The 250,793-nt window shown below is 40.5% G+C and overlaps 1 protein-coding gene across 2 annotated transcripts; it reads left to right on the forward strand.

Moving 5' to 3' along the window:
• Positions 1-7,026: 7,026 nt before the first annotated feature.
• ARHGAP24 (Rho GTPase activating protein 24) lies at positions 7,027-160,428 on the forward strand. Of its 2 annotated transcripts, XM_062493052.1 has the most exons (9): positions 7,027-7,221; positions 41,706-41,793; positions 130,550-130,672; positions 142,324-142,531; positions 152,885-153,017; positions 153,765-153,838; positions 154,253-154,374; positions 156,906-157,977; positions 160,185-160,428. In XM_062493052.1, exons 1-9 carry the CDS (start codon positions 7,042-7,044, stop codon positions 160,426-160,428), a joined length of 2,244 nt encoding a protein of 747 aa, XP_062349036.1. In that variant the 5' UTR covers positions 7,027-7,041. The 2 variants fall into 2 exon arrangements, with proteins under 2 accessions (XP_062349036.1, XP_062349035.1); XM_062493051.1 differs by lacking the exons at positions 7,027-7,221; positions 41,706-41,793; positions 130,550-130,672 and adding an exon at positions 134,771-134,882.
• Positions 160,429-250,793: the final 90,365 nt, after the last annotated feature.

Genomic DNA, 250,793 nt, shown 5'->3' on the forward strand with positions numbered 1-250,793 from the left:
TAATCTTTTTTGCCAAAGCTGGGACTTTGCTTGGGACTACATTTGCTCTGACCAAGAGAGGAGTTTGAAGTGTGGTGCAGGCAGCAAATACTTGTCTTTCTTCTTCCCACTCTCCAGCAGCTACAAACTCTTTCTGCAGATCCTGTGAGCTCCTTTGATTTGCAAGTACTGCAGCAGATTTGGGAGGAGGTTTTTGCTGCCATAGACAAACCAGAATGCATTTTTCTGCTTGGCAGCATATTTAGTGAATGTCGCTTGTAGCATCTTAATTCTCTTGGTCAATTTTACAAGGAATAAGCAAGGCTTGAACTGATGTGAATTGGACAGCATGGGAAGTCCTGCTGTGTTGGGCTTCCTAAAGAAGCACTGAGCCTTCTTTCATTCTCAGTGATTCACTGTCAGAGGGCTGCTGACATCTGTACTCAGATATCTTTTGCCACCAGTCCTTGAGAACAAAGAGTAGTGCTAGCGATTATTTTTATACTTTTGAGAGATCATCTGTTGAAATCATGCTTGGGTACCACTCTTCTTTTGTAAATGAAGCCAGTATGTGCTGAAGTATTCACCACTCACATGTGGGATTTAAGTTACTTTTAAGCTGTTCTTATGACCGCTTTCTCCATGTAAAGTATGAAGCTGTAAACAGGGTTTATGTATTTCCAGTGTCAGATATTCAGAGGCAGTATTACCCTTTGGTTGGAAGAGACATCTGGGGTTTGGAATGTCTCTCAGCTGTTCCAGATGCTGCTTTTGACTTGCACCCTGACCTTTTCACTGCTCAGTGTTTCAGCTCCTGAGACTTATCAGCTGTTCTGCATTTTTTTGTCCATCTTGTACCACTTGACCCTTTTGGCTACCAGAGGCTCTTTATTACCTTGTCTATAATTTTTTTGAGCTTCTCCAGATAGTTACAGCTAATCTTCTGTGTGCAGTTACTGCTTGCATTGCCAGTTGTGCAGAATAAGACACTTGAAATGGGAGTCTGGGCAGAAATCTGGGAGGTTAAGGACCTTTCCATTCCAATCATAGAATACTTTTGAGTTGGGAGGGACCTTTTAAAGGTCACCTAGTCCAACCCCTCTGCAATGAACAGGGACACTTCACTTTTCTAGTTACTTTGGTAGCAGCAGCCTTGTCTTGCAACTGTGTGCTACCATGTGAGGAAAAAACTGAGGGGATACATATACATAATGGGTAATATGCAAAAGCATAACAGAGATAGTGTTATCCTTGGAAGTTGTTTCTGAAGTTCTTCAAAACCCTTTCCTGTGCTGTGCCATTTTGCAATATGTATGTATCTGTACTTGAGAAACCATACCTAGACAGGTTGTGCGCAAATGTCTGCCAGTTGCACAAGTCTTCTACAGGTGGAGTCCATCTCCACCCAAAAAGTTAGTGGGATTAGGAAGTAATGGTGAGAACCAAGTGTCTTTACTAGGTGTCAGAAGAGAATCTGTGATTAACCAAGTGCTCTTAGCTTTGAATTTTGTTATGGCTCCTGCTGCCACAGCAGTGGTGGGGGGACAAGAAAGGAGAAAGCTGCTGTGTGGATTTACACAGAATACCACTGAATGGCAAGGGCAGCAAAAGTTAAAGCTGTGAAAATTACTCCTAATGCAAATCTGGCAGTGTGATGCTGCAGTAACAGAAAGGCTGCAATTGCTTTGCTTTTACAAAACTCTGCACATGTTTACTAATGTTTGTCATTATCACAGAAAATAAATATACACATGCAGAAGTGGATGTGTTCAAAAGTACCTGACTGAATTTGTTAACTAATTCCTGTTGTAATTCACAAGAAGTTGAATGTTTTCTTATATTCTTTATAAATCCTCAAGTCCTGTTTCATTTTGGCTGTTTTTAGCTGTGTTTGAATTCCTGTAAGAAAACAGTAGGCTTTTAAAGGTTTGGCTGGACTAAGAATTTGTTAGAAGGTTCTTATACAAAAATGCAAATCAGATGACCAAGGCCTCAGTTTTCTGGCAAAATTATTGGGTCTTGGTTTTGAACTGATCTCAAAATGTATGGAAAAGTAATGGATGTCTTTCCCTCGGGTTCACCAGGTAGTGAATATCACCTGCTGCAGTTTGACTGCTGATAATGTCTCTCGCAGTTTGTTGCATGGGGAGTAATTGTTTAGGCCTTGGAATTAAAATTCTTTCAAGTAAATATATTCAGGCTGTCCCTGTTAGGACAAAAGGGAGAGTGAAGAATGCAGGACAGCCAGATGACCTGTACCGAGGAATGTTACTGCCAGTGGTACAAGAGGTTTCTGAGATGTCTCGGAAAACCTTTTGGATAAATGTATAATGTCTGTTCTAAAAGTTTGTGGAGGAAGGCTGCTGGCAAGTGCACTGCTGCAGGTTTTGGAAAAGAGCAAGATAGGAATGCTGTAAAATCTCTCCTTGCAGTGACAGAAACTGAGATGTGCTCCATGTGATGTAAAAATGCTAAGCACAAACAGAAAGTTAGCTCTCTCATTAAGTACGTTTTTGCATCTTTGTCATGTTTTTCCTTCCACGTGCAGTTTCCCATTGACACAACAAATGGGTAGCAATTGATTTGAAGTACCCTGATGTGGGAAATAGGCCAGTCTTCTGCTTCCTGCAGCAGTTGCTTACAAGTTCATGCCTCTGTTGCAGCAGAGATTCAGGTGTCTTGGGATGTCTTACTAGCAAGATGAATGCTGACAGTGTTTTTTGCATACTAAATGATTTTAAGAAGTTGCTACTCAGCAAGACTAAACTGAAAGGAAACTCACTGGTCAGAGGCAGCAACTCTGTACCTGAAATATACCAATAAACTCAGGTACTTTATGCTCTGTATAGTTTGTTCTGAGTAAGGAGAAGGGAACCCAAAATGGGACGTCACTTGGAAGGAGGTGTAAGTGTTGACGTATTAATCTAATTTTACATAGCACCATTGTGTCACAAAGACTTCTATGAATTTTGCGTGTGTATATGTATATGAATGCAGATACATTCATCAATAACCAAGCCAATTGTTGCTGCAAAATTGCAGCCTCTTACTGGCTATCTGTCCTCATGTCTGGTGTAGAGAAGTCATGTCTGTGCAGTTTTATGTATGTCTGCTCTTTTGTGAGAGCAAGGGAATTAGCTGAGACAGGCTGAAAGAGTATGAATCTGGGGCAGACACTCCAGCAGCTTCCCATATTTATCCATTTTGTGCTGGGCTGACATTGGGCTGCAAAGAACAGTATTTGAGCAGTAGCAAAGATGAAGAGTTACTGGAAGTGAACTCTGCTGATTTTTTTTGCATGCTTGAAATGTGCTATCTTGGACACGAGAAATTTCAGTGAGAAGAAAAACATTGACTGCAAACCACCAGGGTTTCTTGCCAAACAGATCATCTTCGTGCAGTCCTGTGACTATTCTTGTAACTGGATTTGGTGTGCTTTAATGAGTTTCTCTGACTGTTTCCTGGCAGAATGCTGGGATCTGGGGGAGATGCCCAATTTCATAATTGAAGTACTGAGTGGCAGCTGAGGAGAAACACTTCCCTGCTTTCTGTGCCTGCTGCCGGCACAGACCTTCCACACTGGCAAGGAGAACACAAGTGCAGTTAGTTGCCTTCTAGACAGACCAGTGAGAGAGGCAAGTGGCTTTATGGGAGCAGAAAAATGTTGGATTGAGGCCAACAGTGGTAGATGGTGATGGTCTCCATGGGCCGGGAGATGTTGATGCAGAGCCAATGTGTCAGGGAACATTTCTCACTTTGTTTGCTTTGCACTCCTGATGTCCAGACAAGCCCAGGAGTGTGAGCCCACAGGCAGCCCCAAATGGATATATTGTGTAGAATTTATTCAGTTCTGATCATTACCTAACTGGAGGCTGGCCAAGTCAGTAGAGTTGACTCTGGCAGCAAGTACAAGTTGTGTTTCCTGTTGAGAAGATGAGTTTGAGGAATATTCTCATTTAGTGCTGAAAATGCATGGCTTTCTGCCTCTTCTTATGAGACCGAGAGGACTTGGAGTATGTTGATGTAATTCCACACTTTGTCATGTGTTGTTTACATACTGTTTGCACCTCGCTGTTCTCTGCACCAGTGCCAGCACCCTGATATTTCTGCAATTTATTTTTATGATCTTAGTGTTGAAACAGCTGTAAAAACAAGTAGTGAAAGTGAGCCAGCTGCTGGAATTTCTGATTCCAAGTCTGGTTTGTAGTAGGCAGACATTGAAAGGGAAGGATATATGAAAAAACAACAAGTAAACTTAATCTCAGGACTAAATGCAAACAAGTTGGTGGCTGAATTTTTAATTGCTGAAGAGAATTAAATCACTAATGAATGAAATAATGTAGCTGTTTTTTGAACAGAGCATGTCTTAGTATATATTACTACTTTAAAGGAGGTCTTACACTGTCCTGTGAAGACTTGGGAGCAGTAGGCCTGTTGTCTCCCATACACCTCATTTGTTTTAGTATTGTAGAAATAGTTAGAAATTTTACCAGACAAAGAGATGGAGATGTATTAACATCTTCCTTGGCTAGATAAAAATCCATTTACTTACTTTGTGCACTGGTTTCAGCACCGTTGGCATGTGACTTTGTGAAAGAAAATAAAAAATAGCCTTTCATCCAAGCATCTAATTGTTTTTGACTTTGGTATTTAGATTCTTGTTTATGGTCCAAGTGTAATAGGGACCTAATGTCTTTAGCACTGCAGTGATACACATAGATAGTGTATTTAAACTCCTTTGTCCCTGCCTTGAGGCTTGCCCCGTTGGCAGAGATGAGCCGAACAGCTTAGCAGCTGTGCACCAGGGAGCACAGGGTGGCCTGCGGGTAATGATTGTGTTCCTTTTTTTCAGTTGCAGTAATTTACCTGCTGTTTACAAGGTTTTCCATAAAATATTTGCTCATTCACTTTATAAAGCTACGAGTTGGAGCGCTGTTTCTTGGCATCTACTTTGGTCCAGCCAAGACCCAGCAGCATCTAAGAGATTGCTGCTTGTGTTCAGAAAATGCAAATTGTGAGTTGGGTGCATTTCCTTTTGGAGAGAGGGTGGTGTGGTCTGAGGACTTGTCAGCTGGCTCCTTCTCGCAATTGTAACTACATTCACACACACACACACACACACAAATCTTTATCTGCTCTGCAGAGAGCCAGACTATTTGTATGGTTTGTGGTGACACTTGGCTCAGGTAAATCCCCAATTGCAGGTGTTCTGGGTGACTCCAGGTGAACTCTAAAGAGACAGGAGAAAGATTTCCTTTCTCTGAGAAGAATACCAAGTGATTAAAGTTTTGACCCTGCAGTTTATACTTTGCTGAAATCTTTGTGCTTGTGTTGAAGCTTGTTAACCTCAGTGGCACCTCAGGGCAGTGAGTAGTTGTAATCATGGCAAGCAGATTCCAGGATCCTGCCCACAGCAGGGACGTGAAAACAGACTGTGTGTGAGTATTAAAAGAAAAAGCTGTAAACACCTAATAGAGATGGCAGCTGGAGAAGTTGTTGCACAGGGGTTGTGTGAGCAGTAAGAAGAAAGGAGCTAAAGGAAGAAAGGGCTGCAAAAGCCCTTCTGATTAGAATCTATTGATCCTTCTTACATTGTGATTTATTTTATGATGATGTAACACTATCTATTAATTTTCAGAGGGATGGCCTTATCTGTCAAATGAATGTGTTTTTCTGCATTTCTAGTCTGCCTTAGAATCTGAGTACATCCCTTTGCAATGCTGATTCCCATTCATGATGTTCAGTGAACGTATTGTTGCTGCGTAGGGGACCCACAGCAGGAGTGCCAGGCTTGGACTCACTAACACACTTTGTCAGTGTGAGAACATGAAGCTTCAGTCTTGATATTCTTAGTCAGGGATGTCTGCTGCCTGCAGTGTCACGAATACTTAATTATTCTCCCAACCTGACGTTTGGAAAAAAATTTTCCAAGAAGCCAGCTTTTCCAGGCCCTAACACCTGTCTAAGATCCTGATGAGGCAAGAAGAGATTGCCAGTGGCAGTCTGGAAAGAAGAGAAACATGTTGTTCTTCAAGCACTTCCAGACTGTGAAATCTCACCATTGATTTTGCACTGCTGTGTTTGTGGTCATAGTCACAGTTTGGTATAAACTCTTTGGCACATGTAGATTTTAGTTTGATTTGTATTTTAACTGGAAATATCAGAATTTGCAAATTAAAATCCTGTGTTTGTGCCCTAGACTTAACAGGGGATCAGGAAAAGCTTTTTGACCATGAAGAGTGAGCATATTACTACATAATTATATGTACAAAATCCATCAGGAAGAGTCATGACTATCCCGAAATGGTATAGTTTTAATAAGGCCAAAATCCTGTGTGAAATTTTGTCAAGTTTAGTTCCAAATATCAGCTCTAGTTTTGACATAGTTCTTGTGCCTTAAGATGGGCCAAAATCCTTCATGAATTGCCAAGTATCTGTAACAAGTGTCTGGGCACACACTCACTTTAGGCAGGTTTGTATGAGGTGATGTGCAACTCTTCTTGCATTTACTGTCCCCATTCCTTTAAATGGACTTCAGTAAAACGAGGAACAACAACAAAAAAAACTCCTGCTTGTCTGGTGGGGTAAAATAAAGCTTGGGTGAAACAGAGGCTTTTTTTAACATTCCCTCAAAGCCCCAAGCCTGCCAAAGAATTTTAACTGGGGACTTCCAGTAGCTTTCCTTAGTCTGAGGAAGTAGTTTAAGTTCATTCCTTGTTACTGCCTGTAACCCAGCAGAACTCAAGAAACAGCTGATGTCTTCTTCAGTGCTGGTCAAAATGTCTTGCACAGCAGTTGAACAAAAGTTTTGCCTCTTGCCCACATGTTAGCAGTTCATTATTATTTTAGTATTTTATAGGTGGGCAGTAATTCTCTCAGCTGATGGGGTGCTGGTATGAGAACAAGCAGGCAGGTGGCAAACGCTTTTCTAACACACTTTTGTGGCCGAGGTGTGTTTCTTTTCCAGCTGTGTTGAAAGGAGAGAGTTACTGCCCGGATAATAATCTAATTATTTTACCTTTTCCTCTTGTTTGCCCAACAGGAGAGCTGCCCATTCCCAGTATGGAAGAACACAATGGCTCTTCAGAGACTCCTGCCCTGAGCCAAGGCCGGCACATTGCCATCAAGTGTGGGTGGCTGCGGAAGCAGGGGGGCTTTGTCAAGACCTGGCACACGCGCTGGTTTGTCCTCAAGGGGGACCAGCTCTACTACTTCAAAGATGAAGATGAAACCAAGCCCTTGGTAAGTGAAAGGAGGAGATAGGATAGGTTAGGATGGGAGATCGGGGAGAAAAGTAAAGTCAATGCAAGCAGAATTGTCTGGAGTTTAAAGCACTGAAGTTCTCCATCTCTGTCACTGACTCAGTGTTGGATTTGGGGTTTTGATTACACTGAGTCAGGTCCTGGCAGTTAATGTGGTTTCCCCATCAGACTTATTTCTAAAACTTCCTTTCCCAGGTCAGGTTTTCTCATTTCTGCATTTTAAAAGGAGAGAAGTATACAGGAAGTTCAAGTAGCAAAAATCATCAGTCAGATGGACTCGACTGAGGCTGATGAATAAGCTGTATCTGAAAAGATTGTGCCTGGGTTTTTTTTTTATTTTTTCTGCTTACTATGCAGAGTATCCCTGCTTTGTGTCTTCCCAGATAAGATCCTAGCCTGAATACATTGCCATCTGTAATATGGAACAAACTGGTGTCCAGCTGCCTGGTTCTGTTGGGGTGATTTACTGCTCCTTAACCCTCATCTCTTTTCCTATTTATTTAGCTTTTTCACCAGCATGCTTCAGGGCTGCCTATCCCCAGAGTACCATAGGAGTAGAGTTAAACAGTGCTGCCTCTTGGGTCGGAGGAGGCCTGAGCCTCTTTGATTGTAAGGATCTCATGCTAGCACCTGCAGGGGTATGGTAGTCTCATGTGTTAATGATTTTCCAGATGTTTGTGACTTTAAAAAATAAAGCTTTGACATCTGTGAGTTGCTTCCATGAAGGTACTAAAATACGATCATCACACCCATATTTTTTATGGTTACTAAATTTCTGATCGTATACATTTTGTATGGAATTTCACAGGGAGTTCTCAGAGATGTAAAACACATCTAATCCAGCTTCCTGTATGGAACAGGTCATGACACTTGGCTGAGCTTTACAGCTTACATTATAGTGCATGTGTTGAGATGAGTATTCAGTCTTGAAGAAATGGTTTCCAAAGTGTGAGTTAATTTCAAAGTACCTGTTTCACAGCCTAGGTAGCTGTTTTCCCATAAAATTCTCTCAGGCAGTATATGTTAATCATATAACACACTGTATATTTGCACAAATTATATGATACGATGGCTACTTTGAATATGAAATAGTTAATAATTTCTGGGAATACAACATATCTTCCACTATATATATATATATATATATATATTTCTCATCAAGAGTGTAAAAAGCGACTGTCAAAATAAAATGTTTGTGCAACAGATCGTGGTTTTCCAGAATATAACTCTGCTTCCTAGCACTTCATATCTGCGAAGATTTAATGGCTTTTTAAGAGGTGCCCCAATGCTGTGTTTCATGGAACTTTCTACAGCTCAGAGCCCAAATTGTCGTCTTGTCCATCTGCTGCTGACCTGTGGGATGGCTTCAGAATATCCTTTTGACTTTGCTGCTTCCCTTTGGTCAAACTGAGGTGGTGATTCTGATCTGATACTTGTGATGGGTTAGGTAGCATCTTATGAAATAACTAAAAGCTTATTTGAATTTTTCACTTTGGTCTCAAGCAAGTTCATAAAGAAATACAAAATATGGTTGGAGAAGTGCTGAGAAAAGTGTAACTTAAAATATGCCAAGGGGTTTGGAAAATTAATGGGCCTGTCCATATTAGGCTCAGTCAATAGCTCACCTTGGTGTAACTTTTGAAATGTTTCTGAAGCAAACTACACAAGTGTCAGTGCCTGAAATATGTCCTGGGTTCAATGCCATGTAGAGAACTATTTTTTTCCCATTACATTGAAGGGTTTGCTGCATTAACTGTGACAAGAAAATCACTATGACCTTCTGGGAACCCTGTTGTTCTTGCTGTGGAGAGCTAAAGCCAAGAACTCAACTGATAACATGAATTTTCAGTGCACAAGGATATTAGGAAATGGCAAGCATATTTTGTTATATTGGATCTGTTTTTAGGATAAATACCTCTTTGTTTACTACTGGATGGTACAGTATGTACAATTTACGGATGTACAGTAATTCTTTTAGACAGTTATGTAATGGAAGAAAGTTAATGAGGTTTTGTTCCAAATCGGATTGTAGTTTTTATTTTGCTTGCTGGTTGGATGTGTTTGGAAGGAGGCAGATAGCAGTGATTACTTGTACTGAGGAATATTCTAATTGTACACCTTGTGTGTGTGTGTGTGTCTGTGTGTATATATATATATGTGTATATATATATATATATATATATAAGGTGGAAGAACTACAGTAGGAGAGGACAAGATAAGCCAGAGAGCTTATGTTCAGAGCTTATATTCATGTTAATATGAATTGGAGAAAAGCAGAATCCAGTTTCTGGTGCAAATTCAGCAGGTGTCCTGAGCACCAGTCTGCTTAACATTTGGGCTTGGCTTCTGTTCAGCCTATAACAGATATTATGTCATGATGTTTGTGTTTCTGAAAGTGAGGGAGATGTGAACGGAACTGAATTTTAGAAAAATGCTATCATCTGTCAGACCTTATTCTACAAGTGCCTGTGTATAATGGGAGTAAAGAGGAGGAGCATTTTGTGTCTAAACTATCAATAAATGCTTCAGAATTCCTGCAGCAGGCTCATTTCCTGCTAGTAACAGAGATGGGTACCACATATGCTTTAGTCAGTGTGTGTGTACATCTCCTTGGTGTCAAGGCTATTAAATTTACAAGTTGTTAACCATCAGTGCGAGTGTGGGGAATTGCCTGTGCCCATAGGCACCTAGAGCTAGTGAAGAACAACAGAAGAAAAAGCAATGCACAGCTGTTATAGTCAAGGTCAGTGAATTGTCATTGATTCTATTATCATCAAACACATGAATCTTTCCCTTGTAACGTTTTATCAATAAATTAGCATGTATTGTTTGCTCTGATATCCCTGAAATATCTCTGAGGATCTGACAAAGATGGCATTTCTGTTTATTGAAGATGTGTGTTTGGATAGCAATAATCTAGTTAATTCTACAGGAAAAAAAAAATCTAATAAGTGAGCAAGCCATGTGAAGGAATAAAATCTGATTTCTGATAAATCTGTGGTACCTCTGCTGCTTGGAAGTGATACTGGATTTTGCTTTCTTAATTTTTTTTTTTTACTATTTTGTGCTTTAGAAAGCTAGTATTATGCTAGATCTGAAGGTCAGCTCTCTGAGCTTGAAATGTGGGCAGCTGAAAGGAATCAGAATTTAGCATTCCCTGTTCCACAGTACAGCTGTTGTTTAAATGCAGCCCATGAAAATTATTTTCTTCCTTCTTCTCTCCTATGGTTAACCTCTCCAGCTGCATCAGGGTTGACATGGTCTTGACTGAAGCCAGAAGGAGGAAGTCAGTACCAGCTCATGAGACATTGTGCCTTTTGTGTGATTTGTGAGCAGCAGAAGGGAGATTTGAAGCCTTGTCTCCTTTTTGCAGTTTTGTTGTCTCACTCTTCCAGTGTTACTGAGGAAGTGGGAGCAAAGCTTGGTTAACCAATACTGGAACATCATTGGGATTAGGTTGTAGATGAACAAGAATGGACAAGCTCATCCACTCTAAACAGCATTTGAGTTTCAGGCACCTCTTTAATGTTGTTGAGACTCAGCTTGGTTTATGGACTCGAATTTGAGGTGTGTAGAGCAGAGAGATCTTGAAAAGCTATTAAGTGGTCTTCAGGAAACACTTTTGGTGTGTGTGTGAAAGCTGACAAGGATCTGCTCTTTCAGTTCATATCCTGTCTTGAACAGTTTGCCATGCAGTTTTTATCCTCATGATTTTTATAAGCTCTTAACTGTTCATCTTAAGTAATGCTGGAAGGTATTCAGTGGCTCACAGTGTCTTAGACGCGTCCTGGGGTGGGACAGGAGATTGAAGTAGGAAAGTGTCAATCTAAAATGTGGCATTTGAACTGGTTGTTGACTGAAAGTGAGTTAACAGCAACTGTAGTCCTAAGTACAGGTCACTGTTTTGTATATAACGGAAAGATATTCTCTGATGTACAAACAGAATATATATTTATATATGTATGTATATATGTATGTATATATTTATATATAATATTACTTTCTGGAAAAATCATAGAATCAGTATTGGGAGGGACCTCAAAGATCAGAGATCATCCAGTTTCAACCTCGTCACTGATGTCTGTTGGGACTCTGAGTCCTTGACCACTACCCTCTGCATGTGACAGTCCAGCCAATTCCTTATCCACCTAACAGTGTAACCATCAAATCCATTTCTCTCCCGTTTAGAGAGAAGGGTTTTGTGGGGACCCATGTTAAAGGCTTTACAGGAGCCCAAATAAATGACATCTGTAACCCTCCCTTGTTCCCTGATGGGGTCACTCCACCACAGAATGCCACAGGGCTGGTCAGGCAGGAGTTGCCCTCAGTGAAGCTGTGCTGAGTGTCCTGAATCACCTCCATGTCCTCCATGTGCCTTAGCACAGCTTCTAGGAGGGTCTGTTCCATGATATTCCCAGGCACAGAGCCGAGGCTGACAGGCTGGTAGTTCCCAGGGTCCTGCTTTCTGCCCTGTTTGAAGGTGTGTACAAAGTTTTCCTTTTTCCAGTCACCTGGGACTTCACCTGACTGCCGTGGATTTTAGAATACCATGGAGAGTGTCTTGGCAACTGCATCAGCCAATTCCCCCAGAACTCTGGGATGGCTCTCATTGGGTCCCAGACACACACATGGACATTCAGGTTCCTCAGTGGTCATAAACCTGATCTCTGCTTACAGTGGGAGGGACTTTGCTCCCCCAGTCCCCATCCTGCTGTCCCTCACTGGAGAGATGTGGGAAGAGAGCTTGCTCCTGAAGACTGAGGCCAAGAAGTTGAGTACCTCAGTCTTCTCATCTGTTGTTAACAGTGTTCCAGTGTTGTTTATTGGGGTGGGTTCACCTTCTTTGACTTTCCCTTTTTTGTTAATATACTTGTAGAAGCCCCTCTTTGTTATTCTTCTTGTCTCTTGCAAGATTCGGTGCTTCCCATTTAATGCAATTTGTGTAAAAATTTCATTGACTGATAAATCCATTTAATAGCATTAATAGGAAACTTGATAAACTACAGTTGCATTTTAAAATTAAAATCAAGATTCTAATGAATGTAAATAGAAATTACTATGATAATGACATAATTTTTATCCTAGCCTGTCAGGGAAAATCCTTCAGTATTAGTATTGAATATGATAAAAGATTGAGCATCGTGGTATTTTATAAGTTAAAAGGGAGTGGAAAAATTTGTTTGGAGGGCAAAAAGCTAATTGTACATGCACTTGAGAACTGCATCACAAGAATAGGTCTCTCCTTGCTGCCTAGAGCATTTTCAGTCAAGGGAGACCGAAGTATTCACTCTGGTCCTTGTCTCCAAGAAGCAACAAGAATCTGGTTTTGTGGAAATACTGATGAGCAGCACTGCAAGTGAAACAGCTTCTCAGTAGATTTTGCTTTGATTTTTTAAGAGCAGCAGTCTTGCTGAGGGAAGGATGTGAAGCACCAAGTCCATGCTTGGCTTCATGGGCCTTGCTTGAAAATCCACAAAGCCAATTCAGGGACTCGATGTGAAAACAGCAAGGAATGCCCAAGCCACTGATAATGATTTTTTATTTTTTCCATTTCTAGGCAAAACACTTGTTACTAATCTAGGAAAGTAGAAAGAATTTTGGGATGAACATGTGCTGCAGGATGAACTCTTGCCTGTGCAAATCTATCTGAAACTTTAAAGGGAGAATTTAATCAGATGAAATTATGCAGGTGTCACAAGAAATGGGGGAGGGGAGGTTTAGAGAGAAATGTTTCTCAGGAATGTCACTAAAAACTTAATACACTGGATGAAGTTAAACAGGATTTTTCTTGACATCAATAGTGACGTTTGCCAAATATCAAACTATTTGCCAGGAAGACATTCTGCTATCGGATAGTGGTGAATATAGAACTTAAAGCAAACAAACAAAAAGCCTTCACAAAAAAAATCATCGAAAAGCACACTTTAAATGGCTCATGTGAATGCAGCAGAATGGAAGGTGAAGGCAAAGGCCTAGAGCTACTTTGGGGTCTTTTATTGGGTGTTCCATGAAAGACTCCTCAATTACATGAATGTAAACAGACTTCTGCAGCTAAAGCAGTGAAATCTCTGAAATACAGGAGGGTTATCAAATGACAGGTCTTAGCTTTTACATACAGTAGAAAGTTCTGCTATTTCTAATGCCTTTGTAATTATTTAAGTAATTTACCACTGCAGGCTTCAGCGACTTACTCGTAGAGACACATTTTTTTTACTTCAGTGGCTTATATAAGTGTTTGTAAAAGTGTAATAATACACTTTGGTCAGTAGATACCCATGGGAATTCTGTATGTGAGAGATTATTGTGATAAGACTGAGTTTATTTGATACCAGGGTACTTCTAGTGCCATTATTGTGTTGCTGGTGAAGGGTTTCTCAAATTCACAGGACTGAATTTCTTTTCTCAGCCAGAGACAAATAGCAACAAGATCCATCACTGAGGTACTCAACTTGGAGGTGATCAAATTCCAATTTTAAGCCCCTTTTCTACTTTTTTCAGATCAAGAAGCAAACTTGAATTTGCAGTAGTTGTTTTTTGTTTTGTTCTTTTAAAAAGTCTTTGGGCTTGATCCAATAGGAGTCTTACTGATTTTCACAGGAATGAAAAAGGTTTTTCCTGAAGCATTAATTATCACATTAATTACAGGAGTGTTACTAAACACAGTGCAAGATTATGGAGTTTGTGCCAAAATCAGGCATTTCTTGGTCAGTGTTTTGACCCATCTTACGCAGTTGAAAAGTTAGCTCCCCTGAGAAGATGTTTTTTAGGTTTGAGTGCAATGCAAGGGGTATTCAGTGGCTCTCCTTAATCAGATTTGTAAGCAGCAGTTGTGTCATTGCTGTGACTGTACTGGCAACATCTGTAAGCTGCTGCATCCTGCTGTTATACCAGTTTTTTTAAATCTGTACATGCTTCATTCCCAAGGGCTTGGAGTCTTTTATGTTCCCTGAATTTGACTGAGTTTTCAAAACAGCTCTCAGGTGCAGTCTTTGTCCTTCTTGGATTGCTGCTGTTCTTTTTCTTCAGATCCAACTCTGGCTTCCACTTCCCCTGGGTCTTCCTTTGCCTCTGAATACACTGGCTGGTGAAATGACTGCACTCCTCTTCTCTCCTAGTGCTTGTAACACTCATAAAGGACCAGCTTATATGGTCATTGCTCCCTAACATGGTTCAGTGTCTCCGTCCCATCTGACAACTTTAGAAAATAGCAGATTAAATGGTTGCCTTCCTATTCCCCATGCCCCTAGCATACTGGCTGCCTGAGCAGATCTTCAATTTAAACTAAAACTCAAAAGTTTGTTTTTCCATAATGAATTTTAATGCATTTTGACACCCCACAACACTGGGCTTAGATGCCATGCCAACCTATGCCAAGCTGAGAACATGGCTATCTCATTTTATGCCTTACAAAATAGGTTCAGTGACTGAATTTCAAAATTGACTGAATTTCAAAATGAGACAGTTTTGTAGGTGGGAAATGTGAACCTTCTACTGTGTTTCATCTTGTGCATTCCACAGGCACTTTTTTTTGTTACAACGAAATGCAAAATGCAGAATGGTAAAGAAAAGATGATCCCACGTGAGTCTGCCTGTTTGTGTGGCAGTCAGTACTGCCCCAAGTCCTCTTTTCAAAGCTGTTTGGGAACAGTAAATACATGTTCCCAGACTTCTGTATCTTTAATCAATCCAAACTGGGAAATTAGTTCCAGTAAATATTTTTGTAATAGAACAAAGCAAGAATGCCTGGTGGCACTGAATTAAAGTGCCAGCACCATTGACCCATGTGTGTGCATTCAGAGCTAAAGCTCCCGAGTATGCTACCATGTGTTGTATAAAGCTGTGTGTGTAATTAGACTCAGCCAACGCCTGCTGTTAGATTGGAAAAGAGAGGCGCTCTAATAAGATGCAAACTGGCCAACAGCTTAATTTCAGGTCTTGGCTGCCAATACATCTGCCTAGTCCAAATGTTCAGAGGGCTGCCCCCACCTTTCTCTTCCTGGGACCAGGGAACTGGCTTGTTTATAAAAGCTTGCTAATGCTGAAGTTGAACCCTTAGTGTGCTTCCTTGCATTTCATGGATGGGCAGGACTTGAAGATGTAAGAAGTTGCTACATGGTACAGAACTGCTTTTCCATAATGGTGGGGTTGCCCAGCCTGTAGCTCTGTATTTCCCATTATGCTCACACCATCTCCCTTCTCCCCTCTCCTCTCTGTTTCCAGCTTGTGCCTGGGTTTGGGACAGGGAAGCAAGGGAAGATACTGTCTTTTTCTTTTCTATGTTGGCTACCAAATGAAAAGTGCATTTCTGGTGGATGCTAATGAATATATGTTTAACAGATTAATGAAGTTGTGTGGAGAGGAGTAAGGATGGTGTCAGGCTGGTTAAAAAATACCCCTGATGTTATATTGGATGGCTGTTACTGATTGTCTTCTTACTCTTCTTACTACCACCTTCTTGTCTGAAAGGCACTCATCTAAATTCCTAATCCTGTCAGTGGTTTTATGAGCTCCAGTGCAGTGTGCAATGCCTTGTGTCATATTCAGTGAGACAGCAGTGGTCTGCTCTAGTTTCTTGATAGAAGCAGTAAAGCAACTAATGTGAATACTGCTACACAGAACGTGTGAGGCCATAGGGCAAAATTCCATGCAAATCAGCCTCCAGATTAATCTTTAAGTAAACTTACTGCTTTTTCTTTCAAGCATATGTGGAACCTTAGCCATTGTAAAAATGTGGTCTTTTTTCACACTCCATGCATTTGGGCAGCAGAGGCTGTGTGGTAATTCTCTCTTATTTAAGGGCAAAACATGTGAGGTAATAAATAGATGAGTATGTTCTGGAGCCTGAAAGATGAAATTCAGGAACATTTGATCAAGTCATAACCTGAAGTTGCTGTTGATAGCTTTTAGTTTGGCATATGCTATTAAGGGAAATTTGAGGTGTGGGAAAGCTCAGTTCTGTTATCTTGCTACAGTAAATGTCCCAAAATAAAGAAATCCTAGGTGTGTTTGCTTATTTCCTTGTATATTGCTGAAGGATTTACTTAATGTTGTTGCTGCAGTAACTGAGACCTTACTCTAGTAATAGTTTTTAGCAACAAGTCCACTGATTTCCGCTTGCTTCAGCTGGACTGCATAAATGCTCTTACATGGAAAATGACATGAATCCTATACAAATTTGAACATAGCAATGTGGTGGAGATGTGCCATTTAACATGGACACTGGGAGCAAGAAAAAGCTTTGTGTGTTGGTTGTTTGAGCTTTTGGGCTGCCATGTGTTCCCTGACTAGCTGAGCCAGGCTTTTCAAATCCCTTTGCATGGAACAAGTTTATGAGAATGGCCTTCACAGGTGGTATTTGTTTTGGCAGCCTCAGAAGGGAGTCCAGGGGTTGAATAGTAACTGAAGCAGCTAAATTAACTTCTAATGCTGGAGGGACATCCTTTCCAGCAGGCTTGTAGCACAGAAGTTGAGCTAACAAGAACTTTTCTCTTTTACTGCTTGGACTGCAGAATAAAATCCATTTAAAGTGTATGCAGCTACCCACAGAGTGCTCCTGCTTTGAGTGAGTAATTGCAGTGTTTCCACTCTTTTACTCTTGAATAATAACCACAAGCCACTGAGGAGTACTAAGGACTTTCATAGACACAGACATGTGTTTTGGGAGCTGTTTGACATGAACTGAGTGTTACTGTAATGATTTGGTCATGCAGGTGATAGAAAACAGACACAAGGCTGTGCTTTTGAGTATATGAGCTGATGCTTTAGCAAGCCACTATATGTGTACTTGCCAGGCTACAGTGGGGATCTCAGAAGAGGCTCTTGAAAGAAATAGGGAATTATTTACATGTTTTGGAGCCCAGTCAGAATGAGAGACCCTTGCATTTTTTTTCCTCATCCTTTTCCTTTTCCTCACTTAAAGAACAATAAATAATGCTCCACATCTGAAGAAGAGGTTTAGTATTTGTGTGGGAAAAGGATATTAGTAAAAACTCCAGCCTGTCATTCTTATTAAAATTACTACTTGCCATAAACTGCCTAGTGGTAAGATGCCAGATTTCCCAGTCCTCCCTGGACTTGGAAGTGATACCTATCCCACTGTATACCAGACATTACTGAAACAGTTGAGCTTTTGCAAACTAAGAATGTATTTAGCAAATAATGTATATATTGTGTTTCTTCTGATATTTTTTCTGCAAATGAAGTTGTTGCTCAGTACACTTCATTATAAAACCTTTAATTGCTAATGCAGAATCACTAAGAACATCTTGGAGTGAACTTCACTGCTTTTCTTGAGGTCTTTTTTTGACTCCAGTATTACCTCTTCATCTGCATACTCTTAAATCCAGTGCAGTATTCCAGTTTTACATGGGTGAAACAGATGATGTGCTACATAAACCAACTTTTTACGTGTTTCCTTTCAGCAGGGAAAACTTTGCCTAGAGGGACTTTTTTTGAGAAAACACCCCATGAAAAATGCTAGCATGATTGGTGTATGGTACAGGTCCTGTTAGCATGTCTCTGAAAAGGATAAAGAAAAAAGGCAGTCTGAGATAAATTTATTTTCACAATTCCTTACATAAATGTTTAAGAGCAGAGAGTTTGGCCATGGGAAGAGCTTGGATGAGGCACACAGTGGTGCTGGGAAAGGAGAGGAGATACATAACAGTGAAGTTTGCTGTGCTGTAACCTTCTTCACATCTCTCAAGAATGCCAGATAAATCTCAGGAGCACCAAACTGGCTTAATTTCCTTTAATGAAGTTGTATTAAATTCCATGCAGTGTCCAACCTCTCCTGTCACCGAAGCATCTTTCTTGGAGTGAAAAGCTCTTCTTGGGGGTGAGGCTTAGCAAGATCTGTGTGATGGTGGGCTCCTGAGGGGATGTTGTTGGCATGAGAGTTGATGGGTTAGTCTGGAAGAAGCCTAGTGTTAGATTTCATTCACAGCCTAGGCTTTAAAACACATTTCATTTAACTACCTTCAGTTCAACAGAAGATCTTTTTCCTTTTGCTTCATGGGTTTGATTGTTATTCCAGGTGTGTTTCTTCATCTTCTTTCAGTGTTTATATATTGTCATTTATATAACCTACACTATCTGGGAAGAAGAAGTGCGAGTCGTAACTGAAAAATAAAACACACAGATCCTATATGTCAGGTTTTTTTTATGTACTGAAGTTTTGGACTTAATTTTCTGGCCAATTGCCTCAGTTTTTAAGAGGTTAACCTAAGCTGAGGGTGGAGGTTACAGAGGAAAGTAAATCTTTGGCATTTATAATGGGACAATAAGAAGAAATGCATAAGCTAATTTTCTACCCTTTGGTTCATACCAAGGTGAAGGTAAAGCATTTTATGGGTAATCAAACTGTTCTGAGCCAGTTGTACTTTATGTTGAAGATGTGCTGGAGAGGGAATGGAGGTTTTTTCTTTAAAATAGTCTTCAATTTCTATTAAAGCACTTGGTCCAGTAAAAAGCCCAGGTCTAGCAGAAGTCAGTCCTCTCACTGGTATCTGTGGAGCAGTTTTCACTGGGAAGATAAGGCCCAGTTCTTCTCATGTCTCCTCTGCAAGCTGGAGGTTTATATTTCCCAAGGCACTTGAGAGTTCAGACTGTGAAAGCATGGATTTTACTCAAGTGTGAAATCATGATTTTAGGACCAGTGCATTATGATCTTTGTTTTTTCTCACCAGGCCTGTTTGCGATTGCAAGTAACAGACTACAGCCAATTCTAAAAACAAACAAGTGTGCCTGATGGCATTTGTTTTAACCTCTTCAGTGTAACAGTTAGTTTAGTAAACACAGTGATTATTTTGGTGTCCTTTTGTTACACTGGAAAGAAGTATCCAATTAACTGAGTGGAAAAAAAAACACCTCATCTACTGCTCTGAATGTTACAAAAGCCTGATTTTAATTCTCATTCTGAGAGTATTTAACATTGTGAGTAGAGCTAATTAAGTTGTTAAGCTGGCAGGAGGAAAACACAAAACCAAGATCCCCATTCTTGGCTTGCATTCACAACACAGCTGTATTCTTGGACTTTTTAAATATGACTCATAAATAAGTACATAGGTTTTTTTTTCTAAACAAATGTTTAATTAAACAGAAGGAAGCTCTGCTACATTAAGTTGTTAATGCTTTTCTTTGTCTCCCAAAACATAACAGTGTTGAGACTTACTTTGGTTATGTCCTGGTGAAAATACCCAGAATAGCTGTATATGTGAGTGGTTGTTGTTTGTCTTGAAGCAGTGTTGTGTGGAGAGTCTGTACTAATACAGATGTGTCTCAGTGTCCTCTGCCTTGCCTGGGCTCCTGCTCAATTTGCTGCCTTTGGGTATAACTGAGTTATATGTACCAGTACTGCTGTTGGAACACACCATGTTTCAAAACATTTCTTTAATTGAGTGATTCATGTTTGCTGTATTTACAAAAAACCGATTTCTCCCAAATATTCTAATATCTCTCAAATACCTTCCTTCATGAATATGCTTAAGTCTGAGGCATTTAGTGCAGCTCTCAGAAGTGGTGCATTGTTGCAGGTGTGTGATGTTCTCTGTAATGGCAGCAGTATGACTTGCATTCAGTGCAGGGATCAGCAGTTGTGTCTTCAGTATAGTACAGGCCTCTGAAATCCAAGATTCTTTCCAGACCGTCTTCTCTTTGAAAATCTTGAGTTCACCCCAGGTGAACGCATTCCTTCTAAAGCTTTCATATTACCAAAAGAATGTACTGATGCTGAAGTGTACTTGACTGATACGTATTCTGCTAGACAGTATCCATTCCGCAGTTTTAACTCATAATGCTGTTTTCCACTTTAAACATCCACAGTGTGCTGCTGCTCCTCTCCTTCTCTGTCCCATTTCACTGTGGTTTGGGAGAGGAACAGGACTGGGGAAATAGGAGCCCAGCAAGGGTAAAGGGCCCTTTGGTGTTGTTCACACTTGGCTTCCTCTGGCAGCATCCATGTATCAGGAGTGAGACTGTCTGAAGGGCATAGATGATGGATTTCCATCACCTTGCCATCTCTTTGCTGCTGGAAATGGAGTCCTGGTGCAAAGACAGAGGAGATGCTGCCCAGCGCTGTGATTGCAGCAATAAAAGTGCTCTGGGGATATAGTAGCTCAAATGTGAGCTAGTCAAGTTGGTGTTTGTAGCTTATAAACCTGAGCTGGCAAGGTTGAGGGGGTGCAAGCAGGAATAATTTCAGAGAGAGGTTAATTACATGCATGTAAAGCTGTGCAGTCTCTTTCAGCTCAGGGGCTTGAATGTGGTGCTGTGGGAGGTTGGACACGAGTGTAGCATTTGACCTTGGGAGCGAGGGTGAAGTGGTCAGAGAGGGCTGTGTGAGAAAATTCAGCTGTGCTGTGTAGGCTCAAGGAATAATAACCAGACATCAAGGGAAGAGAGTGTTAAATGGGAGGCTGGAGGACTGCACCTGGGCTTCACAGCAGGTGTGGGGAGGAAGAGCTGAACTTCCAGACCTAAAATGTTGGCAGGACTTTGATTAATTTGTTAACCACTATGCTTCACATTCTCTGTTTTCTTCAGAGGATAATTATTTGGTTGCATTATTCTTCCAGGCTCACCTTATGAGCATAGTGTGCATCTGCAAATAGCATTTAGGTTCAGCATTTGGCTTGTAGTGTTTTCTCATAAATACTTCAGCTCTGTTGTTTTTAAAACCTTCAACAGCTCACAGTAGAGCTCATGAATGTATGCTCTGTGGAAGATACAGGGAGAAAAAGGCTTTTTTTGCAGAATGGTCTCTAAATCTTGATGTGTAGACACTTCTGAATGAACATTTGACAGTAGAAAAATGATGTTAAAGCAGACAGTAAAATGAGTTTTTAGAATAACACCCATGCTTCTCTCAAGTTGGTGGTGTTGCCAGCAATGGTACATAAGGCTGCTGAATAATGAAACCAGCTCAAGGCAATCCTGCTGCCAGTTATCCAGTGGGCTGCATCCAGCAGGTCCCCAATGTGTTGCAAACATTCAGGAAGAGCATAAAGGCTTTTTATGTAGGGTGACTGTGAATAATGGATACTGTCCAGAAAAGAATCGCTGCGCGTTGTGGAGTTTGTTAATGCCTGTGTAGTCAGCAGGAAGGGTCAATGATAGATTCCTCTATTAACTGCTTACTCAGTTAATAATCCAGCCACTGTATGCACAGCAGGAGCGAGGCAGTAGAAGGTCCCTCTGGAGAGGGAAACTCTGAACTGCTTTGGGAGATACAATGGTCAGGGTTGGGAGAGGAGAAGAGATGTCTGCAAAAGTAAGTACTGTGAGACAGCCTCTGACTTGAGCCAAAAGGGGATGTTACAGGACAGCAGGATTCAGTCTACCTGAATCATTTCAGGAAAAGATTACCTAAGCGGTACAATTATCTGTCTGAAATTTTGGGAAGTTGTTGTAAATGGCTACATTTATCTCAAATAGTAGCAGTGTTGCCGACAGTGCTATTATTGTCTGCCTTCTTCAGGGCAGTACAGTGGAGGAGAGGGGGAAGGAAGTTTTCAGAAGGGATTGCTGAGCTTAGACTGCCTGTGAGTCTGGCTGGGTTTTGGGCAGTGGTGAAGTTGAGCTGGGGAGGAGGAAAGAAGCTGTGCTTCTTCAAGAGAATAGCTCACATGTTAAGGACTGTCTGAAAAGAAAATTCTGAAGACTGTGATTTAATGGAAGGGTATTTGGAAATGTCTTTTGACTTCCTACCTGAAGTGAAAGTGATCCTGCATGATGGTTTGAAGATCCAAGTTCGTGCTACTTTCAAAATGAGTCCAGTGTTTTTGTGGGAAGCCTTTCTAAGAAAACCCAGATTTTTGGGACAAGCCATTTTGTATGTGGAGCCTGGTAAAAAGACTAGAAATAATTTTAGAACAGAGGCTCTAGGAAGCAGGTAGGTAAGAAGTGAGCTTTGGTCTTTGGCCTTATTAGTGTGCATAAAAGCAAAGGGAAAAACTAAAAGACTCAAGTAAGGATGGGGGGGTGAATATCAAAATAGATCACTGTGTCTTTTCCTCATACCAGCAAAGGGACTGGAGGAATAACCATTGGAAAAAGGTGTGCTTCAGGTGAGTGTGTGGAGAGTGGTCCTCTTTTCATGCCTGTATTTGTCCTGAGTGGTGAAAACTAGAACGTATGCCTTTGTCATGTAGCTCTGGTGTCTGGTCCCATTTTGCATCTTGCACAGTGACACGAAGTGTGCTCAGGACACAAGTGCGTTTTGCCATATAATTATTCCAGGTAATAGTGTCCTTTCATATTCTTCCTACCCATGTGTTTAAATGGAGTGGAAGGACAAAGTGCCAAAAAAAGAGCTGGGATTTGGAGGGTGTTGGAATGTTCATACAGAACAGAAGTGTCATGGGAGAGAGATGGGCAGGAAGCCTAAGGCTGTAGATCTGGACAAATGTTCATCCTTAAATGCCCATCTGCCCTACCTAATTGGGCAGGTATCTGAAGGAACAGAAAAGTTTCTGCACTGTACTTTCAGAATTTTTTTCCTCTTTTCTGACTTGCAAAATGTATGAAGACTTGTGCAGTCTTCTCTGGGGAGGAATTTAGTATCCTGAAAGGAAAAGCCTGGGCTTGTGATTTTCAGGTATTTTCAATTATCCACAGTAAGTTTTAGTGTATGAATATTTTAATAAACACTTTTTAGCATAAAAAGACTGCAAAATGACTAAAAAGCAGGTAGAGAGAATATTTTAAATACAATTTGAAAAGAAAATTCAATTGCATTTAATATTTTGAAAATACACAGACGTTTGCAAGAGACTTACAGAATATTAGACTTAAATGAATTAAGAATTCATTAAAAGAATTAAATGGAATTGATGATCACTAATTTAGTTTCATTTGTAGATGACATGCACAATAGGATGCACACATTCATGCATTGTGTGTGGCTATGATCTTTGTTTAAGACAAAGCTGTGGACTTTGTCAGGGGCATGCTAAAACTTACCTTAAATAAGATAAGAGCTCTTCAAAACTGTCAGATGCATAAACAGTCAAAACAGGTCACTTAAGTCACCAGTGTGTTATAACAGCTGAGACACTGATTTTTAACCTGGGTTGGCATTGTCATTTTAGGAGAAATTGCAAATGCTGGGCTGTCTTCAGCGAGATAGACAAATAAATACCCCTGGATGTTTTTTTTAAAAGCAGTATTTTATAGTGAGTTCTGGGAATTACATTTTTTGTTCTTGTTGTTGCTCAAGGCCTGCCTTTTAGTGGAAAACAGAGGAAACATTCCATCAGAAGAAGGAATGAGAAGTTTCATGCATTCAGCACTTGCATGCATAAGCAACCTATCGAGCCCTGTGAAAATGAGCAGAGCAATGAAGATTTTTTTATTCACTTGAACGAACTTGGGGATACTACAGTTAGCTTTCTAGAAGAAAAGATTAATTTTAAACCCAAGGAGTATGTTTTGTAAGGGACAAAGAGGGTTGAGCTCCCTGTGGCTCAGAGAATGGGGGCAGTGTGTCACATCAGGACTCCGTGAAAATGGTAATTATTCATTGCAGCCTGGCTCTTATTATCCAGGATATCACCATGGTGGAAATGGCCTTTCTAAACTTGCTTAAGGGCACAGGGATCTGAGTGTTAAGAGCTTGGATGTGCTTTGTTGACATCTCTGTGTTGACTTCAGTGTGTTCTTAATGGGTTGGTGAGTGTGCCAGAGCTGGGGAGAACAAATGGGGTGAGCTAGTGCTTTGGGATAATACCCTCTTCCACAATGTGCTAGGGTGGCTGCTGGTGGTGACAGTTCTGTGCCAGCCACCTGTGAGGAGAGCTGTAACCATTTTAAGGATGAGTAAGATGCTTTCTGTATCCTCTGTAAATTAGCAGTAAATTGGATATAAGCACAGCTGACAGGAATCTGTGAAATCACAGTTGAAATTCTTGCATTTGAAATTCCGGCTTCCATATCTCTTCACTAGAGCATTTCTCTGTCTGATGGTTGTTTCTTTGGTCCCCTTTGCTTACTGCCCTTACCTTACAGGAGGGAACTGTAAGCTTTGTGTGGGGTTAACTGAAAACTTACTCTAAAGTTGTAATTTCTAATTTTTTGAAAGAAACATGAACTACCCTGTCTTGAAATAAGTGAGTTAGGGCCCTATACCATCAGCTGTGGGACAGTAGTAGTGAAGGATCTTTTATAACTTTCTGTGAGATTAGAAGTTATATTTTACTGCAGAGTGTGATGGTAAATTACATTGGACCTTACACTCTGTCTAGTGGAGGGAGCTGGTGGTACATTGAAATAGTAAGTGTATCAAGTGTTTGCATATGGGCAATTATGTGAAGTGTTTTTCTAAGAGATGACATCTGTAGGAATTGCATAATAATACTGGGATGAATGCAGTCACTTAGCATCAGGTGAGGCCCATCTGCTCTGGTTTTGCCTCCTAACTTTATTGGTGGCTGAGTGACTAACTCTGCCAGTATAACGTGAGGTGAATGGGCTGGGAAAAATCACATTAAGGTAATGGAGCAGTGCCAGATCCCTTTCTTTGCCAAATATATCCACTCATTTGTGGAAATACGTGCTCTTCTAGTCTAAGCCTATGTCATAAATTAAAACGAGCCTCTTCTTGTATGCATGGTTTGATAGATATTAGCCCTGTGATATTAGAGGCTGGTGGGTGTTCAGTTCCTGTAGATTTTCCCATTTTGGCACATACAGAGTATTGTGCAAAAATGCTTTTTATGTAATGGTGAAGTAAAAGGGACATGACTTTGGCATGTTAGCATCTGTGGTGCAGGAATCTGCCTACTTCTTCTTTTCCTGATACTTGCATTAGCACTTCTCATCACAGGCTTTTTCTCTGTGTTTGTGTAGGCAAATACTGCTACTGGCCATTTTTTCAATTTCTGAAACTGAGGCCTGGTTTCTGCTTAAAGAGAGGAACAGAGATTAACATTCAAATTTATTAGCCATTTATTCCAACCATAAAATTCTTCATAACTTTTATGGAAATGTTGTCTATCACATAAAAGAATGGAACAGTAATTTCACTCTTGTTTTATACTTTATGCAAGTTTCTCTGAAATACACTGGAGTGTTTCATGACCTCCAAATATTTCTGTAAGGAATATATCATCCTCTGTTGAATTCAGTGGAATCGTTTCATCCAGCCATTAACTACAGGATTTTTACTAGCACCTGCTTGAGTTTTTCAGAAGTGTCTTCCATATCCAATATTAATAACACGCAGAAAATGAGTGAGCAGGTGACAACTCCAAACAGTTTTGGATTGAGAGAATAACAGTCCCAGTAAATTAGAGATGACTTGTCACCATTCATCACCCTCAGTATGAAATGAAGCTCAGTGGAGTAGAAGGGATGTCCTTGATCGTGGTGATGAGGCTCATGGCAGGATTCCTAAGATAACAGAGCAGTGATGGGAAGAAAGTGTTAAAAACAAGGGAAGAATTCTTCCACGTGCCCCCCCCGCCCTGCATAGAGGCAGCGCAGGCACTTGTGCAGGTCACATCACTTCTGGTTGGGTAGCCTGAGATAAAACACTGTAGGTTTCAGACAATACTCACAGTTTGCAGGCTGTAGGGTGACTGATGGTAATGCCAGATAGCTTTTAGTAGGTAACTGCTGTCTTTTATAAGGCAATTTTGATTTTGCTTCAAATTCTACTGCACACCAGAGGCTGATGTTTTCTCACAGACTAATACTCGTTTCTTACTGTGTTTACACTGACTTGTGAAAGACTACCTCAGTTGCCTGTGCAATTAGATAGGGCGTCAGATTTGCTTACTCAAAATTACTTACCTGAATGTGCAAATGAAATTTGGGATAAACTTGTGAAGGCATAGTTGATGAGTTTTCAGTGTTCAGGTGAAAACAGACAATATGAAAAAATTATGCTCCTTTCTCAGACAAATTGAAAGCCTAAAACTACTGCTTTATCATCTTGGCCCTGATGCTGCAGCAGATAATTAAAGTACCTCAGGAAGTCAGTAATGATGAAAAAAAAATTCTTGAAGAAAGCATGTGACCACATGGAAATTATTTTGTATAAAACTGATCTAGTGAATGCTCAGTGTCTGCTGAGCTGCCTGCCATGCTGGCTAGAAGAGAAGAGCTTGAGCTTCAGCAATGTCTTGGACTTGAAAGGGAGTCTTTCAGACATTTGAATTTCCTTTTTACTATTTCTTGATAAGATGGGCATGTCTGAAAATGGTGACTGTGTAGTAGTAGCTTTAGAGTCTGAGGCCTTTGCATGGAATTTTATTATAGTTTATTTTGCTGGGAAAATTGATGGGAGTGGGAATGAGATGAATGAGAATTGGTAGAAAAAGGTTTCCAGGCTGTGTGAAGCAGCTGGGGTGAGATGGAATGGTGGTGCATTTCTGCCACTGGCCATCACTCTGCTCTCCAGTCTGTGCAGGCATCCTTCACAGGCTGCCACTTATGTGTTGTAAACAGCCAAGAGGAAAAGAAAAAGTGGCTGAAGGATTTCAGGTGTCATGACTGAGCTAGCAGGAAATCAAATTAGGCTCAGAGAGCCATTTTGTCATGTCAGAAGAGAGAGGAGGGATCTAGAAGCACACTGTGTATTGTGTGCTGGGCTAGCATTCTGTGAGGAACAGCCAGACAGAGCTAGAGGGGCACAAATCAAGTAAGAGTGACTTGGGAAATGGAAGTTTTATTTTGATGTCGGTAGCATGAGGTGCAGCACTGAATCATGGTGTCTTAATTTTATCTGTATTTTATTGTGTGTGTGTTTGTTTCTTGTTTTCAGTAAAGCATTAAAGAGTTTTAGCAGCAGCACAGGCCACTGTCATCACAGGCTAAGTAAGTCATCACTGCCTGACTTAGACAAGACTTAAATAAATTTGTTTGGTAGATGGTGTAATAGAATATAGAAAATGCACAGATTTTAAGAAAATAATAAGGTTTGCTTTCCCACACAAAATAAAAGCTGTCTTCCACCTTGCTTTCAAACACCAGAAATAACTTTCTGTCCTCCAGGGGTTAGCAACCCCATTGTGGGTGTGTCCTTTCCAGAGTGCAGGTGACATAGGAGCAACAGTGGTGCTGTTCCTTGCAATCTCACATAATCTCTTGATCTTGTCAGATAGGAGCACTTGTGCATTAGGCTAATCATTATCAGGTCAGGGTCAAGTGGCCTGGGAAAACCAGAATTCAGGTGTGTTCCATCTCACACTCTAATGCTAAATGCTAACCTAAATGCTGTAAAATTTCCCAAACATTTAGGGATGATAAGCAGTTGTGTAATAATCAGTCTTTTTTACAGCCTGATTTTTGTGTGAGTGATGGGCTTTTGATGATCTTCCTGTTTTCCTGTTTAAAGGGAATTCCAGCACTGTAGGAGGTCTGTGTCCATTAAAAGGGCTGAGTCATGATGACTTTTTTCTTCCTTCCTTCCTTCCTTTTATTTACTTGGACATGGTACAAGTGTGCATGGCTCCTGAAGTAGGAAAACGAATAGTACACAGGAGAGCCTCATTAGTCTTGAAATTAAAATAATTGAGTTCTTTTAGCTTATTAGTGCTTAAGAATAGCCTTCTCTAAGTCCATTACCTCTGGGATAAAAGCTGTATTTGCAGCTGAATAAGCAGCATGTACAACATGACTTGCTGCTAGGGAAAGAGGCTTTCTTACTTCTTTGCCAGGCTTGTGTAGTAGAGAAAAACTGAAGGACCTCAAACTGCATTCCTGAAATCCTCTTTACTCTTCAGTTGGCAGTCTGAAAATATTTCCGTAAGTGACTCTGGCTTTCTGGAGCTGCTCTTTTTCCCTTTCCAGCTTGGACAGTCAGTGATGTAGGAAAAGAAGCTCCTTCTGCCTGATGAGTCCAATTCTATGATGGCAACACTCACTTGTTTTGAATGGCTTGAACAGTGGTTTCTGTGGAGCCATTGATACAAGCCTCCATCAAGAACCATTCCAAGGTTCTTCAGATATTCCTCAACACAATTTTACCTTGTTTGGTCTCTTTCTAGACTGTCTTTATGCAAGACACTTAATTTTCATTCAGCAACGAGACACCTAAAAATAATTTTGCTCTTTTAACAGCTGAAGTTTGTGACAATTGTAGAGAACACAGTGCAGTAGAGAAGAAACTGAGATGGTGCTGTACTGATCAATACAAGAAACTTGAAAACAGCAGGTCAACAGCAGTGCCTTTATACACCTTGGATTTATCAAATGACTCCTTTTTTCTGCACTCGGAATGACTGTAGTTCAGTTTAAGAATTAAGATTAGCAAATTCAGGAATTTCTAGGGAATAGAAGGAACAATTTTTAAAAGTTTAAGTGCCAGAAAGGGCTTGGTGGTTATTGTTCTGACATCTGGTGTCTTACTTTCAAATGTCTGTTTTGTAGCAAAGACGTTGAACAGGGCAGCAGGGACCAGGACAGACTGCAATTCCCATGATACTAATAATGAAGAGGGACAGAAGCCCCCAAATCCTGACAGTGTCTATCATATGAGACTGTGTCCTTACCCACCCTTTGGACAGATGCTGTAGCTGTCGCAGTTTAATAATAGAAGAAAAGAATCCTGCAAGGTTAATGGTGACTGTCATTTGTTTGGCTGGCACTCATATTTTAGAGGCATCTTCATCAGAAATGCCTGAAGTCTTGAATAGGTGGTACAAAAGAGGTGTGTTATCAGTTAAATGGCCCTGAAACTCAGTGACAAGGACTATGGACTGACTATTGAACAGGAATGTTTACAGGCTTTGGTACTTCCTCTGGTTTTCTTAGATCATAAAGCCATTTGCATTCAAAAATAATTTTCTTTATTCTCAGTTCTTCTTTGCACTCAAAACTTGAAATCTTTGTATAAATGGGAACACAAGCGTTTATCTTATACTCAAGAGGGAGGTCATTAAATTGTGGTATAAATTTGTGTTTCAAAACGAAAACCTACTCAATCCCCTAGAGTGGAATATCATCACATCAGTTGACCTTCTCTGTTTTAAAGGGGAAAGAGAAAAGAAAAGAGACCTGGAGCGATCATTGATACAAACTCTTCTCAGGAGATAGAAAAGGAGATGGTTTAGACATGGGTTTCTAATTCAGAGTTGTGGAAAAGAGTTTCGTTCCTTAAGACAAACCTTGCTAAAAATAGATGGATACTGTAGCTTCAAATGAACTTGCTGCTGTTTGTGTTTGAGTGACTGTATGTTTATCATCTTGCAGTTCAGCGGAGCTCTCAACCCGGAGAGCTTTCTTTTTTCTGTTTTGCTTAGTGTATTCCATGGGGTCCCACTTCTTGATTGGAGATCTGACAATGGATTGTAGCAGTAGAAATTTTGATAATTTGCTTCATTCTGCACAACTCTCTCTTCAGACACCTCTGCAGATGTAGGCAGAAACTTAATCTGAAAGGCTTCTCTTTTAGGTTTGGGCTGTTGCTCAGTGGCACTCTCAGTTGGACTGGATTTTCATAGTGCATATATTTCAGTGTTGGTGGACTAAGGTTCCTAGCTGGATGGATGGGGTCTGGGATGTGAGACCTGGCTTTTGTGCATCTGAGTGCATACAGAAATAATAGTTTCTGAACAAAAATGGAAACTGTAGCACTGTAGTTACTTTCCCTTCAGGCAAATGTTTCTGAGGACAGCTGTTCAATGAAAAGCCTTGGAATGGCTGAAGTCTTGCCTTTCTATGAAAGCAGCCCTTCATTTAAAATCGCTCATGAAACTCCCAAAATCTACCTGTGAGTCTAGATGTCTTTTTTGGGTTGCTATGAGACAGCAGTAGTGTGCCTGCTGCCTGCTTTCCCTGGGGTATCTGTCCAGCCATTTTAAATGACTCAGCCAGTTTGTCTTCAGTACTTCCTTGACTGTTGTAGATCTAAAATGTGCAAAATACCAAAATTGGAAGGGGAGACTAATGGAGAGAGCTCCAAAGCTATAAATGAGATGCTGTTTATCAAAATTGATGCTAACATTTTTACAACATTGTTTGATTGATGAAACACTTCAAACAGCAGCCTTGATCAGGATGCTTTTGTGAACAAGATAATTTATCTCAACAAATGTGTTCCCATAAATGTTTTAAAATGAAAGGCGTGATAAATCTGTCTAGAGCCTGCACACAATAGAGCTGCCAAACCTGCCACCTGTTAAAGGTTTTTAATGAACTGTTGTGTGTTTCACTGAAAAAGTTTAATTAATGTTGTCACTTTGCTAAGAATCCCCTTGTCTCAGGCACTCTGATATACTGTGTAGCAAACGATTCTGAGTGGAGCAGCTCTGGTGTTGCTCTGGTGTTTTAATTAGAATTTCAGCAAACCAGTTAAGAAACCCTTAAATCTTAAATATGGCTTTTGTGCAGCACAAGCCTTTTGTCCAAAGCCAGAGGGAGACTGTTTTGTTGGGAGTCAAAGGATGCCCAACCTCATGTTATGTCATTAGATTAATGGGAAATTAGTTGCTCTGGATTTTCTAAATGGAAGATGATGTTTCTCAGAGTAAACCAAAAATGTACCAGGATGTGCGGGAGGGAGAGAGAAGCCTTTGAGTGCATTAAGATGAGACATGGGTTGGTGATGGTTATTCTGCAGCAGGTGGGAAAAGTGTTCATAAGTCTTTCTCCATCCCTCTTATAGACCCTCTTTAGGTACTGCAAAGCTCCTAGAAGGTCTCCCCAGAAGCTTCTCCTCTCAGAAACCCCAACAGGATGCTTTTGTCCTATGCTCTTCAATGAATTCTCACTCTTAGGTTTTTTTTTTTTTTTTTCATTCAGAAGCATACTGGATGCTTGCTGTGCAGGTCTTTGCTTGATTTCAATTTACAGTGGATTTGGAAAACATTTCTGGCTGAGTAAACAATACTCAGCTTTTAGTTAAGCTATGCAATGACCAGCCTGAAGCTCACTGATGTTGCAGAAGGGATGTAGGAGGGCAAAAAGGAGCTAGAAAAGGTAAAAGCAGTGGGTAGGGAGGTAGAATAGCAAGAGAGAAAGCTGTGTAGAGATTTGTGACGTACATGGGCAAAATTAGGAGCATGATCCATAATAGCCATTGGTAGCAGCACTGGTGTTGTAAAATGATACCCTTTAAAAATAGTAATGAAGTGTCATTGATTACCTTCATTGTGTATTCTGGCTTCAGAAAGCAGCCTGTGAAAGCATCCTCAAGCCAGTGACTCAAGTGGCTATTAGAATTCAAGAGGTTTTCTGTTTTTCTTTTGGCTAAGTTACATTTTGTCCCACGAGACAAAATAGTGTGATAGTTTTCATAAACTACTATAACCATTTTTTCTTGCCACATCCTAATTGGTACCTGAGTTTCCCATGATGGTCCAGCTCCAGCTGGAGTCACTATGCTCTGTAGCTGTGAGCATGCCAGAAAATGGGGCCACTTCTGGTTCAGCTCCAAAGTAAAGTTTTTACTTGCACATTGGTGCACTGGCTAATTTGACATGTTTGCCCTGTGTTTTCACTTTGGAAAAAACAAATGTGCAATGGAAATAAATGTGCATCTAGAAATGCTTAAAGCTTCTGGAGCCATCTCTCAAAAAAAGCAGATTCCAAAGTGTTGACAGCAGATGACTGCTATGAGCTACTTTTTCTTAATAGCTGGAAGAAAGGCCCCTTTTCAACAATAACTCCAGGCAGGGAGCAGTTCAGTGGCCAGAATATTCCTGTGTTTGCTGGAAAACCTGGAGCTTTGTTTCTGTTCACCTGCTGTGTAAGCACTGCTTGGTTTCTCCTTTTCCATAAACTGCATTTCGTTCTCTTGCTTTTGTAAAAGCTTCTGCAGTTTCTCCTGCAGACCATGAAGGCCTTCATGGTCATTTATATTTTGATAACTTATTAATATAGCAACATGGAATCTAAAGTATTTATATTAATACGGTTGGAACAGAGCAGCTGCTGGAGTGCAGTTATTAATGCTGGCCTCCAGTCACCCTGAATCCATTTTTACTCCAGACTGTCTGGCACTCTGCAAATACACCCCGCTCAACAGGTCTGCAAAAAGCTTGTCACACTGTCTTGTGCAAAAGCAAATAAATGATGGTTTGATATTTAAATCTATACAATTTAAAAAAGTGTAGTAAGCCCAAGTACACTCAGTTACTCTTGCTGTACATTTACAGAATGTTATAAAATACCTTTGGTGGTGGTATTCAGAGAACAGTGTAAAAATCTAAATTATGAGAGTCTTATTTATTCTCAGTGAAGTGATGTTTTGAGACGGCATGGTCTTGAAAAATATTGGCTATTTTTAAAAGATCTCTAATTAAAAAGGTCGGCCTCCCTGCAAACCCTGGTAAGAGGCAGGAGCAAGTCCTTCAGGAAACTTTTGCATACAGAGGGATCAGCTCTGTGGCTCAGCTTTGGCTTTGGTGTGGTCTCCCCTAGTGTCCTTACAGCCAAACTGCTGACATAAAAGATGGAAAGGTGAACTTTTTTTCCCATGGCTATCTTTTGAATATAGCAACTTCCAGCCTGTTGTCCTATGACTGTGTGATTTTAATCATGCACCTTGTAAATTCCTCCTGGAGTCGCAAACTGTTGAAAGAGATACCCAAGGGCAGACAATAGGTTAATTAAACTAACACTGAGAGGAATTGTTTGTGGTGGTCCTTGAGTGGTTGTTGCTTTACCCTATGTTGGTTTCGTGGTCCCCATCACTTCATGGAGTTGAACTGATGTCAACAACTTGCCACAGCTTGAAACAGTTCTGAATGCATGGTGTGCCAGTTGAAGAATATGAAGAAACCACAGGTGCAGAAAAAACTCTCACCCTAACTTGTGCAAGCTGAATTGCAGAAATGTGCATTTATTCTGCATAAGTGAACTGATGCACTGGTACATGACTTGACCTAAACTAACTCCTACTAAATCCTGCCTTGATTTTGTAGTTATTTAAATTAGAGATTATCAGTCACCTTTTCTTATATAGCTTGTAATTTAAGCCTTGTCCTCAAAAAACGTTATTTATACACTAATAAGACTAAAAATAAACATCCAAATCTCATGCAAAAGCTGTAAAACTGTGTGATTCAGATCAATTATAAAGATGAAACTATCCAAGGACTGCAGTTTCTATTTGGAAACAGTATCACAGAGTGAATGAAGCAAATGAAGATGCTGAACTGAAAGTAAAACGTGGAAATACCTACTGCACACAAACGATACTGCAGGAGAAGTAATTTGTAATCAGAGAATCAGAGTTTTCTAGTTGTGTTAATTGTTTAGGTGACACCTATTTTGTGTAGATAGATCAAAAGACATGACCCTAGTCTCCCCCTGAGATAGGATCACTGCTACTTAATGTAACCCCTTAAACAAGGACCAATAGAGTAACCTACACACATGCCAGAAAGCTAAATGAGCTATTTATTCTGTGTGATTTGGTATTTGTAGTGTAGTAGCACTTTTAAAGCTGTGCTCATAAAAAATTTACTATATAGATTAAATATAAACAATGTATAGATGCTAAACCAACAGGCAGTATAGTCATTAAAAAACCGTGCAAAACAAATAGATAACCCTTGTCATTAACATTTTAAATTTTTCCATGTGAAACAATTTTTCTTCCCATAAAAAACTGCAAGATGATAACTTTCATAAGTTAGGCAGATTTCTCTGGAATGTTCTTGCTAGACAAAAGCTGACAGGAATATTTGCAGCGGAAAAAAAACCAGTTTTGGTGGAATTGTGGTCCTGTTTCCATGTCTCTCTGCTACCTTTTTTATGCTGTAGAGGACTTCAACCTTTACTACACATTGACATGGAAATTAATTGTCCTGTGTGGGATAGTTGGCCATATGTAGGTTTCCTGGAAAAACCGTGGAATTGGCCTTGTCCCAGTGATCCAACCTGTTCAGATCCTTCTTCAGTCTTCCTACTCTCCAGCAGATGAACACCACTTGTATCTATCTGCTGGCTGGATTTAACTGCATTTACACCATTCTCTCTGCCCAGCCATCCAGGCAGCTTTTTAACCCACTGAAGAGTGTCCCCAACCAAGCCAGGAGCAGCCAGTTTCTCCAGGAGAATGTTGTGGGAAACTGTCAAAAGTTTTATCAATGTCTTAGATAAACTGCCACAGCCCTTTCCTCATACATTAAGGGCATCTCCTTGTCATAGACAGAAGTCACGTTAGCTGACCTGCCTTTCATAAATCCATGCTGGCTGGTTCTGATCCCAAAGAAGGGATTCAGTACATCAGCCTTTTCTTTATCCTCTGTCACTATGTTTTACCCCACATTCAGTAAAGGGTGGAGATTTTCCTTAGCCCTCCTCTGTTGCTACTGTTTTCATACAATCATTTTTACTGTCTTTTACAGCAGTAGCCAGATTAAGTTCTAGTTGAGTTTTAGGCCTTCTAATTTACTGTCTACATAATCTCACCACATCCTTGTAGTCCTCCTGAGTTGCCTGCCCCTACTTCTAAAGATTATAAACTCTCCTTGTTTTTCTCTCTCTGCCAAAGTTCTCTGTTTACCCAGGCTGGTGGTCTTCTTTACCAGCTTGTCTTTTGGCACATGGCGACAGCCTTCTTTTATTTTTCAGATTGCCTCCTTGAAAAATGTCCAGCCTTCCTAGACTCCTTTGCCCTTCAGGAATGTCTCACAGGGGACTCATGTCAACCAGACTTTTAACAGGCTGAGTCTCTCTCACAGTGTTGCTGTATCTGTCCAGACTGTCACTGGAGAGCTTTGTATATAAATGAGAGGTCATACTTGAAATTTTCCCCTTGTCAAATATTATCCTTTTGGGGAATAATTGCATTGTTTTGACCTAGATGTTCTCAGGACTGGAAGTTGGTAAATTTCCTTTGCGTTCTGGTGCTTTACTGGCTTTTTATCTTGGGAAAAAAAAAATTATCTAATTAAAAGCTGAATTTCTTACTGACCAGAGCTACTGGAAGTATTTTTTCTGTAGTAAAAATCTCTAAAAATTCTGTAATGCCCAGTTCCATTTTTGTATGTCAATCAAAATTTAATGACCATTGCAAAGCGTAATTTTATCAAAACTTCCCTGTGTGCATGTAATAATGCAATCAGCTTGTATTCATGAGTTCTTAAACTCAGTGCACTCTCTGAATTTATTTATGCATCTTTTTTCTTTGCCTTTGGAAAACATCAAGGGACATTTCTGTGGGGAGTATGGTAATTGCACGGCTGGTTCCACGGGAAGGCAGCTCCTGCCCCTGAATTCTGTGACCTGTCCTCTTCTCTTACCTGAGCTCAGTCTTATCATGGCTGTTTCTTCTCTCTTGTCCTTACTAGAGACAAATCAAAACCATAGGCATGCAATATGGATCTGCCTCTGGGTTTAGGCAAACTTTGTTTTTTCTGTGCAGTCAATAGCTTAACTTGGCATGAGCTTGCTTTCGCTTACAGGACAAATAAAGGAGTTTTTTGCCTAGTGGCTGGACAAGCCAAGATTGCTTCATTCTTGAGGAAAGAAGTTTCTCTCAAGCAGAGAAGCAGTCAACCATTAAGTGAAATGCCTGGCAGGAGAGAAAGAGGAAAATCTTTAAAGAAACTGTAATCACATGGTAATAAAACTGTCAGCTGTAGCTTTCATGTCAGAATAAATGTTTTGGTGCTCCATACCAGGCAAATGGTATAGATGGCATTTGCCACCACAGGAAATAATTTTTTTCTTTTTTTTTTGATTATTAAGCTACCAGATAGGTTTGGACATTGCTTTAGGTAAAGGAAAAAAGATCTCTTTAGGATTCTCTTTCCAGAGTTTCTGAGAACGAAACAATAGTTCTCATTCTTCAACAGAAACTCTAGAGATGTGTTAACTTAGTGGGACAAGAAAATGTCAAATGCAATGCTGTTTATGTCAGAAAAATGTATTCTGTGTAATGCTTTAATTTCATCTGGCCAACCCTGGTTGGTTGTTTTTGTTTTTGGGTTTTTTTTTGTTGTTGGTTGTTTGTTTGTTTGTTTGTTTGTAATTTCTCTTTTCTTCATTCCTGGCAAGTTATCCCTAAAATCTGAAAAGTCTCCCCCAGCCATTGTTTTCTCCTTGTACATATTGCAGAACTTTAAATGGCTTCAATAACTACAAGCCAAGTAGTATATCACCTCCTGCAGTAAATTTACTTCTTCAGATGCTTTGGTTCCTTAAATGGTATAAAAATCTATTCTTATGATAGAAATTAAAAAAATCTGCACTGACCTGGGGTTTGGAGGCAGCTGGAGAACTTGCTCAGGCCCAGTTTGAAGTACACATATCTCTGCGTAGGCAGTCAGAGGAAAGGGCTGGCTTTCAGAGTTGCTCTGCCCTTTTGCAGTGAGCGATTTCACTGGAATTTTGGAAATGAATTGTAATGGTGGAATTAGAGTTGGATTTTTAAAAAACCACTGCAGTCAAACTGCTTGTGGTGAGCATAGTGCAGGTTTCATTCATTGCTGACCTCAGTACGAGGGGATTTCTGTCTGTGCTGTAAATCTTCCTCCTGACTTTGTCTGTAGGCTCCTGACAGTGCAAAGGGCTCACTTGGACTTGAGAGCTATTTTTATGGTATCTTAAAAGCAGAATTGGCAATGTGAGGAACAAGAATTTTTAAGTAACTGATAACAACTTGAATGTTCTTTCTCCTTCTTTGCTATGCATCACTTATTAATGAATTCACAGGACATGTGCACATCTGTGTATATGTACAGAAATACACTTGTGCAAATTTACCATGTTATTTAATTTACACTGATAAACAGGCTTCTCTGTGAAATACAGTAGATGCCTTTCTAGCAGTGACCTTGTAAATACTAGTGGTGTTAAGAGGATTATTCACTAAAAGTAGTATTTTTCAGTTTAAGATACCATCTGTACTGAAGTCCACCATTTTTTCAAAGTTTGACAGCCCAGACTTTCCAGAAACAGCAACAGTGACAAGAAACCACAGAACACTGTTGTGTTGGATGTGGCTGAATCATGCAGAAGACACAAGTACCAAAGATCCCTTCTCCCTCTTCATCCCTTCCATCAGCTCCCTCCTTGCTGGCTGATGAGCTTCCTGCCTCTCTTTGAGCTGATGTGATGAGTTTTCCATGAAACCACAAAAGCAGATATGTAAATGCAGCACCTAACTTGAAAGTCAAAGTAGAGTTCAGTGATCTTTGACAAATAATCAAAGCTGGAAGGGCAAGAAGAACATCTGATACAGCTGCTGGTACCGTGTTCTTCTCATCCTTTTTTAAGGGATAGCAGGACAAACTACAGCAAGCAAATAGCCCTGGGGAAGTGTATTAGGATAACACCAGAAAACATTATTTTGGCAAGAAAGCACTTGATTTTACTTGATTGCCTCATGTCTTGGTGTGCTTTTTGAGTAAAATCCATCCAGTGATATTTAAAATAATGTATTTGTCTTTACATTTACCAGTCAGCATCCTCAAAGCATTGGAATTCCTTGTATCCTAAGTTTTGTCAGGCAAAACCTGCTGTCTCTTGGACAAGGTGGTCCAGTCTGCTTCAGAAAACCAAGTTTAAATAAGGCAGGGGAGAGTGTACCTAGGGAAAAATAATGGAGCAGAGCTGTCAGGAGGCACAGGGTTGCTTCCCCATTGCAATGTGTTACATGGAGCGTGCAAACAGAAATACCATCTGTCAGCTGCTCCTCATGAAGCAATTGTGCAGCGGCCATCCTGTCTCCTCTTCCGTGCTTCCTCCTGAAGTTCAGCTGCTGAATGGTGCTGAAAATGTTTAGAGGGACCAGCATGGGATAAAACATCTATTTGAGCAAGACTGTATCATGCTGTGAGGCTAATCCAAAGTAGATTGATGTCATTCTTGCTGCACTACAGTGTTTTATCAAACACTTAGTGAACAGGGCAGTATTTTTTCTCAAGTGAAATGCTTCATATATGCAGATTTTTGATTTTATCAGATATGTTGCTCTGCTCTTTAGGAGATCTTGGGTTTGAAGCAATGGTGTGCCATAGAAAAATCCATGTGTGTGAGAATCTGCTTTGAAAATGGGCTTGTTATTCAGTTAAGGAAAAGGCCAATGCTTCTTGAGCAATTCAGATTGCTCCTGAACACTCTGAGTCATTCTGAATGCTCGGCTTGAGAAGCAGAACTGCTCTGGTAAGGACAGAAGTGTTGGGAGTGGGAAAACAACTGGCATACTGCAGCAGGAGCTCTGCAAAACGCTGCTGACCTGGTGGAGGGCACGGCCTGCAAGCAGAATGGCAGTGGGAGCCAGGAAGGACTTGGGGCAGGGCCACATTTTTCTCCCACTTCCCTTTCTCCTTTATTTCTATAGACTGTATGTCTTGATTCTTGCTGGCACCATGCTGGTTATGTTTTTTTATTTCTTTTTTGAGAGTAAAATATTTATCTGGTTCAATCTGCAGTCTTGGGTTGCGATTTTAAAAAGTATTTTGAATAAGATGAAGACTTCGATGTGAAGCAATGTGAAGCTGCCTTATTATGGAACATTTGCATGCACACATGCCCTGATACCCAAGTCAAAACAAGTATTTCCTCTGGAAATCACCTTCCTCTTTTGTATGCAAATTACTGTCTTGTTAGGTGTCTAGGGCTATGTAGTCAGTTTTACTCTTATTTCCCCCTGGAATTAGATACTCAAGGCAGAAAGCAGAGCTTGAACTTGTTGAAGCTTTGCAGCTGACTAATAGTCCATTCTCTTGGGGCTGTCCAGGCTGTACGGACAGGCCTGATGTTGCACCTTAAGGGCCCAGAAAGGGAATTGAGCAAGGAAAGCAACAGTGATCTGGGCACCCCGTTTATATCAGATACCCCACAGCCAGGGCTTTGTTGCAGTACAGATGTGTTCCCTGGGCATCAGCTGCTGAGAAACTCAGTAAAGGGACACTCCAGACAGCCTCAGTACAGTTATGCAGACAGCTACAAAACTTATCAAGGGAGAAGTGTTGCTGTGTGGTGAAGGCAGACAGATGTGTGTGAAAGCAGACAGAATGGGAAGTGAGAGAGCTGCAGTCGCTCTCTTAATGCTATCTCTGCTACACTTGGGCACCCAGGTGCATGTTGCAGAAACAAAGCTATTTTTTTAACTTGGAAAAGCCCCTTGCATATGTATATTGAAATAGTTCACGTGCACTGATGTTTGCAATAATAGTTCTGGAAATAGTGAAATAAAATCATCACTTGAGGACATTTTCTTTTTAAACTATGGCAGTATTTTGTGTGGTGTTACTGTCTGGTTTCTCCTCCTATTAACTTAGCTATTGTGTGTGGCTTTTAGGCTTTCCATTTCAGTAGATGGGATGGGTTTTATCTATGAAACGAAGGTGAAAGGGTTATAGAAACAAGTGTTATATTTATGTTCTCAAAGATCTGTCATTAAGAGAGCTCCCTGTAAATGGTAAAAGTTTCACATCAAAGAAAACAGAAAACATCACACTGTAATGAGTTTGCAGCGTGCCTGTTGCTAATGAATTGACAGCAAAGTTGAGGGAGTTTTCATTTACTGCCTCATTAATTGATTTTAGTTTACAGTGCTGGAGGCTAGGTCTCATTAGTGTAGTATTTTTGTTTAATCGAATAGCAAGACCTTTGATTGGCTTGAATATGCTGTATACCCTCAGTGATGCAAGCTCCTGAGACAGTGAAACTCCAGCGTGAAGAGTGGTGTGCTCATTCAGTGTGCTGGATGGAGCTCTTGTGTGTGGCTTTTAGGCTTTACATTTCAGTAGATGGAATGGGTTTTATCTGTGAATGGAGCTATGGGACTAAGGCACATGTTTATGATACATTTGTATATGCAGTGAGTGGGGACATCTGCCCAGAGCTGTTAATACCTGCTGCTGGTACCACCTCAGCAGAAACCTGGGCTGTTTCATCTGCTTTCAGCAACAAGCACTGTAGTGTTTTGCAGAGGTGATTTTGTATGTTCTGATGAAATCTCTGTGCACCCTCTCTTTGCCTTCCTGTGATAACACAGTTGTTGCTGGCAAGCAGCACTGACAAGTTGGTATAGAGCCCAGACTCCACATCATCTGGTACAAATACTGATTTTGTGAAACATTTGTTACCTGTTCCTTCAGGTGACTTTTTCCTGTCGGTTTGTAAGGATTCCTTTGTAAGAAGATTGTAGTGCTTTTGCTTCTCTCGACTTCCTGATAATTGTAAGTGGTTCTGCTCATAATGAGGGTTCCTGGTCATAGCAATGAATACCTGATAACAAAATCGATGTTATTTTGTGTACAGGGATATCTTTAGGGCTGTTTAAATGAGGGGTTTGACATACTTGGTCATTTGGTTGAAACTTATATGGAAAATGGTGCTCCATGTTGGACTCAGTGATCGGTTAGGGGATGAGGACCTTACTTAAGGTATTCTGTGTTTAAGATGTGTAAGTTATATCAGTTGTTTACTTTGGAAACGTGGGCCCTATTATTCCATAATTGGAGAATATTTCTAAGTAGGTGTTATCTCCCATTAACAGTGGTGAAGAGCTTGTACCTAATACAATTCCTAGGATGCTGCTCTGAAAATTTATCCCTAGACAGCCATCCCAGCATAATTTCACTGAGGAATGCCTGCTGACTGAGGTTGAAATGGTACTAGCAGGAGCTGTAATTTCTAAAACTGAAGAAGACCTCTCAGAGGAAAGGAGTGGTCTGTCCATGCCATGTGTCAGCAGGCCAAAGAGGAGGGAAGAAGCTGTGTCTTCAACACAGCCCCAGAATGTTTTGAGGGGCTTTGCAGGCGTGTGGTTTTTTTGTTTGTTTGGTTTTTTTTGTTTGTTTTGTTTTTTTTTTTTTTTTTTTTTTTTTTGTTTGTTTTTTTTTTTTTTTTTGTCTTTGGATGTTACTAGAAGCATGCACAACTAAAATTCCTCACCTGCTCTCTCAAGGTAGTAAAGTTGTAATAAAGGCTTTCAATGCCCATCAGAGAGATTTTCTGACATCTGTCTGCCTGTAGCAAGCACTTCTTTGGACAGGACTCACTCTATGCCTGCTGTGGCTTAGCACCAGCAGCCTGGCTCAGTGCAGCCACTCGGTGTGAGTGGAATGTTTTCTCTCTATTTCTTCCCTGGGATGCTATGGAAAAAAGGGCCCAGAGCAGGAACTGGGTATGCACCCCACAAACTGAAGGTACTCTTCTGTCCATGGACCCTTTGGCTTCAGCCAAGAAGCCTGTGTAATGAGTTCACCTGCCTCACACATGCAACTTCCTAGCTCTTCACTAATCCTTGCTTTTAAATTTTGATTTTTCCCTGCAGAACAGTGGGATTAGTAGTATATGTGGTAAGTACAAAACTCTGCATGGTATCAAATACCCAAGATATTAAAAAACTTAAAACTGTTATCAAACGCCTCAGTTAATTAAAGGGATCTATGATGTTGGCTTTTGGGATAATCCCAGCTCAATCTCACTTTGGAAATCAGCTGCTTAGGTGTTTACAGTGAAAAATTTAACCCAGTCCAAAAAGAAGAAGCATTAGCCTGTCAGAAAGTATGGTAGCAGTTCTAATTCCATGTTTGTTCTTACTTTTTTCTTTAGGGTACCATCTTTCTGCCTGGAAACAGGGTTATTGAGCATCCCTGCAATGAAGAAAGTCCAGGAAAATTCCTTTTTGAAGTTGTTCCAGGTAGGATATTCTACTCCATATCAAAAGACTTTGCAGTTTGTCTGCAGTGACAAATGGCCACATCTGTTCTGCCAGAACAGAAGCTGAAGGTGATTAATGATTCAATTTAAGGAAAAAAAAATTACTTAATTTGTTAATACGTTGGTTCATAAATTTTTCATTCACCCCCAGGTAGCATAGGAAAAGGATGTGTATTTTATTTGTCAGTGTAAAGTGGAATTCTTCAGGGGCAAGGAAGTGCCAGATTCTGCTCTTGGAGCACAGCAGCCCTAATGTGGTGCTGTGGGCTGGCAGCAGGGTGGCCAGGAAACTTCCTGGCAGAATAGGATCTGGGGGGTGCTCAACAGCAGCTGAACACAAATGGGCTGTGCCCAGGTGGCCAAAAAAGGCCAATGGCATCCTGGCCTGGAACAGCAACAGTGTGGCCAGCAGGAGCAGGGCAGGGATTGTCCCCCTGTACTGGGCACTGGTGAGGCTGCACCTCGAGTGCTGTGTCCTGCTCTGGGCCCCTCACTAAGGAAAGTCACTGAGGAGCTGGAGTGAGCCCAGAGAAGGGCAGGGGAGCTGGGGAAGGGTCTGGAACACAGGTCTGAAGAGCAGCTGGGGGAACTGCAGGTGGTTTAGCCTGGAGAAAAGGAAGCTTGGTAAGGACCTTATTGCAGGTAACAAGTGATAGGATGAGAGAAAATGGCCTCAATTTGCACCCGAGGAGATTTAGGTTAGATAGTAGAAAAAACTGCTCCACTGGAAGGGTTGTCAGGCATTGGGACAGGCTTGTTGAAGGGGAAGTAGGGCAGTCAGCCATACCTGGAGTTATTTCAAAGATGTATAGATGTGATGCTTGGGGACATGGTTCAGTGGTGGATGTTGCACTGTTGGGTTAACATTGGATTTCATTTTAAGCATGTTTTCCAAACTAAACAATTCTGTTTCCACATCCAGTCAGCCCAGTGTATTTATTCAATATGTTCTGTATCCCTGTATTACTTTTCAAACTACCTTCTATCATGGCTGTTTGGAAGGGAAAATGGATGGTAATGTCTGTTATTCTTGGTTTTAAACCATCTTAGTATCAGGGCAGAGATGCAGTTGTGTTCACTGATAATAATGTGCCAAGTTATAATATATTGTAAAAGTTTTAAGAAATATGAAGTAGACTTCAAGGCTTGATTGTGAAAGCCATGGGCAGTAAGGGATGATTACACAAAGACAGCCAGTGTGGTATCTCTGAGGTTTAACACTCACCCCAATCTTGAATCAGTCTGATTTGAAAAGTTTCTCACTGTCTCTTCTCAAAGTCTCTTTTTTTATATGTTCAGAATATTGAAAGAAACCTCTTTATTAGCATTGCAAGTCTGAAGTGGACTAAAATCATATTTCTGTTGGAAATTAAGGAAATTCTCCATATGTCCTGATTCATATGATACCTTAATCTGTCTGATAATGCTGACCCTGGGGATGCTTATCGTTCATGCCCCAGTTAAGAGTGCATTTGATTTGTGATTTCCCAAAATGTCTATTACGCCCCCTTCCTATGGAGTCAAGTTAAAAAGTTAAATTTGTAGTTACTTTTGAGCTGAGTCCAGTATTTATCTGGAGCATCCCTGAGAATCAGGTAGGCTTTTTTTGTTTTGCTTGTTTTCAATTCTGAGAATGGGGTTTTGAATGTGTTTTAGGATAGCACCAGTGTATTTATTCCCCCCCACCTTGCTAACAAGCATGGCTATGCTATAGAGACTTCCTACTGGACATATTATGCCAAGGATTCATTACTAAAAAAAAGGTTTTTGTGGAAAGTCAGGACACTTTATGCCATAGCACTGGTCTTTGTGGGATGAAATGAAAATGAAGACTCAGACTGACTATGGAGGATGCATTGCAGTGCTGATGTGGAGTAGTGAAGTAGAAGTGCCAGTTGTATTTTATGCAGAGAAGAAGTGAGCGTTGCCAATGTCGTCATGTCACTGTTGCTTCTCAAGGCAAGAATTTGTCAGCCCTCTGTAATGGAGCTGTTTGTCATCTGTATCCTCTTAGTGACTCAGTATAAAAGTCAATTTCATAGGCTGACAGCAACATAACTGAGCTCATTGAGCGTAGCACAGAAAAATGTGTTGTAGCTAAGGTTCTGTTTAGCCTTTGTTAGCTTTCATATGGGAAATCAGCTATGTAGCAACAGGATCTATTTGCACATTTAAAAAAGTTTTGTCATCTGACCATTGTGTTAAATGTGTGGTGCAGAAACTCATGCTGCTCTTGCATTTTTTCCTTGTATTAAAAGTTGAAGCAGTTTTAGTTACAATTCCAAAAGCAAAAGTGACAAGTCTGCTTTCTGTCTCTCATGTCTGTGGGCGGCCTGAAAACTTCTGTGCGTGTGTTTGTTTATTGGTAATACATGCAAATTATTTTGGGAATGTACGTGGGAGTAGGTTTATACTATGAAACTAATACTCTGTATGCAGCCATCTCTGAAGATGAATGAAAAAAATGTTTGTGGAGACAAGTATCTTGCAGTTTTGGTGCTGTAATTAAAATACAGATGCCTTCAATTTGCATTTTGAAAACATTCTGTTCATTCCCTAAGTCATTAGATGATTTAATACTTGAAATTTTTTCTTTTTTTTTTTTTTTCAGTATTTGGTGTGCTGACAAAATTAATTTACAGGAGATAAACTCTTTCCTGTACAGCACAAGGCCCATGTCACACTCCTGTGTGGGAGTTTTCTGTGCTGGAGTCAGTGACCACAAAATGATTAGTGATGCTTGTGCTTATTAACAGCTTCTGTTGCACTCAGAGGAATATTTCATAGTCAACAAAAATCAGAAGAGGGTTTAAATTAGTATCTTTATAGTGGGAAATGTGCACATGTAGCCAAGTTGTGTGATTGGTTTTGAGTGATTGCATTGTGTTTGTTAATTGTTCTGAGCTTTATGTAGTAGGTAAACCCTTACTCTGTGCATTGGTTGTGTTCTAAGGGAAACCTGAGGTTTTCCTCTTGGCATGAAGGTGTAATGGGGGAAGGCATCTGTGTTACCATGGAACTGAAGCAGGTGCCCTTGCTGTGTCTCAGTGGATTACGAGTCACCCATAGGTGCAGGACAGGGGCACAGCTATGGTTTGCTCAGGATTCTTGCACTGGCACCAGGAAGAGCCAAGCACAGATGTGGGAAGCTCAGGCTCCTCCACTGTTTCTCACACAAGGCTTAAGCATCTTTTTTAGAGTCCCCTGGACTCTCCAAGGGTTGCTGTCTGAAGGCATTTTGAGCAAGTGCAGCATGAGAAGCCTTGCAGCAGGGGCCCGTGGCTTTCCCAGGGATGTCTGGGTGCTTGTAGGAGCTCCAAGGACTTAAATCCTCATTTCCTGATGCTCTCAGGAAGCAACACCAGCTCAGAATAGTCTGGCACTATGTAGGCAATTGGTCTAGAAGAGATGATGGTTATTGAAGGGACAAAGGAATGTGCTTCATCATTGACTGGGCTTTGATCCTGGAAACTAAGTTGCTCATACTGCTAACCCACCAGCTGCTGTTACTTGAGATCTTGTGATGTCCTTCTGATATCCTTCTCTGAGTCTGATAAATCACTTTGCAGCTTTGCCTCAGGTAAGAAGCCAGATCATCACTTCAGTGATACCTCACCCTTTGGATGTTACAGAATCATGTCCTCCTTTGTCCCTGTCCTGTATTAATGCAGATTCAATGAAAAATTAGCACAGAGATCCAGGTTACTTTCAGGACCATGTTCACTAGAAGGTGACCTGTTTGCATGCTCTGATCTAAATCATGAATTTCCTTAGAGACACAAAATCCTAAAGACTTCTCTGATGAGTTTTGCAGTTGCATGAGTTTTAATATTTATTTAGTACTGTTTAAACTAGAACATAATATTCCAAATATTGATCTTCAATATTTTTTGTGGAATCTTTTGCTTGTAAACTTTGTGCATCTGTGTTGTGTTTTTTTACCATTCGCAGAGTATCATAGTCCAGCATCTATGTGGATGAATTTGCACTTTGGTCATGCTGAGGTACCAAAGTCAGTTCATCCCAGTAAAAACATTCTCTGTGCAGTCCCAAGTTATGTGTCTGCAGCTAAAGTCAAAGTTTTATGCTTAATGATTATTCAGACTGTTAGGAAAGAACTGTAATAATTTAGCAAAGTCACTTGAAGTCTCTGCTGATGCTTTTTTCTGCATTTTTGTGTTTGCTGATTTCTTGTGCCTGTGGATCCTGGGCTATATTCCTTCCTATCAGGCAACACGAGATTTTATCGTGAGTCATGGATGGTGAAGTCTGCAGAAGGCAAGAATTACCTTCAGCACTGTTCCCTTTTATTAAAGGTCAGTTTGTCAGGCTCTTAATTAAAACCTCTGTGAGGGAGTGAAATACTACATTCCCAGAACTTTGAAACAGTTATAATTTTTTTTTCATTAGTCAGAGGAAAAGTGGCATCCAAAGGCCTTTTTATTTCTTTCTTCATGTATTTAATTGCATGCTATATTGGAAATTAATATTTCTTGGAGGTTAACTGTTCTGGTAGGGAGTGTGAGATGGGTTTGAAGATTTGGATTTTTTAAGCTTCCGTTACATGAAAGGTTGGATAATAAACGATTTTGCTGCTTCTGTTTTTGCTGCACTCCTTTCAGTCAGCTAAGATTTGCATAGGTAGGTCCGTGCCCCCATGGCTGAGAGTCTGGTGAGCTTTGTTCTGTATGTGTGTGTCACACTGATCTCCCTGTCAGTAAACAGGGCTTTTAGCCTCCACAAAAGTTTTGTGAGGTTAGAGAAGATAAATGACTGCCAGTTTGTTGTGAAGTGATCAGAAGTTGTTGAGTTCCCTGTTGCTCTGCAGTGTTTAGCAGATTCAGCCCTTTGGGACCTTTGCCATGAGTTCTCAAATGTCTGAAATGGGAAGGCCACACTAGGTGCTAATTTTTGCCTCCTATTGATTCACAGCTGTTTCAGTTAAAGGTCCATGAAGGGGTGGAAAATGTACATTTGGTAAGTTCACTTGCGTTTTTTTCCCCTAAGGGACACAAGTAAGACAAAACATGAATTACAGATACATCTTTTTTTTTGGTGAAGAAAGCAATTTTCTTTGTAGTGCTCCTGTGTACCATAGCAGGTTAGATACCAGGTGCTTAGTGTAGCTTCTACTTCAATACCCTTCTCTTCTGATATCAGTACTTTTTAGTCCTATAAGTTCTACTGACAGCCAGACCTCTGTGGGATGGGAAAGGCTGGACTTTAGAGTGAGGCACCAAGCAGGGCAGATGGTTAGCTGACACATTTGACTGTGGCTGCTACGATGCAGCATCATGTCTCAGGGATAGAAATGTTTTAAAAGGTTTTGAGCCTGTTGTTTTGAAATAGAACTATGTCTTTAGTGTAAGGATGTAGCCTTGTAAGAAATAAGGGGCAAGAGTTCCCTGCCTTGTCTTCTCAGGAGCTATTTCCATGTTCTAAGTGAGGATACTTCCACATGTACAGCAAATAGCCTTGAAGGCTTAACAGAATATTGGCAGCACAATGCAATAAGCAAATTCTCTTCTGTTGACTTCAGGAAAAAAATCTTTGTGTTTTAAGAGGTTTCCTGTACTAATGCAAAACAAAAAGACTTTCCACAGTGCACGTGGGCACACACCTGAGCACTGAGGGTGCTCTCTCTGCTGTCAGGCAGATTCTCTGTATTCCCTTTGACATCAGCATATCTAGCACAATTTATTCCCTTTTCTCCACAACATAAAACCCCAAACCGAAGTGTTAAACCATTTAGCTGCTCTGTCTCCTTCCTGGTGCTGAATTCCTGACTCCTGGTATGATGCAGGTGGATTTAGTTGGTGCTGCCAGGAAGATGAATGCCTCCTCCTGTATGTGCTGACAGCCAGCAGTGCCTCTTCATTAGTCGTCAGGAGCACAGGACCTCAAGGGCATTGCTGATAGCGCCGACTGAACTAATTGTACCTCTGCTATCTTGTGGAGGGAGCAGACAGGCTGTTTAATCAAATATACACCAGCCTCGCTGCAGATATCTCTGCGTAATTGCGTACTGCGCTAAAGCAGCTTTGAGCGCTGCTCATTCCTTGTCGAAGATCTCCTGAAATCCTTCCCATCCTTATTAAGGGTGATACATTTCTCAAAAATGTCTCTGGTAGAGAGCAACCTCTCTGCACTTGAACACATTGGCATGCACTGCCTCATTCTCATCCTTTGAAAGGTGATTCAAAATGTTGTCTTTTTTATTTTTCTGTTTGTTTGTTTGTTTTGTGGGGTTTTTTTTGGGTGTTTTTTTTTTTATTTTTAAGTGAGTCTTGGAGGTGCATGGAGTCAGCGAGCCAGGGATATGAAGCTGGCTGAAGCCTTGCTGCATGTTTCTCACAAGGTTAATGGTGAGGGTTCACTGGAAAGGAACGCTTTTCCATCTTGAGCAGCAGCTCTCATGATGCAGAATTAGCTGATGTGCCTGTAGCAGTTTTATCTCCTTAGTTTTCAGGAAAACAAAACTTAAACCATTCTCTGTCCTACATCTCTGTGAAATGAGATGGTGGGTCACGCCACTGAGTTGTTGTGCTGCCACTGTAGAATGTGTTCATTTCAAGCTCATTTCTGTACAAGTCAATGCATATAATATCCCTTTTTGTCTATGTTTTTGTGCCTTTCTTGTCATGGCTACTGAGCAACAACTGGGTGAAGGCACTAAGTTTAAGAAGCCCTCTTTTTCTTCCAGTGCCTTCTCCTGTGACATTGGACCAAGTCCTACCTTTCTGTGTACATATTTAATTGAGATGATACCTGCACTATGAGCCTTGCATATTAATACTGAATTAATGATAACCTGTACATGAGGGGTTTGGGGGAGAGAGAAGAAGCTGAAGTTGTGACACATTTCCAGAGTGACATGAGTAGTTTTGCTTTCTCTCCTTCAAGTGGAAGATCCCTTCACAGTACTATATCTGATTAAAGATTGATATTGGTTTCACTCAGATTTGGGTTACTAAAGACCTTCCAGAAAATGTCCTGTTTATCATGCAAAGGGAGATGAGGCACCTTTTCCCATTCAGAAGATTAGGTTGCTTTTCTGGTAGAACTCAAGTACTGGTAAGTAGCAAAGAAGAGTCTGAAATAACTGTTTTACACATAATTTCTTTAAATATGGAAACATTAATTCATAGGGGTTTTTTTCAGCCCAGAAGTATCTGGTAGTAGAGGTTTAAGCCATCTGCTTTCAAAGTGAAGGAATTAAATCTAGATGCAAGAACTATTTAAAAGTAAAAAAAAAAAAGAAAAATATAAATATAAAAAAAATAAAGAGCTCTAAGTATCTTCTCTGAGGAATGCAGCATGTGCAGAATAAACACATTTCTCCTTGCTCAGATGGCTTGGATGTGCAAATTTGTATTTAGTGGAACATCACAAATTCTTGTATATAAAACCCATTATCTTGAATCCCTTCTATCTTGGTGAATGAGTACAGACTATAGGTTGAAAGTGTGTTTTTATTAGAAGTAGTAATGTTGCCTGCTTTCTGAATGCTCTTTCCTAGTTACAGTCTATTTTGAGAATAGGTGAGAGAGGTGAATAATTTCTGAAAATGACAGAACAACTGTATATTTTATTTTCTGTAAAGTAGTTATGCTTAATCATCTGTTCTCAGTGACATTAATGTGGCAGAAGGCTGCACAGACTCTATAAAGATTCACCCATTCTCCATTAAAAATACACCCATACTCCATAAAAATATACCCTTATTCAAGCATGGTGTATGAAGCTGAAGTTAAAATGTTATTTTTCACATATGTCTTTTAGATTAGAAGTGGATTGCTTTTATTGATCCTGCTTAGCTTGTGGTGCATGTGATCTGAGGTGTGTTAAGGTAGCAATATTGATCATTTGTGACCCACTGCTGTCATTCTGGAGGTCATCTGCTATACAGAAGAATTTATAACATAATGGCAGTGGCATCTCTGAAAACTTGAGTGGCAAGAAAGCAGACTTAGTTGTCAAGTTTGTGGTAAACTTCTTACACCATTGTTGTGTGCACACACCAGATTGGCTCTTACTGAGGGTGTAGCTGATCATGGAAATTCCATTGAGGGACATTATTCCCACCCTATTTTAAATATTGCCAGTTGTAATTGCAGCAACAGTGAGATGTCTTTTCTCTGCCTCAGCACCGCAGCCGGTACTGTATTGTGATGATCACCAATGATGTTGGAAAATGGCTTAAGTAGTACCAGAAATGCAGAGAGTTCCCACAAAGCCAGGTGGTCTGTGGGAAGTGATAAAGATACCTGGAATGAGAACTTGTTGCTTGGACCATTTCTGATAGTGATTTGGGGACCAAATTATGTGTACGGGGAAGCACAATTCTGTCTTTATCAACTGTTCTGTTAAAAGGTGTGAGAAAATCCCTGAACTTTGATTGTGCTGGCTGTGTGGGGCTACAGATAAATTGCAGTCCAGAGGTGTGGCTGGAATGAGTTGTGAAGCTACAGCAGGTCATCAGTAAGGTCTGTGTCCATTAACCTTGTGTCCATGCCTGTTTCGTTTGCCAGTATAAAATCCTGTGTGTTGATACTTCTGGCATCCTCTGAGGTGCAAGTACAAACTTGGCCTCAAAAGAAACAAAAGGACTTTTTCTAAATACACCCTTTACATACCTGAAGGGCATTTGTGACAGCTAATGAGGGTTTTTTGCTTGGTCACTTGGTCAGGTTTTTTTAGGTTCATCTAAGTCCCTCTAGTGGCAACATCAAAAATTCCAGTGAAGTAATAGATATTCTTGTGTCTGGGATACCATGTCCAGGGCTTCAGTTTTTAGCTTTACTATTGCTTTTTTGTAATATTCTGGACATATCGTAAAGCACAGTTTGAAACTTAGATTCCCAAACAAATTCTGTGAAATGGGAAGAAAGTACTGGGAAAAAGTGAAAAGTTGGAGGCAGTGATAATTCAAGCTTCTTTTGGGAAAAGATATTCCTAAATGGCCATATTGATATTTTTTTGGATGGATTGTGATGATGATGGTTTTGCTCACAGAATTGAGGATCCATCAGTTTTAGTCCACATGCAAGATTTTACAAGACAAACTTTCTGTATTTCAGTTGTTAAAAGATGCTCTGGATTCGATTTGGGATTGAAAATAGCACTGTAGGAAGAAGTGAGACAGAAATGTTAAGGAGGCAAGCTCCAAAGCATAGAAATGCAAGATGTCATTATTTGGTGGGGCATTTTCTAGTACAGATGTTTACCAGTCTTCTGTAATAATAATAGTAATAATAAAAACCAACATAAAATTCCCATGCTCATTACCATTTTCAGCAAGAACATCCAAAACTGCAAAATGTAACTCAATTAAGATGCATATATACTTCTGTGATACAGCTGGTGGAATTCCACTGCAAATGGCAGGAAAGATAGAGAGGAGGTGATTTGCCTGAAGCTGTCTGAAAAGCTGATGGCTGAGTCTGAAGGCAGATCTCGCCTCCTTGGTGCACCAAAGAGCTGTGCCCTTGATGTGGGATGACAAAGACACAAGATTGTGAAGTCCTCTCATCTCTGAAAGCTGTGGGAAAATCCAAGTTCTGCTTGGATTAAATGATGATTTAGCAAAGCATCCTCAAAATACCTTACTTTGTAGTGCCTAGGTAATCTGAATAGGAACTGGATTATTTCCCAGAATTTTGCAGGTCTCACAGCAGACAACTTATGTTTTCTCAAGTGCTTGGGTGTTGCTGCCTGACTGAACCCTCCACCCCGTGGCTGTGGCAGTGAGAGGCTCCCAAGTCCTTTGTGCTCCATCCCACCCTTCTGCAGACTCTTTTCATCTACCCCCTTTTCCATTACTGGTGCCTGGGGAACACTGAGCCTTATTTAAAATAAAGCGTCATCTTTCTTCTTTTCCAGCCTTGTATTAAAAGGGTGGGAAAAAAATTTTCAAACCCGTGGTGACTGCAAGGACCTCAGTTGTTTCTGCAGCATGGGTGTCAGATTTAATGCTGAAAAGGCAGAATATCAGCCAGTTTCAGAATTACATCACGTACTAGTACACGGTGCTGATTTGTTATGCAGCGTGTTGAAAGTGAAGTTAGGCTGATTCCTTCCCTTTGACAAGAAAGGAAAACCTTTCTGTGGAATGTGAATGTCTCTTCCTAGGCCAGCATTGTCTCATCTCTCCTTATGGAGTTATAGCTTGTACTGCTACCTCTGGAGGTGGAAATCTCTCCTAATTAAACTCTGTCTCTTATAAATCTGATGGGCGTAACTTGTGAAATCGTGATATTCTGTGCTGTATTTCAAATCCCTGCTATATCCATAAATTCAGTGAGCACTTAAGTTTTATTATCTGGAAGAAATAGCAGGGGGGAACATGTGATTGACGTGTGTTTGTGAAGAAATAGCATCTCTAGAACTGCAAGCCCATGGCTGACTGTCAGGTTTTAATGGAGCAGGCTTACAATTTAGGTGATGATTAATGAAAGCACCAAGTCAAGGAGCATTGTTTGATTGTATTACCTTTCTGCTGCAGACTGAACTTCTCTGCTGTGGGAAGAGTGGGTGTCCTTGCTCTGGGATGAAGCGAGCCATACCCAGCAGCCAGCGTTCCCACTCTGGCACGTGTCGGGAGCAGCCTGCCCTTTGTCCATCGCAAAGGGCTCCTTTCAGGGTGACAGTGGAAAATGTGACAGACTTGTCAGCCACTCCGCTGCGTGCCAGCGTGGAGGAGGAGAACACCCAGGGAAGGGTGATTCTTGCCAAGTGCAGCCCTGCAGCCATGGGGTCTGGGGGGAAGGTGCCATATGCTGCCATTTGGCACGGTGGCTGCAGGGGCACAGAGCACATCATTGTCCTCGACCTTGGCGGAAGGAGCTGGCAGCGTGCCTGCTGGGATGCTGCCTTTGGCAAGAGATGGGAGCGGGAGGGACGTGGTGGTAAAAGGGCAAACCTGTCTGTGCCTTGCGTGCCACCGTGGTCCAAGTGCTGGAGGATAGGGACAGGATGCTTGGGGCACCTTGTGCCTCTTTCATTCTGTCACGGAAGGACTGGCTGCAGCAGCAGAGAGTGGGGTCAGCACGGGACTCCCAAACCATGGTGGGATAGTGTGTCTGTCAGGAACCCTAACACCATTCAGACTCCTAATGCTAGAGTGGTAATAACTGGATTCTTATGCCAGCTGATGAGCTGGCTCTGTGGAGACCTTGCTGAACTTGGATAAACATCCCCAAACTAGCTTGGGTACACCAGGGGCTGGTTTCCTCTGGAAGGAAAACCTGCAGCTTCATGCCTTTCACTTTGTGTTGTGACTTACTAGGTGTGCCCCTCGTTTTCTAGGGACAAAGGAAAAAGCAGGGGCTTAAGGAAAAAGTTGAATATGCTGCCTAAACCAGCCAATATGTCTTTGCTCAGAGCAAAATACTAACATCTCAATGATGAGAAGAAAATGGCACTGAAGTAGGAGAGAGTACTTTTAGCAGCAGGAAAGCCAAACATTAAAATCAAGGTATGAGATGCAGAAATGGCCGAAGCTAGAGAGAAAAAATAATGGAATGAAGCAGTGGGCTACTAAAAAGGTATATAAAAGTGGGGTGTTTATATCAGAGGAACATGAAATAATTTGTACCATACCCTTGTTACTTCCTTACCTATAGAGAGTCAAGTTGTGATAAAGGCTCAGGAACAGCCCCAGTATAAAACCTGTTCCTGCAAGGCACACATGCATGCCCATGCTATCTTTCCATTTGCAGTATTGCAGAGGAGCACCTCTGGAATGATGAGAGAAAATTCTGGCTGGGAGGGCAGCCTGCAGTTCATGATGGTAAAAGCACATTTAGCTTCCATCTGTTCTGATTTGCATGATGCTGATAGAAGGGTCATAGTTTTGTCAGTGATGGATATCTGAAGTCATTGCCATTTTTATCTCGTCCAAAATTTTTTCTCTTCTGTTTCCTGAACATCTGTTTTTCTTTTTGACATGTATTGCCAGATGCACTGCAGGTGGTGATGAGCTACAGGTGTTTCATGAAGGGAACCTCCCCTTGCTGGCTCTCCCTCTTTCACCGCTGCATGTGGTACAGAAATGATGGGGAATGGGAATAGTTAGGGATATGTTTTGGCACCATTCAGATAACTGTAATTTTGCTTTCCTGGAATCATATACATAATTACCTTCCAGTTTTTGAGATACGCAAGTCTGAATGTAGCTTGAAAGTAATAAGGAGCGTAGATGTTCAGCTATAACGCGATTTAAGAAATGGATTACCTGTCAAATACTTTATTTCCTGCATACTGAAATGTGAACATTTCTCATCTTTTTTTATATCAGTGCTGCCTTGTGATTAAATAAAGGCATTGAAGTATGTCTTAAATAATTCTCCTTTAATTAAAAATAAAAATCTTTTGTGATTATGGAAAATGGTGCTCCATACACTGAATACCCAATTATACCAGTCAGTTCTTCCTGGAAAGTGGCAGGAGCCCAGCATTCTACTTTGGGAAGTTGTCATTATGACAGGAGTTGGGCCCATGGAAAAGCCTGTATTTCCTTCGGAGAGGTTTATCCTTTCTGTGTATCTCTGGAAGCAGCCTGTACGGACTGAAGAGTAGAGTTTTGCCACAAAAGATTGCAAATCCATTTATTTTCGTGCCATATTATTAATCCTTGTGAACTTTTGTGATTCTTATTTAAAAGCCTTGTCAAAGCTGAACTAGACTCCCGTGTGCTAAAAACCTATTTAAAGAATCCCCAAAGGCTTTTTATGTGGCAGACTTTCTAAAGCCACATAGGTTTGCAGAGAAGTGGGCTCTCCTAAAGAAGGTGCTGTAATAGGTATATGCATACATATTTTTTGTTTGTAGTTCAGCTTTGTCCACACATGCAGATGATGGGAGAAGAAAAACGTGAAAGTCACATCCCACTTGAAAGAGCTTTTGATCTCATGAGACTCCTACACACTTCAGTGATAAAACCACAGTTCAGATAGGTTTGGCAGAGTGTCAGCAGTGGAGCTGGGATAACTGAGGTTTACATTCTCAGAGTACCATTAAATACTGTTGGATCTGCAGCTGTTTTTTAATGCATCAGCTCTCTTTTAGTTCCATGACATGTGTGACACCCCCTCAAATCATGCTGGCCCATGGTTGAGTCCTCCTGTCTCAAATGCAGGCAGTAATGCATAATACTTTTCCCAAGGTGTTCTGTGGGTTTTTTCTCTACAAGTGAATTTGGGACAAGTGTAATGCTATTGAGTTGTGTGAACTTGACCTTAAAATTGTACTTGGTCACCATACTTGCTCCTTGATTTTTTTTATTATTATTTTTTGTTTTAGTATCAGTATTGTTATTATGTTCTAAAGCAGATGATTCATACAATTCAGAGTTAGCCCTACTGATCAGGAGAACTTGTCATCTCTGTAATAGTGATGTGAAAATTTCTTTCTGTGAAGTGAGGGAGAGACCAATGTAATGTGTTTGGCAATTCTTTAAATGATTGCTAATTTATGTACTTAAGTGATTAATCTTGGCCAGCTCTTACACAAAACAAAGCTTAAATCCAAGCTGGATTTTTTCTGCATCTGAGGCGGTGATGCATGACCTCTCAGTGTTCCACAGCAGTGTTTTGTTCTGTGGTGTGACAGAGAGCCCCAGTCCTACTAAACAGACCTGCTGAGTAGTTTCTCTATGCTTAAAATTAATCTCGGTACTCACAGGCCAGCTTCTCTAACTCCATGTAGTATTTTTACTGAGGTGGTTGACAGAGTAGTACATAAAGACCTCTCAAATGTAAGGACCTTGTAAACAGACTGAGCTGTGCCCTAGTGCAGTGCCAGTCGATGAGCTGAGAGCACCCTTGTTTGCTGCTGCTTCCAGTTTCCTTCAGATTTTGTATCCGGTGGCAGCAAGAAGTGGTATTGTCACCAGGCCTTTGGCTGTTCCTGTACTTTTTCCAGTTCTCTCTTTGTCTTACTAAAGGGAAAGAATTGCAATCCCCTTTTCATCCCTGATGAGTCTTTGCTTCCCCTCTCCTACATCTTCCTGCCTTAGAGCAAGCTGGGTTTTTGCCCTCAGTGTGTTCTCTGGAAGCTGTCAATGCCAGTCCTGTCCTGGTCACTCTATGCCCCAGTTGCCCTTTGCAAACCACCCTGGTCTGAGTGACCAAAGCCTTCACTTAGCCACGCAAAAAAATGTTGCTCTTGAAAGTCTCGTAATGAGGCTTACGGGCAGGACTGAAAGGAGTGTTGTCCCAGCTTTTATCATGAAAGGGCCAGTTACAGTTCAGTCAGCACGAACAAAGTCTGATACCATTAAGAGGCCACTGGTTTTCATGGAGACCTTAAAATCAAGGAAATTTTATGATCCACGCAGCCATGAAGTTAATAAAGTTAATGTTTAATTTTTATTGCCTATGTGGTACCAGGATGGGTAATGCAGGCCAAGTGCATGGCAGTGCTGCCATCTGCAGCCTCCTGTTCTGTGGCCACAGCCATCGTGGGTGGCTCTGCCTGGGTAAGGCTGGAAAGCTTCCCACCCTCAGCAAGGGCTTCTTAATGCTTGCTCCTGTTGTCACCCTGCTGATGTGCTTTCCCAGGGCAGGCTGTTGTGCATGCCAGCGAGCCTTTCCTGGTGCTGCTAGGCAAGATGGACTTGTCAGGCTTCTGTGAAATGCTCTAAGCCTTAGCCCATGTCAGTGATGCTCCTCCCAATTATCAGTGCAGACATCTGCTGAGTGTGGTGAGCAGGTACCCTCACGCATAGTCACAGCTGTGTCTTGCTCTCTGTTCTTCTTTTGGAGTTTGTGCTTTTTGTGCCTATCACCAGTACTGGCAACCCATAGCAAGAAGTACTGCTTTATAGATGGCATATTTCTGTAGAGTACACTTCTTTACTTGAAAACTTGTGAACATTTTTGGAAAATGGATGCTGTGTCCTTCAGTGTGGTTTTTTAATTTGTATGGACTGTACACTAGGATGATATTTTGCAGAAGAGGGGGGATTTCTATGTATTTTTCACAGCAGTAATCTTGAGTGTGCTGATGATGAGTAGTTAAATCTGTTGAAATAGCTTTGGAAGAGCCAAACAACATTTTCCTGCTATACTTTTGTTTCTGTATTGGATAATCAAGTCTATTTGATTCATTCTGTGTCTTGTGAGCAAAAAATGTGGTATTCTGTCACCAGATACACTTGGTCACTTCATCTGTATTTGCTGGTGTACGCAGTTGTAGTGATCACTTAATGTGCCTCATTCACATACAGATGCTCTTCTAAATGTGAAAGTTTTGTGTTTAGTCTTAGTTACAGCATCTATGTGGAGTCATCATTTTCTTCATTGTGAGTAACAAGAGAGTTTGGCCTTGTTATAATTAATTTAAACTTATCCCAGCAACATAATCAACTTCCTAATAAATTATGTGAAGTCCCACAGTTGTCCATATGATGACTTGGAGGAATTGAGCCAAGCCTCGACTTTCAGGCTTGGGAATTCAGTTTTAATCTATCCATCATATTCTCACTGCATGTTTCTCAGCAGAAAAGCATTCAGTGTTTCTTGACTTTATTATTATTGTTCTTTCTTATGTGACTATTTTATGTCCAGAAATGAAACATGAGCAAGGATAATCTTTTTGGGAAGCCAGTAGGGAAGCTTCAGAGATGTATTATATTTAGTAAACGGAAATGGTAACTCACAAAGCTTGAAGAACCAAAGTAGGATGCTGACTACAGTTTTGGTACTGACTTTATTGTTCCGTACTCTCACTTGTGAGTACAGCTGACAGAAAGATAAAGACATGTATTTTGGTAGCTAAAATAAAACCATGATGCTGTGTGCTGGAAAGACAGGAAGGATTTATTCCATATATTATGAGCTGTGTCAAAGTAGTGTGTCTCAGCTGTGCCAGCATTTTACCAAGGTGAATAATCCCATTTAAAAGTCACCATCGACTATGAAGCAGTCCAAAAAATTGGAGAGCTTTTCCTTAAAATGTAGTTGTAGTTCCTGTAAGAAAAACTAGCAAGAAAGCAAAGGCAGTGAATGCTTAATATAAATTATCACTAGTATAATCTCAAAGATGGCAAATTATAAAAGGCAGCAGGTGATTGCATACTTGAGGATAGACTGTTTTCCCTCTCGTGATAGCATATATATCTGTCTTTAATTAACTTATGTATTACAAGAAGAGAAAATAAATATGTAAACAGTTTCTTCAGTTTGCATTGAAATTACAGATTATTTTGAAATTTGAAAACCTACTGATTTATGTGAGCAAAAAGCTTTCATATATAAATAGAAGTTTGTTTCAGTGGGCTGCTCACTTTCTGCCAACTTGATTTGTATAAAATGCTTTCCAACTGCATTTCTGGTAGGCACTTGTGCTCCTAAACACTCTATGCTATTTTATAGCTAAAAATAATAACTCAATGATACTGTGCTAATGACCTGTAGGTGTCCTGTTGTCCAGGGTTACTTGAAAATTGGAGAGTATATGAAGCAGTACAGGAGCTGCTGTAAGCATTTGGTGGGATGAACAACTAGGGTTCAAAAAAACCTCAAGTCTGGCTGCTAGGCTGAATTTCAAGAGGTGTTGGCTGACAACAGTTATAAAGCCCAATTCATCCCTATGTACAAGAAAAAAATAAATCAAGGTAATCAAAGAAAGCCCACCTTCTGGAAGGTGCTGGCAGTTCAGCCACATAGCAGATGGAAGTAGTTAATGGAATGTAAGAATGAGAATTAAAAAGTGTACTAAGAACAAAATTATGGAATCAGACAAAAAGCATACTAAGAACAAAATTATAGAATCATATGGTGTAGAAGTGTATTCTTTTAAATCATGCACATAGATGCTAAATTAATTAATTAATTAAAACTATTTATATTTGTGCATGTGTTTATGTGCTGAAGATATTTTGCATTGTGAACAGCAGTCACATGGAAAATTATGCTTGGTCTTGGTAGTATGTTTTAATAAATTTTGGTCATCCCTTGCATCCCATTTGGGTAAAATGGGATAGTCTGTACCTCTCTAAGGAGCAGTTCTCTCGTTGTTCTTGATGGCTCTCAGTGATTTGAAAAAGAGCATTAGAGCTGAGGTGTTAGAAAAACTCACCTGAGGTACAGTACACTTCAGATTTTTTTTTCCCATCTGCAAGATGTCCTGAGAAGCAGTGTTTTCTTTGTGGGCTTGTCCTCCTTGTGTTGCTGGTCAACAAAGTGGCTTCTGAAATTGCTCTCAGCCTCCATGGGCAGCTCTCTCCCCTCTTCTCTGCTTTCAGGATGTCTGCAGGAGAATGCAGAATCTTCCAAATTCTAACATAAATACTGCTTCATAATTGCCATAGAACTTTGGGCCAGTGACCGGCAACGGGAATGGAGCCTACACTGGCTCATGCTGAAAGAGAGTGGCAGAAATGACCTTACCTTTATTTTTACATCTGTCTTACAGGATTCTCTACATCTAGATCTCTCTCTAGGAGAATCCTGGAGGATATGTTTCCTCTGCTCCCAGCCATGTCAAAGGAGCCAGTTGTCCTAAGTATCTCCAGAAGCAAGGTCCCTGACAAATGCCAAGTTTTTTGGGTTTGTGGTCCTCTGCCCAGCTCTGACACATCTGAATTCTGGATCTGGCAGTGGCCTGCTCACTGGATCTAGTCCTGGTGTGGTGCAGGCTAGCAAGCAAAGATGCAGTGGTGTCACAGCAGTCACATGCAGTCTAAAGGGTAAATCTGGAATGATGTTTTTGATTGGATAAGGAATACCATTCTCAGTCCTGAAACACAGTTTATATTGCCATATTCTTTCTGTTAGTACTGGGAAGATGTTAGTTATCTTGCATGGAATTGTGTATGCACAAGAGTGGTGCTGCACACTGCAGTCACAGGATTCCTGTGATTGTACCCATGTGGATGTAGATTCTTTACCAGAATATGCCTAGGATGTGCCCTCATTTTAAAAAAAATTCTTTCTTGAATATCTGTGTATTAAATTTTGAATAATACAAATTGTTCTACCTTGTATTAATATATTTCAAAATTATATTTCAAAACTAGCCTATGTTGAAGAGGATGATGATTCACTCTTTCCAAAGGCAAGTCTTCCCTCACAGTTACTGAAGGTTGCTGAATGTTAAGTGTTTGTTGTGACACTTGACCTTAATGTCTGTGTAGCTTTGTGAGTACTTGGAAGTCTGGTCCCAGATAGCCTCTGGGCACCTCGGAAGTTGTTCTGATTTTTCTTTTTTTCCCATTCTGCTATTCAACATTTAAATATTCAGTGTTTAGGGTAAATGTTTCAGATGCTATACTGTGCTAACAAGTATTTAACCCATGTGGTGTAAGGGAAAGAAACATAATTCCTGAACTGAGGAATTTAATAGTCTTTTGGAAGTGTTTTACAGGAGGCTTCTTGTAGATTTTGGTTTAGTTACAATGTTTTAACGTTCTGCCTACTGACCCTGCCTCAGGAAAACTGGGGAATTCTGTAGTCAGGCCTGTCTCTGACTGACCCCATTGCACAGAAAAGTAACAGAAAACACAAAGCAGGAGGGCTGACATGGAGTGGGGAGAGTTTCCCTCCAGATACCCCAGTCTGGGGAGCGAGGAGAGCGTGCAGCTCCATGGATGCAGGCATGGATTTTTCATAGGATCTGGGGCTGCTGCTTCCCTGTGCACTCTGAGGGACAGTTCTGGATCTGTCTTTGGCAGGGTGGATGGGATTGAAGTCTACTTCAAGCATACTACCAGAGATAAATTAAAAATAAGCAGAGTAGGACTGGAGGGAAAATGACAGTTCTCTCTAGGTGCTGGGATCAGGTTTCAGCCTCCTGTGTCCCAGCTCAGCTGGAGTTCTTATTCTCTGACATATCTGCAACACAAATAAAGCTATGTGTTTAACAAAACGTGTGGACTACAGTGCTCAGGACTGTTTAAAGTTTAAGAGCAGATTTGCAGAGCAAACTAAAATAATTCTTCTTGCCTCTTCTGTGGTGCCTCTTAAATCTTCTTGAGAAATTTTTACATTGAAACACACCACATTAAAAAAATAATCCCAAGTGCAGTTGGAGTCTGTCCCGGTTTACAAGGTTGGAGTATTCAGCAAAGTGGTTAAGTTATGCCAAATTCTCTCAAAGACAGTGAGTGGGATTTAAGCTTGAGTTTTTGAGTGAACTAGGTTAACTGTAAATATAGGTTTCTTTGTTTGGTTTTTTTTTTCCCCCCTCTATGGAGGTTTAGGTTGAATATGAGGAAAAAGTTCTTCATCCTTTGAAGAAGTGCTTGGGCACTGGAACAGGCTTCCCAGGAAAGTGGTCACAGCTTCAAGCCTGCCAGAGCTCAAGGTGAACTTGGACAAGGCTCTCGGGCACATGGTGTGAGTCCTGTGCAGGGCCAGGAGTTGGACTTGATGATTTTTGTGGGTCCCTTACAACTCAGAATATTGTGATTTTATGATCTGAAATTGGTTGTCTCCTGCTTCAGGTTGCAGAGGGATGGAAACAGAACTTGAATGAACATGAAGGCCGTGCTGTGACTATTTCTGGTGTTCAAACCACTTCTCTTTTCATGTAGTTTTGTAGTAAGTGGACAGATTTATCAGGGCTTGTTCTGGAAAGTCAGTATTTAAGATCTGAGAAGCTGCAGATTTGTTGGTCTGTGCTTCTACACTTTATCTATCAAACGCATGAGAATGCTTGGCAAAATTAACTTCTCAGTGGAGATGAATCTACATTTTTATCAGTACTACAAAGCTTAATAATAATGATAATGATTATAATAATGATGATAATAATATTGATAATAATAATAATAATAATAATGTTCCCCAGAAAGAAAAATTTGCGACAAATCAGAATCCTGTCACAAAGTTGTTTTGTGATTTAGCATCTTGCAAAAGAGTATTTGGCCTGCTTGTTCCTATGTTCAGCTGCCAGTATTTCAATATTTGCGTAAGAGACAATACTATAAATAAAATATACAGTTTCATTAATGTAGAGGCAGGCAATTTAGTCGTCTACACAAAATGCTTTTGTTTCGATCCTACTTGTGACTGGCTGACTGATTCCAGTAATAATTTGCCCAAATACTCCAAAAATCTTACAGTATCTTTTTTTTTTTTTTTTTTTGTTTGTTTGTCTGGAAATGACCTCTGTCTGGAAAACCACCACTTAGAATTTTGCAGCATTACAGCTGACTCCTGATCCCAGTGGCAATGTTCCCAGCAACTTAATATAAACAAGAAGCAGCCCAATTATGACAGGATATTATGGAAAATACTATAATACACTGAAATGGGAAAGAGGATTTTAGGTTCAAAACTAATTAGTATCAAATCTTAATTTGCTGTAACAACTATGTTTAAATATCCTCTCTCCACCATTTCCCTGTGTATGTTTTGGGGGGTAAAAACATTTCAATGACTTGAGAAACAGCATGTGGTGAGGAAGTCTGTTCCAGATTTCCAGATTGCATCCAAAAGCCTTATATGTAATAAGATATACCACAGCTCTGAGAGTATGTGCTTAAGTGGAAAATCGAACAATAACATTGGAAGTTAGTCTGTTCTTCTTTTTGTAGCTTATTACATTATGGAACTCAATGAAAAAAGAAACCCACACAGCCATGCCCCCTCTTTAAGATGTTCCTTATCTATTATTTATTATAATAATAATAAAAAAAAAAAAGAGGATGACTCTGTGGTTGAGTTACCTGTGAAGTGTGTTGACCTTTAAATAAGACCAGTATCTAGGATTTCACTATTGCTGGCTAGGAACTTTCTCTCGAATTTACTTAGAACAAGGCTTGAAAAGATCAGATCCTGTTTCAGTAGTAAGCAGCACAATTTTAATAAGGAAAGCATCCATGGGGTATGTTTATATTCAGCAGAAGGGATGTGTGTATATAAATAGAAGGATGTATACTTGGTATTGTTTATTTATAAATGTAATCATATGTTTAAAAACACATTGTCCTTTCTGAGGTCAGAATTTATGCCTACTATAGATAAAATCCATCTACAGGGGTGATTATTTTCAGAAACTTTAAACAAGCAGTGCAACATCACAACTCTTTCACTCCTTCCCCTGTCCTCTGTGCAGGCATCCTCTTGGGAAGCTCTTTTGCCTTTAATAAATACACGCCCAACAATTTAGTGTTATACGTAGTGATTTATAGTGTTAGACATATTCTATATAAAGGATTTTTTCCCCCTAAAACAATGATCTTTTGCATATTTGTCATTATGTAGAAAAATACATTTTAAAATGAGCAAGAATGTGTGGTATCATCTTTAAAAGCATTTGTCAGTTATAGAAATGCCACTTCAAAGACAGCGTGTAGCTGCTCTGTACCTTTTTTGCTTGTACTTAGAATTTGGCAAGGTTCTGGCATTGCAGCAATTTCATTTTGGGGGTTTGGTGGTGGTGAGGAGGGTGATCTCATGTCTTCCCTTGATATAGCGGAATTTTGGCGGGGTTAATAAGGAAATACAGATATTTTTGTCCTATCCTGTATCTAACCAGCCAGCATGTTTGACAGTGTTCTGTATATTATGAAATCATATCAGTATGTTCCCATGAGGCTCAGCCAAAGATGAACTTTGTGTTCCTTTAATGGCAGGAAGCAGAAGAAAAAGGAAAAGGGCATTCATGTACTAATGCTTCCCATTCTGAGCTGACTATTTTTTTTTTCCCTCCCAGATGATTTAGTGGTATAGCCACTTAATGACCTCAAATAGCACTAAAATAAACAGCTGCTTTCAGTACTTTCTAGCTAATGCAGCCTATCAGCTCAACGAGTCATGGCAGAGCAATTAGATCCACTTCATTACTGATGGGAGTAACTGGGAGATTGCAGGCAAAGGTGTTTCCAAGAATGGTAGGCAGTTTAGCATCAACCTGATGTCTCAAAAGTTCTGGCTGCTTTTCAGTGGATTTGTTTTGGGAATCAGAGGGAAGAAAATTGGGGAGCATGCCTAGCTTCTGAGAAGCATTGGCAATAAATTATGATACCACCCTGAGTTTGTACAGTACTCTTTAGATCTTGGTCATCTCTGGAAGCTGCTTTCTAGAGCCAAGTGAAGAACACACAATGAAGAAACTGAAGAAGACACAGTGAAGAAAGTCTGAAGAAGACAGTTTCAGCTGGGGAAGTGTCTGGGTGAATAAGGTCTAAGTTAAAGGGAAGGCTTCAAGGTCTTCCTCCTTCTCAACGTGTATTGCCTGGGAAACAGGACTGCACAACATTTTGGGGAAAAAGTGGTAAAAAAATCTCTAGCAGATGTATATGCTTTTGTACTCAGAACTCATGAATGTTGCAGCCAGCACTTAGTTGGTGAAATATGCATCTTGGAAGCATGCCTTTGTACCTTTAAATTTCTGCTGTTGGATACTAAATTAATAAAACAAGCGTTCAATACAAAGGTTGCTCTCTGCAATCTCACAGGTAGGCTGTGCTCTTGCTGACATCCAGCAGGAGCTGGGAACACTGCAACTCATGGTGCTGCCTTTTGACTGCTTCTGTCAGTGTCCCCTGCTCCCGGGGCTGTCTCTGTCTTGGACCTTCTTCCTCGTAATTTTTGCTGGGATCATCAGTGTGGGCAGACCATCACCAGTGGTGACTGGTGTCCTCAGCAATTCTCACACAGTGTGTGGGATTGCCATGAATCTCATTTAAACTGTTTTTTGTGCTGTTGCTGAAACGTGACTGTCAAGCAGCTACCCACATGTGCAGCCCTTGTGGATCTTCTTGTGTTCTTAATCTTTCCTGGCTTTCCTGCTGTGGACACTGTCCAGCTCCCCTTAGCTCACTCGTGTTGGGCAAACACTGCTGCCTTGTGATGCCGAGTGGCCCTTCTGCAGCTGTGCTGGGAGCACATGTCCCATTTCAGATTGCACAGGCTGATAGGAAGCAAAAGCCAAGCACATTGCTCTTTCAGGAATGGATGTTTGCTGGAGTGAAATAGTATTGGCCAGATAAATGTAAGAAAAATTGCTAGTCCCTTTTTTTCCCCTCCTCCTACTTCATGTGGTCATCCTGTTCCAATTGCTGCTTGGACCTTGTTGTTCCTTGTGTGGTTGTGGATGTAGTGTGACACCTTTATCTTAGGGGTTAGAACATACTTGGGAGCTATGAGAGTGTCATTTATCAAGTGTCTAAAATGAAAGAAGAAAGTGGTGAATTGAAAAGTAATTCTAAACCCAGGAAGTAAAAGTTGTGCTGGTTTGAGTTCCAGTTGTTAGGAAGCCCCTAGAGTTTATAAACAGAGGCACAGTGCTGTTTCTGCTGACATATAAAAGAGTGGGTCTGGAGTCTGCATCCAACCTGGATGGTTATTCATTTGCTGCACTATAGGAAATGGCTTGACCTTCTAAATAGTTATTAGCCCAGTTACTTAGACCTGCAAAAATGTATGACAGTAGTTGAAAAAACTTCCAGCTCCAATATATTCTTCATAGCATAATAGTTATTAGGCCATTATCTGATGTTTGGGTCCTTGCAACTGTGTCTGCCTGTTATTTCTCCCAAGGAGGGCATTTTTTTTTCTGGGAGTAGGAATGTGTAGCATAGGAGAAAATATTTTTCTTCAGTGCCACATAAATGTTAGCTTGATCTCTTCCAAGACAAATGTTTCATGACAAATGGAAAGAGTAGTGCTCTAGTACAGGAGATTTTCCTAAGGGAGTTTAGGTTTATGAAAAAATATTTTGATTTCTAGGAGAGAAAGTTAATATCTGTGAACTGTGGTGCCAGATGGACATTTGTGTTGCCCAAAGCTGGTATTTTTGAAGGCCATTTGAAGGTTTTGCATTAACTCAGAAAGTAAATAAAAGAGAAATTCAACTAGCATTACTAGCTGGAAACTTAATTCCTTGTAAGTTTTATTGTCTCTTGACTGTGAGCCAAGTTGCATTCATGGGGTATTTGATATACCTGCAGATAATAGTTTCACGCTACAGTCAGAAACTTGAATGTGTGCATGACTGGTGTTGCAGACACACAAGCAAAACAAGGCTTAGTCCATCAATTTTTTATTGATAAAGTAAAAACATACCAGTAAAAAGCTTTTATGTGGTATAGATAACCCCAGTTTATGCTGCATTATTAAGACAATAAATGTGAATGGGATTTTATAATATGGTTTATTAATACATTTTTTTCTTTTGAGTACTAAAATTTCTAGGGGATTTTATCTTACCATGTTTATTAATTCTATTCAGTGAAAGACTCAGAGGGAAAATAAGGCACATATCCTGCAGCTGCCTTTTCATAACTGTCTGGAATTGATCCTTGAAAGCCATTAAGATTTGTGTATGAGCGTGCATCCAGTTTTAAAGATTATTTCATGTAGTATTGTGCATGCCATGAAGTGTGTTAGCAAGAACACTGAAATACTTTTTGGAGCTATGTGGTATTTGTCACACATGAAGGAACAGGCACTCCCAGTACGTGAAATAGCGAGTTTTCAATGTACCTTTGGCAGGGTGGCTGCTATGTGCCAACGCTTGGAGAAGGCAGCTGTGCTGTCTCTATTCATACTTAAAATCTCAGTTCTATTAAACTTGAAAATCATTGGGTGTCACCAGACTAAGGCAGGGATAAATTGGTAAATAAAAGCACTTTTTCTGTCTGTGAGTCATAACCTTTTTTTGCTGCCTTATAGCAGTGGAATATGCTAAGGCTGTTGTAAGCCTGGAATTAAATGGTATGATCCCTAAGTATTTTCCCTGCTAGTAGCATGCATGGAACAAGCCCTTTCTTTCTGGCACAATGCTTTCCTTCATCATGGCTGCATGTGAAGCATGAACTGTGCCCCAGGATACTGGGATGTGAGCTCTGTGTGGAAGTCCTTAAGATTTGTGTACCATGCATAGGGAAGCCTTAGCACCAGTTAGGGCATTAGGTACCCTGAACAATAACAGATTTGCCATAAGGTGTGGAAGAGAGGAAAACAAAACATAAGCTGGGATTTTCCAGTCTGCTGAGCCTTGTTCTTCCAGACTTACTCATTAAGAAATTTATAATAAAAGAGCTAAAAGTATCTATTAAAGGGTTTATTAAAGATTTATTAAATAAGAGAGAAGTAGTCTTCAGAGACACTTATTCACTGCCTTTTCCCCTTCCTGTGCTGACTTTAAGGGACTGTTGTAAATAGTTGAGTGCACAACCAAGCACTCAACAAGTGGCTTGAAGAGGCTGGACACTGGGCTCAAAACTGTAAGCATGGTCAATTTTAAGGCTGCGGTTATGAAATGTAGCAGGTTTCTGCAGAAAGCAAGAAGGTTTGGGCTCCGGGTGCAACTATTTGTGCTCTGGGTGCTTTTTCTAACTACTGAGACATCTTACATACTGATGGACTGCATACAGCACAGGAGGATGAAATCACCCTTCTGGCACCATATCCCAGGGCAGGGTATGTTTTTGGGAATGCTTTAGCATTGTGATCTTTATGCTTAGGTTTTTATGGATCTCTGTTAGGGCTATGTGGGTGTCGTGTTTGTCTAAGTCTCCTGCGTGGAAGCCTGCATGCTGTAAAGACCAGAAACCCCTGAGCAGACATAGAACACTCCAGGCACCAGTTGGAGACTCAAAGATGATTAGAACAGAGTTAATAAATCTGGTGGAAAAATCGGTTTGAGGAGGGTCAGCATGGAATGGGCACTTCTTCTCAGAAGAAGCAAGGAAATTGCAAAAGCCAGGAGAAGCCCACTCTTGTGATTGGAAGTCCATGACTAAAACTTGGGAAGTAATATAGCTTGCTGGAGAACTCAGAATCAATACAGAGCAAGCCAAGATGGGAGATTGAATTATCTATAAAACTGCCAGTGTGAAATAGTTTGCTTTCCACTTCTGAAAATGTAATAAACATGTTGAAAATACAATTTTTCTTCTATTCTTGAAGCATCAGTGACTGAAACAGTATCGGTTAAAACTCTCAGTAATAGGGAGACAATACTGTTGTGGGCCTGCTATTTCAATTAGTTGAACTTACTCTGTTTAAGAAAACAGTGAAGCCAGGAAGCTTAGGAAATAAGTCTGGTAAGCCAGACTCCCCTTAGTTCCTGTTTAGAGAAATGGTTGCTCTTTTAGGCTATTAAAATGTCTCCAGAGTATCAGCTGTGCATTTAGTGTTTGAAGAGATTGGCAGTTAATAACTTGAATTTAAGAGAGGCAGAGATAAAACTGTCCATCTATGTTGATAGTGTTATGTCTTCCGATTTGTGTTAAGAGCTCATATTTCTTGTGGTGTGTGAGGACAGAAGTAGTTCACACACGTTTCTAAAGACATCAAAGTATGCATGCACTGGAATGCAAAATGTGATTAAAATACAATTTGCTACTTATTTTAACTAATCAGCCCAGTCCACTGCGTTTCTAAGTCCCTCACTGATTGAGTTCTTCTAATAAAGGTTTTTAGTGAAAATGCTGAAATGTGATTACAAGTTATGTATTTCACTACTGTACATTTTGTAAAGTTGTGGTCACAAAAAATGAAGTTCTGCATTTCTCTGAAAGACTGATGGAGATTTAAAAAAAAAAAAAATTGGTAATGCCTGTTACCCTTCTGCTGCTGCTGTCAGTGGAGAAAGGATTTGAAACTTGTTCTTTTTGTCTTCTGTTATTTTGCCCACTGTAACCCAAGAGGTTCTGCTGGTCTGCATTTCCTGGATGAGCAATTAAGAAAAATGGTGCCTTGTCTGTTGTTTCTGAAAAATTTGGATGAGAAAATGCTGATTTATACATCTTGATGCCGGTGCTTGAGATAGTGTAGAAGTTGCAGGGGAGTGTAATTTGTCTTTTCAAGTCACAGACCACTTTTAATTGTCACTTGCCATTAATTTTTTTCTGCAATTTTTTACCACTCTCTTATTTTCTATTTAGGGTGGCCAAATATTAGCAACCTGGAGTTGCCTAACCCTGGAATATGCCAGTGGTCTGAGACTTGATCCTCTTCCCTCTATTGAAACTGTTTGTGAAGGATGTTTAAAAGACTTGGAAGAAGTGCTGACATTTATTGGCATTAATTTTGAAAACTTAATATTATTCTGGGCCTACAATATTCTTGTTATGCCACCTGGTGCAAGGCAGACATGAAGAGATGCAATTCAATGCAATGGTTCTGTGAAAGGGTCACAAGATCAGAGTGCACTTCTGCTGCATCCTGAAGCAGCAGGAAAACCTGGAGCACTGCTAAATAGTAATAAATTCTAAAAATCTATAGCATTTTTAGGAATCAGAAATAACATGGCATTATACAGCAAAAAGTTGCAGAAGTGTGGGTAATTTAGTGTGTCACTACATTTTTTTAAGGTCAGAAAACCTCTGAATTCTTCTGCATTAATTCCTCGGTGGGCAGTGCACTGAGTGTTCGCCCATTGCTTTTTGAAATTGGATTAATACCACTGAGGGCTGCTGACATGAACTGTTCACCAACATTTAGGTGGAAATTCCTGCCTTTCCTCTACTGCTAAGGGATTTCAACTAGTCATTGTAGCTTTAAAAATATTTATTCAATATTACCCAACACAAAAAATCTCCCAGAGACTCGTGCACAACCAGCCTGGCTGGTGCTGGCCAGGTGAGCACAGCTTGGACTCTGCATGTGTATGTATCACTCATTCTGCTGGAGTTTCTGTGGGGCTCTGCACTTCTCATTTGACTTGGCCGCTGTTGTCTGCATGAACAAATCCATCTCCCCTTTCCCAGACCACATCCTACTGGCATCCTGACCACAGGAAGCCAACCAAAGGAAACATTATATACAGTACCTTTTTCTGGATGCTCTGAGAGTTAGGGATTTTACACAAACTCCAGATTTAAATCCAGAATTCCTCTGGTGGAGTAGAGAAGCTTCTGCCCAGATTTCTGTCAAGGAATGCTGGCCTGGTGAACAGGGTGGGCAAGCAGTCCAGCAGGCATCAGCTGGACATTCTGGGGCCAAGAATTAATGCAAAAGAAATAATGCAGAAGAATTCAGAGAGGTTCTCTGACCTTAAAAAAATGTAGTGACACACTAAATTACCCACACTTCTGCAACTTTTTGCTGTATAATGCCATGTTATTTCTGATTCCTAAAAATGCTATAGATTTTTAGAATTTATTACTATTTAGCAGTGCTCCAGGTTTTCCTGCTGCTTCAGGATGCAGCAGAAGTGCACTCTGATCTTGTGACCCTTTCACAGAACCATTGCATTGAATTGCATCTCTTCATGTCTTCATTCTGGGGCCAGCTGTGTTATGAGCAGGTGAGAGAAAGGTTCCTGGTCCAGTCTGGGCTCTCCTGTAAAAGAACGACCCTGATGTGTTAAATTGTCAGGGAGATGGCTGGAGCAGTGACAGAAGAGGAGAAGCTGAGGGAGCTCTCTCTTTTCAGCCCTGAGGAGATGAAGGGGATGTTATGTTGCTGTCTGTGGATAGACGATGGAGGGAGGGTACAGAGAAGGGAAGAAATACAGAAGTAAGCCTCCCCACTTAGCTTCACCTAGCTTTCCTAGGTGAGCATTTGTATATTGCTGACTGCTTTTGCAGCAGATTTTTGATACCATGGGTAGTAGAACAAGTGTTTTGCTGTGCAGGGATAAGGCAAAGGAGATGCAAACCCTATTTTTTTGCATCACTGTAATTGCTTGATATTTATTTTGATCCCACCAAAACGGCCTGAATCCTACAGCATCACACCAGCTTGGTGCTTTCTTCCTTTCTACTCTGATTTTCCCTTTCTTTGAAAGAGAGCTAATTCCCATTTGCATTCAGGGGAACAGCCTATTCACATGGCTTCAGTGCTTCCAAGGAATCCTTCTGGGTTTGTGCCGTGCCCCAGCTGGGGCTAGCTAGTGACAGGCATCCATATGGGAGGAATTTATATTGTCTGAGGGGCCTGAACACTGAAGTGCTGTAAATGGTGTTTTCACACACTGCAGCTAATTCCCACAGTTTCCATTGCTTTAGGCTGTTGCTTCTGATGAAAAACAAACAGCACAGTCTGGGAACTGAGGAATGCAGTCTGCAGCAGCCAGCACACGGTGGCCTCCACTGGGGTGGACAGATGGAGCTGGAAAGGGATCTGTGTGATGCCTGGACAAAACAGGATGTACAAGCACAGCGCTCCTCAGTGGCAGGGCTGCAGGATGCTTTACCCTGTTGGCAGAGGAAGGGATTCCTTGAAGGCACAGCGACTTCCAACTGTACAGTCAGTAGAGCAGTTTTCCAGTTAGGAGCAAAGGAATTAAAATCCTCACTAGTGCAGAGTCTCTCCTGGGTTTCCTAATGATGGTAGGGTAGAGGCAGTTTTGGGGGGTACACGAGCAAGCACAGTAAATGCACCATGTGGCTTTATTATGTTTGGATGATCGTGGATGTCATAATGATGCAGCTTCTCTGTTGTCCTGTTGCCTGCCTTTTGCTTTGTGTTCCTCTCTCAAACCTTGGTCTTTCCTACTGTTGCTTGAGTCCCCCTCACCATTTGCATGCAGCATTTTCTCTTGAAGTGAAATGTGTGATAAAAAACCAGTTTGGTTTGGACACTACTTAATAATTCTTCTAGTGTGCACGATACATGGTTCTAAATTCTGATAGTCGTGATCAGCCTACATTTATCACACAAATAATTATCTACTTCTTGCACAGGACAAACTCAGCCTTTTTTGAAGGCTTCCTGTGCACAGCAAAATACCTTGCTGTGTGCAGTATCTAGGAATTTTTCCATGGCTAATTCTGTAAGATCTATGCAATTGCCCTCTATATAATACATTCTGTCTAAATCATGTTGTGGTTTAAGACAAAAAGTAATTGAGTAATTTTTTCCATGAGCTGCTGTTGGACATCAACCAAGTCATTTTCACAGTACCCATCTACCTTTTGGGAGGAATTAACAGTGGGTTTTGGGCATTTTTTGAGGAACCCTTTTCATATTTTACTCAGATGTAAAAATAACTTTGTACATATAGAGCTTGTTGCCAGTGCTACAAGGACCTTTTTATTCTTTCCTGTGAAAAAGTAGAGATAGCCAAATAAGACCGAAAGGGCAAATTGTATTGCCAGTGGAACTTCAGACAGTGCACATCTACATTTAGTTATTTGAGTGCTGGGAAATGCAGATAAATCTGTGTTATGAAGAATATCACATAAGGACCAGACTTTGTTGGAAGTGAGTCATCAAGGTTCAGCTCTGTGTTCATGACCAGGATTGGCTCCTTCCCAGTCATCAAATGGCTTTTTGAGACCCACCGATGCCGAAAGACCTGCAGCATCTTCCTGACAAACTTCAATGTATTTGCAGTCTTGCAGAAGGCTCCCTGTAGGGAAGTGCCACATTTGTGCTTGTGTAGTTCATGCAGCCTAAGCTGAAATGCGTGAGTCAGCTCTGGGCAGAGAAGGAAACCAGTTTCTGGGTTATAATGCCATGAATGTCTCTGAGCTGTCTGGGAATGCCACAGCCAGCACTCTCCTTTCACTCCCTCTGGGAAATGCTGCAGCTCTGTGCATGCATGTCTGCCATAGAGGTCAGGGGAAAGCAGTGTGTACAGTTTTGACTGGTGTTCTTCCTCTTCACTGCATTTTGGGAAGAAGGGATATTTTTGTCATTGACCGGATCAGATGTTACAGCTTAGTGTTATTACCAGCAGTGCCTGGGCTCTGACCTTGTGAATGCGATGTGAGTTCCCAGCAGGACAGCACGGGCTTTTAAAACAAGGAGTCCTTGGGGACAGAGTATTCAGTGCTTAATATGTTTAGGAGTATTTCCCCTGTGATCTGTAGCACTTCTTCTTTTGGCCATGGTACTTGGAAATTTCATTTGAGGTCACAGAGGTTCCCAAGTGTTGTCTCCTTGGGATGGTTGAATTGTTTCAAGGTGCAGATGCTACTGAACAATCTGTGTAGGGCTGTCCTCCTGTCCTTTTGTAGGTAAAAACAGCAAAATAAAAAATACAGTTCTCTGAAACGGCAAGAGTTTGTGCTTTATAATGTTGCCTCTGTATATGCATCTGTAAAATCTCATTTTAATTAAGATATGAGTGTAAAAGGGAGTTTTGAAGAGGGGAAGTAATTGCTTTTTTTTTTTTTTTTCCCCCTCACAGCAGCTGGCTGACCACCCTTGACACACCTGACTCAAATACAGGGAAATCGGGGAGGGTTAGGAGCATAAGTTATCTGGAAATCTCTGCTGAGAAAGTAGCTGGCTGCACCAGTGTAGTTGTAAAGTGCATTAATTTCTATTTGTGATGGCCTTACAGAGCACAAGATTGAAAAGTCAGTCACCAAAAACCTGAGTACCTCTTCTTGTGCATGCAATAAGTGTAGTGTTTTTCCCAAGTCAATGAAGATGCAGAGCAGATCAGGGACATTGCTAGGCTTTCCCCTCTGGCCTGTCAGTTCCTAGAACTGCTTCATAGATGCAACCATGGCAGGCCATACTAAAGTGGCCCAAGAAAAGGGGAAGTTATCCACTTGGAGGCACATTTTTTCCCATAAGCCTTCAACCTTTAATCCTACTAACTCTAAACAAACCCTGACCTGGAAAAATCTTTTCAGTTTCTTTTTTTCCCCTTCAAGTGTGGGAAGAGAAGTTCCACTCCTTAACCTTTACACAACCACATATTAATCTAATTTCCTATTCATCATGACCTAGTCATTTGGAAATTGCAACTCCACTTAATTTGATTTTTCTTTCTCTATTTTTATATTATGTTTTTGTTGTTTTCCTGACTTGTTTTTTGGTTCAGCACTGGTTCATTAAACTTCAGTCACAAATGCCAGCTGGAGGACTCACATCTTGTTGTCATTTCAGCTAATCAGACATTTGTAGATCACAAGGGGTTATTGCATATGCATGTGAAAACTAGGGCTCTCTTCTATTATTCCTTCTCTTTCTTGGGAGACTTTGGCTGATCACTGCTTTTCTCTATATTGGCCCACCAGGATACACTTTTCTGAGAGCTTAGCATAATAATACTCTTCTTTTCTAGCTGTTTCAAGAAGTTGTGCCATCCACTGCTCCCTGCTGCTACTCTTGTCCTTGTGCAATATTTTGGAAGTTAGCACAGGCATTTTAGGATGCTAGATTGCACCTTATTTTTTTGCTGTACTTTCAGTCAGCAGGTAAAGTCCAGCTGTTGTATCTCATCACTTAATTGAATAATAAGAAAAGAGAATTAAATTTTCCTCAGAAAAAAATAATATTTTGTATTGCTGTAAGAAATATTCTAAGTTACGGCTAAGCTGTAATGGCAGTAGTTCTGAGTGATCAGTAGCTGTCACTAAGTTTGATTTAAACCATTAACAGCAAATGCTCAGATCTCAAGAGATGTTGTAAGTTTCCTGTAGCATAAATGTAGTGGGAAAATCAGAAACTTAATGCTGCTTTGAATTAAAAAGAAATAATAAACAAATTGAGTTATAGACTTTGATGGGCAATTGACACAAGTATTTTTTTAGGGACATACACCTCTCCAAAGAGGGAAGGAGGTGACTTCTTTTTCTCATCTATCTTCCATTTGCTGAAGGCTTCACAGAAGATTTTCATTTGAAGCCTAATATTAGTAAGACTTCAATTAGCACCATACCTTTAACTCCCTGATACTGCATAGCATAACATCTTTTCCCATGCCTGTGTTTAATTGCTGCAAATACAGCAGTTCCCATGACTCGTTACAAATTCTTTCCACTAAAATTGCTGAATCTTGGAATTCAAACTATCAGAAATTGCATCTGTGAAAGTAATGAATCTTACATCAAATCCTGAGTGATTTGACATCACTTCCTTAACTGTTTTCCATGTTCTCCCTCCCATTGCAAGTGGTGGTGTGTTTTTTTGGTTTTGGGTTTTTTGGTTTTTTTTTCTCCCATCTGGGAGCAATATTTTTTTCTCCCTCCGAAGGCTTTATTGCTTATATTGGAAGGGCAGTGTCATATCACAGTTGATGTTTTGTTACTTTGATTGCAGTAGAACAACACATTCAAAACTTAGCATGAGCAAAAAAAAAACCCCGTAGGCCTTTCAAAAGTCCCACAGTTACGGATTTTTTGTGACCAGCAGGTACAACCCAAGTGTGCTGACAGCATGCTGTAAGGGAGCAGGCTGCCTCAACCAAACTTCAGTGGCTAAATTGGAAGAAAAGCAAGTTTAAGTGACAGTAGAAATTGTGAACAGATAAGTTATATTGCAGGGTTTTTTTTTTAATCATACCAGACATTATTTTTAATAGAAATAGTAGCTTTGCTGGGAGCTACTGTAATAATGCAGCAGATGGCAACTGAGATTGTGTCTGCACATTCACATTGCAGCATACACACATACAGATATATATATATATACACACACACATATATACTGAAAACTCACTTGCCTGCTGGCTCCCAAAGGAGTTGACTGCATAATCAGATTGCTGTACAGCTGAGCAGTCTCTAAACCCCAAAGTTCAGCAAATGTCTTGCTCCTCCAGTGCATATGTACCAGAGAAAGAAAAAATGTAGGGAAAGTGTCCTGACTTCTTTCAGTGGTGTGGGGATGTGCCTGTTAGTTTTGAGAAGTAAAAAAAGATGTCCCTGAGAGGTTATTCTGTCCTGCATTGACTTTTCTTCTTTTTTTTTTCCCTCCCTTGAAGTAAATGAGGTCAGCTTGAGCTTTCTAAAACCCTTATTGGAAATCTTTTTCTCAGAGTTAAAGAAAGTGTTTGATTGAGTTTCCAACTAAGAAAAAAAAACCTAAACCCTTAGTAATATAAATCAGTTAACACCCCCTGAAGTAGTAAAAAAAAAAAAACAAAAAAAACCAAGCAAATAAACATCAAGACTTTGAATGTATTTCTTCCCTTGTCCAGCATAAAGCAGTTGATAGTTGAGATTCTTGTTAACTGTGGGCCTGGCCCAGGAGTGTTTTGAGGGAAGATACATGTGGCTTTTATAGCAATAGGGCTATGTTAGAACCCTTCCACAAGGCATTTGAATATTCCATACAAGATCAAAACAAGGCAATAATAATTCCAGTTCATTTTACTTACAGCTACATTTGAGGAGAGCTGTGTATGCTTCCCTACACTCACATCTTCCTTGATTATCCCCAGTTATTATACATTATCCTAAGAAATTGCTGTTCAGCTATTTCCCTGCAAGGGTAATTTCTCCGTTAACAAACTTTGATTCAGATGGTTGTCCCTAGATCAAAGCTGGGACAATAGGGCATGCATCTACTTAGAATTATATTTATTGTTAAATTAGCAAACAAATAATAACTTAAGAATATTTTTGAAACAACAGACTGTACAGGAAACAAAGCTGGGTTCTTATTACCTATGGTACTCACCATACCATATACAAATGAATAGTTTCTGGTGATCCATCTGTCCAAAGTGCAAATAGATGCCACATTAAAATGGAGGAAGATTACATTTGTAATTGCTCACCATTTATCGTTTTCATGAAACATTTATGGTTCATGAAACATTTATACCCATTTATGCTAAGAAGCAAGTAGAAAATAAGTGATTGCACAGGGTCTCAGTTTTCTGAGGCAGAAGTACACAGATGCGTTCAGTAAACTTGAAGATGAAGGGATAATTTACCCACTTTCTTAGAGAGGTGTGGACATTTTACCATTACCTTCTGTTCTTCTGCAGAGAGGTACTTCATCTTCTCTAAGAGCTGAGAGCAGTGGGATTTTGTCATAAAGTAGCTAAGAATAAGTGCTTAATAAAGAAGGAGTAAGTGCTGGTGAAATTATGCACAAACAGCCAGTCCCTAATTCACCAGGGAAGTTACTCCATGTTCATTCCCTTCATGTCAGCCCTTGGGACATTACCTTTGAGCACAAAAAAAAACCCAAATAAATACTGTGCCTACAAGGCACAACTGGAGGAACCATGATGGCAGAGTAGTAATGTGTGATTTGTGGTTCCCCAGCACTGAATTGCTCCCTTACTGTGGCAGAGCGGGGCTGGACCAGCCTTTTAGTGCTGCTCTTTTGCATTTTAATCCACCTGCCTTGTGCACAGCTCATCTCCAGGCTCCCTCAAGATGAAACATTTCCGTGGGCTGAAATGAAATCCCTTCTAGCTCCTGAACACATGCACAATGTGATTTCTTGTGTGAACTGTGAGGTCATATCTTCTCTCCTTGTGTTGTGGGCATGGCAGACTCTACCTGCTGAAGGGAAGGGAGGCTAGGGCCAAGCCAAAGCAGCTCTGATGACAAGCAGTGTCTTGAAACCCAAGTCTGAGAGAACCTTTAAAGGGGGGCTGCTCATTTTGTAGTTCTGTGTAAGTCATGCTTAAATAATGTCAAATGATTTGGCATTTGCTGGTATCCAGCAAAGTATGGTCCCAGGAAGGTGTAAAAGGAAAAGGAAAAGTTGTACAGTAATTTTATAGTTTTGTCGGATCAGTTATGTTGATGTTTGTTCCTCTTGAGGTTTTAATTTTCTTCTTTTTGTACCTTCTCTTGTGCTATAAAAGCATAACTTTGTACTTACAGGCTGTGAATCACCTTAGCATGGACCCAGGTTGTTTTTCAACCTCTCATTATCTTTTAATATGCGCTTGATCAAGTGAGCCACTTACTGACTAATTACTCTAATTTGCATATTGATAAACTGAAGTGATGGTAACTGAGCTTGAAAAGCTCTCTAAGCAATTCTTGTTGAAGACAGGGAATATCTCTGTTAATATTACTTTCATAAACTATAGTTGTTCTCATTATCTTGGAGCATCTTTGATTCAAAGGACATTTGCACAGAATCACAAAAATGAGGAAACTTGCTTACTCGGCCTGGAGTGTTTTTTGTTCAGAGAAGCAGATCTCTGGTAAGAGAGGATTGTACTCCTGCACGGTACCTCCGTTAGACAGTGCTTGCTGATGCTTTTGAAAGCCCTTTGCCCTTCTCCATTGTGTGGCTGACCCTGCAGCATTCCTCTGGATTTTTGAGCAGTATTTTGAGATCAAACTGTTCACTGTGATACACTGCATATTTTAGCCTTTGGAAGTGCAACTTCCCTAACTGGAAAAGGAACTATTACCCCATCAAAATATACTGTTTTCTTACATAGTTCAGATGACTTGCTCCATAAACAAGAGTGTAGGGTCACATTTTCTTTAAACAGCTGTGTGTCTCTTTGACATTCCAGACAATTACTTTGCCTTCACTGGTAACTGGATTGCTTTTTGCAATGCAAGCATTTAAAACTGTTTCATTGATGTGATTCAGTGCCTGGGGCAAAGGCGTGCTGGCTCCTCTGCCCTCCCTTGTCCAGATGTGCTCTGCACAGTACAGGTTGATCACTCATGGGTTGTGCCTCTGGTTGGATGCCAGGATGCATGGAGAGAGTCTTCTGTGCACCTGCAGGTTTAACTTTGTCCTGGGCACTCTTGATGTCACCAAAATGTGGATTATGATGCTTGGATTCCCTTGTAAAGGACTTCCCTTGAGTGGCCAAGCTGTTTTTCCTGTCTTAACTCACAAGTGTGGATTTTCAAGGGAATCCTGAACAGGTAAGACAAAATAAAATATGGAGGAAGGCCTATTTCAAATTAAGGCATGCCTTCCATCATCAAAGTTTTTTTCCCTGAAATCTTAAAAAAGGCTGCCTATAATCATATGGTATTTTCTCAAAGCAGATGACTTTCACCAAGAAACTTGGCTTACGCCTTCCTGTAGAGCAGCCAAAGGAGAGGTAATATTTACCAGATTTGACATGAGAGATCAGTAGGAATGTAAATAGAGTAGTCCTCCAAAAGACTCTAAAGCCAGAGCAATCATCCTGCAGCTTTGACAAATTCGCTAACATCTGTTCTGGTGCCATTTCTTCTGTACAGACCTGCCATTAACCATGGAGATGAAAGGGCTTTAATTAAATGAGCAGATTGACATGTTAAACTTTGATAACATCATGCCATCTGGGTGGGTTATATTTGCAATTCTCTCTGCAGCTTCTTAGATTTAGGGTATATTTCAGTGCTGCCCCAGTTATTTTTGGGAAGATATGCTGATCCTAGAGCTCTGGGGCTCCTAAGGCAAGGTGTCAGGCTCTTAAGTATGTGTAGCAAGATGTGTATTGCAACATCTCACTTCTGAGCTGCTTATTTTTGTTTTAAAATTTTGGTTTTGCGGTTAGGTCTGGTTTTACTAACAAGTTGCTACCCAGTCTTGGCTATAACTGCTACTGCAGATTTCAGATAATACAAGGAGCATAAAAACTACTTATTTATCGTAACTAAACTTAAGTCAATAGATGGCCAGGATAGGGTACAGATTAAGAAACCTTTAAGAGGTGCCTTAAAACCCCCACCCTGTTCATATATTCATTCCCTGCTGGCAGTGTGTCACTGGGTTCATACAAAATAGTCAGTTCAAGAGAAGATTGCTCTTAATTACGGTGGAAATTGATAAGTAAAATTTTGCAGTGCTTTAGATGCCTAATGTGCTGAGTGTATTCAGTTTACACTGTAGTATTTGTCATCCCTTCAACTTGTAATAGATGGGAGCAGGGTGTTTAATATGATGAGATGCTGTTATAAATAAAAGACTTTTATAGCTTCAGAGAAAATCTTTATACAGCTTAATTGTGTAGACAGGTTGAATTCCCAGGAAGGCCAAGAGGGAAATCAGTTGATAATTTTAATCCAGAATCAATTTTCTTTAAGCTTTTGAAACGTGCTCATCCAAGTTGCTAGTGCAGCAGTTGGTTTCTGTTGAAGTAGCAGGTGGAGTGTGGCTGGTGTGGGCTTCCCTTTATACAAAACTGAATATCTGGGGAACAGATGAACCTGTTTGAGCTCAGGTAAATACTTAACCTGTCTGCCAATACTTTCATGTCTGAGTGACATAATCTTTCTGCTGCAAGTTTCGAGGCTATGCTAAAAGTACTGTTGCCAAAGGCTGCCTTTCTGCCTTTTCAGCTGCAGGATGATGTCTCCAATGTTTCAGGAAACTAAAGGAAAGGATTTGTCAGTACTTGAAGAGGTTTTAATGTCTGAACCACTGCATGTTTGGCTGTGGATAAAATCTAGTGGTCTGGGTAGAGAGGGCAGGAAAACAGCTTCAGACTCTCCCTCTTCCCTGATAATGATACTTGAAAAAAATTATAACTTGGTGTTTTAGTTTTTATGTGTCTGGTTTCTTCATAGCATAAGATGCAAGGTTGTCTTTTAACCGTTTAGGCCACCTTTTTTCCAAGAGGCAACAAGCTTCCTGACAAATTCCCACGACTTTCACTGTTTCTCATCTCCGAGTCTGTGTAATCACTGTTTGAAGGAAAGGTTCGGCAATGACAGGTGTGTTTGTAAACCCTGATGATGTCAGATTGTAGTTCATTTAGTATGGGGAAGGACATCAGGGGTTTGTAAGTGCTGTTAGTCTGGCTGTAATACCATGCCTGTGTACACATTTTGTCTGGACAGGCTTTAAAGAGAAATCAATATGGGCATCAAACGAAGGAGTCGTGCTATCAGATGTAGGTATAAGGCCAAGGAACAGGGGGAAGGGTACACAAAACATGGGATATTTATGCTTGATAGTGAATGCACATCTGCAGTTTGGAACATGCTGCATTTGTAGTATTGATGAGAAATTCCTGTATGCCTTTGAAGTCCTCTTACTCCACTTGAAGTTATTTGAAGGGTTTTTGCAGGACATCACATATCCTGTGCGTCACACTGTGTCTGAAGGTTGCCACTCTACAACTGTACTGGTTGGAAACATTTTGATTATTTATCCTTAAGTAAATAATACTAGCTGCTTCCAAATGTTACTGAACAGTTGTGACTTCTGGGGTGGTAGTTTGTAGTATAGAATATGTGGGACAAGGCTTGTGGATTGTCTGTGTGCGTGTGCATCACCTGGGGAGAATGGTCCTGCTTTACAGAGCTGGGGTTGATTCAGCTTGGTTTCTCAAAGTTCCCAACATGCTTGTAATTGACACAGATGCATTTAGGATGTAGCATGCTTCAGGGTGTTAAATTTCTTTGTGCTCCCTAAGGATGGTATGTTTGTGAAGGGAAAACCAACTGTGCTTTACCTCTTTTGAAAAGTGTGCAATCATAGGAAGTATAGGAAAAGGTCATCTAAACAGTGTAAGACCATGGAACTATATTGGATTGGTGCAGGGGTGGTGATTACAGTCTAAAATGTCATGTTCTTATTTCCCAGTGGACAAGGCAAAACTGCATCTTGTGTTCCTGGCCACAGGCACCAGGGTTGCAGTGAACCTGCAGTGAACCTGCTGCACAGGTCAGGGGAGCATGGCATGGGGGAATGCTCTAATGAGCCCTGTCAAAGTACAAAGCTCATAAATATCACTGAAGCAGTGAATCTATCCCCAATCCTCTGTTTGGGTGTAAAATAGATCTTTCATGGAGGGCTGGCAGCAAGCCTAGATGTTTTCTGACAGGGCTCTGCTCTCAGCATGTTTTTTGATCCTGCCCTTTGGAAGATACTCATGACTTGTTTCTTCTCTAGCCTGGACTGACCAAGAAATTAGGGGATTTTTAGTAGCTGCCAGAAGTTGTTTAGTGAGTGTGACAGCTCAGCTCCAACAGCCAGCAAAAATGAGCTGCTCAGGTAGGAGGCTGTTAGGAGTTGTAGATTCCAGGATTCCTCAGGGATGCCCACTCCATACTGCAGCTGAGAAAGCCAAATTGGAAATAAGCTCATGGCTAAATCCTGCTATCACTTCAGAATGGGGGGTGTCTGCTGATGTCCTAGTTTGAAAGACAGGTATTTGCTAAGAAAGGCAGAAACCCCCTTTGAAATGGAAAAAAGTGCGATCCCTCCTCCCTGCAAATTATTATAATTTTGGAATTAAGAGAGCTCTCAGGCAAAGATATGGGGGTAGGAATAACATTCTTTACTAGTATATCTAACACGACAAACAAGAACAACAACAGCTATGAAATTAGCCACAAACAGAACAGTAACTCAGTCCCAGTGTTTTTTGGCTGCAGGCACCTTTTCCCTGAGCTGCAGTTCCCGGTGCTGGGGGTGGGCGGGTCCCGCAGAGCCGCAGGAGGGCTGGGGGTGATGGCAGAGCTGTCCCAGGGGGGGAGAGAGATGGAGAGAGAGCTCTCCGCTCACGGTGTGGGTCCCAGTGCTCAGCAGAGTGCTGGATGGTGGCAGGTTACAGTGAGAAGGCAGCAGGGCAGGGTCTGACAGCAGTGAGGATGGCTCCCGGCGCTGGGATGGCAGGGATGGAGCCGAGGCACCGATCGTCCTTCTCGTCTGAACTCCACGGGGGAAATGGGCCAAGCCAGAGCCTTCTGTCTGCTCTTCTGGATGTTTGGATATTGAGGGGTTTTCCTCTTCCCTCCCCTTCCCCCTGCCAAGGGCTTAATCAACAGGTATCTTAGCATGACAATGGGGAAAATTCCACAGCGGGGGGGAAAAAGGAAAGAACCAACCCCCAACAGCTGAGGACACCTCTACCCTGAGCAAAGCAAATACATCATTTATTTTTAGCCTTGCTAGCAATGGCATGAGTAGTGGCAACAAATAGGTAACAAATACACTACATTTCTGTTCCTGGAGCTGCCTCTCTCAGGTCTGTTTTAGATATTTCACTGTTGCCCCATTACATATTCAGCTCTTTGGTCCCCAGCACAGGAGAAAGTCCAGAGGAGGGATACCACTCTGAGCTACCTGGTCTTGTGAAAGGTGTCTCTGCCCATGGCACAGAAATTGGAACTAGACGATCTTTAAGGTCCCTTCCAAACCATTCTATGATTCTGTGATACATTCATTTTGCTGTTTGTGAAGAGGGATAGATAAACTTACTTGCTTAGTGCAGCTTAGAGGAATAATCTATTATATAACTGCCTCCTTAATAAAATAAATAAATTTAATAAAATAAATATATTTTATTAGCATTAGCCATAGGAAAAACTATTGTCTTGGTCCCTCAAAGACAACAGTTATATCTAGTGAACATTTATTATTTTAGGATTTACCTTTGTGGGATATGGAAAACGGGTTTTCACTACTCTTCTTTTGTCTCAGCTTATGAACTGCACAAAAGCCTCTGTGGATAGAAGCAAGATTTCTGCCTTCTTCCTCTGTTTTCCCTTGACCCTTTCTCAGAGTTAGAGCAATGCAAACCACAGAAACTTATCTTTACCTTCCAGCTTGCTGTTGAGTCTGTGTTTTTGGACTAATATACTCAGCTGCCAAGTTGTAGCTGATGTGCCTCTCTGTGTGTGAGTTGTGAAATGGTGGTGCACAGCTAATTCTTGCCCTGTCCTTGCTATCCTCTCCCAGGACCTTTGGAATAAACATAAGGTTATGGAAAGGAACAATGATCTCTTGACAGAGCCCAAGTTACACGGGATGAGACAGGTCTTCCATGGAATTGATGCTGTAACCTAGGAAAACTACTGGAGTCCGTATGTGTGATTTGTGTATTATGTATAGTCTATAAATTAGCTGTAAGTCAGATTTTTGTAGGGTCTTTGAAGGTCCCACAGGTGATACGTCTTTATCAATAAAAGATTGAGCTGGATATCAGAAGTGCTACTGATCACAGCCATTTTTATTGTGATGCTTCTCCAGCAGCCATGGGAGTGAAGCCAGAGTTCCATTTCATTGGAGCTGATTTACAGGTGTCAGGCTGTGGCAAGCTCCAGTCATCTCAAACTAGGGCTGTGTTTGAACTGATGACCCAGGACGGAACAGCTTTAAAGAGCTGGATTCATAACTGATATTGAGGGTGAACTGTACCATCCTGGTGCACGTGGCACTGAGCTGTTGGAAAAATTGATGGGAAACAAACCCAGAAGATGTACTGTCTGTTTCTCAAGGGCTTAGATTTTGAGAAGTTTTGTTTGTCATGTAAGAGCAAATAATGTGCTTTTCTGGCTCACATGGAGGGTTGTTTTCCATGGTCAAACCTCAAAACCATGTTCACCTTCAGAACCTCTGCTTATTTTTGACTTCCTATCTGGATTTGATGTTGTTGTCACCAGCATTTCACTGTGATCCAGAGGGAGACACGGGTCCCACGTGCTCTCCTTGACTGAAAATTGACGTGATTGTGTAATAAGTCTTGAATCCACATCTGAGCTTTCTGAATTCCATGTTTAATTAATAAATTTTTATTTACTCCTTCGTCTTGTAAACCAAGGAAGTAACAGCTGGTGTTTGCTTATGTCAAGTAGACAGATGCATCACACAAACACCATACTTTCCCAGCATCAAAACTGAAAGGGAGTTAATATCTGAAGGGCAATTTGTGGATGCATCTGTGTTTATGAACCTGTTCATTCCAAATGTAGCAACCAGATATAAGGGGAAGATAGAAAAGATATTGTCCTTATGGATTACAGTTTCACAGTAATTTTTTTCCTGATGTTTTCTTGCAGACCTGCTATAATGTTTCTCCTATCTCCCATTCCCCTTAGGAGTAAGTTCTTTGAAAAATAGCATATTTTTGCAATTTTTTCTTGTGACCTAGCTCTTGGAGGGGGTTTCTCTAAGCTGCAAGGCATAACAGCAGCCAAAAATGTAATTGGGCAAGTTAAATAGCGTGCAGCTGAGAGCCCTTTGCATGGTGCAGCTGACAGAAGCTTCCATAAGAAGATCTCAGCATGATATTCAGAGTTATTTGGGCATCCCTGAGGGCTGCATGAATATAACCAATTCAAAGCCCAAATGCACAAACATATGGAGAAAGACTTACTTCTTACATATCAGCTGAACTGTATTTGGACTGCAGTGAAGTTGGAAGGAAATGGAGGAGAGCACTCTGGAAGATTTATTCTTGTGCTGGAATATGCAAAACCAGATGCTGCATCTGTCTCACAGAGGAAATAATTTGTGTGATAGTAACATCCTCTTTGCTGTTACGGTTGTGTGTACGACTGACTTTTCACCTGTCCATGAAATGTGTACAGCAGTTTTATCCAGCAGAATAACTGAAAGGACAGTTCCGCTTCTCCTAGGAATGTCTAGTAATGCCTGCCACTGTAATGCTGCCTTTAGTAATGTTGAGGGATAACCTGACAGCTTTGCTTTCAGCAGAGATTATTTTATTGACAGTAGGAGACTTGCTGAAAAAGTGGAGGGCAGATCCATATCTGGACATCCTCACATTTTCTAGGCGCTTTTAACAAAGAGCCCCAAGTGTTCTTGTCACACTGAATTCCCTCGAGCAGTTGGGGATTTATGGGTACTTCAAAGATTCCCCTCGTAGTCTTCTGCAAGTACCTACACTGCATAGCTGTCTTCCTCCATAGCTCCTTCTTTAATATATTTGTGGTCATATTGTTAAACACATGCCATAAAACACAAGGGATATGCTCAGCAGCTAAATTTACGTTAGCATATGATCCTTAATTCACGTTTCTGGGTGTTACTCCCATTTTGCATGGGTGTAGCCCAGCTGGGACCTCTGAAAACATTCCTGCCATAAAGTACTGAAAGTGGAGGCTGAAATCCCACTTAAGCATGCAGTGTGAAGAAAAATATTTTGTTCTGAAGTCACATGAAGTATTCAAAATTAGCCCAATGTGCAAAGTTGCAGTCTCTCCAGGAATAAGGAGGTATCTTTTCAGTGGGATGTGCAGCAGCTACTTTAAGTGGCAGATCCCAAACCTTAGAGGCAGAGCAGAAATCACTAAGCAGTTGGTTTTGTCAGTTAAGAAATTTAATTTATTACTGGTGGTGGTACTTGGGAAGAAAGTAAAATGTCTGGCAAAACAGCTTCCCTTGCCTCAGCCAGCTGGCACGAAAGGAAAACTTGTTGAACAGTCTGGATTCAGGGAGCTGCAGTCAGGATCATGACATTTGCAGGCTGAGAAGTTGCTGTGTTTCCCATCTTGCTGTCCCTCCCCTTGTTCCCTGCCCACCTACACACACAGCTGCTCCCTGCCCAGGCGGCCCTGGTGTCCACCAGTGTCCAAAAATTTGAGGAACGTAGCCCCACAGTGCTGTGGCCAGTGCTGTGCCAGCCACTGGAACACGTGCTGTTTACAAAATACTGCTCTAAATATTCCCTGGTGCCACGGAGAACACAAGTGTGAGGCAACAAAGGCAACAGAAGGAGATTTCTTGCCTTTTTTGTGAACCGCAGGAAAGGTAGGAGGCTATTTCTAGCATAATTTTTACTGGGGGCAGTGACTTATCTATGCAGTGATCACTTGCATTCAGACTTTGCTCCTCTGAGCCCTGGAGAGAGCAAGTGGACTCAGGGACTCTCCAGACTTGTGGCACAACTTTTTCCTGGGTTTCTTCAGTGCACTCCCAAGCCCAGCTGATTCACTTAGGTACAGTAACAGAGAGGATTAAGGCTAAACCTGATTTGTAATAAGGAAACCTACAGCACAAAGCCTTGGAATTTTGTCTCAAGCAGTTAAAAAACAACTGCTGTTTTCCAGGGCATCGCTCTTGCTCATGTGCTTTTGACCAAAATATGCAGTAGTCTTACAGGTTGGCTTCCAACCAAATTCATCTTGTAGTCTCTCCCACAGCTACATGGAACCACCATACTCTAATTAAGGTGGATGTTCAGAAGGAATTTTCTCAGGAGGACGGAGAGGTTTAACCTCAGCAATTCAAGTGAAAAATGGTGCATACTTGCTGTGATGTGGTTCAGTTGTCTGCAGGGCCTTGGCAGTAGCAATCTCATTGCGAGGTCAGTGGTGAGCTCTAATTCTTGGCAGCTGTGGTCCAGTATTTCCATTGGTCTTTCCATGCATGGTGTCAGCCAACATCTGACTCTTTGGAGAGTGGCTGACTGTTGAATACTTACATCACTGTCTCACTGTTGAACAGGAGAGGTGAATTAGTCACCAGCAACACTGAGAAGTTCTTAACACTCTCTTCACCTCCATCCCACCAGCACTTCTGGGTCCAAGGCTTTGGGAACAGCAATCCAGACTGGTGCAAACACAAGCCCAGCACTGTTGTGGGAGGAAGAGTTAGTGTGTGAACTGTTTCAGGAGCTTGACACCACAGATAAAGGAAAGGGGCCTTGACAATATCCATTTGAGGGTGTTGGCAGAGCTGGATGGTTTCATTGTAAGTCTGCTCTCCCTAATCTTTGAGAAGTCATGGAGATCAGGGGACATCAGAGAAGGCTACAAAGAAGGCTGAACTCACCTGAATCTACAAGAAGGGCTTAAGGGAGGATCCAGGAGATTACAGGCCCATCAGTGACACTTCAGTTCCTGGGAAAGTTACCAAAGGAATCCTCCTAGGAGCTTTCACAAGATACATGAAGCAGGGGATTGGGAAAAGCCAGGATGGATTCACCAAGGGCAAATCGTGCTTGACAGAACTGATCACCTTCTACGGCAAAGGAACTGCTCAGCCCAAGTGGGGCAGGAGGCAGACATTGTTTACATCATTGGATTTCTGCAGGGATTTCCATATAGTTTCCCACAGCCTCCTCCTGGACAAACAGACACATTATGGACTAGACGAGTGGTCCTGGCAGTGGGTGGGAGCTGGCTGGCAGGAAGCACCAGGAGGTGCTGGTAAACAGCTCCTCTTCAGGCTGGTGACCTGTCACCAGTGGGGTCCAACAGGGATCGATATTGGGCCCAACAATGTTTAACATCCTCACAAGTGATCTGCATGATGGGACCAAGTGCCCCCTGATGAGGTTTGCCAATGATTCCAAACCAAGTGGGGAAGGGGACACTTCAGAAGGGAGACCCACCTTGCAGGAAGACCTGGATAGGCTGGAAGAGTGGGCTACCTAAACCTTATGAAGCTCGTACAAGGCCAAGTGTAAGGTCTTGCACCTGGAAAAAGCATAATCCAGGATGCAGCACAGGCTGTGTATGATCTGCCTGGTGGAAAGCAGCTCTGTGGAAAGGGCCCTAGGGGTCCTGGTGGACAACAAACTCAGTGTGAACAAACACTGCTGCTGTGGCAGAGATCCAACAGGATGGTGGGATGCACCAACAAGGGAACCACCAGCAAAGATAAAGGATCATTATCCAGTTCTACTCCTTGCTTGTCAGGCCACACCTGGAGTACTGTGTTCAGTTTTTGTCTCCACACCTGGAATACTGTGTTCAGTTTTTGTCTCCACAATACAGAAATATGTCGACAAGCTGGAGGGGGTCCAGAGAAGGGCCACAAAGATGATTAAAGGTCTAGGAAGGCTGCCATACGAGGAAAGGCTGAGAGAGCTGGGTTTTTCAGCACTGAGAAAAGAAGGCTTAAGGGAATCCTTATATCACCATGTTCCAGTATTTAAAGGGTGCCTACAGAGATGGAGACTCCTTTCTGCAAGGAGTTGCATGGAAAAGGTGAGGGGTAATGGTCACATGTTACTCCTGGGGAGATTCCAATTTCTGTGATCATTCCATGAACTCACTGGAGGAGAAGCAGCTGCAGAAAGCAGGCTGCTCAGACCTGGGGGACGGGTGATGTCTGTAGCTCTCTCATTGCCCTTCTAACTGGGTAGAAATGTGAATTACTCAGAAAAAACAATGTTGATTCTGACGCTTGCTCAACATGACTGCAAGAGGCTGTGACCTAGGGCTTTGTCCATATTAACAGCAGTGTTCCCATGGATTTTGGTAGGGAAGGAGCTGCTTTGTAACATAGGAATATGATGTATTAGGAGGAGAATATTTCTCTCCTATGGTGACTTCACTGGGTGCAGCTGGTCCTCAAATGTGTTTTGAAGTAGTTTCTCATTAGGATCAACTCATGGGAAGTAACAGATGGTGAAGTGAGACTAAATTAGTGAGAAAGTTGTGCTCCGTTAATGCTCTTTCTCTCTATAAATAATAGCTGGGGAGTGGGGCAAGAATGAAGACGCTGTTGTGCTTGTGGCTACTTCTCTGCTACATAGATGTTATATGATGCCTTCCAGCATGTTTGGTCAGCACTAGAAAGGAGTAGAAGGAATTTGCCAGCCCTTTCACGAGGGCAAAAATATTGCAATTCTGCTGCAGAACAAATAAAGTCCAAGGAATGCTCCAAGGCATGTGAGGGGAAACAAAGTGTAGGAGACAATTCTACGTTGACTGACAGTCTTTTCAACTTCTCCCTATGAAAGTGAAACGAAACCCAGCGTCTCTCCTCTGATACTCCCAGTAAGTCTCCAACTTTTTAGTGTTTACTTCTGTCCTAAAATCTTCCTTTGAAATGTATGTATCTTAATAAGACTTAACTTGCTGTAGTTCAGATATCCTGGCTTGTTGCCAGGTACACTTCACAGCTGGAGCAACTACCAGGAGAATCACTGTGACCTTACCAGCCTTTTAGAATGCCACAAGTGGCTGTTGCCAGCCATCACCTGCCCTTCCCATTTCTTTGTATGCCACAGTGTGAGTATGTGTGAGGCTGGCATCCACAGACTGGAAATTTTACATTCAAATCTGCATCTGACATCCCAGCTCAGATATTGGCAGCAGCTCTGGCATCCTTGTCTTGAATAACATCTTCTGCAACTTTGGTCTTCAGTGATTTTTTTTCAGGACACAGCAATGAAAAGCTTTGCAAAAAATAATTCCTCCTGAGATTTTTTCTTTTTTTTGGGACTTGTCAGCCTGTGCTGTAAACTTCCCTTGTGGGCCATTTTGCAGACTTTTTTTGCAGACCTTATTCAGTGCCCTGCAGGACATATGCTTCTGTTAGCAATCTTCTTCAGGTGTTAGCCAGGATAAAATCCTAGTGTTTACCATGCTACTCCTAACTCCACAGTGGAAGCAGGTGCTCATACTATTACAAACAAACAACACAAACCTAACAGTGTGAAACTTTGATTTGCAGGGGGACATAGAGATCTCTGAACAGCTCAGACTAAGGAGATACACTTCCTCCAGGGATCTTTTATCATAAAAGCAGCTTAAGTGACTCACTCTTTCCCGAGGATATTCTTAAAACAACCCCACTTAGTTTGTCATTTAGTGGTCAGAAAGAAGATTTATTTTGTGCTGTCTTTCAAAAAAAAAAAAAAAAAAAAGAAGAAGAAACATGTTTTGAAAAAAGTCAATGGCTGTATTTCCAAGATGATCTGGGCTGTATTAGAGGTCTGTATGGTTCTCTAATGCATGGGCTGACTGGCACTATCTTCACTCAGGCAAGTGCTCCAGTGAAAAAATTCAGTGCTATTTTTAGTCCCCTTGCAACAAACTGCTTGATTGTAAGGCCTGGGGAACCGTGACACCGTGATCGTGCGGGGTCTGCTGGAAAAGGCAGAAGGACGAGGCACGGCAGCGTGCTGGCTACGCCGGGGACTCCGGCTGATGCACAGAGGACCACGCCAGGAGCAGGTACTGTAAATCCTCTCCTAAGCCTTGGTCTGCCCACGAACTGAAGCTGCTGGCCAGAGTCAGGGCATGAAAGCGTTAGCTGGCTGGCTCTATCTGCTCCTGCCCTTAAAGATTTCATTCCATAAATTCCTGTCCTGACCGTCAGCTTTTAAGTCGTCTCCTCTCGTTTCCTAGCCTTTTCTGGGATTTTGCAGGATCTTTAGGCAAGTTAGCAAATGGCAGTAGCGGCAGAGAGATAAGTTTCCCGAGCGGAAGGCGGTCGTGCTCTGGTGGAAGCCCCGCCGTGGCAGTGCCCGGGTGAGTAGCCGGGAGCAAGCCGGAGCTGCAGCGGGCAGAGGACGCGCCCGGCCGGGCTCGGTCCGAGCGGCCGGAGGGGCTGGAGCGGTGTCCGGGCCGCGTCCGAGTGCCAGCGGTCCCCGGCCCGCCGCTCCCCGCAGGTCGGTCCCCGGCGCGGGCAGCCATTCCCGGGGGGTTCAGGGTCTGCTCCTGGGCGCGGTGGTCGCCATTCCTGGGCGGTGGAGTCACGGCGGGACGGGCGCCAGCGGGCGGGCAGGGTGCGCCCGGCCGCAGTGCTCGGGCTCGGCCGGCGGTGCCAGGTGAGCGCGGGGCGGCTCCGCGGCGCTCCTGCCCCGCAGGGACGGCACGAGCCGCCGCATCCCGGCTGCGTCCTGCCCGGCTCCAGGAGCTGGTGCTCTGTCACAGCCTCTGCCAGCGCGCCTCAGGAACCAGGATCCCGGCCTGCTGGGGACGCGGTGCCGGAGCGGTGGCTGGCCTCGGCAGGGAAAGTTGTGCGTGTGTAAAGTGCCGTGGGGAGCGGGGCAGTGCTTTGCTGTCTCGCGTTTGCACCCTTTTGTTTCAACTCGGCTGTGCAGCGCTTGCGAATTCCTTGCTTCAGTCAGACCCAGGCTTCGGAGTGAGCGTTGATGCCTTTAGCTGCATTGCCGTGTTTTAAAATAACTACGTCTGTTTCACCCTTAATGATACCATTATCTTAAAATAGCACCATGTGCTGCCTCCCTTGAGTTACTTCGTAGAAAAAACAAGGAAGGGGAACTGCTGAATTCCCACGAACTTTATGTTCAGAGATCCTGCTAGGCTTTCAGCATGCTGAGCTGCTGTAGCAGCCTTCTCAGTGTACTAGAAATAAATGTGTGTTACCAAACTACTCTCTGCTGCTGTGGTCACGTTCTCTGCCCTAGCTGTGCTTAAGGTGCTTTTGAAAAGACAGGTGAAGTGGCACTTCCGTAATGGGGTTTTTAGTGTACTCCTGCTAGATGTGCATTTGTATATTAACAGATGGTGTAAGCAGAATAGCTGTATAGCATGTGTTGGCTTACTTTTGCATTTACTGAGTTATATAATTAGCTAATAATCAGTCATGCTCACATGAGATGAAATAGTTAATGTCTTGGTGCTTGCTAAAAAAAAAATAAAAATTCGAAGATTAAAATGTAAATACCTTGTTTTGTTCTCACTGGTTCTGGCCAATCCAGATTTTCATCTTCCAGAAATAGTCTTCATCACTAGTTGCCAGTTTCAGCAGTAGTTACCAAAACAAAGGCAAGTAGAATGAGAAGTCAATTACTGCATGGCCTGAATTCAGTAAACTGAGTCCTCATGGTGCAGAACTTGTTCTACTTTCACAGTAGTTAAGATGAATTAGTTGGGTTTTCTTCTGGCAAAATGTAGAGGTGGATGAGATTTTATTAAAACTTCAGTGACAAATGTTTTAATGCTAGGGCACTTCTCTGGGACATGCTGTACATGTCAGTGTTGGTGAAAGCTCCGTGTTTGCTTATGGTGATCAAATGCACAAATCTTACCAAACTGCTGGAAAGGCTGACTGGATATTTCTTAATCAGTGTTGTGTCTTCACCTCTACTCGCCCTGTTATCCAGAGTGTTTCAGGGGCAAGGTACCACACAACCCACTTCTAGAAATACTCTCCAGCATGTTGTAAAGTTTGTGTTTGCACAGAGGATACTTGTGCACAGTGCAGTCCTGATACCTTTTAGGTGAGCGGTGCAGTTGGTGTCTGGCACAGGCTGGAATCAGCGTGGCACAGGGGACACTCTGCGTGACTAACTGCATTGTCTAATTTTGATACTCTGGTTCCTCTGCGGTGGAAAGACACGTGGCACTCAAAAGACAGACTCCCATTACCTCAGGGGTACTGCACTTCTTCTCAGCTACCTACAGATGCTATCCCTGCTTGAGGACAGGTCAAAGCAGCAGCAGTTCAGTTGGTGTTTGGTAGAAAGAGAGGTAAGGGGAAGGGGGTTTCAGTGCTACTGAGAACTGTTAAAAAGTGAGTATGTGTTTACACAGCATTTGGATATAAACCCCCTATTTTCCCTCACACCCTTAAGCTTTTTAATTAGGTCAGTGGGTGAGATGCTGTGCTGCTGGTTATGCATCATGCCCTGAGTGCAGGAGAAGGTGGCCCTGCAGGGTGTGTGTTGTAGCACCCTGATTCCAGAGCCGCTCATGGATATTGTAGAGCTCCCTTCCTCTGCAGGATGACCTGCTGCTGCCTTTGGGCTTCTCTTCCCTAAATGGGGTTACACTTGTACTTCAGTGTCTGTGCAGGTTCTGAGACAGGTCAGAAATCCCATTTGAAGGAGGTGAAATGTGTTTCTGGCTTTATTGTACCAGTTGGGAAGTGATGGATTGCACATAAGCTGTGCGCCTGATATCTCTTGCAGGCCATAAATCCAAGCAATGCAGCCCAAAAGCAAACTGTAAAGTCCAGACTGACATTGTCATTTAAATGTCCATTCAGAGGAGTACTGGTTTCTGAGCTGTGGTTAAAGATGAGCAGGTGTCCGATTCATTCTCATGTCCTCTAAATGCAGCACAATAAATCACAGTTATCTGTTTTAAAACAGCTTTCTGTGGTTTTTTTTAATTTTTTTCCTGATCTTTGTTAGCTAATTCAAGTAGAAGTGGCTTATAAATTAAACATAATTTTCTAATGAATCCAGCTCATCCTTCTTAAGCTGAGTCTGATACAAAACCAAACTAATTTTAATCATTAAATGAAGTAATTGACTTTTTTGTCTGTGAATGTCAGATGGTAGCAGATTCCTGAAGTACTTAACCTAAACATTATCCGTAGACTGCAGCTCCCTCTTCTTCCAAGATATAGTTATGAAATGTGCTAATACCATGCATGTAAAAAGTTGCTAGTTCTCAGTGTTCATTCCTGCTGGCAGAGGAGCAAGTAGAACCTCTTTGCAACAGATTTTGTGAATAATGCAGGTTCCTTTATTTAGTGATGAAAGTAAGTGTCAGGCTTTCAAAATGACCAGGAGCACATTGAGGTCGCTTAGGTTGTCAAAAGAGCTGCTCTGTGTCTGCGATGCCTCTGAAACCTTCCTTTTTCCCAGGTATACAGCTAGATCCTGGACCAGTGCACTTTTAAGCCCATCTGGTAGCAGGGTAAAGAGGGAGCCTTGTACACAAAACTAAAATAGTCCAGTTTCTGTGGATGAGAAAGGTGCCAGAGAGTACCTGAACTGATGCTTGACACTTAGTCATAAATAAAAATGGGGCAGCTAGAAGCAGCAAAAGAATGTTTGTGAAAAATTAGCATCATATGTTTAGAGATGGGACAGGCTAGAATAGAATAGAAATACAATAGAATTTTTGCTTTGGAAAGGACCTATAAACATTCATTCCAACTGCATGACCGCTTCACTTGACCAAAAGTTAAAGCTTGTTGTTAAGGGCAGTGTCCAAATGCATCAGTCTTGGGGCAACAACCAGGTATCTGGGAAGCCTCTTCTGGTGTTTAACATCCTCTCAGTAAAAAAATGCTTCCTAATGTCCAGTTGAAATGCCCCCTAATGTAGCTTTGGACCATTCTCATGCAGGAAAATACAGGTAATAGTAATCTGTCTATGTGCTAAGAGTGTTTCCTGAAAATGTGTGGAAGAGTTAACAACATCCAGCATTTGTTTCAGCTTCCTTGTTTGCAGTCTCCTTCAGACTTCATTTGGTTTCCTTTATTCTCCCCCTGGGATATCTCCATTGCAGACGTGTTGGATTTATAATGAAGAAGCACTAGGTTTCTAATACTAAGTGAACAAACCCCAAAATGTTTCCTCTTAACAGTAAAAATTCACCGTGCTGTGGATTTTAAACTTCAGCTGGTTAGGAGGCCAATGGATGGTGGTTTTTTCCCAGAGGAAAGAGATAGTGTATTTTGGCACCATTTGTTCATGTCTTCCTATGGCCTACCATTGAGGTCTTTGTTTCAGTATAAAGGAGGGTTAGTGGCTTTGGACATCTGTTAATACATGCTACTAACATGAAAACTAATAAAATAAGAGGTTGAAGGTGTAAAATAACAGGCCCAGAGTGACTTAAAAAATGGGAGAAATGCCTGTACGATTGGAGCTTACAATAAATGGTCAAAGATAGAATGGAAAAATCTATCCTTATTGAAAGTGGTGTGTGCAATATATTTGTTTAGGCACTCAGAATCAGGAAAGTTGTGGCTGTTTCAAATGAGAAATGTGTTCTAAGGAAATACTTTTTTCATTTATACTTAATTTGAGGAGGTTTGGAAGTATAATTCATTTTTGTGGAATTAGATTATGCCCTGGTTGTTATATTTCACTCTTCTACATCATCTTGTCTTTCTTAGTTCCACAAATAGCTTTTTCACTGGCAAAAGCCTGTAAATAGGATTTTTGGACACATACGAGTGAATCAGAAATACTGTGGTTAGAAGTTTTGCAGTCATTAGAAGGAGGCACTGGAGTAATAGAAGGTCACTTGGCCAGATTTAAGCAAACTCAAAGCTTTGGAGTTTTTTTCAGAAACAGCATGATAATGGTAAGGAGATGGTGCCAGCAAGCAACCTCAGTGCTGAATCACAGTATCATCTGCCTTTCTGCAGCCAATGGAAGCTGTTCCTCACATGCTCTTCCTTCAGAAATCAGGGTGCACACCTTACCCAGATCACACTGTGGTCACATTGTGATCACTAGTACTGGCAGGAATGAATCTTGGGCCACAATCACATTTAAGTACTGACATCCTGAAGGGGACGAATGAACAAATGGGCTTTGTCTTTTTTCTGCCTCCAGAAAATGGGAGAACAGACTGGGAAAAGCAGATGTCGTTTTGCCTTTGTCCTTGTTTTGCCTGTCCTCTTACTGTGATTCATGGCAGAGCCTGTGTCTTTGTGGCTGGGAAGAAGGCTGGAAGGCTGCCTGAGAGCACAAGAAGCTAATGGAAGCAGTAGGGCAATAGAAGGAAGGTGCTGAGATCCTTCACCAAAGAAGTTCTTACCTTAAGCAGTCCTTGTCTGGTCCAAAAAGGATGTGAGGCCACTGGTGGGATTTGTTTGCTTTATAAAGGGCTTTGAATACCCTGAACAGTGTGATGTTAATCAGGCACAACAGGAAGGGCAGCTGAGCAAGTGCATCAGCCTTATTCCTGTACTCCTTCCCAGCCTTACAAAACCTGACCTAACACCCTGAGGTTCACACGTGGAGTAGAGAGGACTGTTAGGGGAAAGAAGCAAATGCTGTGAGGATTTGGAGCAGAGAAAATGACAAATTGCATAAACTTTTGGTAACCCTAAGTGAAATCTAAGTGAACTGTCAAAAACATTTTGTGGGCCAGCTTTCCAGCAGGAGTACAAGTGCCCAGGCTCTCCCGGGAGGGTTATGCTCACCTGCCAAACCTCCCTCTCTCAAGGTGGTCAGGTTGTGTGGTTCCAACTGCATTTGAATCCTTTTGCTAAGCAATCCCGAGGCAGCAATGGGTACTTGTGAAGTGGTGCAGTCACTGCTGTGTAATTATTACATCAAGGCCTCTGAGGTATTTGCCCTTATCCGTGACTTGACTTGTGATGCTGGCTGGTCTGGCTGGCAGCTGGCAAGTTGTTAAGTCGGGGCATGGGATCTTGCTTTAGTGAGAAATCCCTGGGGGGCAAAATCTATAGCTAACCCGGCAGATTGCCTTGGTAGAAGCAGCAGCCTGTCCCCTGCCCCTGTCTGCCTTGTTTGCTTCCCTGCAGCTCTGGAGATCCTGTCCTTCAACCCTGTAGGAGCCCAGGCACTGGCAGCTTTCAGCTTCTGCACTGAAAGGAGCTGGTTGCTGATTTTAATACCAAAACTGAAGGAGGCTTTACTTAAAGATAGCAATAAGTAGTAGAGAGACATTTCAGCTTCTGCTTGTGTGGGCCCTCACTCTGTCTTTCTAAAGCAGATAATAAACCAGTTTTATAGTTAGTGGTTTCTAAAAGTTATCACTGACTGCAAATCACCTTATTTATCTGTTTAGATTCCTTCCAGTTCACTGAGTAGCATGTGAAATTACTGCCTTTCTGATGAGTGTCCTGTAAAATCTCAGTTAAGGTTTGGTGGGACAGCATGTTGTTGCAACTTTTTTTTCTTTAAACGGGATATTTACTTGACACACTTCACTTCAGGTATGACCTTTGTGTCTCTGCCGGTACATTTTCTGAGTTTATGATGCACTCCACATGCCTATAAAGCCTTTCACTGGGTGATCTTAGAGTCTTTACAAGATACAATTAACTGAAATACTTTGTCTCCCCTGTGAGGTCAGTAAATATTCTTAATTGCTTTTTGCAGAAAGAGGAAAATACGATAGAGGAATTTTTAAGGAATTCACCAATGCTGGGTGAGAAGCTACTGAAGAGGCAGCAGCAGAAGCTGTGACTCCTGAACCCTCTTTGGTGCGCACCATTTCTCTTTCTTACATAAGCATGCATAGGAACGATGTAACCCAGCAGAGTGCAGCAAGATGTAGGTCAGGTTTCTTTTGTCAGTGTATCTGTCTTCTGCTTTTTGACCTGTAAGTTGCTGAAAGCAACAAAAGCTTATGGATGAGGGAGTCTTTTCAAAACCAGTTAAAAAAGCAACAAATAACCCCAGAAAGCCTCAATCCTCTAAAGAGCTATTTTTAGGAAGCTAAATCAAAGTAGAGTCTGGGGGGGGTGGGGGTGTACACTAAGTTTCTGTCTGGCTGCCTTGGATAGCTTAAAGTTTTAATGCACTTGTCAGGCTGTCACCTTTTGTGCCTGGTGAAAACAAACCAGACTGAGTGGGCTGTCAGGGGGGCCATGCTCTTCTTCAAGGCTACTGAAGGCCCAGTCACTGGAGGTTTTGGGAAGAGAAAATGTACAGTGTTAAGATGACTTTCAGTCCCATTTTGATCAAAAGTTGTTTCTCCATCCTGAGTTAAGGGGGAAACAGATTTCCACAGTGTTGTCGTTGACTACTTTATGAGAAAAACGGCAGCACATGGAACCTTGAGCAGAGATTACCACATGTACTGATAACAATATACATGTGATGCCTAGTTTTAAGGACTATCAAGGAAGGAAGCTTAACAGGGCATCATTGTCCTTTCACAACTGTGTGAAAAAGTTGCATCTGTCCCTTCAACCGTGCTCCACACCATGTGGAGGTTATTTTTTACACTTGAGTACCTGGTGGTTTATTTTGCCTGTAAGTAGAATGGCTCTAATGACAAGGTTGGAAGGACTTCTAGTCTTTATTCTGCTTTTGAACATCCTGAACGCAGAGGCAAGAGGGGACAGCACAAGCTGCTCTGTTGTTGAGCGGAAAGGGAATAAGATGCTGGAACCAATGTCAGAGTGGCAGTGCAGAAGTGCCAAGGGAAGTCAGTCCCTGCTGCTGGTGCTCTGAAACACTTCACTGGGAGCTGAAGTGCTACTGGCTTTGTACAAAGCAGGCTCTTGACTGTGAAAGTTGCAAAGAAGCCAGGAGCAGCTGGGACAAGGAAGGTAAAACCTTCATTTCCTGAAGCCCTTGGCAGTGGTTGTACCACTTTCTTTTACCCAGCACATGTTAAATAGATATAATAGTAAATGCAGTCGTGCAACAACAAATTGGATGAGCTGATTTAGGTGAAATGAGAATTGATGAGTTAACTCTATATTATTATTGCTTTGATGTTTGCAGCTCCCATAATTTTTTCCTAGAAAATAAATCATCTTTTTTCTATAGGGACACTGGAAAGAAGGCTTGGACACAATTCGTTTTTATTTCAACTCAATAGATCAAGAATAAAAATGTGTCCCTGTCATGAGAGCAGAGCTGCTTCGTCCCAAGAAAGCCTCCTTAAAGCAGGGAAGGTTGTAGGCACTAGAGATTCCTGTGGCCTTGAACTGTGCTGGCACAGGATAGTTGTTGAAACAGCAGTTATCACTTAGAATTGTTTGGAATTTTTGCCTAGAGACTTTTAACAGAATTACCAACTGATAATTCTGGCTGATAGTGAAGAACCGTGATAGGTCAGGGGTGACTTAATATAAGCTAAAACAAGAGCAGGTGCTGGTGACACTCATTTAAACCCACAGGAAAGTGGGGACAAAATGAAGAGGGGCAGGCCCACCATCTGCAGTGTAAATACTGGGAAGCACTTGATTAGCAAGCAGACCATCCCAGTCAGCCAGTTGAACTAAAGGAGGCTGGAGTGGGGAGTGTATCACTTATGGCATAGGAGGAGACTGCAAGGTGAAGCTTTCAGCCCATTGTTTCACAGGACATAGGTTTGGTAGGTGTTGTTCAGTATAAGAAATTGGTGTGGTGATTTTGTACTGAGGGCACTCTTCCTTATCTCCTGTGGTTATTGCTGTTAAATTTGGAATGTGAGAGTGATTTAGTTGTTTAAATGAAACTTACACAACTGAAGTGACTTGATACTTGCTGTAAGACTGTGCATCCATAGCTATCTGATGATGCAGCAAACCCAAATGAGGCCCTGCTGCAACCAGGCTTTGGGAGCTATGTCCTCGCACCTGGCCATGCCTCCAGTGGGTGTCAAGCCTATGGGATATCGTGTTAGCAATCTACATGCCTTAGTGCTTGTCAACAAATTCCAGGTACTGAATATTTTGAAAGTACTAGAAACTTTGAAATTATTGTGCCAGCAAGAAGTTGGTAATACAGGCAGGGGACTGGCAGTGTGAGAACTCTACCAGCTTGGAAAGGCTTGGGGTTTTTTGGGATGGGAAAGCCTGCTGCTTATCCCTTTTTCCTGCAGTCTGCCTGTGTTGTGTCTGCTATATTGCAGATGGAACCAATGTTTCTCTTGCATCTTATTATGAACTAGTGAAAGTGCGTTCACTTAAACAGCCAGGAACCAGGGTCAGGGCAGAGTGGACCTGACCTTTATTTTTGATGGCCTGTCTTCAGAGTTCATGGTAATACTCCCAGTGGTGGAGCACCTACATAAGGATAATTCCTTTTTTCCTTTTTCTGTAACTAATATGACTCAAGTAATCATTTAACAGCCAAAGATAGTCTGGATCAGGAAGGGCTTCTTGGCCATAAGCAGGCAAGATGCAGGACTGCATAGCTGATTAATTATTGGATCTGGAAGAGGAAATGCTGAGATGTCACTATTTAAAGTTTTCTTTGGTGCTTTGTTAGCTTCCAGTTTGGGGAGAACTGACAGGTTTGAGGATAAAAATGTAACTTCCGTCTAGAAAGTGTAATTTACGGAATAACACCCTATTGGTGGTAGGTACCTGAGCATTTTCAGCACCGAGATCCAAGCATTACAAAACCAGATGACAGCCACGTTCTTTTTCTGTAATCTGTAGGATTGACCTCAGTGTTACGATAACAAAATCATTGCTGTGCTGTCCATCCCTTCTGTTACATACCCCTGTGGATTTTCTAGCTATTTCATCTACTTCTGCAGTTCCAACTCATTGAAGTGTTGGATCAGTATTTTGGCTAACTCTGAGTGCATTGTATATATTCAGAGCACTCAAAATAGTCTCCTAGTGCAGCTGAAACAACTCTGTGATCTGAATTGCATAAGTAAAGTGAAACAATCCCTTTGGATTAATTGCTTGGTACTTAATATCCAGAGAAGATGGTGGTTGTGTACTCATATGCCATAAAAGAAGTAAGTACATCTAAACCTGTATCACACTGTGGAATTAAGCAGTTTGTCATTCCCTCTTGCAGGCCACTTTTACATCTGACGAATCAAACCTGCCATTTCTAAAGTGGGATTTAAAACGGCGTCAGACAGCAGCCCCAAAGGAAAGGCTGCTGTCCCTTGGCTGGCAGCCAGCTGCCTGGGAGGCAGCCCCATCCCACTCCCCCTGCCCATTTCCAGGGCACGAGGCTGTGTGGAGCAGCTTCACGCTGCTGCAGACATGAGAGGCATTAACAAGAAATGGCTCTTCCACGTAGAAACCGCTGTGGCAGCGTAATCTTTGTCCAGGGCTGTTTAGGCAGCAGTCTGAGCTGCCCTAATGGGAATAAAACATACATTGGACCAGGGCTGGAGAGCTGCACGGATATGGTCTGTTGGTAGCTGAAGGTGGGGCTGAGCTGGGACAAATCAGTGTATTCACACTATCCTGGAAAACTGGAAACGACGTTGGGACTGGAAAGGAGCAGTAGCAGTAAGGAGCAGAGGTACTCCATGTGCTCTTTGGTTTTGTACTGGGCAAGTGAAAGCAGCAGTTAACGGGACATTGTGTTCGTGGTGAGGTGGAAAAGACCTTTTTCAGAAATTTATATTACAAGTTCTCCCAGCATAAATATCACCAGATGAAGTTTGTCATGTTTTGTTTTGTTTGTTGTATTCATTTTGAATGGGTTTGCCAGCACTGTGATCTATAGTCTTACAAAGATGTTTACATCTCTTTCCAAAAGCCTGGATCTGCTGAAATTTACCTGTAATGTGGAAATTTCAACTTTAGTCGGTTCCTTGGAGTGAGCATGTGGAACCTGTGGCTATAACGCACCTCCAGCTGAAGGGTAGAGCAGTGCTTCCTGGTGAGAAATTTCCACTGTGTCTGCACTGGAAAAGCCTGTGTGTATGTCATAATGTGTTATGAATTAATTCCCAGTGCTCCTGACAGAAGAGACACCTTGTTCTGGAGTTTCAAATTTTTAGATAGCAGAAACAGAAATTATTTTTCTTTCTGGGAGAGAATTGTTTCAGTGAGTCTTACAAGAAGGAAGGATTATTTATGGGTGTGTTTTGGGGGGTGGAGTTTTCTCCATTAATAATGAATCAAAAGGTAAAGGAAAAAGCCTCTCAACTTCCCCAAAATTAGATCAGATTAGAATAAATCAAGAATGTGTTAAATTTTTCTGTAGCCATGCTCTAGCTGTTACAGATCACAGTGGCATAGAATTGTGGTAGTTTGGAAAGTTATAAGCAAACAGGAAAATTAATGTAATTCTCATGCTTCCTTTGTCAGACAGTTCACAAAAAATAACTGTTTTTTTTCAAATAAGCCTGCTATGAGACAGATTTTAATGCAGCAGAAGCAAATATGCTCAGATTTAGAAACAGATAAGGTGAAAAAGAATTAGAGGGTAAACTGTTGTTCTTGTAAATAGACAGGAAATAACATACTGAAGTGTGATAGTGTTCTAGGTTATTCTGATATACAGCTCTGAGGAAAAAGCTGGTAATGTAACTCAAGAAAGAAATTGGGGTTTACTGTGATTGTCTCTCAGAGACAATTTTCAGATGACCTGAAGGTTTATTTGTGGCACCTTTTATTTCCAGTGATATAGTTCAGCTGTCAACCTTTTTATCTGAATAGAGTGGTTGGTGAGGTGGGAGCTTCTTAGAGAGGAAGCATGGGAGAATAACCTGGAAGGAATGGCTGCATCTGTATCAACTCTGTACCTGGCTCTACCAAGGTCTGGACAGTTGCCCAAAAGCATAGCTGCAGAAGTTTGGGAAGAGGTAAAAGTGCAGAGTAATTTGCAGGGTTAGTATTTTGTATAATTTCAGCAAAATTTGCAAGTCTCTTGCCAGATGGAGTTAGAGCTGTAGTACTCATTCAGTGTTTGCTGGTAACTTGTTAGATGGAGGCTGGGAAATACTCCTTGCTTTGATAATTAAACTATTTTTTCCATTCCAATTTTTAGTCTTCCTTCTGCTGCCTTTGGTATTACACTGCACGTAAGCTTTTTTCCCATTCTCATTGCTACTGCTGAGTTAGAAAGAACTGATTCCTCCAGTGTGTTCAGCCAGCTGTGCTCATAAAGGACTTTGCTTCTAGCCCAGTTGCTGAGGAAGGCAGTTCTTTTCATGGGTCAACTCTCTCAGCACAGTGGTCCGCAGGAGAACTTGTCCTTCCTTTGTAACTCCTTTGGTATCTCATGCTTGGGTTGCCTCGTTTTCAGGGACTTGGCTGTACAATGCAGGCAGAGAGAGGGCAGTGCCATCTCATGCCTGCCTTTACACAGTGGGAGCTCTGAAATGGGAGCTGGATCAGCTGAGGCCAGTCCCTCTGGAGAAAGCAGGATCCCAAGGTGTGTAAAAGTCATGCGAGCACCGATAGCCTGAATAGCATGTCTTCTTGTTGTTCTGCTCTTTGTTGTATAGCGTGGTGTAGTTCAGCTGCAAGATTTAGCTCACCAGCTCTACTAGGAGCTAGAGGAGTTTCCCAAGGATAATCTAAAGGATGGGATCTAAAAACTGTTCTATTTTGAGGTTCAACTTAAGTGCTTGTGGTATTAGAAGCAAAAAAAGTCCTGCTTTGCTCTAGTGTTCACAAAAACACGTTTTGTCCTTCTATTTATCAGGCCTTTCAAGCCTTAGTGTTCTATAAACCACATGTCTACCAAACCAAATTTTAAATGGCTCATTCTTTCCGTAGCTTGATAGCACAATATAGGGAAGGTATGGGATGCCTGGGACAAACGAGGTCCCTTACAGCACCTGCACATTGTACTTTCCTGCCCCTTTCCTAGCACCTGCAGCTTTATATTCCTTAGTTTGTGCTTGTTTCGCTGTGAACAGAGGCTCATATTCAGGAGCTTGCTGTTCAGCATGGCTTTCCTGGAGAAATGTGAACGTGATGAGCGTCCATGACCTTTTTGTCCTTGGCCATAAAAATCTTTCCATTGTATGCAGCTGCATGTACAGAAGGTTGGTGTTTGCCTCCTAGAAACACGTTAGGGTTTAACCTTTTGCAAAAGCAATTTACAGATAGTGAAACCTGCCTGCCAGTGCAGGCTCTCACTGCTCTCCTTCCTGGGGCAGATGTTTGCCCCTGGCTTGGGACTCCATTTGTTTTTTGGCAAATAAAAACATCTGTCTTGCCCCAATGAAAGAAGGACTTTAATGAGGTTCTTTGAGACCTTCTGCACTCTCCTTGAAATGTAAATTTACCCAGGGATGGAGATTATTTTGGAAGAGTGGGAGCAAGGAAGCAATGCCTTTGTTACAAAGATGGAGAAAGCAGCCTGGTGGCTATATTAAAATGCCTGGTGGCTTTAATTAATATCGACTGAGTCTGCTCAGAAGAGAATGCTTATATTATGTGCTGTGGTTGAGGGGATGTTGAAATACAGGCAAGAATTATCAGGCAGGTTTCTGTCAGGGCTGTCATCGCTGTTGTGTTTCTCTTTGGCTTTTAAATCCTTTCTCTGTTTGTTAAAAAAGCAATTCACAGAACACCTTTCCTGGTGGAAGCTTGTTTTACAGTCTTGGGATCTAGCTTCCTATTCCCAGGTGAAGAACTTCGGAAAAATGTAAGAGATGGATGAATAACAAAGTGCAAATTAGTTGAAAATAAACATTTTGCAGTATGTTAAATACTGTCTATGGGCTAAGACACAGTCTCCCCGTAGTGGAGAGTGATGGAAGCATTTCTGATAGAAACAGGACTGGGTTCCTATGGGGGAATGGGTGGAAGAGAGGGAGAGGAGAAATGAGATCAGAAGAAGCTGTTAACTGTCCAGAGGTGGCTTGGACAGGAGTGCAGATAATGGGGCAGAACAGAGGGAAAGGGGCCATGCTGCACACTGCCTGCAGCTCTAGAGGTTGGATCTGAATGCCAGAATTGAAGGCCCAGGTGCTGCAATTTTGGCTCCTGTGTCTGCAGGTGACCTCCAAAGAAATGCCCCCCAACCATGCATGGTAGTGCTGGCCCCTGGAGCTCAGCTAGCAAAAGGCACCAGTTTGAAATATTAAACAGTATTTGTGATTATTTCCACCTCAGTGATTATGGCTTTGTTTTTGGCTTGGCTATTAAGTGTATATTGAGTTCAAAGCTGGGACAGCAGAAACATTTGTTTGCATTATGAACAGAAAGATCATTTGCAAACACTGAGGATTCAGATCAGCTTTCATGCTGGCAGGTAGTTGCTTGACCCAGGTCAAGAAACTGGGCAGCATTTCATGGGCTTGAGCCCAGACTGGCCCAGCTGGTGCAGGGAATCAGGTTCCATCCCCCTTCTTGCTGCTGGGATCCTTCTGCTAAACCAAACAACACAAACACATCTGTCTGGTTCTGTACAGCAACAGACCAGAAAAATTGCTGCTGCTCTTTATGCCTTACATTTAATTCCCCATATAATGTATTTAATTGTCCATCTTAATGGTTTGTTACTAGAATTACAAAATGTCATCTTGCTTATAAAATAAGCAAAATGCCACAGTTGGCAGCTAGGTTCCAGGTAATGTGTTGGCATGGTGTCAAAGTGACCTGGTAGTGATCTGTGTGCCTGTGGACAAGGTATCAGTGTGATAATGAACGTTTAAGTGTTTGCACTCGTTTCACTGTGGTCAATAAAACAGGTGAGACTGAAGGAAAGCAGAGAGAAAGTGAGGAATGGAGCAGGTGGTGGCTGGAGTCAGTGCTTGGGGAGCTGCACTCAGGCTGCGGGTGCTGCCTGCAGCCACAGAGAGCTCTGGGCATTGTCCTGTGCACACAAGACCAGATAAAATATTTTGTGTTACCCAGGGGCTTGGGTGCTCTAGTAAGAGGTCTGGGACACGTGCCTGATGTTCTTGGTTAGCTAAAGCCATACATGAAGTGCATTTGAATTTGCCAAATGGGTCAGGTAAAAAAATACAAGATTTTATATGATGTTTTCAACAAATAACAGGTTAGGTGTTCTTTTTAAAAGAATCTCTTACTGCTTCTAACATTATTAAGATTGCTGTTAAAATATAGCATTAAATGAACAAAATACTTTAAAATATGGCATTATGGTGTATTTTTACTGCTCTGAAACAAGCATTTGCAGTTTTGTTTTACCAAGGAGGCCAAAAAGCTTGTCATTTTCAGTCAGTGAAAGGACTGTTTGGCTTTCTTTGGCCAGCACTCCACAAACTCACTTATTCACATAGCTATAAATATCTTAATATTTTCCTATCTACACATTTTGATTTATAACAGCAGCAGCTAAAGAAAATAACTGCTTTCCCAGTCTACAGTAAACTGCTGAAAAATACTGTCACATATGTATCTTTTCTTTTCTTAACTGAGTTATATACATAACAGAAAAAACCTGATGATTAAGAAAATGTGTGTTGTCTTTGGGTCACAGCCTGTGATGGATATACAAATAAAAAGATTTATGTGGGGATCAAAGGTATTTGTTGAGAGAGATTTTCATAACAGCAGTGAAGGCTGAGGTCCCTTTAGGGTGCCCAGTGACACAGAGCAGAGTGAATCCCCTCCCTAGGTGTGGGGTGAGTTGAGGAAATACTGACTTCACATTCTCAACCTCTTCCCAGTTAAGAACAGGTTCAATTAGAAGCAGATCTGATTTCTGTAGCTGCCTGAACCATGTTTTCCTTCTCCCTTCCTCTCCTTGCCATGCAAATGTGTGTGTGTGAGGCACACAGAGCCTGAGAGCCTCTCCTCAAGTGTTCCCTTATTTTGCTTGTCTAGGCAGGGTGTTAGAGGAGTCTCGATGTCTGACCATGTTTGCCTTTCTACCTCACAGCCTCATTTAGGGAACCTGTTGTTTTTTGTTGGCTGGACTGCCAATGCATTTCAGAAAGTAAAAGCATAATTCTCTCGTGCATCACAGGTCGCCTCTTCCTGTGGAGGGTTGATTCACAGATCCTAGGGCAGGCTGGAGAGAGGATGAGGGGAAAGGCATGTTCGTGGTGCTAAATGTAATCAATAAAGCAGAGGGCTTTGCTTGGGACAGAGCCATTTGTTATATCTTCTTTCATATTTTTCTTAGGTAAGCAGAGGTTCGTTTCTTGACTCTTCTGAAATAGCAGTCGATAGCTTAGTGGAAATGAAGCAGCAGTGTTTCAAGGACAACAGACATCTGATGTGTTCTTTTAATCTTTGCAGCCCCGGAGGGGATGAACAGCTACCTGGGTGGGTGTAAGGCTGGCTGGACAGCATTGCTGCCACACAAAGGCTTCTGTCATTGAGGCAGAGCTGTGGCTGCTGCTGGTGCATCCCCTCCTGTTGCTCCAGGAGAGCCAGGCCCAATGGCATCTGCTGAGGCTATTAGCTGGTTAAGCCCTCCCTGGCTCTGATTTCATCTCTGTGGGGTCTTTAGCAACTTGGCATCTGCTAGCAGCTAGCGTCTTCACCTTCTCATAATGGGGTTTTGTTATCCTCACAGTTACAAAGGCCTCTTGTAAAGGGGAGCTCCACATGTGTATTACAAAAAAGAGCTGTGTGCCAAAGCTATGTGGGGATAGTTGTTGTCACCCTGAGAGCTGAAAGTTAAGTCTTGCATTCTCTCCCTTGTGTGATCACAACACTTGGCTTACAAGTGAATGTTATGTGAAAAACAGCATGGACTCAAGGCACAAAGTCCTGGTTCACATCTCAGCCTCTGTTTCTAGGCAGAGGGGCTCAGGTGCTGCTCTCTGGTGCAGGGCAGTCACTAATGAAAATACTTCACTTGGGTAGTTTCTGCATTTCTGTCTCTGTGATTTCATCTGCCTTGATGCTCTGTTGTTGTCCGGGTTGCTACGGCTGTGCCAGCGTGAGACTGGCTCCCCTGCAAGGAACTGTGAAAAGAAGTGGCTGCCTTTCTGCTCTCTTATCAAAATATGCCAGGGGTGCTCAGCAGCCTGGAAGGCCTGTGTTTGTTAATAATCCATGTCTGCAGCAGCCACTTGTTCAGCACCTCTCCGTGCCTTTTCACTGTGCTAGTTGTGGTGGTTGCTAATGCCTTTTGCAGGTGCTGAGAATACAGTAAAGCTGCTGTTGTTCAGCAGCTCTTTAGAAGTAATCCCTCTGTGAGGCAGCCTTGGCTGTTTAACTTGTTTTTGGGGTTTCTATTTAGGAAGGATGTCTCCAATGAAACAGCAGTGCTGACAGCAGGCTGCTTGGTTCACTTGCTGTGACTGCAGTATTTCCTTGGGGTATCACCAACAGCACAAGGTGCTATTAAAGCCGCTGGGTTTATGGAGAGAATGCAACATCTGCTTCCTATAAAAGTTGTTGCCATAGCAGCTATGTGCCTTAAGAATGGCTTCCTAATACAGTCGAGGTATTTAATGTGTACCATAGGGGTTAAATGCAGTACAAAACAATCAGTTTAGGAGCCAACATAGTTGGGCCTTTTGCTAAGCCATGAGCATAACTGGAATCAAGCCTTTAGGGCCAACAGTCCTCAGCAGAGCATCTCCACACCCATCACATCAGCAGTACGTAGGCATGTCATGTTCAGAATTGCCTTCTGTAAGCTGAACTTAGATAGAAGCAGAAATGGGGATGAGGAAGCCAAGACAGAGCCTGGTTTGCACATTTTCCTGATGCATGTATAGGAGAAGATGTACTCAGAGAAATGAGGCTGGAGCTGCAGATTGAAGCCATGGCATTAAGTTCCTGAACTGACCTTTTTTGGTTTTTAACTCTTGTCATGTATGATTGATCTCTAATTTCTGCCTCCTGGGAGAAGGAATTTCAGTGTCAACTGTGTTTTCATTCTCCTCTTGCCACTTTAGCATGGAAAATGGTAAAATGTCATTTGTTTGTATAAATATTTTACATTATCATTTTTCATTCATGTTGTCTTAAAATTTCTTGGGACTGTAATAGCATCATTTTACTGAGGCACTTTGATGAATCTGTAATTCAGATTTATTTACTTATTTAGCCTGAGAGGCTAAATAAACAGAGAAGAGGGGAAATAAGAGTTTTGTCAGATTCTTGCACATAATGCAAGTTCAGGACCAGGAATCCCAGTGGTACATTTGGAGTCCAAGGGCTCAATGTATGCAGGGTTTCATTCTGACTAAAATCCTCATCAAATCAGAAAAATCATCGGTAGCTGACTAATGGGATGGAGTGCTCCTTCTTCTCTGGGCCTTTGTGTGCTAGCTTTGGGCTGAGCATCATGAGCACTGACTCCTGTTAGCTCTTGTTGTCATGAACAAGATCAAACCATGCACATGCAGGTATTTTTTGGCCAGTTTATTTCTTCCCCTGGTTTCTGTGCTGTAGTCAGTAGATTTTGGGGACCCGTCTGTTGTCTTTATGGCTGCACATGCTTATTTAAATTCTTTAAAGCACCCTGGTAGAAATTGCACCTGCCAGTTAATGTTTGTCATTAGTATCTTGAATGTAGAAACACTCTTCTCCTTCACCATTAATTTTAGCTTTGCAGGTAAAATCTGTATGCGTCCCCTGTGAATAGTGCCAGTGAAGAGTTGGTGCACACAGCCTATGCACTGTCATGTGCTTGTCAACAGCAGGTAAACTGCTTTGCCACCATGGCCATTGGGTGACCTGGAACCTGTGCCTCTGCAGCCTGTCCACACCAGCTTAGTTTGCACAGACCACTTGCAGGTTAGGGCTGGGAGCTGGGAGATGAGGTACATTATTACATTTCCAGCCCCAGGCACTCAGTCTTCACTCTCTTGATCTCACAATTTACCAACTGTGTGTTTTTCTCAAATATGTCAAAATAAAGTAAATTTGTAATTCCATCTCATTTTTCTTTGGCAATTACACCTCTGTATGCTCAAGGTTACGTGTTACCAAGTTGATTTACAGACACAGTGTGTTGAGTTGGAAGTATCATTGCTAATAGATATTGCAGTTACTGTGCAGTAATAACATACCTGTCACATCAAGACAGGGAGCCATAGGAAACCATTAGGGAACTGTAACAGCATGGTTTAAAACCTTTTTCATTGTGCTCCTTCTACCAGATCTTAGTGTGACAATTACATGAATCAAAACGGAAGCAAAGTCTAATGATGTAAAACCTGGCAGATAACTATACTCCAGCTTGAAATGCCATATTGGTGTGTTTTAACATGTGCTTACGTGAGCTGAAGGACTGGAACTATATCTGAAAGAATGAGTTCTGAATGAGCAGAAGGGGGAAGCTCCTTTTAAATAAATGATAGCCAAATATCTGCTTTCTTCCCTTCAGAGCTTTGGACGTTAGTGTTGTCTCCATGGTTGGATCCTTGCTGCCCTCTATGAATTATTAATGAAATATTGTCAGCAGTACCGCCATACCTGTATTGCAAGCTAGGGATTCCTTTATTAGTGTTCAATAATAACGTTATTGAAAATACTTCAGATTTCTACAGGGACTGCTGAATTACCACATCTTATTTTTGTAAGACCTTCAGGAGTTCTGCAGAGCCTCTCCATGACTGCAGTGTTCCTCAAGGCACTGGCAAAGTAAGCAGAAAGTGACTTTAAAATAAATTAATAGTTAAATGAGATTTTTCATGCATTGAACAATACTCATTTTCAGATTTCCAGTAGAAGATGATGTGCAGCAAATCTAATGGAAATACAGTTTCTGTCATTAGAGAGGTGTTCTGCCCTAAGTACCCCATAGCAGGATATTTAGCATGGATAGTATTGGACATAATGGCTCCATATGTTATGATGAGATCTAGATTCAAAGCAAAACCCAAATTGGGAAGGAAGTTTAATTGCAAACTGGCATTTTGTAGCCCTGACAATTAGGGTCAGTATTGATGCTTCATCATCCTTCTTCCTCTCATAGGAGAGAATAAGTGGTATGACAACACTGTGCGGGATCTGGCCCCTGTTATGAAAATAGTGGATTAAGTAACTGTCTGTGGTTAATGAATGCAGCTTGGTTAGCTGGGATTAGTCCAGAGAGAAGTGCAGTGAAAATGCCTAACCCTGGGCAATTGAGTATCCTGCAGGGTCCTTTTTAAAGGGTTACAAATTTCAGTTTAAATTAATAAATACATTGGGGTACATTTCAGGGATAGATACTCAACCAGTTATTTAAGAAAATATTGTAATTAATACTTAAGTAGTGGAAGAAACTCTGCCATGGTTGATGTGAGTTTTAGAGGCACAGAGCATCAAGTACAAGACTTGAGTATCCTGAATTCCCTGCACAGAAATGGCACACAGACAGCAGAGCACAGCCTGGCTGTTTGCAGTGCCCATTCTGCCCTTACATCCCAGCTTCTCAGGGCAGCAGGAGACTGAGGGGGGATCACAAGGTAGAGTTTGTGTGGTGCAAACATGAGGGATGGATCAGTTGCCTGGTCTCCTGCCCTGGTTTCCCAGGATTCATGCTGAAATCAGCTCGACAGTACACAGGTGCTTCTCAGCAGCAGGAGGGTTTTCTGGAGCAGGTCCTGACACAGTGCGTAAATTGAGTGGAACTGCAAGAGCTGGCGGCAGTCTTGCCTCTGACTGCTGGTTTCATTCCCACAGTTAAATTAGTTTTTAGAAGTGATTAAAAACCAAAAATCTGCTCATCTTTTATGAAGACCAAATGAGAAGGACCATAGTGTTTTCCATAAAATTGAAAATGAAAGACGTTTTGAGTAATTTTTTTTCTTCTAGTATATTCAGTTGTGCATTCTTTCATGACATGATTGCCATTGATATCAGTAGTTGTTTGAGAAATAAACATGAGTGAGATTTACATTTTTATCACAAGTTAAAAATCAGCTTGCAAAAGCCTACTATGAATATGTTTGGATAAGTTTAACCCTACTGTTCGCAGTGGAAATATTCCAAACTTGCACTTCATATTGGAGTTAGAATTGGCTGGTTACTTCTTGTGTAGCCCCATAATATATCTGTCATCTCATGGAATACCAAAAAAGTCTTGATGCAGAAACACGTTTCTATTTATGTGTTCTAATCAATGAAACAGTGATGTCTGAGGTGAAATAAGCAGCTTAAAGTCAAGGCTGGTGGAAGCTAATACAAATCCCTGTAGTGAATTTAGGGATTTAATTTGCTATAGACTGATTTACAGGAGGGAAAATACTATCACCTACCCAGTGTTGGTAGGACACATAATGAATTTATGCTTATTGCTGTTAATGGATGTCCTGAAAACTGTGTCTTGCATCTGGTTCCTGCAGTCTAGCACATGAAGTTGTTAGATAGGGAATTTATATGTTCAGGAGCATATTAGTCCCCAGCACCTCTTTGAGCAACTGGGACAAATTTTTGGCAAGTCTCAAATTGAAGAGGAGCACCCTGGACAGCCTCTGTGAGCAGAGCATGGTGTGGGGACTGGGTCACAGGGTCACTGCAGCCACTGACCCAGTGGTTGTGGTGACGTCTGTGTCCCACTGATTATGGCTATTTGTGTGAAATACTTCGGGATTTCTGTCCCCAGTTCCCCACATTGCAGTGTAGCATCACTGCAGTCTCTGGTTCCTGGGGGTGTAGATCGATGTGGCTGAATGTTTTGTCTCTTCTTTTTTTTTTTTTTTTTTTTTTTTTTTTAACTTGAAATGTCCCCATGTTGTTTCACACAGTTCAGTGGTTGCCAACCCAGACAGGTTCTCTGTGCCCAGTTTTATGTTGATAGACTTCATAAACATCACTTGGGACCTGCCCTTCATCTGCCTTTGAGGCTGTGGATGCTGCTACCAGGTCTCACTCACCTGGTAGGTGATTTTGGAATCCTCAGGTGCCTCCCTTTCCCTCCCACTGCTGTGTTTCAGCCCTGGCTGTGCTTTCAAGGGGAGTGCAAGGACCTAGGTCTGGTTAAGGGCACAGAAACAAGTCTCAGTCCACTGCTGCTGGGCAGGTACAGCCTGCTGGAGTCCTCAAGTCTGTCCTTCAGGAAGCACTGGGGTCTAAATGCCATTTATTCCCGGTGCATAAGGAGCCAGATGCTTATCTTTCTGTGGCACATACCTGAGGCTTTTCTTCTCACAGAAGAAATTAATGCTGCTCCTGATAAGTGTGACTCCCTCCTGTTGTGTGGCCTGTGCACCCCATCAGCCAGGGGGGAGTCGGGAGCTTTGTTGATTCCCTAGCTCACTTTTCCTGTTGAAACTGGATCCTGAAGCTAGGAATGGAATGGAGGTTCCCACTAGGCAGCTGAGCTTGAGATACCTCCACTGCTACCCACTCAGGGAGACATGGAGAGCTGATGAGTAGGTTCTTCCCAAGATTTGTCATTATTTTTAGGAGTCTGTCATTTCATTGATTTCTCTGATGGAGGAGTTACGTTTTGGGTTTACTTGGAATTTCTGTTGTTGTTTTTGAGACTCCTTGTTTCTATTTTATGAATCAAATAATTGTTCACTTTGAATTTCAAGCACAGACTGTGTATGGTGTGTTTACAGTGTTTTCAGCAGAAGATTTAGGCTAACAACAGCTCCATGACCACATGCAATATGCAGTTCTTTCAGAAGGCAGCATTTTTATATCAATAACCATCATATGTGCCTTGAAAACTGGTGTGTCAGTAAATTTCTGTTCTTGTGGTAGGCCAGTGAAAAGTCTGTGCTTACTTGATGGGGTAAATTCTGCTCAACTTGCTCTCTGTAACCTCACAGAGCACTCATGGAGCTTACTTTGATCAGTAGTTGAAGTAGCTTCTTCTTTTCTAAGTAGAAACAATGAAATATTCACAGACCTTTTCATTAAATCTCTGATTATCTTGGACCATTTGCAGATCGCATGATAGAAAAAGTATAGAAGTTGTGTACAGTAAAGACTGTATTGCACATCTGTATAGCAGCCTTTTTTTTTTCCAGTGCACTGAACTTCTGGTAGTGCCATGGGGAAAACTGTACTGCCTACAGCAGTGTGTATGTGCAAGGTATGGAAAGGACAATATATGTCCTGGGTAAACGTACCCAAATGTCACCATCAGGTGGACAGGATGGCAATATACTTATTCATCACATTATCACCTGAAATTATATTAAGCTGATTTTCTGTGTTTTGATGAGTCTTTTGTAAATATCTAATGCAATGAAGCTTCTGGGTCCTGGCATCCACAAATGAAAAAGTAAATTGGTAGTTTCCAAAACCTGGCTGTGACACTTGTCTGATTCTCCAGTGTCTCTTGCAAAAACAGCTCTCTGAACTTCTTTTTTTTTTTTTTTTTTTTTGCTTTATGGAGTCCATAGTCAGGATCAGGAACTCCTTTATGCTTAAATTAACATTTCAGGGACTAAAGATAAAGGAAGTGGGTTTGGGTATGGAAAATATGTTTGCTAGTTTTTAAAATAAAGTGTCTACACTTGCCCAGTTGAGAAAAATGCAAGGTTTTCTTTCAGAACTTGAACATTCTTCCTCCCTTTCTTGAATGCATCCTGGGAACAATTTCGGTGTGGTTTAGCCTCAAGAGAGGATTTGCTTTTTTAAGTGGTTGGCTCCTGCAAGTCCCACAGTCTCCCTCAACGTGCTTCTTTCTACAGTAAGTGTTTTGTCTTCCACCAGATACTGTATGCACTGGAATAACTTCTTTGGATAGCATTTAATGCCCCTTAAAAAAACCTAAATGCACACACACCAACAAAATACCCAGCAAAGATGTTTTTAGATGACAGCTACATTTCAGTTCCCAGATGTGTACCATAACCCCAGAATGAGGGGGTTCACTTCATTCAGCTGAAGTGCTTCATCTCATCCTCTCGCTGCAGAGAATGTTCAACCACTATAGTTCGTGATGCAAATGACACCAACCTGCCAGTTTCTTTCTAGCCCTGTATGTTGGTGTGGGACTGGCAGTTTATCCCAAGTGTAGTCTGGAAGCATAACTCTTCTCTAATGGAATTGCATATGGGTAGCCCAGCACTAGAATCAGACACTAAGGCTGGAATGGCAAGTGACCCTAGTGATAGGATGGTATGCAGCCAGCTGATTTGAAGATGTAGCCACCACGTTTCATTAATTAACTCTTGCAAATTTACTCTTGTGAGTTTACTATCAGATTGTTTTTCTGTGTGCAGGCAAGATTTTACTGTGTGCAGTGAAGGTACTTCTGTCTTGCCATGTTAAGTGTCCTTCCAACTAATCAGATACCCATGCTGGGAATGAGATAAGATGTGATTTTGTTTTGACTGCCTCCAAGGTCAGAGCTGTTGTTTGCATGGCTTCAAGCAGATTTAGTAGGCTGCTGATATCCGGGCCTGTCTTCTTTTGATGATAAGCCTCCTTTGTCCCTTGGAGGGAGGGGAGAAACAGGAGAGGCCAACTGCAAAGAAGCAGTATTTTGCAAGGCACTGCAGGTGAATTCTGTGGATATCAGAGCAAAAAGCTGTGGAGCTGCCTGAAAGGTTGCTTGTGACCTAAGCTGCAGGTAGCACACAGCAGTGTTTCCCTGTTCCCACATGTAAAGCAGCCAGGTTGTCTGAGAGCTACACATCCACATTGGACATGAGCAGGGGCCAAGGTGAGCTGTTTGCGAGGTATGCAGAGCTTCGTGTGGTGTTCTGGAGCTGTGGTAAGCCGTGCTGTGATGGTGATGGGAAGTGGTGGGAGCAGCCCATCTTCTGGACAGAGCCAAGTTCAGCTGGGTGAAGTGACAAGTGACAACAGGCAGTCTGTTCCATGGCTGAGCTAGCACTGGCGATACGTCTGTGTCTTCTGCAGTAGTGTGGGCAGCAACAAAAGGGCTCTCTTGGCACATACCAGTACACATCAGCTGAGCTGGGTGAGCACAGCCTGCTCTAGCATGGCTCTGAAGTGCTCTGCAGAAATATTGTGCTGTGACTTCTTTTTCAGTGCCTTTAGAGAGAAGCCACATGCATGAAAGTCAGGTGGGAATTACCATCTCCTGGAGGTGTGAGGCTGGCTCTTCCTGCAGCAGTCTCTGAGGCAAATCTAACAGGCACCAGCCTCTGACACAGCAGGTTTGGTACCCAGCTGTGGGTTTTTCCCAGTTTGTATGCTTAAATACTAATAGGAATTCAAGTGGTTCTGTTGCCATCTCTGAGAACAGACATGCTGTCTGGGAGGTTCAGTTTTGTTTGGTACTGTCCCTGAGAAATTCAGTTTGCTTTGTAAACAAACTCTCGTCCAGAGGTTTTACTGAGGCAGCATGCAGCTGCTTCCATAGGCTTGAAGCCTTATTTTAATGCTTAGCAAAAGCAAATACATGAACATGTTGGTCAACTGTGCCTGTGTTGTCCCACACCAGCAGACAGCAAGGTGGAATATTTCATGCAGGATTGTGTGTATACTGAATTAGTTGATTAAGTGGAGCTTTGTGTGGCCAATGTGACCATAGCACATTGGGGTGTGGCAGTGTGCTGCTGTGTATGTGGTAGCATTGTACCTTTTACAGTGAGGTGGCACATTATTTTAATATATTTCTTTATATACATAATTTATATTTATATTTATATGTATTAATATAATATAATATAATATAATATAATATAATATAATATAATATAATATAATATAATATACATTGTTACTATATTTCTGTTTAATACATTTATAATACATTTTAATTTTTTAATGACTGAAACTGGCGCAGTTACTTGATGAGCAGATGTCTTCCTGAGCTGATGTGATTTATGGAACTGCAAGGGATGTTTTCTGTGCTGCTCTTGGGAGGGGATTGCTGAAAGGAAATATTCTTCTCCAGTTTCAGAGCAGTACCTCTTGCCTCTCTCTCCTGATGCAGCATGAATGGGCTGTGTACATCTCTTGGTCCTTCTGTGAGACATGGGTTTTTGTCATGGGAGGGTGAATGAAGCTATTCCACATGTGCTGCAGTTGGTTGTTAGATTTCAAAATGCTTCTTTCAACCTGGGAAGAGTAATACGCTAGCAAAGTTAAAGGAAGGGAATATTGCAAATGGTGCGGTTTATAGGATATCTGAGGCAAATGGAGCAAAGCAAATTTATTGTTGGCTGGCTGTTCACATCAGTGTATCTGGAGAGTTGATACAGAGGCATCCTGGAGTGGTTGGAGAATCCTAGGTGCTTTAGGTGTCTGGAGCCTCAACAGAAAGTGTCCAAGTCCTGCTGTCATCTACCCCTCCCTTGGCATTTCCAGATATGTGTCCTTGTCCAGTAAAGCATCCTTTGAGGTGAAACTTCCATCCCCATTATCCCATTCCCAGAGGTCACTTCTGAGATCCTATCTTAGCACAAACACAGTCTTTTGTGGCCTTTCTCCACAGGTAATAACCTTGCATTTTATGAGTTACTTCTTCAGATCTGTGCGGTCAGGAGAATTAATCATATTAGAAAAAAAAAAAAAGAGGGGTGGGGAAAAAAAGGTGGCTATGCCTAGTATGGAAAGGAGGCCTCTCTTATAAACATGGAAATATCGTTCCCCATTTTAGCTAAGAGTTTATTGTTTTTCATGAGGACTTAGGCTTCAGGAGCATCATGTGGTAGGAGACTTTTCCTTATTTATGGCAACTTGGAAGCCTCCAGTTTTGATGTCTGGGTGGGTGTGTCACCCCACGAACAGGGATCCATTCCTACCCACCCATTCATCTGCAGGTAATAACCTTCATTTTGCCACTGCCTACTGGAGCAGAGCTGTTGGATGTGATACCAGAGTCCTGCTGAGAAGCAGTTACTGAAAGAATTAACCTTTCAGTGACCCAGCCTCTTTGGCAACAAATCTGTCTCCCAGACCTAGGAGTATGGTGTATATTTTAGTACAATCATGAGAGTTGCCTAGAAGGTCAAGAGCAGAGATCTGTGATCTTAGTTATATGGTTAAGCAAAATCTATTTTAGGGATAAAAGTTATTAAACTGCAGAAATCTTATTAGCAATCCTAAATGGTAGACTTTGTCATTAGTTTTTTTGAATTGCAATCTCGGTATGTTTGAGTTCTTCAGATTTATTTGAGGCATTCTTCTGAGAATTGTGCCTACATGGTAAGAATGCATAGTGACATTTAGTTTAATGAATTGATTCATTACCTCTAGATTTATTTACCACTCTTAATTGTATCATTACATTTCCACTATCGTTTTGAATTAACTTACACTGTCCCCTCTGATCGTGCTGCCATTTTCATTTTCTCTTCCATGGGATGTTGTCTCCTTTATAATTATTTTATCAGCATTTAAATAGTGTTTTATGCCAGAATAATAAGCAGAGTAAGGCAGAAACATTTGTCCCCATTTAGGGCATCTGAAGGTTAGGAAAATGGCACAACTTCTCTGAGATTCCTGAGTAAATAAGTAGCAAAGAGCTCTGTGACTGTGGAAAACAGGTTTTGCTCTTCTATCCCGTGCCTGATTATTGGAATATTCACATGGCAGTTCAGGCCTACACAGCATAGCTACAACAGCAACTGAGTGAGGGGGAAAGGACAGCCTGGTCACTGGGGCACAGGACTGAATCTGTGAGCCTTTGGGACTGTGTTAATCCATTTGTTGATCTGTCAGTGGCCTGCCAGCTGGAACAGAAGTTATTTCTGTAAGTAAGTAGTCCAGGCCCCTAAGAAGGAAGGCTCATGGATTACTCCTGCCAGATGCCTTTCATGGCATTGATAGTAATCCTTCATTAGAGGAGAAAGCATCGTGTTCTTTTATGTAAGTTAAGTTTACTTATCTCTGCATTTCAGTTAGAGAACAGATAAACCTGAATGTGGAAAGGGCCATTTCCCCACTCAGTCTCTATCCAAGGGCTAAGATCTAATTCACTGGGAGTGATTCTGCATGAGAAGTGAGTCTAGGCAGAGGCTGTAAAGAGAGAAATCACGGCAGACAATGCATTCCCCTGCCACAGCAGACCCGTGGAAGAGCTCCATCCTACAGCAGGTGAGTGCAACATTTCTCAGAGCCTGAATACAGGAGTGACTTTTCCTGAAGTGTTGTCCCAGAAGTGCCACAGGGATGTAGCCAGGTGAGTTTTTGCTTGGCTCACACAGGTGTGGCTTTGCAGCCTGGCCACAGCCTGCCCAACTCTCACGACAGTCTGGTTGTTGTATTATGGATGCTGTTTCCCAGGTGGGGATTTTTAACACGGTTTGAGTTACTTCTTCCCTTAGTCATGTCACTTCTTTCTCCATCTGCAAGTACTGTAGCAGCTCCAGGCAGAGAAATGTGGCTTTTTTGTCTTTTTTAGCACGGTGTCCTTTGGTCATGCAGCTCAGTTTTCCTGCCATTAATTTCAAACAACTCTTTTCTGCTCAAAAAATCCCCAGCTGCTGGGCTGCCATAAGTTTGTCCCTTTCAGTCCTGTGTAGTCACAGAGTAATTTGCACTGCTGGGCATTGGCTGATGTTGTATTTAATAGGTAAGGAACATGATGATATTAACTGCATGTGACCAGCTGTCGATCTTCAAAAATTAAGTTGTAGTAAGTTTTAGTCTCTTTCCCTGTTTAGTTAGCCATAATCAACTTGAGTTTTTGTAATATTTTATTACTGACTAAAACATTCTCCTCTGAATTTTGAGCTTTCAACTTCAAAATGTAGCATGTATGATGGAAAGTGTATTCCTGTTCAGCTTGTGATCTGTGAGTGTTTTTGCAGTAGAATAATCACAGGAGGTAGCACAGAACAGAGTTCCAGGGAATTTGCTTAAATGCTTGAACATTCAAAGTGACTTTGTATCCAATTTACTTTCTTGACAGCTTGGAAAGTGACAAGGGGAAGTATATTTGCAAAGGATCACAGAGGTGTTTTGAAGAGGAATTCTTTGAAAGGAAGTGAAATTTGCAGTGCAAGCACCAACACATGGTTGGGTCTCATATAAGCATCCTCTTTCAAGTATTCTCCTTTGCTCTCCTTCATTTTTCGTTTTGAAAATCTAAGCAGATGCTGGTACCTAGGAAAACACTTCTGCATCCCCCAGCACTGGCTGAGGAGCCCTTCAGAGAAGGGTTTGATGAGACTGGTTGCATTCAATGTCTGTGTAGAAACAAGGAGACCACCAGTCCACAGTCATTCCCACAGGCTGCTGTATGCCAGTATTTCCCGTCGGACAAGGTACAGTTAGAATTGGAGTTTAGCTCTATGTGAATGCAAAAAACAGCAGCCAACTAAATGTTTCATTTTTGGAAACTGCAAGGGGAAAGTGGTTTTGACCCGGGTGCTAGTTGCTTTGTGTCTGATAGATTGGCCACAAAATTTGAAGAGGTTGTGTGGCACATGGGAGAAGTGATTCCACTTTCACTGTGATGGGGAACTTCTCTGCCTGGCAGCTGCTGGCTGTACCATAAAATACTTGTAGAAATAAAGTGCTGTGTCGGGTTTATCTGGGATTTCTGCTCAGCTCTTGGGAGTGTAGCTGTGCCTCTAGTGGGGCTGGACTACCTAAAACCACTGTGTTTTTGAAGGTGGCCTCCCTCTCTCTCAGTGGTGAGTGCCTGGGTACACTCCAGAGGGACACAGCAGTTCAGCTTGGATAAGCGTCAGAGTCTGTGTCCCTGTCAGAAGATTTAATGTGGGGAACCTGCAAGAGCTGGCTCTCACCCAGACTTTGCGATACTCGCCAGTTCTAGCTGTTCCACTGATACTGAGAGTCTTTCTAAGACAACAGTCACCTTTCCAAAAAATCACTCAGGATTTGGCAACTTTCATGTACAACATGCGATCCTACAGTTCTTCCTGTATTTTAAATAAGTGATAAATCTTGGTGCTGCATTTAGTAATCTCACTGGCAAATACTTCTCTCTTACTGACTTCTATCTTATCACACTCTTTTTTATTTTTTTGTTCCTGTTCTTATAAAAATATCTTCTGCCATATATGCTGTATGGTTTAGGGACCAAGTTTTGCTTGCAATGTCCGTGCAAGGTTTTGCTTGCTATGTCATGTTCTTAACAAAACAACTAACAAAAAAATATTCCATACCCTCCTTACAGAAATAACATCCTCAGTGAACAGTAACCTGTCAGTGAATGGATTACGTTTCTTTTGAATGTTTAAACTTAGTCTAAGCATAAGGCAGAACTTTAAAGAATCTGCCATAACTTGGAATCCAACAGTTTTGTAGATCCTAGCTAGCTAGAGAATCTTGTTAAACTTCAGTGAAATCTCTTTGTCTGACTCCTAGCTAACATTAGCCTGCTCTTCTGTTGTTCTGTGAGAACATCAGAAAGTTTCAGGAACTTCTATAGAGTGGCCTTAGTTTGCAGTGCACATGGTGGTTATGAGCAGTAAACTTTTCAAAGGAGATCTGATGATATAGTTAAATTCCTATCTCCTGTTTTGTCAGTAGTAGGTATTTGTATGTCATCGTTAGGTCCTTTATCCTAAGCTTGTAACTTTCTCTGGGTTAAGGCTCTGTATTTTGTGAGAGGGCAGTGATTACCTGGAGGATAGGTGCTGTCTCTTCAGTATTAGCTAATGTCTGCTGGGTGTGTGGTTTTGTTGGTTAATGCATTGTTGTTGTCCAGGCTGTCAGTTTTTTGTTGCCTTTCCCATTATCAGACTTAGAATCCCTTCACTGATGCACAGAAATTTGCCAATAATTGTCTACCAAAATCAGAAATGCCTGCTGGTAACCTCTCAGGTTTGTCATGACTTTACTATAGGAAGTCTTTAGTTTCTTTCAAACTAGAAAGATCAAGCACCTTGAATATTTTTTTCTGCTTAATTACAGATTACTTCATAGGTTTACTGTTATTTCTTAACAAGTAAATGGTTTGTAGATACTGTATAATGTCCTTTAAAAAGAGTACTTCGAAATACACTGTTTTCTTCTTGCCAGCACTTTCTGTTAGTGTACTCTTCCAGAAATGAGACCCAAGTGATCTTTGTGTGGGGAAAAAAACACATTCTGTGGTATATGGGCTCCAGCTGTCAAGGCAAAGGTGTAGTCAGTCCTACCCAGATGAGAAGTAAATTTACTTTGGGATCCTTCTGTGGTCATTAATGAGAGGGGGAAAGCAGACCATATTATGGGCATGTCTGTGTCATACATACAGCAGAACAAGGCTGAAATGAGGTTTCTGTTCATCCTGCTCTATTGCAAGGTATGGAGATGTACAGAACACTAAGTTCTGTCTGTGCTTTGCAGATTACTGGTATTTGATGGCTCGTTCCACATGAAAGCTGTGCTTGAATCTGACATTTCAGAAGCTGAAATGTCTAAAGGACTGGAGAGTTAAGCTGATAATTTATTAAGCAGCACACTTTTGTTTGAGTCAATATTGACTTGATATCCCAAAATAGTGCCAAGAGGCACGGTGTTCCTGGAGATGGTTGATTCTAGATGAGCTGTGGAATAAATGTCCTGAACTGATGACCAAAATCTCCTGCTACTTTAGATAAGCAAGTTTGTCTTATGCTTAGACTTAAAACTCTATTAGGTAATTGGTTTTGGCATATGTCAATTAGCCCACATGCTTTATTGAATAACTTGTTTTTTTTACTGAACAGCTAAAACATAAATTTGCATTATTAAATAAGGGATGCTTCAATAAAATTACATGTATGCATAATATATACTTGCTCATTTAGGATATTTGCATCCTTTTGGTTTTTTATCTATGCCACAAAGAGCTATTATTTTTATCTGTGATCAAATTTGAAGTGAGATATGGGCTAAAAGGACTGACAGCTCTCTGGAGAAATGAAGTTTTTCTGTGTTTGGGTCTAAATCAGTGCAGGCTGGAAAGCACCGTGTCCAGAAGCAGGGAGGAGTATGGTCAGTTCCTGATGGAGAAGGGAAACTGCTTTTCTTGGAAGCTCTTGGAAAGACATTATCTTTTTTTGTCTGTTTACAAAATAATTGTCTGTAAAATCAGAAGGAATATGATCAATGTTTTCTATATTTGGGGCAGATCACTCTACTTGTGAGTAGGTCTCTGTATGAAACAGAATTTTAAAGACTGTCTCAAGTTACGGCTTAGCCACAATTCACTGTCCTGGGATACTTAATGGTTATCTCCTGATGAAAGTTCTTTTTGGCTGGCCTCTCTGAGGGAATACCACTTGAATTCAGCTGTTTTGTACTGACTTAATTCCCCACCTTGTGTTGTGCACACAAGAGCATGTTTAGACTGCTAAAAGAGCATCTTGATTTTTATCTGCTGAAGGCACAGGACATTCCATATTCATAAGGAACAGAGAGCTTAATGAATGGATGCTGAGAGCTGGAGAGCTTAATGAGTAAATGCTGAGAGCTGAAGTGAGCATGTGCTTTGAATGTTGTTCTTGTTAGTCTCTGACAACAGCCTTGCTCTGACATGCTGGCTTTGCAGCCTGAAGTTCACATGCCTATATATATATATATATATATATATAGGTAAGTCCTGCCAGTCCCGGGGTGAATTTACACTTCAGGACTTCCATTCAGGTATTGATCCTTCCTTTCTTAAAATCATCAGAAGTTTTAATTTCCTGCTAGATCAAATGCCATACAAATATGTGCTGTGGTCCTGACCTTTCAGAAAAATCCATTTCAGGCTGAGTGTTTGCACTTCAGTGCAATTCATGATGAGAGGCTGAAGAGCAAAGAAAGAATTCGGTAATGCAGGGTAGTCATTTCTCCAGCAGCAGAAGCTGCAGGATCTTTTTTTTTTCCCCTCCCCAAAACAGAGTCCTAACAGTCAAATTCTTTTAAAGCTTTTTTTACATGTTTGACTATGACTACACCAGCAAATGCATGGGGCTTTTCCCCCTCTTTCCTTAGCAGCAGAGATATATTTGCAGAGACTTCCTCTAAAATCAGCCTGGAAATCAGCCAAATTTCAAATAACATCATGGTCATTTTGGTGTCCAACTTGAGATACTTCAAAGAAGGTTCTTACTGTCACTGGACAGTAAATTATCTTCAAGATGTGTCACATAGGGCAGAGAAAATAAGTTGCTGTAATAATTTATGCCTTTCTCTTAGAATAACAGGTAAGAGTGAAGTTGTCTCTAAGTTCTTGCACTACCTTTAATGTTTGATGTTATGTGACCCTCAAACTCTTTCCTTCACAGTTCATTGAAAACCTCATGTTCTTTCTCTGCTGTTTATTCTGGGAGGTCCCAAACAAGTTCTGCTGTCTGATAGGAACAAAGCTGTTGTTCACAAAGCAAATATCTTGTCTCTGTCCCCAGGAAGCAAGCCCTGACAATTTGGTATCTTTTGTGTGTACAAGTTTTAAATCAAAAGCCACAGTAGGTTTTTAATAGTTTGTGGCAGTAGGCAAATCTACTTTATTTTTACTTTCTTTAACTCAAAATTCCAGAGGAAAGCTCTTTATGGTTGAAGTTCTGGAAGTAGGGCACTGTAATATCACTGTACATTTATATAGACAAGCGTGGCATGCAGTTTTTTTTTCCTCTAACTGAATCAATATTTTATATGTCTCAAGTCCTACTAGTAATAAGGGATATAGAGGAGTGAATTTCTTACAGCCAGTCTCTGGGCTTTTGTTTATTTATGATTTTTCATCTTTCTATGAAAAAAAAAGAAAAAAAAACACATGAAATTCCATTGCAAGAGGCAGTGTGTGCTCAGGGGCTGGTAAATTGTAGAGCTGTGGTGGGGCTCACACAGATTGATGGACTTCTATTAAAACCTGTAAACAAACTCTTCCTGTGTGGTGTGCCCTGAGCAAGAAGAGAGATGAGATTTTTTTTTTTCAAGTGAGAATGGCACTGGGAAAGGGCAAGATACAAAAGTGAACTGTGTTGGCACCAACTTCTTAGAGACAGGGAAGGGTAGGATGAACAGACTCTAAAATAGGTACCACTTGGGAATCTGTGGCTGAGGATAAGGTGGAGGACTGTGAAATCTTGTTTGAAGCATGGCAGGAGTTCAAATTAGGAATAAAGGAAGGGCAGGAAAATAGGGGGGAGGAATGAGACATGCCTGAAAAGATTAAAGAACTCTGAAAAAACTGGAGCTCTTACATTGTGTGAGGGATGGTTTGAACTCACATCTCTTCCTCATTAATGATCTCTTTCTCACACAGTTATAACTGCTGATGAGCAAGCATCACAGTTCTTTGCTCAGGTCTTTAAGCAATAATTACAGCTATGCAAATGCAAAATGCTTAAATATGGCACTGCTTTTATTGTGCAAAACAGTAAACTTACTCTTAGAGACCGACGGCGCTGCGGTTATAGCCCTGCAGCACAGGAGAGACCTACCTGTACAGAGTGTTCATTGTGTTACACACGAGGAATTCATTTCCTGAGCCTGATTTCAGGTATCAGACAGCAGCTGGTTCAGTGCTTCATGAAAACAGCTCATTCTGTTGAAAAAGCCCTGCTGTCTTGCAGGCATTCGGCAAGTGGGGAAATTGTGCTAGAGCACAATGCCCACCAGGGAATGTGCCTCTGTTAGCAATCTTTTGTTTGCTAGCACTTAAATTAGGCTTCAGCTTTTATGTTGAAAAGCATATTAGTAGTATGCCCCCTTCAAAAAATACACCCATAGTTTAGAGCACTGCTGCTGCAGATCATTAATGCAAAAGATTGGCTGGATACAAGCAAGAGAAAATTACATTTGTATCCAAGTATTTAAAAAGCAGTATCCTCCTTACTGACTTGTTCACAGTTACTTGATTCCCTTTCTAGGAAAATTCTTTGTGAAGAGAGAAATTTAACAGATGTGGTTTGCTAGTAGAAAATGGCGATTTTGATAGTTCGGTATTTCAAAGCTGAGATTTCTCAGTGGTGGTGGCATCAGTCAGTTAAGCACAAGTGTTTCTCCAGACACATTTTTGTCCTTTAGATGACAAAGCAGCCTTGATCCAAACAATTACAGCAGGTAGAACAGGGCAGTCCTGAGAAATTGTAGTTTGTAGATCTTCCCCAGCCTGATCTAGTACCTGTCATTGAGGCTTTAGAGGTAATGCAACTGTATAGTATTCTTCTGATGACATGAGTTTTTGCATGATCATTAAGAACTTAGTTGTCCTTTCTTTTTTGTAATAAAGAAAAATAAAGTAGTGACTTGAACTTAGGCTATGTACTCCTTTCTTCATTCTTAGATGAACTAAGAGGGAAGGCTGTAAATTCTTGGTCATGTTTTACACAGTCAGGAAGAACAGGACCAATTACCAGGGATATGCAGAATAAAGAAGCTTTTTGGAATTATAAATAAACAAATACACAGAAAAAAAAACCCCAAACACAGAGAGAGCAAGTTCCAAGCAGCTTTCTGTCTTTCGGTTTTCAAATTGGTCATGTGAGATGCAGCAGTTGCTCAGCCTTCAACATAGATTGTCACTTGCTATGAAGAGAAGTTCTCAGTGAATCCTGGACCCAATAAGACATTAAAATCCCATTAAAATACATTTGCATTCTGTTGCTTAGCTCTCTTGTTTGTCTTTGCTCAGCCTATGCTCTGACAAAGCTTTTTAAAGTTAGGGTTTTTCACTGTCCCAGCTGAGGAGAACACAAAACATTTTAGTGTTTAAACTCGTCTGTAGTTCCTTGGCAGTTTAAGGGATAAATTGTCCCATATGAGCTCAATGCAGGAACCCAAATCATCCTTAAAAGAAGCCATGTGTGATTTTCGTCACACTCAAGGTGCACAGGGTTCATAAACAGATGGAATGGCCAGCAGAATAGTTTTTATATTTCATTAAAGTTGGGCATGATGGTAAGTTTAACAGCTATGATGGAGTTTCTTGTCTCACCTGAGGATGGATGGATCCCATAGTTTCCAGCTTTGGTATATGGAAGACAAATATGGATTTGAACTGTGGCACATCAGTGTGTCAAGTCAGACCTGTGCTTAAAGCAGCAGTGCATAATCCTGTTTTACTGTCAAGGTTGGGTAACCAAAATTCCTGTTTTTTTCTTAAACAAGAGGTTTCATTAGGAAAAAAAGGAGCATAAGGTTGTTCATCTTCTTCTCTGATACTCTATCTCCACAATTTGCTGAGATGATTTCTGCTTGGAATTAAAATGTCTGAATACAAATGCTTTGAAATGAAAGTTGATGAAGGAAATACAGGTGGGTTTTTCTAGAGACATACATTAAGTATGTCAATCAAATGCAGTTCATTTGCAGTGAAAGGGAAAATTTAAGAACACAAAGTATAGTGGAAGAGCCATTAATTTTGTCATAATTATTGGTGTTTTCCTTGTGAAGAGATACTAACTGGAGTCCTAATCAGGAATAAGTCACAGTTTTATCATCCACCTGAACAGAGAAGAATGTGCTTTGAGGTGGTGAGTAGTCAGGAGTTTCTGTTTGAATACCATATGGAGGCACATTTAGTGTATTCATCTGGAATATCAGAAGGCTAAAATTTTACTGTTCAGCGCTTTCCTGAGGAGACAAATATCATCCAAGAAGGAGGATGCTTCTAAAGAAAACCCAGAGGGTTCTGTTGTAAGGCCAGTCTGCCTTTCATATTCATTCAGTTCCCAGGCTGAAGAGAGTACGGGTTTCAGAAACTATGGCTAAGAGAAATGCACAGGGGAGTAGGAAACTGTTTCACTTTATTTTACTTTTGTGTTTGGTGTTTTTGGTGTGCTTTTGGGGTTTTTTTTTGTAGTTGGTTTTTTTTTTGGTTGTTTTTTTTTTTGGTGTGTGTTTTTTTTGTTTGGTTATTTTTTTGTTTTGTTTGTTTTGTTTTGTTTAGGATGTGAATGTTCTTGTGAGGTTGGCCATGACATTCTCAGCTCAGAAAAATCGGATTAATCCTAGTTTTTTGATGTTCCTCCTGGGAGAAAATTCTGTCTTAAACAGTTGGTATGAATTTAATCCTTTCGCATTCCATTCTCAAGAAATGCTGGAACCACTGTTCACAGGAAGTCCAAGATACTTTTAAAAGGACAAAGGCAATACTTCATGCAGAGTTCAGCTCGAGTACATCCAGGTAAAGAAAGGGTGTCGGCTTAGACAGGAAGAGTCTACAAAGTAGTAAAAACACCTTTCAGGACTGAATGCCAGGATGTCTGTGCATTCTCCTTTAATGGATGGGCAATAAGGAGCTGGTACTTCAGGAAACAGTTCCTCCTGAAATGCAGTCCCTGTTGCCAGAGCCTCTCCCAGTGTGAGCTGTGGAGCTGCATCACCAGTGCAGCCTGGTCCCTCTCCCCCTGCAGAGTGGATCCCTGCAGGAATTGGCCTCTCCATATTTTAATTGTAGTTTTGGATCGTTTTGTTTTGTGTTTTTTTTTTTTTCTGGAGGCTTGCACTAGTTTTTAAAATCTCTTGCTGGTACTGGGGATACCAGCAGCATCAGAGTGTGGTTCACCGAGCCCCTGAGCAGGCAGGACAGAGCACTGGGCACCCATTATGGGTGTTAGGCATAGATTCCTTTAATAAGTAAGAGTTCCGTTCTGCTGCTGCCAGGAAAATAAAGTGGATTAAGGTCTGGTGAGGGCTACAGGAGTAACATTATATGATGGTGCATTCTAGTTCTGATACTCCAAACAGTGTAGATTCAATTACTTTATTTCCAGTGGCTGGAATGTACAGGACATACTCGTCAGTTGTGCAAATAGCAGTTTTCAATCTCAGACATGCCAGAGTCAGCTTCTTTGGTCAGGTGGTCTGGGTTCTGCTCCTTCCAGCTACTGTGACACCTGCAAAGTAACAAAGGGAAAAAGATGGGGGGAAAAAAGTGGAGCTCATATCCTAGCCCTTTGAGTTGGCTGTTCACAACCAGGCCACAGGTTTAGACATTTCTTGGACTGCAAATGCAGGCATGGAAATTTGAGAAGGCATAATCTGAAGCTAGAAAACAATATAGGTAAAATAGGTTATGGTTTGCACATGGAAAAAAGTATGGATTCTCATCTGCAATGTGACTTCATGCTGGGCACCATTTTCAAGTTGATGTTCTTAATGCTGTTATCTGTGGTATGAAAAGACGTTTGATTTTTGGAGACTGTAATCTACTCATGCTTCATTGTAATCATAACAAAAATACTAAAAGGAAAAAAGAGTGGAAGTGGATATTCCAAACAATGTCTTTCACAAGTGTCCTGAAGACCTGCTGAAGATTCAGAAAGGTCCTAATTCTATTTTTGTTTTTCTGATACTTATTATCTGGTATGACTTTTTTTCTAAATCATGGTCATTTCTTCTTGTCTCATGTTTTAAATTTTGCATTTAAAATACAGTCTCACTAAAAATTAATATTTGCAGTAAAACACAAATCCATGTGCTATTGTGTCCCAAAAAAAAAAAAATTAATGAAGCTTTAGTTAATGAATAATACCTACATTAACACAAATAGGAGAACCCTGCATGATCCAGTATTGTGTTATGAAAGAAAGCGATATGATTTACAAAGAAGATTGAAAATTGCTATAAAATGATGAGACTCTTTCTGTTAGGAAAGCTTTACTTTCTCATAGCAAGGTAATGTAACCAAACATTATGCTTTCCTTCTCTGCAAAATCAGGCTGATTGTGTATTGGCTCACTGGGTGTTTACCTGAGCTAAAGTACTGCCCTGGAATTCACACTGTAAATAAGCTAGCTAGACTTCTGGGATTAATGCACTCTATCTGGAGAACACCCTCCAATTTGTCATAACATGATAAATTGGTAAATACTAATCATCTGCTAAACAAGTATTACATAATCTGTTGAATTTAAATATGCAGGCTGTTAAAAGAATAATGATCGATATGGCAGCACCTGAGAGGCCCATCAAGTCATATTTTTTGTTGTCTCTGTACTGAAAAAATTGTTACCAATTTTTTTTAATTCCTTGATCCGATATATATTATGTTTATGCATGTTTTTTATTTTGTTGTTGTTTTGTTTTTGTTTTTATTTTTGTTTGTTTTGTTTTGTTTTTTGTGTGTGGCACCTTGCAGGATCCTAGTCCACTGAAATGAAAAGGAGCTACAGTTTAATATGATAAGTTAAATAATTTTTTTCAGGTTTTATAAGCCACAGAAAGGACTTAATTGTGGTGCATTATTTTTCTCTGTACTGTATTTATTCTATTATATTTAATAGCTGTGAGAATATATTGAGGTTTTATACTTCTTATTTTTTGATCTTTTTAGGGTGAGAACTCTAGATGATGTGTAAAATAGGCCTTTTGAAATAAACTGAAGATGGTATGATGTCTCCTTTTTGTTCCTGAATGAGAGATCTGTCCTTGTTCTGGTCAGAATGGCTATATAAAAGGTAGAGAGCAAATTGCCAGGGCCTGTGTGTTTTCTGCAGGGCAGGGTTGATGTGGAATGCTAAGGTCTGGGATTCTGATGCTTCCCTCATTCTCTGTGGTAAAAAGGATGGAACATAGCACAGAAGTAAGACCCTTGTTTTGTACTGATCTTGGGCTAGACACTGAAAAGATTAAAAAAAGAATTTAATCTTGATATTTCTCTAGTATAGCATAGGTTCATCCTTACTATATCTTAGAAAAAAAAAAAAAAACAACAACCAGCATTAGACTTTAAAACCTTGGTATGATTTAAAATGTACTGTAGTTCAGGTTGTTGCATTATTTGTTTTGATGCCTTTTTGGGGAACATAGGGCATATGAATGGCTGAGTTTTGGCTGTGGAAAACTGGAATCTCTGTTTACCTCCAAGTTAAAATTTAAGTTTTGAATAATGATGCAATCCTTAAGAATAAATTTTCAGTGGAATGTTCCAATGTCCAGCTGTTGCATTCATCAAGTTTCAGTTAAGTTCCTTTTACAGTTGTGTGTCCTAGTTCTATAAAGCGTGGTCTACAGGAGTAGATTAATTCAGAATACTTGTGCCTGGATTTTCTAGTCCTTAAGAAATTTCTCTTTAAAAACCTAGCTATATCAATGTCCAGCACTGAACATGGCACTCTTCCAGGAGCAGTATTCCTGCTGTAATGAGCAGAGATATTTGCTTTAGCAATCACTAGGATAAAAAATGGGAATGTAAGAAGCTGGAAAGATGTGAATACGGGACTGACAGGATTTCTAGGTGCATTGCATTTGTGTGTGAAGTACTCGTGTGTATGCCCTTGGCGTAGTGAAAGGGCATCAAAATGCCACTCTTTTTCTGGAAGGGTTTGGCATTCTGCAGTGCTGGAAAGGTGGTTTGAATCTCCAGTGCCCTTGCACTAACACGGTACCTTTTAGAATGGAGATGAAACAGTAATACAAGTCTGAAAACGTGGAGCTGTGGCAAACCAAGTTCTGATTTTTGACCTTCTTAGTGTGGGCTCATCCTTTAAAGAAAAGGTGAAAAGGCAGTGTGTTTCCTTTTAATCTAATCCTCATCAGACCCATCCAAGGCAGCGGGTTGTACCGTGTCATCTGCCTTCTCCTTAGGGAGTCACAGCAGCACTTGGGTGTATTGAGTGTTACTGCCTTGAATGTGGCACAGTGTGTTCCTGAAAATAAGAATGGAGTCATCTCCACTTGTTCAAAGCACCCTTATCAGTCACTGCATTTATTCTCTCCATCGTGGTACAGTAACTGCTGCGAAATTTCCAGTGCTTGTATCAAGTTACAGATTAGTGCAGGCCCCTGTGGTTCTTGGAACAGCATGGGGCTGTTTTTGTTTACGGATGACATTTATCCTCTCATTTCCTTTTGGAAGCATGACAGCTTCTCACTGTCTCATGGGGAATGTATTACAGGACCTTCTTTTCATGCCATGTCTGACATGCAAGTACTGCACTGCACAGTATCCATGTGTGCTTGCTATGAAGCTGCTGCTTCCAGCAGTCAGACTGGCAGGAGCTTGGCTGGGCACAGAAGAAAAGGTTTTCTAAGTGCCATTATCTTTTCTTGCAGGAGGAGACCGAGAGCGGATGACAGCTAATCATGAGACCTACCTACTCATGGCCAGCACGCAGAATGACATGGAGGATTGGGTGAGATCCATCCGCAGGGTTATATGGGCACCCTTTGGAGGAGGTGAGTCACTGGGGGAACATGCAGTGCTCAAAAAGACTCACAGCGCTTCTTCTGTTATCTCTGAGTCCCAGCCAGAGTTTTGAAGTAAAGAGGAGAATGGCCTAGATCTTTCCAGAAAAGTGAAGTGAACATGTTTCCATGCAGAGGGCTCAATTAAGAGACTTTGAACTGTCTGGAATAACTTCCCTTGACGAGGATAGCTCTTGATAGTGTGAGGGGAAATTTTCACAGGAGATTGGTCTTGTATGAAATCGGCTTTCCTGTGGGGAGAGGCAGGGTAATTCCTTTGGTTGCCAGCTGAAAAACCATCCATGGTGTTTCTTAAATGCCTCTTCAAAAAGCTGTCAGCAATTCTTCTGCCAGTGACAGCTAAGACCAGTAATAGTATTATATGAAGCTGTGCCTCAGAATGTTAACACTAGCAGTGTAGGAATTTGACTGGCATCTCCAGTGATTTTGGTAGCATTGGACCAAAAATGTATTGCTGGAAATCTAGTTGTCTTTTTAAAAAGCTCTCTTATGTTGAATGGACTGCAAATTATTGTAATAATTTTCATCCTTACTATTCTGGTGATAATATCTTTATTATAGTACACTTGCACAAAATGTCTGTATGTTAATCAGTCTGTTCCTTGGAGCTCTCAGATCTCTATGTCTGAGGACAGAAATATTTTCCTACAGTATTTTTCAAAATTTTTTTTCTTACAATATTTTCTATTGGAAGACCACCTGTATTTCAGCAAATGATTATTCTTGTCTGCAAGTTGCTGGAAAAAAATAAGGAGGGCAAGATCATCTGTGCTGTTTCACAATCAAAGAGTGCAGTTATCAGTGAAAACTTCTTACTGCTGACTTCTTTCTCTTAACTACCAGGTAGAGCACAGGAGGGAGGAGGGAGAGACTAATGGAAATTTAGAAGAAAACTTTTCTTGTAAGCCTCTCATCTTCCTTTGTGCTTTATTCAGGTCATAGAGTATTTAGGAGAGGACTTTGGCCTCACTGGTGGGCTGCACTGGGGGACTTGGTCAGCTAGGGCCTGTCTGGTATGTCTGAAACATGACTGCCTTCTCCTTGGCTTCTCCTGGGGAAATGTGCCTTGAAAAGATGGTGCAAGGCAGTCATGTCACTGGCATAAGGCCCTTTAAGTTAAATAAACAGCACTGTCCTGAATCTGGGAATGTAAGTCTTAGAATGCTTGGAAAAAAAAAAAACATGCCAAAGAAACCCAAAACTCGCAAAGGGAAAGGTTTTCTTAAAAAGCATGAACTACTACAGGTATATGGAGTTGATTTGGGAAGGGGAAGGAATGAGTCTTACATCTTCTGTAATTAGGATAGGTAGGAAACTTGTGTTATTATACAGCACAAAGATTACCCATCCCCAGCTTTCTCTTCAAAAAGCAGGCCTTGTGTTGAGCTCCTCAGCATTCTTCTACTCCAGTCCAGTAGCATCATAAGCTGCTGAGGCAGTAATAAATTTGGAGGCTTAGCAGAAGTGGATTTTTCAGAGTATCTTTGTGGATTTTTGCATTTGGCTTCCTACACCACAGTATCTTTCTGTGGCAGATAGATAAGAGAAGGCCGCCTTGCTGTTCTTCTGCAAGTGGAAGTGTCTCTACATGTCACAGGCAGGGAGCTGTGATTAGGTGAAACTAAATTCTAGCCTAAGTCAGTGAAAAGGGCTGCAAATAGAAACCAAATCTCTCAAGTCCTGACCCTGTGCTTTCTTCACCAACTCCTAATTTGCTTTTATAGGGCAAGAGCTATTTCTGATTTGCAGCTGGGAATCCTTCCAGCCACCAACAAAATTCTCAGGACACCATCATTGTTGTAGGAGTGTTTGATGCCAGCTGAGGGAAGCACCTCGCTGAGGGTTTTGCTCACTGTTCTACATAAAACTAGAGGGCTGCAATCCTTCAATTACCTTTTCAATTTATTTACAGTTAAAACACTTCGAAATGTGTTCTTATTTTTCTTTTTGAGTTTCTTGAGCAAATCTACTGATTCAGGGTTGTTTGTATTGGGAAGCAAACAGTTAACTCCCTGGAAAATGCAAAAATAGCTGGAATATAATTTAGGGTGTAGTGTTGAGGAGAAGGTTTGACTGTGATAACACAGCAAAGGCAGTACCATGGGATGTGTCACCATTAAGAACTGAGTTTCCAACGTGTCCCCCATTTTATTAACTACTTCATAGTCAGAACTATCTTACTAAGGATAAATAAGTCCTGTTAACTGTTCTGTAATTAAAAATGACCAGACACACTCTTATTTTTATTATCCTTTGCTATGTGGATGTTGCTACAGCTGCCACAACAGTCTTACTCTTCTTGAGAGACACAACTTAAGCTGTCTTAACAGCCTGCCTTTATGATCTGTAGGTGCTGAAGTTAAATATGGTTTTGCATATTATAGTAGGTGTAAAAAAGATACAGGGAAGTTGCAGTCACATGATGGTAACTAGCCAGTAACAAGTAATTACTTGCAACACAAAATTGTTCCAGGCAGCTAATTAATCAAAACGCTAGTTTTATATCAGCTTCCTGAATTTCAGTACTTAATGGTAAACCACAATAGCCTGGTGTCACACAAGTCAAGTGCCACTTTGAGGAACATGTGAGTTTTCTGGTTCTTTTAAGCATTGTAAGTAAGCTCTGTGTGTGTGTGCAGCGGATATATACGGGCTTGCTGAGCCACTAATATTTAAAGTTTGTCTGGCAGTGGGAGAGGACTCCTGGTACCAGAGTGAGGAGCTCTGTAAATGATTAACTGTATCATTAAATTGTTATTTGTTAACCCGTGCTAGAAGGAGAAGCTGGGAGGGGGGCAGGTGGGAATCTGCTAAGCTCATCAGAAACAGGTTGTTTTTCGCACCCGAAGAATAAGGTGATTGTGGAAAGAAAAATCTGAAAGGGAAAAGAAATGTAAATGAGGCAGGGCGTGTAATGCCTGTTTGCACATGAAATTCCCTTCCTGATTAGATTAAAAAGGCAATTTTTTACAGAGCCTGCAACTAACGGGGGAGGGAGGAGGCAAGAAGAAGGAGCATGAGCATTTTAGCAGGGGTAGTAGTGTAAGGTCTGGCACCTCCTGCAGGAGCCAGGCACAGCCTGCTCGCTTTCCCAGCCGCCGCACATGACAGGCACAGCCTGAAGTCAACTCAAAGTCACCCGAGGAGACACAAACCTGCGCTGCGGCTGCCGCGCCGCGTCCTCCCCGCACCTGCTGCACGCAGGCGGAGAGCAGCACAGCCAGCCCCGCTGCCAGCCCCGCTGCCAGCCCCGCTGCCAGCCCTGCCCTGGGGCCGGCGGCCAGCGAGCCGCCAGAGCATCCCCCGCTGCGGGCACGGATTGCTCAGCAGCTCCCGGGATCCTGCCGGCAAGGATGCGCCGCCGCCGCATCTGACGCGCCTCTCCCGGGAGAGCTCCTGGTAGTTGGAAGGCAATAAAACAAGCGAGAAGCCCATGAGAGCATCGCACGAGGAGCTGGCTGTATAAAAGGACTTTTGAGAGGAATCTGGTATGGACAAAGAGCCTTTCTGGTGAAGGGACTGTTATTTTTGCTTCTCGGGTGCAGAAATTAAGGGTGCCTGCAAGGAGTGTTGTATCCTGAAGGATTCTTCTCTGGTCTTTTTGGTATTGTTCTTCTCTTTTCCCTTGCACACCGCACAGTGCTGAGCTTCTGCTGTGGAATTATAGAGTCTGTGTCACTCAGCCTCCTGTTTCCAGCCGGGAGGAAGAGGTCTTCCTCCCCCTCTGTCTGTGCAGGCACTTCTGTTTGAGTGGAAGATACATCTTTTTGCTGAAACTCTGACATTGCATAATAGGCAGTTGTCTTACTGCAGGAAATAAAAGAAACGAAAGGAAATAGATGGAAGGAAATTGTTCCCCAAAGCAAAACTGAAGCAGAGAAGAGAACATCAAAATCGTTGCAAGCCCTACCCAAGATCTAGAAGACCACAAATCTCCTAGCTCCAGAGGAAAATACACTCTTATAAAAACTCCTCAGCAGTCAGTAATGATGAGTAATCGTGGTGTTCTGTCTGGATGCAGCTGGTGAAGGAGAGCTTTGGAGGGACGTGGGGGCTTTGGCCTGTATGATGCCTGAAGACAGAAATGCTGGAGTCCGCAGCCCAGGTGCCTTAGCAGCAGCTCCCTTCATTCCTAAAACCACTTACAGGAGAATTAAGAGGTGTTTTAGTTTCCGCAAAGGTAGGTCTGTTCTGTTGCTGTGTTCTGTTGTGCTGGTGAAGCCATGGCTTCTGAGAAGTCAAGGGGGCTCTGTGTGCAGGGGCAGATGAGAGCACTGAAACAAAAGGCATTAAACAATGCAGATGCCAACATTCCACCAATGATTTATTTACTCCTTTGTTCATTTGTTTGTAGCTGGCCAGCGGAAACTGTCTCCTCTACATAATAGCCCATGAATGCAGGAATGAGGTGGAATGAGACAAGATCATTGCAGTGCCTCTGAGCAGAATTGAGTGAGAACACTGAGGGAATTAGACCTGCGATGCTCTGAGTTGCCTATTTGTCAGAACATCAGGAAAAAAAGAGTTTATATTTGGATTTTGTCTCTGTGGGAGGAGGGAGGGAGAAGAGAGGGATCAAAGCAAAGTGATAAATGTTCATCTGTGCAGAAGCTTGAGTCCTTGATTTCAGAGGTTTCTGGTGGAATGAAGTGTAGCTCTACAGTGCACTGTCCTGGTGCAAGGGCTGCATTGCCACTCAGTTGTACTGCCCTGCAGCCTGCATTTGCCTTTTCACCTGCGGCAGAGAGGTTTATAGCCAGTTTTGTTTTCCATTGCACACACTCCTATTGAAGCAGAGAATGGAAGTACTTGGGGTAAGAGGACAAAGAGGAGTCTGGATGTCATCTGAAAGACTGGAGGGGAAACACATGTCTGAGACAGGGCAATGGTGAGTGATAGTAAGCTACTAGGACATTTGGGATGGGTGGGGAGAAACTCTTTCCATGACAAGGACAAAAACTTTGTGTGGGGGAAGAAGATGGATATTAGTGTTGTTTTAAAAGCTCTGCTGGACTGAGAAATCAAAGTGAAAGGGCTAAATTGTCGTGTTTTTCTGTAGTGCAAGAATTTATTTTTCAAATTATACGAATTCTGTCACCACCTTCTGTTGCTCCTTCCTCGGCTGTTCCTCTGTGCTGCCACTTGCCCTTTTGCAAGACCACGCAGCTCTTTTCTCCCGAGCCTCAGCAGCAGTGTAGTGACATCATTGCTTTCGAGGGTTGGCGAGCCGGCAGTCAGGGGCGATGTCTTGGAAGGAAAGATCACAGCCAGCCAGGGGCTCACTGCAGAGCTGCTGCAGAGATCAGCTATCACCTGCAGCTGATGTAGCACTGGGAGCTGATTGCCCCCTGTACCCCCCTCCCCAAAGCCCTTGGTTGCTGGAGTTCAGTCCTGGTGGAAGCTGGCCAGGAGGATGTGCATGTGTATTGCATTTCAAGGTGTTGGTGTGAATTAGAGCTGCCTGTGCCCCTTTTATACCCTTAACTATTTGAGAAATGTTTGGAGGTTGAATAAAGGATTAACTGATAATTTTGCAGATAGCTGCCTTTGTGCCTGGGTACAGCTTTAGCTGCTCCAAGAAGGGCTTCAGCTGTTGATTCTTCCCCCATATATTCTGATACAGAAACTCTCTATGTCTAAAACTCCCAAGTGAAGCAGCAGTACTTGGGGCAGAGGACAGTGATGGAAGTGATTCTGCTAATTTGCTTTCCTCTATGTAAAATTTGTTTTGGTTGCTTATATATACATTTTCTGTCAAGGCCCCTAGATCAGAGCTGCAGAATGCTGGTGCATGTGTTTAACTTGGTTGTGTCCTGCTGAAGTCAACAGAAAGATAGATATTAACTGGACTCAGTCAAGCCCTTACTATGGTGACACTAGCACGTTAGGCTAACTACACTTGTCTTATTAATTGGTTTACTGAATTACTGCAACTTCATTTGCAGATTGTATACTGAAGTATAAAAAAAGGCAAAACTAGCCTTTTGTAAACCTAATCCATATTGCATAAAGCAGATCAATTACATCTAAACTGTGAAACATAATTCAGAAAATAAAATCAGCAGGGAGAACCACTGGCTAGTCATGGGAAGAAGTACAGAGAATCATGACATCATCTTCACTAATGATACCAGGTATAGAACCCTTCCTGGAAATCTAGATCAAAGTTCCGTTGTGATTGGCATCAAAAAATTAGATGCCGGACTTCTGGGGTTTGGGGGTCATGTCATAGGAGCAGTCAAGGCTCAGAGGGTGGGAAGCATCTGAACAGAGACTGAGCCAAACATCTTTAAACTCCAGCTTGAAGCAGATGCTCTCTGCTTAAGTATGACCACAGGAACTTCCACAGAGAACATGCAGGGTCAGTGGAGAAAGCAGTATCTGAGGAGGCATGCAACAGTGAGAACATTCAATAATGTGGTGAATTTGGGTGGTCAGTTGTGGAGGAGGTGGCACTGGCTGTGGCTAGAGAAATAGTGCAGGTTCTGATGTGACCAACTGTGACAAGTTCCTGGTGATGTTTTCAAGATTGTCTCCTTTCCTTTCCTGTATCTAATTCTGCTCTTGTATCAGAGTTGTTTTTGCGAGCAGGTTATTGGGGTGTGCGAATGTTCTAAACTCCAGGGTGGGAGTTTATCTTACTTTCTCTGACTGCGGGGCTGGGAGGAGTGTTAAGGAGAAGAAAATCATTCAGGCGGGAACAAAGTTCTGCTACCACTGGTTTTGGTGGTTTTTTTTTTTTTCTTTCCTGTACATTACAAAATTCTGCAGAGAAATAAATACTCGCTGTCTTTGATTCATTTAAAACACCACTTACTGCTATGGAACATCTGAGCAGAAAGCTGATGGGAAATAATAAAATAAAACTGCTTATTAGGTGTTATGTGGCCATGACAGCCACTTCTTTGTGTTATTCCAGGACCTTTGTTGCCAGCCCAATGTTGAAAGCCATTCATCTGATCTGTTATTTTCTGTCAGTGAATTACTGATAAAGAATTAAGAGCTTTTTAAAATTTGCATCCAGATTCTAAGATGAGACTGGTTCCTTTAATCTTAACTGACCCTTTCTGATCAGTGCAGCCACAACTTGTTTTGGAAGCACCAGGATCCCTTGATCCTTTGCTGCACATATACAGGTGTGGGCCATCTATGAAAACGTCAGCCCTCAGTGCCTTTTGCTGTCAGGAACCTTCTGGCTCACTGAATGCGTGTGCTGTCATAGATCTAGAGTGGCAGGTGGACTTTTTTGAGATACTCCTTATTTCAAGCCATTCTTTATGGAGCAAGGTGGCAGAATGGACACCTAGATTTTTCTCCTTTTTTCCCTCCTGAATCTGAAGTCCACAGACTTCAGATGTGATGCCTGCCTGTGTTCAGTTAGCTGAGGAAATCATTGACTAATAGCATTCTTAGATTTTAAAGCCGTACTCTAACTGTGGCTATGTACTGCAAAAAATAACCTCAGTGCTTCCACAACTCTTGAGAAGACTTATGCAGAATTTGCATATAGCATTGTGGTGTTTTTCATAAGGTTTCTGGGTATCTGTTAAGCATGGTGTTTACAAAATTTCTGCCACGGGAATGTTCTAGTTAATGAATAACTGCTCAGCGTGCCCTTTACTAGCATGTGATTTTCCTCTTTGATGTTATGGGTGATCTTGGCTTAATTGGATATAGCTTCACAGACCTACAAGGGCTCTCTGAAAAAGCAGTTCTGCTGATTAAATCTAATGACTGGTCAGAACTGGATCCTGTGCATTTCCCTGCCTTTCACCAGCTGTGGGGAAGCCAAGCCAATGCTATTCTGGTTTCTTGTTGATTTATTTGTTTCTCTTCTGGCACCCTATCCCAAGGATAAACCAAGCTACAGGTCTGCTCTTGTGCATCTGTGCATTTCTGGATTTTGGAGACATTGAGATTTAAGAGGAGCCACTTCAGTTTGGATTACAACATGACTTAGGAGGGCTCTCTTCTTTCTCCAACAGAGATGTTCTTGTTTAGTTACTGTAGTGGAAATTTACTCTTAAGAAACAACATTTGAGATTGTCTCTGTGATTTTAGTTATAATCTAATCTCCATAACTTGGACTGTCTTTTCCTTTCATTTTTGTAAAGGAGGTGCAAAATCTTAAGAAACAACATTTGAGATTGTCTCTGTGATTTTAGTTATAATCTAATCTCCATAACTTGGACTGTCTTTTCCTTTCATTTTTGTAAAGGAGGTGCAAGTAATTACCAATTATAGCTGATAGTGTTCATCATTTTCTCTGCCAAACATTATGGAACTGCAGTTTTTACAGGAATGCCTTTGCTTCCAAATAGTCAACCTCTTAATGCTTGTAGACTGTTCATCTGCAGCATGTGTGTAGCAGTTAGTTGTGGCACGAGTGGGGATAAAAGCATTAGAGAGGGGCAGTGGGAGAAGGTATGCCTTACCCAGGAGACACCAGAAGGATGATGAGCCAGGTAGAAGCTATGGCAACATGATGTGGAAGCAGAGTTGTCATGTTTCTGTCCCTTCTGCCCATGGCAACAGAGCCCCTTTGCCATAAGGCATCAGCAAGTCTCTAACTTCAAGTCAATATTTGTGCACACTTATCATGACTGATTAATTTCATGGCCAAGTGCTGCCTGGTGCAGTGTTCTATGTTTGTTAGGTGGAGGAAATGCTTCTTTTGGAGAATTTTATTCAACCTGCACTTAACACTCCAACTCAAGCTGCCCGAGATTCATTCCAATGCCAAACAAATTGAAGAATAGTGTTTAATTCCAGTTACTGACATCTTGGTGCTTTCTGGTTCCCACCTGTTTTCAGTACATTTTGTGTTGTGGTGCATCAGCCATTTGTAATAGTATAAATAAGGGGTTTTGCTCCCACTGCACAAAATGCCCTTATCCTGGTTTTATTCAGTATCTATTAGATGTGCTTTGAAAATCAATTTTAAAATGAACAAAAAAAAAGGCAGCATCCAGCAAATGTATTAATAGTAAGCCGTGTCTTTTGACTGTAGTGTCATTACTAATAGGAGTTCCGAAGTACTCTGGTAGGTCTAAGAACTTACTTTCTCCTACAAATGGAATCTGCAACATGCACATTACTGATTATAGAAAGTTAGCATGGTGAGAAGGTATAGCCAGTAGGAGAAAGCTTATTCCTGCTGGTTGTACTGTCAGTTGGCATGAATTGTAGTTATGTGTACATTGCAGTGGTATCACTGGAATATCCTATCGTATTTTGTTTGAAAAGAGGCAAAAGGTCTGGTGTGTAAAACCAGGACATCTCCTGTGTTCTTTCAAGGAGGCTTAGGTTGTAGGTTCGTAGGGCAAACTGGAGTAGAATGCCTAGTCCTGCACCCAACAAGGAATAACCCCAGGGAAACAGCTCTGGGAAAGGGACCTGGGTGCCCTGGGGGACAATAAGCTGGACATGAGCCAGCAGTGACCTGGCAGCAGGGAACATTTGACAGCAATCCAGGCAGTATCAGCAGGAGCAGAGCTAGCAGAAGGAGGAAAGTGATTAACATCTTGTGCTTAACATATTTTAGACCATATTACAAATATTGTATCCTTTAACAGACAAAAACCCACCAAAACCAGGAGGTGGAGATAATATTAATGTGAGTTGAGCAAAGGATTACTAAGGGGTTGAGAAGCTACAACACTTGCCCTTTGAGGAGAGGCAGAGAAAATGGGACTTGTTGAGTTGGGAGAAGGGACAGACTGGGGGGCACTGAAATGCAGCCTTCTGGTATATTAACAACTTTGAAATCTCCAGGCTCCCATAATCACACAGATCCTTTAACTGACTTTGAGTGGACCTTCCTCCTTAATTTCACTAATTTGAAAAGGAGATTGTAGCAAGTGGAAGGACTTGAGGATTTTCTTTGTGTTGACCATCTGCAACTGTTAACTTGGAGAAATACAGGAGACACAAAATCAGTTAATACTCCTCCCATTCCCACAGTCAGTTTTTAGGAGGTTAGGAAGGTATGCAAGAATTAAGAAAACGTAGCATACTTAACTCCTCTGCCAGCCTCAAGGCCCCGAGCTTTGTGGATGCTACATCAGCAAGCATTCTTCTAAACTTGACTCTGAAATTACAAAAAATTCTTCTTTAACTGCTAATTGTTGGGCTTTGGATTTTGTACAGCATGAAAGAGAGCTAATAAGGAGCGACTGTGTGATGTTCATTCCCCTTACCTACTGCTGGTTTTGGCATCCCCAAGTGTGGGTATCATGGAAATCACAAAATACACTGCTCAGAGACTCTCTGGATGTCTTAGCAGGAAATCACCTACTCTCTCCAGTTGCTTCCTGTGCTATAGTAAAAAAAAATGCTTTTAACTACAAACCCCAGATCTTCCATATGGTTGACACTTTCCCTATGTCCTTGAGCATTTGCAAGGCAGCTGTCCTACCTACAGCTGGGGTATAAGTTACCTTTGTGTTAAAGGAAAAACGTACACATTAAAGATTACCCTGATAGATGCTTCAGTCTGAATTGTAATCTATGGCTGAATTAAGATTTAGGTCAAAACCGGAAGCTGTCTGTCTTAATTTTGGGCTTTTTTTTTTTAGAAAAAGTGAACCAAAACAACACTGTTTTTCTTGCTGAATATTTTATATTTTTAAACCAACAGTGCTCAGTGAAGGGCACAATTTACTGTCTTTTTAAAGTCCTTTACAGTGTATGTCATTGCAAAAGCGAAGTAGTCATTTGGTCTTTAATTTCTGATCATGACTGCCTTAGAACTATTCATTGTCCTGCTATATATAGAAATTGGATTGCCTTGCTTCAGCCCTAGTACTAGTTCAGCAAGTGGTAGTCTCAAGGGAGAGCTTCCAGCACAGATGACATGCCTGAATAGTATTGTGCTGCTCTGCACTTTGAAAGGAGAGGCAAAATAAGCTGTAAAGAGTAGCTGTCGTTCCAGTGGTAGCACTGATACCCTCAGATCAGGGTTGAAATTAATTCTGTCAAAAAGCCTCCATTTTCATCTGAGCTTAAGGATGAATTTGGGTTTCTTGCAGTTTATCTGACATAATTCGCCATTCATGTCAGGAACTTCGTTTCAAACACAAAATTAGTTATTGCTCAAGCAGATGGTGATAACGCAGTTGGTAATGCATAATGGATTTATCATTGTCTGTTTGGAGAACAAAATAACAATTTCAGTTAGTAGTGACAAAATGCTGAGTTGTATTTATAAATATTTTTCTCTCCATGTGTACAGATAATGCTTACATGTCTTTCAAACTTACACAGGAGGTAATTAATTGGGCATTAGCCAAAAAAGATGGAGATATGCATCACTTTTGAATTAGATGTTTTATGATGGAAAATCCTGTTTATTTCTGTGTTTTCTGTGCCTGTGGTATTGCAAATAATTTAAAGTGTTTTATTTTAAATAATGTTTTTGAGCACCATTGGAAAATATGTTAGCACTGTATTTCCAGAAGTGTGTCAATGTTGAAACTGTGCATTTTATTCATAGGAAAGGAGTAGGTTAATTGTCCAGGCATTTGAATGACCTGCAAATTGCGTGGGTTGTAACTGAAGGCGTGGGCTCCTCAGATGTGTTTCTGATGCTCAGCTGAGTCGGAGGTCTCTTTTTGGTGCAGGAATTTTTGGGCAGAAGCTGGAAGACACGGTGCGGTACGAGAAGCGCTATGGGAACCGCCTGGCTCCCATGCTGGTGGAGCAGTGCGTGGACTTCATCCGCCAGCGGGGGCTGAAGGAAGAAGGCCTTTTCCGACTGCCTGGGCAGGCTAATCTCGTCAAGGAGCTACAGGATGCATTTGACTGTGGAGAAAAGCCTTCTTTTGACAGGTAAAGCCCTCCAGCTGTTCCCCACTCCCTGCAGCCCAGGCAGGACACGGTGTGCTGGGCTGGCTGACCCACAGTGCTGTAAAACACATGGCAGCAACAGATAGAGTGACATGTTTTTGTAGGTTTCTCTGTGTGTTTCCTATTACCGCTCTGAAACGTCTTCTTTTTTTTGTTCTGACTTTGATGTCTGATTTCAAAGCGTTTCTGGAGAATTTCCTTTTGTGAAAAGTTGGTTAGGAGAAGTATTGCTAATGTTTTGGCTTAATCAAAAATATCTGGATTGCCTTGATCTTAATATCATTTGAAATGCAGTGGTGATGCTGGCATTTAGTCAGTTCCACAAAGAAAGAATTTCTATTATCACCAATCTCAGTGTGCTCTGTTATCTGTAAAACTGACTGGAAGTATATTTTCATGCATTTCATTATAATTTTGGGGCTTTGGTCTTATAGTAAAAGTCACTCTGACCATAAAAACAAACCTATGTGATCTTTAGGGTCCAGGTCTGATTTGTATTCCAATACTTATGCAGTTTTACAGAGTTAATGGGCGTTTCTGGGCCAAGGAACACCTGGTCCTGTTCACACAGCTGGGTGTGACTTTACTCTCCTGTAAGTAACTGTAGTCTCCTGTGATTTTGTGTCTTCCTGTAAGCTTTGACAGCAGTAGTCTCATACCCAGAGTGTGCAGTCAGAGAACCACAACCAGTGGATCATGAGTGCCACACAGACTTTTTAACTCTTGACTAGAATTAGTATGATGGTCATGAAATTCCAATTCAAGAGGCTGTTAAACAGTGGTTATCCTCAGCATGTGTCCTAAATGACATCCATAACACACCCCCACAGTGGCATTGGGATGCTTCACTGAAATTGTGGGCCCAAATGGGAATTAGGAGGAAGAGGCAGACTGCATTTATTATGTGAGACCTTTGTCTGATAGCAATCCAAGTAACAGGAAGGAAAGTGTAGCTTGATCTTTTAGTGCAAAAAGATGCCATAATTCAAACCTGATTACTGGAAGTAATTTAGGCGCCTCCATTCCCTGTTCCTGTGAAGTGAGCAGATTCATTAAACTTGAAGGTTTGGGCATCAGATGCACAGAAGGCAGACACCTGTACTACTCTTTCATCTCCAACAGTTTCTCAGTCCCAGCCCTCACTTTAAAAGAAAAGAATTTATAATGCTCTGGAAAAGTGACTTGTCTTCCTATGAGGTTTATTCATTTCTTGTTTGAAGGTGAGTTAGGATAATTGATGAATAAATGGCTTCATGGAGCCAGAGGACTGTGGGAAGTGACTGTGTTAGCTGATAAATGTTTAAGGCATGCTCACTCACTGTTCAAATACCACATAGTTTATTTTAAAATGGTAAAGAAGTATCTACTGGGTACATTTCCTTACTTGGACATTATGGTAAATATTACTGATAATGTCTGTTTCTATCAAAGAGTAGGCAAGTGGCAGAAACAAAAGGTTATTTTTTCTGTGCCTGTAAACCAAATAATTGTGGAGGGAAGGCTTAAGAAAACAAGCCACCCTAAACCGTGGGAAGATGATGTACTGAACACCCCACTGAGAGGTGCAGCTTGAAGGAAGTGCACAAGTTCTAACTACTGCAAACAAATGAGACCAGGGCTCAGCTACACTAATTTTTTTTCAAGGTTATCTAGCAACATCTGTAGCACAGACTAATGAGCCCCATGAACAGGTATGCTGGCGAGCTTTAGCAGATGAAAAGGAGAACAGATTTTATATGCTACTGCTGTGAAGGATGCACGTAATTTGTACTCTAGCAATTAGAAACATCAGCAGGAGCTGCCTATAAATCGCTGGTCATGCAGTTCTGCTTCTGAAGCTCAGAATATATAGAACACTGACCTTGTACGTCCCCATGTCTTGCACGGGGCACTTTTCCTGTTTACTTTTTCACATTTGAGTTTGGAGAGGTGTAATTCAGGTGTAGCACTGGTCTAGAAGTCAAGCAGACAAACTCTGCTCTGATCTCTGCATAGTTTCCATTGGGCATCTGCTTTTATCCTCCAACCTGTTTTTCCATTTGTAAACTCTTGAGGTGAAGTTCGTGTCACAGTGTGTGTAGTGTGATGACCTTGGTTTGGGATAAATGTTCATTGTGCTGATCAGCAGCCTGGGCTCCAGTTTGATGCAGCCTCTTAGGCAGGCTGAGCTCTTGGAAAGTGGCCACAGTATGAAAAATGCTGTAGAGAAAGAAAAAAGCCACACACATTAGGCATCCATACTTACTTTTTCTTGTGAACCTCTAGGTCCACTGTGTTTAATATGTAATTACATGATATTATTAGGCAAAAGTCCCATCATGAGAAATCTACCCAAGTTCTCTCTATTAATTTACATCAATAGTAATAGAGATTTCTGCAGTTAGAGCAGAGCTGACAGTTTTGTTCCTGGGGCATGTAACACAATGGAATACAGGTCACACTTCCATAGCAGTGCTGGGTCACTGGCTCTGACAGGGAGAAAGACTGGCTGCTATCATCAGTGTTGGAACTAATACAAAGAGCTGATGTTTGAGGAGTTTGCCATTTTTCACACCCACATTTTTATCATGTGCAAGTGCACATAAGTCAGACAAACATGTGAAGATGCTTTGAAATATATGTGTAGGCTTATGTATATTTTTATGTGATAAATTGTTGTTAAAATAATTACTCTTTTTATGCCTTCATAGGCGATTCAGTAAAATATGTATCATAGAATTAAAAGCAAAACCAGAGGTAAGATCATATACCCATAGTGCTCCTTTAAAATGCCATCTCTGTTTTGGTTGCACACCTTAAATCACTGTACAGCTGCTGGGAGATGGATTTCAGAGGCGTAGATGTGCTCTTGGGCCCAAAGTTCACAGTTCTCTGTGAAAAGAGGCAGCTCTGCTGTCCACAGTTCTGTGTAGACCCTGCCCTTTTTCCCCTCTTGCCTTTCTGTCTGCACCCCCTTGGCAGAGAAGACCACAGAGCAGGCACAAGCAGAGCAAATAAAGCAAATTAGAAACAAGTAGGGGAATAGCTTCACTCAAAAGAAAATGCAGCCATATTTTGAAACATGAAACATGTCTGAGAAATGGTTGTTCTCACAGGAGTTAACAGCTGGGTGTTCCAATACTGAAGTCAATTATAGAAACACAGTGGAAAAAACCTTGCCTTACTAATTTTGATCTTGATCTTAAGGTTGGAATAAGATGTTGCTGAGGAACTGTGTATGAAAATGGAACAAGCGTTTAAAATTTTTCAGTCTCATGGACTGAGAAAACGCTGTGTCTGATCGGAAACATCCAACACCCCAAGCCCCCTCTTGAAAAACTAGAATAAATTCATTTCTTGCAGTTCTGGAAAGGTGAGGTACAGCTGCTATAGCTGAAAACTGCTGAGGCCTTCCATGTGAAGAAAAACACCATGCCTCAAAACTGTGTGTCAGTTTAGAAACAAAAATCAATAAATACCTCACTCCCTCTGAATGTATCTGCACATATTGTGAAATTTGCTTTAAGGAATTAAAAATGCAATTAGGCAATCACTCTTGCTTGCTACTATTTGAAATATCCTTGGTATTTCCAGTACAGCTCCACCTCTGTGTAAAATTGCCCCCCTCCAGGGAATCAGTTTTGTTTGCCCTTGGGGTATTTGCTTCTTTCTTCTTGTGTGGCTTATGTTTTACTTATAAAGTCCCTCATCTCCTTTACAAATCATACATTTGTAATGACACAAAGTGAATTATGACCATTTGTTCTGTGAAATTAGCACAGAGAATATGGCACTGTGTAAGGAAAATTGCATAAGGATTTGTTCTTCAGTTTTGACCTAGGAAGGGTACAAAACTGGATTTCTTTTTTTTTTTTTATATTGCCTCTTTCCATCTGTTGTTCGTCACAGTTACTACAAGATGACATGTGAGATAAGATTGCTTAGGGAGAAAAAATATTTGAAATGTCACTGAAACAAATGTTAATAAAAAAATTGATGTGATTGATGTGTGTGGCTTGGATTTTCAAAACTATTACTGGTGTGCACAGTTTGGAGAGTTTAAATTACATAGCTCACCTGCCAGCATTTGTGTGCATGTCCAAGAGAGAAGGAAAGCATATTTAGCAAAACAAAATCCCCAGTATATTCTCTTATGGGTATGAATAGGTCTAAAGAAGGAACAGAATGTTTCTGCTCTGGTTACCATTGCAGTCAGCTGAGAAAAAGGTACCTAAATTGGTACTTTGTGATAGCTGGGACATGCTTATTCACTGGAGGCAAATAATCCAGAATGTAAAACTGCTGTGTTCCTGTGCATTCAGTCACTGGGATTGTTGAAGCAAAATAAGACAATGTCCAGGTGAAGTGAGAAGGAGCACATGCACAATTCTTTTTCTCCTCCAGAGGCAAAGAATGCTTTAAAATTTTGGTGAATGCAGGAAACAGGACATGTCTTGGTGGGGCTGCAGTCTACATTGGCACTGTGCAGATGGCAAGTAGAAAACACTGGTTGTGTTTTCTAAAAAAAATTGTTCTTTGTTTTCCAGATCCAAGCCTGTACATAAGAAATTTATTTCAAAACAGATAGTTTCCCACAAAGAAGGGGCTTTGTATGCCTTCCTACTGGCAAAGTGCAGTAATCCCTAAAACTCCACGTTTTTCTGTGAAATTAAGTCTTTACTCGAAAGCTTGTTCCTGCCAAACACAAATGGCCTTAGGCCTGTGAAAATTCCTGTTTGTTTCTGCTGGTTCCAGACTTTCTTCCCTGATCTCTCAATCTGCTCATCAGCTATGCCTCTGGACTCACTTCCATGCCCTTTCCAATTCCAGCCCTCATTCTAACCACCTAACAGAAGTAACCTCTGCATATGGCACAACTTAAAGTTCTAGTCTAGCAATTAAATACACATTAGGAGACATATCTAGTGTGATGCAAGGGTCATTAAATCAGTCTTAATTGGTGTCCTGTTGTGTTTTAGTTAGGTTTGTTCTCCTCAGAGTGTTTTTAGTTATTGGCAGTAAATTTCAGTTTCAGAAATGGTTGGTTTGTCAGCTCCAATTAAAAAAAAAAAAAAAAAGGCAGCTGTATATTGTATTTGCCAGAGACAAATTATTTCTTAGACAGCCATGGTCACCTTTAAGAAAGCATGACATTTTGTTACTATGTGCACAGTCTGAGAGGGTGATTTTTTTTCAAGCATTCTTATCTGGGTTGCAAAATTTGTGGCTTTTCTTCCAGTAAACAAGAGCAGGTAAGTTATTTGTGTTGGGTTTCTGTGTTTTTACATATGCTTGAAATCCCTGAAAAATCTTGGAGAAACTTAACAGTTTTTCTGCTATCAAGAGAAAATAATTACCAGTATATTCAGTGGAGCTGGTAGATCTTTTTCCTAGAGGGAACCCATCTGTTTTTTAGACCTCTGCCCACCTTACCTGAAAGCACTTATGTCTCTTTCTTTAAGGATCTGTATTTTTGGAAGTAATTTTTAACATCCTTCCCCATAGAGTTTGTCTTTTTCTTTGTGCTAAATTGCTGTCTTCATTGCTGTTTTTAAAACCTTTATAAACCTGCATAAATTGGCTGCTGTTACAATTGCTGCAGTTGGTATCTAACTTGGAAATAGAGTCTGCCAATCTTCACTATTCTGTATGGACTGTGGAAGGTAACATGCTTTGTAAAAATGGTGAGCACAGGGACAAAGGAGCAGGATAGATTTGGTATATTTCTCTGGCTAAACACAAAAACAATAGAGATCAGTTGTTACCTTATACTAGAGCTAAACTGTTAAATGCTTTCATATATGTTTCACAAGTTGTAGGCAAAATTTAATCTGGTGCTTAAATGAGGCACAGGACTGCTTGTACTAGATCCCTACAGTATGTAGGAAAATTATATAGAGTAATGCTTTGAAGATAGCCACATAGGGGAAGAAAAATCACATAGCACATTAAGTTACCCTGACCTTTGAGTTTCTGGACCAGAGCCTGCCTCCCAAAATCAGTCAAACTAGTATGCAAACTTTTATGTTCTCCTTTGTTTTATTACCAGGACTCCTAAATTGAATTACAGCCTGACAGCTTGTTGTTCCCTACTGTTTGTTCTTGGTGCAAACTGTTTGTGTGCCATTATGATCTAGAGCTATTTTTGGCATGGCATTAATCTTTCTGTAATGTGACCTTGCCTTGTTAATACTTCCTCTCAGAGAGTTTATGAGGGGTTTGTTGGCTTTGTGCTCTGAAGTGCTGACTCCAGCTCTCTGAGCATGCTGTCTGCTGGTCTGAGTGCGAGGGTTATGCCTGGATTTCTGGTGACCTGCTGGGCTTCAGGGATATTGTTTATGGTGGAGAGAGTGAAAAACTCCAGGGAGTGTAATCGGTCTGACAGCCACTTCCATGGTGTCTGTGGTATCACAAAGGAAAGTGCTGTCAAAACAGCAACGCCATGAGAGATATTGATGACAAAGTTCAGATGAAATGGGGCTTTGAGTATGGGCAGTCTGATGACTAAGGAGAGGCTGGGTCACGTTCGCATTTGTCATGCCTGTGCATGTACAGTACTGGAATGGGGGATGCTCCTTTGGAAATGCCACCATGAATGCAGTTTAGTATTTCAGTGAGATAAGTCATCTTCCTCAGACCTCCCACCACAACATGCCAAAATAGCTGTTTCTCAGCTTGCTGATGCTTTTTATGTTACATTCAATTCCCCACTTTGTGCTTAGTCGTTCCCATTTCAAGCTCGTAATTGTGCACTTGGAGAAAGTCTGGCTTGGTTAATGAGAGTTTTTCTAATTTAGATAACAGAGGATTTTCTGCCAGAATTGACATACTGTATTTTAATAAAAATTAATGAATACTTCTAATTGTGTTAATTATGAACATGTAATCATGAAACACTTTGATATTATACAGTCAGCTAGCAAAAGAAATATGCAGATAGGTATAATCATTAAATTTCTGTAGCTGTTAATGATTCTGGAATGTAGGCAAGGACAGTGCTCAAGGGGGAAATTCTGCCCTGTCTTAATCTGATCAGTTCTAGCTGAAAAAAGTCCATGAGGAAAAGGTCTTCCATAGGTCTGCAAAGGATCCATGTTTTACAGACTACACCAATTGTCCTCAAAGAAGAAATACAAGTGCTGTTGTTTGACTTAGACTGAGGATGGAACACCATAGACTAAAAAGGGAAATAAATGCCCCCAAGTCCTCCAGTTCAGCACTTCTTTGAAACCTACAGCTGTCCTTTGTGGCTGAAAAGTGCTAGGTGGTTATTTGTGGACTGAAACATCCAAAATATAGATGCATTAGGACAGGATTCTGGGATTTTAAAAATTGTCCTCTGTAATTTAAAGCAAAAGTTGAAAAAAAACAGACGCTACATTGCAAGGTCTAAACAAGTCTCAAATTCTGAGAGACAGTCTTTTAGTTACATTATTCATAAAAATATTGACATTTTTATAGCCACAGTTGCACTCAAAAAAGGAAGTTACTAGTTTCGGTCTAAATGTTGATAAATAGAATTTAAAAGTCCAATTCTTAAAGGGCTTGGCAGGTAGTGTGTCTGTGTATACAGACTGTGTATATTTTGTTTGTGCTGCCCAAATCTGCATGGTAATTTCTGCACAAATAGATTAAATCCTAAGAAGTGGTCCAGTACAGTTAAGGGAAGAAATAACAGATGTTCCAAAATCTTACTTTGCAACCCCACCATCTCGTGGCAGTCTGTGGTATTGCTAATAATAATAATAATAATAATAATAATAATAATAATAATAATAATAATAATAGTGCAAAATTAGTTTAAAATATTGTGTATATATCTCTGTCTGCTGATTGTGACCTGGGTTTCTAATCCCATTTTATGAAACACCTTTCTATATATTTTTAAATACAGCATGTGCTTCAGGAAGTTAATTTGAGAGCAACACTTCCCAGTTTCCTTCCTCCTCAGCATCCTGTCTCCCTGTTTATCTCTCAGTTCTTCCATCGTAGACCCACAGGTTTTGGCACTCGGGTTACATCTTGCAGTGATAATCTAACAGTACTTCACACCAAAAAGAAAGTTTATAAATTGTATTCATTTTCAAGGCTTTTTCAGCCTTTTTATCCTTCAGCTGCTGAACCTTCTAGGAACAAGTATTCCATAGCAAGGACTGGTGTAAAATTACTCTTGCATACTATGTGAAGCATGATCCTGGCAGTACAAAGAAGGGGAGATGTTACTGTGTTATCTCCATACTGAGTGACCTGTGTGCTGACTTCTGATTGCTCTTCAGTAATTTCTCTCACTTAACCTGCTGGATTCTTGTGTTTTGGAAAGACCTCTCCAGTTTATGCAAATAGAGTCTGTAAAGATGTGGTTAAGTCCTTCAGCAAGGTGTGAGGAGTTCCCTTGTTAAAATAAAAAAAAATCAGTAATAATAAAATCTTCAGAAGAATGATCAGTGCTGAATTGAGAGTAGGTAGTACAGAAAGGTTACAGGCCAAATCTCAGCTAGCATTTGAAATCTCAAAAAAGAGTAGAATCATACCTAGTTTCGTGCTAGTAGTTACCCACATTTGTTACATATCTATCCAAAAATTGTGGAGGTTATTCAAATTCACTGTTTTGAATTCATACCACTCTACCACAGGGGATTGCAATCAAGAGATTAGAGTTTGAACCTTATTTTAAAAATGTGGCTTTGCATTAGTGTTTTATAGAGTTTCTCTTGAAAATGGAATTTTTAAAATTTGAGCTAGGAATTATTCGTGTTGGAAGTAGAAATGTTTTCTGCACATTCATTCTGAGGAGTTCAGTGGTGGTGAATATTTAAACATATACAGTGCTTCATCATCTCTCTTCTTCTGACATACCATACCACATTACTCTAAGGTTGCTTCCCACCATTCCTGTTAAGATTTAACTTAGTAAAAGCCATTACTGTTTTAACAGATTATTCCAAAATAATGATTAACATACCTCTAGCAAAGCTTAAGTGCGTCACATACCAATGTCACCCTTTGAGGCACTGTGAGTTTAAAAAAATACTCCATGTGCAAAGTCTTCAAAGAAAAAGAAAATACATAATAATGCACATTGTGGGCAGGTATGTGCGTTTTCTGTTTCTTATTAGTGAAATGAGCAAAATGTAATGCCCCCTTCTGTGATTTTTTGAAAATCAGAGGGAAAGATAGCAGCTTGCAATACAATTCTTTATCTGAACCAGGGAAAACATGTAGAACATTCCAGTAAGGATTTGAATAAATGCCTGAGTAGCTAAACCCAGGGATGGAACTAGACATAATGCTAGAGAGATTTCTACATGCTAACTTGTGCCTTATATGTACTTTCTCCTTACTTATTTTCAGATAAGTACTCCTAAGTTTGCAGAGTGTAACTTTACACACCACAGAAACATTGAAGCAAGTGTGATTGCATTGTCTGAACTTGTGATTGCAGCCCTTCCCCTTTGTTACTTTTAGTGTTCCTGATAAACAGCTGAGGCTCCTACTAGCTGTATCCGACAAAACCTTAAATTTCTGCAAATGCAGTTATGGGAAGCATATGTCATATCAGGTCTTTGGCTGTTGGCCTTCTGATCTTTCCTGTTCTACAAGCATTCAGACGTTTTCTGTTTGGTGCCTCAGCTTATTTGGTACAGGATAGAGCTAAAGCTCATTTCCCAGGGATCTGTGCTTCTGAGTGTAAAATATATCCAGGTTTTCAGTGTAAGAGTACAGCCAAAAGGCACAGTAATAATTCAGTGGGAGCCCATAGGAAAAAGATGCATGTCAGGGAAAGAGCTGTAATTCCAGCAGGTAGACTTCAACTAAATACCTGTGGTATATGTGGTTTCCTTTAAAACCTGTTCCCTGAATACTGGTAACAAAGGACATGGTGATAAGATGGAATGGAGATATGCTGGGCATGTTTGGGGAGCTAGGGCCATCTCTAGTAGAAGAAAAATTCCCAATGTGTGAATGCCTTGTTTCTAACTCGGGTGAAAATGAAGGGTGTCATTTAAGATGAATTTTACATGTCTGAAGGGAGTTGCTTGTCAACAAGAGGCAGGCTCTGTCTCCTCCATACCTGTCTCTGCAGAGGGCCTTATGTCTAATTATTTATGGTAATAAATCACTAGAGTTGAGAGGCATTTGCCTGTGGGTATCCTGAGTTCTTTATAGGACAAAAAGAAAAATCTGACAAAAAAATCCAACAAAAACCAGATTACAGGATAGGGTTTGTGAATGTATATATTGCGGATGAGTAAAATGTGGGGTGACAGTGGAAAAGTGGCAGGTTTTAGCTTGTCATGACATCTCACAGTATCATCCTGATTCACAGTAATGACTTCTTGTATTCCACCCCAACAGCAACACAGATGTGCACACCGTGGCTTCACTGCTCAAGCTGTACCTAAGGGAACTCCCAGAACCAGTTGTACCGTATGCAAAATATGAAGATTTTCTTTCCTGTGCCAAGATGCTCAGCAAGGAGGAAGAAACGGTGAGTTGGTAACTCAAGTAGGATGAAATAAAAGGCTGTTCCAGTTTTCAGGAGAGAAGCTGGCAGTTGTCCTAATGCAAATGAGCATCTATTAATGTAAGCAAGTTTTGTATGAAAATTGTTGCCACCTGGGTCCTTGGGAATTCTGAATAAAGGTGTGTAGCATAACCATAGCTATTTATTGCATGTCACTGAATCCAGTTCAAGTGAATATCATTGTAGTCAATAGTTTCCATTTTGCATGGAAGAGACATATATTTTTATGGATTAGACTCTGAGCCATTAAAGGAAAGGTCTTGATGGTTGCTGTTCAACTCTTGCTGTTAAATCAGGAGTTGTTTATTAGTCAGAATCTTGCATGGACCAGAAATGGGTAAAATAACCAAGTAGTTTCTTGTAGGAAATGCTAGCTTGTTCAAACCAGAACTGTTCCTGGAAGGCTTAGCCTTGTTATCAGCAGGAGGAATGGAGCTGATGGTCAAAAAAAACGAAAGAATGAAAGAAAAAGAAAAAACACGATGAAACCAAGCTATTTATTTTCTTGTTTTTCCAGAGCTAGTCAGTGTTAGCCTAATCCAAAATGGGTTCTCCAAGCTGTTCCTGATAATAACCTGTATTTAATGATGCAGTGTCAGTGGTGTATCTGTTGTCTTGTAATTGGAATTGCTGATGTTTTTTTTAAATCTCTGATAAAATATTAAAAAAACTGTGCTATTCACTCTTTATTTTTCCTTAAACCTCTTAAAGGGCCTGAAAGAACTGGTGAAGCAAGTAAAGAGCCTGCCAGCTGTCAATTACAATCTGCTGAAATACATCTGTAGGTAAGTGCTCTTGCAAGAATATCACAATGTTATTTATAAGTGTGAGCTGACAGACAGACCTGTCTGTGAATGTGCCCTGAAGGAAAAACATTACTCACACTTGGAGGACTGGAGAACTCAAGTGAAGGTACTAAAATGGTAGGTTTACTGCATGACTAATTAGTAATTTGTTCTATCAAGATTGTGACTTTTCTTTCATAAGCAGGCAAGGAGTTCAAGAAAGTAGAAGTGAATTGTCTTGGTGTATTGTCTTGATAGGACCTTTTTTTTTCCATTTCTAGCTGTAGTTATTGGCTTTGTTTGCATTTGGAATGCAGTACTTAAACTGTGTTAGGAAACAATCACATGACTTGACTTTCTTTTTCCTAATTTTCCTCCTTACATGTTCCTTAAGGACCTCTTTCTTCCCCACAGATTCCTTGATGAAGTCCAGTCATATTCAGGTGTGAACAAAATGAGTGTGCAGAACCTGGCTACAGTTTTTGGCCCCAACATCCTGCGCCCCAAAGTGGAAGATCCTCTGACTATCATGGAGGGTGAGCTTACTGTACATAACTTGTAAGAGCAAAGAAGAAATGTATTTAGGTTTATTACCAGCACATACCAGTCCATGCAGTATGTGCAGTAAGTTCCATGTATCTGTTATACAAAGACAGAAACTTTTAACCTTAATGACATGTTAAATTTTGTGAGTTATTATGAAAGGTACTGAAATCTGCAGCATTGCAAACAGACCTTGCATGAGATTGTTCTGCAGCTTCACTAAACATGGTTCTTCTCTCTCAAAACTTCCTGCAAGCATGGCATGTTCTTACTCAGCACATGCAGTTGGAGTGCAGTTAATATTTCACCTGTGGTTCTTGAGGACAAGGAAAAGCTCAGGTTCACTCTGCAGTGACCCATGTAGAACCCCCACAAGGCAGTTGTGTATTGCATGCCTTCCTGAACAACAGGTATCAATTTACCAGCTGCATGCTCTCACTTACAGCCATGTTCAGCTGTAGCATTTTGCTGTGATTAAGACAAAAATATGGATGTGACAATGTCCTCCTATGACTTCTTTCTAGTCTTTGTGACTTTTATTCTGCATGAAGTACATGATGCCTTTTCTGCAATCAAACGTGTTTTTTTAATGTGTAGGATTTACTCAACTTTCTCGAAAATTAGGGCTGTACATAGATTGTGCACTGAAAACTCAAAAAAATGCAGTTTTTGCAGTTTATTTGATAGTGTATGGAATTACTCTTTTCCGGTGACTATGATGCTTTTTCTCTTCCCAGATACAATTCACTCTATACTTTGTTCATTCACTTGTTTTTCTGAAGCCTTATTTTTTCTCCTCCTTCTTTTTAATTCTTATGGCAATGACTGTGTTGTGATCAGAAACACGGCATTTCCAAATCATGTATGAAATCTGTGAATACTGAGCTGTTCTCCAGCCTGCTTATCAACAGCCCCAGAATTAATATGATGGTACCTGTTGTAGGAAATGGGATGGATACTACATTCTCTGTAGGAAAACACATGCACCTTTCTAACTGAGAAACGGATTTGATTTAACAGATTTATGACCTCTTTTAAGTATAACTGTAAGATTTGACATAAGGCAGTGCTGGTTTGCAATTGAGCTACACGTATTTAAATGTGTAGGGACTTTGAACAAAGATTACACATTGATTGGTGCTCATGGCCACCCTTCATCATTTCTCTTTGCCTTTTGGAAGACACAGAGTGCTTTTCTTGCACAGTCATTCAAAATAAAACATGCAGCTATGGGGAACCATATCCTATGATAGGGATGAGGAGCTGGTTTTGTTTGATTCAGCAGAGATCTCCTTCAGAATTCCAGCTGTGGGGAATTTTTTTCCTGTCAAATGCAGCCATAAAAGTTGCCTGAGGACACAGCAATGTTTGTAGTAAAGTTCTGCACACAACACGTAAGGTTCTCAGAAGGAATGCAGCTAAGTGTGCCAGGGATTAGCTAAGTGACTTTTTCTGCTGCCTAGTTCTAAAGTATCATTTTACCTCAGCGAACAAACAAGTGAGAACACCTAAAAAAGAGTTAAGTACCCACATTGAATTGACTCTTGGTACTAGTATTTTAAAAGGGTGGGATATAAAATCCAGAGTATTACAAAGGCATTGATGTGAAATGATTTTGCACAGTGGGAATTTATTGATTAGAAGAGCGCAGTGTGCCTCTGAAAGCTTTTTAGCAGATTAAAAATGAGGTGGTTTTTATAACTACCTTGACCTTGTTCCTGAAATATTCTTCATAAACCTTAATGAGGGTCTGCTGAGCAAAATAGAGTTGCACATCTTTATCATGCCAAGTCAAGTTCTAAATGCTAGTGTGTAAATTACAGTGCAGTTCAAGTGGTGTGCACACCAAGGGGCTGGTTTTTTAGAGGAAAGGTGGCCATCTGTTACAGGAAGCAGCAAGCTGTGGTCCTGCATTACTTCCATAGTGTGCTTTTACGTGGTAAGAGTTCTCTGGCTGCATATAGTCTCACCATGGAGTGGTTAAATGTATTCACATTAAATTAATTCTCTCTCATTACTGCACTGTTTTGCTTCAGAAGACTAAAATTTCTGTTTCAGCAGTGCATATCCCTTGCCTGCCCATTTACTGTTAAACTACCAAACACGAGTGCTGTGCCAGAATGAGACTTCAGTTTTAAAATGTTTGCCACATTGAGTGGAAAGCCATCAATTAGAATGATGATACCATGTTTTGCTCATTATCTCCTCCTGTGGTCTTCATGGGATGCAGTTACTGTCACAGTAACCGCTTCTTTGCAAATGTTCCCGTTGTTTTTAGGGGTTTGTGAGGCCTTGCTGGCTTGGTGTGATGGAAGGAAGAGATAATGCTGATGTGGCCCTGTAGCCAAGAGGCACTTCAGCCTTAAGTTAAACATTCAGGGTGTTACACAGATTAATGTATTGTGTCAATGTTTGTATAAGGTGAATGTTTGCTAAGTATTTGTGGAATCTGGTAGATAAAATATATTTATGCCTTAAATAAAACAGGCCATTCACAACCACGTGCTTGGTATTCCTCTTTCAGGTACAGTAGTAGTCCAGCAGCTCATGTCAGTGATGATTAGCAAACATGAAGAGCTGTTTCCCAAGGATATAGACCCTCAGATGGGACCTGAGGTGTGCAACAACAACAATGAAATTCCAAAGAAAACTACTGCAGGGCAGCTACAGAACAAAGAGAACAACAATACCAAGGAGGCGGCAGTGAGGCGTTGCTCTTGGGACACACCCGAGTCTCCCCAAAGGGGAAGCATGGACTGCGAGTCTCCGACTGCTCTGCCAGGCAGCAAGACAAATAGCCCCAGGAACAGCATCCAGAAACCAGATGTCACCAGGAGCCCACCACTCATGGTGAAAAAAAATCCTGCTTTTAATAAAGGTAGCGGCATAGTCACCAACGGGTCCTTCAGCAGCTCTGTGGAGGGCCCGGAGAAAAGCCAGACCTTACCAAACTGCTCCCTGCAAGCCAGGAGAACGTCATCCCTGAAAGGGCCGGCGACCAAGATGGGGACACAGAGTGTGCAGAACGGAGGGGTGCGGATGGGCGTGTCCAGCACGGACGGGCACAGCAGCACCCTCGGCAGCCGGAGCCCGGGCTGGGTGCCCAATGGCTACGTCACTCTGAGGGACAACAAGCAGAGGGAGCCATCGGTGGGGGAGTCAGGCCAGCACAACAGGCTTTCCACCTATGACAATGTGCACCAGCAGTTCTCTATGGTGAACTCTGATGACAAACAGAGTGTGGACAGTGCCACCTGGTCCACGTCCTCGTGTGAAATATCCCTCCCAGAGCACTCCAACTCCTGTCGCTCATCCACCACCACCTGCCCTGAGCAGGACTTTTATGCGGGTAACTTTGAAGACTCTGTGCTGGATGGGCCACCACACGAAGACCTCTCTAACCCAGGTGACTATGAGAACAAAAGTGACAGGAGGAGTGTGGGGGGCCATAGTAGCCGTGCCACCAGCAGCAGTGATAACAGTGAAACGTTCGTGCCCAACAGTTCCAACAACCACAGTGCTTTGCACAGTCTGGTGTCCAGCTTGAAGCAAGAAATGGCCAAGCAAAAACTAGAATATGAGACAAAGATAAAAAGGTAAGATAGTTTGGTGCTCTGCCATTTGACTGCCTTTTGCAGAGTAAGTCCAAGTTTTTCCTCTCGTGACTTGCACTAGCTCCGGTCACTACTGTGTCACTCACTAGGTGCTTGCCAATGGGTTTGTCATCCTTCATTGTTGACTTTGCTTCAATGATACTGTGATCCAGAGGAGTTTTCTTCAGAGCAGTTGTTTGCTATGGTTGTGACACGCTATCCTCTTGGTGTCAAAAGTAAAGCCAGAACCTTGTGAGTATCTGTATAAAATCTAATTTACAAAATCAGTTGACTCTCATAGTGCTTCCATTAGTTCAGGCTTATTCTTGAGAGAAAGGCAACTGTCACCTTTCAGTGAAAGCAGTGTTGTGTCATATTCCACTCCTAGTTTTTGGGGCTGGGGAGACTGCTGAACTCCTTTGCAGGCCTCATTCCTCCTGAGAAAATGCAGCATCTGGGAGTTACCTCTGCTCATCGTCCTGTCTTTGCTCTGCCGCTGAGCCTTTCTTTCAAAGCTCAAACCTCTTGAAAGAGGGCAAGAGAGGGATATGTCTTTGCCTACAGACGGTGCAGATGCTGCTCATACAGAGCAAGGTGGCTGGGGTGGGTGATTGTAATCATCAGTGAATAACCTCAAAGTCTGGGCTTAGAGTTAATTAGTGCACTCAGCAGTGCAGAGCTGAACGTGCTCTCTTTGTTATAAAGGTTTTCAGTTAAGCTGTTCGGGATTTTCTGTTCTCACCTCTGTTACACGGCAGCTCTATGCACTGGTACCTCTGGCACTGCATGTCATAGATCACAACGTGAGAGCTGCTGGCAACAGCAGCTGCCAGTCAAAGTGCAGCACACAAGAGTGTTGCAGTCTTTCACCCACATCACTATTTCCAGCGTAGTGTGCAGTGTAGTAGAGCACTTCATGTACAGTTTAATATGTGTGCTGACTGTTTGGTACTACTAAAATCATAGGATGGCTTGGGTTGGAATGGGCCTTAAAGATCATCCGGTTCTAATCCCCTGCATTGGGCAGGCACACCTCCCACCAGACCAGATTGCTCAGAGCCCCATCCAGCCTGGCTTTGAACACTGCCAGGAATGGGGCAGCCACAGCTTCTCTGGGCAAGCTGTGCCAGTGCCTCAACACCATCACAGTAAGGATTTTTTTCCAAACATCTGATCTAAACCTACTCTCTTCCAGTCTGAAGCCATTCCCTGTTGTTCTATCACTACAGTTCCTCATGAAGGGCCCCTCTGGCTTCCCTGTAGGCCCCCTTCAGATGCTGGAAGGTTGCAGTGAGATCTCCATTACAACCCTCCCTTCACTGGCTAAACAGCATAAACTGTCTCAGCCTATCTTCATAGGGGAGGTGCTCCAGTCCTCTTACAAATTCATGGTCCTCCTCTGGACTTGCTCCAACAGGTCCATGTCCTCCTTATGCTAGGGGCACCAGACAGAGCTGGACACAGTATTCCAGGTGGGATCTCACTAGAGCAGAACGGAGGGGAAGAATCCCCTCCCTCACCCTGCTGGCCACACTGCTTTGGATGCAGCCCAAGATACAATTATTGGCTTGCTTGGCTGTGGGTACATAGCACCAGCTCATGCGGGGTTTTTCAACAACCATCACTCCCAAATCCTCCTCAGCAGAGCTGCTGTCAGTCTCTTCTCTGCCCAACCCGTAGGTGTGCCTGGGGTTGCCATGGCACAGGTGTAGGGCCTCACTTTGCTGAGCTCCGTAACACGCATGTTTACAGACACATGCAGGTCCATATTGGCAAATAGATACAGCAGGCAGGTCAGCTGAAGAAAGGAGATTAGCAGTGAAACAAAGGTATTCAGGGCGCTATTCTGACCTTGTAAGTAATACTACTGCAACTAGCAGCTAGGTGTCAACACTTTGGGAAGTAAATGGAATAGTAAGCCTTCTCCTGGAGAATTAGATGGAGCTGTTTGCTTCTGTGCCTTTTGCTGTTCAAAGGTGTTTTCCAAATGAGCTACAAAGAGACAGAGGTACTTTTTTAGCAAACTGCCAAAGAGCTTTCCCTGTGAAACAGTTCATGGATGAAGACATGGTTTGTAGATAGGTCCATCAGAAGTTGAGTCTTAAGTTTTAGAACTGAAAAGACGTGTATGAATTTGTTGGTGTGCGTTTCTGCTTGAGCGAGTGAGGAGTGCTGCTCAGGAGCTGTCTGCTTTTATTTCCTTCATGCAGCCTGGAGCAGAGAAATCTCACCCTGGAGACTGAAATGATGGCCCTGCATGAAGAGCTGGATCAAGAGCGGAAGAAGTTCACAATGGTGGAAATCAAAATGCGTAATGCAGAGAGGGCAAAGGAAGATGCAGAGAAGAGGAATGATATGCTGCAGAAGGAAATGGAGCAGTTTTTCTCTACTTTTGGAGAACTGACAGTCGAGTCTCGCAGACCAGAAAGAGGCAACACCATCTGGATCCAGTGAGCTGTGGAAGCATAGACTGTGGGACTTGAGGGAAGGGCTTGGGGGTATTATACTGTATCAGGTGGCTGGTCACCTGTCTGAGGCTAGTACTCAACAAAATGTTACAAACCCTTGAAGGAAGAAATCATACATACATTAAGCACTCATATATCTACAGTGTGTACTTACCAAGTTATACTCTTAGAATGCTTCATGAGACTACTGTCAAGTGTTACAACTGGATATGTGTATATAAATTTAAAAAACACCTTAGAGCAAGAGATGTATCCGAAGAAATATTTTAATGCAAGTCTTGTATTTAAGCTGGTAAATTGAGATGTTGTTGCAATCAAGCTTTATATAAAGGCTTTTCTCCCTTGCACTTAACATAATAAGCTATTTTTGGCTTTGTGTTACCATCAGCTTATTTTGTATATCAAATGTTTTTTTTTGTTTGTTTCTGTTTTGTTACCCCTTTTGCTGGGGAGTGAAGATAAACAGATATGTTAAGGTAAATGTGTGGATGGTTAACCCTGAATTGCGTCGCTTTCAAACAGACATCAGGATTGAGAAACTGAAGCATGCCACAGGCAGAATAAAGCAATACTGATTTCACAGAATTGATGGCCAGGGGATGAAGTTCCAGGGCATCCCTATTGTAAAATAACAAGTGAGGATATGAAGTCAGCCTAGACTGGAGACAGTGACAAAGGGGTGAATAGCTGCTTGTTTGGGAGCAAACATGGGTGGCTGAGTAAGAAGTAGGGAGAGGGGAAGGAGGGACTTACGGAGAAGTTAATCACATAACCAGTGTTTTTGGTGTACCCTGAAGAATTCCTGTGCCTGATCACTGCGGTTCAGAGCAGGGATATAAAGCAGTTGTTCAGACCATATTTGAATTTGAATCTGTCTTACCCCTGCACTCCGTGTGAAGGTAAGTCCTTTTTGTAGTGCTGGTGAAGGGACACACAGGAAGGTTTAACTGGGGGTTGTGGGAGCCTTATCAGTGTGATGGGTGTCGAAAAAATAACAAAAAAATATGTCCATGGTAGAAGTTACTGGGCAGCTGGCAACAAACAGTAAATAAGGAAGAAAACAAAGCATATTAGTAACTTGTATTTACAGTGTATATTAGCGAGTGTCACACTGTCTGAATGCTTCAGGAGATTACTGTCAAGTGCTAACAGCTGTGAAAGTTCCAGGCTCTCAGCATCTCCAAGGGAACACTGAGAGGAAACAGCCTGGGGTGTCACAGCATGCAGAGTGCCAATGGAAAAGAAACAGCAGGGCCATCCTGTAAATTAATAATTTGTTTGGCATCTATAAACACAGTAAGTAGAACCTGTATTTTTTGCACCATGTTGAGGATGTTTGGTTTTCACTTAGGGTTTAGGCCTACAAGGAGTATTTATTAGGAAGAGTTGTTGAGACATCTTGACTTCCCTCTAGTGTCTCTTAAATATATTGCAATTATTTTTTAATTCTAGCTGAAAAAGAATGATGAAGGCAGCTTCAAAGAACCATCTTGGTTATAGTATGGATATTAAACAAGTATTAAATTGGGTGTGGGAATTACACTGGAAATCAAACAGGAGGTTTTATATTTCAGAGAAATACAGAGATATTATATACCACATAATATATACCACAGAAATATATGTATATATACCATTATATACCACAGAAATATATGTGGGGCTTGTGGATGCATCGTCTGTGTTTGGTGAAAGTTCCTCACTCAGGGCAGCTGTTTTATTGATTGCTGCGAACATGTCCAGTGCACCTCCAGTCTGTGTGTAAATCAGAAAAAAGTCAGACACGGAGAGATCAAGGTATGAGTTGCATGTTTTACATCAGTTAGCAGCAATCACAACATGTACCTACAATAGTGAAAGAAGGAAACAGATTGCTATGTTAATTCTGCTTTTTTAAATTGAATGGGAGACCTTGATAACTGATGCAGTAGGCTTCACAATTTAAGCAGCATCTGACATCTGTCAACATGACATCAAAGTCTCTGAGGTAAGTATTTTCTTAATTGGAGTTCCTTTTTTACACTAGATGTACACAGTAGTGAATGATTCTATCAAACCTTGTGTTAGGCAGGATTTGTCTGACTGTTTGAAGTTTGACTTTGCCTGCATTGACACCTAAGCACTGACACCTAAATTTCTTGTTTTGCAGTCCAGAACAAGACTTTACCTCACTGTCTTGCAGAAATCATCTATACAGAGGAGGAACTTGAGCAGGCACAGCAAACTTGGAAAAGATCACTGACAACAGATATCCATTCCCATCATGATCCATCCAAAGTACCCCACTCCTCCTGTGTGATTGCAGCAGTATATATAGGCTGTGCTGATAAAGTTTATTTATGTCCTTTAAATGGTCACCTCCATGCTTCTGTTACTGTCCTGGCTGTTCAAAAGCACAAAGTCCTTCTTATGTTCAGAATCTAGTACTTGTCACTTCTCAGCTGTATGATACTGTTCCCAGGTGGCCCACAACTCATGTGCTGCCCTGTTCCCTTGAGCCTGTGTGTGAAATGATGTGCTCCTGGGCCAAGTGGCCAGAGGGTAAAATCACGCTCCCTCTCATTCAGTGCAGAGGAAAGGGACAAGATTTATTCCCAGGATTAGGGTTAATGCAGACTGAGCCCAGAGGCTGTGGAAAAAACTATTAAGGATTTCATGCTGTGCATTTGTAGATAAGTGTATCTCCTAAAGACAGTTTTTAGGATTCTTAACTGCTAAAGTATTGAATATAACTGAGACAACTGGTTTTATCACCAGTTTGTGTAATGAAACAAGTCAAGTCATTAGAGGCAAAGCTAACAGTGTTACCTGCTGCAAGAGAGCACTAAGTTTCAAGTATCAATTAAAATAAGGGTAATAAATTTGCTTTCAGCTCCTTCTCACAGGTCTGTGAACTCCCCAAGTTAATAATCTGTTGCATGAGTTCACTAGCTGGCTCCAAGCTAAGAAGGGCAGAGCAACTCAGCTCTTCTAGCACATTGTCCCTCATGAGAGACAAGGCTTTTACAATTAATCAGCACAGATGGTGGGAAAAAGTGTCTCGAGCTGATGACCTTCTGGTCCAATTCCAAGGTTCACATTACATCCAAAAATGTAATTTCAAGACACACGATCAGGCTAGAGTTGAGGGACAGAGAGTAGAGTGTGATTGGTGCACACTTGCCACTGTTAATCCCATATCCAGCCACTTCATGGGAGCACTGGGATGGGTGGTCATACCCTTACATGCCTTTCCAGAGCACACTGAAAAAGTGGCAGACACACCCCAAAACTCTTTGAGTGTTAGATTCTGGTGTTCTGCTTTGAGAAGCTTTTGTCTCCCCTTCTGTTTATGAGAGTCCTGCTATGCATTTGGAGTATGCTCTGGTGCAGCAGAATAAATAAAATTACTACACATCTTTGCCACATGTTGTTATTTTGAGCATCTTAAAACTCAGCAGCTTAGCATCAGTTTCCCAAACACGAAGATTAATAAATAAAATGCCATGTGAAATGATATGCAAAACTGGTGTGTTACCTTTTCATAAGAACAAAGAGGAAAGGAGCTTGCTTATATTACTGCTCTTAAGATCTGCAAGCAGTACTTGCTCTGGTAGTTTAAATACTGGTCTAGAAATGTTTGAGAAAGATAAAATTTCCTAAAAAAATTTAATATTTAACAAATACTTCTTGTGTAGCATCCCTAGTGGGATGGAACAGAGGCAGGGTGAGGAGAGAATGGGTAAGCAGGTACAGTGATTCGCACATCTTGACAGCCCAGTCAAAACAGTTGGGTTACCTCCAGCTGCTCTGCATTTGAACACTTCCTGGATGAGTGAAACTCCTAATTAATTTCCTTTCTTACTCTGAAGTCCCTCTGGAGTCTGTCCATTGGAGAGGAGAGTGCAGGCTCTGTGCCCCTGGCAAATCTGCAAGGAAGTAGAGGAGATGGAAAGGAGAGATGGGCAAATAGAAATTAACACGTACTTGTGATGTGGGCATGCAAAAATAGAGGAAACAGATGGGAGAGATGAGGAAAACAAGGAAGTTAGTACACCTGAAATTGCCATGTGTAGGTGGTAGTAATTTGCCCTCAGTTAAGAGCATTCTTTCTGAGAGCTTGTCTCTACAAATGGGTTACTGTAGTTAATGTTGTGTTTTTGTTTCAGAGCTTTTTTGGCTCTAAATGTTTTTGTGGGCTGACACCAGGAGCTGGCTCAGCTGTTTCATGGGTACGTGCCTTGCTTTTGTCAGCCCTGTGAGGAAGCACCCAGCAAAGCCATTGCTGTGGGAGTGATGGGAAGGAGGGAGCCCAGAGTGTCGGGCAGTTCCCGTGGGTTGCCAGCATTTGCTCTGGAAACAGCCAATGGCCCTGGACTGTCATCCAGCATCTCTGGAGCAGTGCTGCTCAGCAAATGAAATTCCATGCGGCAGATGCCCTGCTGATGCAAATTGCCGTAGCTCTGCAGAGGTTTAGGAAGCGGTGGGAGACGCTGAGAGCTTTCCCTGCCAGGCTTTTAGAAGCTGTCATGATGTGTGTAATTATAATTAGCGCTGGTGATCTGGTTTTATTGGAAAAAGGCTTGTCAGCAATAAAACAGGTTTCTTTAGTATGCCAGTAATAATGGAGAGTGCAAAAAAACTTTTGAGGCCAGAAACATGATCATGATGCAAATACATTCCTTGCTTTTTCCCAGAGGCATCCAGGATAATGAGCTTTATATGCAAGACTGTTCCATTTCTGAATCTTCCAAATGCAAGAACGGAAAACCCTTTCTACCTCTGTGTATTACTCTCTTCATGTGAAAGAGGTTTAAAGTGATTAATGTTCGGCAGGACTTTGTGTTTAAAATACTATTATGAGCATAGCTGTAATTTTTTGAATGTGTGGTGTTTAGGAGTTGATGGCTTGGGACCAAAATAGGTAATTTTGAGCACCAGTATTTTCTTTTTTTATCATGTGACAAAGGTGCAGTCTTGATTTTTTTACCTTAAAAGTTAACATTTGCTGAAATGTAGTCTACAGTTCAGTAAAGATAGTAATGATTGTTGAAAGAAGCACTACTTCCAAATCAGTTTCCTAAACTGTAACAAAAAAATGTTCTCCAAATCTTCAGCATTGCTGAGCTATTCCAGTAACTGATATTTTTAATTGTGCATGACAGAACCTGGATTTTGGCAGAGCAGGATGACAAATGTGGTGCTGTTCCCACTTTTAACCTAGACTGAGCACTCTGATGAGGTTTTGCTTAATTTCCTCTTGCAGATGAGTGCCTTGTGTAACAGTGAGAGCTTACTCAGGGAAAAAGTTGTGTGTGGAAAAAGTTACAAATTCACACCTCCCTCATTCCACAGGCGTTCCCATGAGTAGACATGCCTTAATACTAATAGTGCATGTGGCTAATGGATATATTTGTGTAGTTTGATGGCATTAATAGTGAGTGTATCACAATTGACTTAATTTATATTCTTCTGTCTGACTGGAGGGACCTACATCAAAGAAGGCTGAAATGGAAAGTAAGCAGGGTATTAACCGTGGCAGAAATGAAGCATCTCTGGAAGCAGTTCCAAAGGCCATTAAGAGAACAGTTCATGAACTATTAATGTATATCTGTGCTGCCAGCTAGGCCTGGTTTTCCCAAGGCCCAAAAGCACACTGAGCTATTAAAAACCTTATCTAACAAGGAAAGAGGTGGAGACCTGCTAGTATCTACTCAGGAGGGTGTGCTGAGTAAAGATGGACAGCTTTGGATGCCCTGGAGCCAGCAGGGGCTGGGTAGATTTGCAGTAGTTTGCAGGACCAGGCACATGTCCCAGTTGAGGCTCTCAGTCCCCAGCCCAGCCAATATGCCCAAGTATATTTTAGGAGTAGTTGTTCAGAATTGTCCTTTTTTGTGTCGATTCTGTGTTCTTCTGTATTGATTACATGCACATTAGAGGCGTGTGTGGTACAGTAGTGTGACATGATTTTGTTTCCTGACATTTTCTGGGCAGTTTTTAAGAAAATGTACAAATTGCTTGTATTCTGCTTCCCTATTATTTAAGTTCTACTGTCAAGGCAAACAGGAAGAAAGAAGAGGAAAAAAAAAACCAAAAAACTAGCTACTGTTATAGCATCTTTGTTTAAAGTTTATAATCTCAGTGGACCTGCATAAACCCTATTCTTCACAAATTTGTAATTCCAATGCACCGAAGCATGCCTCAGGCAAGTCTTGCTCTCTGCCACTTCAGTTATGCATAGCAATACATCACAATAAACCTCATTTTTACTGTGGGGAGCCAAATCCACTGCAACTCAGCAAAGGCAATTAAAAATGCAGGTTAGCAGGAGACTAATGTCCACACTTATAAACACAAATCAACAGGCCTGATTTCCTACTTAGGAATTTTAAAAACTTATGAAATAATCAGTTGTGAATGTTAGGTATAAGTTTTGCATTGATTTTGATATTAAATATGTGCAGAAGAGGGATAGATAGTTAAAAGGTGTGTGCTGAAGACATTAAAATAGGTCAGCAGAATGACTTTGATTTAGCTTGAGAAGCTGGAATCAAATCAGTGACCCACCTGGGGACAGCAATAATGCATCACCACCCTCGTGTGAGGGCTGACACTGAAGGTGCTGATGTTTAACTGAAAGTCTGTGGTACCACAGAAATGCAAATCTGCTGTTCTCCTCTACAGAGTCTCCTCTAAGTCATGCAGGGCCTAATTAAAGGCCTTAGAGACTTACTAAAGACTTGAATTTGGGATCAAATGTGGCCTACTACCAACAGAAGATGGCGACCAGAAACTTCCTGGGCAAGTTCCAGAAAATGGAACGCAATCTTGACACCTTAGTGGTGGTTCAGTGATTCATCTCTGGGCATCTACTGCGTTGGATTTATTACCTTCTTCCTGATTCACTTTTGCTGAACTCTTAACACTGAAGCACCATTTAGCAATGAATATTCCCTAAGTTCTGGTTAGTGCACAGGATGTGTGAGATGGGGACACAGAAAGCAAGAGAGATGTCATCCTGCTAGAAGCAATGTAGCCACAAACCCCAGTTCTTAGCACTGCAAACACTTTCAGGTGGATTATCCTGCACTCTGTGTGTACAGACAAGCTGTCACAACCATGACTGTGCTGTGCAGACAGAATGTCTTCGTTTTTGCCAAGTGTTCAGGGCTGAGTCGGCTGGTGTGGTGAAGGAGGAGGTGCCAGTGGATCAGAGGCTTGTAGGTCAAGGAGTAAAACTTAAGAGCTCACTAATTCAGAGGGGAGCTACTCAGGAATTTAGAGATAAATGCAAAACTCTCCACCCCGTCTTTTTTTTCTTTGTGGATATGGAGGGCCAATTGAAAGGCAATAAAGTGAAAGAAACAAATTTGTATTATGACTGAGGTGTCTGAGACGATACAGTATTGGGAAATTTCTCTGTGCTGACTACTGTGGTCTGGTCAAACAAGCCCTTTGAATGCTTCTTGGAAGATAGCTCCAGTCCCAGGTGCCTACAGGACTGACCCAGGAAAACAAAACGCAGGTGATTGCTGAGTAATTGCCCAGGAATGCAGGGAGGAATCAGGTAAACAATAGGCTGTGTCTCTTTGTCCAGAAGCTTTGAAGTGACACCAAGGGAGTGAATGTCAGAGGAAGGCTTTCTTCCTACCTTGGGAATGTGTGTTGTGCTTGATCACACAGCAGAACTTTCTTCTTGATGAGAAGTGCCTGGCAAGGACAAGTTCCATCTTCAAGGTAGATTCCAGACCTCCTGCTAATTGTTTTGGCTCCTGAAAAGGAAGGGCATCTTGAAATCTTCCATGAAACTTGATGGCACTCTTGGCAGTGACCACTTCTACCATTACAAAATTTCCTCTTGGGCAGTTGTAAATATCTTTAATATCTTTCCCCACAGGATCCTTTAGCCATTGTAAAGTCTTCCTGGTCTTCTTTTCACCTACTCAGTTGATTCCTAAGGTTTTCTGCGGACCACTAATAACTCAGACTAAGTGTCTGCACCAAGTGACAGAAGATTACTACCTGTGATCCCAGTCCAGGAAATGTGTGTTTGGATAAATCCTGAAGCCTTGAGCTTTTCATATGTATATAAATTTTAGGAAGGATTGACCTATTCTATTGAAATTACGTGAGCTTATTATCAGGCCAAGAATCACCTAAAAAACCCAAGAAGAGATGAAAAACCAAATAAATCACAGCACCAGAACCTGCATCTATCTTTAAATGCTTTCTCACATGCAATTCAAGTGTTTGATCCTAACATTGAATGCCATTACTTGGCACATAAAAAGTTTTAAAAGTGTGGGTTACTAGTTTTTTAAACTGAGGTGGTGGAAGGAAGGGCTGGTCTCATCCTCTGCAATCTCAGTGAGAATTGTGCTTTCAGAATAACCGTGAAGGATGACAGTGGTTTCAAGCTGTAAGGACTTCTTTAGAGGACTAGATAAATACACAGTGATAGATGGAGTACTATTTATATATATCTGAAAAGATAAGTGAGACTTCCTGAGATACGTATAAGAGATGCTATATATGTTATAATATATACAAATGCCTATAAAATAGGGCATTTTATTTCTTCCTATTTGACTCCAGTAACCACAGCATTTCTTGCTTGTAACCATCTGTTCTTACTCAGGAGCTAAGGTTATCTGTAAGCAGCCACAATAACATAAATTTTATTACCAGTGAGGCAGTTCCTCTGAATACTGATGCAAAGAAGAAAACCCTCACAGTGTGTAATGCACGTTAGGGAGTCATTTTTGGTAGCAAGGGTCTTACATGGGCTCTGTGCCTCTCCCTCCAAGGCTTCAATCAGTGCTTACACACCTGCTTTTAGAGTGTTTTGTTGGTCCTTTAGATCAGTGCTGTGTAAATATAGAATATTAAGTTTATCTGGAGCTACTGCAGTCTATAAATATTCAAGGGTCTGCTGCCAGTTTTGTGGATGTAAGACTTGCGTTGCACTAATGGAAATTATAAATTCAATCACAAATGAGGAGGACTTTTGAGAGACACTTAAGTGCACTTAAGTATTAGATATCTAACAAGCAAAAATCCTAATAAGGAGGAAAATAACTGTGGCTTTTCAGTTAAACTTCACAGCTAGTTCTACAGATATTTTCTCTGCAGCAGAATCTCAATAACTCCGAGAGTTTAAAAAAGACAAGAAAAATATTCCATTTTTTATGTTTTGTGAAATGGGATTATTTAGTTCTGTCACCATGTACATGCCACTGTGTGTTCAGAGAAAGGGGTGTTGCTTATGTGGTTCCTTCAATCTCTCTGGAAAGCCAGGCAGTTCTCCTCTGTGTCCTTCTACTTGGAAAAGAAAAATGAGGTGGAGCCTGGTGTAAGAGCTGCCGTGTAAGGACTGATCCATGCCTCAGCATTCTCTACTGAGCAATCCAATACCATTTCAATCTCTCTTACCCAGTTTTTAATTGTGTGGCCATTTATTCTTGAGATTCTTATGTCTCCTTGTGCCTTCCAATGATTGGGAGAGATGGGATTCAGCCATATTCCTGCCTTATCTGTGCCAAGAGGTTTTCAGCATCAGTGCAAATGGTTTTTTAAAGGGATTTCATTCTGCTAGTTATGCAGTGTTGCAGTAGGTGCTTGCAGTGCAGTGTTGCATACTAGTATGACTTGTTCAGAAAGCATGTTACAATGCAGTTTTTTAATCTGGGTACCAGTATCAGAGAAAGATAACAACAATTTCCACACTGTGTAGCTTCCTGAGGCTACAACACAGGTTCCATTTAGCACAGCACGGCTCACGTGCCAGTAAAGTTCAGAGCTGTTAATTGCAAATTTATTGGGAGTTTATATGAGTGCATTTGAGTACATCTCATAAAGCCTACATCTAATCTGGACTTGATGGGTACTGATCAGACACTTCACAATTGCCACACTGGCATAGGAGTTTAGGAAGTACATTGCTGTTCAGAAATAATTCCAGTATATCCTGAGCAGCATTAGGGATCTGCTGGGCAGCCAGAGAAGGATTACTGTTTTTACATGTTGAAGATTCTCCAGTTTAATCTGTTGGTATTTTTAAACGAGGGACAGGAAGTGGGAAAATTCTTTTTTCCAAATACAAGTAATCCATTTGTTATTAAAAGGCGAACAATAACTTCTGATTATGTTCAAATCCATGAAGTGTTTCACTCACAGGACGTATAGCAGAGTGTAGTGGGCAACAATCATCACATTTATCAAATTCATTGGAAATCACCAAGTGCCTCTTAGCCTTTGTCATTCAAAAAGCATGCCACATTGCAAAATTCCAGATTTCCACCATCTGTGGAAAGTCAAGCCGTGAGTTAAGTTTGCAATTACTAGAATCAACACTCCAAGAGACCTTTTTTATTGGCCACCTCTTCTTATCTCCCTGTTACTTTTGTATCCTTCCTTATTTCTGTTGTTTCAACACTTGGCAATCTGATGTGCTTTTCCCATGCAAAAATTTACTGGATTGGACCAATATTACTGTCAGAAATCCTCCTTTGCAGCTTCTACTTCATTTTGCAGGAAGTTTTCCATTAAATCATGTTGCAGCTCCTATCATCTAAAGCACCTTGAGAGCTCTGTACTGGTGCCAGCAGTTTTCATAAGGTGTGAATAGCAGAAAGAAGAGTTCAGTACAAAATGCCATGCAGAACACCTTCCCTGAGCTGCTGGAAAAGCCTTTCTAGAGGAAGGTGCTTACAGAGACTCACCCACTGGACAATGAGGAGGAAATACTGCTTTTTGTTTGTTTGTTTGTTCAGAAGAAAGGAAATTGTGTTTGCTCTTACAACAACTCACAATGGCTGCTATGTGAAATAAAACTTGAAGCTTCTCAAGTGGAAATGAGACTTGCAGTGCCAAACTGAGCCCCCACAGCTAAATCTTTTTGATGTGTTCATTAATTAATTACTGATAGCTGAAGGAGATTAGAGCAGAGTTCAAAGCTGAGAAAAATGCAAAGGAAAATACTGCATCAAACGAGAAAATTAACTGTAAAACGTGTAGTTGAGTTTATTAGGGTTTTGCTTTTAGGAAAGTTTCACCAGCCATTCTAGTGAAGATACAGTTTCACTAGAATTCCAGCTCAAGAAAGTGTTGGAGTCTCAGATGTTTGTGTATTGTGCTTTTCAAAATATGTGCTGCCACAGCTAATTTAGTACAGCCTTCTGAAATTTATTTATAGCCAATCATACTTTTGTGGGGTTGGGAGGGACTGAAGCTTTAGGGGGCTGAAGAAGCCCTGGAGCTTGTAATTCCATCTGGATTTTCTGGATGTGTAAAGCTGTTGTTGTGCATCTAACCTAAGTCTGAAGGTATTAACAAATTATTACTTAAATTTAATTTTCTTTGTAACACATAAAACCAGGCACAGCTTCTAAAATAAGTTTACAGGTTAATTAAGATATTAATCTTTTCATCTGTAATTTCTGGTAACTGCAGGTGAAGCAGAACTATACAAAGGAAAGATAGATTACAGTAAAAACCATACAACTCAGCCTTTTGTTCTATAACTTTTCCAAACAAAAGAAGATTAAGCAAAGAAAACTAGCAATAAATCTGCAGATAACGAAATTATTTGCAAAGATATGTAATGGTTTTACTGAATAATCACATTGTGCTGAAACCAGCCAGCCAAACAACAAAAACTGAAAATCAGATTTCCTCCCTGTGGAGTGGGCAGTGAGTTTGAATTCACTGAGCTATATGATTCATTAAAGATAGTTTTACAATGCAAAGGTTACAAACCTCACATACTCTAGACTCTCTTCTAAATGAAGGGCACTGGCCTATCCCTGCACTTACTGAATTCACTTGAAATACTTTAACTTCAGCTGTGGAATTTTCCAGTTTCCTCTTCCCCAAGTCAAAAAGAGGTTGGAGCAGTAGTACAACAGGTGAGTGTAATTTCTCTGATACAGACTTTTCTCCCTTCCTTGTCTCCTGTAGCACTGTATTTCCTTAAGTTCTGTAATTCATTCAGTAGGTAATGCAGGAGTATGTTGGCTTGAAATGCAGACCAAAAGACCATCTTACTTCCTGATGAGTGTGTTTCCTGCAAGACTAAAAATGCTGCGACTTACGAAGCTTCCAGAGAGGAATCTCATAAGGTAGGATTAAACAGAAATATGTTCTAGGGTGTTCCCTGCTATAATGAAAAATTGTAGTAAATACTTGGCTAGAAATCTGAGACCACTGGAATTAGAATTTAGGGTGTTAGGTTTTTAAGGGAGAGTTAATTTCTCACTTAGTGAAGGCTTCATCAGCTAGAAAAGACCAATGGACACTAAATGGTTTGAGACTACTTTCGAAAGAAGATTGTGTCAGCCGGGATTGAGAGGAGGAAATGCTGTTCTCTGGCTGGAAATTCCTTCCCTCCTGCTTGTGGAAAGGTAAATGTAGACTGGAGGTAGGTGTGGAATGGAATATGTCCCTGGGTCTTGGTGGGGAAGAGCAGATTAATGTTCCAATAGCACCACAGACACAGCAGGTGCAGGTTGGTGCTGCTGCAGGGCTCCTGCTCTGTGAACTTTTAAAGGTGGTTGGTGCTTCAAGGGACACTGGAGGAGAGAATTATGGTTATTTCTTAAAAGCTTTTACAGTACAGTTTGAAAAATAGCCTGGGAGTGGAGCATAAGGATAGAGAAATAGTACTGAAGACCACATCTCTAGTGAGGTTAATACTACCTGTCACCAGAGAGCAGATTGAAAAGCTAGCTCAGGTAGAAGAAATTGAGACCAGGGCCACAGGTGAGCTGCTTTATCCTTGTAGATAACGGAGTGTGGATGTCAAAAAGCTGAACCAACTGCCTGGGATCTGAATAAAGTTTTAAAGCATTTTATATATATATATATATATATATATATATATATATATATGGTTTATATAACTTCTTAAGATGCAAGACTTGCTCAAGTAACATGCATTTCAAGGAACTGAGCTTTAAACTTTGCATGTATGTCTAAGAGCTGTGTGTTACTTCTTTATCACTTCTATACTAACAGAGGAAAGATTTCTCAATTACCCATTTTTTCCGAGGCTTTTTAACAAAAGCTCTCTGAAGAATGGAAGTGTGGCTTTTTTCCCCCTTTGATTATTTGCTATGCAATTCTATTTTTAAGTAGTTGCAAGCTCATCTTAATTTAGGATTTGTAGGGGAAAAATATGAAGGACTAGTTTCTAAGTCATACTGCTTACTGACAACATATTAATGATTCTGCAAGCAAATTCATTTTCCCTACCTCTTCTATTTTTGAGTATGTGTGTGTGTTCATTCAGCTGCTGGAATTTATGGCTGAATATAGCAGTAGTACCATAGAATATTTCCAGGTTAAGAAAGTTATGTTTATTGGTTCTTTTGATGGAAATAAAATAAAAAAACTTCGACCAAGCTCCATCTTATAAGATGTGCTATGATACAGCTAACTCATAAGAGGTCAGAGCTTCCTCTCGAAACGAAAATATTAAAAAAGGAAAAAAAAAAAAGAGAGAGAGAGGTGTTCAGTTTATCTGGGACATGTTTTCCAGTCCAGAGTGTAGAAACCATTAAACCATTAACTCAGGGCTCCTACAGCATCCCTAAAGTGCCACAGGATGGCAGCCTTTCAGAGTACTGCACTGTTATCCTGTGGAAACCTCTAATTCAACATCTGCCTGAAAATTGATGAGCGTTCTGGTGTACTTATTTGTTGCAGAAACCACTGTCCAGCTACATCATATTGTGTTTTGTCTGGATGGTCACAGAGCTTAAAAGGCTGTTCTCTGTGGTGCAGTCTGCATTTTAAGCCTGAAGCTGAGATTAAAAAACAAGAGCAGTCAAATATGGCTGTGGAATTCTAGTTCTGGGTTTTCTTCTTTAACCTACACCGTGCTTAACAGAGTCTGGAGGGTTAATCCCTTTTTCCTCACCTGTGATGGGTTGCTTTGGTTTATCACTCAGATCCTTCAAGTACTTTCAATGACATTATGTTTAAGGAGAGATTGCCACCTTAAAAAGTACTTTGAATAAGGAGAGCCATTATTGTGGGTGGTATAAGAAAAACAAGTATTACTGTTGGTTGTTGCACAAGAGATTATTGCACGTGTGCAGGTCTCTAAGATTACCACAGACACTGCAGGAATTGTGTTCAGATGGAGCTGACTCTCCATAAACTCTGCAGGACTGTGTGACCTCAAAATTTATACAACTGTAATACCCATATAAAGAATTAATCAGAGGAACATTGGAGAAATACCCATTATAAAGAACTAATCCACACAAGTTTGCAACTATGTTCACAGGACAAAAATTTCAAACACTTTTTAAAATCTTGATCTAAGATTCCTTAGTACATGATTGTGATGTCAGACAACAACTTTGAGGTTACATTGGAGTTAATGATTGCATCAATTGTGAAAACTCAGTCCTTATGAAGTGAAAACAGTAGATATTTCCACATAAATCAGCAGAAGTACCAGGAATTGAGTTCTCTTCTGAAGCAGCTGCCTGGGTCACATTAAAAAATATGTGACCAGCAGATTGAGGGAGATAATTCTGCCATTCTCCATTCATGTGAGACCCCACCTGGAGTACTGCGTTCAGCAGGTCTTGATTAGATATTAGGAATAAATGTGTTAGGAGGGTGGTGAGGAACTGGCGCAGGTTGGCCAGAGAAGCTGTGGATTTCCCATCCTTGAAAATGTTCAGGAACAGGGCTCTGAGCAACCTGGTCTAGTAGAAGGTGTCTCTGCCTATGGAATTGATGATCTTTAAGGCCCCTTTCAACCAAACCATTTTGTGATTTTTTTATTGGACCCAAGCCTCAATTCAGGGCATCAAGGCACGTTGATCTTGTCATGCCCAAAGTCATCTTATACATATTTTGTCTACTAAATACATAGCAGTCTTAAAAACAAACCCAGGTTGTTTTTTTTTGTTTCCCCCCCCCCCCCCCCCCCCCGTTATAGGGCATGACAGAATATTGCCAGCTGCTTACATTTGTTCCAGCAGGGCATCATCCTGTTGAGTAAAGCTTCCTCCAGAGGCCCATCCTGAGCACCTCAACATGAGTGTGCAGGACAGTGTAAGGGATCCCCGTGTATTCAGCCAGCCCCTCTGTGGTGGAACCTGCTTGCCATGGATTCTAAAATAAGGCAATTATTTATGTTAATGGGCATCAAAGGAGAAATGGGGCCAAATGCACAACTGTAATATATGATGTTTTCCTGGGCTTTTTTGGGATTATTTTGATTGAGCTACTCCAACCACAGTTCATGAGCCAAAGGGTCAGTTTGCTTTGGTGCACTGAAGGGTGCATATCATACTTAGAGTAATCACACTCTGCAAGCATAGACTTGCAGTCACAAAATCAGTGTCTAGGTTCACAGCAACCAACCAATGCTTTATTAAAATAAGGACATCAAAAATTAAGCAGTCTCAGAATTTTCCCCATTATTAACATTTTCTGTGAAGAAACTCTCTCATAAAGATAACTGCTTTTATTCTTTGCCAGTTCAGTTATGCTGACTTTAGATGTAATTTCTCACTGTTATGACTGCTATCTGTGTTAGGCTGTGTTTCTTTCTGTACTTCCTTTGGGATTTGTTTTCAAGTGGTCTGCAGTTTGAAGAGAAAATGCAGTGAAACATTCATAGGCTGCACTAGAAGTGAGGCAACACACATTGCCATTCTATACCAGCATTTAGGCTTTTGTTTTGTAGTTCTTGCTTCCATTTTGAGGAGAGATGGTAACCAAAGCTGGGCAGATGGTGCTCCTAGACTAAGAAATCTCAATATTTAACTGAAATATGGTCAAAGTTGTGCTGCAGCACAATTCTGTGACCCTACAGCTTCTACCACACAGAAAAGCAGGACCTTTTAAAAGCATGAGGCAGCTACTTTGCCTTCTCCATCCTGGTGATTTTCCAGATCCCCAGCTCACCTACCACCCACGTGGGAAGTTGGTTTCACAATTTATGTTGCACCTCAATTACCAACAAACCACAAGCCTTTCTCAGCTTCCAAGTCTTTCTGAATGCACTCGTGGGTCAGCTGAGAGTAACTGTAAAAGCAGGATTTTCTACCTTTAACTTCCTGCCTTCCTAAGAAAAAAAATTATTCATTTAGATGGGGAATATTCTGGGGGGTGAATATTTGTGGCCCAAACTTCCCCCAGCTACTGCTGTATAAATCCAGGTGCTGCATTCCCTAGAAGAACTGATTATATGATAGGAACAGGATAATTTTTAACAAAACTGAATTGGTTCTTTCCAAGTAGCTCAGACACATTTTGAATTACTAGTTCAGCCCTTCACTTACATGATCAAGAGAAGGAACAAATGAGTCATCTCATTTTTGAGAGCTTCTTCACAGAAGAAAAATTTCTGCTGTCCTAATGGTGCTGTATAAGTTATCCTCTGTGGACAGGCAAAAGAAAAAGAGGAGTGATAGAAGGATTCAGTGCCTGGGATTGTTTCATAATGTGAGGGGAGCTTGGAGAGCATATGAGAAAAACCAGAAAGTCAGAGTCACTAATTTTCTTTTCCTGTTTCTAAGGAATTTCTGTAATGATGGGTGACACAGTCTATCCTATAAGGTAATACCAAGTAACCAGTCTATCCTACAAGTTGATATCAAGTTGATTTCCCCACCCTCCCACAGTAAGTGATTATATCATACCTTAGTACAGTATTCCCCAGTCTGCTAAGAAATGCAGAGTAAGTGAATATTTGATTACTTTGAGGGATATCCTGATATGTGCATTGTGAGAAACCTAAAAAAAAGTAGAGACTGAGTGCTCCAAGGGGTCCGGTAAACAAGTATTGATATTAATCTAATTTAGGTTTAACTAAAAGGTAATCCCATATTTCTAAGAAAGTAGCTTATATAAGTAATTGGATAAATAGGTCTCTATTTCTTTATTAGTGGTATTTTTGTCTTTGTTTTTGGAGCATTCTATTCAAATTTTAAACATATTCCTCACATATTCCCAAATACAGCCTTTTAGTTCTGGAGATATTATCCACAGCATTACAAGCGTATTGTGCCTGGAATATAATTAGCCTATTGAAATAATCTTGAAGAACAAATAGAGATAATTGAATTTAAGTGAAGTTTAAATTAATCTCTGCACAAGAGTATTACTTTCAAAAACTCTTAGTAGTCATGCAGGTATTTTGCTTTTTCTGAGCTGGGTTTTAGACAGAAATGTAAACATATGAGTACCAACTCTGTTCTTGGGCAGGACTTCATGTGGTCAATAGCTGCACTGCTATTCAGTTTCAAGCAATGAAACTAGCAGACACTGTATGAATTTTTTTTTCCCTGTTCACATTAAGAAAAATATCCACCATGCTTCTATTCACAGTGGAGAATTTGTCTACATCTGTCACTTTCTACTAATATACTGCCAATTCTTTCTTAACATTAGCTTCACTTGAGGCATTTCCGGTGCCAAATATACAACTGTAGACAATTCTATAAAAAGCAATTGGTAAAGACTATCATTCTCTCTGAGCTTAATTTGCACTTTAATTAACTGTGAGTCTGTCCATAGCTCAGTGTAATCCTGTTCTTTAACAGAGTGTGAAGTGCTACGGTGTTAGAAATAAACAATGTGATCTTCTGCAGGCTAATGCACAAAGCCAGCTAATGCTTATGAGGCTCCAAAAATATTTTAAAATCACTGGTTGTATTGTGCACTGTCTTTTCTAGGACTTGCACAGCATTATGATTTCTGCATCTTGAAGAAGGCAGCAAATCAAGGTACGTTTTCAGTCCTTACTTTCTTCGCTGTCTCAGCTCTTGTAGGTGCCCTTTGCTAGTGGCTCACTGTAGCAGGCAAGAGCTTCTGTGTACATCCTGTATGATCATATATTGCCTAGTTTTGCTGATTTTTGAGTCAAAAAATGCCTTGCTGGCTTCATGCTCTGTGAGTAGAAAGCAGATTTTTAAATGTTATTTAATTAGTTTTGTGTCAATTTTTTTTCTAGATTTCAGTTCCATGTGAAAGCCAGAACACCAAGCAGGCTGAAAATTGCCACCTCAAGTGTTTCTGTGCAGGCACAGCATGGTGAAGCAGAGACAGCACACCTAGTTCAGAATAATGAATTACCAATGGTACTGAAGCTGTCCTAGCTGCGCTGCCTTGATGAAAATTATTTATTTCTCTGTGCTACTCCCTACAGTGAGCAAACATCAGGAACTTCCCAGGTGTCTTGTACTCAGCCACACACTACATTTTTATTATTTGTGGGCTGAAGTTACTTTGGGAATGCCGGGTGCACAAACACAGCTCTTTCCTGGTTTTCCCCCAAGGGATAGAGGGAGATGGAGGGATGCTGTCCCACTTCAGTTCCCACCTTCCTTGGGGTCGCTGGTTTAGGATGAAAGAAAGGGCTGAAAAAGGGCCTCATTCCAAGCACAGGTTTGAGAAGTTTTGCGTTTTCACTTTTATTTTCTTTTTATTTTCCTCTCTCTCTCTCTCTTTTGTTTTCCCCCTGGATAAATGCCCTTCATAGAGAGCCCCCTCCGTAGAGAAGGCACTCATATTATCTGGGCTTTCAGCAAGTCACAGGTGCTGCCTCAGCTGTAATAAATACACTTCTAAAATTATTTTTTAACCGTCTAGGTTCTCCACAACAAGCAGTTTGTGTTGCTGTAAAAATGTGTGTGGGTCTCCACACACAAGGTGAGACAGGGACATCCCCCAGCTGAGTTAAATGGGAATCTGAACAGACCATTATCCCCCTTGCCTCCTGGCAGGTCAGATACTCCTGAGAGATTTCTTTCATTTTCCTTCTTCACAAGGGCTATGGTTGGCAAAATGTTTATCAATGTTTGTATTCAGGAAAAGCTCTCAGCAAGTCCTGGACACAGAAGAGATTTGCATTAATTTTTTGCTGTGGCTTTTAGGAAAATACCATCAACAAAACAAAACCCTCACTTTCTTAAGGTGCTGACCACCTGGTGAACAATAACTGTGTTTTTACTAAGTGTTATAACAGAATTAGTTGTTAATTTGTTAATTTTATCTGGTGGCGCTCTCTGAGATACTTGTTTTTGTACTCTTGGTCTATATGTATTCCATAACCAAGTTACATTCCTGGTTATATAAAAGATAATTTATTTATATGTTGGCTTTGAAGCTTTTTAGGTATGATTCTATCTTCCTTTATAAAACTGTTGTGTTTTCTGGGTTTTGGAATTTTTTTGTTTACTTCTGCCATAGTCGTGTTGCACTCCAATTTGGCTACTGTCTGTTTCATATGGAGAAGGATGTTTAAACTATTTTGAGTCCTGTTTCAATTGTATGAGTCTTGGACTTTTGTAGGATTATCTTGTAAATAATTTCTATTTAGTATTAGTAAAATTTATGGTTGCTTAATCTTCCCTCAAGAAAAATTGTTCTTTTATCTTGCATATTCATTCTAAATTATCCTAAAAATAATTTGTTTTACTGAAATAACACCACGTGTTTTGAGGAACTTGACACCAAAACCCACTAAAAGCATGAATCTGATAGCCCACATCGTTTAGGTTTTTTAAAATTGTACCCTATATATACATATGGAAATTATTTTTCCTTAAATATTTCAAAATTATTAGGGGGACTTCTAATGGTAACATCTAGAACTTAAAAAAAATAGTTATTTCTATTCTTAGTTGTTGAAGGTAATATAAATAATAATTTAAGGGGAAACCAAACTAAATCTCCCGGATTCAGAGTTATGATTTTGTAGTATACTTATTTCAGGAGGTTTAGTTAAGCTGTGTCATTTTTGGAGGTATTCAGATGCCAGAGATGGATGGGATTTCCTATTCAAACCTTTAAGGGACTGCCTGGTTTTACTGACAGGCAGTTGTTCAAAAAAGAGTATTTTCTGTAAAACATTTCTCTCTGTGTGCAGTGGTTTTTTAATGTAGTTGTTGTCTTATTTTAGAGGTAGTGCAGCAGTTAATTAAGTCAGGCCCCAACAGCAGTGTTTTGTTATGCCAATGTAATTCTGCAATGTCAACATGCAATAGCATTAGTCTTATTCTGAGATGTGTTTATTTTTAATCCCTGCTATTATCCCCAAATTTTCAGGTTTTCAGCCTGCTTATCAGTTTTCTTAGAATGGTCTTGGGAGTCTCCAGGTTTTGAAAGAAGTCTGTAGCATAATCTGCCTTTTTATCCTGCTCAGTTAGTGATGTAAATGCTGAAAGAGGAACTACTTACATTGAGCCACCACAAATAGAGTAATAAAAAACCCAAACCAAACAAAAAACCCAACCAACCAAAAAAACCCAAAGCAAAACAAACAAAAAAACCCCCACAGACAATCATGTACAGGTAAAGTTCACCAAGAATCTTGCATCCTGCTATTCGGGTAGGCTTATAACTAAAACTCCCTTTTTGATTGTTATTATTGCCAGGATAAAGTTGGAGCAAAGAGATTTTTCTTTCAACGATGTGTACTTGCCTTGTATCTGCATTAGTAAATAAGTGTGAATATTTCCCATCATATCAGTAGTTATTTGTATGCACACTTGTCAGACAGAAGTGCTTCCTGTGGTGTCTGTGACATCAAACACTCTGTCCTTGAGGCTGACCTCCTGAAGTTGGGTGGTTGTGAGCATGGGGTTGGATACAGCAAGGGCAAATCCATCAGAGCTTCCCTGCCTAATCCTACAGATCCATAGTAGGGCTGAATGCAGCAGCTCCCAAGCGTGTTGAGATTTCTGAGTCCTGTGCCTCCACTCACCACGGACTGTAGTGTGAGGGATTCTGCTGTTTCTGGGAGAATTTGTGTATAGCTGGCTGTGAATCTCTCTGGCAAAATCGATTTGGGCAGAGTTGAAGATAAATGAGAGCCTTTTGGTGATAATGCATTTATTAAAAGCATGCTTTAAGAGCTTGTTCAAATGAATACCTAGTGTTGAACATGAAGGTTAGCAAAAAAACACCCAAACCCAAAACATTTGCTGTTCACCCATGAAACAATGAATTTTCATTCAAAGTTCTAGGTAGATCTGGTTCTGTTGGCTGTACTCCCTGTTCCCTGTACAAGGCTTTGCACTCAAAAAATGGAAATGGCAATGTGCCATACACCACATATTAAAATTGCACTGTTATAAAAGCAGGGGAAAAAGTATTTTGCAGTGCTTTCACTTATCATTTAGTGCCAGCTGGCAGTGTGGGATTGGAAAGGCTATTGGTTAGTCTTTTATATTTGGTCTTGCTTGCTGTGTGATAAATAATAGGTCTGTCTTCCCTGACACCTTTTATCTAGGATCTTGAACTGTTTCAACTCTGCCTGTGGATGGGAAGGGTTTAATTAAATAGGCCCTTTGCAAGTGTTGTATTATACAGTTTCTTTACATGACTGTGCTGATATGCACACAGGTGCTGGTGCCAGTGAATCTGTGGAATGCTGCTTGCGGTGCGCACACGTTCCATTGACCATAATCAAAACTAAATGAAAACATGGAGCCCCATGTGCTCTAGAAGTGCAGCCCCCAGCCTATGCAAAGGAAGGGTATTTTTTTCCTTAAATAGCTAAAGTCTTTAAAACAGAGGCCTTGATGTTTTCATCGTGCTCGAGAACTGCCTGTATGGAGGAATACCCACAGTGCCAACAGCTGGGTGAGCAGCTGCAGTGGGAACTTCAGGCTGTGCCCTGGGTGGGGAGAATGGCTGGGAACACAGGCAAGGGGCTGTGACCTGCCCAAGTGCCACTGCTGAATTCAGTGGGAGGCTTTTCCTTACTTTGTGTGTTCCAGAGCCTGTGTGTTCCCTCAGTGCCTGGTACAGAGCAGTGGGATGTGAAGACCCGGAGATCTCACATATAGCAAGAGGTAAGAGGTGGGTGGGAGTACAAAGGTGATGACAGCAGTGGTTCAGTGTTATCTAATTTATCTATATATCCACTTATTTGTATAGTGTGTGTGTGTGTGTGTGTATGAATGGAAAGACAGCAGAGAAGTGGGAGAGTTTGTGGTGGAACTGCACCACATTCCATGCTGTGCTGGGATAAAAGGAGATCAGTGATGTAGGCCAGCTTGGACCCGAGGGAGAACTCCTTTTAATACCAGTTGTGGTGATGTGTGTAATGTACTAGGCAGGAACACGAGGGAATACCTTGGAGATCTCTCAGTGCTAGCAGGTGATTGTTGGCACCCAGCCCAAAGGCTGATGTGCAGTCACAGCCATTCTGGAATACTTGGGGAAAAATAGAAACTTGAAGTGTCTCCTCCCACAAGTGGAAGTCAAATTATACCATACTTAGCTGTAAAGAAAATTTTTGATTTGTGTAGGAATCACAAAAGTTCTATAACATGAATATAATAGGATCATTGGAATATAAATATGGCTTTAAAATGATGGTTGATCCCTTGAAATCCTACTTGATGCCCCTGCCCATGGCAGGGGGGGTGGAATTAGATTATTTTTAAGGTCCCTTCCAAGCCAAAACATTTTAAAATTCTATAATATAAACAGTTTGGAACCTGATATGTAAATCAATGTATCTTCAATCTACTTCACTGTAGTCTTTACTGACTTGAGCACTTCTTTCCCATGTGGAGACTTGTGCAATGTGGGGAAAAAAGACTTGCCCATAATGGGCTGAAATAGATTTTGTAGTGGATGGTTGCATTTCCTCTCTGTTTACCTGTCTGCAAAATGCATGCCTGCAAAGAATTTGAAAGTAAAAAAACAATATTCTGAACATGGGTTTCTATAGTTTAGTGGAAATGAGCATAAAACTTGTATGACATGACCAAATAAAAGCAAAGTGGGGGTTTTTTTGCATGCTTTTGTGTGATATTGGTGTCTGTGTAGAATGAGCTGCTATGTATTGATCTATATGTGAAAAACAGTTTGTAATGGAAAAATTTGCCATGATTCTTCATGCATTTTCTAGAAAAGAAAACCAAAAAAGATAATTTTTAATTTTTATTTTTATTTTTTTTTTTTTTAGATCTGACCTTTCAAGAAGAGATGCAGTTACATAAAGATGATGTGGTGGCTGCACATAACTGTGGTGTTTTCTGTGAGGATGAAAATGGACCAAGCTCTATTGCAGTAAGTTATTACTGGCAAAAGGCAAACACGAACAGGCCTCTCTGCCTAGAGAAATATTAAGTGTCACAGAAAGTGACATCTGGAATCCATATTTCCAGCATTTTATTTCAATACCAAGGTTCCATTGGTCTATCCATTTATTTGCATTTCCATGTTCTGGAAAGGATGGGAGAGTTATACAAGATTTTCTTGACAAGAAATCTCTCAGGTGCCCAGGATAATCACTGTAAAATGGCATTCACTCAGCTGATCATGTCAGAATAGATCTATGCTGATGAACTTTCAAACTGCTTTTAAGGATTGTAATCCAGGATATTAACAGTTTAAATAATCTAGATCCACATGTGTTAGGGTAGATTTAAAATACACCAACAAATGTAGTATTTAATTAATACTAAATCAAGCTAATCATTGGAGTTAAAGTTTGTCTTTGTTTGTTGGTTCTGTTATCCAAGGGTCTGATTTATTCTCTCACATCCAGAAACATCTGAATCATCCTCTTAGCTTGTCCAAGGCAAACTGCTTCAGTACTGGGGTCATTGGGCAGATGGAAGCAGTCTTGCAGCTGTTGTTGGTTTGTTTTGTATTGACAATAAACATTTTACTTAAAGATCTTTAATAATATTGGGAAAAAAATTATCTCAATTTACAGTAATAATTAAATTTAAAATGTTTGTTGTTTTTTCTGAAGTAATTAAATTTTAAATGAAGAATGCAAGCAAAAAGTAGAAGGGATGAAATGAGCACGCTATGAAAGGGAACAATAGGATAATTTTTTAAAAATTGTTTTTTATATTTCACTCAAGCATAGAAGTAAAATTTTTGGTACGAAATATTACCTGGTATTGTTCATGAAAACATAATAAAACGAGGAAAATGGTATCCAGTCTGCAGCAACTGGAAACCATCAGATGACCTGGACCATACCCACAGTATCATGTATTTAATATTTGACTAATATTTTTGATAAATGTTTCATCTTCAGCTGTTAGGACCTGAGCTTTTAAAAAAAATAGCTTGTTTGAAATTTTGAGGCTGGTCTGTGGCTTATCCTTCATCTCCACTTTTCTGTTCAGAGCAATGGTGAAAAGGACAAGTGTTCTCAATATCTGGGTTTTTAAACACACAAAGCTGTAAAGTCTTATCACTTCCTTATCTTGGCACCTGCAATTCTATGCCCTTCTGTATGTATCAGATGAGATAATCACCTGTGTCTCCCTTAAATGTAAGGATTGAGAAATAGGATGGAGCTGAAAACATTCATATCAGTTAAACTCTTTGTGACTGCAGCCGTGAATACTTTATTTAGGGAAAGAAGCCAGAAAGGGAGGGATATGAAAGGCAGTGACTGCCATCTTAGTGGCTGTGCAGAACCAGCACAGGTCTGAGTTATTCTTGATGGTCCAAAAACTGCTTCTCTTTGCTTAAACAATCGTAGGAGCAAACCCAAGGATTCTCTTTCACCCCGTTTGCAGGGCTGCATGAGTGGGTTTGGAACACAAACCCTGTGAGGAACAGCAGAGGGAGCTGGGGTTGTTCAGCCTGGAGAAAAGGAGACTCAGGGGTGACCTTATCACTCTCTACAACTCCTTGTAACGTGTTTGTCGTCAGGTGGGGTTGGTCTCTTCAAGCAGCAGCTGACAAAATGAGAGGACACAGTCTCAAGCTGCACTAAGGGAAGTATAGGTTGGATAATTAGGGAAAATGTTTTTTACAGAAAGGGTGGTAAAGTACTGGAATTATCTGCCTAGGGAGGTGGTGGAGTCACCACCCCTGGATATGTTTTAAAAAAAGAGTTGATATGGCACTCAGTGCTGTGGTTTAAGTTGAGGTGTTAGGGCACGGGTTGGACTTGATGATTTTGAATGTCTCTTCCAACCTGGTGATTCTGTGTGATTCTTTGAGTTATTTTCCCTGTGCTTTCTGTTTCTGACTTTGGGGTTTTGCATTCACTTCTGTGCAATGAATCCAAGCCTGTCACTGTCTGGGAAAGTGGTTATGCCACTGAGCTATTAGCTGAAAGTGCTGCAACTTCTTCCAGCTGTGCTTCAAAAACCAACAGGAGTCCTTCTCTGGCCATTCAAAGAACAGCTGCAGGGACCCAGGATTGTGGGAGGAGATCTGGAGTGTCCATGTTCTGGACAGAGAAAAGGATTTGGATCAAGTGCAGTGGAAAATGTTTCCTCTGAGATATCAAGCTGGTTGTCATCCTTCACGCCCGCAGCTTTAGATAAGCTTGGCTTGAACGCCTGCTCCTCCCCGGACATCGGAGGGGAAGCGTTGGATCACAGCTCTGAGATTTGGATTCCATCCAAGGGAACCACAGGCCTGAAAGACAGATGTGTCAGTGGGCCACCCCTGGTATGAAGGTTTCTCACTGAGCCCAGTGATTTTGAAAGAGGCTCTGTAGTAAATGTTGGGTCTGGTGAAGTGATCTGGGGCAGTTTTGAGGTGGCTATTTATGGCACATATTGAGTACAGTCCCCAGCGTGAAGGTTTCGTTATATAGCATTTTGTCCATCTGTTCTGTGGGTTTTTATTTTTTTTCCTGTGATGGGAAAGAAGCTAAAATTACTTTGGAATTTGTTCTTCTTCCTTGCTGCTTGTCTAAGGGGGAAAGCAAAGAGAAATGTCATTACTTTAATAGGAATTTCATGGATTGGCAATGCTTTCTTTTCCAGTTAATATTTGAAGAATTGTTTTGGTTTTTTTCCCCCCCATGTCTTCTTCCCCAATCCTTTCAATGCCAATTAAAAAAAAAGAAAAAGGAAGAAACTATTATTATAAACCTTTGCTGGGCAACCACTAAAAATTAAGATTTACTTACTTTTGGCATCAATTTCCATGTTGCCATTACTACTGGCAGTATTGGTAACACTTGGTAATGGTAACTTGCTTTTCTTTTTCATGCTATTTTAACACAAAACCTTTGAACTACTCATCTCATTTCCAATAATTTTCTGTGTTAGTGAGAGCACCTCTTCAGAAAGCAGTGCAGTAATGCAGGCTATGAGATTCTTTGAGAACTGTTGGTTTGAAGATACAGGCAAAATACATTTCTATCCTAAAAGGGGGGAAAAAAAGGCTGACCAGATGCAAAAGTGGAGCAGCTTTGAACTTGTTATAACAAATGTTGAGATTATACCTACAGAAGCACTCAAAAGACAGCACAGCTATTTCTGTGTTGAGGTTAATAAATATGCTTGCAATTGGAAATTATTAAAACTTTATTTAAGGAAAGTCGGTTGAACCAAATATATGCAAGCACTCTATAATTTCTGTTTGTGCAAACTTGATTTATTGAATCTGTGCAGTGATCACTGATGTCCAGAGTAAATATCTTTTGGTTGCTGTCCTCAATGTTTTTGTTTCCTTCAAGAGGCTTTCTCACTAAGTCCTGATTATTTCTATTATTTCATAGGAATTTCAAGCACTTTGTTTGATTTCAGGAATTAATTTTAAAAAAATTAGAAGGTTCTTTTCCTGTGAATCTTACCATCTGAGGAAAAGGTGAATGTGACATTCTTCATGTCAAGGTGCTACCAGTTCAGAACTGATGTTATTAACAATTGTTACATTACAGTATCAAAATTAATGTTTTTTAATGCCTATGATGTCTCACATACCAAAGCCACTTTACAGAAAGCCTGTCAACTGTCACCTACTGGATGGTTTAATGCCTTGGTAATAACTCTAAATGACACTGCATGCAGATGAAAGAACTTCACTGATTGACAAGGATTCATTGGGGCACCTGGTGCTTTGTTTCGGGAGGAAAAGTGCTGTGCTTGATAGGAATCCGTGTCAAGATTACACCTAGAATCTGGGATCAAAAGAGGAGGAAACAAAAGGTGTTTCATGGCTGTATTCCAAGCCATAGTTTCAAGCTGTTATCTTGCTTCATCTGTGTGTGATAACAGTGGAAGGTAAGTTGGAGCTGTCCTAGATTGCAGCTTGACTTGGAGCTGACAGCAGGAAGCAGGCTGGTGTGGAGTTGATGTCCAAGGATGCGAGGACCCCAAATCAGGGGCATCAACACAGATACCAGTGGGATGTGAAATGCCACAGGGACTTTTGTTTGTTGTCTGGATGCTAGTTCAGGAGGAATGTAGCTCTCCCTGATGTCCAAGCCTGTGTAGATTGTCTTGGACTTCAAATGGCATCTCAAATATCATCATGTGCTCGTGATGAGATGACAGAATTGTGCTCTGTACGATGCAAGAACTCCAGCTCACCCAAGAGGGTTGTTTGGATTCAAAGTGTATGATTTCCACAATGTGTTTGTTTTGTTTGAGTCCAGGGCAAATAAGACAAATCACTGAGGGGAAAACACAGGAGAGAGACCTGCCAGGTAGGTGTCAGTCAGAAGTGTTCTCTGGTCTTTGTTCTGGATTTCAGCTCAAGCAAAATAAACACAGGGTAGCACAGGAGTTTGTAGTGGCCCTCAATAAAAATCACTGTAGATAAATTCATCCCCACAGGATGTTAATTCTTAGGATTCAAATACAGGGACCCCGTGTTATTTCCTTCTCTAAAATGGCCACTTGCTAAACTATGATTTAGAGCCTCTCTTTCTCTCTTGAAGGCAGATCATAGAATTTTATGCAGATGCTGACTTTGGTTTTGTTTTTTATTTCCAGCCATCAATGGTCTGTTTCAGATATTATCAGTCCTGAATTTCTGAACTTTCTTGACTTCTTTTTGACTTAATAAATATGAATAATATTTTTTCCCCTGGAATATTTTACCTCTTCCCTGCCATAGGTGTACTGGGATGTTGCAGTCCCTCTTCGGTGATGTGTTTAGATCAGTTCTAAGAATAATCCTTGAGAACTGGCCTCTGCAAACTATTCTCAGTCAATAGAAATTGTTGTCTAAGCCTTTAAACCTTGAGGCAGGTTATGGTCTTGACTTTCCTGATAGAAGAAATAATGCAGTATTAGACTGAGACCTGCCAGGTGCTGTTGGATAACTTTCAGAACATGGTGGTATGGGTTTCTTTTCCTTAATTTTACAGCTTTGCCTGTATTGATATTACAACTGTTGGCTGTAGATTTATCCTGATTTACAAGATTATATGACTGTCTAGATCAGATAACTTATTCCAGTGTAGAAGAACAGACACTGATGACACCATCTCTCTATTTTTTCAGTGAGGTAATAGATTAGGATCCTTATGTTTCTCTGGCCTTGGCAGGATTTTCATGAGTGCATAAATTTTCGGGGATTTATAGTTTTGTTTTTGTTTTTTCTTCTTGCTGTTTCTGAGACATCCTTTGCAGTATGGCAGGATGAAATGAAGAATGCTAAGTCAGTGAAGAAGGGGAAGGGCTAGAAGCACAAACAATGCCTAAGCAGAATGAGAATGCCTGGAAAACAGGAATAGCTCTATTATATCTGAGCTATTACTTCAATTCTAAAATTGAAATATGCTGCCTTGGAATTACACTCCTTTCACATCTCTATTCTGCACTTTTGGGCAATTATGGAGCTGTCGAGCCCAGCCAGTTTGTACACTGTCCTCATTTAACTGCTGCTTTGTTCCAGAATCAATATTGAAATATGGTGTATAAAGGTGTTGCTTTGGCAGACCTGCATAATGCTGTATGATGGCAGCATCCGAGCACACCATGGAAGCAACAACTCCAAGGGTTTTATTCTGTTCATCTTCAGCTATGTCTGCTGCTTTGTCTTGGCAAGCAATAACTGAGCGTGACATCAAATTGTGTTTGTACCCATTCTAATAGGGACCTTGGATCACACGAGGAGTTGTGGGAGGAAGAGGAAATGTGAATTTTCAGGTGGTTTCTCAGGCCCCATGCCACCCTGTGTGACACAGAGAGATGCAGGGTGAGCTGCTCCTGCTGAGGTGAAACAGCCAAGGCTCCCTTGGGCAGTGTTGCCTCAGATGGGAAGGGTTCATGCAGATGCTGGTGCAGCATCCCATGTTATACACACTCTCCTGCCTTTGTCCAGTTTTGGAGAGCATCACAAGCTTTCCTGAGGCATCAAGTGTGCAAAGCAGGTGTGGCGAAGGGAATTTTTACATGCTTTGAGAATGTGCATCTCATGTATGTTGCACTGGGTAGTTGCTCTACCTTATCTTGCTGTGTTTTGTTGTGAATGAATTTTCTACAAATCAAATTAAAGTTTAGCTGTTCTACTTCTTTTTAACTCACAGGCATAGCTGGAGTCCTCAGGGCTAGTTTCTGTCTCCATGTGCTGCAGCCTTTACAACTCCCTAGTTTAATGAAACCTTTTTGACCTATTTCTTTTTCCATTATGTGATCATTCTGCTCCTGAAGGGGAGCAAGAACACCTTTGAAATCACATATTTGGAAGAAATACTTGGGGGAACCAAATGCACAGAGGCAGTCAGTCCAGTTGCTTTAAAAAAATGATTATGTTCTGCTAATTCTAACATTCTATAATCTTAGTGTATAGTCTTAGCTGGAACTGTTTAGTTTCCTTGTGGGAGCAGAGACTTGCTTATGTGCAAGAAATGTGTAATCAGGACTTTGTAAGTGAAAGCATCACCTGGTGAGCTTGAGAAAAAAATCTCTGAGTTGTCCACACTCTTATGCAAGAATTAAATTTGAGAAATGAAACAATTCCCAAACAAGTAATATACCAAGAAAGTTTTTATAAGAAAAGGCAGTGTATTAAAAGCTTTTGAAGCATCTCAGGAACCAGAGTTTTCAGTAGCAGAGGAGGTTGAGCCTTCTCTCAGCAGACTGCTGAAATCCTTGTAGTTCACTAAATCTCCTAATGCATTCTTTTCCCATTTCAGTAAGTCTGTGCAACTTTGAGTACGTTTTTTAGCCAAAAATTATTTGACCCGTATCTTCTAAATCCTATCTTGGGGAGCATATTATTGTCATGGTAATATAGCCAAAGCTTTTACTGTTAGCTCAGTATGGGAATCTCTATTGTTTCAAAATGTATATTTGGACCACAACTTACTGAAATCATCAATATTTATACAGCAGGTAATATCTTCAGACAGGCTGGACACCATCTGTCACAGTCTGATTTAATTTTATGGTTGTAGCAAAGTGAACTGACAGTGTGGAATTTTTCACAGAAGTCAGCTGGAAGTGTGTCATGGTTTTCAGGTAAACCTGTGAAATGTTGATAATGAAGGCTGTGCATTCATGTTATGCAAATGGAGAAAGTACTCATTTGGGGGAGGGGTTGATTTCTGTTTGTTTGCATCCTGAAACAAGTTTAAATTCTGTTATGTGCTCTATTGTACTGGAATCATTCATAATTGAATCCATCATACATGCCTTATGCATCTCTGCAGGGAAAATTGAGCATGAAATCATTTGCTCTGGAAGAATTACTGAATACAGGAAGTGGCAATTTTTAAAATTAGATAAGACTTGAGCAGTTAATGGCATTACCTTCAGATGGCAATTTAAAATTAAGGTTGTTTTCTTTTTCATAGTAAACATTTGGTTTGTGGCACCTTAGCATTTTATGTAATGTTTTGTATCATTAAAACAATTAAACACTCATAATAAATGTATTCAAAATTATATTAGTGCATTTTAAGGTATATTAATTTACTAGTTTTACAGGACATGCAGCCCTTGACAGCAGGCAAAGTAGTAGTGGCAGTAATGTTATTGTGTGCTGAAGTTGTTCTGCTGATATATGTCATCAAATAAGCAGTAAAATATTTTTTGTTAACAATGCAGTAATTGAAGGTATAGACGAAATAGTTTCTTGTGAAACAATCCTGTTTCTCCAACACTTGGATGCTTGAAGTTATTAATTCATTCCCTTTCCTGAAGTAAGTACTTAACAGTCTAGTTTTGTACATCTAGTTTACTGCTAGTGAGATAAATGTGCATCTTGCTGTTCCATGTTTAGGGGCTTCCTTTCAGGACATCCTTTTTCTAATGATGACGAGGGTAAAAGCTGGAACCCTTCAAGTCTGTGTACTCATGTTTGTTCATGCATTTGTGTGCACATTTCTCCTGTGTTAGTGCCTGTGTTGCTGCTCAATGAATACCTGCTAAGATTTGTTTTATCCTATCTTAGATCTTGATTTAGAAATGTATGGGTAATGAAAAGCACTCTTGACTTGAAGAACCATTTTTTCTAAATTTGCTCTTGTCCTCTACTACATCTAAACCAGGATTTCAATATCTAAAATAATACATTTTGGTCAGATAGCTGTTGGATTTTGCCCTTGCTTGTACAATGTATGAGTAAGTGATCAGTGCAGCTCCTTGGATCGCTTACTGTTAATCACTCTGTCTTTTAAGAATTCTACTGGTGCATCTGTTGTGCTGATTCACTGTTTCTTTCACTTAAAACCTCCCTTGTGAAAAAATGAATCAAGTGGACTTGTCCAACAGCCATGCCCTGCCCTATGATATCACTGCCTGTTCTCAATTACTAGATTTTGTCTCCAATTACATTTTGTAATTGCAGCATCTCTGTATTGGTCAGGCATCATGAAGGTAAAAGGAAGGTTTAGATTGAGCTTTTCAACCTCAGAATTATATAGAAAGCTGACATGATCCTGGTCGTGTTTAATTCTCCATCTTAGTTTTGTTTTCCTACATTTGTCCATCTGTTTAACAAAGTTAAAGAATCCTTTAATGAAAATCCTTTAACTTAATCCTTTAATGAAAAGGATTAAAATGTACACTTCTTCATGGTATGGCAGTGAAGGGGTAGTGGAAGGAAAGGGGATGAAAGAAGGGTTATAGGAGTGTGTGTAACATCCTTTACCTTTTTGAAAGCCTCTCTCAACCATTAGATAATAGCGAAGTGAAAAATGTAATGGCTGTTGTAAAGGCCTCTTGGTGGAGATGAACACAAAATCCAAGATTATTTTTTCTTTTGTCTGGGATAAAGTCCAGGTCAACCTTCATCAGTAATTTTTCCTTGAGAATGACACTAAATATGAGCAATGAAGGCATTGAAAATTTTTCAATTTTGTTAAAAACTATCAGAGAAGTTCAGTAGAGGGGAGGGCTGTATGGCAGGAAAATGGGAAAATCCTCAAGCTTGAAAAATAACTTTGTTCCAAAGACGCTCTTGGATTTCTTGTCCAGTGGGTACATACGTGGGGAGAACAGCAGTGGCTGGTTCCATGGAGAGCCTGGCACACATCTTCACTATTCCACTGGAGAGTGCAACTTTGCACCAGACTGGAATAATACAAAACTGAGGCTGAAAATGATGTTGAGAGATCCTTTAGTTCTGGCTTTAGCACCGACTCAGGTGGAAGAATTTGTTCAGAGATTGGTTTGTTGCTTTCTGCCTTAAAACATGAGGATGCTTGCTCACTAGGATTTTATTTTAGTAGCATTAATTTAATGTGATTCAGAACAATACGACCCCTGTAAGGCAGGCAGAGCTGAAGGGGGCGTGTAACAGCTCTTAAACCATCACAGTTTGCAACCCATTAAGCCATTTAAGCATCACCAATTTGAGATTGCTTTAACGTGCTGGATTGCAAACTGTGGTAATTCAGGAGTTGCTACATTCAGCCATCCATGCAGCAGGCTCTGGGAGAAATGTGCTCCCAGTGTCCCTCATGAAAATCAATGTCAGAGGTGCAGTCTAGCTTTCATCTCCTGGGCTACAAATCATATGCAGAACCTGCATTTGAAATGAAATTATTTTTGTACTAAGGAGGACCAACACTGAATGCTTTAGAGGCACAAAGAAGAGGTCCAAGAGCTTAGCTGAAATTAATTTAGTTGGCTTATTGTGACCTTTGTAGCTAATTTTGTGCTGTAAACATCTGGTCCCATCCAGTCGACCTTAAATTTAGACCATACCCACTTCTGGCCTTACCTGTCACAGAGAGCATACCCACCAGTTAAGACTGGGGCAGCTATTCTGGGAAACTGGTGCCAAAAGTTATTTGTTTAAATTGTTTGATGCCGATCTGATGCACTGTGTCAGGCTTTTACAGTGTTTAGCTGAGGTCTGATTCCATTGTGGAATGCATTTTCTGGCGTCTTGGTGTATCTTGGCCCAGCCAGTAAAGCATCTCAGGACAGTGTAATCACCCAAGATGAATGTGGAGGGAATTTGAGTTGAGTTCAAGGAAGCAGCATCCCTTCACTGAGAAAAGAAGCATTTGAAAGCCACTATTTTCCATTACATACATTGTTTCAAGGGCAAGTATCCTAATTATTCTCCAAAGCTTCTGTCACTTCGCAGGCTCTATGTTAGGCGCTATGTTTCCTCTCTGTTTCTCCAACCACACTCTTGTAATTCTGACAGAAGCAGCCACCCTTAATCCCTTCTGCACCAGTGAGTGGTCAGTTAATGGTATTTTCCCAACTAACACAATAATGTTTGTTTTTCTTTAAGAAATTTAAACTTATTGTATCTTGAATGTGTTTTGTAATACAGGAATATATGTGTATGGATATATTTTTAAAGAAAAAAACCTTCGGAGAGGTAGTTTCATCCTGGTATTTTGCCTAATAATAATGAGTTGTTGAAGAAGACCAGTATTGAGACCAGTCGCTTGACACATTAAATGTATCTGGCTTATTGCTTATTTCTACTGTGCAGGTATTTGCAAACTGCATTGGAAACTGTGCCCTGCTGCCTTTTGTTCCTCCACAGGGCACTGTTGACAATGGCAGGACATCCTCACATCTTCTCTTAGTAATGTGAAGAGTGTGGGGAGGACTTTCTGTGGTGATTGTTAGCTTGTGGTAGAGCTGCTAAGTTAATGGGGGAAAGAGGGGGGGGAGGGAGGGGGAGACAACCATGTGAAAGTTGGAACTATAGAATTTTTTCTTGCCGCAACTAAATGTGTCCAGACCTTCATGCATGTATTTATGTATGCAGGAGCAATACATGAATCAAAATAAAAACTTTCACATCCAAAAAATAAGAACATGCAGGAGAAACAGGCTGATGGAGAAGGGAGAATGGTATATGTAGACAAGAATGGGCAACCAATAGCTCAGGGGCCCATCACAGCCTTTGACTCCACTTTGTCTGTAGTCAGGTTAAACCATTTAAACGTTTATGTGTAGTGCCATATGTCAATGTATGGGCTGCTAAAGGTACTTGGGTGGCCCTCAGAAAAGCAAGAGTTACCCAACCTCGGTTAGATAACCTCTGTGTTGGAGTTCCTGGTCACACAGGACTGTTTGCCTCTGGGTGTGGTAAAACCTGTGGAATATTCAGACCAGTGGCAGGAAAGCTGCAAGGAGTTCCTTGGTGTGCTTTTTGACCAATAAAATTGATATACTGAAGAAAATGGTTTGGTTTTTTTGAAAGGGTATTTTGATGACATAGAGTATCACCATAATAGGAGGAAAGACAAAAAGGATTGGGATTGTTCAGCCTGGAGAACTCTTTGGGGTGACCTAACTGTGGGCTTCTATAATCTGAAGGGAGACTACAGGAAAGATGGAGAGGGACTTTTTACAGGGGCCTGGAGTGACAGGATGTGGGGGAATGGCTTCAAACTGAAAAGGAACAACTTTTAGTTAGATATTAAGAATAAATTCTTCACTGTGATGGTTTTGAGGCACAGGCACAGGTTGCCCAGAGAATCTGTGGATGCCTCATCCCTGGAAATGTGCAAGGCCAGGTTGGGTCCGGCTCTGAGCAATCTGGTCTAATAAATGATGTCCCTGCCTGAGGATACTGGAACTGGATGATCTATAAGGTTGTTCCCAGCCCAAACCATTCTATGATCATATTTCTGACTAGCTCTTTTCCCAGCCTACATCTCATGACATGTAGTAGCCTTCCAGCATGCTTTCTTTGCTGTTTAGTGTCAGAAGAGAGGAGACATCCTGCAGTTTGATATGTGCAGAAGAAATATTATCTGCTGAGTTTTTAAACTGGAGGGTGTGAGAAGTAATCACCAACTCTGCTTGGTTTTGTAAGCAAAACATGCAATAGTTCCTCTGTGCAGTGGAATTTTTAGAAGTGGGGTTTGTGGCAGTCTAGCAGTGGGCACAACATACTGCTAGAGGGGGATCTTTAGCAGGTCCTTGGGCTTCTGAGGGACTCCAGGAGTTGCACTGCTTGTTCATTCGAGCAGTAGCTGTGTTCAGTAGCTGTGGAGTAGATGTGTTGTAATTTTATTATTTTTTAAAATCCCTCTCCCAAGTGTGAAACTTGATTGAATTTTAAAGATGTGTACATTATTTTTAGGGTGATAGGCATTTATGCCTTTTCGTAGCAGCTAATGTAAACAGAAGAGCAGAGCCACACTGCTGTTTCCACCTTCCCTCTGTACTGCAGATGTCTGAGCTGCTGCTGCTCAGCTTCCCTTTGCAGGCTGCTCTATCCCCTGATTCTCCAGGAGATACCGTGGCTGTGGCTGCAGATTAGATTTTTCTCTCCCTCCCCCTGCGAGACCTCTGTGTGCTTTGACGTCATGTGTGCTCCTTCCAGTTGCCATAGCAGCCCCATTCCCCAAGCTCTCTGCCTGTCTCCTCTGGTAGGTTCCACAATGGTACAGCCAGCATCACGCTGCACAATGGTTTCCAGGCAGTGAAAGAGCGTGATTCAGCAAGCCACTCTTTCCCCCCCCCCCCCCCCCTTCCCCTTTTATTTCATTATTATCAGACATTTTGCCTCCCTTTTTTCTGTTCTCCTCTACCCTCTCCCCCAGGCTTTTATTCAGTTCTTTAAAGGGAAACGGTGATTTGCCTTGAAAACAGCTGCCCATCTTTTTTCTTTCTTTTTTTTTTTTGCCTTTTTTTCTTTTTTTTCCCCCCTATTATTATAAATAGGCCATTTATTTATTTTTTTTTATTTTTTTCCCTCGGCACTGTTTGGAATGTGATTTAAAAATACCACCCAAAGTCGCAGTTCGGGGAAAAGCTTTCTGGACGAGGAGAATAGCTCGCAAGCAAGGAATGGTAGGTGGTTGATGCTAATATTCTTTGACTAACTGCTTTCGCAGGGTGGGGTGATGAATATTGATTGCTGCTTGAGGGGGAAAAAAAAATTAAAGCAGGGGGAGAGGGGAAGAGAGAGAGAGGTTAATGAAATGAACTGGTAAACGAAGCAAGAAGGCTGCACCTGTCCATTTTGTGACCAGAGAAGCATCGTTCTCCTGTGTTGGGGTGTGTATGAGCTTTGATGCTTGGGTGCTGCAGGTGACCGTGGCTGTGAGAGCAGGGCAGGGGCACACCGTGGATGGGAGCGTGGTGCTGCTTTACCAGCTGGCTCATGTAAACACTGGGGTTTTACTCAGCTTCATCACCTCTAACGCTGCCTGCGGGCTTTGGGGGGAAGGAGGGGTCTTGGCTTGCAGCTGAGTAGAAAAATGAGGGTGTTGTGGGGGTGATCTGGTCCATACACAGCCGTATAAAATTTGAATGTGGGAAAATAAAGGGAGGACAAGGAGCTGGAAGATTCAGAGGACAGAAGTCTTGGCCTTTTGCACAGTGATTGAATGCCAAAAAGAAAAAAAAGTATGCGTGTTGAGGTGTTTGACAGCCCCTGTTGGATGTAGGGGTGGGGGTTGTTTTTAAGAAAGTAGCCTTTAATCATCACTTTTCCACATTACTTGGATTCAAGTGAACAACTCAGCCCACTGGGTTTTACAGAACCACAAGAGCTTTCAGGAGAAATGTTTACAGCCAGCTATGGGCCAGTTATTTTGCAAAAGAGAATTAACAATCTGTAGATGCTGCAGTGAAATCAATGTTGCTTTGCAGGGAAATCCTCTCGCAGAAAAAGCTACTGCTACAGGAAAAAGTGTTGGTTTTGTTTTTTACAGCAGAGTGACATTATTAGAAATAATAGAAATTTGCCTTGGATAATTAAGTGTTACAGCATTGTTTAATAATCAGCCAGTGCTCCCAGTGAACCATGATGGGCATGTTTCACACCATTCGTGTGCTGGGGGATTGTCAGCTTGTTTACATGGGTTCCTTTTGCTGCAGAGCTTCCTGATATCCTCAGTGCAACTTTCCACTCCTCTGATATGTTCACTGTAAGTTTTGCCAGAGGCTTCTGCAGGGACAAACCAACACTGTGTGTAAATACAAATTTTGAGGGTAATTATGGCACAGAGTAGAAATTTATTAGGAGGAAAACACCAATGAGTATATTGTAAGTGATCAGAGAAGTCTGAAATCAGCTTGGTTGAGGGCACAGAGGTTGTCCTGCAAGCCCAGCTTCAGCAAAAGAGAAGGGTTAAGATAGAACAGGCTGGTGTAAGTATGGCACAGGGCTGTTTGTCTTTGCTCACGTGAAACCTATCTTCAGTCCCCATGCCTTGGGGAAGTGGGGCGCACCAAACCTCCACTATTTTAACCTTCTTTCAGTACATTGCCAGGTAATCACTGGTCAGGAGCACTGGGACAGTATTTTCTTCTGGCTGGTCCTCTGGCTGTCTGCTCTCTTCCTGCTGGGAATGGTGGCACAGGAATATCTTTTCAGTTGGCTCAGCTAATGACTTTGTCTTACATGCGTGCGGATGTGAACGACAAAGGTGATTTGACCTCAGCCATTAAGCAGTATTCTTTTTCCCTGACTCTCAATAGGCAAGACTCTCTGCTCATAGCTCTCTCCTGCATTCAGAGTATGCATAATTTTTCAGGGTCCTGTTGTAATTGTGGTTTTGTTGAGGACTATTAGGATTACAAGGATGCTCCTAAACCGGATAAGGACAGAAATCATTTACCATAAAAAATAAGTTAACTTCAGTTGCTTGTCTGCTTGCTTGGAAAATGTCTTTCTCATTGTTAAGAAGCCCCTTCAGTGCACACACACATTTCTATGAGCAGACCACAGGGATGAGTGTTTTTTTGGTAGGTTTGGGTTGGTTTTTTCCCTATTGTCAGTGTCTGGCATGTTTGCAGCTGTTTTTTAGCGGTTTAACAGTACTGGATCAATAATTCAATAATCAATTATTGTAACACTTCAAACAGTGTTACAATGCCAAATCTGGCTTGCTAAAGCAAAGAGAGAGTTATCAAAATTTCACTGCCATATTATTGGAGAAGGTCAAAAAGTTCACCTGTAGCTTACAGTTCTTTGCAAAATTCATCCAATTTAAGGGAGGGCTAAAGCAGACCCAAAGGAAGATGGTTTTAGCGTTGCTTTTGCAGACAATATCATAAATTTCCTAAGACCTGGAAGAGAGAAAAGCTGCATTTAGGGAAAGGCCTCCAGCTTTAAAATTGGCAATCTCTTAAACTGTTGTTCAGTAAATATTACCCAGTTCCCTGGACAATTCCAAATTATGGGAAATCTTGCCAGCTTGTTGGTATATTTTCAAACCCAAGTAAATTTTTGTTGTTTTGTTTTTGTATTGTAAGCATTCTATACCCCTAGCCCCTCCCATTTCACTGATTACATTTTGAGCTTATAATAATAGCACTACTAGAAGTTATGTCCTGAAAGCCCAGTGACTGCAGAGTCACCACAGTTGCTGCTCTGTTATGTCATCAGGAGTAAAGGAGAGAGTCTTCATTGGACTACAATACTGAATATATATATATATATATATATATATATATATATTCTGGCCTTCAACACTCATATTCTGCTTTTGATTCTTGCACACTTACTGAAGGTTACTTGCAAGGAAAATGAACCCTCATAAGAGGACCACCAGTGATAAAAGTAGAAATCACTACAGGTGGAAGTTCCTGGTCCCCTGCCCACTGTTTATGAATGTTACACAGCTGTCCTTGAGCTGCTCTACTGTGTTTCAGCCTGATAGCTGTAGCTTTGTTAGCAAGCTTTAGAATGAGTCTTGGCTGGTTGATAGAAGAGAAGGGCAGGAAATTCAAGTCCCAAAACTTTCCAGCCTTACTGGTTTTTTTGTACCGTGAGATTTTTGGTGGAAGTTTTGGTGTATGAACTCACTAGTGGTGGTGATATGTTCTCAGTTTCATTTCCACACAAAGGATGTGAATTCATGAGCTTTAGTGCACCCTAGGATCTTCCTGACTATGCCTGTAGCAGAGGGCTGTGTCTTTTTAGAGCAAGAAGAAAGAAAAGAGCTGTTGTATTTTTAGGCAGGTTCTGGGTTTTTCTCCCATCTAAGAACAAGACTATGTTGATGACCCTGTGAGTGCAGCCCCTTGCTCACATCACAGCAGTGACATTGGAAATTTGGGCTGTGTTAGGACCCGATCTAACACGAATCTTTGGGTACGTTGGACTCTCTCAGGACTTTTGTGAGGTGATTATCACTAAAAGTTGGAGGTCCAGAAGAGCCTTCCAGTCAAGTCAATAGCTGCTCTACCAGGATTCTACACTGAGGTCAATAACCCAGCAAATTAAGAACTGTAATTTGAGGGTGGGATTTCAGGAGCCTGAGTTGGACCCTTTTTTTTGTTAAGTAGTTATTTTCTTATGAGGATTTTTCATTTTTTGTTCTTAGTACAGTTTTAGTTCTCTTCTGAGATACTTGAAATCATGTAGGGGTAAGACAATGTTGCTCAAACCTTATATTTAATAATAATCACATAGTTTTGTTCAGTGGTTAGGTAACAAACACCATGTTTGATTGTTCCTTCTCTTATTCACTATTTTAATACCACAGCATTTGCTTTTTCCTACAGTTCTTGAGGTTGTCTGTAAGATTCTTGGCTGCATTTGCTTTGTCAGTTCAACTTCTTTGCCACATGTTTTGTTATTTGTTTTTAAGAGGATACTAATTTGATTAACAACAGTAATTTACAGGAATTTCCTGATGCCTATATGTATCCATATCGCACAGTTTTTAAAACTGTTAATTATGTCACAAGTCAAATTTAATTTCCATCCCCAGGTATTGGTGGCAGGTGACTGTGTCCATATCTCAACTAGTTATAGGTAAAGCTTCCGCTCTTCCTTATTCCAAAGAAAATATCTGACCAGAGAAAGATAGTATAGAAACAAAAATAATTATTTTAGATCAGTTTTATGATTTTTTTTTTAGTGCCATCTGTTTCAATTTTAACAGTCTTGAACATGTGCTCATGAGCACTAAGGCTTTTTTTTCTATTTTATCTTTAATTTTTATTTTTTTTTTTTTGCTAGTGGGGAATAACTGTGACACACTTTTCCCATTTAAGTAGCACTTCATTCTGCATACTTTTCTGTCTTCTGCCTTTCTTCTTTGTGTGGAAGAAAGGAAATTTATGGTACAGATACTGGCAGAACAGGATGCATTATGGTATTGTCAGAGGAAAATCTAGTCTTTGTTACATGATGTGCAGATATTGATATTCCAGGTTAGCTTAGTTATCTGAAATTTTCTGTGTCAATCAGACTTGATTAAAATAAAAATAAACCCCAAACATTTTTTCTCTCTCTCTTTTTTCTTTTTTTTTTTTTTTTTTTTTTTTTTTTTTTTTTTTTTTTTGCTTAGGGCTAGTATTAGAAACCTGTACCAACTGCAGGCCAGACTCAGCTATCAGCTATGGCAACCCATGCATGAAGTTGATGCCTTTGAACTATTTCCTATAGATGAGAGACATAGCACATGCTGTGGTGAGTCAACAACGTATTATTCTATTAAATCATATTTCTTGGCAAAAAAAAGAAAAGCCGAATGCCAAAGGATGCTTAATGCCAAAGTGAATGCTGACTTTCCCTCCCCCCTTTTTTTTTTCTTTTTGGAGGGGGGAGGCAGAGAAAATTAAAGTTACAAATTGTAGTAATTTTTAGAACACATTAACATAATGCTGTCATCTTATAATGAGTTTTCCAAGTATGTAATTCCTGCAATGCACGTTTATCAGAGGAAGTGTTAATATAGTAAAATAATTTTTAAGAAGACCCCATATATGCAGTGTCCTGAGCACTATTTAAAATGCAAAATCTGTTTCACTACTGCAAAATCCACTGTTTTGGACCAATTTTTGTAACTAATGTTTTCCATTTCTTTGATTTGGTGTGAGGGGGAGAAGAAAGGCTGTTTTGTTTCTTTTTGAGATGACTGAAGAAGATTGTGGGGAGTCATCACAGATTTATTTGACATATATCTCTTTATCCTTGGACAGGAAAATAGTGAGAACAGTGATGAAAATCAAATTGTCTTTTAAAAAATACTTTGTAGCTTTAACTATCTTAAGTCTGCTAGTAATTTCAATGTATTTTTCATACATAATAAGTAATTTTGGTTCTGATAATTTCTTTAGGATGGTTTTGGTGTACCTTTGGGAGATGAGGAATTGTTTTCAGATTTCTCATGTAATCTCAATAGAATTGTTGTCAAAAATTGTAACTGATACTCCAGTAAGGTGCTGCTCCAAGTCACTGAAATGTTTTGGTAGGGAGATAGAACTCTTACTTGTAGATGTGGCACATGGGTAATGTTAAGGGTGATGAAATGAGCTCGCTGGTGACACTTTCATCCTTGATGAAGCTTGATGAAAAAAAATTAAACAGGTGTCAATTAAATCTATTTGACTGCTTTGAAGTGAGATGAGTAGCAGAAAGCAGTGCCTACTAGAGTGCCACTGACAGAATTTGTGTTCTGCTGGAACCTAGAGGGTTTCCCAAGGGGAGAAGACATACAGTGGACATGGACAGTGATTTGTGGCATGAGGAGTCACAGTCTGGATGCTCACATCCAGTGAAAGCAGTATATTTATGTAGAACTTAATAACCTCTCTTTTTTACTACTGTGATATTTTTAACTTCTTATGGCTTTTAGGGCCTATTGTCCTAAGGTAATTCTGATTAACAGGACAGCCTTCATCTTGGTTTAATGTCTGGGCTTTAGAAACTGTGACACTGAGCCTTTTGCGCATGAATGGGTCTGTGTGACTTTTGAATTTACACTGAAGCCTGAAAGCATATATATATATATATATATTAAAATTAATATTATTTTGCTTTAATTCTGTGTTTAGGAGTATACAGATAACCTAGTTGTAGATAATGAGAATTTTAAATAAGCTGGCAACAGCCAAAGTATGTGTGATTTATGGCAGTTGATGGAGTGGTGCAAATAAAGGATTTTTTTAACATGTCCATGATGAATGGTTGCTAAACAGACGTTGCATTAAATTTTTATGGTGTTTTGTACATGTTAATGCAATTAGCTGATAGTCATGGCAGCTCAGTTCCTCTCACCATTCACATTATTAAAATTGCTGTGTAAGTAGAAAAATCGTTCTTAAGAAGCTGGCTGATGATAATCCCCACTCCTGGTGATTTTTGCATTTAGTAGTATATGTAGTGCTAATTTTGGAACACAGTGGTACTGCTGCCTACAAGCAGTGTGACTTGGTCATTTGACCCCCAGGTCACCAAGATGTCTTTATCTTAATGTTGCAGCTATTGATACTCGCTGTGTGGTGTTTCAAGCATTTACCAATGGCTCTGTTCAGGTTACTTTCTGAATTCAGGGCACATCTAGAGTCACCTCCTCCTCCTCTTTCTTCCCAGTTTAGATTTTAAGATGGGTAATCAGTGCAAATCCCAGGTTTTCAGTAACAACATATGAAATGTGTCAAAAGAACTCAGAGATGTCACAGGGAGAGAGTTGCTTGAGGAGTTTCCTCCCAGATAACACAGCATTAATAGGTAAAATTAGTTAAATATGTTTAACAGAAATTAAGGACTGTAAGATCTTGTTGTGAGGCTACAGCTCCATAAAAACATCTTTAGGTGCCTGCAGGCATTTAATACAACCATTTAGCATGGGTTTAAAGCTTTTTCTGTATAGGAATTAGTCATGCACTTCTGTAAATGTGTGTGTAGTAAATGCAGTTTGAAATCTGGGGCTTACGCTCCCTGTGCAGGCTCTCTCCAGTTAATATTGCTCATTAAGGCAGATGGTTTGATCATATAGCTTTATTTTACATTCAGCAATTTATGTTGATGAAAACACAAGCTTTGCAACTTTGTAAAAATTGTATGTGAAATCAGAATCCAAGTCTAAAAATTAGAGTATCATTAATGAAGCTTAATTAACTGTCAAAATCTTTTTAAAATGGTCAGGAAAAGTAGCATTTGGAGAAAAAAGTACCTACCAATATTCATCACAGAAAAGAACAAGCAAGGAATAAACTTGGGATGTTCTGCTTAACAAAAACTAAGTTACTGCTGTGGGCAACGGGTGTATTTTAAAGCTGAGTTAGTAATTTTATTGGAAATCACACAAGAGGAAGACTTTGATGCATCTATGCAGAGAAGCAAAGTACCTGGGATAAAGGAATTTTTGGAATTCTTTTAAGTGCTTGATAAACCATTTGAGGATCTATTTTGTAGTGTCTTGGCTTGGTGTCTTGCTACTATGGTCACATATTTTTTTGGGACATTGTGTTGGTTCCTCTTATGTTCATCACAAGTGTTGAGCGCATGAGAAAAAAATCAGAGGAACTCGGAGCACAGTTTTCTCTGAGAAACCTGTGTTCTGCTCCTCTGCCTAATAGAAAAACCATGTTTATATTAAATTTGCTGCATATGATAAATGTAAAAACTTGTTACCTGTTACTGATGATGGTGATGTAATGTGCAGCACATTTCCCCTTGGAGGGCTGTTGCCTGAGCCTATTTCCAAAAGCTATTTGTCATGTGATCAGCTACATGCAAAGAAAGGTTTTCCAGAAGTGACCTCTAATACTCAACACTTCAGCTGCTCAGCTTCTCTACTTTTCAAGGGGGCTGGATTTTTTTCCAGAAAGTGCTGGGATCTTCACTTTGGATTATAGATTTTGCAGAGGAACCACTTGATCACCTTTTATTTCACTGAACCTCGCTGGGAATGTCCATAAAGGGAATTTTCCTACCTTTGCATTTTTTGTTGTTGTTGTTGATTATTTTTTTTTCCTTTATATGGGTTTTCTTTTTTGTGTCCTCAGAATATTGTTTTGCAGAGTGTTTTCATTGCCCTTTAAACTCAGATAAAGTTATGTAGGTTTATGCTATTAGTTCTTATTCTGATTCATACCCTTTCTCCCCCCCATCCTTGGTTTGTCATTAGTTATTCCTACAGCCCCTAAGATTAGTATTTTAATTAAATTATATTGAAACATAGCATTGTCAACTCATGCAGTATTTGGAATTTTTAATGCCCTGAGCTAAGTATCACATGCATGTGAAAAACCATGAGATTTCCTTTAACAAAATGTAGGGGGTTTGTTTATATTACTGAAAAAAATGAAGCTTGAGTATGTCAAAGATTGAGGCTCCAAAAATGCACAGGCCTCCCACCAAGATTATTCCCTAGTAGTATACTGGAATTTTGAGATCATGTATAACAGGGGTTGTAGATGTTTGGGACAGATAGTCCTAAAAAGAATATGTTTTATTTATTTCAAAAGTGAATATTTGCTGTCTTTCTAATGCTTGTAAAGACACAGACATACCTGGTGTTGTATCTACGTCTGTATTCCCCAGTAGCTGAACTGGCCCAGCAAAGGTCAAGCAATTTGCATTATTTAAAAAATGAAATTTATCTAAAAAAATGCAACTGCCTGATGTCTGTCTTTGAGGGATCTCCAGTTGTTTAATTTTGCTCTGGAATACTGCTGGGCCAAATGCTTTTATTCTGATACATGTCAGTCTGAGCTTACTGTAAAGGAATGAGTTTAATTTATGAGCTTAATGTTTTCCTGTGTCAGGCGTGACCTGTGAATATATCCCATGAAATATTTGTGTCTGCTGTGCTTTTTGAGTTCCTGGTGGAAAAAATAGCTCTGAACCACCTGCCATGGTAGTTCAGTATTTGGCAGGCTTGTCTTCCAACCTTATGGAGAATATCCAGGATTATTGCTGTGGAATATGGGAGTAGAATGTCAGACAAATATCTTCTGAATCTTTGAACAGTTTTTCAGTGTGATTCTTTTGAGCTGTATTAAAATAATTTAGTAACCTGCAGAAGAATAAATGGAAATGCCAAATCAATAACAAAAAGCACCCAGAATGGTGCCAGCAGAAAGGTGGAAAAGAGACCAAGAGAGCAGTAAATTCAGCTCTGCTAATGGGCATGGCGTGCAAACCCATATTGTATAAAGTGGTGGGAAGTATTTTGTGACCACAGGGTAAAAGGTTTTGCTTGCTTCCTTTTCAAGACTTGTCAGTGTGCTGTGTCTCTGTGCCTACATCTTTGTGGCCTGTCCTTGTCAAGAGTGCCTTTCCTTCTTACAGTTTGTCAACAGGAGCAGAAACCTGAATATACCACGTAGTATTGCTGGTATTTCCTCTGCTGTTGTGTGTGTTGGAAAGATGGGGGAGCACTGGTTGTGGGTGAAGGGCGTTGCTCTTGTACAGAGGAGCACCCACAGTGCTGGCAGCGTCAGCTACTGCATCCCTGCTCCCTGCATGAGGATTTAGGTGGAGTTGGCTCAAGGCTGCAGTGTGCCAGCTGCTGTACAGGCATTAGGTGAGCAGCTTTAAGCTCTTGGGAAGTCATTTCCCATCTATAAAAGGGAGTGAAAGAAGCCAAAGGTGTGTATGGGGTTATCAGTGCAATGCAGCAAGTGTAACATTAATGTCCTGTTCCTTCTCTTTTAACTATCCTTGTTGGGATGGAGAGTGGCAGACAAGTGAAAGCACAAAGGCAAAAATGCACAGTGCAAGATTGTCCAGAAGAGAGAGGTTATCCAGAGGTCATTCCAACTCATTGTCCATCCACAGCCTCATGTATAGCACTTGGTATCCTTCCTGCATTGGATGCAGACTGAAGGTTGGCAAGAAGAGAGGGAACGCCACAGGCCCAGTGCAGTAGTTGTGCATTCTTAATGTGTTCAAATTCCTGGTAGAATTAATAGGAGCCATTCACCAGTGAGGAGTCTGAGGAGATGTGATTATTAAATAGGCATTCCTGAGCTGTTGGATGTTGAATAGCTCTGGATTTGTTTTATAAAAATCAGAGTATCTGAGGCTTAGAGTTTTTAATCACTTTAAAGAAGAGTAAGAGTATAAGAACAGCCAGTAATCTCCCAGGAAAAATTGATCTAGGAAAGGCTTCTATCCTCAGTGGCCATTAGCTAAATATTTGGAGGAGAAAAGTAAGAACAAGATAAGCAATCTCCAGTGGTTGTCTTGGTTCTCTTCTTGTGTCCTCCTGTATTCTGGCAGTCTGACTTTTTTTAGGGGTAGGAAAATTCTTTCCATTAAAAATTCTCTTTCTTAATTCACCATTTTCTGACCAGTATGAGTTTTATGAGATCTTCTCTAGATATTGGATGTGATGATCAAGTTCTGGTTGTATTGAAAATGCTGGAATTTTATTTGCTTTAAAAAGTGATGTTGCATGTACTTACTACCCTTATTCTGGGGGAAAAAAAAAAAAAAAACGCCCATTCCTTGTATGAACCCACTGCAAAAATGCAGGGGCTTTAAAAATACTATAAATTTATAATAGAACCCCGGTAAGATGTTATGTTCCTAGCAGATATGAAATCATGGCAAAAGGTAATGTTTATACAGCAGGCTCTGGAGTAATTTATTTTGTGTGTAGCTTTTTGTTAGCATGATTGCTATCCCAAGCTGGTCTATCTAGACCAGTGCAGCAGGTAGAGTAATGCAATGGTTTGGCTGGAAGGGACTTCGGAAGGCAGGGCCTTCTTTCACTGGGATTCCAGACACTTTCTGATTTGCTTCCTTACTGCCTTTGTTTAAAAACCTAACCCCAGTTAGGTATGCAGCAAGTGGGGCTGCTTTCCTTGGAGCAGGTGTCAGTGCTCTCCATTCTGGCCTGCATGAAAGGAGTCAGGAATGGGAGGATTTTCTTGATTTATAGGCTGTTAGGATTGAAATAGAGCACCCAAGAGAAGGCAGGATGGAATTAATTTCCCTGTGCTTCATAGAGTGGATGTGATGTTTTTTCTTGGTCGCACATCAGAACCAGGTGAAATAATGGCCAAAAATAGTATCCAAATGTTCCTGTCCCTGTATTCTCAAAGCAGTTGTTTCTCTGAACATAAGTGGTTACTGTTATTTGTGTGTATCATAACTTTTACCTTCACTACTTCATACTGGGTTCAAATATGTGATTCACCACCAAAAATTCAGAGATAGTGTTTAAAAATTGACTCCAACTCTGAAAACAGGAACTTAAAGGGCAAGTCAAAAAGAAAATTGCCTTTTAATGCTGGTTTTCTTGAAACATAAAATTCTGAGATGTTCCTGAAAAAGGTCTGCATAGCTTAATTGTGAATCATAATACTTCTTAAATGCCTGCATTAATTTTATGTTAGATATTGGTCATCAGTGTGTAGATACATGTTTTTATGGCATTAGGAACGCTTGATTTGCTGTTGTACTTAAAATTTTTTTATCTGCCAAGCTGTGCAAAGACAATCTCATGGATGTCTTCCATGACACAACACTGTCGAAAAATACCCACATGGTTGTACAAACAGCAGTGATCTATAAACCCTTCCATGAAGTGTTTTGAAGGTGGTGTATGGAGTCCTCCATGTAACAAACTAGTATTGAAATTCCCTGCTTTTCTTTTGAGAATTTGGAAAAAAGACAAGGATATCTTCTTGGGTTTGGCTTCTTTGGGCAGATGTGGCAGTTGTTAGTTGAGGTTACGTGTGTGGCTGTCCACAGAGCATGAAGCCAAGCTGTCACATGGGAAGCAGCTTTGTCAGAATTGAAGTATTCAAAAGCCTGCAGTGAAACCTTCAGCCTTTGAACTAGTTTATTTTGGTTTTTTTAGGCTTGTAGGCCACCTTTGTGTCTCATTATTAAGGTTTACTCTGAAAAATCAGTAAGAAACCAAAAAAAAAAAAAAAAACCAGGCAGAACTTGGTGGGGTTATGAGAACAATATGAAAGTAGATTCTGGTGGAGGTAGATGCTTCTTGAACAGGCCAAAGGCAATTGGGCCAGTTTTTAAAATAGCACAAAGTATTATGCATAAAATTACTCCCTAGAGACCCTAGAGCACACAAATCAAATAGTAGTCCCTTGTATGTTATAATGATTTTAATTGGGTTCTAAGTATAAAAGTGAGGGCAACATTTAATATATTCTAAGTCTTCTGGCAGGTTTTGACTGCCAACAACAAAATACAATGAAGTGGTGATTACTAAAATGAATTTGACACCTGACCTCACACCTGGAAGTATTACAAAGAAACTTTTTACTGTTCAGTGATCTAATTTTATTTTTAATAATCTGTAAGCACACATCAGTTTAATTAGTAAGCCTATTTCTCTCTGATAAGACTTCACCTGGAGTACTGCATCCAGATCTGGAGTCCCCAATACATGATAGACCTGTCAGGGCAGGCTCAGAGAAGGGCCAAAAGGATGGTCAGAAGTCTGGAGCACTTGGATGAGGGAAGGCTGAGATACTGGTGCTTCAGCCTGGAAAAAGAAGGCCCCAAGGGAAGAGCCTTTCCTTGAAGAGGAACTTCTAAGAAAGATGGGGATGCTTTATAGTAGGGGCTGTAGCAGTAGGACAAGGGGTAATGGTTTTCAGCTGGAGAAGGGTCAATCTAGAGCAGGTATAAGGAAGAAGTTGGTTTCTTTTTTGTTTGTTTGTTTTTGGTTTTTTTGTTGTTTTTTGTTTGTTTTGGTGGGGTGTTTTTTTTTTTGTTTTTTTGTTTTGTTTTTTTTTAATAATGAGGATGTTGAGATACTGAAACAGATTGCCTACAGGTCAGAGATGCCCTGTGCCTCGAAACATTCAGGATCAGTCTGGATGGGGGTCTGAGCAACCTGATCTGGTTGAAGATGTCCTTGCTCATTGCAGGGGATTGGAGTAGATGACCTTTAAAAGGTCTCTTCCAAACACAAAGAAAGAAAATAAAAGCTTGGCTCAGTAGATAAAATGGCCCTGCACTGGCCTAATGCTGTTTCACAGTGAGTGTGTTCATCAAGCAGCCTGACCTAGCCCTGCACACTTCTTCACTTCCTCATACAAGCTCTGGGGTCATCAAGCCTTTTTCCTACCCATCCTGCTGGGTTACAAAGCCCAATTGCTTTGATCTTGTGATGTAAGCTACTTCTGTTCCACACCCACTCCATTTCTTGCTGCTCTAGATAAACACTGCTTCTTTTGTAACTTTGCAATTTAAGCACTGTGTTAAAATACATGTCATTTTCACAACTAACACAGTTCTCTGCATGCTGGATCTTTCTGCAGAGGTCAGCAGAACTCTGGTTTGGATTCCATTCAGAGCTTTTGGAAGGATGTAGAGAAGGAGGCTTGCTCTTTTTATTTCAGACATCAGCATTACCAGTATTTTGCTTTAGAACCTGCTTGTAATATAAACAGATTCCAGAGTCAAGTTATTCTTATTTCTGTGCCTTACTGACAAAACCATTGTACCACCTCTGCATCTACCAACTGTTTCTTTTCAGTTTTCAGTCTTTTTCAGATACATTGCTTTGTAGTTTCATCTTTTGCAGTCTCTGTGTTAGAAACTGTCCTTGAAAACGTTTGGTGGATGTTACCCAAAACAGATGCTCAAAGTAATACTGTATGAAATGCCCAGATGAGCAACTGCATGATTTTGGGTTAGATCTGCAGGCTTGTTTTGTGTCTGAAGGTGATAAATAAATGAGATTTAAAAACTTGAAAGAAGATTGAATGATATCTTCAAAACAGTACCATAAAAATTAAAATTTGAAGGAAAAATTCAGCCTAAACATGTAGAGCAAGTTTAGACAAGCAAGTCTGTACCTGGAAAATCTTGGTTGTGGTGAGACTGTTTTAATAGCCATGCTGGAAAAGAAATAGATTTCCTGCCTGCAAAGGGATGTTCCTTTATTCAATCAGTAAATCCAGACCAGAAATCAGTGGCTGAGTTATTTTGCTGGGCACCTTGTCTCTGGATGGGGAAGAGGGAGAACAGACAGCAAAAAAGCAGCGTACCTTTGTTCTGCAGATTTATCTTGCTGATCTCTTTTCCCATGTGAGGCACTTGCTTTTGACACTTCAAATTTATGTTATTTATTTTCAGTCTTTATGTTCTAGTGCAGAGCTTCCACTTGGAGCTGAGAGTTATCTGAGGGAGAGAGTGCTATGAATTCCTTCTGTTTGTCTGTGAGAAGAATGTTTCTGTCCCCCAGGAATTCGGTGTTGGAGCAATGAGCTGTAGTTTGGAAAGACTGTATCACTACTCTGAAGGACAAGCAAATGTAAAGATAACTGGCTCAGCAGCCAGACAGAGGCAGAACAGGGACAGATGCAGCAATATAGAGGCAGAATGAGTTTTAAACAAAGGAAGATTTAGGTTTAACTGTGTCATTATGTTGGCTTCATATCTGTTACATCATTGCACTCAACGAGCACATGAGGAGCTTTGTGATGCTGAATATACCTAAACCCATGGAGAGCTTTTTCATGTTTATTTCACCTCCATCTGATATTGTTTACTGTACCTTTAATAAATATATAACTAGCCATAAACCCTAAAATGTTAATCTATATTCATGGTGAATAGTATTAGGGTATCTCTTGGTACATTTCACAGTTGTACATTAATAGAACTTTCTGCTTTTTATTACCATGCAGGAAAATAAAACATGTTGTCAAGAGAGATTTAAGCCAGTATTCCATCTCCAATGTTGTGTTATTCTGCAGATGGATAACATGAAATTCATGCAGAGAATCACTTTGTTCCTACAGTAAAAGGAAATATTTGGGCTCAAAGGTTTTGCTAGGCTAGTAAGTCGTAAGAATGAATAAGATTTTCATTGTAGGTTTGGTATTATGGTTTTATGTAAAATACTGCTTTTTAGTAAGTGATGAAAGCATTTTCATTCACTTAAGATGAGGCCCAAAATACATCTGCCTCTTTATCAAGAAGAGCAGATGCTGCCATTAGATTGTTCAAATTTACCATCAGAAAATGGTATTGCACTTCTGTTTTGGCACTTAGTCTTTATCTCAGTTATTTTTTTTTCATGCTAAATATCAGCCTTTTAGTGATGGCTTCCATGTCGTACATAATGATGATTGGGGGTGGAAACCTTCAGTGCTGGAGTTTACTGTAATTTTTTGGCAAGATATAAAATGCTGTACATTTATGGAATACAAAGCTATTTCCTCAGGATGCAGAACGTGGCCTCTTTCTGCATGTGGTATTTTGTGCTATTTTCAGTGCTATAGAATTTTATGGCTTAATTGTCTAGCAAAGTGCATCCTCAGCATTGGCTTGTCAGTCTTGTTTTTTTAAATGAATAGAATATGTAGTAAATCATAACTGGCTTTTCTGAATTAAAATTAAGTCAGTGAATGAATTTATTTGTCCTTGCATATGTTAAGTGTGTTTGTTTACAGAGTACCAGGCTTGCTGTAAGTGAAGGATTCAAAAACAAGTAGAAAAGAAAGTGAAGATGGTGTGGAATAAAGGACAGCACCTTTGACACAGCTGTTCTTGGAGTCCAGGTTTGGATGCTGTATGTGATATCCTGCAATATTTTTGCAGGAGACCTTCACACAGTCAGTGAGGGTTTGTTAAACATTCATTAAGCCCAGTTGACAAGTGTGCTATGTTTGCAGAACCTGCAGCCTAGAAACATGAAGGACAAGGCAAAGGGTGTTTGCATAAGAGGGTAGAAAAAGCCTGCTGCTAATATGACATTAAGCCTTTGTCATTGAAGTTGGTTGGTAGGACAAGAAGGTGCCATGGGAAAAGTCTGCCGAGGGAACAAATGCAATTGATTACCAGCATTTGAATTATCCATCCAAATTAGGACAAAGTTAGGAGTAGGAAAATATCACTGTCTGAAGCTGGTGATGACGCTTTGCCTTCAGCTAAGTTGTCTCGAAGACGGAAAGTTTTACTCTTGCAACTGTTCTTATTTTCCCTTTGTCTAGAAGGCATCAAATAGGCTGTTCTATCAAATAATTTTGGTGTATTTACTCTCCCAGTTCTCCATTTTCCCTCTCTCATCTCGTGCATGGGGAGGGCTGTTGGGAGTGGCATGTGGCAAGGTGATGCTCCAGGAGTGCTGCAGCAGAGAGGGAATAGTGGTGGCACTCCTTCTTCCAGGCAAGGTCCAGCCACACGTGATGGCCACAGCTGACTGAAATATCTTCATTTTACTGACAGTTTTCTCACTGACAGTTTTCAACTCCTGTTGAAACTCTGGAGGGCTGTTTCCTTTAAGATTTGTTTTTTAACTTTATGGAATTTAATTTAGATCACGTAGTCCTGTTGATGGTCAGTGAAGAATTAATGTCTCCTTCACTTCTGCTCAGATCCTGTTTATTGATACAGACACTTGGCTTGGGTCAATATTGGTCAACACTGGACAATATTGGATGCCTCTCCATCTCAAGTCTTGGCTTTTGCTGGATATTCATTTTGGGGTTGTTTTTGTTTTCTTGGGGATTTGTTTGTTCTTTTTGATTGTTTGCTTGCTTGTTTGTTTTTTTTTGTTGTTGTTGCTTCACACAGCACCTACCCACACACCCCTCCCTAGAATGAAATGTCTTTTTTTTTTTTTTCCGTGACTGTGGAAGACTACCATTGCATTCCCAAACACAGCAATTCTGGGCAGGAAGCAGCACAGGCCCCCAGTTCCAGAAGAGCTTTATTGAAGGCCCTTCATTTTAGCATCAAATACTTATCCTCTTTTTGAAAACTTTATGATCAGTGCCTTATCTAAACAGATTTTATGTTTATTTACCTCTTCTGGTGAGCCTCTGAAGTACAAATTGGTGACAGGGTCAGAGGAAATTGAGATTATTTTCTTTCTCTTTATTGTCTGGAAATGATCCCAGAGTTCTGCCTTTATTTGTATACATTGAGTAAGTGTCAGAGCTTAAGCTCATAGAACACATTTGCAGATTTGGGATAAAGTGATATTTGTTTTGACAAATACATTATGGCAGGTAAAAACAAATTCTTTCTGTACAATAACTGTATAATGATCAGTGTTATGTACTTTTATAAGTCGTGAATTGTCTCCTGAGTAAGCCTCTTAAAGGATTTCGTATTGTTTGATTAAAGGAAGAATGGTGCTGTCTAGGATTTGCAAATTTGTGGGAGAATCTTATTGCAAATTTTACATTATCTTGGTAACTTGGCGACTTGAACTTGATAAAATCATAGAATGGTTTGAGATGGAAGAGACCTAAAAGATCATCCAGTTCCAAGCCTCCAGTAGACCAGGTTACTCAGGGGGCCCCATTCAACCTGGGGTGTGGGCAGCCTGTGCCAGTGCCTCACCCTCATAATAAAGAATTTGTCCCTGTTACCTAATCTAAACTCACCTTCTTCAGTTGAAGGCAATTCCCCCTTGCTCTATCACTATACACCCATGTAAAATGGTTGCATACTCCAGCTCTAAGAGGCTTCAACTCTCTTGTAGCCCCTTTAGGTACAGAATGGTCTGAGGCGCCTTCCCTTCTCCAGGCTGAGAACGCCCAACTCTCAACCTGCCTTTGAAGGAGAGCTAATTTAGCCTGTTTTCCAGGTTAGAAATTGTACCAGTGACAATCGTATGTGCAGCTTCTTTTAGTATGTAGCAAACAGAATGGGTTTGTATGGAGGCTATTTTTGTTTTTTTTAATTGGGCTTCTAGTGATGACAGATCACCACATATGTTACTAGGTATTGTTTCTTGATTGATTCGACACTAAATTTAATTTGCATGTTGCCCCTTCTTAGCTGTAATATGGGCAACAAATGTAGGATTTAGAGAAGGGGGGATTAGTGATAACAAGATGCATATAAATCATCTCACACTGTTTTAAGACTGAGCAATTGCTGGCTTACGATTCAGAATTCATTTTTCTAATACGCTTATGTTAACAGTTTTATAATTAAGCTTCACTTAAAATTATTATTATAATTTCCTTTTCCATTCAAGCATAACAAAACACTTAAACAAGCATTAATAAGCCTCATATCATCTTTGAAAAATAAGTATTATTGCCCCTATTTTATAGTTGGGTAAACATAATTGAGGGTAAGCGATTTAGTCTGAAGTGACAAATCCTGCAAAGGGCACCTCCTGGATGCCCTTACAGCTCCGTGAACTTCAGCGTTCAAGTTCAGATATCAGGGTAGATCCTTGAGCACTGAGGTTTAGTAACAAAAAACAACCTCAACAATGCTTAATGTAGATGGAAAACTGTGTAAATAATGTGCAGAATTGTGGCAGAAAATGTGGGTCTGAGAGTCTGGTGGCAAAGACAGCTCTGTGGTTTATCACCCTGGTCAAGGGGGGAGATCTCTTTGCTCTCTGCTGCCGTGGAGATGAGGAGCCAAGGATCACATGCTGGAGTGGGTGACCAGAAAAGCAATCCATGGGCATCCTGGTCAGTCTGTTACTTCACAGCTCACTTGTTCAAACATGAAGACCCTGAATCTTGGCTGGGTTGTAGGACTTTGAGCCATCCCTTGACAAAATGCCCAGCCCTAGCTGGATTTGAAGGACCTTGTGTGTTACCTTTGAATTTTGTCCAGAATCTTCCAAGCAAAGACTTTGTATGTAACCTGTCCATAATGTGTGCAAACAGAAAAAGAAAGCAGTCTAAGGTCAGTTGCATGTTCACATAGGGAAAACTTTCCTTTCTTTTGGGAAGTTGATTGGCGGGAGATTGTCAAAATGCATTTAATGGATAAAAAACCTAAAAGAGTAAAATTAGACTGAATTAAAGCTGACTTTGCTGCCACTTCCAGAAATATATCCTCACCTGCACCACAGCAGGAAATGCAGACTAAATAATTACAGGTCCCTCAATAGAAGGCATACCACTGCAGGCTAGGAATAGAAAATCTTCCTTCCTTCAGAAGAGGAAAAAAAAAAAAAGAAGCAAGCCATCATAAAGAGTGATTAAGCCACCTGGAAATTAAAAGCCCACCTTTTGGGGAGATGGAGAATTTCAGTGTGGCCAAAGACTGCTGTTGGCTTCTAACTTGAGTTGCACTCTGGTATTGCTTATTGATTTTTTCAGAGATGTCATCCCTGTACCTATGTAGCATGTTTAAAATTCACAAATACAGAAGTTAATGCCATTTGCATTGATTGGCAGCTTGCATCCCTGTGGTTGAAAAAGCCATATAACATATGTTGTATATAACAATGCATACACATTGCTGTATAACATAGAAGTCTGCCTATTGTAAATTCACTATTAAAAATTAATAGGCAAAACTTTTTGCTATGTTTGAAAAATCTTTTTCTTTCTATTTCCTGAGAGGTAATTGAGATATGAGAACATAAGGTGTATCTGTCAAGTTTTTAACCTTGGTGCATATTAGAAGTTCAAGTACTTACTGTATCTAAGCAGTATTTGTCCTTAAATTAATTATTAAGTAGAAGTTGTATTCATGAATATTAATACTTACCTGCAGATTAAAGGGTCAATGAGTTAGTTGGTACCTGACTACAACAGAAGGAGCAAAAATTGAAATAGTGCTATCTCTTGGTTCATTTTTAGGAGTGAACATCTATGATAAGGAAGTCTTATTTTCTAATAGGAAAGAATATAATCCTTTTGCTGTATTGTTGGTGTTAGTAGACTAGAAGTAAATCTAGTCTGTCTCTAGAAGGTCCTATAAGGAACCAATTAAGCAATGTAGTCAGGATACTAGGATCAAAATTGAAGAAAATAAAAATTTGGGATACTCCTCTGCATTATTAGACTGCAGTGAGTTTGTGTAACCTTGATTTGAGATGTAAGAGCATTCACTGACTACTGAATTTTTGTTATGAAAAAAGGTACTGAGCTGCATTCTGTCATTTTTGGCTGCTTTATTGCCACTATTAACCGCATTTCTGGATGCAGTATTACCCACAGGACTGAAAAAGAGAGAGCTCTTTACCAGGCTAATTGTATGCATAAGTTAATTTTAAGCAACTGAATCATCCTAAAAAAATCCAACTGTAAGCAGATGAACAGTGCCTTAATCAGACTGTCCAGGTACTTACAACTAAGCACAGCAGTAAGAGCATTGCTGCATTATGTTTGAATGCAGAAAACAGAATTGCAACACAGCAAAAAAAAAAAAGTTTCCACAGGCAGAAATCAGTTCTGTCTCCAGTGTATGTCTTTGACAACCTCCCACATGCACAGTTGCATGTACATCATAGTTTTATTCAACCCCACTAGTATCAGCATGTTTGTTGGCTAAAATTGATAAACTTTCTCACTGCCACTGCAGTTAGACCAAGAGTGAAATAAAGTACACGAGGCTGAAACAGAGCTCTCATTATTAGGTACCAGACAGCTATAATCCCATCTGTGGAGATGTGCAGCCAGCATCTGGGTCATGTGAAATACTCCCTCCCTCCAACCAGAAGCTTTCTAATGATTATTCATGATTAATTTTAAAGCAAGCACTGCAATATATTAAGTGAATGTATTCTCATTTTTAGAATCACTCCCACCGAACAGCATTTCAAGCAGCTATTATTATAACAGTCCTGACAACTCCCTGATTAATCCTCATCCGTGTGTGTCAGATATTATTAACACTTAACTGGTCAAAGCTCAATCTTTATTACTCTCTGAGCCTGTTTCTTCATGCAGAGCCTGAGTGGAGCTGTCACACGTGTCCCTCTGTCAAGCAAGGATGCCTAACCCCTTCCCACTTGTTAATTTGTTTACTGACACGTCTTGTGTAAAGTGCCTCCCTAAAGATGGTGGTGGCAGTTCTAATCGCTGGTGCAAATGTCAGTGGCGGTGGCTGCTGTTCTTTGAGGAGAAATGAGTGTGCTGTAGGTGTGGCACACAGTGCAGTGTGAGGTGCCTCCCAGTCAGGCTGCCCTGATGCTCTGCTGGTGGCTCAGTCTGCTGTGACTGCAGTGCTGGGCACCAGTGTGGGCACAGTCTTGACCAGAGCAGGTGACCTGGCTCCCATCCTCCCACGAGTGTTTGTCCTGCTGCTCCTGGTCCCTCATCTGCTGTCATGTAGAGCTGCTGCAGCGGGCAAGATAGGTTTCATCTGGCATATTCTGCAATTGGGTCTTCTGAAGCAATCTTTACAGTTTGGGGTTTAGAGAAATGACTTTGAGTTCATCGCCTGGGTTCTGTCAGTTAAGAGTAGGTGTCTCATGCATTTGTCTTCTTTCATTACAAAATGAATTTTACCTGGACTGACCTTAAAATTTTCTGCTTTAGCTTTTGCTGTCTCTGGCTTCGGTGTCTGCCTGAACTGATGCTCTTAAAACTGTCATTGGCTATTATGTGCTGGCAACACCTTTAGGATTTTTATTGTGTGTTCATTAGAAAAAATACTTTGTCAGCTCATTTAATTTAATTCCCAGATATAAGAAGAATGCAGAAGCATATTTTTTTTCCTTCTTCTCCCCCGCTCCTTCAAAGTATGTGGTTCAGACAGTTGATTTTCTGATCTGATTTGTCAGTATCTGTATGGATGACTAGGTATGTTTTTAGCAATGTGGCTGTACTGAATATCTTCTATGGGAACTGAGGAATGCTGTCTCTCCATAGCCTTGCTAAGATAACTGAAGTAGAGGTGGATTCTATTCTTGCTATATCTCTCTTAAATTTGGCCAGGCTCGTGCAGAGTGGGGTTCAGCTGTGAGTCCCTCCATTTACCAGCTCTGTCATTGCAAAGAACCTATTTCTGTACCCACATATGATGGTTGTCACTCAAGAGTTGATGTATTAATTTGGCTTGTTCAAGAGCTCTGGTACTTCATCAGATTTTTGGGTTTTGTGTAATCAGATCTTTTTTGGTATTGTGTATCTGTTTATAAGATTATAATGCATGCTAGCTGTAACTTTTTATATCTAGCCAATTGACTTTAAAATAGAAGTGGAGAATTAAAGAGTGGTCTTATTCTTGAAATGGAGGATTTCACTACCAACTGTTCTCTGATCTCCATATGTTACAGAACTAAAATTCAGGTGTTTTTTTAAGTATCTTTTTCAAATGCAGGATAGTAGATGAACTTTAGCTGCAGTACTAAAGTTGAAATGTGTGGGTATATTGCTTTCACACTGAACAAAGTACAGCTGAACTCCAATCTTCCACTGAACTGGCAGGGTTCCTTTCCCAGTATGGCTCAGAAATGAGACCTAAAACACACAAGGAGCCTGACTTATGACTCACGTTCCCTTGGCACTGCAGTTTGGGCATTTTCATGCAAAGATTTTTCACTCTTCATCTGTGAGGTCTTACATACAAAAACAGCTTAATCACATCTGGCTTCAGCAAATCATTTTCAAGTCTTGAGTGACTAATTTTTGTCTATTTTCATTGGAGAGGAGGCATTTAATATTTTGCATTTTTGCTGGTATTTCAAGTACTTATCGTATTTTGTGTGGCTTTGTGCAGTTGCAGAATCCTTTCAATTTGTGCGACCTGTTGTTCTATGTTTACATTCTCTGGTTCAGTTCTTGCTTTCCTGACCTTGAAAATACTTTTATGCAGGCTGGTTAATACAAGTCTCAGTTCTCTGAGGCTCTGCAATTACTGTTGCTTTTTGCACCTTAAATCCAGGACTTTCAATACCTCTAATTTTTGTGTAGTTAACTATTGCTGGGACTGTTGGGACTTCCTCACAGGACCCGGTATTTTGTTCTGTCAGACTGCAGCTAGAAACATTTCTTTCCTTCATTTGCAGCTATTTTGGTCACCACCATCCATTTTGATCCTCCTTACTAGTTTCATTCAATATCTTTTGTTGCAAGTAGTAAAGAAACCCTCAGTTCTGGCCAGTTCAAGGGGTTGTCAGAAGTAATGGAGGTATTTTTTGGATCCGTCTCAGCTTGCTTTACACACACACAGAAATAAGTGAATCATCCCCATGGAGTCTCTGATGTAGCTGAAATAGAAAAATAGTGTGTGGAATAAGAGATGATTGACAGGCAAATATCAGTACAAAGCAGATGAAAAAAATGTGTTTAAGCTTGCAAAGAAATGTTTTTTCTAAAAACTAGTTATAGACACAAAGGCCAATATGAAGAAAACTGACAAAAATCCTGCAACGGGAAGCTGAATATGTCTTCATGCAGCCTGTGCATTTGTAAATTCATAACAATAGCAGCTGCTGCACCAGATAGTCTCTCCGGCTCACTCTCTGTCCTTTCCTGTGAGAAGATAAGAGGAAGAAAATGGGAATTGCATTATGTTTCCTGTTCCTGTTAATTTTGGATCTGGTAAGGGCTTCTGCTTTACTCTGGTAATTGGGTTATATATTGCAGAAGACCAATATATTTTCGTGATTAATAATCTGTTTTGGCAAATTATGTATTTCTGAAAAGTACATGGAGGACACTGCATTTTAATCTTGGAATAACCATGGTTTGCTCATTTATAGATATGCTTCTCTGCTCTTGCATAGAGTGTGCATAAATCACATTTCAAACATGAGATAATCATCAGCAGTCAGTAAAAGAGATATTTCCATGGCAACAGTTGCTAAATTGAACAGTGCATTGGTACCTCCTCCCTGGTTTTGTCCAGAAGCCTCCCTGAGCTCAGATATCATCTACCTTACCCATGAGTAACCAAATAATCATACCTGTTAAAAACCAATAACCTCACCATTGCCCATGTAAAGAATTATTAGACCACTAATTAGCAGTAATTGATTACTGCTGACAGTACTGGGCATCACCCTTTTACATCTGTACTGCTGTAGCTCTCCATGGGCCCTGTCAACTTCTTATGGCCTTTCTCCATGCCTGGTGGAGTTGCTGTAATTGCATTTTGAGAGATCTGGAAAGATCATCTGGCCTAGATTAAAATCTGACCAGTCTTCCTGGTTTCTTCTTGAAAGAAAATTAAAAAAAAAAAAAAAAAAGTGGAAGTGATGGCACTTCCCATGGCTTTATGGTCTTTCTTGCTTTTCCTTATATATGTCCAGGAAAATTGCTGTTTTAAGGAATGAGCTGAAGTTGTTCAGCAGAAATTTGGAGGTCATTGCTCCTACATGTGCAGGCAACATCAGAGTGAATATGAGGATTACAGGATGATGGGCACTGGGCTGATGTGGGGCTACTCCTTTGATACCATACTTGATGGGAAATTTGAAGAGGGACTGAGGGAGCTTTATGGGAGCTCACCTGTGATGGAATGTTTAAAAAGAAAATTGGGGTTTGTTTCCATGACCAGTCAACAGCATCTTTCTGCTGTACTGTTCTCTAGGGTTAATTACTGTTAGGCAGTTTCTAACCATAGGAAATATTTTGCTTTTAAATCTACCATATCAGTAGTGTGAACCGTTCTAAATTTCAAATCAAAGTTTTCTAAAGAAGAGCTCAAACAGGCAGAGAATTAACTGATACTTTTTCTTTCTATTTTTTTCTTCAGGTATAAGCTGCAGCAATGTATTTTGACTGTGTCTATATTTAAATGGGGAAATCTCTCTGCTAGTATCTAAAATGTTTCCTATTGACAATGCTTTTCCTCAGTCTCAACCCTCTCAATATCCTTTTTTGATTTGTTTTGTTTTGTTTTGTACGGCATAAATTCACATGGCCTTGTTCCATCAGCACTGTGTTCTGCTTCACCTCCTTTATGTGACCTGGCTTATCTTTTTCCTTGTCTTTATCTTGGCCTGTTCTTCCTTCATCCTAAACTGGAAACTTGAGGACTGAAGAGAGAATGGCAGAGGCAGACCATGCTTATTCCTGCAGCCTTGGGAATCTGGTGGGAGGCTGAAATCTGCACTGTTCTGTTCCCTGTCTCCTAGATCTATCTTTGGCAAAGGTGGAGAATATAGATGCTAAGACATTCAGGAACATTTTGCTTTCCTTGTGGGGCAGTTGGAGATGTAGAAATGGACTCTTTAATGGGAGGCAGCTGAGGAATAGATGAGTTGCTGAAGGACTTGGAAGGATGATGGCTGTCATGTGTCATGGGTTTTAAAATCCTGTGTGTCCCTGACCAAAATGGGATTGTTACTGGTTCTTTGGTGTATGGTAATTTCTGAAATGAATGTAGAATGTTAGCAGGTCTTAATTGATTTTGCATTTTTTTTCTTTTATCTAAGAAGTAAAACCTAATTTAGTCACTGTTGCTCTTTATTAAGAAAATGGAATGAAAAATCTCAGCTGCCTTTAACTGTCCCTACATGTCCAAACCAGCTAATTTTGCGTTTCCATCTGACTCTGTATGTGATCAGTTGTTCTTCCTCTGCTGTTTATGAGGAGAGTTCATTGAAGTTTACCCTGGCAGGATTAAAAGCTGTTAATATGGCCATTCTTAGTTCAGGGGGTTGTGTGATTGTATTCTTATACATTTCCTCACAAATCTAAGAAGGAACAGCTGTGTAAAGCCACAGTTTCCCAAGGAGCACCATTTGCTTCTACATGGAGAAGTTGTGTGTGTTTTCTGGTAGCTGGCTGTTCTACTGGAGGAAAATTTAAGAGGCTGGTTTTTGTTTTGGTTTTTTTTTTTTTTTTGCATTATTAAACTTGGAGGACCAGGGACACTAATGATACCTTAATCAGTGTCATAAACACAAAAAGCCTGGTCTTGGGGTTTCTGAAAATAGTTGTGTGGAGCTATTTCAGGTTTTTGGGATAAAGGCTAATTGACTTTGGGATGACTTGACCGTTTGTTGGTTTTGCCAATGTATGAAAACTTATTTTTTTGTGTTCTTTTGGTTTTATATTCCTACTGAGGTTGTGCCTCACATTGTGTGTGGAGTTCACAGACATACTCAGCAATTTTAGGAATTTCAGGTAGAGTTATCCATAATTTAAATATCCAGATCCTTGTTTCCAGGGTAACTTAGCATGGGACATGCATCACCAGGAAATCAGACAGACTAGAAAAGGGGTAGGAAGTATGGATAGAAAAAGCAAAAAAAAAAAAGAAACTGTAAAATGTGTGGTTAAAAAAAAACCAAACAACAAAAACCAACCAAACAAAAAAACAACAAACAAACAAAACAAAAAAAAACAAGAAAAAGAAAAAAGAATGAGGCACAGAGGAAAAAAATATGCTTGAAAGAAGGAATGCATTGAATTGTGAGGCAGTAAGCAAGCAAGCTCAGGAATGGAATTAAGAGGGACTGAAACTGGTGAAGAAAGAAACCATCCCCTGTCTGAATTCTGTGCTTCCCCACAAAGCCATTTTCTCCATTTCAGATGGATGATCTCCTTTGTCTCCTCTCTCTTCCTGTGGCATCTTCAGGCAGCCTCTGTTTGTGTTCCATGCACTAATTCCTCACTCTGGTGCTTTACAGTCCCTCCAGAGGAATGGAAACTGCTGCCAGCAACTGAAGTGGGTCCGTGGCTGTTCTGTGTGAGCAACAGGGCTGGTAATTTTATGGGATTTCTCCTTGTGCCTCCCAACAATTAAACCCCTGTTGATGAGGGTAGACGTGAGCTCTGCTGGCTACTGCTCTAACTCCCAAGGCACTCACCACTTGCTGTTGGAGAAACATATCTTTATGAGACCAGTCCACAGCAGTGATTTTATCTTTGGCTTTTGTAAGGGTAAGTGTGTAAAAACTGGGCAGTCTGAAATTCCTGCTTTGCATCTCTTTTATTCTTTATTCTTTTATTCTTCATCTGTCAAGAGACTTGCTGCTTTGAGGCAGTGACTGACAGCTTAGGTGACAGGATTGTGTTTTGCCTGTCCCTCTGAAATTGTGTGTTTATGGCTCAGGACTCATTCATATTCTTGTCAGGGGTGTAGCGTTCAAATGTTGTGAAATGCCACTGAGTGAGACCCGACCTCTTGGCCTGGTGCTGATTATTATGCTCAGTACAGTGCATCTGAGCACTGTTTGCTTCTGCAAGGTTTAATAATGAGCAGAAGATGAAGTATTTAGACATACACCTGGGTTTTCTGTATTTACACCCTCTGTCATGTGCGTTTGTTTGCTTCTTGGCTCCAGAGACACAAGTCAATAAAACCAAATGTGGAAGTAATGGGGGAAAAAAAGTTATTGTGTGAGGTGTATTAGTTGTATATATGTTGTATTCAGTGTCTTGAGATCAAATAAAAATAAAATAAGTATACCCTTAAATTAATATAGAAGACAAGACCAAAGGACCTGAAGAATTTTTAATTTAGTTTCTGGATATAAATTAGGTCTTTTTTCTCCATGAGAAAGTTAGATCTTCTTTCCAGGGTCTTCTGTAAAATTTTTGCAAGACTTTGTGCCCTTTTTTGTGACATGGCTGGTGGTGACTCTGAGTAAAGGCAGTTGATAGATTGAGTGCTAGGGTGATAAATAATGCAAGCTCTGTTGGTTTTTAGCAGTGACTGCTGTTCACTGCCTGTATTACTGCTGTTGTTAATGGCACTGGTAAGATGGTGACTTCCAGACTGTGTCCTGTTACAAAGTCTGCAGGGAGGTGCTGGTTTGGGTCATTAAAGAGAAGAAACCAAAGCTTGCATCACTTCTTGTACCTCTCTGCCAAGGGATGGAGGCCTTCCATAACTTCCCAAGCATTCCCTGTACTGGGATGTACAAAATACAACTTGCAAGCAATTCACACTGCTATGTTTGTGTTGGGTCTTTACCCATTTATTAATTATAATACTTATTTTAATATAATATATATAGTATAATTAATTAATTAAGAATAATTTATAACTATTATATGGCATAATTAATTATAATAGTTGGATCAATGAATCCTAATATTGCTAATGTGTATAGGAAGGGCAAAAACAGAACTATTCTGTTAAAGACAGTAACAGTTCCAAGTTGGATACTTGAACACTCTACTGATCATTTCACTCATCAGCAGCATTTCTGCATTTCAGCAGCATGCATACCTACTTTGGACTTCATTGCAGTGTTCTGAGAACAAAATAGACACAGCTCATACTAATAACTTTTACAAAGGGTGATGCATGAAAGGATTGGACATCTCAGAGTTAGAGTTCAGAAAATGCTGGGCTTCGTGTTCTGTTGTGGTTTGATGATAAATTTGCCTCTGAGAAATCCATATTAGCAAGCACAGGAAAACATTTAGCTCAGCCAAAGGAACTTTTTGTTTGTTTGCTGAGCAGTACAACCTTGACGCAATAAAAGGTCCTGAAGCTCTCCACATGTCCTGAGGGAATACTCCTGTTTTCTGGGTGGAAGTGACTTTGGTGGACTTTCAACATGTGATGTCATTGTGTATGGAAAACATCTGGGATGTGAAGCAGAACCGATCTGCTTCTGCTTGAAATAATTTTGGCTTGTTGAATGACCTGCTGAACTGAAACAGAATCACAGACTGCTCAGGCCCTTGTCACAGATGAGAACTGTAATTAATCAGCAGTTTAGAGAGTTCAGGATCTAAGCTGAAGCAAATAACCCCACTTACATTGAAGATAAGTAGTTATTGACATGGGAAGATTTGCCAATATTATTAAAATGATCAGCAACTGTTGCACTGTCAGCAATGGAAAATGTTTGGAGTTAATTTCAGATTGATATCTCAGAACTTTCATCTGAACATCTGCTGCTCAGGATTGGAATATGAAACATTAGCTGTGATTATTCCCCCTTCCAACCCCCACTCCAAAAGGCACCCAAAACTGAGCAGGTGTTACACCTTAAATTAAAATTATGTCTAACATCAGTTTAAAAGCTGTAATAGCAGGGACGTGCTTAGATTGCATAAAGAGTTCCTAGGGTTTGGTCTTTGTAACAAGTGAAACTACATTCTGCTGAGGGATCAGTGAGTAAATTTCTTGTGGAACGCAGCCTGTGGGAAATGAGACCACTGGCCATTTTTGGGTAAAGATGAGCAGCGTTGCTGTTCACTGAGAGGGACAGGAGAAGAGACAAGAAATGTTACTTTGGCTGCCAAGTTGAAAGGCTCCCATGTTCAAAGAACCACATATGTTCAGTGAGTCTGGCTAGATGAATGTACATGGTGTACAGATAGCTGGTGTGTGTGCTAGATGTGCAGTAAGATGTGGGCTTTAGAAGTGCTCTTGATTTAGGAAATGTAAATAACATTAATATGGATAGGACATATGGTTCATGTTGTGGTTTCTTTTATGCCGTTGTATATCTGGTCTTAGTGTTATAAAAGCTAAGAGTTTATGGAGTTGTTCTTCGAGGAAAAGAAATAAGAATTAGCTCTCAATCTTTCTGGGGTTTTTATAGTCTAATTTTGTTTTTCATCAGCTTCAGCTCACTGGGTAGTATCTTTATTTTCTACTTTAATACACAATGGTTTAAGCACTTTTTAAAAAATCGGATAATTTTTCTTTTTACTATCTTCTTAAAAAAACACTGTTTACATGCAGGTATTTAGGAAGCCTCGCAGCAACTTAAAGGTAGCTTTGTACATTTCTCATTATTTTTGAAACAGATGCAGAAATTAAAGCAAAATTCTGAAGGCTTTCACCGTTTTGGAGTATTTCTCACTTTTGAGTTCCCAAAGAAAGAATACTTTGGAGCTGAATGTACTCAGACTCCTATGGAAAGTGACTGGATTTGTGAGTCTTTTACTAGTACCTTTTACTAGTTCTAGACTAGTTCTGTCTTGCAGACAGTTCACATAGTCAGAGCTTGACACAGGATGAAGAGAATTACTGAAATTAACTGCCCCCTGTGCATTGTCTCCATCCATTTTTATACCACCAGAGTTGTTTTGATAGCAACACAGATGGTTTTGTTGCCTGGAATTTGAGGCCTTGGGAAACCTCTCAGCCCTGGAAGAGTTGAGCAGGTAGGCAGAGGGTGGGAGCAGTGTCAGCCTTCTCAGTGAGCAGGGAGCTGTCCTGTGCCATTTTCTCTGTGTGTTCTCTGCAGTAGGGTATGGCTTACTGGATTTCATTTTGACTGTTTTATCTGACTGTTCCCAATATCCATGTGGATGTTGTGATTTATGTTTGATATTTCCAGTCTCATTTACTGTAGGTAGAATAGCCTTTTGGAGAAATGCATGTAAAATAATAACTTAAACCGATGATCTGAGTAGTCCCAGATTATTAGAATTTTTACATTGCACATGCAGGTAAAAGCAGCCTCACCTGGATCGTTGGATCATTTTGAACATGTTGAGTTCTGTTAAGAAAGGTACTAAGGCTGGGTCAATTATATTTCAAGCTGTTTGTCCTACTGTACTTTATTTCCTCCTTTCCTATGCCATCTTTTCAAAATGCATGTTTGTAGGTCTTTGTCATAGACTGTATCTCACATGTAAGAAGTGATTGAAGGTGTAATTGCTTTTTGAAGCTCCATTTGCATTTTCCTTAACACGTTAAATCACTCACGTTGTACATGCCAGAACTACCATATCTGACATCTGCATTTTAATATGTTCTTATGCTGAGAAATAATTTCTAACTCTCCTAATTCTTCCAATTTCTAACTCTCAGTACGAGATGCAGATGTTGGGTAATGTTTTAGAAAAAATATTTAGCAGGATAATGCCCTTAGGAAGATGGAATGAAAAATGTCATAGAGTCTATTAATTTAATTATTTTTGATTCATTTCACTATCAGTGCTTTTTGTTTTTTTTAATACAGTGGAATTTGTGGGAAAGCATACTAAGATGAATTTGCATAAATTTACTGTCGATATTAATATACCTATTCATCTGTAAGCTGTACTTTTAGTTAGAGATTTTCCTGTATTTGCAATGGTTTCATATTTCTTTAGCCAGATTAAAGCTATGCTCTGCTCACATTATTCTGTCCTGGCAATACAAAGGTATCATAGACTAGCCAAATAAACAAATTCACATCTAGTTTTACCATCAATGGCTTAGATTCAAAATTGGTTTTCTGTAGTCTAAAACCTTAAAAGTGGCTAGAATTTCAAGATACCAGGAGTGATGGCATTATATTTAAAACTGAGAACAGGCATTTTGCTGTTGTCACCAGCAGCAAGGAGGAAGACTACAGGTATTGTAATAAAAACTTCTTGTCAGTTGGCTGATTAAATGTTTTCATATACATAGATCAGTTTTATCCTGAATAACAGTCAGATATGTAGCATGCTATTGGATACGAATATTATTTATATGCTGCTTTTTTTCCCCCTTGGAACAGCTGATGATATTTTAAAGACAGTCAGAACTGTGGTTGCCTATGGCCCTTCCAAATGAGGTTTTCTGTGGTGTACCAACAAAGTACTGCTATCTATTGTACAGAAAACAGACTGAAAAATAATGAAACAAGACCAGCCTGGGAGTTTTGTTCCCTGTTTGCTTTTGCAAATGCTTGTGTTGATTCTAAGGCAAGATGTATGGCCTGAAGCTAAAGGAGGAAGAAACTTGTCACTGGATGTTAAGACATGACTCCCAAAAGGGAGAGCAGTTAGTAAAATAAACCAAGTGATCATGGAGGCAGCAGTACTGCAAGTAAACTGTATGTTTCCAAATAATGATTGGCAAGGTGCCACATTTGAACAGAGGCTGGATTCTCCTAGGGAGGGTGTGCTGTGCCTGTAATTGTGCCACACATGACAGTTGCAAAACAGCAGGACTTCGTTCCAAAATCACCCTGCAGTCTGGCACATCCAGGTGGTACTTCAGGCTATCCACTGACTCTCCTCTCCTACAATGTGCTTTTTGCCATGACATTTTATCTAACTAATTAGAAATTCAAATCTCCATACAAAGTGAGTAATTTCAGGTCAGGAATGCACTGTTTCTCTATTTTTAGTGTGCTGCTCTCCTTGATCAGTGCACACTAGCAAGTTCCTAAGCATGCAAGGAATGCCATGGAAATGAAAATAATGATTATTCTCTTTGAAGTTAGACATATATTAATTTTATGCATCAAGACAATTCAGACAAAGAAAAGCATCTTCGGAATAGGGAATACGTTTTCTATTATGGGTATTACATTATCAGTATTAGTAGCATGCAACAGGTGGCTTTGACAGTTTCTTATTAGGAAACAAGAAAGAGGAGGGTAGTAATAGCAGCAGCATGAATTTCAACTATAAAAACAGAAATTCTTGGAGTTGGTCTTTTTCTAAGTAGAAGGTAAATGTAACTTGTGCCAAAATCACCTTTTGTTGCTACTTAAGTATTCCAGTTGTTTAGAAAACTTATCAAATATATCTCATGGTCTCATTGTAGTGCTCTGGTAATGTCTCCTAATATTCCTTTTGAAAGCCAGAAAATTTTGTAGTATAAAATCAGAGGTTGAAAGCATTTTATTCCAAACATTTTTTTAATATGTAAGGCAAGGTAGTTGCCTTAAACTGTTAACATGTTTTGTTTTAGTGAGTCCAGGATCTGAGCTTCAGAAAAGATACCACCAAAACAGCATTCGAATGTTATTTGGCACTGACTTCAGTGGGGAACCACTTCAGTCTGCAACAGTCTGGTTTGCCTGCACGATTTGATAGGAAAGGATGTAAGGCTGTGTGGTGCTCCTGTGCTTGATATATTTGGAAGGAGATCCAAAGAATGTCTCAAAGTTGAGTCACTTGAAATATTTAGTCAAAGGTAGACATAGGTTTGTTAACAACGTAAGTTTTGTCGCTAGAATTATGTGGGATGGAACCTGACTGATGGGACAAGATTTCTGGAAAGCCAGGATTGCTGTTCTTGCAACTGATGGAGTCAGGCTGAGGAAGGGGACCATAGAGAGCAGGCACTGTAGAAATCACTTCCATTGTAGCCCTCACTCCATACATACTAACTTGGGAGTTGCAGCTTTGGAGTTTGTTAAACTCTGTTAAGTTAAACTTTGGAGTTTGTAGCCACAAATCTCTTTAGCACCTGGGCACAAACATATTAGGCAGAGGAGTCAATGGGAATGTACTGTGCCCAGTGCCATGCTAACATAAGTAGTTGCTTATTTTGCCTTTGCCAAAGCTTATGCCTGAACTTAACACCCCAAGTTTCCTTTTGCTCAAATGTGAGATATAGAAACTTATATTCTGTGATCTTCAGCCAGTCCTTAAAGTGATGATTACCGTTTAGTAAGATTCCACATTTTGGGACAGTGGAGGTTACTTTGGGACAAAAATGGTAAAAAAAATGGGCAATAGGAAAGGAAGAACAGTGGCAAGGTGGCAGAGGAATAGAGAGTTCTACTTTTGTTTAGGATGGTGAATTAAATGTCTATGTATGAAGAATTTAATTTTTTTCAGGCTGGAATTTATCATCTTAGGATAACCAGTGAAATAGTGAAAGGACCATTTTGAAAGGATGTTCTGAAAATAATTAGTATCCTTTGCTTCAAATCCTTTAATAACATGAAAAGCAGACAATTTCTATTTCTATTCCTGTTAACAAAGAAGAATTTACTTTTTGATACATTGAAAACATCCTTGCATTTTAATAACAGTGAAAAACCATTTCCATAGCAGTATTGTCCCTCCCTGTCATTTTAGTATGAAGGCTTGCTTCTGGAATTCAATTAAAGAGAAAGAACCAGCAACGCTTGTATATTAATTCCAATAAAGATGGAATCATTAAGGACATGATAGGATATCTTTGTCTGGGGCTAGGAGAAACGTTGACAAGCTTTCAATATTTCTACACAAGTAGAAATGTCATTAAGAAAGGACAACTGCTTACTTTTGTAATGGACTTAAGGGAATCTAGGAGGAATGCCAGGGAGGAGGGACTGTTGCACAAACAGGCTCAGCTACAAGAATACAGCTCTGTAGTGAAGTCAGACCAATTACTTCCTTAAAGCATCCACCAAGGCACGTCAAAGGTTACATGTTGGGCAATAGTCTGAGAAATGGAAAATATATATTGCCACCTAATTTTTAATACTTTAAATTGAAACTGTATTTGAACACTTGAATGACGAGAAAAAGACAAACAGCAAAATAACTTGAGGAACACGCTCTATTTCTGCATTTCTCATTCATTCTGCATTTTAGACATTTGACGTGTTTTTTGATGAATGCACTTATCGGGGTGATGAGAAACTGTTTCAGTTGTAATATGCTGTAAATAAATCCTTCTCCTTCTATTCCTACTCTCTTCTTGTTATGGCTTTTCACAGATACTTTTTTCCCCAATGGATTTTTAAAGACTGCTTTACTACAATGGAAAACTCTTTCTATTGTATTTCTATAACTTTTTACAGTTTGCTGATTTCTGTCCAGTAAGTATGCTGCAGTCACCTATCTGACTCCCTGGTATGGAGTACTGATAAGCTCACTCTGGGCCTTTGTAGACCAGAGTGATGTGCAAAAATAGAAAAAATATATTTTTGTGTTGCACCTCTGGTCTGGTTTCTGGCACAAGAGTATCTGCAGGTCGCAGTCAATTCCCTAAACCATGGCTTATTAAATGCTTTAACTGATGGGTAACAACCATCTCAGAGAAGGAGGGAGCTGAAAAAGTGCAAGTTTAAGAATATGTTTCTGTCCCAAGGCTCAAACTGGTAATTTGTTCTGTGTCAAAGCTCATCTTTAAGACATTACTGAATGATGACCACTTTGGTTGGTTTGATGTGCATTTAGACTCTCTGAGCTGCCATTTTTGAAGGTTCAATTTGTTACGGGGCCTTCAGGCCACTTCCAGAATTAACTAACAGATTATGACACCCAGGAGAGTTAATTTCATTTAAAAAAATGTCTCATGCAAAAAATTGTCCAGCCCTCTTAGGAAACAAAATATAGTGAATTTGTACTTTACACAAGGTCTTTGGCATTTTGCTTAGCAAAGGAATTATTCCCCATTACTATCCTTACCTCCATTAAATTACTAACATGGAATAAGGGGTATTATAGACATAGATATTAAAACTTCTTCCTTCCTGATGTTTTTTTCATACCAAATGGTCTTTTTTTTCTCCCGAGGGAACCTAAAAGATTGACCTTATCAATGTAGTCTGGGGTCATACATTATTTTGTCATGCCAGTAAAACCCATTGGTTTTCTAGCAGGTATGAGGTGTAGAGAAGGGCAGTTGAGTTGCTCTTTTTATTTTTCTCCTAATTAGATTGCTCTTGAATATCTGCATGTAATATTGTAAAAGAGTAGAAGAACAAATCAGCCAGCCTTGAACTGTCCTAAAATTCCTAAGCACTGGGGAGAGGACAAGGAAAATGCTTGTTTGTACCAGGTGCATTATTTCCCTGAACAAGAAGAGGTCGAGAAGTGCTGTTTAAAGATTCAGGCTTTGAAAAAAGTCCCATGTTCTAGAAACAAAGTTTTAAGTTTATAAAGTCACTTTGACAATCAGCTGCTTAGTGCTGAAGTTCTGCTGCAGTGCTGTATTTGCAGAATACTGGTGACTCTATCTGTGCTGCACAAGACACAAATATAAAGGGAATTTCTGCTCCAGTGAACTCCTGTTCCAGAAAGCAGACACAAAGGAGGGTTCAGCTTGCTGTGCATCCCAGAGAAAGGAAGTGATTGCAGATATAATTTCATGTCATTAAATGATTTCTGGAAGGCTTCCCTTACTGCTTTTAGTTTTTAGAGATTTGGGTCGGCAGCTGCAATTTACAAATTTACTTGGCAACCTCTGGGTGCTTTTCAAAGCGGTTTTGGTAACCTCTGGCAGGGAGCAAAAGAGAATTCACTTTTCTGAGAACAAGCTTATAGCTTCTTACTTTTGATTGTTTCTTACTTCTAAGAGTCACAATAAAGTGTGGCTTTCCTTGCCTGGTGACTGAGATTTTTTTACTCTAGTGTCAGTTCTTCAAGCTGTTGAAGATATCTTTCAATTCAGTGCCCATGTTGCTGGAAAGTTGAAGGACAAACAGTTCACTGAAAGAAGTCCAGTTCATTTTATTCTACTTGTACAGAATAGTGCTTCCACTGCTTTTGACAAATTATAGGATTGTGATAACTGCAGGCTTGTGACTACTGTTTGCTCTAGGGTTTGTGGTAGGAACAATGGGAGATAAATATAAGCTTGAAGGACAAAGATGTGCAACACCCAGCATGAAATGTACATTGGTTATCTGTCTAGATAGCTGGTAAAAAATAATGCAGCTTCATAAAAATGAGCTCTAGGGGAAAAAAAACTGTGATATGGCTATACCAAGTTTCTCTGGAGAGGGATGGATGGGAAGGGTCAGGACAGACCACATTTTCTCTAAGGTTTTTATTGTGTACAAAATTATTAAAACAGACTTTGTTAGTTAGAATCTACATTTTACAGCTGGCTTTATTGAAGCGAGTCATTAAATAAAACCTTGATTGTTTTATGTTTCACTCACGAAGGACTTGGGATCTTAATGGGGTTTATTAATAAGCAGAAAACTGGTGAAAACTCAGTGAGCCCACTGGTGTTTTTTGAGTGTGATTGTTGCTGGAAGTTTCTAATTGTAGAGGAGCAGAGATAAGATCTAAAGAGAAAGCCAACGTGGGAGCAGTAGGGGTTTACATGTAGTTTGAATGCATGTTCCTCAGTCTCCTGTGCTGCAGCAAACAGACATGATCAGAAATTAGGTGCTCTGAAAATAGCTAACAGGCTAGAAAAAGCTGTAGCCAACAAAGAGACAGAAAGTGGTCTTCAAGCAGAATTAAGAAAAGCTTTTTTTCAGAAAGAGGGTTATAGTCATCTACATATACCTTGAATACCAAAGCATACAGTAGTTAGATGAAAGGATAGTATTTTTTCCCCCAAAGATTATAGAGGCATTTTCCAGGAGGTTTTCTAGTGCACATAAATTTTGTTGACACATCAGCATGCCCAAAATAGGTAATTTTAACAGTTTTGCACTGTGTGGCTCCAAAAGTTCCTTAATAGTTCATAGAAACATGCAAAAGGGTGGAAAAGTGCTTAAAATAAAAAGTGCTATATCATTGACTTTAATAGAAACACGCACACAAAAGTGTGTTAAAAGAAGCACAACAAGAAACATTGCAAGAAGTGCAGAATTTGGGAACTGGGGATGCAGGCAACAAAAAGATGTTATTTCTGGAAAATGTGCTTGTACTGTGAAGGAGACAAATATTTTCTCAGGGTTTGGTAAATAGGTTTGAGAAGTGGGGAGGGGGATACAGGGTACTCTAGGGAATTCTTCTGTTTTCTTTCTTTAATTTTAAAAGATTGATTTTCTTCATTGATAATGGACCTTGAAGAGACTTTCTCTTGAAAAGAGAAAAGCCCCACAAAATTATTTACCTTTTCAGTCGTTTTGTGGAAGAAATAGTTCTCTTTTAAAAAAAAAAAATTAACTTCTTATTTTCTTCTTTTCTGCCAGTTCACTGAGAGCTTAACACTAGTCAGTATGGAAATACTCATAATTTACTTTATATTTCACTGTATTTGTGGTTTATGGCTGTGTTTTGGTGTCTGGCTGATGGGCAGCTCATATCAACCAAAGTGTCTGATATGAAGGCAGCAGCTGAGGAGATCTTGCTTCTAGTGACCTTCAGCCTGTTAAACCAGTTGGCTTGCTAAGCTGGGAGCCCTGACAGTGAGTTTATACAGGCTTGTGGGGTGAGGAGAAATGGGATTGAGCTTTGCAGCTCTAAACAACATCTGAAAGGTCCCATCTTTTATCAGGAAAGTACTGACCTGTCTTCTTGATCATCGTGGCAAAAGTAGGAGTCGGTGTCAACAATAGCAATAACAACTGTACAATAATTTAGCATTAAAAACAAAGTATATTTATCTGTTCTTGATTCAGCTGAGTTATAGTTCAGCTTTTTGCTGTTGTCATTGTCTGATTCGTGTTTGTTCTTTACTGTTGTGCAACTTAATGCCATTTTGGGTAACAGCTCTGTGGGACACAGATCCTGTCTTTTTTGGTTGTGGTGGCTCTTGAAAGAACTGCTGGTGTAGACATTTGTCATTGGTGGCAGTGAGGTTGGAGCATCAGCTGCTGATGCTCACAGTTTTTCCACCAAAGGTTATCAGCTGTATGTATTGTAATTAGGTGACTCCACAGATGTGACTACTACTTTACCCACTGTCTTTGATTTTTGCAAAAGAATTGATGTACTTCCCCAAAAAGCATTCTGTTCTGAGCAGGTCAGTGCTGTAGTGGTCTTCTCCTTGTAATCCAGCCTGGCAACTGTGCCAAACTCCTTGGCAGAACTTCAGAAAGATAGCATTTATATTTAAAGAAGGTGATGCATTGTGAAAGCTGTCATGTTGTGTTGTGCTGATGGAAGAGCCAACTGGAATTACTGAGACAGAACCCTCTTCAATCATTGTAACCTGTGATTTCTGAAGTGAAAATAAGAAGCTTTTTTTCTTTCTTTTTTTAAAGCTAGTGAAAATACATATTTAGGTACTTTTAGACAAAAGATGCTGCAAATACTAGAAACACTGCCCATTTAATGTTTCATACATAGGGATTTTTGTCTAAATATGTCAACTGTAAGAACACTTATGAGTTAAGTTTTGTCCAGGAACATAAACCCATGGAAAGAGAGATGCAAAAAAAAACCTGACCATGGTGCCTGGTTTCTAGGTCAACCAGTTATATTTTTGACTGACCTGCCTTTTTTTACTGAATGCAATCTAAAACAAAACTCTTGGCTGGAGGAAGCAGTCTGATTATAGCCTTACAGTTGGCAGCCTTGTCCTCCAGGCCTTAATTTCTTCTGATCTTGGTTACATTGGTACATATAGAGAGGTCCTATCCAAGTGGCACAGCTCAGTGTGGTAGGATGGCCTTTGGAAATGTTTGGCAGGTAATGGGGTAGGTAGGGATGGCCTTTGGAAATGTTTGGCAGGTAATGGGGTAGGTAGGTAACCAATGATTTCATGGTGTCTTGCCTGCTTGCAAGTCATGTGTGGATGAGAATTGGATGGGGAAATGGGATCAGATGCACGATAGGTCCTTTACTGTGACCTTGGAGAGACACCAGAAGAGGCTGCCTGGAGAAGCTGTGACTGTCTCATCCCTGGAAGTGTTCAAGGCCAGGCTGGATAGGGCTCTGAACAACCTGCTCTGGTGAAAGGGTCCCTGCCCATGGCTGGGGGTTTGGAACAAGATAATTTTTGAGGTTCCTCCAAACCCAAACCATTCTATGATTGTGACTTGTGAATTCTAAAGCAGTTCATGTACTGACTTAGAGAGGCCCTCAAAGAGCAACTACATGGAAATACAGCCTTGCTCTGTGTTCTTTCCTTTTAATTCTGCCCAAAACTCACTCATTGTTCTAATTAGTAAGAATGTGAGAATTAAAAATCTTTTTGAGCATGTACAAGGTCACAGCACATCTACAAAAGCAGCTTCTATGTCAGTCTTCACATGTTACCACAGATCACAAACTGGTGAAGGTAACTGCATCAAGGGGAGATGAGTCAGACAGTGAAATGAACTGAGGGGAGATCACAACTATGACCAAAGCTAAATGAAATGTGAGCCAGTAAATTCACTTTGATATTTCAGCTTTTGGATATCCTGCTGCTTTTCTTATGCAAATTAACTTTTCAAAGGGCGGAAGAGGAGACAGATCTTCAGGAAGCACTATTATTCATTCACATTTCTCCACCTATGCTTCTGCAGACACTGGCTGCAAGAGGCTGACCCGGTATTTAACTATGTCTACTTACATTATTAGACTCTCAAATCATTAAAAAAAAAAAAAAAACAACTTAGGAAAGATTCCTTTAAGACTGCAAAAGTGGCTTAGAAAGGCAACTTGGAAACAGACATTTTTATCTAACTTGTATGCAATTTGTTTGTGGTGGCTTAGGGCTTTTTTGGAGATGCTAGGTCAGTGATGTGGAATTGGGCTTTGCTTCACATGTCCAGCAGTAAAAACCTGCTTGGTGAACCTAACTTAGTGTCTTGGTTTGGGGGACGTCCAAGGCAACTGGATATGCTCCTGTTTCATATAGTCTTGTGGCTGCTGTGCAGAATCTGCTTTCAGTAGTTGTTTTAAGCTGTTTTATTTTGCATTTTAAACTCTAGAACCCTGGCAAAAGAAAAATTCAATAAAGCATAATAATCTAAGTCTGTGATATTGTCAAAGGTCTATATAAATATAAATAAAGGTGCATATAAATATACTTGCTAAGAATATATTATATATTTCATTATATGACTTCATTGTGAAAGATGAGACTGTGATCCTGACATGACAGTTAAGGGCCTAGAAGAAATAAATAAGGAAATAAGAAATAGTTCACCATAAAAATATGACCACAAGCTACCTGTTTTCAGCAGCAGCTTACAATCAGTGCAGGAGGACAGAGGCTCACCAAGTGGCTTTGCCACTGCTCCTGCTGCCTTGGAGAAGCGTGCTGGCTGCTCCACAGCAGTAGGACTCAGTCTCCATCTATTCACAGAATCACAAGAGCAATGGGGAGTGCCAGGGTTGAAAAACATTTTCCATTCCTCTATGGAATTCCTTCTTTCCTCTGGTGATTAATGGGGACAATGACCTAGTGCAGCAACTCGCTCAGTGTTGCCACAATGATTTAGGTTAATGTGTTAATAACCAGAAGTTTCTAATTTATTTTACTTTTGCTTCATCTTACACAGCTTTGACAAAAATATGTTGGTTGGTCTTGGATCTTATGTAATATTTAAGTGGTGATAAGTTCCTCTTAAAATGACAACATTTTCAAGGTAGTGAAATAAGGATGATTTAGCTTAAATTTCAGTTTATCAGTTAAGCAATTTTCAGTTTTGATATCTTGGATTTGTTACACAAAGTCCTAAAGCATATCCATCAGGGAAGTAGAATGGTCCAGACTAATTAGTTTGCTTAATCTGGACTGTAAAACAACCAAAAGCTATTAGGTTGGCACCATAAACATGAGACCTTTATTGCAGAGCAGAACATCTTTTAATGAAATAATCCAAAGCACAGTGAAATCAGTGGAAAGATATCTATTGACTGCAGTAACTCATTACCAGACAAATGTCAACTGCAGTAATTTTTTTGAGATTTCATATGTGTTGTACAATCAGAAATGAAGTTACTGAACTGGCACAAAAAATTACTCCTAAGATTGAAACATCTATATCAATCATAGAAAGCTTCTCTCTTATGAAAGGAAGAAATCTTGTGGTTTTTATAAATAATGTAATCCAAAGACAAGATGCCTCTGATATTCAGGAAGTGGGGGTCAACAAATGCTATCAGTATTTGTACACAAAGATTTATCTTATTTTGAGCTAGCTAATTTCTTTTGAGTGTGAATGCCTTTTGGGAGATTGTCTGTGTCTTCTCCAGGCTGAGAATGTGGATTTTAATTTCTTGGCTTTTATTTAGTAATGTTTGGCTCTTCTTTGTTTGAAAACTTAGTTTCATGGTGACACACTTTTTACTTTCTTTACTAAACATGCTCAACTCTAGCCTCTCTGAAAACCTGAAGTAATTGTAAAGCCTTTTCCTTTTGGAGTTGGGAGCAGCCTCCTATTTCTACTGAGTCCCTTTGTGTTTAGTTGAATTCCTTTCATTCTTATAGACTCAGTTATGTCATGCTGGTCTTGCTTATAGTGTTGTTTTGTTTGTTTTTTTTAATGGAAAATAAGTGTTGCCTTACAGATACATTTGTATCCATACAGATTCTATCCAGTACTTTGATTGTGCGAATATTTTGTCAAATATTAACTAACATTTTATCTAATTAGATAATTAATTTTTAATGTTACAGGATTACTGTCCATTTCTGTTGACTAGGCAAGCTTCTTTGGTGTTGATAAGAGTAAAATATTAAAACCATGAACTGCCTTTCCCCCCTATTTTCTTCTATGCCTAGTCATTGCAGATACCATTTCATTTTCAAAATTTATAGGTACATTGATTTTGTTGATCTTACTTTGCCTATTTTATTTTTTCTTTTTCTATTTTTTAATATTTAATAATATTAATATTTGTCTTTTTCCCTTTTTCCCCCCCACAATTGCCAGTTATGTAAACTCTTTATCCATATGTGAAGTGCAGGATATAAATATATCCTTTATTTAGTATATGTTAATTTTATGTTTACATTCTAGTCAGTGCAGGTTTCTAGTGCATGTGCAACTGGTCTTAAATCAACTAATTTGGGTGCTGGGAAAAGTAGAGTCCCAGCAATGTGGAACTTACTGTGAACTGACTAAAAATGGGTTGATGCCCAGCTGGTGCTGCTCCTGCTGCATGCTACCATGGCTATTTTAGGAGTTGAACTTGTGGTGATTCTTGTGGGTCACTTCCACATCAGGACATTCTGTGATTCCGTGATTTATTAGCAGTGCTCAGGATGGCTTTTTCAAAGCTGAACCTGCAGAGCTCTGTAATGGAAAACAGTTCAGTGTGGGAATGCTAAACCTGTTGTGGGAGTGAAGATTGCTTTCAGTATTGCAACAGATAATGTGAGACCTGACTATAGACATGGGATTCATAACAAAAATTTACCATCTTCTGAGACCTGAAGGCATTTGGATTTCATGTCCAGGTCCAGTATAGAACAAAGAAAAGAGGCAAGCCATCACTTTCCTTTTCAAAGGGGGTTGGCTCTCATGTCCTTATTAATCTGTCCCTAAACTTCACAATGTCCCCCAGTGTGACATATACAGTTATAGCACTGGCAGTTTTCAGACAGGATTTTAATGAAGGGTGTTGTTTTCTTTTGAACTTTTCAATGAGCACGTATCTGACAGTAGAAAGTGATGCAGGACACAGACCCATGCTTGCTCTCTGTCAGAGAGGTTTTTGAATATCTAGCCGTTTGATGTGCTTCATTGCACTGTAGAGGATGTAGAAAAGCTGTAGATTCAATTTCAGCATGAGTGATTTAGCAGTATATAGAGAGAAGTAGCTGTAAATCCAGGAAAGGTATTAAAGTAACTATCCCATCAAATTTGAGAAAAATGCTAACTGAATTCTTCCTGTGTACCTCAGTAAATTTGCAGAGTGCCTTTCTAATATATTTATGGAAAGGCCATTGAGCTAAGTACAGTAGTTATTCCAGTCTGCCTACTGACCTCCTTATGCTTGATTTTGTACAGTAAATAAAGAAATGAGAATTCCATGGATACGTTTTTCAACTTACAATCTCCATGTTGCTGAGATTGATGCTATTCCAGAGCTGGTGGTGTGTCTGAACTTTACTTCAGAGAAGAGTTGCCTATGAGTCCAGTCTTGGAATGCTGTCATTTCTAGCCTTCCCTACCTGCAGCTGGCAATAACTAGATGTTGGAGGTTCTTGTAAAGACATCAGAAACTCCCGGCTGTCCATTCTGTGAGCTCCTTGAATGTATCTTGTCTGAACAGCACTTCACAGAAGTGCTGGAATCAAACATGGGATTGCATACACTTGTCACAGTTACAGAAGTTTGAGTAACTATACAAAGACACGCTCTCAAGGACTGCTGCATGTTAATGAATCTGTACACACCTACTAATCTGAGATTTTCTTTATGTGGGTTATGTTTAGAATTTGTGGTGCATTTTGGCAGCCTGGGGAATCCCAGGTGTTGCACTGCTGGCAAGTAGTGCTGCTGTTTTGTGCCAGTATGGGTTTCAAGAGGGACGAGGAATCAACACATGCACGTGTGAGCTGAAATCTTCTTAGGTGAAGGATGTAAGAGAACTCTGGGTGCTGTAAGTAGAGACAACATCTGCCTGTTTGGCAGTGAAACCTAATGGCCTGTGGGGTGGCATTTCTGAAGTTTGTCACAGTGGTGGATACTGGGCTAGAGTTGACATGAAGTGAGAAACATAGGACATTAGCATGGTGTTTTCATGATCTAAAGCCACATTTACATTTGTAATTAAATAAATCAGGTGGCTCTCTCTCCTTAAGGCATCATCTTTTTTGAAGAAGAAAGTATTTTCACAGTATTTTCCTACATGAAGCTGACTGCAGAGGAACAGTTTGCCTGTTCATAACTCATTTAGCACGAAGAGAATTGAAGGAACCTCAGTAGAGTCAAGACACTTTAACAGATGTTTTCCTCCAGGATAAGACCATCACTGATATGACTGTGAATGTTGTAAGAAAAAACCAACTGAATGAACTGGAGAGAATTGTAGCTTATCCCAGGTTGTATACTTGTGACTTCTGACATTTACAGGATCTATATAAATATAAGGGCGGATGTTCCTGAAGTGCAATGTGATGTATCATTGGGACTGTGAATACAGCTGCAGGCCCATAAGGAGGGGCTCATTAGTGGAGCAGAGTGAATTTTTGTACTCAGAAAGGAAACATGTTCCTTCTTCAGCAGATAATTGCATGCCTTGCAGGTGTGGGAGTACTGGAAATCTTGGAAAGTTTTGTCACCCTCATGACTCGTGCTATGCTATGACGGTGACATGTCCTGACCTGTAGGACTTCAGGCAGCTTGAACACCAAAGCTATTTCAAATGTTTGGATTATGTATATTTTTTCTGATACTAAGTCCTTTGTACTTAGACCTTGGTTTCCTTCATTCCCTCTGAAGCTGACATGCAGTATCAGAAGAATTATTTTATTATGCCCTCACTTCTGGTGAGGTCCTTCAGTCTCTCAGGACATTATTTTCAAAAGTGCATGTAGGAATGCTGTTTGTTTTAAGTTTATTTAAAAACCTCAAACAAACCAACCAAAGAAAAAATGTAATAAAATACACTTTTTTTCAGAAATTACCCTCTTCACTCCAGTTTCCCTTATTTTTTTCTCCTTGGTGAAACGTGACTGAGTTATTTTTAAAATAAAGACTTGTCTGACCAAAACCAGACCACATATTCTCAACCCAAAACAAAGGTGTGTGACTGCCTCTTGGAAATCAAACCAAATACAATTTTTAATGAGCTTTTACAGCTCTACTTTTACTACATTAAAATCTCATACTGGTTTATAAACACTGTTTAAGTTGTCAATATCTTCCAAACATTTTGTCCAATCTTTATTCTTAATAGCTCTTGTATAACATGCACTACCAGGTTCTTCAAGGTTTCTCTAGGTCAGAGCAATTCTGCATTTTATCTGACCCGCTTTGCAGTAATTTTACCAGATGTAATGGCTGTGACAAAAAGAATTATACTGTGAAACTGCATAGTGATAGAAGTTCCTAACTACTTCACAGCAATGTGTTTCAAAATAGGCTGGTTTAGCCAGTGCCATAGAAAGAAAGCAAAGAGTCCATCCCTCTCTTTTTGTCTCTCCCTTTTGCCCTTATGCCCCAGCTATAAGCTGTTAAAACTGTTCCAGTGTTCACCTTAAGTGCCATTCAGTGTTTCCTCAGTGAGCAGTGATTGATTTGGATTCATTAGAAGCAACTTTGTGCAGAGGGTTTACATCATTGTACACATGAGAGATAATAGGTGCAAGTGTGGCAGCATGAATTCATACCTATAGTGCAATTAGGAAAATAAATCATAATTAAACAGTGAAACAATAATGAGTTTATTTCCCTCAGTGCTGTTAAGTTTTTGCATATATTCACAGTTCAATCTGTGTAGTTGGACCCACTGGCTTGTTTTCCACCCATGTGCATTGGCTGATGAGAAATATATTAACTAGTGAGGGATTCTTTTGTCTGTCTTGCTGCGTTATGTTAAAAAAAAACTTCTGTTCCTTTAGGCACTGGGATTTTGCAGATGGAGGGATTGGATAATACCCACTGTGCAGGGAAAACTCCTGTGTAATCTCAGTAGAAAAGGACAGGGTAAAGACAAACTCAACACATCGTTGAAACCATCTTTGTGAAAGGCATCCCGTTTTCATGTTGAACTGTGCCTCAGATGAAGTGTACATAGGCTGCTCTTGGATGGGAATTTGAGCAACCTGACCTAATGAAAGATGTCCTAGTCCACAGAAGGGGAAATGGACTACATAATTTTTAGATGTTCCCTCCAGCCCAAACCATTCAAGGATTCTATGGTTCATGCTTAAATGTTTAGCAGTCATTCTAATCATCAAGGTCCACATCAGTAGCTACTTGGATACTTGACTTGGGCCAGAATTTGGGAGGACAATTAGATGGACAATGTACAAGTTGTATTCTAGTCAGTTGTTGCAGCATCAACTGTAAAGCTGTCCAGAGAAACTGGATGTCAATTCTTACTACTGAAAATGGCTTACACTTTTTATGCAGATCTTTTCTTTGCACTTTGTCGGTGTTCTATGTCATTTGGTCATGTTTGTGTAAAAACAAATGCATTGAAGCCTCTTGTTACAGAGTGTCTCTGATACACTGGGACAATTTCTGGTGAATAAAATCCTCTCTTGTAAGCCAGTGCCCTGCAGTTGCTCCTTCACATGTGCAATTTTTTCTCTAATTGAACCAAGATTTCAGTAGCACACAACCCCCAACTCATGTACTTGTCTTGTATGTATTCATAAGTGTTGCAGTAGATTTATACACTGACAAGATTTTTAAAAACGTTTGCTGTGCTGTGCTCATGGCCACAGTGTAGATGAGATATTGTCTGTGTTTTGGCTCTGCATTACACCAAGCTGACCCTTAGTTAATGCCACAGAATTTTATGTCAGTGGTAATTTCTCTCAGCAGATTAATTGTCCATCCTGCTGGCATGTCTTTTCTTGGACTCTTAACTCTTTTATAGTGATTCAGCCTTCATTCAGTTGACTAACACCAGCCACCAATGAATCTGCTTTTCCTCCCACTGCAGGAACTGATGGAGTTTCCTTTAGAGACTGGTGTTAGCGGAAGGCATCTTTTCAAGACAAGAAACTATTTGAATTTATGGTTACACATTGGTTAAACAAGCTCATGCCTAGGTCTGCCTTTCATTTGCAAAGTGGGGTTTTATCTCCATTTACTCAGAAATCACAAGTTGAAGTTGCAAGAAATTACTGCATCATTTTGTTTTTAAATGAAGTCTTTGTATAATCTTTCTTTTATTGCCTTCTGAGGCTATTGAATATGTTCTTTTTTGCCTTTCCGCAACTATGAGAGAGCAAAACATCTTTTGAATGAAAGATAAAATTCTTAATCTGGAGCTTTGAGAAAAGCAGCAAAGACCATTGGACTTTGTGATACCATGGCAAGACTTGTCAGCAATAGCTGTAGAAGGCGTAGGAGAAGTGAGCAAAGGCTGGTCATGCTGGGCACTGGATCATGTCCTTTGGAGGACAGTAGACACCTGAAGTTGGAAGGGCTACACTGTGCTATGGATTTAAGCAAATAATCGAAACGCTTCTTTTGCTGAGGATTATTTATAATTGCAACTGTGCTCTGCTTCTTTGATAGTAGTGTTGGCCTTCCCATTAGAGCCTTGAAATTTATCTAAGACTTGTGATAAATTTTGTGGACTTGCACAGGCCACATACCTTTTCTCCTTTTTGCCTTCTCCTCTTCCAACTCAGAGCAGAATTCCTGCCCATTCAGTTTCCATCCTGTCAGCAGCAACAGCTGCTTTGTGCCCTGCTGACTCTGTATGTCTTTGAGAAGTTCTGCTTCAGGAGTTGTCTCTTCCATTCCCAGGCATGGAAGTGCTTCTAATGTGGAGCTGGTGTAGTGTACAAGTAATTTTATTTTTATCTTCATTGAAAAATGCAGCTGGGACAAGGAATTAATGCACTAAAATGTCTTGGAAATGGGAACATCTTTCTGTGACTGGCATAATGTGCCTTTCTGATTGAGAATTGGAGGCATCCATCTTGCTTTTTAGCATCCAGTTCATTATCGCTGCTGCTGTGAATTTCATTTGTACATCTCTTTCAACATATGGACTAATAAACTGCATCCTACTTAACAAAAGGATACAGATTTATTTTTTGCATGATGGCTGAATGTTGTCCAGGAGTGATTAGCTATTGAACAGCACATGCTGGCTAGACTAGAAAAAGATCTGATGATCTTCTCTAACGATTCATGGACTGCAGGTAAACTCTTTGTATACCCCAACGTCCCAAAATCCCAAGCATGGCACTGTTTGCTCAGTTTCACTTTCAGATGTCAGTTTGACAGCAAATGCTGCCTGGTTCTTTATGTCTGAAGACAATTCTACTAAATGAGATAGGCTTAATTTCCAAACGTCATTGAAATGGTAAGACTAGTCCAGAGCTTATGCCCCTTTTGCAACCCAGTAAAATTGTTTGGTAGTAAATGACTGTTAATCTGGGGGAAAGTATGTTCTGCTATACAACAGATGGATGGATGTCTAATAGAAGTGTGGACCATTTTAAAGCTTACAGGTTCTTCTGCAGTAATGTGGGAATAGTAACCCACAAATATGATTTTTTTTGTCTTTTAGTGTATCTTTGAGGTAGGAACATCGGTTTAAAGTCAATCAACACCATTTTTTATTGAGCAGCTTTTGGGCATTGTTTGGATTATACAGAGATAAAGGAGCTACAATTATAATAATGCACTGTGAAAGAAACAGAGGCAAATAATAAAACCTCATTGAGTTCTTCTGGTCAGGTTGATTAGACCTGTTTCATCAGATTATGGTAATTCAAATGCAGTGGCTGTTTAAGATGATATTTGGCATGTGTAAAGCAACTGGCACAAGAGGATACTAAACACACACACTCTTCATTAACAGATAAAATTCTCGAACTTTCTCAAGGAAAGCATCATGGGAGTGGTCATAACCCTGATTAACCTTGCTACTAGGAATTAAATTGGTATATAAATTTTCTGTGAATTCTTGCATATCTTTGTGAGCCTTGCATACTGTTGAGCACTGTTCTTCTGATGCTACAGATTTTATTCTTTGTAAATAGGAATTCTCCACTGACTGTAATGTAAATTGCAAGGGCACATTTCATTGTGAAGAACAAGTTATGAAAAGATCTGTCAGAAATAATTACAGTTGATCCTGCTGTTGGGCAGGAATATAGATTGGATAATTTACTGGTGTCTTCTTCAGCAATGTTTTTTATAGCACTGTTATCAGGAATATCAGAATCTAACTCAAAATAGTGATAAAATCACTTGTATGGGGGGGCAAAAAGGAAAGGAAAGGTTTTTGATCTTCTACTCTTGACTTTGCACAGTGGTTTGTGGCACAGGCGTACTCATGCATGACTGTAGAAAGCAGAGTGTTATAATGAATACTGTTTTTGAAGATGCGGAGAGTCTTGAATATACAAATCCTGTTTTTCACTAGCATTTAAGGGTGTCTTAAAAGCCTCAGGAAGCTGTTTGCTCCTTTTGAAGTTTGTATCCTAAATCAGATGTGGCTCACAGTACAAGCCTTTGTAGGAACCTAAAGACACCTGGAGGTAAATGTGCCCTGTGATGGTCTGAAGTGAGTATTTTACCCAGTCGTCCATGAAAGTGACATTTAAGCATCCTGTAGAATGAGTAAAAGGGAGAAGCTGCAAGGCTATTGATTGCCCTTGTCCTCCCTCCCCCGGTCTATAGATTATAAGACCTGCTACAGTTGTTCAGGACAGCAAGGCAAAAGAGAAAGATGGAAATGTATAGTTGGCAGGTAGGTTGGTAAACAGCTCTTGTAATTTCATGAGTTTGGTAGAAATTGAACTGTCAGTATTATTCTTAAAGAGTAGACAGCAATACATCTTTCTAATGTACCCTCTCCTCACAGACATGCAGCTAAGATTTTATTGATTTCCTCCCTTAAATTTCTTCAACATTAATGTGTTGGCAGTTTTAATTTACCTCTCCTCAGAAGGTTTATTTCTCCAGATCAGGAGTTGTCATTTTCACATAAGCCTTCTAGTCTGTGCAGAAAGAAGATCCAGGATGTGGACTCCTTAAACTTGTCTAATGGTGCATTTAAGGAATAATGTATTTCTTGTTTATTTGCCTTTCAGAGAGTTCTCTGTACCTAAAAATCCATAGCAACAGAAATGTTCTCTGTCTCTGCCAGGTATTGCAGTCTCTGACTATCACAAGGCATTATAGTGACCTCCAGGCTTCTTTAATCAAACAGACTATAGCAGTGCATGAAAGGACTGACCTTAGAAAAACTGCAGAGGGTTTAAAAAAACCCAGCTGCTCTAATGAGAGAAAATGGACCACTCGGTATCTGTGCTGTTTTGACTTAGAGCATGGAAAAATGGAGCAAACAGTCCCAAAATGAGCTAACAGTCCCAAATCAGACCAGCTCAGGCTTCCTTAACCCTGCCTGTGTTTAACTCCTTTGACAGCTGTCTTCCACTGGGACAGAGGTGAAACTTCGACAGACCGCATTTGTTGAGCAGCGCTCCTCAGATTTGCAGCTCTCCCCAGGAAGACCTCAGAACAATTGCAAGTGTGTCACCTGGACAAAATGTAAAACTTCGCTGTCAGACTATCCTATCCCTGGTAAGGCATCTAAGGCCACCTAATTACTGATGAAAACAAGCTTCATAAAAAGGAAAATAACCTGTAAAATAAGGGGATTACTAGGAGATGCTGTGTGTTTGTGAAATGTTGGTATTAGGCTGTGATGGGCATACTGTAAAAATTGAATGCAAAGTAATAGGAAGAAAACTATTGCAGGAAAATAAATGCTTTCTAAAGGTGTTCTGTTTGTTGGTTTTACTTCTTGTTTGTAGTCTGCCTCCTCTGAGGGAGAACTGTTTGTGACCATAGATTCATTTATGAAAAATGCCTGTATGTGTTGTGACAGAGCAGGTTCTGATTTGCCCATTCAATGAATCCTGGAAAAAATATTGAATGAAAATGAGGTATAGGTGACAGCTCTAAGCCTGGACAGCATGGGGAGGTAGACCTGACCTATTTGGCTGCATATCTTACAGTGAAGTTTCACTACTAAATCTAATTCTAATATTATTTCTCTTCTGCAAGAGTGATTACACAGCTGTGGATCCTATGCAAAGCCTTATGCACATATTTACCTCTGTGGTCTAAAGAATATTGCACATGCTTATATTCCCTTTGGGCCTGTGTTTAATTTTGTTTTCGAAAATCAAGTTCTCAATACAGCTGTAAAATTCTCTCTGTAGTATGGATGTGTAGTATTAAGTAGAATAATAGTGTAAATGTTAATAGAAAAAATGAGTTAGCAGTACCCAGTACAATGTGACTGTTCTTAAGTCATCTTTGAGTGCCCATGAATTAATAAAAGATGATTAATTGTTATAATGTGCTAAAACACTGAGAAGGACTAAAGATAGCTCTGAATGACATTCTGTGTTAAATTAATTTGCTAAGCAATGCTGAGAACAGCTGCAGAAAATCACAAAGCATTCTTGTATCTTATGCAGCCTACTTTTTTTTTCCCCTCCTTGGTGAGTGGTTTACTTAGTTTAATTCATTTTTTTCTTTGTGGTCCTTTTATTTTGATAAACATAGTCATTTAAATTCATGATAGGATGTGACTGGGTAAACTCAGTTCCCTAGGAACTGATCCTACTGGAGGTACAACTGTTGGCTGCATGTTAAGTGAATGCACAGGAAATTGGAATAAATGAGGATTTTGATGTTTCAGCTTAAAGCTCTTTTCCAACCTTAATGTTTCTGTGACTCTATTTCCATTTCTGGGTCCCCAGTAGGCCCCCATGTTAAGATGACCTGCCATTAAACAATGCTTGGCTGTTGCTGGGGGGAGGTGTTGATGCTGCTCCAGCTGTTCTCCTGGCATCCATCTCAGGTCAGCTTGGGAACACTGGTGCAGAGCCTGTACCAGGATTAATTTTGATGGGACCAGCATGGTCATGCTAATGTTGAGGTCTGTTCATACCTGTCTGTGAGACGTTAGAGAAGAGATAGAACTACTCATGAATCTGTGTTGTGGACAAGTTGATGGCAACTCAAAGTGCAGGACATACCCAAGCTCAGCTTATTAAGACTTCCATGTTCTGAGTAGATTAGTACAAGAAAATAAACTTTGTTCCCTTTTCACTTTGTGTCTAGTGAAACCTTGCTCAGTATCAGGGTTCTCTTAACATTCCCAGCAACAAACCGAGAGCAAGAAGTCACTGAAATGGTGGAGCTGGCAGTTTATGTCTAAAGACTGGAGGATTAAGGCTGAAGCATGCAGGCTCCATGCCTCCCCAGAAGTAATTTCTTGTAAATTTTTGGTAGTTTCTGTGTGCTTGATAGAAAACAAAATGAGTCCTCTTCTCTGAGACCATAGTCTCTGTTGGCTAGATGTACAGGGCTTACATTTTCAAGCAAGTCAGTATCTACATAGCTCAGGTATAAAAAAACACTGAAGTTCTTACCATACATGACTCAGAATATTTAAAAGTGTGAAGAAGCTGTGCAAATTCTTTATGTCTTAGAACTGAGGATAAACTGCACTCTTCAACACAGGAACGTTTTCAAAATGCTATACTGGATGCTGAAATCCTGCCATCCACAAAATGTATCTGTTTCACATAGCTAGTCTGCCAAACCTGCTCTGTTCAATTTAGAATTTTTTTGGTGTTTCTTGAGACACAAATTTACATGGTCAGAATATAATAATATTCTTGAATCTTCTTTTTTCAAAGTTAGTATCTTCAGCTATAAATTATGAAGATATGCTACCTGCAGATAAAATGTTGCTGTTAATCAGAGAGCCTGAGGGATTTTGAGTGAAAACTGAAATTGAACACAGTTTTTGGGTAGGGCTGAGATAGGATCACTTGCAACTCAGAGTAATCTGCTGAAATGATCCCCCCCCCTTGTTCTTTCAAATAATGTATTCAATTTAAATTACATAGCATGGGGCACTGAGCCCCTGTGTGAGCAAAGTAAAGACAGCTGGCACAAGGGATTAATAGTGATGCTTCTTTATTGCAGAGGTTTGGCTCTGTAATTTAGAGAAAAAGGCCAGAATCATGAGAAGGATAACAGGGAAGCATTTTCCCTGCTGTTCTGCTGAGGTCAATAAGTGGCATTTCTGCTGATTGAGTTTCAGTTTTGGAAAGTGTCTGAGCAATTTTGTTTATATTGTGTATAATACATATATTTATGTATATTTGTGGAAAATCAATAATGGTATAAAATGCCTGCATTTAGTTTTTACCTCTTTTGTGTAAATCAGGGATGAAATGTTTTTATAATATTGTGTCTTACCAGACATCTACTGCTGTGAATTTGTTGGCCTTATTAAATATCATAGAGGACAAGATGCTCATAAATTCACTCAAATGAATTAATGAACAGTTAAACTATTAAAACCTGATTTTCTCTGTGTTTCTTGCTCCCGATTAATTACACTTCCAAAAGTGATTCAGTGTTGAAGGATGAACAGACAAGCTTTATTCCATCAGAGGAAGTAAAAAAAAAAGCTAAAACTTTCATCCTGCTTAGCAATGCCTGCAAAAATGGCAGAGTTTACCCTGAGATGCTGCAGGACAGGATCCAGTTGTGCTGGCAGTCACCTGCAGGTACCTTTCACTGGAATTGCAGTGGTTCAGTGTGGCACCTTTCAGATGTGCTCTACTGTAAGGCAGGAGGGCTGAAACTGCTCTGGTACGACTCACAGAAGGGTTTGTTAGGTAACAAATGGCAGCTGAATATGAAGTTTGGAACAAGAAAATAGCAGTGGTGGCTAAACAGACTTCAAGCACCTTATGGTGACCAGTCCAGCCAGTTCTTACTTATTGTTGTAAGTATCCCAAGGTGTTATTATACTAAAGATCTTTTCATAGTGCAAATGGGCCTAAGAAAAGTTGCATTTTTCTTCAGCAGATGCATTACTGCTATATAAAGCTGTGGCATACATTTAGAACTCTACTTTAAAGCAGATTTATTTGTGGTGGCCAGCTTGGGCCAAAAAACGCCAGAACACTCTGATAGTGTTGTCACAACTAAAACCTAAACAAAACCCTCAGACCTCAAACAAAAACTAAAGGAAATATATACAAACAAAATATATTGTGAAAGTAGCATCTGCTTTGATAAACAATGCATTTTGCAAGATTGTTATTCAAGCTGATGGGCTATTGAGATTAAAATATATATTTGTTTTGTTTTTTTTAATTCCAGTGTTAAAAAGACCTTCTTGTGAGGTCCAGTGTAGGATTTTATCCTTTGTTCATTTTTAAGGCTCCAGCTTGTGTATTGGTAGTTGTAGGTACTTAAATTATGCAAAATCTAAGCCTTCTTCTTTGTCATGCCCTAAAGAACAGGGTATTGAGGACAAAGAGGATCACAGGAGTCACAGAATGACTGATAGAGTCTTTGTACTCATGAAGAGAAGTAGGGGCATGAGCTTTAAAGGTTCATCCTGCTTCAGAAATGTCATGTTTCATTTTCTGTATCCCATCATCATTCACAAATTTCTGCCTAGCTTAAGTTAAAACTCCCTGTCGTTCAAAAGAACATGAAATCTGTTGTTATTATTCATGTATCTGTTTGATTTCACACCAAAACCCAGAAACATGTACGGGAAAAAAAAGTTAGGAAAAAAAACAGATCATAAAAATACAAGATTTCACAGAGAAATATATCAATTTATTCACCTGCTCATTTCTACTCCAGTATGTTTGGATTGAAAAATGAAATGCAAAAAATAGAGCAAGCGTTTGGCTAGGCAAGTAAAGTTGGACTTTGTTCCTTTGTCTCTGGGAAACAAAGATGGGTTTTTCTTAAGTCTTCCTTGACAGAAACACAATCTTCCTTAACTTTTGTTTTGTTTAGGAGTTTGACCTTTCTTATTTCTATTAATTTTAGGTAGGTGGATTAAGGCCAGGCATCCAAGCCACTATTCCTGACTGAGTGAACATATATTTTCCTTTCTAGTGCCTTTGTTTTATTATCTGTCAAATATGTGTGGAGGAACTCTCGGAGGTCTTTACAAAAGAGCCTATTTTTGTAGAACATCTAGATCCTACTTTTGCATGGTACAATTTCAATTTCACATGGGGTGTGAAAACTATCCTGTAGTCTACAGGAGG

The sequence above is a fragment of the Cinclus cinclus genome, chromosome 5, assembly GCF_963662255.1.
Source record: "Cinclus cinclus chromosome 5, bCinCin1.1, whole genome shotgun sequence".
NCBI lineage: Eukaryota > Metazoa > Chordata > Aves > Passeriformes > Cinclidae > Cinclus > Cinclus cinclus.

Excerpts from the sequence above, each read along its gene's own strand:
- ARHGAP24 (XM_062493052.1), top strand. The coding sequence starts at position 7,042 with ATGGAAGAACACAATGGCTCTTCAGAGACTCCTGCCCTGAGCCAAGGC. Across the intron at positions 130,673-142,323 it reads ATGGGCACCCTTTGGAGGAG|GAATTTTTGGGCAGAAGCTG; the intron begins GTGAGTCACTGG and ends TTTTTGGTGCAG. Across the intron at positions 157,978-160,184 it reads TATGAGACAAAGATAAAAAG|CCTGGAGCAGAGAAATCTCA; the intron begins GTAAGATAGTTT and ends TCCTTCATGCAG.